This window comes from Ptychodera flava, chromosome 20 (genome assembly GCF_041260155.1).
Source record: "Ptychodera flava strain L36383 chromosome 20, AS_Pfla_20210202, whole genome shotgun sequence".
NCBI lineage: Eukaryota > Metazoa > Hemichordata > Enteropneusta > Ptychoderidae > Ptychodera > Ptychodera flava.
Genome location: NC_091947.1, coordinates 4,498,361 through 4,717,481, shown reverse-complemented (window position 1 = coordinate 4,717,481; position 219,121 = coordinate 4,498,361). Strand labels below are relative to the sequence as shown.

Sequence of the window (219,121 nt, the reverse complement as noted above, 5' to 3'; positions counted from 1 at the left end):
AGACTCCTCGGACTTTGTACAACAAATGTGCATCACAGACTCCTCGGACTTTGTACAACAAATGTTCATCACAGACTCAAAAGACTTTGTACAACAAATGTTCATCACTGACTCAAAAGACTTTGTACAACAAATGTGCATCACAGACTCCTCGGACTTTGTACAACAAATGTGCATCACAGACTCAAAAGACTTTGTACAACAAATGTTCATCACTGACTCAAAAGACTTTGTACAACAAATGTGCATCACAGACTCCTCGGACTTTGTACAACAAATGTTCATCACTGACTCAAAAGACTTTGTACAACAAATGTGCATCACAGACTCAAAAGACTTTGTACAACAAATGTTCATCACTGACTCAAAAGACTTTGTACAACAAATGTGCATCACAGACTCCTCGGACTTTGTACAACAAACGTTCATCACAGACTCAAAAGACTTTGTACAACAAATGTGCATCACAGACTCAAAAGACTTTGTACAACAAATGTGCATCACAGACTCCTCGGACTTTGTACAACAAATGTTCATCACAGACTCAAAAGACTTTGTACAACAAATGTGCATCACAGACTCAAAAGACTTTGTACAACAAATGTGCATCACAGACTCCTCGGACTTTGTACAACAAATGTGCATCACAGACTCCTCGGACTTTGTACAACAAATGTTCATCACAGACTCAAAGGACTTTGTACAACAAATGTTCATCACAGACTCAAAAGACTTTGTACAACAAATGTGCATCACAGACTCCTCGGACTTTGTACAACAAATGTTCATCACTGACTCAAAGACTTGTACAACAAATGTTCATCACTGACTCAAAAGACTTTGTACAACAAATGTGCATCACAGACTCCTCGGACTTTGTACAACAAATGTTCATCACTGACTCAAAAGACTTTGTACAACAAATGTGCATCACAGACTCAAAAGACTTTGTACAACAAATGTTCATCACTGACTCAAAAGACTTTGTACAACAAATGTGCATCACAGACTCAAAAGACTTTGTACAACAAATGTTCATCACAGACTCAAAAGACTTTGTACAACAAATGTGCATCACTGACTCAAAAGACTTTGTACAACAAATGTGCATCACAAACTCCTCGGACTATGTACAACAAGTGTTCATCTCTGAGGGGTGGATTATTTTTTGCCAACATCAAAAAGTGGCTAACCCCCCTTCCAACTTTCGAAAACAGGGTGATTCCCCCTTCCAACTTTCGAAAACAGGATGACCCCCCCCCCAGTGCGTGAAAATGTAAAACAAAAGATGGAAAATAAATTCAATAATTCGGTATATATATATATATATATATATATATATATATATATATGTGTGTGTGTGTGTGTGTGTGTGTGTGTGTGTGTGTGTTTAGGGTATATTTTAAACATAGCCATTCTGTGTTTTAAAGGAATTGTCTTGCAGTTGTAAGATAGGAACTTAACAGTGTAAATTCTAAAGTTAGAATACAGTATTTTGAATGAGCTGTGAATGTATTCCACACTTTCTATGCATAACCAGATGTCCAGAACTGTTGTGAGAAAAATGTGATTGTGAAATATTAGTGCATGTTGCTTTCTAATACTGAATTCTAAATAGAGTAAACAGAAAAGTATCAGGAACTTGTCATGCTTTTCATATGAACTGAAGATTTCATAATGATTAGTACACTTGGCAAAACAGACTCAAAATTTACAGACATCAAGATATTTCTGACATATACTTCTAATATATTGAAGTACCGAGCCCGAAGGGCACGCTGAAAATATTAGACGTCCAGATATCTCTGATATATATATATCTGATTTATGAAAGTCATGCGGCTGAAGGGCATGCTGGAAAATATGCTTGATATTTTAAAGTAATGCGCCCGAAGGGCAAGCCGAAAAATGAAACTTAATGATGAAATGTATGGCTGGTACAATGCATTTTAGGCAAGTATGAGCCCATGTCGAAATTCAAAAGCACGCTGACCCCCCCCCCCCCCCCAAATTGGGCATTTCAAAAACATGGTGACCCCTATCACCCATCCCCAGGCCGAAGAAACTGACCAGTCCCTATTTGAAGGAGAGCTTCCTTAGAATACTTTCAAGTTCCTTTGCCCTCCACTATCACCCTCCAAAAAAAACTTAGTAAGCGATACTGTTGATTTAAAGTAACTCGGGCAACAGTGACTTTACTTGAATGTTCTCAAAACTTTGCATAACAGCCAGAACCGCCGATCATAATTCTTGTTACCATCATAACTAATTACTTAATCTTGTCTTAAATCTATCGTCCAGTTTGTGTTACATCCTTAACGATGCATTCTCCTCCAAACTGACAAAAGTTCATCCAACAGTCCCGGGTAATTCCCAAGGGTTCCCTCAAGAGGAGTACACAAAATATGAACCAGAAAAAAATTATCCATCGCCAACTGAGGCCCACCCAATACGCCACAATATGTATTTCCCATTGTCCTTTAACAGTTTTTTTGATGTGCATACGTTAGTGCATTGAAGAGTCGCAAACATTTTGCTTGTCAAAATCGGACAGTAGCCATGGTAACAAGTGACGCAAACGCCACTCTGTCAGATTTAACGCCACGCTTTTTGTTCATCTACATTTAAAGTTCCGATTGCTTTGGAAACCTTTATAAACAGTTATCATTTACAGGATCACTTTGTCATGAAAAAAGCAAATCATGGGTCAACGCATCCATGGATAACAACTTAACACAGAAATGCCCCAATGCTTACAAATAATGATACACCCGTGTCAGCTGTGAAAAGTACCTTTCCATGCAAAAGAGAACGGTGAATGACCAGATCCGTTTCAGTCGATATGCAAGCTCAGAGCATGCAGCAGATATCTGTGCTTATCCCACAGGCATTTCTTCGCTGGAGACCGGCCGCCGCTAGCCAAACTGTGTCCTGCGAGCGCACATTGTCCAGCTAGCAAACGCCTGTGGCTATTCCTTGAAATTGCAAAAAAAAAGGTCCACTCTCATCCAGCGTGGATTTCAACGATGTAGGGCGCTTTCTTCACCAGGCCCGTGTGTCAGTGTGACTCCAACAAAATTCCATCGGCCTTGCTCACACCATCATTTCACCATTGCTCAGGTCGACAGGAATCTTACATCCGTATCTTTTAGATGACCGCTTAGAGTAGAAAAGAAAGAAGCTAGCCAGTGGAGAAATTATATACGGGACTAAAGTCACACATAAACACACAATATGCAAAAATCCTCTGTTGCTGGCCGTCGCTATTCTGAAAGTTGACTGAACTGTATCAAAATTCACGTTAATACGAAATTAAAATTAATAGTTTGCAGCCTAATAATTTGTATGACGTCGGGATCAACTCCTCTTCCCTGAGCTAATAGAGGTTTAACTAACCACCTGAGTAATTTCCAGGGTTTCTACATTTTGGGCCTTTCCGAACTAAACGACTTCTCAGGAAATAGCTCAGCTCGTAACCCCATTAATATATATATGCCTATATTTTTTTCCTGAAAATATAGAGATTGGTATTATGCTATGACCTTTATTTTGTTACCACGTGACGGAAAGTTTGTAATTGTCGCCTCAAAGAAAATGCTCTAGACCTCCAACACAAGTCGAATACACGCTTTACAAGATGTATCTATGAAAGACCTTTGATCACGAGTTTCCACTCGGAACCTAGGGTAGAAACCGATTTTTTATTAAAGTTATAAGTTATTTATAAGTTATTAAAATTTGCTATCACGTGATCCTTATGTAAAATGATTACACGATACAAACCACAGCATTTATCAATATCTAGGCTTTAATAAATACTTTTATGGGCTCACTAATTCCATTTATTTAAGAATTCATCATTTGACATGGCCAAGTACTTGTTTCGGAGCCTTCAGATATGATTTGTTTTCACAATACCTGATCTTCCCTGATAAAAACACGATTGGAACTAATTTGGGATAATTGGATGGTGAAGACTATGTTGATTTACTCTACAAATGTAAACTTATCTGCTTTTCTTTTTACATTACACACTTGTTTTTATGAGTAATTTGTATTATTGCAACATTCAACTATATGGCACCTAACAATTTCGAGAAATTTAAAAATATGAAAATCCAATTATCCCAAATTGTTTCCAATCGTGTTTAAAGTGAACCGAGCAAGGAAGTGCGCCACCAACGACGACAACAGTGAAGCCTTTTTCGATAAAGAACGATCATGTATAAAGTCAGCGACTTATGTTTAGGGAGCGCTCAGTTATTATGGCCGGGGATGGGCCGGCAAATTCTTCCTGCTTATCGGTCAAAATAAGTGAACCCCCTACCCATTGCACCAAAAAATTGATGAACAGTGAACAGTGAATGAATCTATATGAAAGACAGTGTCTCAAATTTCTCAAGTGTCTCAAAAAGGCCTTGTAGTGAAGATATCTTGACAAACGTGAACAAAGGCCGATAATTTATGCAAAAATCGTCAAATTGAAACTTTTGAAGGCTCACTGTGCGAAAACAAAAGCGAATTTCAAAAATCTAAGGCACGATTTTTTGCCCAGTATACCAAGCTCTCGATTGCCCTAAAACAGATCATCAAGATCGGTTGTAGATTTGTACTTACACTTTTTTTAGTAAAAAACTTAAAAACACGCGTTTTTGAGTAAAACAACCGTATGCACTTTTTTTTTTTAAATAATAAAATTTCTGAACTCTTCGGCGACAGTGCAATTTGTGTAAATAAACATGACTACAACTTGTGTTTTCTCACTGATACACATGATACACACAAAGACAAGCAGATAATTCAATTAGAAATTGTAGGAGCACATAATTGGCAAGGTGATAACTATCTTTGAGGTTTAATGGTACACAATTTGTAGGCTCTAGATATGTATGGAAAGTGAGATGTTATATGCAGAAGTTCAGCATATATTTTCATCTGATGATGCTCAATAACTTGCAAACTCACGGTCAAAATTGGGGAAACTCAACTAGTATTTTCTTTTCTCTTTTTTCAAATTTGGTTGCCATAAAGCGGCTGCCACTGAAAGCAACAATCCTGAGGTATATTTCAGAACCTTTGTTGAAGAGAATACCTTATCCATAACACGAATTCACATAATGTATATATTATATTTCTGCTGGTTCCATTCACGATTCAATATTCATATATGCAGGTAACCCTGGATACGTCAAAGTTCACGTTTTGTCAGCAGTACATTTTTTTCAAAGTTGACAGAGCTTGCATATTTCACATTTTTTTCAAACTTTAAAATAGTCATGATGCGCATGTTTTCAGATGATAGGAAACAAAACACCTAACATTCTAATTTGTTTTTTGGCCTTTTCTGCCAGCCGTCACTTGATCATACAAATCAGAGCGAATGGGATACTAAAGTATTAGTATCATTACACCATGTGTAAGCCTACCCACAATTCCCCTTGATTCATACACACTGAGATCTTGGCTGGTCCCCGCCTCTCAGTGACAAGCACAAATAGGCAGGTAACGGGAAACCGCCATGTATCAAATTACGAAATCTGATTGGTTGAATCATGGGGCGCTGTCATTGGCTGTTTAATTTTACTTGAAGTAAAGCTAAAATTATCACAGCAAACGTGGCTAGAATTTAACCAAGGATTTAATTTACATTCTTACAAGTTTTGAAATATTGGCAGGTACCAGAGTAGACTAAAAAGCACGCGATAAAAAATGATGCACTATGTGCGGGCATGCGCAATTAACAACTTCCGGGAGACCAAAAACTGTCTCATTTTAAAATGGCGGTTTGCCGGTATCTGCGTCTTACTACGTGCTGCGTCTAGACACGTGAGACGCAGTGATCAGCGAAACTGAGATCACTTCTTGAACTACAGTAATTTCTTGTACACACAGAATTCTATGGTCAATATTCCAACAATCTGACACCATAGTATTGATGCACATGATCTTCTGGATGCACGTACAGAGTTACTGTAAGACCAACCCTTTTTCCACGGAGGAGCTAGCAAATTTGTAAATTTTTCACCGGATATTTTTGACGCCCATACATAATTTAATAGATCAGAACTTCTGGGCAAATATTTAATTGATGAGTTTTTTCCTTAGCCTCCCAAAAAGATAGTGGTATTTTTGTCTGCCCCCTCGAGAAATGGGTGCCCCTGAAAATCCTCCAGCACCCCCCCCCCGAAGTAAATTCTGAACACTCCCTAACCAGATTACAACAGTTGAGACAACAGTATACAGTTGATATGCTTGCTTAGCGTTCGACATATGGATTAAACCGTGAATTGTTTCACTGTGCAATTTACTGGTGTTATAAAAGTTGCAGAAAATCGTGCTTGAGCTGGACTTCTTCGCTACGATGTGTGACGCATGGGTCGTTTACACAAATCGTTGATTTCCTCAGTTCCATTTATGGCAGAGTGCACTTTATTCAAATAAGTATAGGTCAGCAGATGAAAAAAGGGGCTATGCAAAATTAGTCATTGCATAGGATTGCGTATACGTAAAAATGTCAGAAAACATACTGCGAACATTGTCAATTTTACGAAACTTTCACAAATGATCTACTGAAAGATGCTTTATTGAAAAATATAAAACAAATACCATGTTACTGTGCTTGATTTTTAAAGAGAATCATAACTGTGTATGCTTTCCTTTGAAAAATCACTGATGCAAAAGTGCTGACTCGGCATTTTCCACAATTTTCGTTACATTAAATAAGGTGGCATCTTTGTTTTTTGATGAGTAACTTCATACATGATGTTTATATCGGAAATTATAATTGTAGAGGATATTTAAGAATCAAGAGTTTAATGAAATAACAATATTTACATCTACCATGGCTCTTGTTTTCATTGAACGGGTCAAATTTGCAATAAAGTCATGTTTGGAGCTCCAAATCATGGGGTAGTGGATATTGAATGTAAATTATCTCAAAAAATAGATTGGGAACAGCCATATGTGATATTCTAGAAAATGACAATATTCTTGGTATTGGGTAGTCTTCCACCTTAAAAGTTTGTACCTGCCACAGTCAAACATTTGCCAAGTTTTTCAATTCAATTCCACCTATGGGGGAATACCTATAAAAAAAGTGAGACAATTATGTCAAAAACAACTTGGCAAAATTTACAACAAAAGTGTTTGATATAGAGCACTGAATAACAATGTCTTGGACAAAGTTATCGTCAAAATAACCAAGGGTGATAAAACGGATCATTTATAGTGGACAAAAGAAGTATTCATGTTTAATAATCTACCTTTCTTCAGAAATTTACAACCTGATTTGCTCATTACTAGCCTTTCCAAAAGTGTCACTTGCAGTCCCTGCAAAACATGTTTTTTATGGCCACTTAATTGTAACTCTGAAATGTTTTGTAATATCATTCATTAAATGACCACTGCATTGTTCCTGCAAAGTGTGATGAACTTGTCAGATTTTATATGTCTTAGTGTGTAAGCATGCATGTATATATTGGAGGTGATGTGATTTTTTTCTATGCCCCCCCCCCCCTGTAAATTAAGGAAAAAATCTATGGCTGCCCCCTCATATTTCCTGTTTTTTTTCAATGCCGCCCCCCCCCCCCCCCCCCCCCCCCATTGTGGGATAGAGTAACCATGTTAGAAGTGATTGTCAAGTTCATGTTCGATTTGCAAGTTTTTGATGTTGATGGACATACTATATGTACATACATACAGACACCACAGACTTCAGCTTTTAACCTCACATTGGTATACCAAATATGAGTTAAAAAGTACTTTATCCTTGCACACAGTTTGAATAAAATCAGCTCAGGGGTGACAGAGAAACGGCTGCTGACGGACGGGGACCCAATCCATAAGTCCGCCCCCTGACTGCATCTGTGGGGACTAAAAACGGAAAAATTTCTGCTGACAGACGGGGACCCAATCCATAAGTCCGCCCCCTGACTGCATCTGTGGGGACTAAAAACGGAAAAATTTGGCCGATTTTAGCAGCTTTGACCACTCCGGCAGACCTTGTTTCTTAATCGGTTAGCCCAAAAGTGCCATCACGTGGCCAAACGTAGCCCCTCCCGGCCCACAGTAGACTAGAGCAAGGTTTGCACTCCGTAATGTACTCTGCTGTGCCTTGTACATTATGTCGTGCAGTTTACTTTTGTTCATTGTGGGCAAGGAGGGGGTACATTATTGCTTAAATATTGGCATTCCAGACAAAGCAAACATAAGTGTATCAAATACAACCAAATGCATTAAAGTGTATTGAAAAACTGATAAGAACAACAGTAAAATCGATCTGGTCAACAACTTTTTTATTTATATTTTATGAGGAAAAACTATCACATTAGGTGCAATTATCTCCTTTAAGAAGAATCAACTCTGTCTGCAAAAGTTAAAACATTGTCTTGCAGCACAGATTGCCAGCATTTGTGGACCGTGTGGTGTTGTCTACTTCTGACCTGCTAGACAATGTTTCAACTTTTGCAGACGGAGTCGATTACTCTATTATTACGTAACTGATAATTGAACTTGACAGTGTAATGTCATAGTCTTTCCTTTTGTTGACCACATCGAATCTAGTGTTGTTCTTATCAGTTTTTCAATACACTAAAATCCATTTGGTTGTATTTTGTCATGTTCCAATAAATTACACAGACAAGGCTATATGGTGGTAATAATATAAAGGCAGTGTATTAGCTCTTGTAGTTATTTTTCAATTACAACACAGTCTAAGGTTTCAGTGTCATCTCTACGATGCCAAGATGAAATAAGACATCAAATTAGCTCTTAATCAACACAAGTTGATCTAAAAATATATATATATACCACAGTGCTTATCAGGCAGTGCAGGCCAAAGGTGATAGAGCATTACACACACTCAGATTTAAAAAAATCATGTCACTATGATTTTAAAAAAATCATGTCACATTGAATCAATATGACCTAATCTAAAACTATCATCCTTCCACATAGATCCAGTACATTGGTATAATGGAAAAATACACTCAGTTACTACAAAATATAATAGATTTTATGTATTCTTTCTGTGATTGTTGGATTGATCAAATTTAAAATACAGCAATGTCAAAATTAAGCGGCAATATGACAGTTTGGTTGCAAATCAAATCATCCACAAGTCCAGGACTTTCACATACAAACTACACAATTGAGGCAGTGTTTCATAACAGACAATATAAACTGGCAGTATATCAATTGTTGTAAAATGATTGTGTTGTCACAAAATTGTCTGATCAATGAGATGTGAGTGCAGAGGAGACAGATAAGAGTGTAATATTCAAACAAATGATATTGCATAATATTTGCACATCAATAAAAGTAATTGACAGAGACAAAATAGAAATTCAACATTACAAAAAGAAACATCAATCTGGCAAAACTGTACATTATTTTTATATGGTTACCACTAACACTACATTCTAAAAAAAAATACATTTAAAATGAATATGCCACGTCACAACAATCTGAATAACTCAGTAAAATAGGATCAATCTAAAAATGATTTTTCAATAAAAATCCATGTATCAATGAAGATACAGTTTAAAAAGAGTTTTCTATTGCAAGAGTTTGTACAAATCAAGGTCTTATGTAGCTTTCTCGTAATTTTCTAAAATGAAGAAATAAAAGGCTTGGTGATATTGAAGAGTGCACATGTTTTTTCAAGTCCGTGTTTATGTTTTGCTTACTTTATTTTCTTCTGGATCTGAGAGTTCTCCTAGTCTGTGCTGGAGATGCTGTGATTTTCTCAGCAGGCTTGGCTGTTTTCTTAGCAGAGGCAGCAGTCTTGCCTTTAGTTGTCTTACCCTTTGCTGGTTTTGGACTTTCTACAGCTGCTTTGGATCTTGTAGTACGAGCCTTTTTTGGTGATGGGGAGGGTAGGCTTTCAGGAGCAGCTCTCTTGTTTGTCTTTCCTTTAGGGGTGGTTGTCTTGACTGGAGAGGCAGCTTTCTTTGCATTTCTTGTATTTCTAGTTTTCTTTGGTGATGGTTCTGCCATGGTTTGAGAAGGCTTCTTTGCAGGGCTTTCTTTTGGTTCAGTGGGTGCACTCCGTTTGGTACCACGCCTGGTTGTCTTTACTGGGGTGTTTGCTTTAACAGGAGATGCTGGCTTGGCTCTTGTACCTCTTCTTGCCTTCACTGGTGATGCTTCTGGCTTTGTCACCATTGGCTGTACGTCTTTATCAGGTTTTGCTGTACTAGGCTTTGATGGTGTTGGAAGGGTAGCTTTCTTCCCTCTACGAGACTTAGCCGGGGTTGGCTGGGGTTCAGGTGTTGGAGGGGCAACCTTCTTCCCTCTACGAGACTTAGCCGGGGTTGGCTGGGGTTCAGGTGTTGGAGGGGCAACCTTCTTCCCTCTACGAGACTTAGCCGGGGTTGGCTGGGGTTCAGGTGTTGGAGGGGCAGCCTTCTTCCCTCTGCGAGACTTAGCCGGGGTGGGCTGGGGTTCAGGTGTCGGAGGGGCAACTTTCTTCCCTCTACGAGTCTTAGCTGGGGTTGGATTGGATTCAGGTGTTGGAGGGGCAACCTTCTTTCCCCTACGAGTCTTAGCTGGGGTTGGTTGGGGTTCAGGTGTTGGAGGGGCAACCTTCTTCCCTCTGCGAGACTTGGCTGGGGTAGGCTGGGGTTCAGGTGTTGGAGGAGAAACCTTCTTCCCTCTGCGAGACTTAGCCGGGGTGGGCTGGGGTTCAGGTGTTGGAGGAGAAACCTTCTTCCCTCTGCGAGACTTGGCTGGGGTAGGCTGGGGTTGTGGTGTCGGAGGGGCAGCTTTCTTTCCCCTGCTAGACTTAGCTGGGGTTGGCTGTGGTTGTTTCTCTTCTGGTGTCTTGGATTTTACAGGTGTAGGCACCACCTTCTTGCCACGTGTAGCTTTCTTAGTTGGTTTAGGTGATTTCACAGGTGTTGCGGCCTTGGTAGCTCCACGACGAGTACGTCTTTTCTCCGGTGTCTTTTCTTTCACTGGTGAAGTCTTGTCTGCAGCCTTTGTGACAGCTTCAACCTTTTTTCCACGAGTGGATTTCTTCTTTGCTGCTGGTGAAGGACTTGATTTCTTTTCAGGAGTTTTCTTTGCCACTGATTGGCTCTTTGACTTTGGTGTCTTGGCTGGTGAAGACACAACCTCTGATGTTGCCTGCCCTCTCTTTGTTCTTTTTATAGGTGTTTTAGTGGCCTTAGCACCCTTTCTTTTTCCTCTGACACTTGTAGCTTTGACAGGACTAGGATTCTTGGTAGTAGGAGTTTTGACATCTTTTGCTGGGATTGCAGCTTTAGCTGGAGTTGCCTGAATCTTGGCTTTCTTGGTGACTGGAGGAGAAACCAGTGGTTCTTCCCGTTTTCTCTTTGTCGCCTTTGCCGGTGTTTTCTGTTTAGGGGTTTTGGACTTTGGACTTTTCAACAATTCAGCAACACCTTCAAAATCCTCAACAGGCTGAGCTTTTTGTCGAGGAGACTTCATAATTCTTGCCAAACCAATGAAATCTTCAACTGGCTGTGACTTTGCTTTTGGTGATTTCACTAGTCTTGCAAATCCAGTTGTACCAACAATTGACTCTCTCTTCTCTTTGGGTGATTTTGTCAGCCTGGTGATTCCATAATCACCAGCAACGGACTTTCTTTTACTCTTAGGAGACTTGACAAGCCTGTCAAAGCCAGTCATCCCAGTGACTGGCTCGTTCTTTTCCTTTGGTGTTTTCAGAATGCGTGACACACCAGTCAGACCCATGCTCTTACGACTTGCCTTGGCTGCACTCGTTGGTGTGTTAGCAGGCTTTACAGACTTGCCAGTCTTTGATGGTGTCTTTGTAGGTTTCAGTGGTGACATCATCTTTTCTGGTGACTGAAGTCTCTTCGGTGTTGGTTTAGCCTTAACTGGTTTTGCCATCTTGGTAGGTGTTTTGCTGGGTACTAGTGGTGATAACATTCCCTCTGGGGTAAGCTTACGCGGAGTTGGTTTGGCCTTAACTGGTTTTGCCATCTTAGTTGGTGTTTTGCTGGGAACAAGTGGAGACATCATTCTTTCCACACTTTCTCTCCTTGGTGTTGACTTTACTTTTGGTGTTTTCTTGGGTGTTGGCTGACTACGCACTGTCATACCCACTTTGCTTGGCGTCTTCGTTGGTCTAAGTGGTGACATCATCCTAACAGGCGTGGCAGTTCTTCTTGCAGATCCGGGCGTTGAAAGTGGTGAGACGGCCATTTCACCTGGACCTTCTGGTGTCTGCAGATCAGAAGGACTTATGGGGGTCATGGGTGTTCTTGTTGCCGACCTGGGGGTTCTTGGTGTCCTCTTGTTTTCTAACCTAGGGGTTCTTTGTAGCTTCTTTGCAGACTTAGGTGAGGGAGTGTTGAACATATCAGCCATTCCCGTGAAGCTTTCATCAGCTGGAGCAGGAGATCCAATCTGTTTGACTGGAGTCTTCCTCCCCTTACGAGGGCGCTTGGCCAGTTTTGGAGTTATGGCTCTCTTCTTTGTCTTACCGATGACAATTGTAGCTGGGGAAGCTGCATGACCTGTAGTTTTGACTCCTGACAGCAACCTTGCCTGAAAAGATGAGAGAGAAAAAACATTGAGTTGTTGATGCTCCTTTTGATTGCTATTGCAATGAAATCCAAGCACATGGAATTGTTAGGAAGTGACTGTGTCTGTTGACAATTTTAATTTGCTATAGATAACCCTGATGAGTAAAGAGATGCAAAAAAAATAATTAACTCAAACAGCATCATACAAGGTAATGACAATTTTTAACATAACAAGATTGTTGGTTGTGCATCATTCTTATGGCTATACAGAGTGAACTAGAACAATTGAGAAGAACACACACACATAACACCTAACATTACATGAAATGGACTGTAACCTGTTTTCTTCTGCATATACAGAAGGGTTACATAAGAGAAATATCGCATATACAAGCTTCTTGCTTCGTTGCTGAAGCTGAAGATTCTAAAAATTACTATTCGTCAGCTTCAGACACATACTGCCCTAGTACATCAAAATCCCATGTCAGTGTTGTGCAAGTAAGGGGCGGTCTGTTCATTGTCTGACCTGAGAAATTTATCAGAACTGCCACTGCAAAGTATTTCATGGGTATCTTGACAAGCAGTGACTCTTTGTATTGGACTTGAGAAATCACTCTATGTTGAACTGAAGCATGAAATTTTTAGAAGTTTTGAGAATGAAATCTGCTGCAGTGTGCCTGAGGAAATATGAGACCAGATTGTTCACATTTTGAAAAAAAAAGACATGGTCAGAAAACAGAAAAGTTTGTATCGCTACTGACAAACTGATACTTCTAACTGTATTTTTCACTATTTTTCTATGATATGGTCTCTCATTCTTCTTCCAAATAATCCATAGTTTTAATTCATCAAAACAGATTACATATGTGTAATGTTTGGTGTCATTTTTGACAAATATATTCTCATTAGGACCAGAATTTACTCACCAACAATGGCAATGTGTATTATACCCCTGCACTGTTTGTTAGCACGGAAATTGCTTTCCATTTCAACATACTTTGGCAATAGAAGAAAATCAACTTGATTCATAGAACAAAACTAATGAAAATATTATCAAAGTTACTGGTACTGTCCCTTTAACCCTTTGAGCGCCAAAGTCAATGTTTGTTGCCTATATCAAAATATACACCAGTCAACTTTTTTCTAAATTTTGCAAAAATTACGATAAAAATCCAAAGCCAATAAAATGTGATGTTCATTTGGTCCAAAATTGCCCAAAAAATTACAGAAAAATTCACAAAATTGGTACAATGTTGCACACTATAATTTTGGTGGGAAAAATTGCAGTGCTCAAAGGGTTAATCTAACCATGCCAAATCAGTGGAAATTCTAATGATTTACAGTGTGCCCATAAGATGGCACTCTGGGGCTATTATACTACCAAGAAAGTAAAATTTGGAGATGTCTTTTCAAACAAGCAACCAAGTCCACAATATTCAGACATTTATAGATGGTTTGTAGGCGGCACAAACTGCCAAGCTGAATACATATTTCCACTAAATACTGTTTTGTTTTACAAACTTGAGAGGAGGCTGCTTGACCAAGCAGGAGACAGTTAAGAGCTGAAAGCAAGAATGCACTTTAGGAAGAGATTTTCAGACTTTCAATCACAATTCTCAGTGCCTGAACATCTATAGTCTTTTATCAAAAGTTTATCTGACATACCTTAGCTGGTGTGGCTCCTCTTCTGACATATTCCAAATATTTATTTACAGCTACTTGTCGTCTTTTGGCAGCTTGTACCATGGCAACCTTTGCTAATCCACCTTGTTGCTGCTGTGGTTTGCCTCTCTTGACAATGTCGGCCCAGTTCTTAGGAGTCTTTCCCTTTGGTGTTTTGCCCTTAGTGGACTTGGGGGTCTAGAGGAGAAGATTAGTAACATCAAAAATCTATTCATTCTTATACAAAATGGGTGCAAATTTATAACACTGTCGAATCACTTTGGAATTTCAATTGCTTCGTTCATTTTATATGATGGTATACATTAATTTGCCTTATGTTTGTTATACTCTTCGCCATCAAGGGATGTTGAGACACAATACCTTATGTGAAACGTCTGAGATAATGGTTCTACTCCGCAGTTCTACAAACTCAATACACACAAAAGATCATGTGATGGCAGTACAAAGCAACCCACATGTACAACATTGTATGGAAACACACATATTTCTTAGCACAAATGGTGCATGTGGTTTTGTTTGTACCATGTTCCATTTAAATTGCTGGTTATACCATTCACATGGACTTTTCTGGTTCTTTCAATTGTATTTGTAACTTTGCATACCATTCAGCCCCATCATCTTCGAATATAGCAAAATTATAACTGAACTACAGTGAATTTTGTCTAAACTTCAAATGGCTGTTCAAATTACACAGATGTGTTGATCACAAAGAGGCTGAAATGACAAGATTCACTTAAAACTGTGCATATAAGTATTCTTGATCGGTGGCATATGACTGCAAGAAACCTGTTGAAAAAAGTGACAATTGGTGTGAAAAATGCAACAGCTCTAGGTTAATACTTGGATAGGTATCACAAGGATCAGAGATAGTGGCACTTACTTTACCCGCAGGTGTTGATCTTTTCTGGATTGGTGAAGTCAGTGTCTTTTGAGCAGGGGACTTGACTTTGGGTGATTTCTTGGCAGATTTGGGAGTGTTTTTCTTGGCAGATTTGGGAGTGTTTTTCTTGGCAGATTTTGGAGTATTCTTCTTGGCAGATTTGGAAATATTCTTCTTGGCAGATTTTGGAGTGACTTTTGGTGATTTTTTGGGTGTCTTCTTTGGTGAAGGCTTGACTACTTTACCACCACTGACTCTGCTACCTTTAGCTGGCGATGGAGTCTTCAACATTTCTGACAAACCAGTGAAGCTGACATCAGCTAATGCTTCTTTCTTAGGAGTTTTCACCTTTTTGGGTGATTTAGTTGGCGTTTTGACCTTTCCAGTTGGTGATGATGACCTTGGACTTTTGACCTTTGTTTCAGTCACCTTAGCAACACTGCTGCGTCTTCCTCTAGCTGTTGATGGTGTAGCGAACAGCTCAGTTAAACCAGTAAAACTCTCATCAGCAGATTTGGCAGGTGTTGTCACTTTTGGTTTTGGGGTGGAGTCTTTCTTTGGCGTCACTTTAGCTGGAACAGTCTTCTTTGCAGACTTTGGTGATTTTACAGGTGTCTGGGTCTTGTCAGGAGATTTTCCTCCCTTTGGACTTTGAGACTTGGCTGCTGGGGACACCTTTGGACTTGCTTTCTTGATAGACACAGGTGTCTTGGATTTAGGGGAGGGTGTTGCTTTCTGTTTGGGAGACTGCTTGGGACTGGCTTTCGGTGATTTCTTAGGAGTTGGTGTTTTAACCTTAGGTGATTCCTCAATGATTGGTGCAGTGCCTGGTGTTGCAACAATGGACATCCTTCCTCGCTTGGTGACAGGTGTTACCGCTCTTGGGGATTTGCCAGGCGATGATCTACGTCTTGGAGGTGCAGAACCACGACGGATTGGGGTGTTCGGAGGAAGTCGCTTGTCAAAGTGCTCTGGACTAAGATTTGGTCCAAATGATACCCTCTTGCGTTTTGCACTCGGGGCAACACTGCTTGTCGATTTTCGCTTTTGACCGGATGAAGGTGTCTTTTCATTAGCAGTCCCTGTCAGTCAATAAGTAAAACATGGTTAAAGATTTTGATATTTTTAAAACACACCCTCTGCCTCTGTTTTAACATCACAAAACTGACGTAACAAATTATTTTGTTGATTATACAGTAGAGACAAATAGTAATAAATAACATAATTTTACATATTGTTACAGTTTTTAAACCCACTACGTGTGGAACAATGACTTCGAATTGGTGGTGCAGGTTGCTTCAAAATTTCAAAGCGCCGAGAAACAGCAAGTGCTGGAAAGATAAGATTTCTTTCTCACTGAAAGCAAAGAAAATGTTGCGTTTTTTATTCATTACTCTCTGCATACCAATCCTCATGAAATTTACTTTTGATTTTAATATGTATTGAAACTTGAACGAATGGGGGAAAACTGTAAACTTGTCATGGGACAGCAGGGCCAAACATGAAAATTGCAGTCCTTGAAAAAAAAGACTTTACTTAGGTCTTTCTGCCACATCTACATATGTGGTCAAACAACTGACATGAGAGTGACGGTTTAAGGTATATGATTTCTGTTGCAGAACTATTTTAAAACTACAGCAACTACATTCTACTTTTGTACATACAGTTTACTCAGAAGAGCTTTGAAAAGCTAGACTTGAAATGCAACATATACTATCAATATTATTTGTTTACAACTTTCTATGGTTACTGACCCTTGGTTTTTGGTGTGGCTCGTTTCTCAGTTTTAGGTGATGCTTTTGGTGAAGCCTTGGCAACTTTGGGAGATGGGACATTCTCATCGACCTCTTTGACAGGAGCAGATCGTCTGCGTAGAAGACTAATGCTATTCTTCAAAGGAGTAGTAGATGTTGACGAGGACTTCCAAATGGTGTACCCTGATGAAATTAGAAAATGAATATTTCAATCAGACGTGTTCATTTAACAGACAATGTCACTGTTGTATTTGGTGCTAACTTTTAAGACTTCACTAAGCATTTCAAAGACACAACATACTGATACACCATTGTATAAACACCAGAACATAAAAACATTTCTGACCTTAGTTCGCTTGGGGAGGGGGGTGTCATATATTCTTTATGAGAAACAATTCTATGGGTGGAATTTAACATCAACTGTAGCATTTTCAAATTTGTTGCCCTTGATGTACATGCACAGGTAACTCAAGCATAATTACTTAAATCTGTACTCATGCACATCACACCAGACTAATAATTGTCTTATTCACTGCACTCAACAAAAACAAGTGAACATGTTCGAGTTTACGTTCTATTTGCAGTTTGAATTTCCTGTTCTTGCAAAATCATTCACAGTACTGTAATCTTATCGAAGCAGTTTTTATTTTGGAAAATTCCTGATACTTAAAGTGCTGGTAGCTGTAACTTTTGATAGTTTTTAATGACAAGTAAAGTTTCTTTTTCTACTCCAAAAAGCATATTGAGATACAGTATTAAGTTTGTCAACTTATGTTTGTATTGGTATTGTTATTAACAAGTTATTCTGGTCTGGACTTGAATTCAAACGTAAACAATAACAGTGGACGCTTCATTGACAAGCTGAATACTTTGGGGAATGGAACAAGACACTGTAGTTGTGAAAATATCATCAGCTACTGGCCATTACTAAATAGTTGTTATAAGTCAGTCACCTTAGCACTCCCTTTCTTTGTTGAACTTCCAAGCCTTTTATTTGAACTTTGCTCCGGCGTCTTTTCCTCAGATTTAGTTTTTGCTTCTTCAAGACTCTCTTTTGCTTGTGTAGCCTTCTTGGCTGACTCTGGTGTCTTGACTTTGGCTGGGGTGGCTTTCTTAGTTGGTTCTGGTGTCTTGGATTTGGCTGGGGTGGCTTTCTTGGTTGGTTCTGGCGTCTTGGATTTGGCGGGCGTGGCTTTCTTGGTTGGTTCTGGAGTTTTTGCCTTGGCCGGGGTGGCTTTCTTGGTTGGTTCTGGTGTCTTGGATTTGGCGGGCGTGGCTTTCTTGGTTGGTTCTGGCGTCTTTGATTTGGCCGGGGTAGCCTTCTTTGGTTGTTCAGGGGTTTTAGTTTTGGCTGGCGTAGCTTTCTTGGCTGGCTCTGGTGTCTCAGCTTTGGCTGGTGTTGCCTTTGCCATTGGTTCTGGGGTCTTGACTTTGGCTGGGGTGGCTTTCTTGGTTGGTTCGGGGGTCTTGACTTTTGCCGGTGTGGCTTTCTTGGTAGGTTCCGGAGTCTTTGCTTTGGCTGGGGTAGCCTTCTTGGTTGATTTTGGAGTTTTGACTTTAGCCTGGGATGATACATCTGGCTGTTTTGGGCTTGCTTCTTTTGATGGCTCCTGAACACTGGATGGTTCAGAATTCTTCTCTGATGTATCAGTGGTTTGCTGGGGCAATGCAACACTGGGATTCACATTGCTTGATTTTGTTGTCTCATCAGAAGAAACTACAGAAAAAAAAGAAAATGAATTGAAGGTGCTTAAGTCAATGAGCAAGTCTTTGGCATATTATTTATCAAAGAACATATTCATATTGAGGCTTTGGCATGTACAAGACAGAAGATATATTGTTCACTTATGCCTAAAAAAGTAATGAGTAGAGCAATGAGCATGAAATGTTATCAAAGACTTTCAGCCTGAACCAAAATGTAATACTGAAAGTATTAAAGTCAAGAGGCTTTGATTTTCCAGCTAGTGTCACAGAATAACCTTTTACCTGGCTTTCCATTAGCACTTTTAGGAGTCTTGTTGGCAGTTTTAGGAGTTTTAGGTTTGCCTGGTGTCTTGGATTTGCTGTTGTCTGGAGCAACTTCAGTTGGGACTGGTGGGGTTACAATTGGGTCCATCATTGGCATCTTGGTTGGAGTCTTACCGGGTGGAGCAATTGGAGAAGCCGGTGTATTGGAGCTTAGCATGGGTTTCTTGGCTGGCGTCATCTTCTTTGGTGTCATACGGTGTTTTGATCCAGCTGGGAATTCAAACCTAGTAAATGAAACAGTAGAAGTTGGGTCACAATCAGTCTAACACTTGTTGACCAATTTATCGATGAAAGTATCATTGGGACGACACAAACACCAGTGATCCATTTGTTCACAACAATATGCATGTACTCACATTCCCACATAGAGAGATGATGAGTGTTTATCTGTCTTTTACCGATTTCCTCATGCATGAATTATACATGTAACTACCATATTTTCTGACTATACAGTCTATGTTATCCATTGGTTTTAAACTTGTGAGCTTACCTGAATGACCTGTCAATGATAGTGAAGATATCCATGTGTTTGACTTGTTCCTGGCCCCGGATGGCCTTTCTATTGATTAGTGTTGGATTCACTTGGCTCAAATTTGTCAGGAAAACCTGGTTCATAACAAAAAATCAATTTAGAATAAATTAGACAGCAGATGAAAAAGTTCTATTCTCAAACACTGCTCTACCTTACTTGTCAGTTATGAAACCCATTGAAACAGAATAATTTTGAAGAGAATACGTATGTATGCAACACTGGGACAGATATTACAAGGACACTTTTAGCTTTAGCGACAGAGTTGCTTTATTCTTGGTAGTGAACTAAAGACTTATTTCAAATTTTAATCAAATTTTATATCATGAATGTGCTTAAATTTTATTGTTCAGGTTAAGCTTATCAGGTTATAGGGAAAAGTTGCTATCTTTTCAAATTAGTTCAGGTTTATTTTTGTTGTATGTAAATTGTAATTAGTTATTTTATGTTGTTCTGGTTACTGCAACATGTTGAACTATCAATTATCAAGAGCACTACTCACACTTTGTGTATACACATAATACATGTAATAATGCTGATACAATTTCTGGTATGCCCCATAAATTATGTCAGTGAAGAATTTATCAAGGAGGGAGCAGAGACCTGACTCAATTAAGCATGTTTAAGTGAGCAGAACGCACCTCGGGGACAGACATTCGGACTCTCAAACTTTTACAATTCTCTTCTGATATACCACATGTGGGGGTTCATTTTAAAGCTCTTGGTGAAAGAAAACTTTTCACCGGCTTAGTTTTTCGAAATTCGAAATTTTTATTTTTCTCCATAGAGTTAACACAGGGATGGCGGCCATTTTGAATTTCTAATATCGGTTAATCTTGAGTAATTTGTTTCTCTACTACAAAATTTGCACGGTGACCCCCGATTTTTATTCTTGATTTTGAAAGAGAATGATTAAAAGATCCCTTGAGGAAAGTTAATGCAAAAGTTTAAGTCTTTCACTTTCGAGGTGCATACTACCTTAAGTGAGCAGAACAACATGAATTGTTGCTTACGCAAAAAATTAACGTAGATAATTTGTAAAGATTGTGACATTGTCCCTTTCAACTATTTAAAAATCTGCATAAAAGTTGGCGTAATAGCTAGATTTGACAAATAATTACCGTACTATGAGGTAAAAACAGCGAAAATGAGGCAAGCCTGCAATTCACAACTTATTTCGTATAATGGTCAAATCTGGTTAAGTATGTTATGTGGAGTACCTTACGCTTTCCTTTAAATTGACCCGTTAAAGACAATTATATCATACCAGTGTATTGATGGTGCAATTACAGTGATCTGATTGGTTGAGACGTGAAAAGAACCATGCTATAATTTGCGATACAGCAAAGCTGGCCATGCATGAGCTCTTGACAAGAGGGAAATCCTTTTTTAGATGTCCAAAGCTTGAAGTTCAGTATACTGTCATGATATATAATAATAGCATAAACCCTACCCAGCGACAACACATGGTTTTGACCAGTTCACTTCATCTATGCACTGGCTATCACTCTTGCATATATCTCATGAACTGGTCAAAATTCTGTGGTATACCATCGCTGTGTGTGGTTAACTGATTAAATAAATCTTCAAAAAAGGGCCAATGATGGTAAAATGCCCTTGTAAATTAGAAACTGTTATCATTACAGAATACAATTGCTTGGTCACGTATATGTATGTAAGTGAAGATTGTCCAAGACTTACCTCATCATTTTGATTGATTTCAATTCTGCAATGTTCCTTGGATACATTGGGTAACTGGATACGTATATCACAGTCATTGTTCCTGTGTGAAAATCAGACAGATCGAATATTTATATATCGGCACTCATTGCAATATTTTAAGATGCACATACAGGATATAAGAGTACATATCAAACACCATGACTGTCAATATTGTACAACCTTGCTGAAGCAGGTAGAAAGTGTTGACAATAATCAAGTCACTATCAAAAATGTTGAACTCAGGTACAATCACATGTCTATACACATGTCTCATGCATATTCACAATGCAAATAAGCTATTCCACTGAACAATCTGGTCAGCTTCCTCACTTCAAAATAACTTTTCGTCATGGACAGAAAACCATGACCTGCACGATAGCCTGCCTGGTCCATTTTCAGGCACAAGTTGAAAGATTTGGGTTGTCCAACATTTTCAGCAATAGCAAGTTGTACAACTTTCCAAGTCACTGGGGTAGAAACATACTGTCAAAAGCCACTGATGGATTGTGGGTAAATAATTGTCAAAAGAGATATGGGCACAAGTGGACATCATAATCAATGTACCCTTTCAACTGATTAAATCAACATCAACACTATTTTGAAAACTGATATATTCTGTCAATTGAATACATGAATTTTAATAGAATGAAGTATTATCATGTAGTTTGAGCAGAACCTTGCTGTAAATTGAGGTATTGATTGTTCAAGGGTCTGCCAGGTAGTGGTTAGGCATGCAGGATCATCTTAGTTTAATAATGCCACAAAAAAATTGTAAATTTACAGTTACACACTCGACAAAATAAATTATCTGACATAACAGCAGTTCTGTACATTTATATGTATGTGTGTATGTAATGTACAGCAACACATGACATGGAGAAAGCTGTAAACTCAGTACAGTAGAATTTTAGTGCACTTCTCACCTTCCAAGAAGACAGGTAGTGTTAGTCAGGGGAAAACGAGCTCCATCAGAACCATTACGTTTTATTACAACAATGTTTCCATACAATGGCATGATTGCTTCTTTATTATCCTATCTTATTTCATACAACCTGTGAAGAGGAACAAAATTAAGTGTTTTCTTGTATTGGTAAAGAGATTCATTAGGAAAGTCACTGATTTTATATTGTAAAATGATGGTTTCATTTATATCCTAATAATGCATATCTTTATGGTCTTTGGTGATTTTCAAAGAAGTACAGTGAGTCTTGCTGTGGAACTGGGAAAACATTATTGGTAGCCATACTGTTAGTCTGAAATGAACTAACTTTAACTCTTTTAGTCTGATATCATACCTGAACATTCCATTTTGATTTGTTACTTTATAAAACTCACTCTATTTTAGTCTGTTAAACAGAATGAATAAATGGATATCACGACTCATGTCTAATAATATATGAAAGAAATAACGTTGAACGTGGTGGCTGAGATTACATTAACCAAATTCCACAGCAAGACCTTCTCTGTTGTGTACTTCTTTATATTCACTGACGACCACAAAGATGTGCATCTTCGTACTATATGTTGAGATATACATGTATATATATCAAGACAAATTTACGAAAGTTTCATTACCAAATACATACAATCACACATTTGATCTAGAGAACTGTGACACATCACATATTGATAGTAGTCGGGAGAAAGTTGCGAAATCATGCCTATTATGTGTTTAATAACCAGCAAAGAGAGACTTGGCCGTTGTTTTTTTTCCTTCGCTGTTTAAACTTAACCGCTGAGGTAGAAGAGAGATCTCCATATCTGAACAAAGGAACAAAGATTGTGAACACAGCGACAGAAACATCATAAATAACGGATCATCAGTAGTAATAGTTGCATAGAAACTGCAAATATTAAGGTTTCATAATTATAAAATACAGTTCTGTAGCACTAATCTTTTTTTTCAAATTACAGACGCAACAAATACTAAATGAGAACATAATTGCCAGTCTCCACGATTATAAGGTGCAGTTGTCTCCGAAATCACAACCCTCGTTCTTCTACTGCTAAATTCAAATTGAATGAACCCAACAGTTCTCCCTACGACATTTAAATATCGACGCACAAAAACCACGGCTTTTGGCGATATAATGCAGGCATCGTGACAATTTAACCAAAGATCTTCGCATAAGCGAGTTCAAAATATTCTGATCGTTCTCTAACGAGATAAAAAAAAGCTGTAAAATAATTCCTTCATCAAAGGCTCGAGGTCCAATTTCCAAATTAACAACACAGTCGGCAGTCGATTGTCATACATGACACACACGATGGTCGTTGATCAGCGAACATAGTGACAAAAATGGAATAAAACACTCACCTGATTGGTAAAATCCAGCCTCTAGCTTGTCCCTAACTTAAATTTGATTATGGTAATCCCTAATTTTATCCCATACGAAATCGGGGATCTCCGACGGGGATAAAAACGTTAGGGCTTAATCCTTACGCGAACTATGTACTGTACCGCGCTTACCGTTCACAACTGACAGTACCTTACCTCATCACACACATATTAATGCACCATAACATTATAGTTCGTCACTGAATAGACAGTTTTGTCATAATCCGAAGAAACTTTCAGAGATTTTTATACATTTTGTGATTTTAAATTATTTATTGAACCTAAAATGACATGAAACTCAACATTTATCTGATAAATTTACGAACGGAAAAATACTGCGGAGGAATATGGCACATTCGTTCGTCAAGGAACCATGTTAATGGTACGAGGATTTGAATTCCGCCGCCGGAGTCGTTGATTGGCCAGAATAGATCGTTATTCAAATCACCTTCGCACAACTCCGATGTCATTGCATCACCGCACCGTCGCCAGTTTAGTTTTACACGTTTTAGGTTGAACAAACAACAGAAGAGATCGTGTTCGTTACATGTGGGCATGGAGGTAGTAGTAGGAGTGGGTAATACGAATGTAATCAAGCAAGAGTCGATGTTCATTACAAAGTGTTGGCTGATGCATGTATCACAGAGAACACCACATTAACCCGTCAAGCCATTTATAGTACAAAATGCCTAGTGAGACAGGAAGTCATTTGGCCAGAAACAAATAAATTGGCGATCAACTTCACTGGTTGGTACAGCAGTTGCAAACACTAAAATAAGCGGGTAATCTCAATCGGTGTCAACTGTGAATTATTCTTTATTCAATTCAGTTTATTTTCTAAGATACACCATGAGAGAAATGGTTTGTACCACTGTGCGATTTTTATGCAGCCTGTAGTATCAGTATCAATTTTATGGCCAGAGTTAACGTTGACGCAGTTGACAGTTGACCCTGGCCCGTGCCGCATCCGCGCCGTGATGGTTTTTCACACAGGCGCTCCTTAGGGACTGGTCAGTTTCTTCGGCCTGGGGGGGGGGGGGTGGATTATTTTTTGCCGACGTCAAAAAGTGGCTGACCCCCCTATGCCAAATTTTGAAAACAGGGTGACCCCCCTATTCCAAATTTCGAAAACAAGGTGACCCCCCCCCCCCCCGGCGCGCGACATAGGTAAAGCAAAAGGTGGACAAAAAATTATATATATATATATATATATATATATATATATATATATATATATATATATATATATATATATATATATATTTATTATATTTTACATTTTACATATATTTATATTTTAAATAGTCATTCTATGTTTTAATGAAATTGTTGACATGTCAGTTGTAAGATAGGAATTTCAAAGTGTCAAGCTTAAAGTTTGAATACAGTACATTTTGAATGAGCTGTATTTTGAATGAGCTTTGATTGTATTTCACACTTTCTATGCTTAACCAGATGTCCTGAACTGTTGTACAGAAATGGATGTCAATCATTAATATCAAAGAGGAAAAAGCAGTGAATCAAAACTTTGATGGGTGTAAAGACTTGCCAACCATCCAATTAAATCTCCTGAGGAGCCATAGAGAGCTTTTTAGCCAAATCTGATGTGTACAGTGTCTGAGAGGACCTTTTCTTGTGTAACATTGAAACCATAAAAGCACAGCTAATAATGACAAAAACTGCCTTTTTCAACTGTTATTTTGTTCATAAAAAAACATCTTTCTACAGAAAACCTGTGACACAAAGGAAAATAATTGCATCAATGAGAAGGAAAGATATCTTGTCATTTTTCTATCTCTAAAATAAGTCACTGTATCAAATATATATTGTGAAATATTTGTGCATGTTGCTTTCTCATACTGAATTCTCATAGAGAGAACAGAAAAGTATCAGTAATTTGTCATCCTTTTCATATGAAATGCAGATTCCATAATGGTACACTTTCACTTAGCAAACATCAAGATATCTCTGATTTATTAAAGTATGGCGCCCGACGGGCGCGCCGAAAAATATGAAACATCCTGATATCTCTGATATATATGCCTTGTATATTAAAGTCATGCACCTGAACGGCATGCTGAAAAATGTCTGATATATATAAAGTAATGAGCTTGAAGAGCATGCTGAAAAATATTGAACATACAGATATCTCTGATGTATGTATGCTTGATATGTTAAAGTTGGGTGTGCTGAAAAATATGACTGATTATTAAAGTTACGCGCCCGAAGGGCGCGCCGAAAAATACAACTGAATAATGAAATTTGTGGCTGACACTAGCATTTTAGGCAATGATGAGCCTGTGTCAAAATTCAAAAACACACTGACCCCCCCCTATTGGGCATTTCAAAAACAAGTGACCCCCCATCACCAAAGTCAAAAACAGGGTGACCCCCCCCCCCTGAATCCACCGCCCCCCCCCAGGCTGAAGAAACTGTCCACCCCTTAGCTCCTCCTGCAAAGTAGATCGATTTTCGGATCGATCTATTGATCCCGTAGTCGATATACCCGCCACTGCAACCTATTTTGCAGACTACCCAGCTAAGGAGCGCCTGTGGTTTTTCACCTAGTTCATGACACGGTGAGTGGAGGAACAAGTGTGTTTATGACATGTATCCACGTCCACAGCACAGGTGCTCGCTACCTGGGTAATCTGCTAAATCGATCGATTTTCGGCTCGATCTATCGATCCTGTACTTGATCTGCCCGCCACTGCAACCTAAGGGGTGGACCATTTGATATCCTGGGGGGGGGGTCTGGAAGATTTTCGAAAAAAAAATCCCAGCAGATACAAGGGAAAAAAAATCTGCCTTTATAGATGACTTATGAAAAAAACAAAAACTGGCAAAAAATGTGGAAGAAAAAAATCTATCACAGTATCAGCAAGAACCTTTTGGGATGTAACTTTTTCCTTTCCGTGCACCCTTCTTGTCTTTCCAAAAGCCTCTTGAAATTTATTTTCAGTTACATTTGCCTTTTTGAATTGTTCACTGACTTTAGATAAGTGAACTCTGTAGATACATGCATATCATCTCTTGTGTGTTGACCAATAATAAATAAGTTTGTTCTCTGGTTTGATTGCGACATGGACAGATTGCACTGACAAGTCAAATGACAGAAATTCAGAAGATGTTAAAACAAAACTGTCATCGTCAATTATATAATACGTGGCACATTTTGGCCAACCAATAAACCAATTTACATTTTCAAAAAAGAAAATCGAAATAGAACTAATTTTCAATTTCCAAATGGTTTTATCATCTTGATTATTAACTTTTAGGCCTATTTCTAAATTTGAAATCTTTGGGCTGAGATTGAAACGTAGGAAACAGGTATGTATACTGTATATGTATAGGTGTGAATACTGAGGATGGCACTTTGCAGCCATTCAAATTCCCCTCTGACAAACTCTATTTCAAACAATGCATATTTCCGTTTTATCAATTTCCAATATACCAAATGTCCAATTTTCCCATTTCACTCATTTGGGGTGTGTGGCCCAGTATCTTTTCATTACTACGGCAGAAATAACTGTATCGAATTGGAACATTGATCTCAGTGTGACCAAATATACTGGGGGAGGGCTTGGTTATGATAATTCGCACAAGATACTTTTAAAAATTAGCTGGAATGAGGGACTGGTCAATTTCTTCGGCCTAGGAGGCCGGTGGATTCATGGGGTGACACTGTTTTTTACTTTGGTGATGGGGTTACCTATTTTGAAATTGGGGGTCAGTGTGTTTTTAAATTTCAATGCGGGCTCATACTTGCCTAAAATGCATCAAATGCATCGTGCTAGCCATAAATTTCATCATTCAATTTCATTTTTTGGCGCGCCCTTTGGGCGCGTAACTTTATTGATAATAAGACATATTTTTTAGAGCCCCATCCTAATGCAAAACTTTAATATATAACATACATATATCTGAGATATATGTATGCTTAAAATTTTTCGGCCCTTCGGGCGCATTTCTTTAAAATATCAAACAATATTTTTCAGCATGCCCTTCAGCTGCATGACTTTCATACATCAGATGTATATATATATATATATATATATTATATATATATATATATATATATATATATATATATATATATATATATATATATATATATATTTATCAGAGATATCTGGATGTTTAATATTTGACAGTCTGTTTTTGCAAAGTGTACTAATCATTATGAAATCTACAGTTCATATGAAAAGCATGACAAGTTCCTGACTCTTTTCTGTTTCCTCTACAATGAGAATTCAGTATTAGAAAGCAACATGCACTAATATTTCACAATCACATTTTTCTCACAACAGTTCTGGACATGTGATTGTGCATATTAAAAAAGAGTGGCATACATTCACAGCTCTTTCAAAATACTGTATTCAAACTTTAGAGTTGACACTTTTAAGTTCCTATCTTACAACTGACATGACAACAATTTCATTAAAACACTGAATGACTGAATGTTTAAAATATACCCAAAAAAAATATATATATATATATATATATATATATATATATATAATATATATATATATATATATATATATATATACACTGAATTATTCTATTCAATTTATATTCCACTTTTTGTTTTACCTTTGTCGTGCGCAGGGGGGTCACCCTGTTTTCGAAAGTTGGAATAGGGGGTCAGCCACTTTTTGACGTCGGCAAAATATAATCCACCCCCACCCTCAGGCCAAAGAAACTCACCAGTCCAGTATGTACAAGTCCGTTGATATATGATAAACAGATTGATTTTGCAACATCGCTGCTTTAAAAACAAAATCTTTGAAGGAAGAATGCAAAAAAAATTGCCAGGATTCACAAGGAGAAAAAAAACATCCAGTGGAACATGTGGGAAAAAAAATAGTGCCCCGAAAAAATCTTCCAGACCCCCCTGGATATCAAATGGTCCAACCCTAAATACCTTTCTTAGGAACAGGACATTTACATTACATTCGACACAACAACACAATCGTTATATTCGGCGAATTTTATTGGTCAACAGCAACAACCAGATAAATGGGCCCCTGCGGGTACAACATGGTTTTATTTTTGTGCATAGAAAAAGTTTTTCACTTGCTCAAATCATGGACCATCAAGGGTCTATGCTCAAATGCATACCCTACACACCTCCCTCAAATCATTGGTTGAAAATTTCACAGTAACTTTACTTCAGGGGACCTAGTACCTGTGTGTCTATTGTGACTTTCATGGATAGCGCTAACATCCTACGAGATACCTTACAGCTGAGACACAACCTAAATGACTGCATTGTTTGTACTGCTGCCTTCCCTCCTGAAAACTGCCAAAAACTGAGGAAAAGGTATATAATAGTCAGTGAAAAATTAAATGTTGCAGTCTGAGCCATGAAATTGTAAACGAAGTGGATACAGGGGAATCAATAACGATGCTTTTTGTAAAAATTTAAAGAAAGAGAAATAACTTTTCTTTCCTGCATAGAATACGGGTGTATCAGACCACATTTAACTCAACAGGAGAAGAAATACACATGTACCCAGTAACATTGACATAGACTTACACACCTGTCGCTTGAGGGCGCTTTCTACTATCCCTACTACAAGGTGATTTTTTTGTAATATTTACGCATTCACAGTTATGTTGATTTGTTTTATTTGCGACTTGTTGAAATAAATAAATTTATCTTTTTAAAAAAAAAAAGATCAGCTTTCAGATACGGATAGACTTGAAGCTAAAGGATGCATCTTGAACGCATTCCAGTAAAATTACTTAATTGCGTTTTTTCCGCATTTCTTCTTTCAAGTGAAATGGCTACTTAAGTTCAGAGCAATGCCCTGTACTTTTATTTGTTTAGTTACGTAGATGTGACTTTAATTGGTTGGAATAATTTTTTCTATCAAAAACAAAAAAAAAGTGTTTTTTTGTAAAGTTGCTTGTGGTATTTCATCGAGGAATGTACAACTTCTGAATTATAAAAAAATGCAAAAGCCCCTTTCCCTGGCCTCTGCTAAAAGTAAAAAACCCATCTAACCACATTACCATGGAAACAAGCCTTTTCAGAGTTTTATTGGTTGTCCAAGGTATATCATCACATTCTACAAAACTGTCATCTTGCAATTGAACTTGAAAACTTTCTTGTACCGTATGTTTAATGTTTGCATTTTGAATCATCATGCAATCAGTGATTAAACTAACCCTTTATCCATGTGTGCTTGAGCTAACGTTGCAAGGGGCCAAATTCAACTAAACTATGTTTTGTTGTCAAGATTTATATTTCACTAGACATAATGCTTCAGAAGTTTGAATTCAATTAATGAAGTGAGAGTTGTACATAATTGCTCTTTAAAGGGACAAAGTCGCCCATTTTTCATGAATTTTCTTGCATATGAGATACTACTTATATTGTTTGACATGTTGAAAGATACAGAATGAATGGATGACCATGCATATATTCGACCCCGGTTTTAGACAAATTAAATGAAACTAGCGCGAAAATGAATTAATGGTCATGACCATTAATTCATTTTCGCGATGGTTTCATGTAACGTGTCTACAACCGGCATCGAATATATGTATGGCCACCCATTCATTATCTTTCAACATGTCAAACGATATAAGTAGTATCTCGTATCAAACAAAATTCATGAAAAATGGGCGACTTTGTCTATTTAAATAAGATTTACAAAGAGTCCGCTGCCCTCATTGTCCCCTTTCCAATCTAAAAGACGTCCTCCTTTGTTTTCTGGCTATCACATGGTTTCCCCACTACCATCCCTTCTATTTCATGTAAATTGACCTTTTCACACATTTGTATCTGTAACTGCACACATTCAATGCATTACATTTGCTGAGAGTCTAGAAACTTCAGTTCCGACAAATCTCAGTGGCCAGGATAGTTACAAAATCATCACAAAAAATATACTTGATTCCTGGTACTAAAAAAGTTCCAAAATTGCTAGAATGCATATCCTACCCACAACTCACTGAATTACTCATTGAAAATTGTACAGCAACACCAAACTTTTGATATGAGATACGTAAAAATACCTTGTATTTCACAACTGAACAGGGTGATATTTTGTTTCTACATGTATTTGTTTTAAGATTAGTTCCGATATTACAAGTTGGTGGCAATCTGGGGAAATCTGATTCTCAAAAAACAAAGAGCAAACACAACAATTGCATTGAAATTTGAATTGAAATTTTGAAGTTGCCAAGCATTGATTTATCTTTATGGTGATCTTATCAGCAGCATGTCTTGTTCTGGACTGGCTATTACCTTTGTCGTGATCCGGCTGTGAGGTTAAAGGTCACAAAGCATCCGATGGACAGCCTACATCCACTGATGCCAGAATATTTTGTACACAATGAACCTCCATTGGTCACAAATGTACCGGTAGGGTACAATAATTATTGATATTGGGTGCACTATACATGGTCCAGGCAAGGTCATTACCAACTGATCCCAGTTCTTATACTTTTATTGACCAATAATGTATAAACAGCAGTAAAACAATTATTTCAACGTAAATCAAGGCTTGAGTAATCTCTGAATGGTTCTCAACTCAAACAATAAAATAACTCAACAGGTTGTTACTGTCGGTCTCTTTGTAACAAGAGTATTTACAGTACATGTGATTTCATCCCTTCAGAATTCACTGTGATGATGTTGGCCAACTTGCTAGCAGTGTAGGATTCCTTGAAAATAACAACCTGACATTTTGGTGGGTAACTTTGAAAAGTTGCCACCTAAGGGATGTAGTACCTGTCCTGATAGTTATGTCTCTGTATACCTCATCTCAGATCTCTGCAAACCAAAAATTTGAAACTATTACCATCTCCATAAGGCAGGTAACTGTAAATTTATCTATTTCTGTTGAGAACCACCTTATAAACTATGGAACAAGAAAAAATGAAGGTATAAGACGGAAAATTTTAACCTGCCATCTCTTGATCCACAATTTTCTGAATCAACTATTGAGTATTAAAATAAGAGTCTACATGAGGAGGTCCACAAAAAGCTCAATTCCCTGTCACATTAACGTAAGGGCCGTAGAATGCTTGATTGGTGTGCTCAACTTGTGGTACCTCCATGCATTCATCAAGACTGACATGACATTGAATGAAAATCACTTTATTACCATCATATTGTATAAGTTGCACTTCTTTTCCATACACACACTGAGTTTGTGTAAAGAAAAAAATTACAAAACAGCTCAAAGTATTAAACTTGCGGTATATACATCATTGATGAAATCCTTTTTTTTTCAATTTTGGGTACACAGTATGAAAAACAAGGTAGATATTGTTGCCTGTCTCGTGTACTACAGCCATAACAACCTTAAATTTTCATTTTTTAGCAATTGATCACTTTTTTGCTTCTACCAAACAAAGTGAGACGATAAAATAATTGTAAATGATACACTACAGAAGCCATCTCTGTTGCTATGCCAACTGAAATCTGAAAATGTCAAAGTCCACAGCTGAAATTTAAATCATGGAGGGATTATTTTTGACAATTGCTTTCTCTGAAATATGACATGCTCAGTTCTGTAAGTAAGCAATCATACAAGACAAAGCTTAATCTGAGTCTCAATACAGAGCCATTTGTTAACATATTTTTTGGCTTCAAAAGTTTGAACAGAGGATTCAAATTCAGCACCATTATGCAAAATAAAAGTGTTATATGTAACATCTTATTATTCATTTGTAGCTATTGTATCATCCTATGAAATGGTTAAACATGAAATGGTTAAACATGAGTTTTGGGCAGCAATAACAAAATGCTTCCCTTCAAACTGTCAGTAGTGGGATTTATGTGGGAAAGTTGTGTAAGGACTCTAGTTTTGAGGTCAAAAATACCATTTTATTGGTATCACTACATCATTTTCATACATCATCTTGCATACCGGTATTATTGTCAAGATATGAGGATTGTTGCATGATATCAAAAATCATGGGTGACATGAATTTTCCATGATTTTCAAGGACTTAATTTCACTTTCAAGAACCTCCCAGGACTTTCCAGATTGCAATTCTGGTTTATTGTAGTTAGGCTCAATGTAGATGTCACATGCAAGTGGCCCCATCTACTGCTAATCTGATTTTCAGAAGAGCTTCCCGGTCATCTTATTATAGATCACATGCAGCACAGGGTTGCTTTTCTGGCTAGTGATTGTATCCATGCTATTGTACAAAGGTAGTCTCTGACAATTTTGGCATTATCATCATATCATGATTTGTTGGAAGTGCTCTCCTACAAGTCTAGCATGGTGACCTAAACTTGAACAGCAAAACTTCAGCAGATACAATTTCAATGTATAATGAACTGGGTGAATTGACTTTGTCAAAGGGCATAATTCATCAGTTGGACATGTTACATAAAGTTCTGTGCAAATGGACAGGCGTTGGTTGACTTGCCATATTTCATTTTTCAAAAATTTCACAGGTTGATCTTGCCAAATGCTGCAAACAGCTTCAGTTTGAGTGAGGGTAACAGACTTAGTTGGTGAAGGAGAACAGTAAATAAAGTCATGGGTCTTTCTCTATTTTCAAACAAAAATTCCCTTTGAGTTGCAGGAACTGGTATATCCAACAAATTCACTGAAAGCAATAAAGCTGACTAGCTTTAATATTATTCATGTCAAAACTTGCTGCTACACTGGGTAGGAACTACTACTCAACTAATTTTTTACAGACAGAATACTGTATTTGAGACAGCCTGAGCTGATGACTTTAATACGCCATTTGCGTTCATAGTTAAAAATTTACAAAGTGATTTACAGCAACCCTGTACCAACTTTGACAGTACTGTTTATATCAGCTCATCATCTTTGTCATCAGCCAATCAGGATGCTACATCACACACCATGTTATTTCATTCCACTGCCGTACATCTTGTTCCATTCCAGATAGATTTCAAGATCTTTTTGAGAGACACTAGGCCGTACATTGGTCAATGCTTCCTCAAAGTCTTCATACACTATTGGTCTTACCTGTTGAAATATATTGCAAATGATGGTAAAAATATTGAATATAAAAGACGTCTTGTTACTAAAAAGACTTCTTGTTACTAAAAAGACTTCTCGTTACTGACATCATGAATATTTGAAAGGAATGAGTTTTTTGGATCTGTTGTAAACACTGAAACATTAACTTGTTTGCCCTGCAAAGTAAGGCTATCAAAACATGACCTTTGACCTACCTGATCAGCTGATATGTGTTGAATATCAGTCACCTGGATGGATCTTATTGGTCCAAGGGCTGCTTCCCGACACAGATTAGCCATGTCAGCACCAGAATAACCTGAAAATATATTAATGACATTATCACTAATGGAGTCAAGCTTTACAGTTCTAAATTATGGATACAGTGTACTGTATTGCTTTATGTGTCTAAGAGAAAAGTCCCTCCATGAAAAGGGACTGTGCTACTGAAAAATAAATGGCGAGAGTGAAGGTTGGTGGACCAAGACAGTGTTCAACACTAATTATCAGTAAGCTAAGGGGTTGTTAAAAATAGGGTTGGGGACTTGACAGACCACATGAAATTCATGAAACACTCTTTTTAGATTCTATCCATAAATCCTCATTTGTGCCATATTTGTTTATTAATTCAGCTTTGACATGGTGTAGGATGAGTCACACAGGTGACTGACACCTATAGAAAGTGACCCTCCACAAGAGAACAAAAACAATTAACATACAAATGCAGTAGACGGGAAAAAATGTGCAAAGGCCAAGATAAAAAAGACATGAAAACCGTATGAATATTCCTGAACTGTATGAACTAGAAATATAGAAAGATAGGTAAGTTGATAAATTTAGAAATACATGAAACACAGTAGTTCTTTGGAAACTCACAATCTGAATGAAACCAAGTCACAGAAATGATTTTACATACACTGATTAAAGTTGAACAAACAGTGTATATGGGTATTTAATGTTCTCTGTTGTCCTGGAAATACAATATATTTTGGGATTCTGACTTACCATCAGTATTTTCACAGATTTTCATAATTTCTTCCTCAGATAGACTGTAAGATTGTTGTGTTAGTAGATTCACAATAATCTGTTGTCTTGCAGCAAATTCAGGAAGTGGAATGTAAAGTCTTTTGACGAGTCGTCTCCTTGCAGCTTCATCAATCTCCTGAGGTCTATTGGTTGCCCCGACAACCAAGATCCTGTCACCAGAATCAGTGCCAGCACCATCCTGCAAGATTAAAATAACTTAACTATCCAAATAAAACATAAACAAATATTTTACAAAAAGAGTTATGCTGAGTGCATTTTGTGTTTTTGGATCACAAAGTATCTGCAATTTTAGTGTGCACATAAATTGAAATGCGAAAGTAGAAGTTTCTGTTTGTAAAAATCTGCTTTTTGATTACCACAGATGATGATGAAGTTCTAGGAATACAGTCCCTCTATCCACGTGGATAGAGGGACTGTGTTGGAATATACCGTACAATTATGATTACTGCATCGCAAAAAAATATATGGTGTGAAATATTGAAAACTTACAACTTTTCACTGTGAGACCAATATTTTGTCATCATTTCTAAAGGAGCATGTCTAACAGCTCTCTCAGTTAAAGTATGTTGCAAAGAATGGAAGGAAAGATTCTTCTGGAAGTAATCAGTGATAATTTCACCACAGCCTTATCCTTAGATCCTGTCACTATTCCAGCACAAGGATTCACATTCCATTGTCTCCATCATGGGAGTCAAATTACAATCAGCGATTAGGATGGTTTATACTTATCAAGACAAAGTCAGGTAACTGGGAGGGTCAGGATAGTGAACACTCACCAGTTGAACCAAGAACTCTGTTTTAATTCTTCTTGATGATTCATGTTCACCATCAACTCTCTGAGTCAGCAAGGAATCTATCTCATCTATGAAGATGACAGCAGGCTGATGACATCGTGCTACAGCAAACATCGCCCTCACCATCTTCTCACCTTCACCAACCTGTCAGACAATTGGTATTATGATTTCACTTCAAAATCAAATAGCCATTGTTTACAATGTCATGCCACTTTCCATTCAAGCTGCCCTCAAAATTTCATGAAGATGCTGATACAAATGAATTCTACTGGTACTACCAACACATATTAGCCAAACAAGTAAGAAATATGTTACTCAAAGAGATATATGTATATAAAAAGTTGCTTAAATCACAACTTTCACTGGTCATTTGATGTTTGAAGATCTATCATCTTGAATAAACTCAATTCTGTGCTGGTAATAACAGTCCACAAAGGCATGCCATTTGCAATAAAACATCCATTGTTCACTCACCCATTTGGATGTCAGTGATGAAGCACTGATACTGAAGAATGTGGCCCCAGCCTGACTGGCAATGCATTTACCTGAAACAGTCACATGATTAGAAATTTCAGAAATCTACAGAGTTTGCTGAAAATTACTGCAAATATATCTCCCATGGAGAAAACAATGCTATACTCCCTCATGGTGTAAACATTTTTTATGAATGTTCTTGCTTCTAATCATTTGCTTACATATAATACACTTACATCAACAGATGGCAAGATCACTAATTGTAACACTAGAGGGCGTTAGCAAGCAGCACAAGTCACTTGGTGAGAATAAGTACCCTGCACAGAATCAAGTGACTGGTAAGCAAGTTTGAGGAAACACTGAAATGTTGAAAGCCCTGAATATTTTAGAGTCAAATGCTACAATGCAAATCACAGCAGGAAAGATTGAAATGTATTTATGAAACAAAATGTGTATTTTTGAGAATCACATTGATAAAACTTCAAATGCAAGCCGCAGAGTGACTTACTAGGTGTTCGCAAAATGTCTTTTTGGAAACACCTACTGAATTAAAGTTGTGTTACATCACACATATTACATTAAGGTTTTGATGTTGAGTCAAATTAGGTATATGATCCCCAAGACTTTATTTTAATTTTAATTAAAGGTATACTGTCACCTGTTCCAATTTTGCCACAGTTACCATGGAAAGAGAAAAATCTAACCAATCACAGATTTTAAGCAGGTGGCCGCTTTTTAAAAACAGCACCCTCACAGGGGCATTTTGAATACCAAGGAACGCCCCTTTGACCATATATGGGCATATTTAGATTATAGGTGACTGTATACCTTTAAGACTGCAGAGCAGAGTGCCCTCAGAAGTGCTCACTCAAGGTTTTCTTTCATACATGGAAATTTCATACCGACACACAGAAATATCCAGAAAGTCTCTAACTAATGAAGAAAGTTCTTACCTTGGAAAACACTTTGCTAAAGAAACATAAATTAAGTTTTCTTTCTATTCCTGACAATAAAATTGTGATGCACCTAGAAGTGCATATAATTTAGGGAATATACCGGTATATTACTACATGAGAAAAACCAAACTCACCAATGAGGGTTTTTCCTGTTCCAGGGGGTCCAAAAAGCAACAATCCTTTGGGTGGACCCCTTAGTCCTGTAAAAATATCCCTGTAACATGAAACAGATTTAATTATTTCAATGTGTTGCTAGAAGACACATTCCTCATTAAAGGGGTGACCAAATGCTGTTGAAAAGTACATTATGGTTTGATTAAAATAAGATGGATGTTAATCTATACCAGCCAAGTAAATGATAGATGTACATATCACAACATTAATTAGGAATAGTTTTAAACACAGGTTTAGTCCACTTAAAATACAGAGATGACTTACGGTCTTAGCATTGGCCATATCACAATCTCTTTGATGGTTGTCTTGGCAAACTCTAAACCAGCAATGTCATCCCATGTGATTGGGGCGCCATGGTCCATTATCTTGTGAATGAGATTGAGAATATATCTGTGTGTCCACTGTATACTAGAATCATGTCTCATGACAAATGTTCTTGATTTTTCTTCTCTGATTTCACAACATTAATATTTCACATCATTGATATTTCACAGGTGAATACAACTGATCTGCTTACAGTAATATTTGTACTTCAACTTAGTGATATTGAAATGTTCCAATCATTTCTTTTTTATCATATTTTTGAACTTTTGAACTTACAGCAAGATGGAAAGTTGAATGTTGGCAAGGGATAGGCAAACAACAAGATGGTGTATTCTAAGCCATGCTAGATGCTCCTCTGAATTTACAAAGGCTTCTCTTGCACAAGAAAATTCAAAAATATTGGAAGTACTAGTTTGGGTTTCATGCAAGGAACTTTCAAGAAAGTATAGAATTGACACAGGAAGTTCCAAAGTTTGGGTGCACACTATTTATATCAAACACATTTTTATGATTGCAGACAGTCTTGCAACTTCAAAGGACGTAGAACCACTGTGTTTTGAACAAAACAAATTTATTTGTTATATTAGCGATAAAGGATTCTTTCAGATTTGGTAATTCAAGATATTTGATGTACCTCATTGGTGATCAGTTCAATCATTTTAGGGTCTATATTTTTCAACCTTTCATCTACAATTTCATCCTGTTCATCTCTATTGCCTTGGTGTCGTAGCCCTGATGAAGATCTGAAAAACACAATCATCATCATTAATAAACTGCACAACAGATTTCAGCATTGTATCATGTCAAGTTTCCAGTCACAACAGCAGTCACACACATACAACCTGTAATCTAGAATTCTCAACAATTAACTCTCACGCTTATTATGGATGTCTTTAAGAGTTGTCACATCATCATCATTATCTTTTTAATTGCTAAAAGCATATAATATCCGATATCCCAAATACGTGTATTCATTTGTATAAGGTGTATAAATTAGTATTGTTTTGGTATACAAATCAACTAATGATGAATCATTTTAAAAGGAAAATATTGTTTATCTTCAAATCCAGCATTATCTTACTAAAAACTATGTACTGGTTTCCATTATTGTTCCACTAGCCTTGTATTGCGATTGCTGTATTCGAACAAAATAATTTCTGACCTTTGACCCCTTTGACCAGAGGCCATACTGGTACCAGTAGAAATGGTTGAAAATTGCTGGTGTGACAAAACCTACCTATCTTCATCTCCGTCTCTGTTCAACACTGGCGGCACAAACTTGCTGTTTATTCCTCTCCTTATAGATGAAGAAAAAAGGGACTTTTACTTCTATATATATAAAAACATTGTTGTACCTAGGAGAAGAATCTGAAGACATTTGGGTCCCTCTCCATTAAAATCGTCGGACGATGGCAGGTTTGTTTGTTTTGGCTGGGGGGGGGGGGGGGGGGGGCAGTCCGAAATGCACCAGGAAAAAAGAGGTACCCGATCATTGTTTATCAGTCTACACATGTATGCACTCTCTGATTTTTCATAGTGCTTGCCATCTTTATTTCAGATTAATCAATGTCTCAATCAGCAACATATGCGTAATTTTCCCAATATTTCATCAAGCTTATTTAGATTTATTTATCCCTAGAAGAAATGAAATGAAGATTAGAGTATGATGCAAAGTTCTAGACTGAATGTGGGAATACAATTATTTTATCTCAACCAGCATATGATATTCATAACAGTGACCATTTTAAATGGGACAGAACTACAGTTTATTGTTCTAATGACTAGCCACACAATGTAACATTAAAAAGGAAAGCTAGCTTTCAATGTTCAAACTTTGTGACTTTATCACAAAATCTGTCCCTTGGTAAACAACCTCAACAACTGACAGACCTGCTTTATAATTGAACTTGATACATGTAACATGCTAATTGTTATCTTTGTCATTGATGAAATGTTTGCAGTATACCTGGTTGTTCCTAAAGATTTCTTACCACCACCATAGTTGGATGTAGATGGTGTATTTCTTCTGCTACCAAATTTCTTTTGGTTGTTTATAACCTTCGAGAAAAAGAAAATTGTTTACTTTTGTGAAACTGACCACAAAAACCTAAGACATTTGGAGCCTGTTTATATAGTTATTCAATGTGAAAAACAATTGAGTAAAATGAGACTTCCAACTGATCAACACAACCTATCCTAGTCTGATCTATTAACAAAATGTAGCTTAGTTTGCATCAGCGGATGAAATACATGTAATAGTTATAAGCATTTGAATTTACACACTGTCTCTGATGTGAGTTTTATTATTACAACAAGTAAAAGTAACTTCCAGATAAATGATATTTTGTTATTGGTAGGTCAGACTCCTATTGAAATTTTGAAACTTTGGAAATAGCATCATAATTATACAGATTATGAATTTATGAAATGTTAATGCCAAATGATGAAATCTACCTATAATATCATTATGCCTGATAACACTGATTGAAACACAACAGGTACTGTCATTGCACAAACAGTTACTGTCATTGCAAACACAATCATATAGCTTGATATTGAATAATGAATAAATCTTACAAGTTGTTCCCTGGCAGTCTTGAATAATGACGGTGCATTTGATGGTTGTTGGAAGTCATCATTGTTGTCATCATAATCGGATCTGCCAGTCTGTTTGCCTTGGTAGACATTTCTACTGCCTGTCTCCTGTTTGGTATAACTATCACCATCATTGCCTGCAATGAAATTAAGAACAGTTTATCTTATGCAAGTCAGCTTGATAAATATTGAATGTAGCTTTTTAAAACGTTTTACTGTTGAATAAGTATAGTAACTTTGCCATCATATTTGCAGATTAAACAATCCTTTACAATGGGTTTGGGCAAGTTTTGAACAGACTCTGTGTAGCCTTTTAAGCTCTAACTTTAAATGTTTACAAGTTTCAACTTCCTTTGGTAGGTTTCTTAGTCTGCCTTTGATTTGAACACATGGCTTCAAGAACAACACACTATTTCATTTATATTTCAAGACAGATTTGAGTTACAAAGTGATCATAGCACGAGTCATGAGCTTAGTTCAAAACTTGGCTCACTGATTACACATCAAATGAAAAACAGTCAAAAGAAATAACAAGCACTCATACCATTGAAGTTAGCTTTCCTTTTGAAAGTATTTTGAACATTTCCATGCCCTGTGTATGTACCGGACCAACTATCATTGTGAGTTGTCTCTCTATAATATGATCCACTTGACTCTGGTCCTTGTGTTCTATTCCTGCTTGGTCCAGAATCAAACTGATTGCTGGCAAATCCATGTCTGTTACTGTCTGGAATGCTCCTTCCAGGACCCGTCTGTTGGTAGAACACACTACTTGTCGCCGGTCTTGCCAGATTGGGATTATTTTTAGAACTGTATTTGAATCTGGAATCATCGTTGTTTGCAGATCTCATTGGTTTAAATAATGGTTTTGTGGCATCGTGGGTAGCTGGTTGCTGTGGATTTTTGTTCTGGAGTTTCACTGGCTGGTTTTCAGGAGCTGTTTGTCTCTTAGTTGGTTTAATATCAAGGATTATTTCATCTCCATCATTACCTCTCTCCTCAATAGCAGAAGCCTGAAGAAAACATTTAATAAAACGGCAAGATACAGTATATGTCGTGATAGTCTGAATTTCATAATTTGCAAATCATAAGAACAGTTACGAAAACTTTCATGTTATTTCACAATTCAATAAGTAACACACCTTGCTAAAATGACCATTAAACTGGTCAGATCTCTCAGACCCTATTTCCAAGATAGTTGAGACTTTTTCTGTCAGACATTTCACTAATCTTTTTTACCAAGATGAAGTCTGTCAAAAGTTTGTCTTGTACCAGCGGATCTCAAAAAATACTGCAAATTCATGTCAAACAACTAGCAGTAATAATTGAAAGGGTGGTTTCAGTATTTTGTAGAATCCATATTTAAAATATACAAAACCAAATATGAGCTAAAAATTGTTGGATGTTGCAAGGATGGTCTATCAAATTTAATGAAATACTCAGAAGACATGTTTGGACTGAGAGTTACTGAAAATTGGGTTGAATTTAGGCTGAATTCAATCTCGCCATTAGTGATTACTCTGAGTTCATTGAAAATTATGCATTATATAACACAGTTATAAATGGTACCTTGGAGACTTGGATGAGGTTTTTAACACAAGGCAGCTTCATAACATTGTCTTTTGTCAATGAAGATTTCCATGAAGAACTCTCTGAAATATGAAATGTTATGTACAATGTTCAGCAGAATGAGGTGTGTTGGGTCACATTGTATCATATATGTAAAACTGAAATCTGATTCCAAATACAGTGGTTTAAGATAATGATTTAAATTACAGGGACAAAGTTGGCCATTTTTCATGAATTTTGTTTGATACGAGATGGTACTTATATTGTTTGACATGTTGAAAGATACTGAATGAATGGGTGACCATGCATATATTTGACCCTGGTTTTAGACAAAATAAAATGAAACCATCACGAAAATGAATTAATGGTCATGACCATTAATTCATTCTCGCGATGGTTTCATGTATCGTGTCTAAAACCGGGGTCAAATATATGCATGCATGCGTCACCCATTCATTCAGTACCTTTAAAGCAATTTTATCAAACATAACGTTTCAGTTTCATCATTTACTACAGACATGATACGCCCTTCCAGTAATCTTTCCGCTGGAAAAATCGACATACAATTATTGAATAAATTATCATAAATTACTGTATTTGAACCAACCAAGTAGGTCTACATATATCTGGGTCTGAATCATATACTTTGATCATGACATTCTATAATGCTGTCATTGTCTTTTCATACAGTTTTCTCTAAAAACTCTTTTAACAAAATGTGCTGTTTCAGAGGTCAAAGCTTCCACTATCACGGTACCACCATGGGTGTGACATTGGTAAAGTCTGACTGATGTGAAATGTGTATCATTGTTTCTTACCATTTGGTTTGTTGGCAGATAGTGCAGCTTCCGCATAATTGTCCACTCCTTGGAAAAGAAGAAATATGAAAGTTATGTAATTGTAAAAAAATTTTGATGTGTTCACTTACTACAAAATCTCATCTACAACCCACTATGGATCTTCATACCAAATGTTGGGGTGACACATGTGGTGGTTTTTAAAGTTTTACAGTGAACAGACATACATAGAGACAACACACCAATTGACCCCTGTAGCTCCCCTCACTTGATGTACATAAAAGATATGGAAGTTAAACAACTTATGAAAAAATTTATTTATGAAACAATGATTTTGTATTCTTTTCAGCCAAAAAAAAAGGAAACAGGTTTATTTCTCATCCTCAGGAATTGATTTGAACTGACCAAATGAATTTTTTCTCTGCGTTTGCCCACAAAAAATTCTACGTAAACCATTGATTATATAGGGTGATTATCAGCCAGCTTTCATAATTGTATGTCATGTTATACTTGTATAACAAGTCATCGTCGATGACACAATACCCACTTGTCTGCTTGGTTATAATCCTTGGTGCGAACTGAATTCATTCTTATTCTGTTTTGCTCTCTATGTATAAAAAATGGTATTTCTGTTCTGGTCTGTCTCTGTGACAAGTTTTTTCCAAATTTGAACAAAATCAGTTCACAGATGTTTATGATTCAAAAACATAAACAAGCGACCTAGCGGCCGATATAGCTCCGAAACTATTTTTGACACATGTTGATGAAGAAGGTGGAAATCTTTGATAGCTCAATGCAATGGCCAGAAAAAAAGTGGCTAAAATAAGCTGCAAAAATACACAATTTCATCATACTTTGAATATATCACATTGGATCATCCCTAAGAACATGTCAACCAAAGCTATCCGATGAGTAGTTTTTTGAGAATGAAATTTTCTGACCAAAATGGCAACATTGCCCCAAAAATACAAAATTATAGATTTCATCAGAAATTCAATATATATTACTAAGCTCATTTGTAGAAACCTGTATACCAAATTTCAAAGCTATCAGAACAGTACTTTTTGAGAAACACACTTTTTGACCAAAAATGGCACAAATTGCCCCAAAATTACAAAATTGCAGATTTCATCATAATTTTAATAAATATCATTAAGGTGATCTGTAGGAACCTGTATACCAAATTGCAAAGCTATCAAATGAGTAGTTTTGGAAATACACAGTTTTTGACCAAAAGTGGATAAAATTAACCCAAAATTACAAAATTGCAGATTTCATCATAATTTCAATAAATATCATTAAGTTCATCTGTAGGAACCTGTATACCAAATTTCAAAGCTATCAGATGAGCAGTTTTGGAAATACACATTTTTTGACCAAAAATGGCAAAAATTGCCCCAAAAATACAAAATTACAGATTTCATCAGAAATTCAATATATATTACTAAGTTCATCTATAGAAACCTGTATACCAAATTTCAAAACTATCAGACCAGTACTTTTTGAAAAAAACATTTTTTGATTAAAAATGGCAAAAATTGCCTTAAAAATGCAAATTTGCATATTTCTGCACAATTTGAACAAATCTACAATAGATCATCCCTAGGGACACATGTACCAAATATCAAAGCTATCTGACTTGTAGTTTTGAAGAAGAAGATTTTTAAAGATTTTTTTACCAAAAACGACAAAAATTGCCTTAAAAATACAAATATGCAAATTTCACCACGATTTGAACAAATCTGACTGATGTCACCCTAAGTAAACTCCATATCAAATTTCAAAGCAATCGGACAAGCAGTTTCAGAGAAGATTTTTTTACCAAAAACACCAAAAAATGTCCCAAAAATACAAATATGCAAATATCACCACAATTTGAACAAACTTAAGTGAAGTCACCCCAAGTGAACTGCATATAAAATTTCAAAGCATTTGGACTTGCGGTTTCAGAGGAGAAGGCAATATTTGACGGACGACAGACGACGACGACGGACGACGACGACGGAAATCAACCTATTTGATAAGCTCCGCGTCGCTGACAGCGGAGCTAAAAATTGGAAAAAAATGACCGCCTTGCGGCCATATTCAAACTTTTCGCAAAATAACTTTACATGCATATGTAGGTCATAGTGCTTTGCCTTTGTGCCAAGTTTGAACATAATCAGTTCATGGATGTTTGAGTATTGGGTCAATGACATGAAAAAATCGCAAAAAATGTGGCTGCCTCGTGGCCATATTTGATCGTTTCGTGAAATAACTTGACATGCATATCAAGGTCATAGTGCATATATATGTGATAGGGATTAATATATGTACCAACTTTCAATGCAATCGCGCCCAGTATCGCTGAGAAATTTACGTGAACGAACGCACAGTCGTCAAATATAGGAAACAAAATGGCTGCCACGCAGCCATTTTAGACCGGATCAAAACAAAAATCAATGTGCATATGTATAACATACAGAATAATCTATGTACCAAGTTTGAATGGAATCGCTCCTAGCATCACTGAGAAATTTGCGTGAACATACGCACCAACATCAAATACAGGAAACAAAATGGCTGCGAGACAGCCATATTGGATCGGATCGTAAAACAAATCGATGTGCATATGTATGGCATAGGTAATAATCCTTGTACCAAGTCTGAACGAAATCGCTCCAGGCGTCTCTGAGATATCTGCGTGAACGGACGGACGGATGGACGCACACATGGACGCACGGACATGACCAAACCTATAAGTCCCCCGGACCGTGTCCGTGGGGACTAAAAAGGCAGTAAGTAAAGATTTAGTAGTCGTTATTTTAATTGTTATGTATACTTATATTGGTTACTTCTTTTGTTGTTGGAAGATAACCACCATTAAATAACTGCTGGATCCACCATACCTGATTGCTTGTCAGAATTATCAACTATGCTGGAATAATGCTCAAAATATTGTTTCTGCAATATAGTCTGAGACTTTTTATCAGGCAGTCTGAAATTGAAACAAAAAAAGACAAAATCATGACAATTAAAAACAAGAATTCAAAAAAGATTAACCCTTTTCCTGCCAGACAGTATCACTTTCCCATCAGCCAAGTCAGTAAAAAGCGATATTGAGCCAAAACATGACGTATTTTCACTCACTTGGTTTGGGTTTTTATAGCATCTTTAGTCCAAAAAAATCAAGTTTACAGTATTTGTGTTTTCAACAGCCTTCAAATGTATAGTATTATGTTAAAATACACCATATGGAATATGTTGTGTTTCATTAATTTTAACCATCTTGACCTCGTGGTGAAATATGAACTTGGCAGGAAAAGGGTTAAGTACAAGTAATTGTTGAAGGATGTTTCGCAATTTTGACTTAAACGTTGTGATAAACTGAAACCGAGTGATGTTATGGCTTTAATGCTGAGGTTGCGATTGAGAACAGTGTATTCTTTAAAAAATTCTTGAATTCTTTAGGTCACTTTTGGAATTTCATGGAAGGTATTTCCTTGAGTAAGAACTATATTAGCAGTACATAATAATAATCTTATCAATTTCTTGCATTCAAAGAGCAGTTTCTACAGTCAATGTTATGACAAATTGCCCTATTCTAATGTCAGGCCTACTTGCCTCAGTGAGTACCCGGCAGAACATAAAGATGAATTTTTTGCAGTAATGGGAATTTGAATAAGCACATCTAACATCCTCATCCAAAATATATTTATTAAAAAAGTAGACCATAGTTTGTACTGAGTGGAGAGACCATGGTAGTTTGTGTATGGTGGAGGGACTATGGTAATTTGTGTAGAGTGGAGGGACCATGGTAATTTTTGTACGGTTGAGGGACTATGGCAGTTTGTGTATGGTGGAGGGACTATTGTGGTTTGTGTAGAGTAGAGGGACCAAGGTAATTTTTGTACTGTTGAGGGACTATGGCAGTTTGTGTATGGTGGAGGGACTTTTGTGGTTTGTGTAGAGGGACCACGGTAGTTTTTGTACGGTTGAGGGACTATGGCAGTTTGTGTATGGTGGAGGGACTATGGCAGTTTGTGTAGAGTAGAGGGACCAAGGTGATTTTTGTACGGTTGAGGGACTATGGCAGTTTGTGTATGGTGGAGGGACTATTGTGGTTTGTGTAGAGTAGAGGGACCACGGTAATTTTTGTACGGTTGAGGGACTATGGCAGTTTGTGTATGGTGGAGGGACTATTGTGGTTTGTGTAGAGGGACCACGGTAGTTTTTGTACGGTTGAGGGACTATGGCAGTTTGTGTATGGTGGAGGGACTATGGCAGTTTGTGTATGGTGGAGGGACTTTGGTGGTTTGTGTAGAGTGGAGGGACCACGGTAGTTTTTGTACAGTTGAGGGACAATGGCAGTTTGTGTATGGTGGAGGGATCATGGTAGTTTGTGTATGGTCGAGGGATCATGGTGGTTTGTGTAGAGTGGAAGGACTATGGTAGTTTGTGTATGGTGGAGGATGGAAGGACCATGGCTAATTTGTGTACGGTGGAGGGACAATTGAAGTCTGTGTATTGTGGAGGGACCATGGTTCGTGCATGGAGGACATACCATGATAGTTTATATATGATAAAGAGATCATGATTTGTGCATGCTGGAGGGACCATGGTACATTGTGTACCGTAGAGGGATATTGCCTGTGCTAAAATGTGATTTAGAATCAATGATGAATTGCACACTGGCTGTATTCATTGGTTATCTTACCTGTCAGTGGCACTGGCATACTGGACTTGTGACAAGATACCTCTGATAGCATCTGCTTTCTGAGCTGCTGTACTCCCTTCTGTTTTCAAAACAAAGTAATGCCTTTGCCACTGATTTAGTAAACTATCAATGCTGTCACTTTCTTCTACACTAGCCATTTCTAAATAGGGTAACCAATAAAAAAAAATAAAAAAAACATAGCTTCATGGACTTTTGGACACTTACACCAGTTCAACTCATATCTGCAGATCTAACAAAGTCATCGATGCAAATTTGCAGTATGTAGCGAGTAAATTTAATAGGGCATGGAGGTTTAGACAAGTCTCACTGGTACCATGGTCTTTGGGGAGTAATTTATAGTAAAATCTCGCTGACACCTCCTTTCACTATTGGAAATCCAATTAATTTTAGTGAACTACGGAAAAGTACTGAGTTACATTTTTCGTCCTCTACCTTAGTCTTGTAGTTTTATCATACACCGGACCTCAATTTGCTCTGATAGGGCCACTTGAAGTCCTCATGATCCATTGGACTACCACCGCATGACAATTCACTGGCCTGGGTGAAAAATTCAGTTGTCCTAGGCCTTGGATAAGAGGACTTGTTAACCAGATCATAGGTATGCAATGAAGGCATAGAAAGTAATTCAGCACTATCTTGAAAGGTGATGCAAAATACTTCCATAATTTTTTTTTTTTTTTTTTTTTTTTTTTTTTTTTGGTTGCCCTCGTTAAGTCAAACTTGAAGCTGAATTGCATCTGCAAATACCAAAAGGCCTTCGGGTGGCCAAAAGTTTAAATAAATTGCTCAGCAAAAATTGCAAAGAATATGTTTTAATCCATGCAGCTTTTTCTACTCATACAAAAAGTACTGAATTTGAGTACAAAAGAGTCATGTTATGTAAAAACAAAATTTCAGACCTTGGATAGAAAACTTATATTTTGGCTTTGCCACTCTGGTTGCCCCTCCTTGCATCTATTGTAAATCGCTAGGGTCTTATATCATATCAATATTCTGACACTGGCTGGTTCACAAGGAGAAATATTGTTTCTCCTGTGTGGCACAGCTTGTTTCAGAAAAGATGAAGCACGCTGTATTGTCTTTGGTTGAGTATGACTAGGACAGCATACCGATAGCTGTAAATCTTGAAAAATAATGTCTTGGACTGTGGTTTTAAATAAAAATCTACCATGGACATGACTTTTCCCAAATCAAGTGGTTTTTATCCTGAAACACTGTCCAGAGTCTACAAGATGACTAAAATTTTAACATTTTAACATCTCTTTGTGTGGGTCTGTAAGTTGTTCCAGGCTATGCCTCCAACACTAGCTTAGCTGGCGTTTGAGGCAAAGCCTGGAACAACTTAAAGCCGCAATTTTCAATCCCAAGTTCTCGCATTAGTGAAGTTCTCCTCCCCGTCAAACACTTGGCCAGTACAATTTTTGATTTCTATAACATTAATTACACAAACTGATCTCAACCTTTTGTCACCTTTTGCTAATCCTACAAACAGAGTTTAATACAATCGTTTGATTGACGGTCGGTTCAAATCGCCAATGGTCATTGATTCCCCGTCACCAACGCTCGAATTTTCAAGAAAAAAATCGTTTCCAGTCACTTTAGAATTTGAATATAACCACAGAGGTCGATCGGCAGCAGCTTTTGCACTAACCGCTTGGCAGTCTGTCTGCATTTTTGCAGCCGGAAAAAACTAACTGTGGCATTTTCTGGAGTGTGTGCCCACGTGTTGCCTGTTTGGTGTCCACTTACACAATGAACACCGCTATAGCTCTGCGCCCTTTTCAAGGGAAGCTCCACCTTTAAAGCTAGCCAAGAAAAATCTACTTTTGGTATCTATTCTCCAAGTTGTAAATACAGCATAGCAGTCTTGATGTTGAATTTTGGTTTCTTCAAACTTACATGAAACATTCTTCATATACTTAACTGTTCACATCCCCTACAAATCTCTTGTTGTTGTGGAGGGACTGTGTGCTAACCATGTAATTTACGATCTATGAATTTATGAACATGATATTTCAATATCATACAAAAATTAATTAAATCAATTTTAATAAGTCTAGGGGAGGACAATGAGCAGTAGGACACACATAACAAAGGGCATAGGTGTGAAGGACTCCCTTGCTAACTATGTTTACTGTGACCGGCAGCAGCTGCAGGTCAAGACATTGATGACATTGACAATGTTATATGCAATGTTTAGTTTTGTTCTTGCTATACTGCACTTTCCGAAGTGTGTTGGTGTGCAATAAAGCTGTCGTAATTGCTACTGAAGTTCAATTTGCAAATTCTGTATACATAGGCTGAGGGCAATCACTTTCTGCGAGTTATGGTATTACAAAAATGCAAATTAAATGACTTGTTGGGAAATTTAACAATTTGCCTGTCTCCCCAGCCTTTCTGATGAAGCAAAAACACAGACTAGCTATCGTAGCTCGAGGTTTTACCTCGGGTTACTGTTCGGTCAGAAAGTCTGGATTTGCCGTCAGATCCCCCTCCTATGTCAAACTCCGTGCGACACGAAGAGAGCGAAGTAGCTAGTACAGCAAGCTATGACTATGGAGCTAGAAAGGGGACCTTGGTCTTTGCTGCAGTGTCGTTATCAGTTTCTCCGGCGATCCTCCACGCCATCCCAACACCCCAAGTTCGGTCCTACTAATTACTGCCCGTCACTGCCCGTCAGGAAATTAGCCTTCCAATTACTGTAATCTGTCGATATATCAATACCAAAGACCACTTATATAATAGAAAGCTACAAAATAAGAGTCTGTTTTACTCCAAATGCCCGAGTCCTGTCTCAGAACTAACGTGAATATTGGAGTGCTAAGTTCTCTACTCGACGGGCAGTGATGATAGGCAGTGTTCGGAGATCGATTACGATCAGCGTTGCCACTTGTTCGCAAATCAACGTTGTTGGGGTCTGGGACGACAATTTTGTTTGGTTGTATAGTAAGTAATGTTTTTGATATGAGATATCAACTGATTACAGTCGTTGAAAGGTAAATTTCCCGACGGCAGTGACGGGCAGTGGTCGGACGTCGACGGGCAGTATTGTATGGCCAGTGGTGATGCATGTACGATCACACGATTAGCGTTGCTACTCGTTCGAAAATCAACATTTTTCGGATCTTGGAATATTATTTCGTTCGTTTTTACAAAGAGTAGTGGTCTTTGGTATTGAAATATCGACTGATTACAGTAATTGGAAGGCTAATTTCCTGACGGGCAGTGACGGGCAGTAATTAGTAGGACCCCCAAGTTGGCTGCGGAATAGCCCTACGAGTATGGCGAGAGTGTCCGGCTTTGGCTACGCCGCTTACGCGGCGGAGCCAAAGCCGCTGAGCGGCGGGGTCCAGACACTTCGCACCAAAACCACTTCGCACCATACCATCTCGTCCCATACCATTTCGCACCAAAACCACTTCGCACCAAAACAACCTCGTACCAAAACCACTTCGCCCCAAAAGTCATGTCCCCCAAACCACTTTGCCCGAAACTTATCGCTAACTGGTAAAGCTGAAAATAACCACCTTCGTGTCATCCTGGGACTGAAATCTTGAAAGTGTACGCATTTCGCGAAATTGACATCGTGCAATTCCGCGCACGGCACCTGAGTTGTAGCATTTGCGTGTTTCTTTATGGTTTCATGCAACAATAAATGGTTCGTGGTAGCCAAAATGTCCTAATACATTAATGCTTCTAAGTTGTAGGTAAAAACAATCTTATGATACGTCGTATATCGTTGTTTCAGGACGAGTTGACGGTACTATACTTTGGGCGAAGTGGTTTTAGTACGATGTGGTACTTGGGGCGAAGTAGTACTTGGGACGAGGTGGTTTTGGTACGAAATTGTTTTGGGACGAAGTTGTGTGGGAACCTGAGCGGCGTAGCCAAAGCCGGACACATGTGTGCATATACCGGTAGTATACACACGTCTATCGGGAAAAGTAAGTGGCAGTAGTCCGCAGAGCAGAATTGGATCCCAAACGAGCGACTGTTACGTGACATACCCTTCAAGTTCAAGAGTTATTCATCAGTTCATTCCTGATTTTGCAAGTTGATGTAGGCGTTCACTGGCGTCTCTTCCATTCCTATACCTACTTGATCAAAATACTGTACACATGATCAACACAGGGACACGTTTCAGTCAAAAAAGTTCGATGCTTCTGGCTAGTTGATTCTTTAACACGTATTTCCCGTCCGTTCCTCCTGGTTCCTCCTATTCACACGTTGAAATCCCCCGCCATGGCTGCGCGAGATTCTCGCGAACAACGAGATCTATGAGCGCCACAGTAAATTCTTTGTGAAAGCCAGGAAAGCGTAATCTTGCATGTTTGTAAATAGATTTCTCTTTTGCGTGTGGACTCCTTCCCAGTGTTTCGAAGCCACTCATCAGCTGGTACTTTGAAACTGTGAGTATACAACATTACTTAGAATGCTTTCTCAAATTATTTATCAGACCATAGACGGATCTGTCGAGCTCGAGTTGTAGTTCACTGCACCAGATACCAACTCTGCATAGTGCATATGATTGATGGTACAACAAGTGATGGTGATTGTAAACTAAACCTGATGTGTCGAGCCAGTTTGGAAATTTAAAGAAATGAGGCTGTTGTTAAATTTCAGGGGGGGGGGGGGGGGGGGGAATGGAACATGGCTACATTTTACATTTCAAGCTTTACCCTCATGGTGTCCCCTGATTTTATTATACCATGTATAACTGCAGCACCGTTGCCAAAGGATGTGTCAGGCGTTTTCATGTTTTCGTGCGACCCCAAAACCCAAGGCACAACCCTCAGGTATATTACATTTAGGTCTTTTTCTACTTTCATGTATGCAAATCCCTCCAAACACAGCGAAAACATTTAGAACACCATACAATATGGCTTCCTTGAAACCGGAAGTAACGCATAGCCAACTGTCAATCTTATGTTTCAGCAACTAGTAATATGCCGGAAAACAAAGGGACATTTCGAGAGATTCTACCCAAGCAAGGAATGCTGTACCAAGAGGACATCCCGACTACAGTTTTATGTAAACCAAAGTTAATGCCCCTTAAATCAGTGACACTTGAAAAAATGGAGAAAATGCAAAAAGAAGCCCAAGAAACTGTAAAACAACAAGAGCTTGCAATGCAGCAGGAACAGGCAGCATTGATGAATCAATCACAACAAGGACTTCCTGAATTCTAACGTCAGTGAAGCTGTGTAAAGACACTGCATTTAAGCGGAGTGACTTTGTTGACCCTCTTCATAAAAAGATGAGCCTGACAATACTTCAAATGCCCTTATATGGACTGAGAGGTGTATAATAAAAGCATGTGATATGCACACTCTCAATACATTTATTTCTAATTTATTTCTATCACCAGTAGGATGGCAGTGATGTGATTCTGAATTGAAATAGTATAGAATGTTCCTTTTGTGATGTCAGTAATCAAACTTTCCACTTGACATTACTGTAACATAGTAAACAGGTCTGCCATGATGTATCGCTGTCACTGGTTGCCAAAGAAACTTTTGTCCCTGTATATAAGGTATTAATATGAGAAAGATTGCACAGCTTAATTTGCTTATACAATCTACAGACATGGACAATTAATAGTCAAACCATACACATACTGATCCAATCTATTACACTCATTACATGGCAATGTCATTGATACTGTACTGTTTTCAGATAAATTATCATTTGTTCCATGAGATGCTAAGCATTTGCCAGCTTGTGATGCCGGCCTAGGCAGTTTTGTATTGTTCATCATATCCCATAATTTTCAAAGATTTGTTCTGGAGTTCACAGTTTGAAAATACCTGCAGTTGACACCTACTTTTGCAACAAAACCACACAATCTACATTAATATTGTGTGATAAATCACTTGTAGATGTTGTCATCAGAGTATTTGTAGAATGGTTTGGAATTCCTCCCATGACAATTTGCAATACGGTGACATGTAGCAACTTATGCAGAAATTCGGTAATTTCATGAGGTGCATGCATGTCATGTACATAGTATGTTTCAATATTTGATTTGAATTATGAAGTTTGTGACACTGTTCTCTTCAGCAGTTCTTTATTTCACAATTTTACAGAGGGGTTGGTTGCTGAGACTTTCCATGGAACAAAAGTACACACCTCAGGATAAGGTGGTTTAATTACACTGTGGATCCTCAGTCAAGTTTATACTGTAAATAATTTCATTTGGTGTACTGTCTTTTGTTATTTGATGTAAAATAAATGAAAAGTTTTGCTGTAATGTTTTGTTTACTGTACTTTGTGCATCAAAACTAACAATTCTCCCTTTGTTTTGTAATCAAACATTATTCCATGCATAAATGAATAAAATTCAAATTCTGGGACCAGCATTTTTTGTTAATACATGAAAACAGACATTTGTTATGACTGCTTTTAATCTCTGTCATTTTTTATGACTGCTTTAATCTCTGTTATTGGTCTCAAGTTAGTCTTTACCAAGAACCAATTCTGTCCAAAAAATTGATTGTAAGTAGCACAAAGCATAGTACAATTAATTTAAATTTTACTCACATACAAAAAAAAAACTGAAAAAGATTACTACACATAAAATATTTTCTCTACTACACCACTATAGAAAATACAGAATATATCATTGCTATATTTTACTCATTTTAGGCTTTGGAACTGGAGAACAAACAAAAATAAATTATATTTTAGTTAACTTTTAAATCAATAGACTTGCTATCTACTTCTTCAAACTGTGTATTCCCCTCAATGCAATGTGTAATCACTTAATGCTTCATGCCATGTCATTGTTATGGTACAGTCAAGACAAGAATTTCTCTGAAAATGTCACTGGGTAAATTCTTGTTGTGAAACGTTGGAAACTTTGTCTAGAGCGAATTACCAGTATTGGGCCATCAATATTATCAATACTAATACTGATAAATTCATGCACTCAAAAAGAGAAAAGAAACAATTGTACATACCTTCTTGAATTTGTCATACTTATTTGTCAGTCTTTCATAAAATTATTCGGAGTCATGACTGACCTTACACTTCTAAACAGTTTTCTTAATGATCACTGAACATTGTGTATTGACAATTTGGTGGCTACTTACTCTGCTGACCCTTGCTGTAAATTTGCAGTTACAGTGTTCATAAAATCTTCCGATGGTTTGAAAAAAGGACTGCTGACTGATCTATTTGTCAAACTTTCCAAATAAATCAGCTATATGACTATGACAAATTACTGAAATAACCAATAGATACAGCACTCTTCTCTCAATCTGTCGACTATGTGATCATAGATAATATACTGCTGGGTAGTGGAAAGGCAGTTTACAATAAATGTTGAACTCCCCAAAAAGCTAAGCTTAAAATAATACATGTAATTTGCAAAAAGTTTGTATTACACTTCTTGCACTATCATTGGAATAGCAGAGAGTACCTCTGAAATTGATGTTTATGGATCAAAATGAGAACAACTGAGAGACTCTTCAAGGGTATCACACAATGAGCCTTAAAGTAATAAAAAAACTGAAAAACTGAAAACAATATCTACAGATCTTTCTTAACTTTTCGATGCTTTTTTGTAATTATTCCAAGTTTGGAACACCATAAATGCATGCTAAAATTTTTAAATCTTGAGTTTCACAAACTAATTAGTAAAATGAGCTAAAAGGCCATGCATAACTATTTTTTTTATCAGATATTACTTTACAACTTACCAGTAAACATAATTTAGTAAATATATATATCTTTAGTAAATATATATATCAAATACTGTGAATCAAATAATAATTAAAGACAGAAAATTCAGGTTTTTGTGACTTTTTTGGATCTAGATTCATAAAGTACGCTTGTGACTTCTTCAAATCTCGATTCACAGAGTAAGCTAGTTATTACAGAGAGCTATAACTAAATAACCTGCTGGCAAGCAAAATTGCATTGCTTACATTAAATAATACAAAATTTTGATTCTAAATGAAAATAGCAAACTCCTTTCAAATTGTCAGATTTCTACAAAAAAAAACTTTGTAAAAGCAAGTTTGCATGACAGCATCCTGTTGTTAGAACTCATCACACTTTTGTTACATACTTGTCCAAACACTAAGTATTTGCCAAAAAATCTTGAAAGATTCAGCCAAACTTTAATGAAATAAATCTGAATGTTAATTTTTTTACTTTGGTTCATATTTTCCTTTCATATCCTCTGGGCCAAAGCAGCCTGAGACAGGGCGGATGAAGCTCTTAGTTTCTGGAAACCAAACTTTCTGTGAAACAAAGTTATGTGTTCCTGATGTCAACTAAGTTTTATAAAATGGGGAAAACACATTTATCACATCAACTCTATGATGAAGTCTCTCACTAAAATCACTGCATGTTTTCAGATTACAGCAGAATTATTTGCTCAGAATCACTGTTCATGTTTGGTGATTGGTGATTCTAACGAGAAGTGTCCAGCAGTGTTTTCCATGGTTTTCATGTTTTTCTTGTCATGGCATAGCCTCTGTTAAAGCCATTGTGACTTGGTACAACAGATGATTTACGATTACAAGCCTTCTCATCAGCATCATGGGCTCTGTGGAATTAGGAAAATGGTATTAAAATGTGGTTTACAATTCAACAAATTGGAGCTGATATCAAAGTGGATGTCACGTGTATCACACTGACTGACTCCTCCATACCAACCCAACCCCTCAGTAGGTTTGAAATACAGGGTGCACCACTACCAAGACAATGGACGGTCTTAGAGTTCATACGGTACTTGCCAAGATAACAGTTTAACCCTATACCTATCAAGTTCATATTTCACCATCAGGTCAAGTTGGTTAAAACTAGTAAAGCAAAACATGTCCCATATGGTGAATTTTAATAAAACTTGAAGATTTGAAGGTCCCTGAAGACAGAGATACTGTAAACATAACTTTTACAAACTAAAACTGCTGTAACAAACCAGGCCAAATGGGTGAAATGCATATGGTTTTGGCTCAATAGCACTTTTTACTGACTTGGCAGATGGGGAAGTGATACTATCGGGCAGGTAAAGGGTTAAAGAACTCTCAAGCTTATTTTGATATAAGATAAGGTTGGGATATACAGTGTGGCCATTTGAAAGCCGCCATACAGCTTGTTAACGTTAAGAACTTTGATGTGTCCGCAAAAGGTAAAAAAAAAACTGTTTCTGGTCCTTGACATTAAGCAAAAGTGATGCGGCAACACTTTTTTTTCCCCTTTTTTTCGTTTCTTTTTTTAAGTCCCAACAATGCTGGTTTGGCACTATTGATGCAACAGTTATTGTCTATTATCACTGGCTGCATAATACTTCCATTTTCTTTTAAGTATTTTTGGACATGCAAACAGGGATATCAAGGATAGCTGTACTGATGTGTACCAGTATGTAACCCTCCAAAAAAGACATGATGTACAGCTTCCAAAATGACGTGCGTGGTGACCAGAAACGATCTCTTTTTTTATTTTAGCCTAATTACCTGATGGATTGATTAGCAATACAAAATAAAATCAGAATTTAATTTTATTTAAATATAAATCCAAGTCAAACTGAGGAACAGTAGAAATGTTACCAGGGCTCTTTTGTATTCCTTCATCCTAGCCAAACACACTGATGGTATTCTACGGACACATCACAGAATTGGAAATGGTAGTGAAATATGAGTATAAAGACTGGAGATCCAAGTATTGACTACCAGCTATAGGAACGAACATACTTTAATACGTGAATCATGGATATTAAAAAATACTTACTGAAGCATGACTTCTATACAAGGCGCTATGTGATTCCAAGTGTATTTTGTGAATTTAGTCAGAGTCTTTGTCCAAGTTGGAGACAGCTGAAGACAAATTCTAGCAGATGCAATACATGATGCAGCCACCAGAGAAGGATTAAAGAAAACAAACACATGATCTGTATGTAAGAGAAATTAAGAAAATAATATTATGCTGAAATTTCAGAGAAAAAAGAGCTGTTTTGAAGCTTCAGTGAAATATTCTCATATCATGGGAAAATATGACTTGTAGAAAATCAGGTAACAAAGGGATGCTGAATACCTTACATCTTACAGTATTGCTTACAACACAGTGACAAAAGAACATTCTTCTATGATTTCCTTCATGTTTTCTATCAATATTAAAACATTTTCTCCCTTCTCTTTTTGGAAATCATGGACAACCTCTGGGTTATTGTAATGAACTTACAAGTTCTTAAAGGCAGGGGAAGCCTATAAATACCCCCTATCTCCCTGGGGATTCATAATCCAACATGAGTGGCACATGGTAACAACGTCAACGAATGCTCCCGAAAATCTGGATCTTTCAACAACCATGATGTAAATTAAAGCACTGTTCAAACATATTACGTTTTGTGAATACTTGTGGCATCACCCTGTTGGCGAAATTCTCTCATTTTTTCCAATTTAAGTTGATTTTTTATGCCAAAACTGCTTCGATGCTGTGTTCGAAGCGTCCAACGAACAATAGATGAAAGCATTCAAACAGCTGCCAATCACGAGGGGACGCGCAAAGGTGCAAACGATCAAACATTTGTTGTGTACATCGGATCGATTACGATGTCAACAATGAATAAACGATTCTTACTACTGAACAAAAAAACTTGACCAACGGTTACTGAACACGCGCCTCAATGAATTCAGACACAAACGGACTACTTCATGGTTTCAAGCAGATTGCCTCTCCCTTTTTGTTCGTTGATATGTGTACCTGTAGGCCTATGAATGGGTGATGTTTTTGTTGACCTGCAGTACGATATTTTACGATAGATCGCCTTTGGAAGTATGTTGTGGCATAGCCCTGAGTACGATGACGTGTATTCCCGGCGTTATACGGCCTCCCACCACAGCTCTGCTGATTACCATGGACAAAACCGGCAACATGCGGATCCAATTTGGACGGAGCACGAAAAACTACTTTCTAACTGTTTTCCGCTGAAATCAACTCGATTCCGATCTCTACATGTATGCAGCCTACCCAAACCACTCAACCGCTCACAGACTGCGAAAAAAATGCTCTCGTGACATCCAAAACCGTTGTTTGCTCGCGATGCACGGTCAATGGCTCATGCAGTGGACGGGCATTGGATACGTTCATGCCACGATTACATGTATACAGGTGCCCATGAGCTTCATTATTTCCTGTCGGGTCGGGGCGATGAAACTAAATCGTGATTGATTCATCTCTGTCGGATTTGACCAAAAAGAGACACTTGACATAGATTATAGCATCAAATGTTGACCGTTCAGACTGAAACATGATAAAAGATCTGACGATCGCCGTGATCGGTGATGTCGTTCTTCTCTATACGTTTTTCTGAGCTAGTTTTTTACTAAATTGTTCGAGTATTAGCTGACTTTTTTTTGAAAACTTAATCAACTTTTCTTTCCCAACCAGGGCACAACATTACCTTTTTTACTTCCATGGTAACCTAGGATGAATTAAATCGCAGATTAATAGACTCTTATGTTCTTCCTCGATTGTCTGTGACTGATTTTGCTATCTCCATATCGATATTGCATTCGCACTCGGGTGTCTTGAAACTTACGTCATTCACTGAAATAGTTTTCGGACAAACTCAAGAAATTCGACAACTACTAACGAATAGTCGACAAAATTTACAGAGACAAGCAATAATAATTATGGTCATTTTACCGTCTTTTTTACCATTTTTGCCGTCTTTAGATAAGCGAACTCGTTTGACGGAAGCAGTATATAACGATCTGAGTTCCCATATTTTTACCCTACCGTGTGAGTGTAGTATTTGAATGAGTGAGATCATAATCTTACACTGTTCCGAGTGGTCTGGAGATTTTTTATAATATACAATAAATTGACCTTATCAAAATTATTGTTTTACATTGCTTGGATATTGATACTTTTTCCGTACGTTTTGACTGTTGATTTGAAGTCTTTTGATTCTCCATTGGCAGCAGCACATGTACGGTTACAACCGCCATGTGATGACCAGAGTGTGATTGTAAAGTTGTCAGGAAGTTGTTCAGAAGAAAAATCATTTTGTATTTAGAGGCTTCAGTTCGGGATTTTTCAAGATAAACAAGTCATTATACATTTCCTACGTCTTTGAAACGGGGATTATGGTAATGTGATGTATGTGATGAAAATTTTGTGAACGTCTTTGCAATGTGTTCCCACTGTGAGTGTGAACTGATTCTTTGTAAGTAAAAATCGTCAGAAATGGTCCAGTGACCGTGATAAAATAAACACAGATGCAAAACCATTGCGAGGAAGATAGTAAGAAATTCACATTGCAATATTTGCTGTCGTATTTCTCAGCAGGAATAATCAATTTTTACACGTTGTGTATAAGATCAGCAAGCAGGTGTTCAGCGGTCAATTGCTTCTATCATAATGATCTTGATCGCAGCTATTTGGCGAGAAGACAGCGGGTACTTATAATCTCGCAAAATTATTGATATCATGTTTTTATGTTGAAAATTTTCGATCGGAGGCAGCTCAAATCAACAGCCGTGATATATTCGGAATCGTGTTCTCACTGGACACCGAACTACCTGCTATCAACAGTACGTTATGTACCATCGGCGGTAACACATTGGTCGTAATCTTGTCTAATTCTGCCCCGCCGTTTGTACAGTCCAGAAATTTCAAAGCTAGATTTTTTCACCCTGACATATAATACAGCGACCTTGCACACTAATGATCATTCCACTGTTTCTGTTGGGGTTTGTTGGTTTTTTAATTTGCTCCGTGGCCCCGGTAAGATTTTTTCAATACGATACAAAGTTTGAAATTTTTTCAAGGTAAATTTAGTATATTCCCAGTTTGTTGGGTAAAGTTTTCTGGAGTGAAAGTTTGAGTTGACGCTGATAGAGTAGACGTCGAGCCCGGCACAGTTGACTGGGACCCGGTCGGTTTGGGGTCGTTTAGTCCAGAAACCTGCAGCAGAGTTCTGTATGATCACCGTTCGGCATTTGGGTGATTTTTTGGTCAAAGTAATGCAGTAACAATGTACGCCAGATTTTTTTTGTTGTTTTTATCACAACTGTCATGTGCGTATACGGACGGTTTTCGATTAAAAACGGTAGTAATATCCAGTGCTCGTAAATGCGTGCAAAATTTATTCAGTGACTGTTTACGCAGCAGTCGTACATACGACTAGGATTTACCATCACGTAACAACTGTAACACTGACACTGCATCACAGTCCATACGAAAATTTTGTGCTGAATCGAGGGAGATAACAATTGCGGTAGAAAAGGTCAGTCCATCATCCGTCAAAGTTGTTGATCGAAAAATCTTCACTGAGCGCCAACTACATGAGTGGCTGTTATAGTTGTACACGTAGTTCTGTGGGCTTTCCGCTGTCACTTGTTACGAGCTATGTTCAAAGTGCGTCAAGCTACGAATATTTTCATGTACTGAGTTACAGACATCGGTGAAGTACCGGGTACATTGATTTTGTTCAAAACCACTGCCTGTTTGTTCCTCGTGTTGTTTTGTGTGTCCCTAACGTCGACTGGCTCTATGTGCGTACAAACATAGCAGTCGGGATTAAGATTTCCTGGATAAATAGATTTATTCTGCCTCTGACGCAAAGATACACACTGTTTTACATGTGCCACTCCTAGGCCCTGGGATCGATTTCCATACCTTTAAATAAAAGATTTTGGTTATGCAACAAAGGTTTAACTTCCTAAAATTCTTTACAATTTAAAAATAATAACAGATTCTTAGAGTCTAACTAACATCAATGGCCACATACAATATTCAATTTTCAAGAAATGTACTTGCCTTGCAAGGAGATGTCCAGGAAATAATTGGAATACTTTTCCATGTAAAGTTTAGCTTTCCATGGATTTTCCAGCTTTCTTCCAGCATGCAAATCATTCTCACCTATTGATTCTTGGATGTAATATTCCAAGAAATGTGCAGATGTCGGAATACAAACATTCCAGGAAAAAAAGTCAAGAAGCAGTAATTCCATCTGCAGAAAGTCCTGCCATTTGTATGAATAATCAACGTACTTGTTCAGTCTACTGATCTCTGGTATATTGATATCCCTTTCTTCAAATTTGGCTGTAAAAAAGACAGCAATAAGACAGAATTCAACAATTGTTTTCTTATATCATAGGAATTGTCAAATATGAGCACATTCCATTAATAATTTGTTGGATAAAGTGAAGCAAATTTCGTAAATATCAAGACTAATCCAAAATGGGAAATTTTTGGACCAAACGTAGAAACCTACAAATTAAATTTCAATGCTATCAAGGAAACACTTTCTGAGAAAATTTGACTAAGACCAAACAAATTAAAATCTAACAACAGCAGAATGTTTCCCAGAAATTGTTTTACTTGAAGGTGATATATTAGGTTCAATTCACAAAATATGATGAAACTTTTCCTTATTTTAATACACTTGAACAATGTCGGGAATATGCAGTTCAAGAGCTAAATATAACAGTAATTTTTAACTATCGAACTATTTCACAAACCTGCTACTAACAGACAAGACAGTGCCACAAGATGTAACTGGCTTTCTTCAACATCAAACTTATCCATAAATCTGTCCAGCAGAGCAACTGCTAGATGTAAAGCTGTAGTGCAAAGATGTAAATTGGTTGGGTCTGATATGATGGCAAGCCAGTCCACAAGATAACGACGCAGGTTGATTTGCGGAGACTGGGCATGGTACTCAGTCTGCTGTTCTTCTTTGGCTCGTAAACTGTTATGGATATCTTTTGCAAGTGAAGTTTTCCACCACTCTTCCAACACTTCCATCTCACCTAAAGGACTTGACGAAGATACCTTACTCCATTCAACCTATGAGTACTTCATTGCAATTTCAGAGGGCTATGATGGTATATATAATTCTGTAAGTTAAACACAAATTTAAAATTTTGATTGAAAGCATCATACTGCACTTTAAAAATCAAATTACTCTGAGTGAATCATGCATGACATTGAAATATGGTGCAAACATTATCACAACAAAATTGTACTATAAGTGACAGATAGCCAATGAATTATAGGGGTTCCCTACATGTAGGTTTTTTATGCAATCGTATTTAAGGAATAAAGCACACCCAGTGACGGTATACCACAAGATTTTGACCAGTTTACAACATATATGCACAAGCGATTCATTGCTATTTTATCATAACAATATATTGAAATTCTGGCGTGGAATGTCATAAATGGATTTTTGCTCAAGCTGAGAGCTCGCACGTATGCCAGCTGTAGTATGTCGCCAATATACCACAGTTCTTTTCGTGTTTTGATCAATCAGATGGCAGTATTTGCACCATCAATATAATGGTATGATATAATACCAGATATTAGAAATGGTACTGGGGTTCCCAAACCATATGTTTACAGTAGAAATGGTACTGGGGTTCCCAAACCATATGTTTACAGTAGAAATGGTACTGGGGTTCCCAAACCATATGTCTACACTTCCTTTTATGAAATTGAAAACCACAAATGTTACTATTTTTCATCTTTCCTAAAGTAACAATAACAAAAGGCAATGCAATAGCCATGCACACATAAGGGGAACACCATTTGATTTCTGGGGGGGGGATATGGAGGATTTTGAGAAAAAAAAAATTGTCGCCAGGTGAGATAGAAGAAAAAAAAAATTGATCCTGCCATGACCTGAGAAAAAAAAAATTGTCATAACAGACAGAAGTGAAAAAAAAAATTGTCACAATGCACCAGAAATTAGCAAAATTTGGAAACCCTATTCTCATGTATTCTTTGCCGGCACGCCGCCATAGGCGGCGCAAATGTTTTTACCACAAGCAATTCTTATGTTTTTCCCAGCACTTATGATATAAGCATGCACTACATAGGTCTACTTACACCTCAGTGCACTCAATGTTTTCCTTCCCTTTTCTGACCCAAGAAATCATATTTCAGGATTTCTGTTGCAATATCTCAATGGCATAGGCACTATCTAAAGGGGACTTTTTGACTTCTGTAAATTGTGAAAATTTTAAAACACAAGACAGGAGTCAATAAACTAGTGTTAAAATCAATATATTATTCTCTCAATATAAATATATTAGGAAGATGTACAAGTTGACAATGAAAAATTGAGGAACGACAAATGTAATGAAATACAAGGGAGAGGGTCACTAAAAAAATTGAAAACTTCAGGGGGCGTTACTCAAAATGTGGAGAGGAAAAAGGGGGACGGGGTTACTCAATTTTTTTTGGCGAAATAAGTTGAAACACATCTCAGATTGCACCATTGCACACATCCATTTCTCAAAATTTTCAATGCGAGAGGGGGCACCCCTCTGGTGCTCTCCCCCTTGGGTCTTCTAACAGTGTTACTGGTAAAAGACGAATTTAAAATACCTATCGGATTGCACTACACTGCACCGTAGCGCACATCAATTTCTCAAAATTTTCACAGGATCTAGGACAAAACTGAACTGTTGTGAATTCATCCTTTATTATCACAGAAACATGTTTTCATTTACCTCAGTTCAATGACCATTTTGACAGTTAAACATATCATATTCATGCTTTTCATTAGAAGCTGGCAGCTGGAGAAATGACACAAGAAGGTCACAGATTTTCCGTTCCTGTATATTTATTTATCTTCAGTCTCTGGCAAACAGAACTGTTTTTCACAAATTGTATTGTCATTGTTTGGTTGTTGAATATTGTGACACAAACACTGATCATGCATAAAATGTAAAAAAATATTGCAGTGTTCAATGTCATTTTTAAACAGTTTTACCAAATGCAAAATAACCTGAAATTCCTCTCAGATTACACCATTAAACACATCAATTTCCCAAAATTTCCAATACGAGAGGGGAAACCCCCTCTCGTGCTCTCCCCTTGGGGTGTTCTAACAGTTTCACTTAGTAAAAAAAAAAATTAAAAAACACCTCTCAGATCGCACCAGACTGCACCATTGCACACATCGATATCTTAAACTTTCCATGCAAGATAGGGGAAAGCCCCTGTGACACTTTCCCCCTAAACCTCTCACGTGTTCTCCCCCTGTACTTTCAAATTCTGCCCGGTCAGATATCCTAGTGAAAACCCTGTCATAATACCCATCCAAATTAAACAATATACTGTATGGTTAGATACTGCGTGAGCTTTTATATCTTTATTTTATTGTGACTTGCAATTTCATTTTGATGGATTCACCTTTTTTGAACCATCATGAGATAACTGATGATAGTCTACCAGAGTACATCCGGATTTCAAAGGTCTTTACTGTTGCTGTATTTTGTAAATTTTACAAATACATGTATTTGTATTTAACTTTTCTAAGTGGGGGATCAGTCAAAATTTCAGAGTTAGAGAGGGGAGTTACTCAAATTCATCATGGTTGACGGGGGGGGGGGGGGTGTCACTTGAAATTTCTGAGTTTCAGGCCGTAAATAATGACGGCTCCCTTATATACAACGCATCACAAACTCGATGACAAAGAAAAAAAAATTTGCATTGCTACTCCATTTGGAAAAAAAAAATTGATGCAGCTCTGACAGTAGAAAAAAAAAATTGCTGTCACTGTGACAGGAAAAAAAAATTTGCTCCCATACCCATTTCCTCCATACCCCCCCCCAAAAATCAAATGGTTCTCCCCTAATGTATTTGTACGGTAATACTGTATGTGGTGTAACATTGTTAACAGATGAATTCTAAGTCAGACAAATTTCAGCTATCTGCACTGTACGTGACCCCAAGTTGTGTTGACTGTTGAACAATATAATTTACACATGAATTTTGGAAAGAACAAGAAAATATATTTTATCATGGAGCGAAACTAATGAAAATATGTCAAAGTTACATCTCATGAAGCTTGAATATCTATAAACCTTCTGGCTAGCAAACCGTAAGCTCTTGAAACACAAATGCTTTACGTTTATACACTGATTTGAAGGGACTTTTTCCTTTCATATATATGCACGATGCACAGAACTTGCAGAACCATGTGTGACATGGAAGATTGACATGGCCACTGATCCTGAGCTGTCTGGTCAATGGCAGTGCTTCAAGTCTGTATTCAGTTCAGCTCCTGTACTAAACTGAACTGCTGTCAGAATATACAATGTCTGTCTTTGTTCTTGTGTTTTGGTTAGTGATTATCTTATATAATGAGGTCTGCAAACATTGCGTAACATCCCTTTGCACATTTGTTTTGTCACTTTAAAATGAGACAGGCCAAAGGTACAATTGTTTTACACAGCTTCATAAGTCAAAAAGTATGCAATAATTCATGTCATCCTGTCTTATTTCATGTGTCCAGTATTCTCTGATAAATATCAATACATGTCGAGTCATCAACAGTCAATTTCGATGCCTGACAACTAAGTTTGCAATTCTCAGTCATCCAAAATTTTCTAGTCTGTTTACTAGATATCCAACAGTGAGCATTTACACTGACAGTATAGTCTCAATCTTTAGCAAGGTAATGTGTGTTTTTCTATGATTTTTGACTTTCTTAATTTTCAATCTTTACAATTGAAATAATTCATCATTTGAAAGGCTTAATTTTGACTGCAGTATTAAAAATAGCGCCAATGGCACTTGATCACAACTGGCACATTGTGAAAATACTCTATCTCTGGGTACACCTGTACATGAAATACTGAATGGGTAGGTGCTGCGGGTTTGGAGTTTGTCAGTAAATGCACACAGAAAACAAAGTCCCGAAGTAGCAAATTCCAGCCATTTTCAAACCACACTGTTTATCAGTGGGGTAAGCAATATTCGCAAAAATCACATTTCCAGGCTAATAGACTATGTTTTACAAAATCAATGCACCAGTAAACAGGTCCAGCAGCTAGTTATGTCATCAAGTCTGTAATGTTAAGGGTCATAACAAATGTGAGAAATCTAAAACATTAAATATGTTGTTTTTTATCAATTTTATTACCAAAAGCGCATGAAAATCTCTGATACTTTGAATCAGCCATCCTGCATATTTGTAACATTCATCAAAACCTCATTTCTGTTCCATAACTCATTAAATAGTCCACAATGCAGGATTGGTGTACATTCCAAAACTACATATATGAAAGACCCCTAAAATCAATTAGTTAAAGGGGGGTTAAAAATATTCCCAAAACTATCTAACCGGTGCTCCGTTTGGCTCCATTTTTCGGAATCCAAACCTTGGAATTAGTCTGAATATCTCTACCAAATATCAATGCAGTCTGTTCAGCGGTTTTTGACTTTTTGTCGTTTACAGAAAATGGACACTGTCCACCACCAGTTGAAGCTAACCCTATATCACAACTTCCAGATGTGATAATGACCTATGGTCATTATGTTAAAAAATACTGCCAATGGCGCTTGGACATAATGACCGCCTAGTATTATCGGCATTTATCAACAACCACACTCACTGTGAATTAGACAGACCACGAAGTCAATGAGCAACATATAGCTGAAAGACTATTTTTCACATTGCGATTTTAAGCTCATTTTTATGAGAAAAGAGACATGTATATGTATATGGAGAAAAAGCAGAAGACATATTTGTAAATTGTTTGTTAAGTGACAATCATATATGCATCTCTTGAAATTTTTTGGTTATAAGGTATAACAGTAATGTAAGAATAATGAGGCATGAATAAGTTAGTAAAGCTAAGTTGACAGTAATTAAGATTACAAAATTATACACTAAGCTGGGGAAATCTGATTGAAATAAATGTTGAAAAAGTAGCAAAGTCATGGTAATCTTTTGTCTAATACCTTGTGTAAGTTCATGAACTTTACATAAATCTTGCTATAAATTTGTTGCTAATGGGCAATTACTGTGTTTCAGATCATTTGAGAGCAATCTATCCATGCCAGGTTTAAATTGTAATATACTTCTATTTGAAGGAGAGAAACTTCTCAAATAATTTTTTTCCCTGTAATTTGCTGTGAGAACACATGGACAGATGCTCAGGACTCTATGCTGGTGCTACCTTGATAACTAACCTACAACTTGTAACGTCATTGTCTAACCTGTTCACCCCAATTTCCCGTAGACAGGTCCACACTCTCCATTGATAACAATGGGTTTGGGCCATACCATTGTAGTGAAAGACTGTAACATGTGAGGTTGTGGATATTTAATCTCTGGAATGTCAAAGTCTGTATATTGACTCAAGGATGTTTACTTAACAAATGCCTAGGGTCATCTCAAAAGTGAGAATCTAAACTATGAAATATGTTTTTTTTAATGCTTTTGATGCCCAAAAGACCATAGAAATCTCTTATACTTCGAATCAGCCATCCTGCATATTTCTAACATTCATCAAAACCTCATTTCTGTTCAACAACTCATAAAACAGTCCACAATGCAGGATTGGTGTACATGCCAAAACTACATATATGAAAGACCCCTAAAATCAATTAGATAAAAAGGGGGGTTAGAAATTTCCCAAAACTATCTAACCGGCGCTCCGTTTGGCTCCATTTTTCGGAATTGGAACCTTGGAACCAGTCTATGTATCGGTATCAAATATCAACGCAGTCTGTTCAGCAGTTTTTGACTTTTTGTCGTTTACGGAAATGGACGACATCAAACACCGATTGAAACCACCTCTATATCACAACTTCCAGTTGTGATAATAAAATTACCCTTAGAAAACATGGCATATTATAACTTTGTTTATCGAAAAATTCATTAATTTGATTTACTGCATGGTGTAATATTCTCTTTGGGCACTAGATTGCGAACGAATAATAATAATAATACCATCACTATAAGTTCGAGTTGGTATAATGAAAAATAAATTAATGCTAAAACTCTGAAAGGTAAAGTTCAACGTGCGGACAAGTCTTGTCGTGTACATCGACAATGACCCCTCCGTGACAGTACAGTCCATGAATCATGATTGTAGCACTAGCACTGTAGTAGTACGGTAGTCAGTAATTTGTGTATTAAAACGGTAAAGTCAAGAACATAGATCTGAATTTTTCTTCTGTCAGCGTTTTACAATATTTTTACAACTAACGTAAGGGCAGCTGTGGAGATAGAGTGTTGGCCAATAAATGACATTCTTAACTAAAAAGCAGGTGTGCTGAACAAAGGATTGAGCTGAACTGTGATTTCCCTGTCCACGTGACAAAACTGCTGCAACAGGACTCAGAGAGGTCTATGGTGGAATACACTTTACTGCAAGTGCAAGTTCACAGTTCTAGGCTGTATACAATAAAACATCAATTCCAAGTATGTTAGTGTTGCCCTAATACATACCTCAAATGATCGATGTCTCAAATGATCGATGTCAATGGTTAACAGATTATAGAATACTGCCTTAACATAAATCATTTACTCATCATCGGCAGCAATGTCACAAGTAAGCGTCTCACTTACCAGCAGCAGCACTCGGCAGCAGCCGCTCGTGACGCAACAGGAACACTACACGTAGGGATCAGCCTGAAAAGAGCAGGCAGTGGATGGGCTCGAGAAGTTTTAGTCTTGTGCCAAGAGTTGAGTCTGAGACCTTCACAATGTCGAGTACATTTCTGCCTCGGTAACGTTTCTTGCGGTACTGAGAAACTTCTGACTGACATTCACGTAATTTGCAGTACTACATTGCTGAAAACCTCCGGAAATGAAAACTTGACGAACGACGAGCGATATGGAAACGTCACATGCTCAAAATACCCATGCCAGGGGGCCGGAAGGCTGGCTAGCTCGTGGAGAAAACTAACTCGCACTTTCAACCAATCACACATGGATATTAGACCATGTGATAATAATGTGCATGTTGCGCTTGTTCAGAAGCAACGGTAAAACGTTTGTCGTTTGCAACAGCCCTTTCTCCACTTCCATGATTCGCGTTTGAAAGGTATGGATTCGCTTGTGCTAAATACTCGAGTCTGTATCGTTGATAAAGCGAGCTTTCACGCTGCACTGGATGTAGATCGCGGAGCATTTTACCTCAATATTCAGTAGGTCTATATACAACCCAGTTGTAAAACTTGTATCGCATTCTATCTCATCATATCAACAACCAATCGAAAGTGGATATATAAGCATGAAAGGGTTAATAAATGATCAAAATCGCCGCCCTTTATCTTCGTCCGTGTGATCTAAGGGGAGAGCAGAGGGAGACGAATTAAAAGCGAGTAATTATCTTGATAAATTTACAACAAGAATAAATGATAATAGTGACACCCTGTTATTTGTAACCCCAGTGGTGGCTTGCACTCTGAGGGAAAAACGGGTACCCTTGCGTGTTCCAATTATCACGGCAAATGGAAATTATTTTGTTCATCATATAGGTCCGTGAACGACGGAAAGAGGTACTTTTTTTCAAAGGCTGATCCTTGAAAGGATTAGAATACCCCTTTGGAAATCTGTCAGCGCTAAATTAAAAATGAGAATTAGCCTATTAATAAGGACGTCATAGTGTACGCTCTTTTGCCAAAAGTTGCTCCAGGCTCAAGTGGGGATAGACTGGTCCAGACAACATAAATAGACTACATTGATATGTCAAGACAATGTTATTCATTGCTCTATACAACATCGACATGGTTATAACTGTATTAGCAATTATCTCACCCACAACTAGATTTTAACAAAAGTGTCTTTTTGTTGAAAATTCCAGATAAGGGATGTTTTGAAATTTTGAGGAGCAAGCATGAGTATACCTAGCCTTTTTTGTCAGCCTGCCACAACCAGGCTTGTAAGCTACGTTTTCCAACAGGGAACTCAGTCTCCGACTTGTTCTCTTGTTTGTTTGTCTTTCTTTTGCTGGTTTACGAAACGCATACTCTGCCCGGACAAATGTATAGGGCTGAGTTCCCTATGTTCGGATCAGTCTGGCAATGTTGCAAACTGCGGCTGAACAATTAAAGAGATTTACTTTTGAACGTGATGAAAAGAAATGAAGGTATAGGTTTATAAAAAGTGACCCTTCTCTTGGTTAAAGATAGGTTTATAAAAAAGTGACCCTCCCCTTGGACAGTTTTCTAAAACAGTGACCCTCCCAAAATTCCCTCGGCCCACACCCCCTTTATTACTGAAAGCTCCGTAAGTAGACTAGCGTGGTTACAAATGAACACTGTGCAAGAAATTGGATTTTGGAATTTCACCGAAATGTTGATTTACTCTTCATGGTAGTCTATGAGAGAACTATGATCAATTTTTTGCCAATATAAAACACAAAACTAACAATATCCGTGAATTAATAGAATAAAGCACACCCAGCGATGGTATACCACGAGATTTTGACCAGTTCACGACATGTATGCACGAGCGAAAGCGAGTACATATATGAAGTGAAGTGGTCAAAATCGAGTGGTATACCGAAGCTGGGTGTGATTTATTGCTATTATATCATAACAGTATATTGAAATTCTGGTGTGGAAAGTCAAAAACGGATTTTTGCTCAAGCTGAGAGCTCGCGCGTATGCCAGCTGTGGTATATCGCCAATGTACCACGGTTCTTTTCGCGTCTCGACCAATCAGATTGCTGTATTTGCACCATCTATATACTGGTATGATATAATAATTGATATACACTTTGCCATCTGTCCATATGTTTTTTCTCTTGTCTTTCATCAGTTTTAACTGTTCAAGGAGTAGGATACCAGTGCATCTTCTTTGCTTGTGAAGCTTGTCGACAATGTGTATGTATTTAGAAGAATCGATGTATTTTGTCGGTGATTTCCTATTCAGGAAAATATCAAATGGACATTCAAAGGTTTGGCCGTTTAAAATCATCTTCCGTCAAAAGTGACCCCCGGCAAAGAAAAATAAAAAGTTTGTTTCTCATCCCCGCGCGCGCCAATTGAGACCCCGCCGTGTTAACCTTTTTTCTGCTCATGAATAATAAAATTTTAAAAAAGCAAAAATACGCGACGATAGTGCATAACACAGTACTGTATAAAACATAACTATAAACAAAATACATGTAACTGACACTAACATTCCATTCAGAACTGTACACATATGTCACTGTTATATTAAGCTGTCAAAACTGTGCATTGCTGCACTAAAAGTCGAACGACAGAATTGTTGCTGTATACTAAAGCAACATAGCTGCGCATTTATCTCTGCGTGCATTCCTATGCTGTTATCACGTTTTTTTGCGCGTTCTTGTTGGTTGAAGAATTAAAAAAAATTGAGAAGAAAAAAAAACCGCTTCACCGCATCATTTTTGCAATATGTCTAGGATGAGAAACAGACTTTTCACTTTTATTGGCCTAAAGCAAATGCATTCTCGTGGTACCAAACTGCAAAACTGCAAAGGATCGACAATGTCGTGTAAAGGTTAAATATCATACAGTCTTGTAAGCCGAACATTTCTACCGCACGTTTCCTGACTGCGTCATTTCCGTTAATGTTTCTTATAGTTTCCTACACACCTGTCTGTTACCGTACAAGATGTCAGAGCGATATTCGTCCGCGATGCTGATCAGTAGCAACAACTTAGGGACTGTACTTACTGACACATGTGGGCAGTTTTCTTTGAAATTATACGGAGATATGGTGAGAAGGTAGATAAACGCACATTTTGACACAATTCAGGCTTGTATATTTATATATATATATATATATATATATATATATATATATATATATATATATATATATATATATATATATATATATTGTAAAAAATAAATTAATGTAGTGTTTACTGGACCCTGTGGTTAAAAACCCGTTGTGTTTTTTAACGAACAGGTTTGTCGTTTGAATAAAACTGCCAATTTCTGCGTTTCGTCTGTCATTCACTTCATACAAATATCAATGGTTTTAATATTTATTGTGGAATATCTTTTCATATATGGCGGGAAAGAAAGCTTCGACCTGTTTGATTAAAAGTTTTGACTTGTTTACCAAAAATACGTTTTAACACTATCTTGTGTCCATGCATGAATTACTTTTGGTGAAGATATATGTGACAATAATTTGTGTTTCTTAATTCGGTCAAATAAACAAAAAATGTGTGGTTCAAGCAACATGTTGCCGAAAATTATTGTTGAAGGATTTTATTTTTCTTTCTGTCTGTTGGCTAAGACCCATAATTTTTTATTTAAGCATATTTCTAAACATTATGTACAATGGTAAAACTGAATCAAATTTTCAATCTTTCTGTATTTTAGCGCAACTTTCTCACTAAGATTCGGCCATATTTGTTTGTTTATTTATTTATTATTTATTATTTATTTATCAATAAACCAACAAGTTGCCCTAATTAGAGGTTCATTTCATAAAGAAAAGAGAAAAGATAAAAATGACAAGCAAAAACAAAAAAATCTAACATGAAAAAACGGACAATGAAAACAAAATATAAACTAAGACAAGAAACAAACAACTAAAAACAGATTACACCATGTATAAATCAACCTATAGCTTATGCACATTGCGTTTAAAAGTAATGGAATTACCAAAAATGTTTCAAGTTTGTTCATTAAAATATTATAAAAAAAGTATTGGTTCTGTGATAAAAAAGAAAATTTTAAAACGTATGATGAGAAGCAGGTCTAAAAAGAAGTTAGCTGTGATATCGCAACGGTACTTGTGGCGTGTATCGAACGCGCTCGGGTCATTGAGGTCAATGACCGGAGCGCGTTTGATACACGCCACAAGTACCTCTTCGATTAGCTGTAGGTCCATAGCTGTGATGTTTTCAGACGGGATGCCTGCCTTTCACGGGCTGGTTTTGACTTTTACGATTTTAACGCGTGGTGGCGGCGTTAAAATCGTAAAAGTGAAAACCAGCCCGTGAAAGGCAGGAATCCCGTCTGAAAACACCACCGTCTATGGGCGGTGGACCCACAGCTACTCTTCGATATAACAGCTAAAAAGAAGTGTACGAGGCAGAGCTATAGGGGAGTATAAAAATTAATCTGTGCAAGTACATCATATATGTTGTAATAAGAATTTACATTTTTTTACATGAATGTAGTATCTAAAAATGCCCGCCTGCTCTCCAATGTGGGCAGCTGAAGATTTTAGAAAGGCTGTTTATAAATTTTTTCTGGACTCTCTCCAGTTACACAATCAAGTACCTTTGGTTAGGAGAACAAACTTGAGAACAATATTCTAGATGGCTTCTGATGAGAGAGACGTACAAAGTTATCAACACAGATATAACAGCTAAAAAGAAGTGTACGAGGCAGAGCTATAGGGGAGTATAAAAATTAATCTGTGCAAGTACATCATATATGTTGTAATAAGAATTTACATTTTTTTACATGAATGTAGTATCTAAAAATGCCCGCCTGCTCTCCAATGTGGGCAGCTGAAGATTTTAGAAAGGCTGTTTATAAATTTTTTCTGGACTCTCTCCAGTTACACAATCAAGTACCTTTGGTTAGGAGAACAAACTTGAGAACAATATTCTAGATGGCTTCTGATGAGAGAGACGTACAAAGTTATCAACACATCGGTACTATTGTTTATATTTACCTGTTCGTTTAACAAATCCAAGCATTTTGAACGCCTTAGTTACAATATGATTAATATGTACCTATGCCCCTGTGAAGTTGTCAAGGCAGAGTGATAGTTGGGGCAAATTGTGCGTGCTAAGTGTTCTGGCTTTCACATGTTTTGTTTATTGCTTTATTTCAAACAAACATACATCGTGATGTTTCAGCTATATTTTTCTTTACTCTACCTATGTATTCGTAAAGAAACAAACGTCGGAGATTGACGCCCCCTCCCCGTGACGCGTGATTCGACACGAATGCGCGTCATTTACTAGTACAAACCTTGATAGGCATTATCGGAATATGCACCATCCATGATTACCCCAGCAAATCCTAAATACGACTTCATTCTGCGGTACTGTTTTCACTCTTACGTTTACTCTCGCAACCTAATCTTGAATGGGCATAGCCGTAGGCTGGGGGAAGGGGGGGGGGCAGCTGGCCCCTTGAATTTTTGGGAAAAGTGCAAATTTTGGAATACACAGAGATGCTGATAAAACCGCTAATATTTCCGGGACAATTCCTCGCCTTTGAATTGATGGCTTACTATAAACGTCAAACGTCTCTGTACTTACACTGACCCCGTCGCTATCGTATATTGTTGCTATGGTTCATGGTTAACTGAATTAAGGTAATATATGCACCTCGAAAGTGAAAGACTTAAACTTTTGCTCAAACTTTCCTCAGTGAAACTTTCAGCAATTCTCTTACCAAAGCAAGAATAAAAATCAGGGGTCACCGTGCAAACTTTGGTACTAGAGAGACAAATAACTTGCGATTTCTCGATATTTGGAATTCAAAATGGCCACCATCCCTGTGTTAACTTTATGGGGAAAAATAAAATTTTCGATTTTCGAAAAACTAAGACGGTGAAAACTTTTCTTTCGCCAAGGGCTTCAAAATGAGCCCCCACAAGTGGTATGTCAGAAGAAAATTGATAAAATTGAAGGCCCGAATTTCTGTCCCCAAGGCGCGTTCTACCTTAAGTGTTACTTTTTGCAGTTCGCTGGATAAAATGTAGCCTTTTTGCGGTTTAAACGAACAATTATATTATATCATGCTACCATATGCGCCATATTGGACGAGAGCTCATTCCACCGATCTAAAATACTGTTTTAGCACTGATAGCAGTGGTAAAACGGGCCCCTAAACCAGCATTTTTGAAAATTGCCCAGTCGGTGCATTTGAACGATGTAGCTGTGAACTCAATCCGAAACAGTCCACTTTGTTTCAAAGACCGGGTTCGAATTTCGACACAGTGATAAAGTATGGGTCTGTAACTAACCTCTTGGTGAAAATAAGCGGAGGTCGATGATGAAAGAAAAATCCGAAGCAACACATTTAAATATACTTGTCACTAAATCCTAATCAATATTAAAAAGAAAGAAACAAAAATCATACTCCAACAATAGTTATGTTCGTTGAATTTTATTGGTCAACAACAACATGACTAATATCAACATAAACAACAATGCAAACGACAAGAACAAGAACACTAGAGGCCCTACGCTGCAAGAATGCATTTCTCACCCTTCTTGTAACACTTCCATGAATGGATGGAGTGTATTGTTCATCACAGTACACGCAAATGTGTAAATATAGCCTCTTAGTCATATATGATTTCTGCGAGAGGTGATATGATGGAAGCTTATTCGGATTTTCTGTAGTCTTGATCTGACGAAACCATACAAGGTAATTATTTGCAATAGAAAGCAGTATGGGAGGTAAGATAACGATTGTTTGGTTAATTATACATTATTTGTGGTCCTGAACACACTTTATCTGAGGTAGGATTTTGTTGATATCAAGGGATGAATCAGACTGCTATAGCAGATGGTTTTACGTGTAAATCTGCCTGACCACTGCACTTCCAACCTTTTTTTTTGGTGTTCACGTTATTACCATATATGGTATTCAGCTTACTGCGCATGTGTATATCAGTCTCTCAGTCGGACACGACAACTTCATTTCACACTGAACGAGTACACGTCCAGTGTCTCTACCCAAGCTGCTCTCTTCCTGCTTTGTGCTTCAAGACAATGTCCCACAGCCTTAGTAAGTATGAGAAATATTCTGCCTTTTTTACAAACAGCGATTTGTTCCAAATTGGCGGAGGGATTTTAAAATTAATTTAACTTCCTCTCACACCACCATGTTGCATACATTCTGTAACAAATGGGGTGTGGACTTCTATGCACATCCAACACAGCACCGTGCACTTCACCGTTACTGATCGCGGTCAACTTGAAGGGATGTGATAATGCAACTGGAGAGGCAAATGTTGTCCAATCTACTGATGCATCGTGATCCCCAAGGAATGGTGCAGTGTGAGATCTAGCCTCGTCTAAGCATACCTACATCAAGTTGACAGGAACCACGAGTCTCTCTGTGCTTGTCGGATCACTTCCGCGTTTTCTGTTCAAAGAGGGCGTGTTTCTGAAGCTGATTTTTTTTTTGCACTCCACCCACCGCTCATGGCCACTGTGACACTCTCATTAGGCTGTCCAAGGCAAAGCTTGATTTTGGTTTTACCTAAAAATACAAAATGTCCCCGTCTTTACCCAGCCTGTGGGCTGTAGCTTAAATCTACTTTGAGGATTCGTAAATCTCACCAGACGGTTACAACTGCAGCAAGATCAACAAACAGCAGTGTGTTATTAATAGTAATTATTAATGCAGAGGGGAGATTTAAAGTGCTTTGATGGGAGTGATACATAACAGTACAAAAGATGAACTCTTGTCGCAAGTGAAACTGTCGTTTTGAAATTCTGTGGTAATATTCCTAAAATATGCAGTTTTTTACATGTGTCTGTACAGCTATACTTACAAACAATTCTTTATGTTTAGGTGTGTGTTTATCCTTGTCCAAATATGGGCAACCTAAGTCTTAGTGTAAATGCTAAACTATACATAAATAGTTACACTGTAGTCAGAGGAATGAAATATAAACTAAACAGGAGCAATTGATGAACGTGTGAATTTCTTGATTTGAAAGTAAAATACCTATGTGATTGCAAAATCGCATACTTTTGTTTGTTCTTGACACACTGGCATATTTATGGGCAAAATTGTTTACAGCTTCCATAACAGTGAATTGACATGAGGTCAGCAGTTCTCCCTTGTAAGCCTTGTAGTTGTACTGGCAGGTTAAATATCATTACCCCAAAGTGTTTGCCAAATTTTTGCACAAAAGATTGAAGTTATCCAATTGAAGTATTATGCTGATGATTGAAAAATGCATAATGTTGCATAATAGAATAATGCAGCTAACAGGGGTCTTGCATTCCAGATAAAATGTCCCCCTTTCATCAGTGAGAATTCCATGCCTTAGCTCACTCTTACCTTTGATCTTACCATTTAATGTTACACCAGTTTTAATTAAAAAAAACAGACAAGAGAAACTTGGCAAAAATTTCCATGATTTGGTATTTCTATATACAGTCCAATATGCCTGTATACCACTACAGATAGCCTTGACTTTCTGCAGTGCTAAAGCATTGTTGAGCAGTGAAACATGTAACTTGTCCATCCCATTCATTTATAAACATTGTAAAATCAAGTCAAACATTTGTTCGAAGGAAATCCATACACTTTGGGAATGATGATGTAGATTGACGTCTTCCATGATTATTTCTACAAGTTTTGTATTCTTTAATTCAAGTAGCACAACTGTTCAGTGCTCAATCATAATATCTGTCCAGTATATTTTACAGATTTCTTTGGCTGCAAATTTTGCATCATATTTACATGTCAACTTTCATTTCTTAAAATTTGCAGAAGGTGTATATGCTACCTTACCACGCACTGTTCGTGGTAGAGCTATTGTTATTGGAGGTGATCCCAAGGGCAAGAATTTCCTGTACACCAATGGCAACAGTGTTGTCATTAGAGATATTGAGGTAAAACTTTTCAGTTTACATATCATGTAAAAATGAAAATTTCTACATTGGTTTCAGTATTTCTAGAATGTCCACTGTCTGATAGGCTAGTGTTGTGTGTATCATTTTAGTACATACTTTGTACCACAAATGAGAGGGAATGGCTTTGGCCAGCACTTTGTCTCATTTTAACCACCACTTTGGCCAAATTAAGGTAAAATGCGCCTCGGGGACATATATTTGAACTGTCAAATTTTTACAATATTCTTTTAGCCTACCGCTTATGAAAGCTCATTTTGAAGCTTACGGAGTAAATAAAATTTTTACTGACTTTGTTGTGTGAAAATCTGGAATTTTCTTTCTCCCATTGAGATAACGGGAATTGCAACCATTGTGAATTTCATATAATTTCTTTCTCCAGTACTAAAATTTGTACGGTGACCTCTAATTTTTATTCTTCATTTTGAAGAATGGTTGAAAGTTTTCTTTAACCCTTTGCACCCTGACCCCATGGTACTCTATGACATCATCAGACATTTATGTCGGAGCCGGGTTCAAAGGGTTAAGTAAGTTTGAGCAAAAAAACGTTTAAGTGTTCCATTTTCGAGGCACATACTGCTTTAAAGGCCAAATTACACAGGCAGCTGTTGCAGGTTAACAACATTTCTCCACAGTGTTCAGACCAGTGACTGCGCTGTCATTGGGATATGCATGTCTAAACCAATGACAATGCTGGTGTTCGATATGTAGACAGTAGCATTACAATGCCTGCAAGTTATTTACTGTTGAAAGATCAACACAATCAAGAGATACCAGATTTGAAACTGCTGTAGTCTGTTCCTCTTTGCCTTACCACTTCATGAAGTGCATCATCTTTGACATAGTACACTTCAATGCAACATAGGTGTCTGTTCTATTACATTTGTAAGTTTAATCCATTCATCACCAGACACTTGTACATTTCCACTGCTGTGAAAAGAGTGCCTGGACAAACAAATAGATTGAAAGAATTGAAACTTTGAACATACTGGTTACATACACTACATTTGAAATCAAATGAAAAGAAGAAAAAAAGAAAGATATTTCAATTATCAATATCGCCAGCAGAACTAGCTGTAATGTTTCCAAAACTTTGTTGTATTCTATTACCAATGTGAAAATGTAGCAAGTATTGGTAGTTCGAGATAGAGACATGGTGTAACCATAGTAACACACGATTAGTACTGGTAACTGGTGACACACATGGTGTTTTAGGTTTTATTATACAAAGCTACTTACAATTGGACATAAAGTTTTCTTATAGTTGCAGTAAGTCGTCGTTGACAGTAACTGTTTGTGTGATTGTAATCCTTTGAACTCCAACTGTTTGTGTGAGTGTAATCCTTTGAACTCGTTTAAAGTTGTGTTCAGTTAATCAGTCTGTTGAGAAATAAAGCTGATAAAAAGTCTGCCTCATTTAAGAAATAAACTGAAGCGATCACTGTCTATATGGCAATGGTCAGTTTGCATCTTTCCTCATAAACTGCATTTACCATGTAAAACATTTGAAATGTAACAAATTCCATTGATGTTGCATGAATTGAAATTCCATACACATTACAGCATAGAACAGGAAGTCTGGTGCCATGGCCAATTCTGTCACAGCTTCCATCTTTGTCTGATTTTTTCATAAAAAACATTCCAGCATATTTTTCATTTTCTTGACCTCAGGTTATTCTTTCAACAGAGCAGACTTTGAGAAAACAAAACGAAAGAAAATTTACCTACCATAAAAGCATTTTCAGAAACACTTCATAGAATTAGAATGACAATTTTCAATTTCATGGTAATCTCTTCTCTGTTTTTAAGAGGAAACAGTGCAGTGTGATATGTATTGACATAAAACTGTTACTGAAATGCAATGATTTCACTGATACATATACACACTGGAAAATTTAGACTTATTAGAGTTTACAAATTTATTTCTGCATCAAAGCTCCTGTTATGATGGCACAAGTAAAAATCTAGCTTCTTTGTAACTATCGTGTATGTCTGATGTTTTACAGCTCTTCAGAGGAACAGACATGTGTTTGTTTACTTTGACAACAATCACTCATGCATATTTTTCTGTCAAAATAACGTTACAGAATCCATCACTAGCTGACGTGTATACAGAACATTCAGTCCAAGCTACAGTGGCACAGTATGCACCCAGTGGATTTTACATCGCTTCTGGAGGTGAGAGGTCATTAGTTCACATGATATTTGATACTCTACTCTACTTCCTAACATGTCAGTGACCTCACAAGAGTCACAAGGTGTTTGTCCTTTCAGTTTCTCTGAAGTAACCTTGCAGACTGGTTTCTCATTGGTTCAGACAGTTATATATTCTGATGTCGTGTTTGCAAGTGATCAAGTCAGACCCACAATTGGCAGCCATTTTGTCATAATACTGTGAAACTGAAGTGTTATATTGCAATAGCATGCATTTCAAATTTGTGTCAGAGAGCTGTGCTAGACTTTCTCAATGGATATACAGCTTTCATTGCAAAGTTACTGACATTCATTCATTTGTAAATAACAGAGTTCAAACCCTGTGAGAGTTTCCAAAAGTAGATTGCACATGGCTGCCAAAGTAATCTGAGAATCAGTGTTTAGCCAAGACTGTATCAAAGTCGGTCATAAATCATTGAAAACTGTACATGTATGTGATCTGCAGTTATAGTGGCTCAGGCTTTGACCCTCAAGGTCAAAAGTCAAAGTGTCTACCATTGTGAGCAATACTGGAACAAGAGCATAGAGGAGCATTAATCTAGTTCTTTTACAACAGTCTTTGTGGTTTCAACTTTCACCCTAAGCTCTTATTCCGTAGAGTACTCACCATGCAAGTGAAAGACTGATCATATATTGCTATACAGCAATCATTTCTGTATATTAGTTACGTTCAATATGACATCTTTCTGTGGAAACTTATTGATATTTTTTTTGTTGATATTTCAGTAATTCTTCAAATGAAATGTTCTTATTGATGCAAAATAAAACAATTTGCCATGTGATGAGGAATGACTTTTTTATTCTTGCACTTTTTGTCGTAAGTTTCAACGATTGAAATGTTTACGTCTTGCCCTCTTTCTTCAGATACATCTGGTAAAATTCGTATCTGGGACACAACACAGAAAGAACACATCTTGAAATATGAATATCAACCACTCGGTGGTGAAGTGAAAGATATTGCATGGTCACCAGACAGTAAAAGAATTGCTGTAGTTGGTGAAGGCAGAGAAAAGTGAGTATTAAACCAACCATTCTGAGCAGTGTCTTTAGTTGTCTGTCATGTTTCCATGTCTCCACAACACTGGTATTTCTTAACATCCATTTACAACCAGACTGATGTTTAATTCTTCATTCACAGTCGGATGACCTGACTTTGGCCCATGGAAAGGGATGATATTGTGAAAACAGTCAACATTATTAAATGACTGTGTGTAGGATTGTGAGTCACACGATGAACTTTGACCTTAACTTTACACCGTTGTTTTTTTTAAGCAGTGGTTAGAATGATTTCACTTCAAATTGACCTTGAACAGTCTGTATTTTCAGCTCTTTTTGCAGACTTGTACCTTCTTTTGAATGATCTTTCAGAACAATGATGTGAAATGATCAAGGTGGTTTTAATCACGGGTTATGATATTGTAAACTTACATAAGGATAATAAGAGTTTTCTTCAATGAATTCAGTTCATAGAACTCTGCCCATCTTCGTAAACCACTTGCCTCTTTTACGGCAACAGCTTAGCGCTACCCGTTAAGAGGCCGTGGTTGATTACGCAGAGATTCACGGATCTATCGCCGGTTTCCAGCGCTGGCTGAACGGAGCCACTCAGAAAGTGCGTCTCATAAAACCGTATAAATAATTATAATTAGCAATACACAACGATGTGGCTGATCTTGATGCTCACCACCTCACCAGCCAAGCTCACTGTCAACGAAGAGCGCGTACTGTGTAAATGTGTAATGTTTTTGGACTTAACCGCTCTATCCATACCAAAAAGACATCATTGATAATTTTTTTACAAGGAAAGGATGGGTTTCTTTGCACAAGGACCAGCGGTGGCAAGTCTGTATGCTACCAGGCAGGCCATCCCCATCATATTTCAGGAGGGTTAAGGGTGTATCAAAGGGTATCGCATAACTCGAGCAGCTGGCCCCCACGCCTTCTCGCTGTGCACAGTTGCCGACCCAGGTGTAGAACAACACCGCTGTGTAAAACCCATGGGTCAAAACTATTGATCATAAATTTCCTTTACCACAAGTTATGCATAAATGTTTATGTATCAATAACTTCATTTAGGTTCACACTGACAGCTTTCTTATCATGCTGTAGGTATAATCATGGAAGTAGAAACGTTTGAATGGTATAAATTGGGGCCCTTTCTCTCGAGCTTGTGCATCTGCTCCGTTATACGCTATGCTCCCGATCGTCTCTACAGCCAAAATCACAGTCCTCGGCAAATTGCACAGTTGTTCAAGTCTGATTATGTTTCATTAATTCATCATAAAAGTTATGCTAACATGGGTTTGCAGTTCAGCTGGCCGGGTTTACATGTATACGCGTACTGGGACGACATTGAAGTGGGACCGGGCCGGGTTCGTTGCACGTTGTGGTTTCTTATGTTCATATCGCAGCCTTAGTATTCACGCGGTGTCGCCGCTGCTCTCGATCATGACAGAAAAACTGTCAAAATTTTGAAAGCTGTTGGTTTTAATGCAACATACGGTATATCGGAAGAGATGCAACAGAACCAGAAGATCTGTCTGTGATGTACGACTTTGATTGTCTGTGATGTACGACCTTGACATGACTTTGTAAAACAGATTCTTGATTGGCTAACTCTGATGACATATTTTCATGAATAATTAATTACCCCCATTTATACTTCCGCAGTTTCCTCACGTAATCTGCCAGAGCTTGATTTTTGCGTAGGTCAGCAGAGCGGAAATTATGCTCTGGCTTGCAAAAATGAACTCTGCCACCACTGTATTTACAGTGTATCTTGCATTAGGTTTCAGTGAATGAGGAAATTGCAGGCACATTTGCCACCAGCACATAACATTGTGCGGGATATATGTATTTAATGATCTTAAATTTCGTGTGAAGTGGTTGTGAATAGCTTTTGATCATTTTTCACCGGCCATTTTGCTTCCATTTCAAGGAATCTTGTAAATATTGTGCAAAATTTTTTACCATTTTCCAAAATCTGACAGCACAGTGATTTCACAAATGAATGACAAGTTCCGGTAACCTAAGTCAAGGTAGATTTACAAACACAAGACACCTGTTTTATCTATTAGATAGGGTTTATACAAAGTTTACTGAGATGAAAAAACTTACAAATATCTGGTTTGTTGCAGGTTTGGTGCTGTACTGATGTGGGATACAGGTACTTCAGTTGGTTCTATTATTGGACACAGTAAAGCTATCAACTCAGTTGATTACAAAGCAACAAGACCATACCGTATTGTTACTGCAGCTGAAGATAATGAAGTTAATTTCTATGAGGGACCACCTTTCAAATTTAAAACATCAAACAGGGTAAGCAAACAGTACATATCTTGTTTTTGATTACAAGTTTTCCAAGAATTTCCTTCATATGTGGATTTCTGCAATACTGTCATTTTCACTGTCAAATATATCATTCTTTGATCTCACAGCTTTACGTTCTGTTCTATGTTATCACCAAGTTAATATAGAAATGACATCCTCGGTATCAGATTTGTAACAAGCAGCCCACCAGAACATTTGGGAATAAACAGAAAGACAGAAATTTAAGTAAAGAGGCTTTTAAAAAAGAGAAGAGCAGTCAAATGTTTTGACAGTTAAACTTCATGGAATGCAGTGTCATTAGTTTAATGCATTGAAAGTATTAACCCTCTACGAGTGCCAAAGTTAACTTTTGTTGCCTTGATTGAATATATCGCCAACATCTTTTTTCAGTTGTAGACAATTTTTTCAGAATGTCCCCAAATTTTGGTCAAAAATTGTAGCAAATAAAAAAATGTGGCCATTTTGGCCCAAACTATCAAATACAGCAAATTCATAAAAATTGATAAAATGTTACTCTGAAATTTCGGTTGGAAAAATTACAGCACTCAAATGGTTAAATCATTACTAAGTCATGTAACATGCATCTGAAATTTAAATGGTAGTTGACCATTTACCCAGGAGATATGGCATTATCTGGTAACATCTGACATCAATTTATGTATACACCTTGAGGTAGTCGGAAGAGTAATGTTACTTTAGAGGCCAGAAGTATGCCCATTTTTGTGTATACTTAAATGAAGCGCTTGGATAACAAGCATTTCAACTAATAATTGTTTTGTTGTGAAAACGATACAATCAGCAAGCGTTAGCACAGGATAGACAACTAAAGTACATTTCAAAACAAAGCGATGAAAGACTTTGATTTTCTGAATGGTGAACCTCCGTTGATTCAAATATTATTTCTTAGTAGTTTCACATTTCAACAAAGACACTACATATCTGTCATGACAAGATTTACATTCTCTTTCTACAATCTCACCTGGGGTTTAAAAATGATAGAAACTAATTAAAAGTTTTATTTTGTTTATACTGAATAGGAACATGGTCGTTTTGTGAACTGTGTGAGATATTCTCCCAACGGTGAAAGATTTGCAACTGGAGGTGCAGATGGCAAGGTGAGAGTCTAATGGATAGACATTGAAATCAACATTCTTGTCTGTCTTCTGACATGAGACAACCATCTTGTTTTTACTCACATTTACCTATAAATTTAACTATTATAGGAGTTTTGTTTGCCACACAACAGTCATTTTATGACAGCTCATTGGCAGTGTTCGCGCTAGCGCTCGCCACACTCGCAAAATGCGAATAAAACTCATTTTGCGAAAAAATTATGACTGTCATTAGCCACGCTTGCGAATTGAATTTTTCGCCCCAAAATTGTTTTGACACATCGTCGGATCAATCACTCAACTACGATCGCCTCTGCACTATTACTTCCGGGTGCTGGAAGCGACCGGAATACTCCGTTCACCAGAATAGGAATGTATATATTTTAAAGGGGTGAGCAAATTCACTACCCCGAATTCACGGACTAGCAGTTTTTACCGCCAGGCAAGTAATTTTTTGTACCTCTACTAGCCCGATTGGCTAGCGTATGAAGTGTAGGAGACAGCTGAGGAGAGTAGCAAAGTCGATCGGGAGCAAACGACATGTAGAAACGCATTGCCTGCGCAGCAAAATGAACACAGAGACGGACGTTTCCGAGCCTATGTAACTGACATGAAATTCCTCATCCAAGTTCAATTTTAAAGAACGTATGCAATTCCGGGATGAAGAAGACGAATTTCTAGGAAATTGCAGCTTGAATTTAATCTCGGAAAAAAGACATACAAACCATAGGATTTGACGTCAAGCTCCGTAAAAATTCAACTGAGGTGGGTCTACAGTACATGTATGCACTGTGATTAGGCCGTAGCAGCACGCAAAAACACAGACCTTTCAAAGATAAAAATAAACAATATAGCAATGAAATTTGTTGTAGTCATGAGTGAAATGCCTCAAATAAAAGGGTCATTCATTTGGATCGTGCTGTGACACATGAAATCTCTCTTGTCAAGAAAGAAAATAATCGTCCATCGCATCGCGACGTTGAGACAACCGGACTTGCATACAGCTATGGCGGATATGACATCAAAAAAGGACTCTTCTATTAGGGAAGAGGGACCGAGGATTAAAAATACCACAAATAAGTTTGGTTTTACTTGCAGTTCCGTCACTTGAACTTCCATTCTCCATTGCTTGGTTATCCTCTATTGCTTTCTTTCATCAGTAAGGTAATCTTATCAAACGTAATGGGTTTGTAAACGTTCGTGATATTTCGTAACCCCTTTCAACAAATAGTGCGTTCATCATGATTGTCCATCACTGCATGCTTTTGAATACAACATGCATGTGGGAGTTAACCACCATCGTCGCATCGGACACTTCGATCGCACGACATGCTACTTTGTGTGTGCTTTGTTGTTGTTGCTGTTGTTGTAATTTCATTTATTTCCGCAATTATTACATGGGTATCAAGGAGCAGAATGCTTCCAATGCATAGGGTTATTGTATTCACAGAGAAATTCACATGGAGCTCCCGTGGTTGTAGGAAAGCACAAAAGCATAGTATTGTTATCAGATCAGGTACTGCAATGTTATATCATGTGTAAACGGTCATGCTCTACGCTAAAAAAAATGACTGATTCGTATCTTCAAAGACAAGGAGAAAAAAGTCCGTGGTATTTTGCTATAGTTTTTGGTACACAAGTTTCGTAAATTTAGGTAAAAAATCTTCATGTCAGACGCAATTTTTCCCTCACATTTTGCAGCTGGAGAGCAGACAGTGAAACCATAAGTCACAGGCAGGCCAGTTGAAACTGGCTGGGCTAGCAATTTTTTTGTCTTCTTGCCCGGGGACAAGTGAGTTTATGACTAAAAAATGATTTGCTCATGAAGTGTGTTTAAAAATGTTCCAGTGACGTCCAACATTGTTTACTTTGAATAACAGAGTCACATAAGTTGCACATCTTTGTGTTTTTAGTAAAATAACTGCGTGGCTAATCAATTTTTGCTGTGGCTAATGTTTTTTTGCATGAATTAGCCACGCCAGCAGACCGTGGCTAATTTGAAAAAAATCCTAGCGCGAACACTGCATTGGTAAATGAGGCCAATTGAGATGTCACTAGTAAAGATCAAGCCAAACAAAAATCCAAAATAAGCACCTGCCCCCAAAATAATCGCCCATGGGCCTATATATCAGAAAACTCCGGTATATCCTTTTTCACAAACCATGTTATGATAATCATTACTGGTACTGGTCACATGACATGGTAATCTTCAACCAATACATGTTATCACAGTTATGCATTGCTTCCTGTAATGTAAAAAATTTAACAAATCAACATTTACCCGGTATGCTACAACAAATCACTTTTTTCCGGCACATGGCTGAGTGTTCTGTGTGAATATGTAGAAACTAAGAGTAAAAGTAACATGGGTACAGCAGATTACAAACTAAGCCTTTCAATTGAATTCTCAGCAATGTTTGTGACTGACAAATTTGAACAGCTGTTCCCTTAAATTTCCTTGCATAAATTTTCTTACCTTCTTTTATTAACACATTTACAAGTTAAAACAAGCATCACAATAAGTATGAAATGGTAAAATTTTTGCAATATCTTTGTCATAGAGTTTCATCTATGATGGCAAGACATCTGAGAAGATAGCAGAGCTTGGTGGTGGCGGCGCCAAAGGTGCCCACGCTTTTGGTATCTATGGTGTAAGTTACAATTGTATTCAAGTTTTCATTCATTGAGTTGATGTCCATCCACTGTTACCTTTACAGGGTCAGTACAGATATGGAAGGGACAACAGTCCAAGCTTTCATTGAATAGCTTGAACTGAAAGGGGTCTATCCTACTTCTGCTATTGTACCAGAGGCATTTTACATTCTCATGTTACTATGACTACAAGTCAGCTAGGCTAGGATGAAAATACTACCAATACATTGTGATTTGAAATATGACATGCCTTTTTTGTATCAACTCATGGTTGTTTATCATTGAAATTTGTTCTTAGTTTTAGAAACTTTAAAGCATTTTTCATATCTAGCTTTGCAAATGAAAACACAAGAGGGCTTTGTTTTTAAATCTTTTTGCTAATGTCAGACAGTGAGTAACAAGTATGGTTTTGGGTATACTCAGTCCATGGGATAAGAGATTTGCCTATTGCAAAGCAAGATGACACAGATCAAACAATATTTTGATTCAAAGTTATAGGTTTATGATTTACTTACTTTAATTCTTGGTGGTACTTTTTGCAGTAAGCAATTCATCTTCAAGGGAGATCAAGGCGTAAATTCCTCATCTGATCAAGTTTACTCTTGAACTTCTACTTTGACCCAAGATGCTGCTAAATATATTAAAAGTATTAGTATAATTTGTAGGTTCAGAACTCTCTACATTGTAAAATGTAATTTTGATATTTTGAATAGTAAACCATAACATGGAATGTTGTTGTGTGCACTGAATGAATCACATGTCAAATGAAATGATACTTGTGTAAGACAGCTTTTGACTGTAACTTTTTAGTCCCCGCGGACGAAGTCCGGCAGGGACTTATAGATTGGGTCCCGTCTGTGCGTCCGTCCGTCCGTCCGTCCGTCCGTCCGTCCGTCCGTCCGTCATCAACAGTTTCTCAGACACTGCCGAACCAATTTCGTTCAAACTTGGCACAAAGGCATAGCACTATGACCTACAGATGCACGTCGATTTATTTTGTGATACGATCGAATTTGGCCGCGAGGCGGCCATTTTGTTGCGATTTTTCATGTCTTTGGACCATAACTCAGACATCCTTGAGCAGATTATGTTCAAACTTGGCACAAAGGCATAACACTATGGCTTACATATCCATAACAAATAATTTTGTGATATAATCCAATATGGGCGCGAGGCGGCCATTTTGTTGCGATTTTTCATGTCTTTGGACCATAACTCAGACATCCGTGAACAGATTCTGTTCAAACTTGGCACAAAGGCATAACACTATGGCCTACATGTGCATGTCAAATTAGTTTGCGATATGATCCAATATGGCCGCGAGGCGGCCATTTTGTTTGCGATTTTTCGTGTCTTTGAACCATAACTCAAACATCCTCAAACTGATTCTATTCAAACTTGGCACAAAGGCATAACACTATGGCCTACACATGCATGTCAAATTATATTGCGATACGATCCAATATGGGCGTGAGGCGGCCATTTTGTTGCGATTTTCATGTCTATGGACCATAACTCAGACATTCTTGAACCGATTCTGTTCAAATTTGGCACAAAAGCAAAACAGTATGCCCTTCATATGAACACCAATTTATTTGTGAAATGATCCAATATGGCTGACAGGTGGCCATTTTTTTGCGATTTTTTCATGTCTTTGAACCGTAACTCAAACATCCTTGAACCGATTTTGTTCAAACTTGGCACAAAGGCAAAGCACGTACTATGGCATGCATATGCATGTATCAATTAACCTTGCGATAGGATCCAATATGGCTGCAGAACTGCCATTTTGTTGTAATTTTGCATGTTTTGAAGCATAATTCAAAGGTCATTACACCCATTTGTCCAAACTTGGCACAAAGATCAGGCACTATGGCATACATGTCAATTACTTCGTGACATGTTCCAATATGGCTGCCAGATTGTAAATTTTTTTCCAATATCTCTGCCCGATGGTCTTTTTTGGATTTTTTCATGTCTTTGGGGTTAATAATCATATGCAAATATTCCTTAACCAATGTTGTTGAGACTTGGTACAAAGATAAAGTACTATGGCATACATATGCATGTCTACTAATTTTGTGCTATGATCCATATGGTCAAAAGACAGCCATTTGATTTCAATTTTGGTGTGATTTTTTTATGTCTTTGAAACATAAACATAGGTCACTGTCCCTCGATGGACTGATTTTGTTCAAACGTGATACGAAGATAAAATACTATAGCTGCATTCTTGTGCACATTAAATTGTTTCATTATATGATCCGAAATGGCTGATGGCTGATTTCAACAACATACCCAATCCCATAGCATTTCGAAAATTCCACCAAACCATGTGTATAGTATGTGCCGTCATGACACTAGAGGCAGTGAGGGCATCGTTATGTGTGATGTAATCAAAAGTTCCTTCAGTGGTCATTACCGGCAGAGATGAGTCATTTATTGAACGTTCCTCAGATTACTTTATTATGCAAGTCACAGGCCTGATGCACCCGTTGCATCAATGTCATTCCACAGCGACCTAGACCACAGCTACTTAGACACCAAAGATTATAACAAAATGGACAAGCGGGGACTGTGTCATCAACGATGACTTGTTTATTGAATATTCCTTTCACTTCCAACAAAAGTTAACAAAGCAATTATGAACTGCCCTAAGAAAACCTGACAACTACAATAAATCTTTGATTTTGTCTATAGATATGCTGGAGTGCAGACAGTACCCAGTTGTTGACAGTGTCTGCTGACAAAACTGCCAAGATATGGGATGTTGAACAGAACCAGATTGTCACGTAAGTGAAACAGTAAATCTTTAGAAATAGCACACGTTTGACCACTTGTGTAAACCACACTGACATCTGCAATTCACATTTGCAGTATTAACTTTTCTGTTGTATCCATGGTTACCTCTGTAAGTCACTTGTACACTGCTGAAAAGTTCTATGCCAATGGCCCGTTCCCTTATCAGTGTCTGTGCAGATGAGTTAATAATTGTTGTGTTGTTGTAGGTTACAAAGTCACATCCCTTCTTTAATGCCATCAAATCTCCCTAATTATCTATCTAATACATTTGATGTTTTTTGTAGTGAATTTGTGTTGGGTAGTGAAGTGTGTGATCAGCAAGTTGGATGTCTGTGGCAAGGCGACTATTTGCTGAGTGTGTCTCTGTCTGGAAATATCAACTACCTTGATAAGAACAATCCAACAACACCACTCAGGATTGTCAAGGTAAGTGTAATGCTCTCCATTCAATTTTGCCTAAAAATGCATATCTCTATGATATGTGGTTTCTATGAATCAGTGTGTCCGTGCTACTGTATCCACTGTCCATTCTACAAACCAATGTGTAATTACAAGCATATTTGTATGTGCGACCATTTTAGTTTTGCAATACCAACAAGGTTTCAGTGCATGCAAGGGAAATTCAATTCTTGGAATAGAATTATGACAAAATAACAACTGCATAAAAGAGTTTTATGAGATTTGCAAGTTTATGAAGTGTTGGGGTCAATGACTTGTTATTGACATATTTTTGTTTTCTCTGCAGGGCCACAATAAACCAATCACGGCAATGACCCTGACAGAAGACAGATCTACCTTTTACACTGGTGCAAGTGATGGCCTTATAAATATCCTTTCATTGTGGTCCTACTCCAGGAAATGTCTCCCTTCCTAACTTTAAATCCTGAATCTGTACAATCAACATGTAGCTGGTAGTCTGCTGATAATGGAATGGAAACGTGTAACCCTGTCAATGGCGTTTTAAGGCAGAATACACTTCAGGGACAGATATTTTGACTCTCATACTTTTACAATTCTTTTCTGATCTGCTGTTTCTCTTATAGAGGCTCACTTTAAAGCTTGGAGTAAGAGGAATTTCACTGTCATAGTTTTGTGAAAATCAAAAATTGTATTTTTCTGCAAAGAGTTAACATAGGGACGGCAGACATTTGAATTTTAAATACTGGTAAACATTACGTAATTTGTTCCTACAGTACCAAAATTTGCATATTGTCACATGATTTTATCAAGCTGATTTTGAAAGAGAATGGTTTAAAGTTGTCTTGGGGCAAGGTTGAGCAAAAGTTTGTCTTTCAGTTTGGAGGGGCGTTCTACCTTAAACTACAAGACGTCTTTGGGACATATATTCATATATTTCATATCTACCACTTGTGGGGGCTCATTTTAAAGCTTTTGGAGAAAGAAAAACTTTCACCTTCTTAGTTTTTCAAAAATCTTAAAATTGAATTTTTCCCCATAGAGTTAACACAGGGAGGGTGGCCATTTTGAATTTCAAATATCACTAAATGTTGGGCAATTTGTTTTGCTAGTTCCAAACTTTGCCTGATGACCACTGATTTTATTGATGATTTGGTAAGAGAATGGTTGAAAGTTTCACTTAGGAAAATTTGAGCAAAAGTTTAAGTCTTTCACTTTCGAGGCGCGTTCTACCTTAAGTCAATAGACATGTCACAATATTGGATAATCTTTGACAGTCATTTCTGTCATAATCGTTTCTCAGACAGCAATCAGTCACATGCTACTTCTTTGCTTGATGAATTACAAACCTGAGATGGAGAAACGCCAAATATAAACCCTAATAACAGTGAGTATGTTTTGCGGAGTTTCTCCTTAACTTTGTTCACATTATTGGAATCCAGAATCTGGAGTTGCAGAACCAGTTCAAGGTAAACAACATACTAACCAGGTCAATGGTATTTCAAGTGGCAGTGACATTGAAGTCACAGTTGGCATGGATGATACAATGAGGGTCATTGATGAAGCAAACAAACAATACAAGTAAGTCCTAGTGATTCCCTACTCAGTTCGCTGCCACTCTTAATTTGGAGGTTCGTTTTCGAACGACTGCGCATGCCCAGATCTCAACTCGATTACGTCACTGACTTCGAAGTCTTCGTGTTTGGTTTGGGACATCGGCTAAATTCGGCCTTTGTTTTAACGCTATGGAAGGTCAAGTTCGGAAAAATTCGGTCATGGTTAACCTCGTGACTAACCTCACCACAACATCATGGCAGCATGAGAGCATTGTAGGTCGTAATTTGCCAACTTTTCGAGCTTTCTGTTTGACGTAGTGCGATCGTCACCTCAATGTTTTCAGTATCGGCAGTGACAGGTCAAGCACCTGCAGTTCAAAAAAGTCCCATTTTCGCGTACTTATGTGTTTGTGAGCAATGTCATTCGAGTTATTCAATTGATAAATATAGATGAACAAAGGATGGCAGTTTCATTGAACTACGTTGACGGGGGACGTTGGGGGACATTTTTGAAAATCGGTTACCCTTCAAAATGTATTCGTTTAGCATGGTAAAGCCAGCGAAATTGATGATCGCCGAACTGTGGATGGTTCAAAGACTTTGGATGTGCAGATTTTTGATAAAGAGCTATGTGCAATAGAGGAAAAATTTTAGAATTTGACAGGGTTTGCCTAAAACTAAACCAGTCAATGCAACAGTTACTTCACATTGACCCAGAATTGAGTCAGAATTTATAAATGCCCCAGCCATCTGTGTGTGTGCCCTGGGGGGTGTATGGCGATTTGCTTCTTGATTTTAGGGTTTCCAAGTTGTCTTTCCCGGGGTTGAGGCATTTGACAAACTTCATAAGATTATTTCCAAATACCCCACACTAGAGTAGTACGTGGGTAGGGGTTGACATTGACTTCGTACTTTCCACTGTCCCTTAAACCACATCGTAAATATGTTGAGGGCCGACTCGCAGCGATTTCGAAGCTGTTATCCAATTGGATGGCCGAATCTTACCAATATAATGAAAACAATACAAATAGACTCCCTAAGTGGCTGTGAATAGTGACAATCGACCAATCAGATATAACCTTGCAAACATGCTGCGAGTCAGCCGTATGTTGAAGCTTCAGCATGCTCGAGATACATGTTTTAATACAGATACACTGCTGTTAGTCAAATCACGTGTCACACATTCAGAACCGACCTAGACACATTGGGCATGGAGTAAAATCAGTTACTTTGCACGTCGCCTTCAAGTTCAACTTAATTCGCATTCCGAAACTTCATCATTATAGTACATACAGTGATAATACCATTGCCAATGAATTGTTCCCGGGAATTTACCAATGAATGGGCGTTCAGTTATGAACAGGGAGGAAAATGTACAGCAAAGCGAAACTTGAGGTCTAAATCAGCTTGAAATTGTGTGTAAACAACCTATATATCTTCACTAAGTGATCGGTCCCGGCATTATTACCACTTGCCCGGCTGCACTGTGGCCGGTCACCGTCCATTTCCGAGTGCGTACAGTTCAACCACTGATTCCCGCTGTAATCTGTGTGACGTATACGCGTAATCGGGATTGAATAGGCATGCACGTATCAAAGTTCACGAGGTCTTACAATCTGCGATTGCGCGAACGAACCTCCAAATTAAGAGTGGCAACGAACTGCTACTGCCTCTCTGTAATTTGACTAAATTTATTCAAATTTCTCTCTGGATAAGAGAAGTAGTGCAGATGTCATGATTTTTCGAATCATCCAGTGATATTGCCATAGTTCTAAAGCATTGATTTAACTGGTCACTTAATATGACACAACATTCTCTGTCTTTGATGATGACAGTGGTGACCAAATAACAAAACAATTGCCAAGGTCAAGTTCAATTTCTTCTAGCTGTCTTTCTTCACCAATAATAATTTCAGGATTTCAAAGGTATATATCTCTGTCAATGATTGTATCATATGTCATACTGTTCTATTTTACAGCAATAGTGTGGGATTGGATTCCCAGCCACAAGGCGTGGCAAGTGGCAAAGATGGTTTAGCAGTTGTTGCTTGTCTCAGTGCGGTAAGTACCGATAATGCAAAGTGTTAGCTTGCTGACTTTCATTGTTGAGAGTTTTACTTCAACATCACAAGATAAAGTAGTATGTGTTTTTCTGTTCACTTGCTGTAGAAAAGTTTTGTTTTTGTCAGTTGTAATTACACTGTCAGATAGCACAGCAAATAGTGGATCTACCCTATGTACCATGCCTGTATTTATACATTTTGTCCCACAGGTGGTGGTTTTCAGAAATGGTCAAAAAGTATTTACTCAACCAGAGAAGTATGAACCATCAGCAGTGGCTATCCATCCAGGTCAGACACAGGTTGCTGTTGGTGCTAAAGAGGTAGATATTTAATGCCTTTTTTTTTTTCAAGAACTATATTTTTTGTGCATGGAATTAACAACAACCAAGTCACATCTTTCTCTTCTCATCCAATGAACTGCCATAAACAAGTAAATTCAGTAATGCCACTACAGTAAGAAATCAGGAACGCATTGTTTGTAATTCACAACAGATTACAAAGTCAAAGTAAGGAAAGTTCATCAAAGGTAAATCTGTGCATGGTAGCAATATCGTAATGGTGTAAGATCATTTCATGATTTTTGTTATTAAGTATCAGTGTTTCCGCTAGCATTTTTTTCACTGCGTATTTGTGTACGCAAGCCTTGTTAAAATTGCGTACGTTGTCGCAAAATCTGCGTACATTGTTTTCAATGGTTTACAAACGCAATATTGTGTGAATAAAGTAATAAAATACTAATTGAGTGTTTTTTCAACAAAGAAGGTTAATTTTTACTGATCGTTTTATCTCAACACAAACTGCCGGCAAGGCAGGCTTAAAAGTCACACAAGAGGACACAAAATGTGTCAATAAACCATGCAAATAAACGAATTTGTATATCTCCGCGAGTCAAAATGTTCATGGTGACACGTTCACTCGGGTGATGCAAAAGGTAGACTTCGCAATGTCATGAAAGTGTTTATTTCCGTCTTTGTTTCTGACGTCGAAATTCATCCATTGCGCGTGGAAAATCGAAATCACCAGCAGCTGGCCCCTCGATGGTTATCATCATCAGATCGTCGATAACGTCTTCATCTAGCCGACTACGTTTTGACGTCTTGATTCGGTTTGGCAGCTAAATCCGCGTTCGCACGGTACCGACGACACCGGAATGATTGCAGCTATGGCAGCAAGTTCAGATATTGCTGGAAATATTTCGCGATACTCGTTAAACAACATAATGCAGACATCGATGAATGGCATGTGTCGGAGCCCGTTTAGCATGAGTTTGAACTGCGGATATTCCGCACGCAGTTGCTGTTCCTGTATCACTGCGCCAGCGCTTTCACCACTGTCCACTTCTCTGACCTGTCCGTAGTGATCAATTATCACGTCAAGTGATGCCTCGCCGAAGTCAGCAAGTTCATTTCCATCTCGCGGTAACTTATTTGGATTCAATACATTGTCTAATGCTCTCAAGATGCTGACTTCGTTTTCTGGGAAACGTTGCTGCAAATTTCCGATCAGTGTCTGAATGAATTCACGTCTTGTGCGATTGTGTGCTTGGATGTTCACTTCCTCTGCATAACGCAAAGTTACCCCGTCGTATACTTTAGTTTCGCGATTATAGCTGGCAATAAACTCTCTTTCGAAGACGCCAGTAAACGGTCTTTCGCACATTTCTTGTAGCGTCGCGATGGTTGACATAACCATTGGCTGAACAGCCGAAAGATCGACATTTTCGCGTTGAAAGAGAAGGTTTAGGCGATCCATGATTGCAAGGACATCTTTCAACATTTTGGTCGTTGCTACGAAACTGTATAATGATATAGATTTCAATATGCCTGAGGCAGTCGCATTGCCTCGTTCGGCCTCCTCACTCAATTCAAAATTCAGGATTGACCAGATATTGTTCACGGCAGTTACGGCTCTTGAGAGTGAAAGCCATCTTACTGAACAGGGTTCTTTCAGTGACCGAAAGTCGCTCGTATCCATTGCCTCGCTGAGTTGCCGAAGTCTATTGTAGCGAACAGCGGAATACTTATAAAAGTTATACAAATTGTTTATTGTGGTTCGATAATCACTGATTTTGTCAACACCTTTACCCCGTTTTGAGGCATCAGTTGCAGCCAAAGCAACTCGGTGAGCCGCACAATGCACAGACACGAGAAATGGGTTTTTACGTTTGAAGCGGGCGGCGACGCCATTGTGTTTTCCAGTCATCACGCTGGCGCCATCCGATCCCAGTCCCATAACTTTTCATGTCGCGATATCGTTGGCTCTGAGAGTCTCCAAGATAGCATCCATCACTGTCTCAGCTGTGCCGTTATGCACGGTGACATTTCTCAAGAAGACAGTTTTCGGGCCTGCATGAGAAATTATGCGAATATAAACAATCAACTTTTTATGGACTGTTATATTGACGCTTTCATCGACAAGGATGCCTATGTAGGGACTGCGCCTGATCAGATTACCAAGTTCACCACGTACGGTATCGGCGATCGCTCTTTGCATGTCATGAATAGAGTCGGCATGGATGTATGGATCACATTTTTCGAAAGCCTCGCAACCATTGAGCTTTTGGAGCTCTATCATTTTCGTCAATTTCGAATCGGGGAGATCTTCCTTTGCCAGAAAGTAAACAGTACGCATAACACCGAGTTGCCCATCACTCTGCTGGTCCGAAAATTTTTCCACTGCCCTTGTCATGGTTGTCCGAAGTCCTCGCAAACCACAAGCATCACGATGAGATTGGCTATCTAAATGTCGCGTTAAGGCGGAGCGTTGGATGTCGCGGCTGCCTTTCGTGAATGAATTCACAGTTTTGGCCAGATCACAAATCTGACAGAACATTTTCCTTTTTTCCGAATCATATCGTACCCATGGAAATTCTTCAGTCCATTTTTTGTTAAACCTGTCATGGACACGTCTCAGTGGTTCCGTCGGAGGCAGGTTTCCAGTCACTGTCTGGTTTTGTATTGGTGTTTCACCACCTCGAACTTGGCTTGGATCGAAAGAGTCACCATCAGATCGCTGTTCTACAGTCGTAGTACCGTGACCGGCTGAACTTGAAGCCTCTCCGTTTGCTTCATTGTGTTTTTCAGACTCCAAATCATGATTATCACCACTGGCTGATGTGGTTGATTTCCACATAAAATCGAGTGTTTTTTGACGTTTGGCCATCTTACAGCACTGACGAAAATGTGGTTCTAGTACGGAACGAATCGGTACACTTGAGTGAGCGAGTCAAGAACATGTGCTCCAGACGACGCAATGAGAAATTGATTGACAGAAATGATCAAACTTTGTTGCAATTATTAGGTGCAAAGTATAGTGGAAACTTTTTGTGTATCAATTTGTTTCAATAGACAGCATGACACATGTGAAAGTGGAGCCGCCGTTCCGCAGTTCAGTTCAGTCAAAACAATCAGAAGGGGGGAGACACGTTAATCGACTGCGTACAGCATGTACGCAAGCACTTATTATTTTGCGTACGGTCGCCCAAGAAATGCGTAAAATACGCAGAATTCTACGCTAACGGAAACACTGAGTATGATAAATATAAGTTAGGGTCACATGTGATTGTAGTCTGATGTGATATGATAAATTTTGGTCAGGTATAGTTGGTTGAACTCACTCTCAAAGAAGTGTATTATTCAGATTAAATGAAAGAAACGGCAAGTTGCTTCAACAGATTCAAATCTAATGCTAGACACAACTTACCAACTGTGAATAGGATGACTTCTCACATATTTACCTAGTGAACAAATCAACTGTAAAAAAAACACTCAGCCAAATCGCCATCTCTGAAGTAGATGTTCAATAACAAAACTAAGTTGTTGCAAAGTGTTGTCATGTCTGTACTATATTATGCTGATTGGCTAAAATAGTAAACTGCATTTGTCCATGTTTTAAGGGAAACCAAATTTCAATTTGTATTTGTCTCTACTTTCAGGGAAACCAAATTGCAAACTGTATTTGTCCATTTTTTACGGGAAGCCAAATTTCAATTTGTATTTGTCTGTACTTTCAGGGAAACCAAATCAAGATTTACAAACTAGAAGGTGATACTTTACAAGAATCACAAAAGTTAGATTGCCGTGGTGCCGTAACTCAGTTAGCTTATTCATCTGATGGAGCACATTTGGCAGCATCAGACACTGGCAGACACGTCCATGTCTTCAACACTTCAGACTATAAAGTAAGTTTATATCTCTCTCTACCTTAGCACATATATTTCTGTTGATATGCATCAAATTTAGTAGATTGCAGCAGACTATTGACATGAAGTTTTTCTCATTTCAAATATATCTTTTCAATTATGGGTAGGTTTTGGTCACTAGCTGAATCTTAAAGGTATACAGTCACCTGTAATCTAAATATGCCCATATATGGTCCAAGGGGCATTCCTTGGTATTCAAAATGCCCATGTGAGGGCGTTGTTTTAAAAAGCGGCCACCTACTTAAAATCTGTAATTGGTTAGATTTTCTCTTTACATGGTAACTGTGGCAAAATTGGAACAGGTGACAGTATACCTTGAACACACTTGTACATAGATCTGAAGTTGAAAAAAATTGATCTCAGACTCAGTCCACCTTATACCCATTAAAATCCTGGATATAACCCATCCATAACTCAATACAACCCCGGTCTCACCCCACCCTTGACATCATGCATGAACTACCATTGTTGTATATCAGTCCAAGCTGAAACATATGGTGATACATATATATTGCAGCCTTTGGAAGTTGGCGGGTCATATCATGCAGCTCGTGTCAACTGTATTGCCTGGGCTCCGGACAATATCCACCTTGTGTCAGGTTCACTAGATACAAATATTATTGTATGGAACATTGAAGATGCAGACACAAGACTGAAAATCAAAGGTATGTTATTGTCATGTGATGGAAATTTTCAGTTTGCTTTTGAAGTGAAGATATCATTGCAATCAATATCTTGGAATACCTGGCAGATACATGTTTCTGTTATATTATGTGAAGGAACAACTTCATAAGAGAATTTTGTCAGTTTATATTACATGAAATCTGCAATCATAACTAATGATTGACATGGCCAGCTTTCAGGATATGCACCCCAAGGGTCAATTTCCATCCACCAGTTAGGTCTAAGATTAGGGTTGCAATGGAGTGCTAAGCTGCAGGCAAAAGTCTGGTGAACTAATGCCAGAGATATTTCTTAAAATCACCCCAAATTTAGATATATACCGTCCAAATTGTACACCAAGAATTGCAATACTAGCAACGGTGTAAGTCAGTGATGTGTTTAAACAAAGGTAGACATCTTGCCTTGTAGTTTGTTCTAATACTTGTAATAGCACCATATTAGGAAGTAAATTAATCAATCTTCATAATTCTACACAATCCTTTCTACATGTCACACCATACTGTCACCTCATTAATGCCAATCAACATTGCTACTCAATTGAAATCATTTCATTTGAATGACAGCGTCCAATCTTTAATGCGTTACAATCTGTGTCTTCCCTGTCCAGGGGCTCATCCAATGAGTCAGATTACATCAGTTGGTTGGCTTGACGACAACACAGTCATCTCCACAGGTCAAGACAGCTGTGTGAAACTCTGGACCATCACATATTAAACAGTGTGTTACCATGACGCAAAAAGTAGCAGTGGAAATCCCTTTTTCATTCTCAAATCCTATGTACATACTCTGTAATAATCCAAGGAAAACGTTTGTTTCTCTGCTGTCTTGTATTACCCTTAGCATTCGCAATTTGTATGGAAAAATATTTCAGAACAGGAGATTATATATTTAGATGTGGCTTTTTTTACATTGATTTTCTATCAAAGGTAAATTCTGACATGTAAATTCACAGAGACTTTTCTTTAATGACATGCCAACTACCAGTACAACATAGAGGACATCCTCCCAGTAGATGCTTTTTTGGAAAAAAATTAAGAGCAAGACTTGATTTGTAAATTTAGGCATATAGATTTAATTTTCCAGAAATTCTCATCATTTGAGAGATTTAAGTAGCAGACAAGACTAATATACCCGTATGTGCATCTTAGGCATTATGTTAGACGTCAGCCATTATATAGCCATATGAAGTATGATTCACTTTGGTTGTCCAATCAGGATCAGCCATTCAGGCAGATATGATAAATGTCCATATTGATTGGGTGCTGACTTTTTACAGTCATAGTTTGATTTGCAGATCAACAGGTTTCAGTGAATTGTATGCACATTTTAAGAACAGACCATGGCAGAACAAACGGTGGAAGTTTATATAAACTTTCAAATAGTTTTGACAGCAGTAAGGTTTCTGTTGAGTTTGTAAATAACATTCAGCATTTGAAATTTTCATGATTTATCACATATATAGGCACCATTTTATTGAAAACAATTTGCGTTCTATACTTACACAAGAAAAGATTATGACAGCTTGTTTTGAAAAGAATCTGGATTGACACGCTTCGATAGTATTAACTGGGTTGAACACAGATGTTTTAACAGCTACTTAAAATTTAGTTCCACATCACTCCATCCTTTCATAATAAGCATCCATATACCTCTTGATTTGAGTATGGTATTTGTAGTAAGCTGAGTGATTTTAAATTTGTTTTGTGAGAAACACACAACAGTTTTAAGTAGCAGTAGACCATGTTTATTTGGATTGTGATGTCATCAAGCACAGCTAGGATAACAATCAGAATGAAAACTTGAAAGGACCACCATGTGCAATGACTATTGTAACAAGAAAAACAAGAAATTCATGGAATATTGGACAGAAAGGAATTCCATTGTTGATGGGTATCTGGGAATCTCCTTAGTTTCATAAATTTACATTTTGATGAAATTATGCTCTGTCATTGTTCAACATGTGAGTTTGATAAACACAGGATCAGGAATATTCTGTTGCCTTGTCAAAGACATAACATTTTTGCAATTCAGTTTATCATGAAGAAAGACAATTTGTTTTCCTTATATTGATTTTACATATCTTCCATTGAATACATTGATCTTCAACAGCTTACTATTATCCAACAGAAAAGTATAATACATGCTTACCTCTGAAATCACAAATACAACTTACAAGCGCTTATGTTGCAGTGAGGGCAGGGTACTGCCTAGGTTTTAATGACCTGGAAGCATTTTCTATGCAGTGCGTCTTTCCCAGAATTTAATCAACTCCAGGAAGTATTACTCGTGTCAATACCATTTAGACCAAGTGTTGAATGCTTTTGTAAATGCCAGTATGATTTGTGCAAAGAGACAGGCCTTAACTTGAAATCAGAGAAATACGGAATACATAGGGCAATGTCAAAGGTGAGGGGTCAATTATACAACTCTCCCCTCTGGAATATCAGGGATTGACCACAAAAGCCCAGGAAGGAGTCTGTCAAAAACAGAATAATCTGCCGAGCACTATGGGAAAAATTTACAGCTTTGATGCTTTTGCACAAACGAATTCAAATGAGTGAACATCAAAATGTGGAATTCTGGGAAATATCAAATTACCATATATGGAAAAATATTTGCATGTCCCCATTCTTTCCATCCCCTTATTATTAACATTAGTATCTTTATTTCAGACCATTGGTACACACTTATAACAAACACTGTAAGTGCAACACTGAAGTATCATAGTTGAAGTTTTCCAGTAGTGTTTTAAGAGTGGTGTATTGTTCCTCAAAGCTGTCATTCTTGATGTAAGAGGAAATATTTCCACTAGCTTTGATTCCACGGCAGATAGGTGTAGTATTTGTTTGAGAGCAGAGCAAGCAAGCCAGATAAATTACGTTTGAAATTCACTTACCAGTAAACATTTTTCCAAGTAACACTGTTCCCATAGATACAGAAAACTTTTTTGTACTCCATTTCTACAAAAGACAATTTACATGAAAACTGCAATAAGAGAGGTTAATAAGAAATTTACATTTGTGATGTGTAAAGTTTGAATTATTTGCGTTGTGAAATATTCATAATGGTCTGATCAGCAATGACTGGTATGCATTGCAAACTGTGTAGGGATGGTGACCAGATCATGCTGTTATGTGATCATGAGTCAACTGACAGCATAGGTGTGTCAATGCTGTGTGTGTTATCATGTATTCCACTTGGGCCAGTTGTAGGAGCATCTCTAATGGTGATTTTCACAATTCCCTAAGACAAATGCTCATAGCTTTAATTGGTTACAAAATATTTCAGCTTTTACCAGTCAATTTCACAATTACTGTTACTTCCTGTTTGAAAGCATTAAAATTAGAATTGTCACTGTTGCCAGTCAGGTTCTACTGAAATACCTCAGAAATATGGTGAAAACATATTTTTATAATCACTTTCTCCCTGATTTGATGTGCTACCTAATTTCAAATAAAATCTTTGCAAATCTCAGCTTAAAAAGAAAATAAAAAGTGCTCTTGAACGACTAGTAACTTCAGATGCTAAATAGGAAGACACCATGAAATGGTCAGCTCTGTGCAACTTGTTACTACGACTGTTTTTGTATCTTTAGAGATTCCAATGATGAGGAAAGTTCAATTCCATATCATTTGATGTGTCTTTGTGTAAGCGGTAATATCATTCATTTAATTTACTCAGAATGGCTGGCATTTCCAACAACACACTCTGCTCCAAGTAATTATCCAATGTTGTATTCCATAAGAATCCTGTATATTTACCCGGTTTATGGAAAAATTTATTTGCATGTCTACCAGTATTTCCATATTTTGTCTGTAACTTCCAAGCTTTAGAATGTTAATTTGAATTAATTATTAAACATGAGTACAAGTCAAGCTCCCAACAGTGTGTGTTGAGTGTTTCTATGAAGAGATAGTGGGCAGACCTTGGTCTACCAGTACCTCACTTTTGCAAGGTCAAAGGTCACAACCATAGTGACGAATTGAGTCCCATGACACATGCTGCTCAAAACTATCATTTCCAAGGTTCTTATATTGGTGATGTAACAGTACACATCTAGACAGTACTACTTGGTTTCTGAAATATCAAGAATGCAACTCTGAGAGTTTGAATCAATCAATATTTCTTGAGGACAAGGCCCTCAACGAAGTAAGTTTGATGGAGACTAAATGGAATATATTTTGAGAGGAATTCCCCATTGAAAGTTGTGCTTTGTACTGGTGTTTAGTTGGTCAGTGCATGCAGCTGCAACTTTTGCAGATGTTTTTCACCACTGATCACCAGTTTTGCTATTTAGTGTCAACTAAAAATTTTTGTTCTACTCCCCAAAATGTTGAGATACATACACTATTTGGCGTGTCAGTCTGTACGTGAGTAGACTGTATTTATTTGTTGTTGTTGTTGACAAGATGGTCTGGAGTAGAATTCAAATGTAAACAATAACACTAACACATATTACATTTTTTTACACATCTGTGTTGACAATCTGAGTAGTCGCAGTTTCAACATCCTTTGGGAAGTGGCACAAGAACTTGGAAGTGCCTTTAAATACACTCTTACACTCGTGGCCACTTTACTGTTGATTACGCCTACTTGATGCAGACAGAAATTGTGTTTGTACAAAGGCAAAACTAGCTCTATTCTTACTGGGGTTGTAAATAAGAGTTTACGATTGGGACCCTGCCTTCAAGATTGAGATACTGCCATGACCTGGTCTGTCCACAAGTCTTGTTTCAATTTCCCCAGACATAATGTCTGCATGGGACATAGTTTTGCCTGATGCTATAGCAGTGATCTCATAAAAAATGTGTTGCCTCAATAAACTAATTACTGAGTAGAGGCTTTCATGAATAGAGGTGGTATCTTGTGTCTCAATTTTAGACACAGAGTGTCAATCGTTAGCTTTCATTTACAACCTTTGGCATGGTCTGTTTTGTCTTTATACAAGCAGAATTTCTGACTGCATCAAGTAGGTTTGATCAACAGTAAAGTGGCCATGGGTGTACAAAACTGGTGAAAAAAATCAAAAGTTACAATTACCAGACCTAATAATAATTGAATGTTGGTTGTGTTACAAATAATACACATCAACACCTGCATCTGAAATGTTTGTGCAACCATCTCACTGTTACAAGTTTTTCTCTATGGGAAGTGGCTTGCTGGTATTGGGAGAAACGCCTTTGCTAAAATTCAAACCGATGTCAATGTGTTGAAAATTGTATCATGCCAAGCACAACAGAACCACAACCTGATTGTAAAAGATCACAAAGAAGATGCATTTTCCAAAACTAAAACTTCTTACGCACAATGCTCGTTGAAAATTAAATTGTCAAAATGAAAAATTTTAGTAACTACCGATAGATTCACTGCAACACCACAGTTTTAATGTAGGAATAACAACTTTATTTGCCTTAACACCCTGTTTCGATATGCTGCAGCTCAAAAATGTAATACGAGAAACATATCCATGAAACCATTTACCGTAAAAAAACAAGCAAGGTGTAATGAATGCAACCTGCAAGTGGGGGAACGGATTTGTGCTGGAGTCTTGAACTTTGATGGACAGAATTGTTATCTATTTGATATATTTGGGTTACATTTTTGTTGTGCTGATTGCTGGCAACTTGTAATACTTGTAAATTATCAGATAATAATGGGAAACCACCAATAACAAATGCATAAAGGGTGAATTACCAACATCTTTCTCTTTGGAACACATACTTGGTAGACATGTACAATCACAATAGTCAGCACTGAGTTGCGACTGTCCATAGTAACCAAAGTAAACACTGTAATGGGCATATTGATACGTTTACTGTAAAGTCATGAGATCTTGGACTCTTAACTTGCTAGTGAAAGTTTGTAAATTATCAAACAGTAAGACCTAGTTGTCTTTCTGTCATGAATGGCCTGTTTCACTGTGATCAATAATAACTGGTACGCTATGTGAATACAAAATTTCTATGACAATTCCGGTATACCAGATGTACTACTGATGGATTTGTGCTGCACTAAAAGTAGACTCAGTGAAGAGTTCCAGTGGTTAATGACCAGAGTATATTCCAATTACTGACAAGTGACTAAAATACCCTTGTTTTTTAAATCAGACAAAAACGACCCAAATGACATCACAAGATGACAACTTTATCCCTTGAAAATACATAGAACATACAGGATATTCATTTGGTCTTTACACTCATGAGATACATTCACTAATCTGTATTTATGGTATTCAATTATTGATTAAGGATTTATTGGGGAGAGGGAATGATCAAAAATATGAAACCAAACAATAATGCCACTGCTGTTCTTAGAGTAGGCATGCCCAACACACCTTGGACATTTATAGAAATGCCATTGTGTATACATGTATGTACGTAAATTCGCATACAACTCATGAATGTACATGACAGGTAAACACCTTGTGTCACTTTCATTCAATAGATATTAGACATGCGTGTAATCTCTGAAAGCATACAGTGCTCTGGGAGTTATGAATACTGCACATTAATTTTTAGTAAAAACTTCCATGATGCAAAAACTCCAGCACAAGGTTTCACACAACTCGCAAGTCTGCTGCCGATTCTTTACAGATATCAGTCACTGTCCGGTAATTTAGCAGAGTTCACAGAACCAGTTAAGAACTGCTATGAACAAGCCTATAAAATTGTAAATTTACATGTACTGTGAAGGCTTGGTTCATTAAACTCAGCCATCTTGTTATGTGCGTATCTCACAGTAAAATGATTAAATGTTTTGTTTGCTAGATAATAATGATAAGCTATCATCATAGAAAACTGCAAAAATTCAACGACACAGAAGACAATGAAACTATCAAAACAATTTCATGACACATTATCTAACATGGATCAAATTACAATATAATAAAACAACTTGGAGGGATAGATTATAACTTTCATCTGCCCAATTATATATGACACATACTGTACAGCAAAGCTTATCACCACTGTGCCCATCTGTGTGCTGGGCTTTCTTTACCAATGAGGACATCTAATGGTTAGAATTACAGAATCACAGGCTGCACATAACAAAAGACGTTTCTATACACATTCATCTGTTTTCCTCCAATGGACTGACTCCATCACATCCACCAACACATTGTACATCACAACCTGTTTGTCAAGACCTATACTTCAACGTATACCACTTGAATGTACCTTGTAACAACATGATCACAATCTTTTTCACTTGTTTCTAAATTTACAGTCATATAAAACACTAATGGGTGCACCTATAAGATAGTCACTACCGATACCTTATGATATTGCATCTTGGGTTGTACAGTGTCAATGCAATTACAAAGTCTGATGAGATAAGATAAAATATACTGACTGGCAAATGAATTAAAATGTAGCATGAACCTCCGGTGTCTCATTGCATGCTTGATCTTAAAGTGATTCCACACTGTAAATTCCACTGACCATTACTGTCGTTTTTAAGACTTATCCGGACACCAAACTTGCTAATTACCCAGCAACTTCGCTGATGATATTGAGACTTTGATCGGTAATTACCAAAGCACTTCGGTAATTCACCTCAAACTTGATACTTGATCTGGCTGCATGAGTGCTCCATGGGGTACACAATGTGTATACAAAGTCACTGATAAGTATCATACTAGTGCCATAAACTAATTTGTTACCAGGGGTTGGCATTCCACTGAACAGCATTCCTCAGTAAAACAACATATGTACATGTGTGCTGTTCATCCGTGTGTAACATGTAAACTCAACTACGGAGAGGTTAGGAGAGTATAATGGGTCGTTAGAGTTTGTTAAATTAGTTTTCAGAGCAGAAAAACTATCAGTAACGTTAAAACAAGCTGACATTGGAATTCCTGTTACAGCATGGTGAGGAAAATCCTACATTATCCAGTTTATTTATAATCCTATGACCCTCCGTCTCCATCACCTAAATAGAATAGTCCCACACCACGCATCCACCATTGGTTTTCCTCCTCTAAAACCTACAGTTTCATTCGTTTGAAGCAATTATCCTTTCATCTGTGAAGACTTTTTACCGGTGACTATGACAACTTTCACTGCCAGTTGTTGTTTTCATAAGATGCAGACCATTTGATACTGAGTACACTGAGTTGCAGGCAATGCAGATGCCACTTCACTTTTCACACTGTGCTGTTGATCGGCAAAGTACAAGACATCTTTGTTTCACTTTTTTTTATTTCAAGATATGATTCATGTGAAAAATTTACCAAATGTCACTGATGGGATGGTGTTTTCAATTTCATTTGATGCAGGGATATGAAATACTGTGTTAGTTTAGCTCGGAATCGTTGCTGAGTCTGCCTTTTGGTAATGGTTGTCTATCAGCATAAATGTGATCGAGGAATGCCAGTTCATGGAGATAGAGAGATTGAAAATCTTTTCTGTATTCTAACTTCCTTTACAATTTCTTCAGGTGTAAGTCGATTTCGGAAAGTGATTGAAAGTTTGAGTGGTGTTCAATAATTGTGCCTAATCAGTACAAATTGAGCAGAAAAAGTATTTAAGTAGGACTGTTCAATCAGATATGATGTCCATTGAAGTTACAGAAATCTCTTTTAGTGCAGTTGCAAGTTGTATTTGTCCTGTGCCATTTTCATCACTTTGTTCAGCAATTTTCTGTATGGGTACACTGTTGAAAACTTTGAGTGCAAACTCATGTCTCAAATTGGTTTATGCTATCACTGTATGCACTGAGATGTCGGCGTCTGTGTTTACACTTTGCCACCCATGGAGTTACTGCAGCCAGATCAAGTATCAAGTTTGAGGTGAATTACCAAAGTGCTTTGGTAATTACTGATCAAAGTCTCAATATCATCAGCGAAGTTGCTGGGTAATTAGCAAGTTTGGTGTCCGGATAAGTCGTAAAACCACTGACCATTAAAACATGATATTTTGAAAGTACACAGGAATATTTAATTCAACACAGTAACAGTATCTATGTGGTAATAGCTTCATAAGGCGGTTCATTCACTGTGGAAATCAATGCTAAAAATTACAACGTAAGTACATGTAACATCCATGGTCCATACACTCAAAGTCTCATAAAATTACAGGAATTTCTCAGACTTTTACAGAAATTTTCAAGGACTTTTTGAGGTCTGAATTCCATTATCAAGATATCATTCTTACAGTACATCAGTTTCATATATCATTTGACGTGTCATTTTTACAATATAACAACTGATAATCTTGTCATTTCATTGAAAATTTTGCATGCATTCATCAATTTACAAAGACTTTCTATGGCTCAATTTTGTTTTTTAAGGACTTTTCCAGAAGGCTTTAAAATTCAAGGACTTTGCAGGACCATACATTTCATTTGTCTATGATACATGTATCAGATACATAACACTTGCATTGAGTGACTGAAGAGATGGAACATCACGTTTTTCCTCAACACAACAAAGTTTCACATTTATCACTCAGTCACTTAAGGTGGTATGCACCTCCAATGAAAGTGAGACTTAAACTTTTCCAAAAATTTCCTCGAGGAATCTTTCAACCATTCTCTTTCAAAATCAATAAAAATCAGGGTCACCATGCAAATTTTGGTAGTAGTTAAAGCAATTACCCAATATTTACCGATATTTGAAACTCAAAACTTTAAAATGAACACCCACAAGTTATAGGTGAGAAAAGAAATGAAAAAGTTTGAGAGTCACAGTATCTGTCCCCGAGGCACATTTTACCTTAAGTCACTGAGAGCTACAAATTGCCAGGATATCATGTGACTTTTATCGTATAAACACCATGAACATGATTTCACCTTGAAACTTAATCTTGCAGCACCTTTTTTCAGTTCAGACAAAGTGAAAAACAAGAAACTATAACATTGTACGAAGTTCTACAGACCACATCTAAAAATAGATAAGCCAGATAGCCTGTGAGTCTGAGTACAGTGTGTATCTGATTTAAGAAAAGGTAATCACAAAAAGGTGTCTCTTAAATGTTACTTTTCATCAGCAAGTTAACTGTTAATAACTTTTTTGAAAAAAAACCCACAAGATCAACATTCTGTATCAAGTGTTACATCAATGACAAGAAACACTGCTCCTGTGATAAACTGTAATGAACACATCAATATTTATATTTAAAAGATGTTTTTCTAGAAGTAGATCTATTTTCTCAGGATACATGTAATCAGAAGTGATTGAATGCAATAATCATAAAATGTAAGTCAGCAAAAATATCAATGCCATACATAAAATGAAAAAAAGCAAAGAGACTGAACATTGTAAATATTATGAATGAAAAAATAATGCATGGTATAAAACAAGATAAACACAAAGCTGTGGGATGGCAGTGCAGGAAAAGACTGAACTCTGGTGAAATCTCCTTGTAATATCAAGTAACATAAGGTTTGTAAAATAACTGAATTTCTAACATCTGGTGAGTGAAATAAAAAGACAAGGAGAACAGATTTTGTGCAGTTTGCAAACTGTTAAAATATACAATTGCATTTCTCAAAAATTAAAGCTATTAGTAAACTACTTAATAATTCTAAATAGTTTTGTCACTACCTTACCCTTTAGGTGACTCTAATAGGTCAATTACAAAGGTATTGGATATGGATTGGACCTATTTTGCTGTTTTTTTCAATTTCACTGTATGTGTATAGGTATCATATACAAGGGGTGAAATCTGTAAAAATCATTTAGTTTTGATAGATACAGCTCGTGTTCAAATAGCTATGCAAACCATAGCATATATTGATTATAATCACCATAGAATAACCAGTAATACGTGTAACATTAGAATCTGTCAATAAAATTTAATAAATGTTGATGATAGGCAATTCATTTTCTGAATCATAACTTATTTCCACTCTTCTGTACAGAATGAATTAAAGCTTAATACTTCACACATGCTAATGAAGGACATCTTTAGTGAAAAAGCTAGGATGGATATCACTACATGTGTAAATCACGCATAAATTCCAAAAACTTTTATTTCTCAGTATTGACAATTGTGCCTCCTTCTTCCAACTGTTGTGACATGATCAGCCTTGGAAAATTATCCCTGCATTATCAACCAATGAGGGCCATATCGGCAGTTTAGAAATCTGGACAGAATGGCTATATGTAGAATTATTAGAATATAGTAAAGAAAAATGAATATTGAAAAACTAAATATAACTCTTTTGTGATGTTACTACAAGAACAATTAGGGTGAAAAGTCCAGACTTGTAATTAATTACCCTAACGTACGGGTGACATTTTGAAACCTCTACACACAACAACAGCAATTCTGATGTAGTTTTCAACAAGTCTGCAATGTCAAATTACAGCATCCCTTGTAAATTACCATGTTCAAAAACATGTTAACGAAAATGATGACAGATTGTTAGTGACAAGTAGAAAAGAAACAGAATATACATTAGACTTAGAAAGTCTCTGTTGGTTTCATTTGCTTTCACAAGGAAGGATACATATGACTTTCTCTGAAACTAAAGCAAAATGTAATTAAGTTTTTTCTTCAAAATATTTCATGAGAAGTTATCCGTATTGTAAATTGCAAAGTGAAAAAAACAAAATAAAATAATTAGGCCTGCATCAAAACAAAACAATGGACTATTTTTCATTCCATGGTTGGAGGTGTCTAAAATGATGTCTCTGGTAGTCTTCTGCCACATCAAAACCTCTGGCACAAAAGCGACAAATGTACGGTTTCTTGTGATCTGATTTCCATCCTTTGCCGCATGATCGCTTTCTCACAGAGCTAGGTTGCTCCTTTAACCATTGCGGTTGAAGCATTTTGGAGACCACAGCGGCTCCCGACTGAGATTTCTGTGAATTCCGCTTCCTGCGTCTCTTTCCCGATGACAACCATGGACAGTTTGGTTTATACTTCTTCTTTGTTGTTGCAAAGTTTTGGCCTTGGTTCTGTGAACTTCGTTCATCAGATAAAATGACAGGTTTCTTAGTTTTCACAGAGCTAACTACATCAGACGTTTTGGACACTGCAGCACTGCTAGCATGAGTTCTTGGTAAGGAAGATGTTGCATCATTGTTCGTGGTTTGTAATATGACCATTGCATTGTAAGATTCTGATGGTCTCACAAAAAGTTCATCTGACTGTACATCACTGACTGTCTCACTGAAAGTTTTGCTGTCATTTGATCTTTGTGATCTTGTCTTTGGTCTTACTTCTTCACCATCATTAGTAATAGAAGCCTGACTATTGGTTCTCACACCATCACCTTCTCTCAGCTCAGTCTGTAAGTTTGACTTCTCCACGTTGTTTCCGGTCTTTGGTTTTCGTCTTCGCCTTCGTTTTGTCGACCATAGATTGCTGCTTTTGGTTCTCTTTCTCTTGACCGCCTTTGAAGCTTTACTGACAACCATGCCTCCTGTTTGTTCAGATTCTGCCGCTGATAAGGCTGTGCCAGGACGACCAATAGTGGTACCTGTAGCACTTGCACTTGAAATGGAACAACCAATGGCAGGTGCTGTTACATTTGCATTTGGATCAGGACCAATAGAGGCAGAGGTTACACTAGCACTAGGAGCAGGAATGACAGCTGCTGTTACAGTTACATTTGGAACTGCAGATTTGGTCAGCTCTATTTTCCTCCTTTTCTTCCTCCGTTTACCGGTTGACAACCATGGACACTGTATTTTTCTCTTCTTGATTGCTTTGACGACAGATTCAGACACTTTTTGAGCACTTGAAAGTTCAGTTGGAAGTTTGACAAATGTTACTTGCTGCACTTCTGCAGCAATGTCTTTCCTTCTTAAATTGGACTTCTTTGGATGATTTGTTTCCTTCTTAGCGCTTTGAACAGATGAAACTTGAACTATTTGTTGATTTCTTTGCACATCATCTCTTAACGAAACACCCTGACCGGGTTCGACTCTCCTCTTCTTTGAATTATGACCTGTCATAGCTTCATCTAGGACATCAGCACTAGTGCCATGCGCTGCTTCTTGGTGGCAAATCACATCTGTGACAGTCAACATCTTGTCAGGGCAAAACTCACACTTGATGAGGTGATCATGGTGTTTGGCTACGTGCTTCTCATACTGATCTAGACCAACACTTTGGTGATGACACAAATGACACTGGAAGAGGGAGTTCTTGCCTTTGGTGATGTGATAATGCTTATGCATAATGAGGCCAGTCACCGTATCACTCTGAAACTCACACTGGTAGCATTTATACTTCTTCACATCTTCATTTTCTATCACCACTAACAGCTGATTGCAATGCGCCTTTTCATGTTCTTTTAGTTCATCAGCACTGCCAGCTTCAAATTTACACTTCTTGCAACAGACTTTGACAGCTGACCTGCGCTTTCTCTTCTTTCCGAGATTAAGCCTCAATATGGAGTGGGCTTTTTTTGATCCAACATGCTTCAATTTGACGTGCCTTCGTAAAATCGTTTTGTTTTGAAAGGACATGTTGCACTTGCTGCAGTTGAGGACTTTTTCATCAATGTCATGATATTCCTCAATATGTCGCTTGATCTTTTCAGAATCAAAGCTGCAAATGCCACAGTAGTCGCATAGATGTACAGGCAAATCATGTGTATAGCAATGGTAGCCCAAAGCCTGTCTGGTAGTGAAGCCCAACAAACACATCTCACATTTATAAGGCTTCCCTTCATGCTCCAGCTGTAAATGTGCTTGCAATTTATTTCATTTTCAACATCAAGGCAGCAGATTCTGCATTGACGATGAGTTTTTGTCCTGTGTAGCTTCATATCCTTTGGCGAGTCGGTCCTAAACTGGCAAAACTTACAGTTGTATTTGGATTCTTTTGCATTCATTGCCATCTCCTCTACTTCCTCTTTCTCTTCTGATGTGAGGTTAACTTCAGTTGATGTACCATTCTCATCATCCAATGTCACATCATCAGAACACTGTTGTTTATTTACATCACTTTGGATATCTCCTTTTCTTCCAGGCTTGACATTTGTATTCTTTTTCCTTCCTCTTCTCCTTGTATCATCCTTTCTGCTAACATCTTCCCTCTTTGCAATCTCTGCATCATCTTTGTCTTCATCTTTGCCACGTTCTTCATATTTCAGCAATTTTTTTGTATTTGACCTGAGATTCATATCATTCAACTTCCTGTCATTTTTATCCACTTCCTGTTTTTCTTTCATACTATTTGAGCTACCATCACATTTCAATTTTTCCTCAGTGGCCAACATACCATCAGAATCACTTCCATTTGATACACTATTTGGGCTGCAGTCATTCTTTCCTTTTTCCTGAATTGCAAGAACACCATCAGGATCACTTCCAGACGATCTTTCTGTTTTCCCGTCTGCAACACTATTGCCATCACTGTGGCATTGCCCTGATGTGTGCTGAAGGACACTCTGACTCACTGGTTCTGTCTGCAGGGAGTCCTGGCCAATAACACCCGTTAGAGTCATTTCACTTGATTCAAATATTCCTCTTTCAATGCAATCTGAGACATTATTAGAGTCTTGATTATTTCTTTTATTGTCCACGCCTTCAATCAAATCACCCGATTCTTTGTGATGATTTTGTTCAACATGCGATTCTAACTTGGATTCCTGGCAGAAGATTCCACAAAACTGACACTTGACTAACCCATGTTTTCTGGCATGTTCCAGCAACAGATACGATGCAGCGAAATTCTTTGGACACTCTGGGCACTTGTATCGCAGTCTCCTACTATCACATTTAGACGTATGATGTACGTATGCATTGTAGTATCTGTATTCCTTATTGCACACATTACAAATTAATTTTTCAGGTCCTGAGGTTTTGGATTCAGGCTTGCAAATGTTACTTTCTGCATTTGTCAGATAATCATTATTATCTATTTTTTTCAAAGATTCGTTGACATTGTCATCATCTTTTGCTTCAGGATTCAGAGTTTCTCCAGCAGCTGCATCATCACCTTCTCTTTCTATAACTAGATTATCTTCTCCAGCATCTCCTTTGTCTTCAGCTGAAACTTCTGGCTCAACATCTCCATCAGTTAATTTATCCCCCTCAGTGTTGCATACATTTTCACAACTAGTCTGAGGCTGACTCTCGTTGGAAGTAACGCCTTTATGTGATTTCATGTTATGATAGGCCAGGTTGAACAACGTCGAAGTTGAATACGGGCAGATCTCACATGTTAACTGTTTTCCCTCGCCAGTCTTCCATTTAAAATTCTCCACTTTTCCACTTTTGCCTGATTTTTCACTACTATTCAACGGCTGCATCTTTGTAGTATAAACACACTTTTCCCGATCCCTCACGAAACTAAAATTTGAAATATCTGGATCTGACTCTTGAACAGTCTGAGATTTACTTCTCCCTCTTCTGTTATCCACACCCACATTTGAAACACTTGGAGTCCACTCTGTAACACTATGGGATTTCATTTTCTTAGTTCTCGGCATTTTTTCAAGGTTGTGTGATTTCACATGACTGGCAAGACTTGACAAGATGCAAGTTGAGTACTGACAGATGTTACACTGGAACTTCTTTCTGTGGAACTTGCCGAGATGCATCTCATATTTTTCAATCACGTCAAATCCTCTGTCACATAAGTTACAGTAGAATGGGTAATAATCCATTTTCTCTTCAGGACTACCGAACAATCTAGGTTTCACAGACTTTAGGGCTTCTCTTTTTGAATTGGCGTTTGTCTTTATATGCTTATGGTGTACACTTGACATATGTTGTTGTACTGATCTAGGAAGACGGAATCTTTTGGGGCAAAACTCACATGGGAATCCTTTTTCTCCAATTCCCATTTCAGGTGACTTTCTGTCTTTTTTGTTACTGATTTTCTTTGCTTCATTTGCTCCTTCTTTTTCACCAAATCTGATAGCAGATAGCTTTTCAGATGTTTTGTTTGTATTCAGGGATGGAGTGGAAGCATCCTTGTTCTGATCAGGTTTCTCTACATGCAGTGGATTTGGAATCGGTAACACCATAGTACCCTCTGCAAAAGACCAGCTTCCTTCTGATACTTGACCTATGACCCCTGGCTTCACTGTCTGACTACTGGACTTGCTATCGGTCTCTTCACTAGGAGTATGTGACTTCTTATCAGCATCATTATTTGCCAAAGCTGCTTGGGTGGGTTGGTCTCTTAAACTTACTGTAAACACTGCATTTTCACCTTTCTTCTGGGGGATATTTTCGTTCACCATTTTCTCAGCTGTTTTCAGCAATGGTAATATGAGAGGGGTTATAACACTGATTACATCAAGATTCTTGAGTGCAACTTCAGGTATTTGCAATCTGATCTCTTTGTAACGTTTAGCAGGACTGTTTCCGTCCCTGATGGGTACCTTGACAAACACCATCACACAATTTTCATTCAATATTTTATGCATAGAGATGATAGTGCCACCAGGCAGTTTACTCTTTGGTGATGTGGTCGGTTTACTTGCTGATTCCTTTCCAGTTCTACTGCCTGTTAGGATGATAGAGGGCGGACTTTGGCTCAGTTGGCTCTTCTTGTGATCGTTACTTCTAGACATCGTTATGTCTAAGTTGTTATTCGAATGTGCATTCCCAATTTTGTCATAAATTTGCACTGATACATCTTCTTCGTTTGCATTCTTTGATGTGTCAATTGTTTGGCCAGCTGTTGGTTGACTTGGTTGGCCTACCGGCGGTTGACTGGTTTGGCCTACCAGCGGTTGACTTGTTTGGCCTACTGGCGGTTGACTTGTTTGGGCCACTGGCGGTTGACTTGTTTGGCCTGCTTGTGGTTGACTTGTTTGAACGGCTGTTGATTGACTTGTTGGGCCAGCTGTTGGTTGAGTTTGACCTAATGGTGGTTGACTTGTTTGACCAGGTGTTGGTTGACTTGTTTGGCAAGCTGCTGGTTGACTTTGTTGACCTAATGGTGGTTGACTTGTTTGACCAGCTGCTGGTTGACTTGTTTGGCCAGCTGTTGGTTGACTTGGTTTACCTATTGGTGGTTGACTTGTTTGGTCTACTGCTGATTGACTTGTTTGGCCTCTTGATAGTTGAACTGTCTCACCAGCTGTGGGTTGGTTTGTTTGGCCTGATGATGATTGAATTGCTTGGTCAGCGGTTGGTTGGCTTGTTTGGCCTAATGGTGGTTGACTTGTTTGGCCAGCTGTTGGTTGACTTGGTTGACCTAATGGTGGTTGACTTTTTTGGCCTACTGCTGGTTGACTTGGTTGGCCTATTGAAGGTTGACTTGTTTGGCCTCTTGGTAGTTGAATTGTTTCACCAGCTGTGGGTTGGCTTGTTTGGCCTGATGGTGATTGAATTGCTTGGCCAGTGGTCAGTTGGCTTGTTTGGCCTGATGGTGGTTGACTTATTTGACAAGCTGTTGGGTTGCTTGTTTGGCCTGATGGTGGTTGGCTTGTTTGGCCTAATGGTGGTTGACTTGTTTGGCCTGACAGTGGTTGATTTGTTTGGCCTAATGGTTTTTGCCTTGTTTGACCAGCTGTTAGCAGGTTTGCTTTGCCTGACAGTGGTTGATTCATTTGGCCAGCTGTTGGTTGACTTGTTTGATCACCTTGTTGACTCTTTTGGGCAGATGGTGGTTGACTTGTTTTGCCTAATGGTGGTTGACTTGTTTGACAAGTTGTTAGTTGACTTGTTGGGCCCAGTGGCAGTTGACTAGTTTGGCCAGCTGTTGGTTGGCTTTTTTGGTTAGCTATTGGTTGACTTGCTTGGCCTAATGAGGGTTGACTTGTTTGAAAAGCAATTAGTTGACATATTTGGCCTAATGGCGGTCGACTTGTTTGACCAGTTGTTGGTTGACTTGTTGGGCCTAATGGTGGTTGACTTGTTTGACCAGCTGTTGGCTGGTTTGTTTGGCTAGCTGTTGGTTGACTTGTTTGCCCTAATGAGGGTTGACTTGTTTCAACAGCTGTTGGTTGACTTGTTTGACCCAATAGTTGAAAACCTGTTTGGTTTGAAGGTGGATTACTTTTTTGGCCTTCTGATGGTTGAATTAAGTCTGTGTTTGGTTGACTTGTTTTGACAGCTGGTGATTGACTTGTTCCGTCTTCTGAGAGTTGACTTGTTCGGGTTGATTGCTGTTGACTTATTTTTCCTACTGTATCTTGAATTGTCTTTACTGCTGGTTGTTGAGTAGTTTTGACTTCTGGTGGTCGACTTTTGTGCTCTTGTTCTGGTTGATTTGTTACGTCTACATCATGTTGCTTTGTTTGAACAATTGTTTGTTGACTTGTTTGGACTTCTTGACTTGTTTTTTCTGTTGTTGGTTGACTGGTTTTTATTGCTGCTGGTCGACTCTTCTGAAATTCTTGTGGCTGGCCAGTTTCTGGTTGACTTGTTTTGCTTGCTGGTAGTTGGTGTGTTAAGTCTGCATCTGGTTGATTCATTTGAACAGTAAGCAATTGACTTGTTTGGCCTGCTGTTGGGTGGCTTGTTTGTACTTTGAGAGGTGAACATAATAATAGGTCTATGTCTGATTTACTTGCATGGCCTGCTGGTTGTTTACTCATCAGATTTGTGACTGGCTGACTATTTTTGCCTTCTGGTGATTGACTTGTCTGAATTTCAGGTGGTTCACTTGTTTGTTTCACATCTAGATCAAAACTTTTATGTAGTTCCCTTGTTTGACCTACTGTTGGTTCACTTCTTTTGGCTGCTTGTAGTTGACTTGTTTGTTGCATATCTGGGCATGTGTTGCGGTTTCTTGTGTCATTCTGTTTGTAACTACCAACGAATACGATTTCTCCTTCTGCACTTGCCTTTTGTTTATGTTCTGATTGCAAATAAACTGCTATGTTGCTCTGTTGTGGTGGTGGTTTGTCTGCCTTGTCTGGAATCTTTGTTTCTGAATTACCAGTTTGCATTTTGGAGTCCGTATATGCCAAAACTATCACTTGGGAAGAGTGTGATTCATCAGGTGTACATTTTGGAAGAATTGGACGATACCCTGATTTTATGATCTGTTGTCGGGTTGTAAAGGTTTGACACTTTGATTTTGAAGTTCTCCCTTGATGAGTCTTCTGTGTTTTGGATGTATCACCCTGCAATATCATTGATGGAGCTTCTTGAAAAATTACGCCCGGTTTGCCTGTCTCATCATTTCGCAGATCACATACCAGTATTTCATTAGTGCCAACACTCGTCACTGGTTGTTGACATTCATTATCTACATCACCACTTGGCAAGTTTCTTTCTGTAATATGGTCAGTCATTCTGCTACCGGGCAAAGAAGCTTCCTGTGCATGTTTCTTGGCGTCTTCACTACATGTCAATTCGGATGATGCTGTTGAGTTTGTTTGAATCCCCGTATTATGACTGGTTGAACCCAACACAATTGGTTGCTGGAGATTTTTATCTGTATAGACAATTCTAACCTCTGATTCACCAGTTGACTTAGAAGTAGAACAAACTACTTGACAAATTGTTGGTTCTTTCCTTATCATCTTTGAGGATGATTTGTCTTCAGTTAAGCATTCTGACGTCGCTCTGGTATCTAACTGACCCTGTGACTTGGCAGCTCCAATGAGTTGTACATCATCATTTCCTGTTTTTGATATCGTAACTTTTACTGTTGTAGGAGATACTGGACTTGTAACAGTTAAGTTTTCAGGTCCTCTCACTGGAGTTGAATTTGGCATAGTTGTCTGTGCTGAGACTGAGAGACTTGGTACTGTAACTGTTTTATGTTGTAGCTGTGGTACTTTACTCCGTGCATTATCTTCTGATTCAGCTGACACTGCAGAGGACATCTTTTGGCTACCAGATTCGGCCAAGGGTACATCTTTCACATTCATACTTACTGAGGGCATCATTGAAGTTGGCACATATGGTACAACTGCCATATTTGATAGTGACGACTTCATCTCTATGATTTCAACTTCCTGTGAGGATTTCTCAGCATGCTTTTTCAAAATTCCAAGCATAGCTTGTGAAGCAGGCAGTGATTGTGACATTCGCTGCTGTTGTGTCACCTCATCTTGATCTGTCTCTGATATTCCAATTCTGATTTCTCTGCCTGTACTGCTTCTTTGCAAATTTAAGCTGTCAGTAACTTTTCTCTCCTTACAAACTGCATCTGTTCGGCCAGATTGCACAGAATTTACGGCTCCAGCAGTTACTGCAGGTTTTGTCGCACAACAAACATGATTTGACTTCTGTTTAACTGCTATCTTTTCATGCAGCACAATTACATCATCATTTGACTGAGTTGCAAAAGACTTTCTCACCTCGATGATACAGTCTTCTTCAACTTCAGCTCTTTGGCGAACTTGTTCTAAATCTGCCTTGTCTTGTTGGGGCACATTTTGGATCTGACTTGATGTTGCAGGCACATTATGAGAAAACTCAGACATCTTCAACCCTGTCTGTGCAGTGACAGATTCCTTAGTCAGCGTTTGGTGTTGTGATACGTCGATAGAAGATTCCGCTGGTGACATTTTATTAAACAATTCCATTTTGTGAGATTTCTTTGGCGAAAATCCATTGGCGACTAATTCTGGAGATACTCTTCCATAAACAGCAAGTTCTTGAACTTCAGCACATTGGTCAGTTGATGTAACAGGTGGCTGTCCCCTTTGCAATGTTTGGTCAATATGAATAGTCTGACAGACATCAAGAGCTGTAGCTGTAGCACCTTCGACACTAACCTTACCCTGTTGATTACTCTTTGATGTCATGATTTGAGTAGAGTGTTGTTGACTTTCTTTCATCAAAGCATCTTCTTTTGTCAATGTTGCTGCATTTGGTATTATTTCAATATCCTCATCTGTTTTATCAGTTTCATCACTACATCTGTCATTTTGTTGCACTACAACTTCATTCTCTGACAAGCTAGTTTTGTAATCCTTTGATGCACACTGCATGTCTGCACTATGGCTCATCTCCTCGGAAGTATTTCCTCTTACCGTATCTACAACGTCTAAAGTCTCACTAGATGGACTCTCAACATGCAAGTCTTCGTAGAGAAGCAATATTTCCCTCCTCCTGGGTTTTCCAAACTTTGGCACTTCACAAGTGGATGTGACTGGAACCCAGGTGAACTGTTCATCATGTGTTGATTCGAATAATGCACTAGGGCATCTTGACTTGACTTTGTCATCCGGAATAGCTTTCACCTCAGCACTGTTCTGTACCCCTCGCCCTGTGTCTGCTTGCCAAAGAACAGCTTCACCTTTTGGCTGAACAGTTGCACGTTTCAGAATTATAGGTTTGTGATTCTTGTTGACTGTTGATTCTGCACGGTGCATTCTTGAAGTAGCTTGGTTTACTCCAAACTGAGGCTGTTCCTGCACTGCTGAGTTTCCTAATATTAATCTGGATGGCTGATGCGGAGAGTCAGAAACTGCTTTTTGAGTTGAAAGTGCTTTGCCAACTGGCATGGTGCAGGTAGGTTGTGATGGAAGATACACTGATGAAGACGCACATGCAGAGTTGGTGATAGTTGAGTAAACAGCTCTTGGGTCGTGTGATGGTCTACTGCTTACAGCATTCTGCATAGCCGAGGTGCTTGTATCTTGAGGAGCACTAGTCAGCAGAACGCCCAATGGCACTTGTGTGTAAACGGCAGCCTCTGTGGTATGTTTAACTGGAATTGATTGTGAAATGGTGGCAACAGATGTAGATGTCAGAGGTGTAAATTTTGCAAAAGTCGGTGAAGGAGAATCAGTTGAATCTATCGACAAAGAATTTCTGTTGACAGCTGTTTGTGATGGCTTTGTTTCAACAGGAGTTGAATCTTGCGGAACAGTAACAGCTGATGGAACAGTCAAAATTCTGTGTCCAGTTAAAGTGGCTTCCACAAGGTTTTGTTCTTTGGATGAGATACTTGGCTCACTGACAGTGCTTGGCACTGATGATGGCATACTAGTAGCTGTTGGTACTGATCCAGGTAGTGTAGCTGATGTACCTGTACCTGGTGAAATAATGACAACACATGGAACAGAGGTTGACGCACTTTTTGATTGAATGGCAGAACCTTGTGCTGGTTTATTGGACAACGAAAGCACTTCTGTTGGTGAGCTAACCACATTTGAGACAAAGCTTGGTGCTGATCTTGGTTGAGATGAAGCATTTTGATCAATTTTCGGACGTTGCTTGGCTGCAACAACAGCTTCTAAATTCTTCCCATCAACTGCACTGTTCTGCATATCATGTTCTTGAACATGGAGGCGTATCTGGCCTTGTGACTCAAACTCTTTATCACAAATAGCACACACATATGCACAGTCAGGATTTTCAACAGTGGAGTCCAGATATCTCCTTCTCTGGGCACTGGTCTGTAAAATGACAAATAAAGCTGTGTGTTAGATGTTTTTAGCTCCCATAGCCATATGTATATATGGCAATGGAAGCTATTCTTATAGGCTAGGGAAATGTCTGTATGTATGTATGTCTGTATGTCTGTATGTCTGTATGTCTGTATGTCTGTCCGTCAACATCAAAAACTCCAAAACCGCTGTACATTTCATCTTGATATTTGGTGTGTACATGGATGATGGGCTGTAGATGAGATTTTGTTCAAATGAAGTTGTCATTGCCAAAAATATGCAAATTAAGTGAAAAAATGTAAAAACAGTCAAAATTGATAAAAACTCAATAACCACTGAGCAGATTACATGCAAAATTAGCATGTAAGGGATGGACCATTAGATCTTGGGAGGGGGGGTGGTCACAATGAAATTGTGAAAATTTTTTTTTTACTATTGTAAATTTCTGAATTTTTTTTTTTCCAATTGAGATTAGCTGTGCAAATTTTTTTTTTCAGAGTAAATTTTCAGATTTATAATTTTTTTTTAGTTCGTCGCTGTCTGAAGATAAGAGGGCAAAGATGTGGTGCCAAGCATCACAAGCGGCCACGAAGCGGTCACGGCGGGGGGGGGGGGGAGGTCAGGAGAGGGGTGTCCCCTTGCTGCTGTTGGAGCTTTTGAAATATAGAGATTAAAATGGTGTTATTTGGTGGCACTTGGGGAGTACTTTTGCGGGGGGAGGTCAGGAGGGGGTGTCCCCCTCCTGCCGTTGGAGCTTTTGAAAAATAGAGATTATAATGGTGTTATTGGTGGCACTTGGGGAGTATTTTTGCGGGGGGAGGTCAGGAGGGGGTGTCCCCCTCCTGCCGTTGGAGCTTTTGAAAAATAGAGATTATAATGGTGTTATTTGGTGGCACTTGGGGAGTATTTTTGCGGGGGGAGGTCAGGAGGGGGGTGTCCCCCCTCCTGCCGTTGGAGCTTTTGAAAAATAGAGATTATAATGGTGTTATTTGGTGGCACTTGGGAGTATTTTTTGCGGGGGGAGGTCAGGAGGGGGGTGTTCCCCCCTCCTGCTGTTGGAGCTTTTGAAAAATAGAGATAAAAATGGTGTTATTTGTTACTATTTTGGTTTCCTGGCTTCCCTTTCTACTGCGTGGTGAAATGCCTACATTCACCCCACCAAACATCATGCATATCTCATGATTTACAATGATTTTGACAAGCTGAGAAGCTAAAATAAGCTAAATAATATAGTTAAAATTGCATATTTTGTGTTTTTAGAGCAATTGATGCACTTTTTTGATCAAAACATCTATTTCTCTGTAGCAGCATGTCCAAATTGATTGGATGTGTATAGATGTGTTGAAATTTCAATATTTGTCTTTTTAGGGCAATTTATGCCATTCATGGTCAAAAAATCTGTATTCTCTGAAAGGGCTTGTCCAATTTCTTTGAAATTTGCTACACAAAAACGATTATTCATGCAGATTTATTCAGTATTTGCTATCGAGAAACTTCCAAAGTTCAACCCTTTTGTGTGTTTTTGTGTTGGGATTTGTTGGATAGATGGCATTCTACGTACGGTAGTGTATTGTTGAATGTTAAAACATGTGTTGCTGTTGTTTTTTGAGGCTGTTTTTTGAGAAAAAAGAATTGAAAATGCCTTTTTAAAAGCAAAATAACACATAATGACTTGATATGTTGTTTTATCATTATTGACGTGTTTCTACTTGTTCACCCATTCTTGCATTCATCATTGCAATAAAATGCTGTGAAAAAAATGAAACTGATGTGGCCTGCATCTGTTTACCTTGATCTTAAAAGGCAAATACAACTTTCTGTCTTGACAACCATACCATAGTTTCAATGTTTTACCTAGTGTACCTGCTTGGTTTGTACGCAGGAAACAAGTAGAAAACAGGCTCTATAATTTCATAATTTTCAAGTGATCAAATACAAAAGTCCTGAAAAGCTAAGATAATCACAACTTCCAGTATAAGGGATACAGTCACTCTAAATGTTAAATTACAATGAAAAATGTGCCTGGAGGATGTACTAAAAAATACAGAAAGTTGCTTTCAGTCGGTAAAATCTAAAAAAAATTCAAAATTTTAAAGACTTTGCAGATTTTTTTTTTACGCCTTTGTCTTCCGATTTATTTTTTTTTTATTTTGCAAACTAGTTTGAAGATTTTTTTTTTCCTAACTTTTTGCTCTGAAAATTTTTTTTTTCTGTTTTTGACCACCCCCCCCTCCCAAGATCTAATGGTCCGTCCCTAAGTACTTTAGGCTGACATGAAATGATTGTGCACATCTTGGGTCAGTATCTTGGACTTGCTATTTTTCATGAATTTTTTTGTAATTTTCTCCCATTTTTGGTCAAAAAATTCTTCTTCTCTGAAACCACAAGTCTGATTGTTGATTTGAAACTAGGTATGGAAGTGCATAGGAGTGACCTTTCCCAAATTAGGACAAATCGTGGTGAAATTTGCATATTTTTAGTTTACACGTCCATAGACTCCCATGTATAAGGCAGATCTCCATAGACTCCCATGTATAAGGCCACGAAAAATAAAAATTTAGTTTCTCATCGTATTCATATTGCAAAAAGGATGCAGTGACACAATTTTTAGTCCCCACGGATGAAGTCCAGTGGGCTTATAGATTGGGTCATGTCCGTCTGTTCGTCCATCCGTGAGTCCATCCGTTCACGCAGATATCTCAGATATTTTGACAAAATGTCATGTGACCCCAATGACCTTTGACCTCAAATATACATATATGGCCATAACTAAGTAACCCCAAGTGCTACACCCTTCATATTTGGTATGATGGGACACCTTATGACACCACATATTGTACTTCATTTATTATGCGCATACCTAATTTTGAGCTAGCCAATAGAGCTAGAGGTCTGATTTTTGGTATATACGGATAACTTAGCAATACAATTTTTTGACAAAGAATATTCATGTACCTCAGTTCTTGCATTGTATATAACTCAGTAACCACAAGTACTACACCCTTCATATATATGGTAGGATGGGACACCTTATGACACCACATATTGTACTTCATTTATTATGCGCATACCTAATTTTGAGCGAGCCAATAGAGCTAGAGGTCTGATTTTTGGTATATAGGGATAACTTAGCAATACAATTTTTTTGACAAAATGTCACGTGACCTCGGTGACCTTTGACCTCAAATATACATATTTGTCCATAACTCAGTAACCACAAGTGCTACACCCTTCATGTATGGTATGATGGGACACCTTATGACACCACATATTGTACTTCATTTATTATGCGCATACCTAATTTTGAGCGAGCCAATAGAGCTAGAGGTCTGATTTTTGGTATATAGGGATAACTTAGCAATACAATTTTTTTGACAAAAGGTCACGTGACCTCTGTGACCTTTGACCTCAAATATACATATTTGTCCATAACTCAGTAACCACAAGTGCTACACCTTCATGTATGGTATGATGGACACCTTATGAAGCAACATATTGTACTTCATTTATTATGCGCATATCTAATTTTGAGCAAGCCAATAGAGCTAGAGGTCTGATTTTTGGTATATAGGGATAACTTAGCAATACAATTTTTTTGACAAAATGTCACGTGACCTCGGTGACCTTTGACCTCAAATATACATATTTGTCCATAACTCAGTAACCACAAGTGCTACACCCTTCATGTATGGTATGATGGGACACCTTATGACACCACATATTGTACTTCATTTATTATGCGCATACCTAATTTTGAGCGAGCCAATAGAGCTAGAGGTCTGATTTTTGGTATATAGGGATAACTTGACAAAATGTCACATGACCTCGGTGACCTTTGACCTCAAATATACATATTTGTCCATAACTCAGTAACCACAAGTGCTACACCCTTCATGTATGGTATGATGGGACACCTTATGACGCCACATATTGTACCTCATTAATTATGCACATATCTAATTTTGAGCGAGCCAATAGAGCTAGAGGTCTGATTTTTGGTATATAGGGATAACTTAGCAAAACAATTTTTTTGACAAAATGTCACGTGACCTCGATGACCTTTGACCTCAAATATACATATTTGTCCATAACTCAGTAACCACAAGTTGTATACCCTCCATTTTGATAGGATATTAGACCTTAAGATGTCACATCTTGTACTCATTTATAATGCGCATATGTATTTCTTGGCTGGCCAATACTGCTAGAGGTCTGATCTTTTTTCCCGATTTAGAACCATAACTTAGACATGCCTCATGTGTTTCAAATTGGGAACAACGACATAGACCTATGTGCCCATAGATCTCAACATATACACTCCAGTGATACTTCTTAATGACAACATTTTCCTGCCCCATCAAGACTAATACTCCTATTACAAGTGGGGACTATGTCATTGTAAATGACTTGTTGAGTAAATGGTTGTATCACAGTATTCAATATATCTAATTCTGTACTTTTTCCATTTTATATTCTGAATAAATACATTAAACATATTTCACTGTCTCCAGTACATTACATTTAAGTATTTTCACTTCATGCACTTTATCCCTTTCACACATGTTCAAATATCTGACCAGAGAACAAACACTAGATAGTCCAGGATGGGAGCTACAGAGTCATTGACGCTATTTTTCATGATTCAATCAGAGATACTACTATTACTACTTACAGTAAGAGGACCTAAACTGCAGATCCACATTACACTGAACAGAGATGCAGCCTCAAAACTAGTGGTTGTTCACAAATATTCATGACAATTAATATTCATGACTAAATTGTCTACATCTATACTTTTCATGCATAAACAGAAGTTCAGTTTCTACTTCACGTAAATTGGAATTGGGTGATTCCAACCACATTATATCTAAAACAGTGTATGTCTTGTCACAGAAAAGTGCAAACCTACACATACAAAATTAGAAAAATAGCGTCTCCAATCCTACTAAATACAAAGGACATAGCGCTTGCGTTTACTTATTTATTGATATAAACATATATTTTAGGTAAAAGGTCATCGAGGTCACATAATATTTGGTCAAAAAATTTCTCTCCTATAGTTATCCCTATATACCAAAAATCAGACATCCAGCTCTATTGGCTTGCTCAGAATGAGATATGTGCATAATTAATGAGGTACAGTATGTGGTGTCATAAGGTGTCCCATCATACCAAATATGAAGGGTGTAGCACTTGTGGTTACTGAGTAATGGTCAAATATGTATATTTGAGGTCAAAGGTCACCGAGGTCACGTGACATTTTGTCAAAAAATTGTATTGCTAAGTTATCCCTATATACCAAAAAACAGACCTCTAGCTCTATTGGCTCGCTCAAAATTAGATATGCACATAATTAATGAGGTACAATATGTGGCGTCACAAGGTGTCCCATCATACCATACATGAAGGGTGTAGCACTTGTGGTTACTGAGTTATGGACAAATATGTATATTTGAGGTCAAAGGTCACCGAGGTCACGTGACATTTTGTCAAAAAACTGTATTGCTAAGTTATCCCTATATACCAAAAATCAGACCTCTAGCTCTATTGGCTCGCTCAAAATTAGATATGTGCATAATTAATGAGGTACAATATGTCGTGTCATAAGTTGTCCCATCATACCAAATATGAAGGGTGTAGCACTTGTGGTTAGGGACGGACCATTAGATCTTGGGAGGGGGGGGTGGTCAAAAACAGAAAAAAAAAATTTTCAGAGCAGAAAGTTAGGAAAAAAAAAATCTTCAAACTAGTTTGCAAAATAAAAAAAAAATAAATCAGAAGACAAAGGCGTAAAAAAAAAATCTGCAAAAGTCTTTAAAATTTTGAATTTTTTTAGATTTTACCGACAGAAGAAGCAACTTTCTGTATTTTTTAGTACATCCTCCAGGCACATTTTTAATTGTGATTTATACATTTAGAGTGACTGTATCCCGTATACTGGAAGTTGTGATTACCTTAGCTTTTCAGGACTTTTGTATTCTGATCACTTGAAAATTATGAAATTATAGAGCCTGTTTTCTACTTGTTTCCTGCGTACAAACCAAGCAGGTACACTAGGTAAAACATTGAAACTATGGTATGGTTGTCAAGACAGAAAGTTGTATTTGCCTTTTAGATCAAGGTAAACAGATGCAGGCCACATCAGTTTCATTTTTTTCACAGCATTTTATTGCAATGATGAATGCAAGAATGGGTGAACAAGTAGAAACACGTCAATAATGATAAAACAACATATCAAGTCATTATGTATTATTTGCTTTTAAAAAGGCATTTTCAATTCTTTTTTCTCAAAAAAACAGCCTCAAAAAACAACAGCAACACATTTTAACATTCAACAATACACTACGTAGAATGCCATCTATCCAACAAATCCCAACACAAAAACACACAAAAGGGTTGAACTTTGAAAGTTTCTCATAGCAAATACTGAATAAATCTGCATGAATAATCGTTTTTGTGTAGCAAATTTCAAAGAAATTGGACAAGCCCTTCAGAGAATACAGATTTTTTTACCATGAATGGCATAAATTGCCCTAAAAAGACAAATATTGAAATTTCAACACATCTATACACATCCAATCAATTGGACATGCTGTTACAGCGAAATAGATGTTTTGATCAAAAAAGTGCATCAATTGCTCTAAAAACACAAATATGCAAATTCAACTATATTATTTAGCTTATTTTAGCTTCTCAGCTTGTCAAAATCAATTGTAAATCATGAGATATGCATGATGTTTGGTGGGGTGAATGTTGGCATTTCACCACGCAGTAGAAAGGGAAGCCAGGAAACCAAAAATAGTCAATTTTCAAAACTTATAGGAAGCTACTAAGGAGCAAGAAGACCATGTTTCAGAGGAAGATGTGTTATCCGAAAAAAATGCTCCCAAAGTGCCACCAAATAACACCATTTTTATCTCTATTTTTCAAAAGCTCGTACGGCAGGAGGGGGAACCCCCTCCTGACCTCCCCCCCCCGCAAATCTCTCTCCCCAAGTGCCACCATATAACACCATTTTAATCTCTATTTTTCAAAAGCTCCAACAGCAGCAAGGGGACACCCCTCTCCTGACCTCCCCCCCCCTGTGACCGCTTCGTGGCCGCTTGTGGTGCTTGGCACCACATCTTTGCCCTCTTTATCTTCAGACAGCGACGAACTAAAAAAAAATTATAAATCTGAAAATTTACTCTGAAAAAAAAATTTGCACAGCTAATCTCAATTGGAAAAAAAAAATTTCAGAAATTTACAATAGTAAAAAAAAAATTTTCACAATTTCATTGTGACCACCCCCCTCCCAAGGTCTAATGGTCCATCCCTTACTGAGTTATGGACAAATATGTATATTTGAGGTCAAAGGTCACTGAGGTCACATGACATTTTGTCAAAAAAACTGTATTGCTAAGTTATCCCAAAAAAATTCATGAAAAATAGCAAGTCCAAGATACTGACCCAAGATGTCCGCAGACATTTCAGGTCAGCCAAAAGTACTTACATGCTAATTTTTCATGTAATCTGCTCAGTGGTTATTGAGTTTTTTCAATTTTGTCTGTTTTTACATTTTTTCACTTAATTTGCATATTTTTGGCAATGACAACTTCATTTGAATAAAATCTCATCTACAGCCCATCATCCATGTACACACCAAATATCAAGATGAAATGTGCAGCGGTTTTGGAGTTTTTGATGTTGACGGACAGACATACAGACATACAGACATACATACATACAGACAGTTCCCTAGCCTATAAGAATAGCTTCCATTGCCATATATACATATGGCTATGGGAGCTAAAAATTTAATTGCAGGCATTTTACATGATATATGCTTGTGAACCTATTGTCAATACAAACAGCTACATTCCTTTATTTACATATTCTGGCTAACTATTTTACGAATGACATACTGTACACGTATAGTACAAAGTTGAACATTAACATCCATAATGAATTATTATCTTTGGGGTATTACACAAACAACCTTCTGATAAAATTTGCACAAATTGGAGTCAATTATGCATCAAATTAGCTGTGGAAACGCAGCTATCTGTTGGCGGGGTAGCGGGCATTGCTATGCGGGTCAAAGGTCAACCCCGCCACGGATAGCTGCGGGCCAACTGCCATCGAAAGTGGGTCTATTACGACGACACAACATGTATCGGAACTTTGAACGGCAAAATAAACCAAAGTGAGCGTAATTCAATAAAATGACCTATACCTGCCTGAATTCTGATTATTGCTCATTCCCTAACTCCTTTTGTGAACAAAATTTCTGGTTCGTTTACGTAATTCGGGAACTTTGACTTCTATTGATATGCTAATAGGATCTGACCGACCGTCACGCTATTCACGTTCAAACGAGCGACATTCTTATTAGCATATCGATAGAAGTCAAAGTTCCCTGCTGGAGTGAAAATCTTGAGTACTCCTTGGAAAATCGGCCGAATTGCGTAAACGAACCAGAAATTTTGTTGTCTCGAATTGTCACTGGCATCAGACTTTCGCCGATTTGTTTCATTGAGTCTTTTCAATCAGTGAAACACAACGCGACGGTTGAACGCTGATATGGTAGGCCTATCCGACTTGGCGCTGATATGGTGCCGGGCGATAAATTCCAGACAAATTATCCTCTTTAACAGAATGCTGTGCACCTGCATAGAGGTGTATCCAGATATCTCGAATTTCGATACTTAAACTTGAGTTAAGTTGCTTCAACTTTAAAGGTTGAGGGAAAGTATTGCCAAACGATGTTTTACATCGATCAAACTTTTTCTAAATGAACAATCAAGAAATAAAACATGAACCTGGACAACTTTACACATCACATCGTAATCTTTACAAAAGATCGTTTCTGAATCAGTTACTTGGTTTCACACCGTCGCGCGTGAAATAAAACTTGAATTTGTACAACTTTAAACATCACATGGTATTATTTAAGCTGTAGAAAAATGGCCTATTTGTGGTTTTACATTTGAAACTCTCGACAGCTCAGTCGTAAAGTTAAGTGTTGGAATTAAACAATCTCGGAAATCTAGCTGCAAATTTTTTTTATATATTTGCACTGTCGATCTTGCCGTTTGATCCATGGGGAGACAGCTGGTATCAGTCACCGTGTGGTATCAGTTATACCACCGTTGACATATTCATATAGACCCCGGGCAACGAACTCGCTCCCTCCAGATCATATTACACCCATAGATCCCAATCAGAACACCTGCACTTAAAGTTTAGGTTTTACTTACGAAAACATTTCTTGAAAATCTATGGAAAAAACTTTATATTAAACAGTTATTTCAACATTTGGTGATACATTTAACATGATATGTAATAAAATTTCATAAAACATAAATTTAGAAGGTCGTATTTTGTTTGATAAGAAGGCATGTTGCAGGTTTCGATCTGTTCAACCCCATATCAGTGTAAACAGTTCCACTAATAGGATCTGACCGATGGTTACGCCATTCACGTTCGAACGAGCGACATCCTTATTAGCATATCAATAGAAGTCAAAGTTCCCTGCTGGAGTGAAAATCTTGAGTACTCCTTGGAAAATCGGCCGAATTACGTAAACGAACCAGAAATTTTGTTCACAAAAGGAGTTAGGGAATGAGCAATAATCAGAGTTCAGGCAGGTATAGGCAGGGCTTGACAATTCCTACCGCCCTACACCCGGGACAAGTGAAATTTACGTTCGGGCAAGTCAAAATAAAATCTGGTCGCCCGCCGGACAAGTTGTTCATACAACTTCTGGCGCAATCAACGCGAACCTAAGTTGTGGTTTGTGCACGTGCCGCCCGATTTGCGTTCACACAAAATAAATGTCAATCACCAGGGAAAGACACTAAGGGTGTCCGATTGCCCGGGGCAAGTGAAAGTCGCGTTCGGGCAAGTGAACCTCCGATGCCACTTGCCCGACGGGACAAGTGAAAAAAATAATACCTAGAAATCGAATTCACGAGAGCGATTTTCTGGTGAGGGAACACGGACTTAAACAACAAAAAATTTTCGTTATGTCATTGTGAACATTTCCATAAGATTTTTCATAAAATTGCATGAAGAGTTGATGAAAAGAATCATGTAATCGTTTTCAATAAAATGCAGTTCAAACAATACCACCGGTTAAATACCGTACGCGGATTTTGCATATGAAAAGCTGTTCAGCTGGTGGAGCGTACGTTCACCAAAGTTCATTGCATTGACTGTGAGGTTACGGTGTCTCAAAATATGTTGATACGGTAAAAAAAGAAACACACAGCGGTTTTTGTGCTTTGTATGAACGTTTATAATGATATAAAAATAAAGTCCAGTGGTGAAAAATCACCACAAAAAAAGGAGTTTTACTAAACATACTCTTCAATGTTAACTTGAAAGTGACAGTGAGTGGCATCGTGGCAAGACCACATGCAATGAAAGTCATGAGCAAGCTTTGGTGTCAACGGGTCCAGTCTTTGAATTTTCAATGAACACTGACTTAATTTTCAGGTCAATAAGCTAAAAGTTACTTGTCCGTGGCGACCAACCTCTCTGTTTGTGAATTTTCCCATTCTAAAATGACTGTCAAGAAGCAATTGGAGCGAGTTTGACATCGAGAAATTCATCTTTCAAGACACATAGAAAACCACCGGCGCCGTAGGTTGTTGGTTTAAATTCTATTTAGTCTGCGCATGAGCATTAAAAAGACCACCTAGGTTATTAGAAAAACATAGGATACTGGTATAGTGCAATGGTAATCCAAACTTCATAGGGCTTGTGTATGATGTCACAGTGTTGGCGCTAGGAATTTTTTCATTGTAGCCACAGTCTGTTAGTGTGGCTAAAATGATCAAATTTTTTTTAGCCACAAGCAATTTTATTAGCCACACCCAACAAATCAATTTCACATACAAATTGCACAAACCCTATTTACAATAACGTTTGTTCTTTGTTATCGAAATGTTGGGCCAGGGCTGTTGCCAATTTTATAGTTGCAGATAATAGTGACCAGAGCACAGTAAAACTCCAGGTCCTTTGTGAAAGTTGTCTGTCCTTCAATTAAAAGAAATATTTATTAAACAAAAATTGGTCGTAACTTCCTTTCAGATCTATATTTCATGAATGCTGGTGAATAAATTGACCCCTCTCTTTATAGACAGGGACAAACAAACTTTTGTTAACTTTTATGATGACACAAACAACAAATAGGTCTACTAGAGTTCTTGGAACAAAACTTGCACAACATATCATGAAAAAATCATCGAAGTCATAATTGTCATTGGCCATAATTGTTCCTCTTTTTTATTTCTTACATGATTTTAAAACTGCTGTATATACCGTTATCTGGTGATCTTCACAAAATTACAGTGATTGCCTGACTATGCAAAGCATTTCCAAAAAGTATCAAAGAAAACTATTGGTAGTAAAAAATTGCTTAGGTTTTAAGACTTAAGGTTTTGAAAATAGATGAAATTCGCAAAGTCAGTGAAAAATCAAAAGAGCAGTTCGACAGTACGACAAATCTATGATCAACCGACTCATCTCAGATCTGTAGTCCCTCATTTATACTTCCATGCACAGACAAAAACCTTGTGCTTGCTGTAATTTGTTCGACCATGGTCTAGGACCGTGGTTCGTCTGTCTTTGTTCTTTTCATGGTGGTTTTCTTATTTCCTTATTTTTTGTAAATTAGAAGCTTTTTTAAACAAAGTTACTTTCCCAGCTGAGAACAATCAATAAACTCTTTGTAGTTTGCAACCGTAGCTGCCCGCAAGCCGCATCGCATCGTACCGTGCATTCGTAAAACATTTGCATTGTTTGGGTGTCTCGAAACTACCCACACCGTACATGGACCCAGGGTATACAAACTGGGGATCTTGAAACTTTTTCGCGCATGCTCATTTTCGCCCTGGGCAAAGTCCAACGCCATCACTTCAGTCTCATGCTCAAGAACTCTGCCGTTGATCATCTATGGCGCGTAATCCATGCCAAAATTAATACCTTACATTTTGAGCCAAACTTCATTCAACTCTCGCTCAGTGCGACCCAACTGTGGCCACCTTCATTCTGCTCTCGCTCAATGCGATTCAACTCTCGCTCAGTGCGACCCAACTGTGGCCACCTTCATTCGGCTCTCGCTCAATGCGATTCAACTCTCGCTCAGTGCGACCGTACTGTGGCCACCTTCGGCTCTCGCTCAGCGCGACCAAAATGTGGCCACCTTCATTCGGCCCTCGCTCAGTGCTATTCAACTCTCGCTCAGTGCGACCCAACTGTGGCCACCTTCATTCGGCTCTCGCTCAGCGCGACCCAACTGTGGCCACCTTCATTCGGCTCTCGCTCAGTGCGATTCAACTCTCGCTCAGTGCGACCCAACTGTGGCCACCTTCATTCGGCTCTCGCTCAGTGCGACCCAACTGTGGCCACCTTCATTCGGCTCTCGCTCAGTGCGACCCAACTGTGGCCGACTTCATTTGGCTCTCGCTCAGCGCGACCCAACTGTGGCACCTTCATTCGGCTCTCGCTCAGTGCGATTCAACTCTCGCTCAGTGCGACCCAACTGTGGCCACCTTCATTCGGCTCTCGCTCAGTGCGACCCAACTGTGGCCACCTTCATTCGGCTCTCGCTCAGTGCGACCCAACTGTGGCCGACTTCATTTGGCTCTCGCTCAGTGCGACCCAACTGTGGCCAACTTCATTTAACTATCGCCCAATTCCATCCAATATTGTCGCCAACCTATCCAACTTTCACGAAACTCAATGCGACTCGTGTAATGCATTCGCTTTCCGCCGCGACTCGTTTGAATCATGCTCCCTAGATTACCTTTGAAGCTCAACTCATTTGATGACTCTGCATTCGTCTTGCTTTTTGAGCTGAACGCATTCGTGTCGGGGGATATTCCGTGTTTGGGGGGGCTTGGTTGGGGCGAACCATTTTTGAAATGGGCGCCACAGCATGCGATTCAAATGAAGACACTTTTGAGTTGAAACAAATCACACGTGATTTAGAGTCCATTGCATTTACTTTACTTATGTGAAGGTGATTCTATGTTATGTTATCGACTCTGATTTTACTTCAAATTGACCGTGCCAGAATGTGGTTCATGGCAGCCAACCCATCATTAAAGTGACCAACTTTGCCATACTACACGAGACGTCACAGGGCATCATAGTGACGTCACATGACGTCATTAATATATTCATATGTTTTCTGTCATTGTCCTGGGGGATCCAAATATTCAACCCAAAAGTCTGTTGCGGAAGTCCAGATTTACAGTTCCAATTATCACGTCGTCTAGCTATATAAATAATTCTGTTGTCTTCAATGGACTAGGAGTTCGTTCGCGCAAATATTGTTTCCAATAAACCAAGCGACGGTATACCGCTCAATTTCGACTACATCCCTTTAGAAAAATTTAATTATTTTGTATTACATTTTTATTACCACAAATGTGATGTAAATTCTCCATTTACAAGCAAACAAAATTATTATTATTATTATTATTATTATTATTATTATTATTATTTTATGCTCTCGCTATCACTCGTGCATATGTCGTGAATTGGTCAAAATCTCGATGTATACCGTTGCTGGGTGTGCTTTATTGCTTAAATATTTAATACCGATTATTAGTCTAAGAATAAAATGATGTCATTCTTCCCATACCCGTTGTATTTAACAGAGTTTCTAATTCTGTTTTGATTTTTTGATTTTTCTCCCCTTTACAGTAATTTTATTCTCAATGTACTATTTCCCTAACCAACTGTAGGCCTACTGTGTAAGTCTTCTCATTCAAATGTCCTTAAACTTCATAATATTAGATGACCCATTTTTTAATGATATGAATATTGTCTGTTAATTACAATAGAATCATAGTACCAAAGATATTGCTTTGAAAGCTGTTTCCGAAGTTACGAGTCACATTGAGTTTCGTGAAAGTTGGATAGGTTGGCGACAATATTGATGGAATTGGGCGATAGTTAAATGAAGTTGGCCACAGTAGGGTCGCACTGAGCGAGAGCCGAATGAAGTCGGCCACAGTTGGGTCGCACTGAGCGAGAGCCGAATGAAGGTGGCCACAGTTGGGTCGCACTGAGCGAGAGTTGAATCGCATTGAGCGAGAGCCGAATGAAGGTGGCCACAGTTGGGTCGCACTGAGCGAGAGCCGAATGAAGGTGGCCACAGTTGGGTCGCACTGAGCGAGAGCCGAATGAAGGTGGCCACAGTTGGGTCGCACTGAGCGAGAGTTGAATCGCATTGAGCGAGAGCCGAATGAAGGTGGCCACAGTTGGGTCGCACTGAGCGAGAGTTGAATGAAGGTGGCCACAGTTGGGTCGCACTGAGCGAGAGTTGAATCGCATTGAGCGAGAGCCGAATGAAGGTGGCCACAGTTGGGTCGCACTGAGCGAGAGTTGAATGAAGTTTGGCTCAAAATGTAAGGTATTAATTTTGGCATGGATTACGCGCCATAGATCATCGGTCGTCGACGTACAACAGAGCAACGAATTATTTTGTTCAAAGGCTAGATATTTGAATGACTGAATATTTCGATAATTTGACTGATCTAAGGGTTATTTTGATTCGTTAAAAGTGACAGAACCGGCGTGATTAACGATGATGCACGCTGTTTTGAATACGCGTTGTGCTGCTATGCTGGTGTGAACTCAAATTACCCTTCACGCTTGCACCCTGACGCGACGTACACGTACGTGATGTACGTGGTTAAATGTTTCGTACGATGCTTGCAGCGTTTATGCTAAAAAATTTGGATAGCGGAAAATAACGTACACGTATATGTAAAAACGACTAGTTGTTAGTATAGTAGGCTACATAAATAATCCAGTACATATTTTGGATCGATCACCATAAACACCCGCACGTCGAAATTCTTGGTCCTTCGGGAAAACAGTCGGTCTGGGATCGCGGACTGACGCGACTTTCGAAGACAACGTCTTGGGTCAATTATCCCACACCGCACCCGTTCACGAGCTTTCGCCACGCGTGGCGAAGGCGTAGCAATTTTTTCGCCACAACGGACATTTATTCGCAATTTGCGACTGTGGCGAACGTTAGCGCGAACCCTGTGTCAGCGCAGTAAAAACATGACAAAGAAGTACATTATTTTTCAGAAGCTTCAAAACATTCCTTTATAGCTACAGATTTTTTTTCTTTCTGTATATATAAGTTAAAACTTTTAACTGCAAAAATACTTTGAAGGTACAATTAAAATGGCTGTTATTATTTGTACATTAAGACCTAAGAAAGAAAACATACAAACATATGAACTGTTAGAATTTTTTCTATGAATATGAAAGCCCACTAGCTGTAAATCTTGAAATTTGTTGACCTAAAAAGGCTTCCTATTTTTTCTGGTTTTCTTTAAATTCTACCCATTAATAGGATATAGTCTTTTGCAGCTTTAGAAAACATTCTTTAGTGAAAAATTGGACAAGTAAATTTACATTTTAACCATTATTTTGATTTCCCACCATACTACAAAGAAAACAAAACATTTTTGTCCCAGTTGAAAACATTCAACACTATGCATTACATTGGACTACTCTGTTGTTTCCGTGAATATTCAAATGCATATATGCACAGTGTACACTGTTTTTTGCTATGTTTGCATTGGGTGCCATTTTACGTTTGGGCACACATTATTTTTCTTGTTCAAAATTGCACATGCAGTCTCACTGGGAAGTTAACAATACTTGTATTCCAACCCCTCAAAGAGCACATTCCCAAAATCTTGTTTTAGTTCAGAAGTAAGGGAGGAGGTCATTTTCAAACAGGCGGTACCTCGCGCGGATTCCGGGGTATCCCGCTCATACGTTTACCTCGGTGATTACCGCACCTCAGGTGCCGTGAATATTCATGACGAACTCATTACCGCAGGCTGGAGTTGGGCCATTCACACCTTTTTTTTAGTCCATTTTGCTCTAATGATCGAGGTATCTCCGCGGCATTAAAACGTCCGCGGTAAGTCCGCGGGAATTAAAAAGCTGGGAGGGGTGACGGCTGTGCTGCAGTTTACGAAAATCAACCTGATTTTTTTTCTTACTTTGCGCGATAGTTGGAGGGACGTGCTGGTTATTTTTAGCCGCAGACGTTCAACACTCGTCGAAGGGTCTCAAATTTCGAAACAAAAGATCAAAGGTCAAAGGGTTGAAAACTTGTAGCAATTTTACTGCCATCTATACATTTTCGCCTACAAATTACTATCGTAACTGATCATATATTACCCACCACATTTCACTGAAATGCTCAATAAAATGTTAAATAAAATTTTCAATAAAATATTAACTGAAGCAAAACAATGGATTGAAGCTCTGTATTCAAGATTTTACAGAACAAGGTAGAACAAGGTAGGTATGCTCCGGGTTTTAAACGTTGAGCAAACAGAAAAATGTGTTTTACAAAAATAACCTCGAAATATTTTTCATTTTCTAATTGGAAATTAGTGTTTTTTACGTTGTTTGCATTGTCGTTTTCCAAGTATGATTGAGAAATTTAACATACCAGCTAGCGTGACTGCCTTGAAATTTATTTACGAATCTGGTCGAGAGCAAGTCAAATAATATACTGATTCTATGCATAAAATTTGACAAGCTCTGCAAAATGCCGCAGTGGCAAACTGATCAAAGTCATGATCGCTCATGCTGTAATGCTGCCAGCTGACTGATGTCAACAGTAGACAAACATGTTTAATACGTATCCTTTGCCTATGACAAGTATTTAACGTCAGTTTTCAGGGTAATGTCATTATTAGGGCAAAATTCGAACGCTGACATGCTCCCGATTTCTACATTTCTACAAGCTTTTCTGTGTCCGATCTCCCTGAACTTGCATTTGATTTCATCATGTTGAATAACGCTTCACCGTCTATGTAGTGATTTATTTTCGATGTCTTTCTCCGTCTGCTCCTGGTCGTTTCTGAATCCTATGTACGTTTTTTTTAGATTCCCTCGCAAATACGCTCCGATACATATTTATTCTGTCTGAAATAGTGGGCCCGAACACGGCCTTCTAGACTATCTTACGACCAAAGGAAGTGTATTGTTTGCACGCTTCCTCTCGATCAGACATAAGGCAAGCTAAATATTTTGATAACAACGGAACGGGACTTGTTTTAGTTGATATATTACGACAAATGGTGACGAAATTTGAAGTATCAACGAAGGGTCCCGCACAACCATCGCAACATGCTGCCGACGCGTCTCACTGAACAACAATAACTGCCCTGGCACGAACAGTTCAGACAATGCAATCGCGATATCGGTGAACCTGTTGCTATCAGCGTAGTACTAGTACCGCGATCAGCGAAAGTGTATGCTGGGAATCGCTCTCGAGGTCAACCGGTAACCTTGCTTTCCCGACTACAGTCCGAATTATTCCGACGTTCACGTCGGGTATAGCTTACCATAGGACTAACGATACGCCCACGAATAGCCGACCATTTCCGAATGAAGCCGACGTTTGTTTCGCTCAAACACGGAAGAGAAAGTCGACGTGTCTTTGGAAAGTCGGAAAGAAAGAACCGAAAACTCTCATTCATCAGATCGTACGCTGTTTGACGGACCCACGCGTCCGCTAAAAAGGGAGAGTGGCGCACTGAGTGTGGAAGTCAATAAAGTTGCTTCAACACATTTGATATTTGACAAACTGTTAACGATGTTATAGGTGTGACCGGCGTTTATCCCGTTTTGAACAAAAAACAAATGAAAGTGTTACATTGCCAAACAATAAATACGCTGAAGAAGACAGGCCACCTGACAACGCCGGGGGGGGGGGGGGGGGGGGGGGGGGGGGGGGGGAGGTAGTCGGCTGAACGCAAAGATGATAATCATTGTAGGGTTTCATTCATTTTTTTCTGAGGAATGATGCTGAAGCATTCACAGTATTTTGACTGTCATGAAGGCAGTATCCAAAGACTCGGGGCGTTTAAACAGAATGTACGCTACAATTGATTAATTGAGTCTATTCAACGTATGTCGCTACTAAACACTGGCAATGCACTGATGCAGACTTCGTGCGAAGTATTGTAGACATCAGTGATACAAATTAGTGTTGCAGGGTTGACGAGTTCAACGCCCTCTCCGCAGTCAGTCTCAGGTTCAACAAAGAAAAGTCGATTTCACATGTCCCCTGATGACGCAGTGCCTCGCGAGGGCCGTGTTTTGAACTAGAAAAAAAAGACAGAGTTGAAACCGACCGCCACAACGAGCCAGCATCACCAGATGTTGAAACGGTTATAACGCGGCCCAAATTCCAGTTAAACTTACCGAATAAACGAGACAAGAACTTGTCTAATTTAAAAGCAAACTGCAAAAAGTGGGCAGGTTTTCGCGAAGCTCGACGGCAAAATCTATGAGGAAACATATCCACGGTTTAATAGTTCAGCCATGTATCTGATAAGTTAAAAAAATGACGTCGCTACCATAACAGTACAGCACTACAACATTTAATAATTACACTACCGTCAAATAACATCAGCAGATAGTCAAAATAACCAATATTTGTCGCGATATTTTCGGATCTTACGACCAACCAGAGGAGATCTGGGGTTGTCCAGTCTTGACCTCGGAATTGCAGCGGAAATATTTCCCAAACCCGATGTCGCCGTCACACGTAGTCAAAAACGGTCTGTTCACATCTAGTCTGTTCGCATCTAATCTCGTGCCGAATAAAATATGTCGCTAAGTTTCGATGAAATTGCCATTTTAACATTTGTTGTAGATCGCTGGCTGATCCGGATATCGGGGTTTTCTCCCTCTCTCTTTGTTGCAAGTGCAACACATCGGCATCGTGAAGCAACACACAGAGCACCTACGGTTTATTTGACGGGATCACAGAAAACTGATTACATTATTACTTCGAGTGGCATCTAAATACAACCCCGTGAATCTTTGAATAACATCGGGATGTGTAGAAACATAACAGATCGAACGGGATCGGGATCGGGAACCTGAGTTGTCGGATCGAAGTAACGTACATTCAAAGTTCAAAGTTCGTGCATGTCCTTTTTTTTTAATACCACGTCGCACGCTCCCGATTCTGAGAAATTTTCTTGGGACCATACTTCTATCACAACATGTTCCTCGCCACCCAAACAAGCTTCTGTGTTCAAATTTTTGAAAGGGAAAAAGATAGCTCCGATCTCGGGTGTTCAAATAAATAACCGCTATCTTGTTTATTAACATAGTAAAGTTGGTAAGCTTATGCATTACTAAAACCATGACGTAAAGTTTCGCACTGGGGAAAATTTTAACGTAAGCTGTAGAGTTTATTATTGCTTCAGAACTTTAATATTGTTCAACAAATAGACCTTTAGCTGTAAGAAAGAAAACATACTTACATTACCAGCATTTTTACGTCAAGTTATACCATGGTCTCTTTCTTTTCAACATCACGTTTCTTTGTGATCAGTGATGTCATTTTTATTTTAGAAATATGATCAACTGCCCGATGTTACAGTCGGGAAATAGTACAGTTTTAAAACTGCGAGCATCTTTCCAATCGGCGTACACATTATTGGTGGAACCGAAAATATTTACATTAAAGACTTCCGCATGCCCTTGGATCACCATATCTGTACATGCAATGCTACATTGTTGCAGAAGTTTTTTGCACATTTTTGTGTGCGTGTTTGTTGCAATTTTTCTAGGTCACTTCGACAGACAGTACGCATTGAAAAGTCCCGAGCGCGATTTCTAATTTAAGAACGCGTTTTAGGAAGTGCCAGATGACCGTTTTAGGATCCCAGGAGGACATGCAATCTGATTCGTTCAACAATAGACACTAATGTCACTCAACCTAAATTGCGGTCGACCTCTTCAGACCCCGGTAAAAGCCATTACTGATATGACAAGTTGAACACTGTCAGATGACCGTGTGCGAGTCCTTGCTCCTTCGCTGGACTTGTCACAAATCAGCGTTACTGTCGGCAAGATCAGAAGACTACGTCACAGGCTTAAATGACGTGCCAAACGGTGCGGTTTTCCGCGGGACAATTTATGCATGCGAACTCATTAAAAGGCGCTAACTGCTTTACCTCACGTCCCGGCAGGGTAAGAGGGACACCGCGGACTCCGCGCGAGGTACCGCCTGTTTGAAAATGACCTCCTCCCTTAACTCACATAAAGAATGCTATATGATACTGCTAGTGGGGCTTTGATAATTGATTTAATATAAATGAGCCATCCAGCACTCTTAGAAGTGTGAGGAGAACCCTATGAGAATGTCTGACATTTTCTATGATAACATGATAATTTTCAAAACAAAGTGTGTGAAATGAAAACCAATGTTTTAGCTTTTTTCAAACACGTAAATTATACTGGGCAAGTGGTTTTCCAATTCGGGCAAGTGAACCGAACCCCCCACTTGCCGAAGGGCAAGTGGATAAAAAAATAAGTGTCTTTCCCTGATCACTGACTTTTTAGATACAATTGTGACGTTCTTCTGCGACTCACTTGCCGACTCACACAATGTTGCAATTTTTCGATGATCGACATGAAATTGTTTCATCGTCCAATTAAAAAGTCGCTTAAAATTTGGCGTAAACAGCATTTCTTTGTTGTATGCTGACTGCTCCGCCCCAACAAATTAGGTACAAAATTGCAAAACCCAATGCCATAGTGCTTATCGGCGATCGACCGTGCAGAACTTCAAAATCATTTATGCGGCCTCACAAGGTAGACGAACATTGTTGGCAGATAGTTTGTGGAGTGAATGCTGTAAATATGAGTATTTTACCGTAATATTTCCACTAATGCAAACAAGGCATTGTGCATTTTCGCGAGCCAGAGCGTAATTTCCGCTCCGCAGACCTACGCAAAAATCGAGCAAAGTTGTTGCCGTAAAGAGGCATGTAGTTTACGACGATGGGCATTGTGTAACTCTGAGAAACGACATTGTTATGATTTACGAATGCGCCGCAAGGGCCAGCGTGAGTGAGATCGTCTGAAGATCGACAACTAGATGTGACGATAAGTAAGATGTTTCTGACAAAAGATCTAAACATAAGCGTTATGATGAGGAAAAACGCCGTAAATGTTATCTCCCAAAATGGAATTTGGAAAGTACAGTGGCCTTGGTTGAAATATGACGGTTCCAAAATGTTCTGTACGTCATGTCTCAAATACCCCACCATTGCCAAACCATGGAGGTAGGAAGAGACTACCTCCATGGCCAAACCAAGCGAAATGCTTTTCTTGACAGATACGATATGTTCCATGTTGAATCGATAAGGTCTAACGAGTTTAGTCAAGCGCATTTGGACTGTTTGGCGCATCGCAGATGATATCGTAACGGGAACATTGATTGTGGAAATTTTGTGGGTCCCGCTGAGCCCGATAGGGTTTCATTGCCAACAATCCGATCGCATGCACTCGCAATGCGTGAACCGAATGACGACGACCAGCGACAGAAACTGACCAGTCTTTTTAAGACGGCATTTATGCTTGCCAAACACGGGAAGCCGATGTATGATATGTTCCTTAAAATTCAATGTTAGCCCTGCGTACAGGTCTGTGTGTTCCCGGCGTTATACGGCCTCTTGTGGTGGAGGCCGTATAACGCCGTGAACACACAGACCGTACGCAGGCCTGCTTCAATGTAAACTTTTGAGAAAAATCGGCGTCAACATCAGCGAAAATTACCAAAATAGCCCTTAAAGCCGCTACGGAATTCGTCGCAAGTATTTTGGTCTTGATTATTACAAATGGAGGACGAGTAAAATTTTTGAGAGGACAAGTGAAATTGAAAATCCACTTGTCCGTCAGACAAGTGAACTGGAAAAAAAATTGTCAAGCCCTGGTATAGGTCATTTTATTGAATTACGCTCACTTTGGTTTATTTTGCCGTTCAAAGTTCCGATACATGTTGTGTCGTCGCCCGCAGCTATCCGTGGCGGGGTTGACCTTTGACCCACATAGCAATGCCCGCTACCCCGCCAACATATAGCTGCGTTTCCACAGCTAGCATCAAATTAATGCATAAGATCTTTACAAAAGCTATTTTTAGCTCCTAACAACCAATATCTAAGATGCTTTGTAGTACTTGAATAAATTTTATGCTTTCAAAGTGCATAATTTCATTTCAAAACTTCAATAATGCAGAATTTTGTAAAATGCACACAAACAAAGGTACAGGTCAGCACCAGACATACCCTAGTCCTACAGCACTAATTCCCCTGACATCCAAATAACAATGTTCTTGATTGTAAAACAGCATGAAAACAACTCACCTCAGACATTTGGATGATTCTTTGGGTAACTGCACACAGTAAGTGGTTGAGAATTGACACTACAAAGTATTATTGCAATGAGCCACTCAGCTGTTCCTCCAAACTCTCTCGCTCACATAGCAACAGCTCACAACACTAGTAATTGAAACTGAGGCTGTCTCAATCCCTGTTGAATAAAGAATCAAACTATTGTAAGACAAGAGTTGAAGCCTGGTGAATAAAGAATCAAACTATTGTAAGACAGGAGTTGAAGCTACATGTTGGTTAATTTTATTAATATTACATACATGTACTTAACAAACACACTGTTTAAAGGTATACAGTCTCCTGTAATCTAAATATGCCCATATATGGTCAAAGGGGCGTTCCTTGATATTCAAAATGACCATGTGAGGGCGCTGTTTTTAAAAAGCGGCCACCTGCTTAAAATCTGTGATTGGTTAGATTTTCTCTTTCCATCATAACCTTGGCAAAATTGGAACAGGTGACAGTATACCTTTAAAGAATAGACTAAAACAAGTCATCGTTGATGACACAGTCCCTACTTTTTAATGGGTACTTTAATTACAAGTCCTTGGAAAGAGTCCTGTTCATTAATTAGGTCTGGGATTAAAAATACTGCGATACAGTTGGGGCTTAATGGGCGAGAATGATCAAGTTCTATGGTGGTGAAAACATAAAACCAATGTAAGCCACCATCCTAATTTCAAAAGGTCATTAACCCTTTTCCTGCCAAGTCGGTGAAAATCCGCTTGAAATTCGGTGTAGCAAGAATCTAAGCACTGACAACCGTTTTTTCTACCAACCCGGTGGAAATCGGGCCCTTTTTGGGTACCCCCTTTCCTGCCAAGTTGACGGCACTACGTTTTGCGATCCCCTGTGCGTTTAGGGGTCATCCGAGGACAGGTTTTCTGACAAGGAATGCCTTTTCCCCTCGAAACGGGTTTGCAGGGAGTCAATAGACAGGGAAAGGTGCAGAAACCTGTCCGCCAGTCCCCCACACCCAAGGGGGGCTGGGGTTTTTTTTACCGCTTTTTAGTGGACGTGGCAGGATAGCATGGTGACGTTTTATGGCGGAGTTGGACTTACTTGGCTGCCTGGCACTAGAGAGATTGCTACCGAACTTGACCAACTCGGCAGTGCTAATCTAGAATGCTACCTCTTGAAAACGACTTGGCAGATGGTGCCGATGGCGCGAGACGAAAGTCGCTTATTCAGTTGTGCATGACTGAAAATGAGAACGTATTTTTGACGAGACGGCTCGACTTGTTACTCCGATAGAACGGATAAGAACAACTCAGAAATACTATTACAAACTGGTGTCCGACGTATTAAGCTGGGCTTCAGCTCTGCAAGTTCAAGCCAGGCAACGTCCTTCACCGTCTTGGCCGTGCCATTCGATGGACGTGGCTTTGGATTTTTTATTTATTCCATCCTCTGAAGTATTAACTCTGGTTTGTAGGCAAACGTATCCTCTTGCCAACGCATTGGTAACTACGTACGCTGTTTGCGTATGGAGAATTCAAAAGAGGACATGAGGTCAATGCTATGGGGATAACGCCTGCACTTAGCAGGGACTCCCTTTGTTATAAAACCAGCTAGCTGTACAATGGCCGACAGGCATGTGGAGACGTCGATGGCTAGAACATTAACAATGGAAGCATATTGCATTGTACCGTGCATCGCAAAAGTGAGACTGACGACTTGGGTGTAGTGACTGTTTATCACTGATTAGTTGCAGCCCAAGCCATGATGGTACAAACCCGTACCTGACTGAGGACCGCTCGATTAAGTCGGTAATGAACGGTAACACTCGTTAAGCTGACTCCCAAACGAGCTGGCTAAACTACACAGAAGCTGTGCTTTAATACAACTAAAAACGTAGTTTTTGTGCTACACTGCCAAGTCGTTGAAGGTACGTATTCAATTGACCCTACCCTAAAGAAACAGGACAGGTTTGCGGGTGCTGTTGCACCCCTAGCACGACCCCAAGGGTCTCTGACTAACAGATGAGCAAGGTGATGTTTGTGCCTAGCGGACATGCACAATACTGAAGGAGTTTATTTCCGAAAAAATAAGCATGAAATGGTAATGAAATGACGCACCCCCTGGGGCAAACAAAGCCGGTGACCTCGATTTTTTTCTGCAGTAACCCTTGAGCATCTTCCCCTCTCTATGAGCAAGTAGAAATTATCGAAGTCTAACACGTATAAGTAGGGCTAAAACTACCCTGAAAATGGGCGGTTTCTGCCAAAATGGCTGGCAAGATCGTGCAGGCCTCGACATTTTTATCGTTGGGTTGGACTTTATATACCAGAAGAGGCCCTTGTACTCGGGCTTTATCCTATACAAAAATACCGCAATTATATGGTGTCGCTCAAATTGATCAGAATAGGCCAAACCCGGAATTCGAATCGACCACGGTACAAACAAAGCCATGTGCGCAAACGCGCATAGACGTACGTGTATTTCCATACGCGTTAGTACACATGTGGGTTTGTTTGTACCGGCATCACGTGATTCTTGGGCGTACTGAGTCTGTAGAACGCACCGCGTCTTTTATTCGGAGTAGAACCATTGGTACACACCAAAGATCATCAATAAGTGTTATTTCTATCTGTTCAGTGCAGGAAAATTATACGTTGATGTTATGACAATATCTGCACAGTACAACCAGAAAAACAACAAGAAATATTAAGGTCTGTAACTTAAGGTACTGAAGGTCAACTTTAGCAACATGCATAGCAGAGAATCTTTCAACCATGGATGTACAAAAATAGACATCCATGGTTTCAGCAGATCTGTTAATTTGTCACACTTCATAAACAATGACAGGAAATGACCAATTAGCTGTTTCAGTTACTGCTACCACTCCCAAACATAATAGGTACCCTACAAATAGGTTAAAGGTCAAAATCCTCTTATTCAGATATGTGGGCTTATTCAGTTCACTGCCACCACTCCTGCACATTTGCAGGATTTCCCTTTTTCTTATCTCATTTACACATTTTTGTCACTGACGTGTTCATTTGAACAAATTCGCACCTCAACCCCTACATCTACCTGTACACCAAATACTGAGATGGTAGCTTTGGCGGTATGGGAGCCTTTGTGTGTGACGGACATACATCCGCACATACGTACCCACAAATATACAGACATACAGATGCCACCGACTCATCATATAAGCTCTATTTGGTATTTATATATAAAACCAAATATGAGCTAACAAAAATCAGTTTCGCCACTGTGGCGAATTAGGATCGATTTTTTTTTGCCACTTTGGATTTGAATTCGCATTTGCGAACTTGGCGAATGGGAAGCGCAAACACAGACAGACATACATACATGAATACATACAGACTGACGCTGGACGGATACCCATCCCAATAGCTTCCATAGACTATAGTCTATAGTAGCTAAAAAATGATAGAGAAAACAGTGAGAAAAACTCAGTAATAGTTTTTGGGCCGCCTGTGGTCAAACAGTAGATTTTAATTTACAAATTTGCATATTTCATCACATTTTGTACAAATCTGACCATGGCCATCTCATTAGGGGACGACTGCATTAACTTGCATGGTACCTGAAACCCGAGTCCTTGCCTGAGCAACTCGGGTGACAAACAGAAGACTTTTAATCCCCAAGGTGTGAATGTTCCATTGTTATGTTTATCTTATCCAGCCGGTGCTATTGTAGTGCCATTGTAGGAAAGGCAGGTCTGTGAAATTGATCCTCTGGGGAAGTAGGGTATTCATAAGTTAATGGAGCCTTCCCGTAATGTTAAATTAACGAATTGACTAAGTAGCTAAATTAGCAATTTTGTTTCATGTCTGTTCCCTGGATGACAGCTGTGTTTTTATCTATTAATGAAGGAAAGTTTTAACTCGATATATGTCTCACTATATAGGTTCATGTAGAGCCTGCTACATGTACTGGTACTTCACAGAAATAACAAGCAAGATCGCCTGCACATCTTGATTTGATTATTGACTAGGTTCCATGCACTCGAAATTTTAAATTCATCCCTTTTGCCAGAAATTGACTTGTTACATGCTATTAATTTAGAGTGAACAAGTCACTGTCTATGACACAGTCGCCACCAAATGTAAATTTGGCAATATGGAACAGATAAAATGTTGGAATGTGATTGTAAATGCAGTTCTTTACCTTAAGCACTTTTGTTGCCTGGTTAAGGAAAATAAATATCCCGAAACTACAAAATGCATGGGCTACCAGCCATTGCCACTGGGCTACCAACTTCAGACCAGATATGAAAGCCTATGCAGACTACCAGGAAAAAAAGTTAATTTCGAGCCCTGGTGTGGACAGACACATGGGCGCACAGGGCCAAATTTATAAGTCCTTGCAGACAACTTAAAAGGATGAACTGAACACAGCAACATTAGATATGAATTTTTACTGACCAAACTGGCTACAACATACCATGTCAAGTAGATGAAAATACATATGGAATAGATTTGGCTCAATAAAATTTTCACTGACTCAGCACAAATGGGAAAGTGATACTTTCTGGTATGATTAATATCATTTGGTGGTCAGCCTCTGAAAACATTCATTATGTTAACAATAGTCCAAAATGCAAATGGAATGAAGTTGATAGAGGCCAAAGACAGTAGAAATACAGCAATAGCATTACTTGGCTGAAACTCTAGCCAGTATACAGTGCTCAGCAATCTATTTCTCTATTCTAAGTGATGGATCACAAGCGAGAATAACTGGTCATGAAAAAGAGCTAGTCTTGGTGACAGATGAGGTATCTGTTTTCTTCATTACTACTGTGCAAGATATTGATGAATATGATGATGCTTCAGAAGCAAAGTCATAATAGATTCTGAGAGCTACACAAGGAAAATGGTTTGTTCTGAAGCTATTTCTGCCAACAAAGAGGTATAATTCCTGGCTTTTGATGAGAATGAAGAATCATGAATTGCCATTGCTTTTAACTGTCCATTACGTCTCCTATCATGTTGAGCTTGCTTTTTAAAGACTTTGTTTCAGGGAAAAGAATCTTGGCATGTAAAGGATGTCATAGTTAATATTTAAACTACCTCATGAAAATTTTCAACTACCCAAAGGTCTATAAATCTGGATTTGTATTAAGTCATCACTGAGAAGGTGTGAAAGTTCTACTTCATAACTGGATCATCCTCACATACATGCCATTGCCATCGCACCATTCCCTTCACTAAAATGGATTGTCTTGCAAGGAATATGCACACAAAATGATTGTGTCACATTGTTGGCAGGTAATAAGGCTCCTTATACACTATGCCAATTGACCCAGTATCTAATAATTTCACACAACAGTAATCATAAAAACAACCCTCCTAAATGCAAATTATCAAAGTGTTCTCCCAAGGCCATTTAAGCGTAGCGGTCCCACTACGCTTTCACCTCTCCCCGCTACGCTTTAAAGTATTCCTGCCATCCTTTAGTTCACACGCTCTGCATAGCTATATCAGCTTTTGCATGCAAAGTACAGTTTGTCTAAACATTAGGCCAAAAAAAAATATATGTACTGTTCCGATTACCCGACCTACCCCAATTTTATCCCACCAACCCTAGACTTTTTAGAGCTTCGTAAACCCGTAAGTAAAAATAATGATATGAAAACGTGAAACGCATGAAACTAATTTTAGTTCGATTTTGATACTTTTTGAACTGCTTCAATAAAATGCTGTTGAAACAATACCACGCGTAAATTTTCGTACGCTGATTTTGCATATGAAAGCCTATCAGTCAGTTGAGTTACGTTCACAAAAGTTCATTGCCCTAGCATCCGTGGTCACATCATCTCTGTACGATTGAGAAAAGGAGACAAACTGAAGTTTTTGTGCATCATATTAATGTCAATAACACTCTGAAAATAATTCTGATAGCAAAATTGACACAAAATAATGCTGCACATCAGCTGAAAAATTGGACTTTAAAATACTGTCACAGAAACGTGTTCAGTGCAGACTGCACAAGCATTGAAGCAAGCTGTGGTGTCAATGGGCCTGGTTTTTGAATTCAGTGAACAGACATTGACTCATTTTTCGGGCACTAATCCCAAAAATAGCGCCAATGGCACTGATCACAACTGGCACATTGTGAAACTACTCATAATTAATGAGGTACAATATGTGGCGTCATGCGGTGTCCCATCATACCATATATGAAGGGTTGTAGCACTTGTGGTTACTGAGTTATGGACAAATATGTATATTTCAGGTCACATGTCACTGAGGTCATGTGACATTTGTCAAAAAAAAAATTGAATTGCTAAGTCATCCCTATATACCAAAAATCAGACCTAGCTCTATTGGCTCGCTCAAAATTAGATATACACATAATTAATGAGGTACAATATGTGGCGTCATAAGGTGTCCCATCATACCATATATGAAGGGTGTAGCACTTGTGGTTACTGAGTTATGGACAAATATGTATATTTGAGGTCAAAGGTCACCGAGGTCACGGGAGATTTTGTCAAAATATTTTATATATCTGCGTGAACGGAGGGACATGACCCAATCTATAAGGCCCTGGACTTCATCCATGGGGACTAAAAACTGTGTCACTGAATCCTTTTTGCAATATGAATATGATGACAAACTAAATTTTTATTTTACTTGGCCTTATACATGGGATTCTATAGACAGCTGACTTATACATGGTAGTCTATGGTGGTGTAAACTAAAAAGTCCTCTAACATGGCCAAATCGACGTGCATCTGTATGGGGTAGGGTACTATCCTTGTGCAAAGTTTGAAAGAAATTGACCAGGGCATGTCTGAGATATCTGCGTGAACAGACGGACGGATGCACACACGGACGCAGGCACGCACACACGGACATGACCAAACCTATAAGTCCCCCCGGACGGTCTCCGTGGAGACTAATTAGACAGACCACGAAGTCAATGAACAACATACAGCTGAAAGACTATTTTCACATTGCGATTTTAAGCCCATTTTTATGAGAAAAGGGACATGTATATGTATATGGAGAAAACAGCAGAAGACATATTTGTAAATTGTTTGTTAAGTGACAATCATATATGCATCTCTTGAAATTTTGTGGTTATAAGGTATAACAGTAGTGTAAGAATAATGAGGTTAGAATAAGTTAGTAAAGCTAAGTTGACAGTAATTAAGATTACAAAATTATACACTAAGCTGAGGAAATCTGAATGAAAATAAATGTTGAAAAGTAGCAAAGTCATGGTCATCTTTTGTCTAATACCTTGTGTAAGTTCATGAACTTTACATAAATCTTGCTATAGATTTGTTGCTAATGGGCAATAACTGTGTTTCAGATCATTTGAGAGCAATCCATCCATGACAGGTTTAAATTGTAATATACTTCTATTTAAAGGAGAGAAACTTCTCAAATAATTTTTTTCCCTGTAATTTCCTGTGAGAACACATGGACATGCGTAGGACTCTATGCTGGTGCTACCTTGCAACTTGTCATGGCATTGTCTAACCTGTTCACCCCAATTTCCTGTAGACAGGTCCACACTCACCATTGATAACAATGGGTTTGGGCTATACCATGGTAGTGAAAGACTGTAACATGTGAGGTCATGGATACTTAATCTCAGGAATGTCAAAGTCTGTATATTGACTCAAGGATGTTTACATAACAAATGCTTAGGGTCATCTCAAAAGTGAGAATCTAAACTATGAAATATGGTTTTTTTATTGCTTTTGATACCCAAAAGAGCATAGAAATCTCTTATACTTTGAATCAGCCATCCTGCATATTTCTAACATTCATCAAACCTCATTTCTGTTCCACAACTCATAAAACAGTCCACAATGCAGGATTGGTGTACATTCCAAAACTACATATATGAAAGACCCCTAAAATCAATTAGTTAAAAAGGGGGTTAGAAATTTCCCAAAACTATATAACCTCCGCTCCGTTTGGCTCAATTTTTCGGAATTGGAACCTTGGAACCAGTCTATGTATCGGTACCAAATATCAACGCAGTCTGTTCAGCAGTTTTTGATTTTGTCGTTTACGGAAATGGACGACATCAAACACCGGTTGAAACCACCTCTATATCACAACTTCCAGTTGTGATAAAAATTAACTGTCGGTGACAACCAACCTTTTTGTTTGTTATTTTCCCCATTCTAAAATGACTGAAAAAAAGCAACTGGAGCGAATCTGACATCGAGAAAAACTCTACTCCGCATTCAATTCAAACAAGGGATCTGACCCTCTAAGTTGTTCGTTTTAGCTCTACTGAGTCTGCGCTCAAAACTACAAGACCAGCTAGGTCACTACAAAAATACAGCTCACTGGTTTGCAAAGGGCAATGTTGATCCAAACTTACAGTTGTGAGGGATGATATACGCACAGTAAAAACGTGACAAACAAGCACATTATTTTTTTCAGAAGCTGCAAAACATTCTTTTATAACTACAATAGATTTTTTCTTGGTTTCTGTAGTGCAGACAGTCCTGTGAAAAATGAAAAAAATCCCTTGAAGGTACAGTGGGAATGGCTGGCTGTTGTTAATTTTGATGTTTGAATGTACATTAAACCCTATGAAAGCAGACTTACAGAATATGTGCAAACAAACATACAGAATATTTAAGCATGAGGGAATATGCTACAATTTTGAGGGATATTAAAGCTTATGAATATTAATGAGCCTTCCGCCACTCTTGGAAGCCCTATACATTCACAACAGTGATACAAAAATTTGTGGACTTTTGAAAAAATCTTATAGAGGATGGTGTTTGGAGCCAGCAGCTTGGATTGCGTAAGCAAGTGATTTATGGCTTGTAGTATGTGTATCACAAGTAACATCACTGCAACATTAAAACTTACATATAAGATGTCATTAAATGTTTCAGTTAAATCCCCCCAAATTTTAAAATCCCCCTCAAAAATTCCAGTAGAGGGGGATCAATCCCCCCCTGGTATAGTATCCTAGATGAAACACTGCATTGATGACAGTAAATATTTTGTTGTGTCAGTTCTCCCAAGTCAGACTTACCTGTGGATAAACAGTTCACTTTCCTGTCAAAGAATTGTAATTCAGCCATATCAATTTCCGTGGCAGTCTAATAAACCACACACTTCAATTCTACTGATGAATATTTTATTTTAATAAATTGGTATTCAACTTGAGTGCGTTTCATGAGGAAATTGTTCACTGGTAGTTTGTTTGAATGCGTACAAAATGCACATTGAGAAATAAAAAAAAATGAAAATAAAAAAATTTCCCTACCTACCTACCCTATTTTTGAAAACAATGTAATCGGAACAGCACAATTTTTTTTTTTTTGGCCTTAGCGCGCACTGCAACTTTCAACCTGGTGAAAGAGTGGATGGTGTCAGTAAGTATTGAGATGAACTTTAAAACAATAGAAGAATCAGCTGGGTTGTTCACAATTTTGCATTCTACAACGACTACTATGACCAACAAAGGCAGGGCCTTTTAATAGTCAGTATACATCGCCGATAAGTTTACACAAGATGGTGTAGGACAAGCAGGCTTTGATCACATTCCCATGCTTTGATCAACGGAATGGACTGCAAAAGAAATAAGAGAAGCGGTTGACTGGTGAGGTTGATTGTGATTTTACAATGATGATCTTTTTTTTGACCGAATATGATCGCGATCGAGTTCGCATTGCATTCCAATATGGCAGCGGCCATATCGGCCGCCATGTTTAATAACTTGTTGACATTAATCGCGGTGTCGTGTCTGGTTCCACTCTGACACGTTTGTTGAAAGATTTTACACATGATTATTGAGTGATTCTAGTATTACTTAGTTTATGTCCTGCCGTCATCTTAGGCTTTTAAAATCAAGAATCGAACGACGATGTTCGGTGGCAGTGGTAGTTATGCAGGGGGGAAGGGGGGGGGGGGGCTGGTTGAAATTGATCTCCGTGATGAAAAATTATTCGAGGTGTTCGTCATTCAAAAACGATATAAAACTTTCGACATTTGAATTGTGCAAAGCTTAAACTTGTGAATTTTCCTCTTCGTTGACAATTTTTGACAATTTTATTTGCAATATATGTATTCATGATACTCCAAACAGACGAACCATTGCTTTCAATCTGAACTTGCTGCAGAGTTTACTGGAGCAGTTCTCTTTTAATTGTCATTGTAATTACAATACTGTGGTGATTTATTTAAGTGAAATTAAGAGTTTCCATGATGTTCAAACTGCATACTTGTGTGTTACCATTGCATTTTGTTGTGAGTGTACATGTACTGGTATGTGTGGGTGCATGTGCATGGTTATATTCATATGCAAATATAAATTAATCAATATGCAAATGATTATGCAAATTAGCTCCTATGCTTTGGCTTGATCCTGGGGAGAACACTGTCAAATATTATTACAAAGTTAAAGGTGGTACATTTAACCAGTTTTTAAATTGTTAGGGCGGCCATTTTGAATTTGTCAAAATGATTCAACTGTGACAACATTATGGCTGACACACAGTAAATCCTTTTGTGAGCACATACCTTGAAGTGGAAGCAGAATTCTCCACAAGTGGACTTTGAGGTGTGAGTCACCCCTGTTATGGGAGCTATCTATTCATATGTTCATAAATGTACAAGAGTATATACATTTCCACAAAAAAAGAATATGCAGATTTAATGCATTTTCATGTAAATAGATCAGTTCATCTGTTTTTCAAAACACTTGGTAAGTTCTGACGACAAAATCTAAACAAATGCTTTATTTAATTGTTGCAAGCAACCATCACAATCCTGAATATGCAAAATTGTAAATAAATTATTTGTGAAGCAGCTGGTAATATAAACCTTGCTCTGTCTTATGCACAACATTTTACCAGGGCTGGTTGTCTCCTCAAGGTATACAGTGATAACATACATGATTAAGGTGGAGCTGCATGTTGCCAACACAGGTTTTTTCTAAGCGATATTTTTCATCTTAGATGACAAGGAACGCCCCTCATACTATATATTTTCAAAAAGCAGAGACTCAAAAGTTAAGTATGGTAGCAGAAGTTTACTCAAAGGATAAAGTGGGTGTACATTTGGGGTAAAAAACCTCAATTTTGGTATTGATATAAAAATTAATTTAAGTCAAAACTTAATGCTATTTTCCGAAATGTAATATTTCATTTGAAACAAGAGTATATGTAGGAAAAAAAGATTATTTTATTTTGCATTATTTATCCTCATTCTAAAATCGAATGGGTTGAAAGACTGACACTTAAAAAAATTAATTAAAATTATGATTAGCAAAATTAAAATACCTCTTATTCAAAATGTAAGAACTTTAGTCCCAAACAAAATACCTGTTTTGTTATGTAGCATTTAAAGAACATAATGAGTAAATTTCAGAAAATTTGACCCAGCCAGAGTGGAGTTAAATTCTTTGGAAATCTTGAAATTGGGAGACATTGACATTGCAGACATTTGCGTAAATTAACACTTCTTTATCAGGCAACTTACGACTGCTTGACAAGCTCAAAGGTGAACTCAACCAGTATTTCAATCTTGGTTAATAATTAATAATTAATCAAAATTGAATATTTGCAAAAAGTGATTTTTTAGCAAAATATGTTCTGTTCGGTGCAGCGCCCCCTCATTTCACATTTTACTTCTTCCTTTGTTTACTTATTATTTTGTAAGCACGGACATACAGGAAATAGTAGAGATATACACTCTTAATGACAACAGAGAAGTCTAAATTTTTCCAATGAAAATATCAAATAATACTGAAAGCACAAGTGCACTAACATTCAAGGTGAAGTCCTTCATCATACTTTCAGTACCAAAGAACGATTTTACACAATTGAATTATGTAAGGCAAGCCTGTGATGGCCAGAATATGCATTGGTTAGCAGTTCCATCTTATTAATGGGGTTCATAATCTTTAACTGTACAGTCACTGTGACTTGCAACACTAACTTTTCAACACAGAACCAACACAGTATAAAGAGATAATACTGCCGCTTCACTGGAAACAGGAGACTATGTTGTCTACAGTCTACAGAAATTAAGCTGATATTGACTGCAGGTACACAAAGAATATGCATGACTAGACTGTATGATTTGACATGTATGACTGTATGACATGTATGAAATATGCATGACTGTATGATTTGACATGTGTGACTGTATGACATGTATGACTGTATGATTTGTGTTGTCATGTTGCATTAACTCTTTTTACCTGCCAAAGTTCATATTTCACTATCAGGTCAAGCTGGTTAAAACTAGTGAAGCAAAACATGTCCTGTATGGTGCATTTAAACAAGACTTTATAAGATTTGAAGGTCCTTGAAGACATAATGTAAACATGATTTTTACATACTAAAGCTGCTATGGCATACCAAGCCAAATGGGTGAAAATACATATGGTTTTGGCTCAATACTGCTTTTTACTGATTTGGCAGATGGGGATACTGTCTGGCAGGAAAAGGGTTAACGATGTATTCAGTGTGTAGCTTTAAATAGAGAATTCATTATATCATATCATTATCTGGGTCTGAGCGCCCCACACTCACAGACTATCAACAAGTATCCTGCCTGCTACAACATACTTCAGTGGTTCCGCAGGCATATCCATACCACTTCAGTGCACAAATATTCACTAGTATTTGTAGGTCAGATGCTTGGTACTATGAAGTCACCAATCATCCATAATATGTATTTGCTTTAACGTTAAACAAATGGGTTTGCTTGCCCCTGACACATGAAAACATTGAACTTTTCTCTTGTCCCTGAAGATATCCCCTATTCCTACACAAAATATTGTGGGTTGTGAGCTAAAACTATTACAAACCTCCTAAACCATCTAAACCATACTGCTCAACTTCAATCTAACTAGGTGATACATTATGGATTGTAATGCAGTTTGATGTTTAAAATGTCCAGTTCTCTTCAGCAATGCAAGCATGTTTATACTATACCAGTGTTCTCCCCAGGCCATTTTAGCGTAGCGGTCTGCTACGCTTTCGCCTGTCCCCGCTACGCTTTGATTCTCCCCGCTACGCTTTAAATATTCCGCCATCCTTTAGTTCACACGCTGGCGCTCTGCGTAGCTACCAGCTGTTGCATGCATTGTCTTCAAATTAGCGCTCACTGCAACTTTCAACCTGGTGAAAGAGTGGAAGGTGTGAAGTATGGTATGCGTCCGATAAGTTGTCCGTAAGTGTTGAAAGGAACGTTAAAACAATAGAAGAATCGGCTGGGTTGCTCACAAGTTTTCATTCTACAACGACTATTACGACCAACGAAGACCTTTAGTTGATATACATCGAGGACAGTATTCACAGAGTTAGGCGGTGTACAGCCTTTTATCACATTCCCATGCTTTGATCAACGAAATGGACCGCAAAAGAAACAAAAGAAGCAGTTGACTAGTGAGGTTGATCATGATTTTACAACGATGATCTTTTTTTTTTGTCCGAGTACGATCACGATCGCGATCGCGTTCACATTGCCAAAATTCCAATATGGCGGCGGCCATGTTGGCCGACGTGTTTATAACGTGTTGACATTGATCCTGGCGTCGCGTGTGGTTCCACTCTGACACGTTCTCTGAAAGATTTTACACCTGATTTTCGAGTGATTCTAGTCGTACTTAGTTCATGTCTTGTGATCATCTTGGTGGTATTTTTAAATCAAGAATCGAACGATCATGTTCAGTGGTAGTTAGGGGGGGGGGGGCGGCTGGTAGAAATTGATCCCCGTTATGAAACATTATTCGCGGTGTTGTTGTTCAAAAATGATATATAAACTCAATTACATTTGAATTGTGTAAAGCTTAAACTTGTGAATTTTCCTCTTTGTTGGCAATTTTTGACAATTTTATTAGCAATATATGTATTAATGAAACTCCAATCAGACGAACCATTTCTTGCTTTCAATCTGAACTTGCTGTTACTGTTTGAATCTTCTATTTAATTGCAATTGTACTATACTGTGATGATTTTTAAGTGTAATAAAGAGTTTCCATGATGTTCAAATTGCATACTTGTGTGTTACCATTGCATTTGTTGTGAGTGTACATGAATGCTTGGGTACATGTGCAAGCTTATATCCATATGCAAATATAAATTAATGATATGCAAATGATTATGCAAATTAGCCGCTACGCTTTTGCTTGATCCTGGGGAGAACACTGTGTACTCCACCGGAGAGACACTAAAATGTCTTTCAATAGCGTCTTGATATAAAGTAAGGCCAAAGTAATTAAATTCTTTGTTTTGCGTCCCCATCCGCTTAGGTTTTTTAAGGTTTTCATGAAAAACACACACAGTGTATTTGAATAGGAAAGTTTAGGACATAACCGCTTAGCTTTTCTGAACTAAAAATTTTGTTACAATTTTTTATTTGCTGCAATCAAATTACATTGTGTTAATTTTCTTGTGTGTGTTTTTCAGCCGCTTAGACGCGTACCTTTTCTAATTTTGAGTGGACACAAAACAAAGAATTTAATTACGTTGGCCTAACGAAAATTTTAGAATTTTGTCAATCCTTAATCAGTTTTGTATTTACCTATTCATATCCACACCGTTGCAAAATAAAATAACTTACTAATTTATTCATGTTCACCAATGGAAAAATCCCTCATTACAACAACAGTTCTAGTGTCTCGCAATAACTTGTATTGTTTTAATAATAAGCATGGGCCACAATAAACCCAATTTTCACAACACCAGATGCAGTGCTACCTAGTTGTTTTCATGATGTATATGTCTATAATTTGAGTATATTGATATTTTCAATTTGGTACATTGCCCATTAGGTGAAAGGAAAGCTGAATTTCTCACAGTTCAGGATTGACAAAATTACCATTGACGTGCACAAAAAACAACCAAGACGAGTAGTAGTACCTCCACCTAAAAGCAGCATGTACAGTACGCCACAAAGCATTGAGACACAAATACAGCAATAAGAACACATCTCAAAATTTGACATTGTATGCGACATATCAAATGAAGAGTTACATGAAACTCTCCCTTTTAAAACTCAATCGCTTGCCTACATGTACCTACTGGACACGAGTCTGACAACTCTGCATGAAACTTTCAAAGTTTTCAAGCGTCAATTTTGTTTTCCATGATTGCAAAGCCATATCGGAAACTTGACTCTGTTGATCTTCAATACTTTTGGTATATTTGGGAGTGCTCCACTATCCATATAGTCATAAAGCATTAATCTGCTCAGATATATATCTTTTACATTTTGGCAGAAATCAGGCAGTACTTCACTGATTTCAGTTACCATTGCACTTGAAATGCTGTCTCCAGTGCACTCTAATGACGCATTGCTTCAGTTGATGCTTGCTGAATCATCCTATAAAAGATATCTTTGTCGGGAAAATCAAATTATTGAAAACAAACAGTGGTATTACCGCTACATATTTCACAGAAGGTGAAATAGCCATGAAAAGTAGCTTATAGAATTTTATGAGTGGCTGGTAAATACACTCAGTGACCAGCTAAATATGAATCAGTTTATTGTGTACTGTGTTTGTTAAAGATATTATTATAATGAATTAAAAACTAAACAAAATGCTCTCTACACACAAGTCATAGTCATTGTCATAATTTAAACTATGAAAGTCCTTCCAAGTTAAGTTTAACTCTTTACATAATTACAACAAGTAAAACAAACTTAAACATTAAAATCTTCAGAAATTCTAGCAAGTCACATGTAGCAAGTAAAAAGTTTGCATACATTATGCAAATTATCTCCTGATTGCAACATTAGTAGCTCCACAAATTATCGATAATCACATACATCAAGTGCTTTCATTATTCATTATCATATCTGACAAGAAGCTGCAGAGAAAAAAAATTCCTAGAGTTTCCATGGCAAGATTACGAATGTATCAATAGAAATATTGATTACATCATAAATATAATACTCTATAATAATTACCTTACCAGTTTTTGCAATTGTAGTCCATCAAATGTACTCAAGAGTGGAATAGAACTACCCATACTCAAACACAGCCACAGATTAAGTAATAGGCAAAATATCCAAAATATCTACACATCAAAAGTAGTGATTCAAGAGAAATTGTTGAACCCTCCTAGGCCTTCACTTTTTGTATTATTGAAGACCCTCTTTCTTATTTTATACTATTCCCAAAATTTACGATAGTATGACATATTATTGTTATTTTTTTAAGAATTATTGACAATGTTGTCAAATAAACTTCCTATGCAAAAACGCATGCTACTTGACGTTGTGTATCTGTTGTATTAAACCAACTTTAGTTTTAGTTGGAAAGTTTGTTTACACTGCCATGCCACATTTGGCTTATTTGCATATTCGCCTCTCGCGCCATTATACAACAAAATGCCCAAACTGTCGCCAGCACCCATCGACGCGGGTCGCGAAAATATATGTCAAGCTAATGCTCGAAAAGGCGATGCCGGTTTGCGTAAAACGTACCGATAGACAATAGATACCCCAGCAACCCCTCGGCTTATTCCAACAAAGTTTCACCAAAGTGACGCACAAATAACGGTCGACCTTTAGGTTTCTGAGATTTAAATATCCCGGCGGTACACAGTTGCGTCAAGGATCGTGCCTGGCAAGTTGTGCCTCGCCGCAAAATGAGACGTCTACCGAATATGAGCCGTGAACGGTGGCAACAATTTCCAAACGTGACTAAAAAACGTCATCAACATTACGTTATGAACACATATACATACCAATTAACGTATAGAGGTTTAGGGTGGCTTGTTTCTTCGGTTGACCTACGAGCTGTCGCGGCCATAGCATTAGCGAAGAGTCGCCATGTTCTCGATGCATAAGATGTAAATCCCCGGATGTAGCCCTCTTCCCTAATCTGATTGCATCCTGCTGCATGGCATGCTCCTGCTTCCAGAATTTCTAGAATAGTACCGGTATTTTGTAACACTGGAAAGAGTTTCTAATTAATCTAGAAATGCATAAAAATGAAGGAGCTCTCGCAGAGAAAATAAGTTCATTACATGGACTATTTGTGATCTATTGACACGTGATTGAGGGCGCTCACAAAACTTAAAGTTGGAGGGGCATAACAATCCTCAACTATAATATTTTATAAATTTCATTTCAGAGGTATTATCAGGGATCAAACTAATGGAAACCAGTCAATAAATAAGGCCTATACTTTACTGTTCTTCAAATTGCATGCTCTTCGGAATCAAATTCCGTTCCTGTAGGCCATGCTGTCGGCTACCCTCGACAGCATGTAGCAATCAACCGAATTTAAAATTGCACGGGGAAAAGAATGACTGTAAGTCATAACTTCGCCCTTTTTCGTTCATGTACCGAACAATGGAGTTTATAAAGAGAAAAAAAATTAAATTCCCATACCAACACAAATTAACGTAGTCTTCACCGTTGCTATTTACCACATAGTTTTAGGCCTAATGATGTTACAAGCAGCTTAAGCTGGGCCTATTAATATGACGGGGAGGGGACTTGTTTCGATCATGATGCCCTCTATAGTTTTGAAGTCAATTCACATGAGTCAAACACATGGTTATTTACCATTCTGAAGAGCATACTATGTACACTTTTCATTAAAAGAAACTTCTTAGATAGCTTTGGTATTCGCTGAAACGAATAAAATCAAAGACAGTCTTATAATCTCCTCTCTTGATCTTAGGTTTAAGCCTGAGGAACTGATAAACTCCAGGAAAGGAAGGTAGTAATCCCTGGGTATTAAGGAGTCAAATTTTTGTCAAATTCCTAAAGTATATTCATTCCACTGTAAGCTTCAGGCTAATATGCTCAAACGTTTTCTTTATAGCTTAAAATATCTATGAAAAATGGTGTACTCGTCGATAGAAAAACATTTCAGCGTAAAACCTTTTGTAGCAATAAGTTTTACAAAAATGAGCGTACAGAAAAAGTTGATTTACGCCTTCAATCGAGAAAAATATGATCTTGTGTTGTTTGTTTTAAACTACAACATGCAATATTTGTCGGAATCGTGATCAGGCTGTATTCTCTATTGGAAGCCAGGACTGGAGCAGCACCACGTAGACCTATTGTCCGTTTATTTGTGCAAAATGAAACAATGATCAAAGAAATATAAAAAAAATCAAAGATCATTTGTATCACTTTTATTTATCCACAGAGTTCTTTCAGGTTCACGAGTGAAATGCAATAAGTCAAAGATGATAAAAGACCTACAACATATATATGCATGTTCATGGCAACATAATTTCGAGCGTTACCGTTACAATATGCCTATGGACATCAACGTACGCCGAAGGCTTGTCATGTTCGTGTCTATTATTAATAAACCCATAGTGAGTCATATAATTCTAAGGTAAAGACAAGAACGAATTTAAAGATATCTTCTGTCCCATCATGTTAAACAAATCCCTGCATTGTACATAAAAGATTGTGACAACCCAGCCCCCCTTGATAACTTATACAGGCCAACCCTTAATAGCGCATTAGTACATGCGCATCTTTCTAAAGCGTTTAACTCGCGCGCATGAATACAAAGGACAAATTAGTGAAAAGCTGAATACAAAATGACTACGTTTTTTCCCCGTTCCGGGTTCTTATACCAACAGTATACGGCCAACGGTCGGTCAGTCGGAAGATTCTGGGGTCAAAGGTGCCATGACGAAATTGCATAGTGTAACGGTATGGCAAGATAAAGTGAGCAATCCGCCGCTGAAATGCTTTGAATTGTATCCTTCCGCATCATCTGAGGTCACATCAACATTTCTTTCAAGTGTTATGTAGGTCATTTCCCCCACACTCATCATGACCTGAGTTCAATTAGTCTAGAACATTCTCAAGGTCACTGCCCTTGATGACCTAACAACCTTGAATTCAATTAGTCATGTTTGGAATGTTCTGGAAAGTTGATTAGTTGTGTAAGGGAGATAATTTTAGAACAGTAATTAGCATGTCAATAAAAGTTCTAGATTGTTCTTATATGCCTTATAAAAGGGACGTGCACAGCTTCCAGTCAGACTTTTGGGATCGTGTCTCTTGTGTGTTACTAAACTCCAGCAGTAGTCATTCTCAAGACTTTTCAAGACCTTCACTGTCAACGCTGGATTTATACTGTGGACTTTGTGCAGCTTCAAGCCTGCAAGGACTGTTCATTCATCCAACTGACTGTTACAACTCTGAGACTGGAGCTTTGCCGTCCCAGCTGAGATAAGTAGTCTGTACACTTTTAAAGCTTGTACTCTATCCCTGACTTAGCAATTAGTTTTATTTTCGTAATAAATTTTGTTTAAACGTTAACTGCTGAGTTCACCCTTTTGTTCGTTTTCTCTGCACGTAACAAATTGGGGGCTTGTCCGGGATACGAATATTTTGAGCCGTTTGACAACATTTTGACAACCTTTTCAAACTACTGTATACTGTGAACTCAGCGAAATTCAATCATGGCGGAATTCAAGCCAGACGAATTTATGGATGACCTTGATCAGGACACATTTAATTCCCTCAGAAAAGACAACCTCATAGCACTGGCAAATTTCCTTAAAGTAGATGTCAAAAGATCTATGCGCAAGCGAGAAATTCAGTTCAAGATTGCAAAACATTTAGTTAATTCTGGCCATTTTGAAGAGTCTGCCTTAAAAGATTATGAGCCTGAGTCTTCCTTCGAACTCAAAAAATTAGAATTAGAAATACAGGCAGATTTGGAGCTTAAGAAATTGGAATTAGAAAAGGAAAAATTGCAAATGGAAGAAAGGGAAAGGCAGGAAAAATTACAAATGAAAGACAAAGAATTACAAATGGAAGAAAGACAGAGAGAAAAGGAGAGAGAATTGGAAGAACATCGACTACAGTTAGAAATGAGACGTTTAGAGCTTGGACAGTCAGGAAAATTCTTCCCTTCAGACAAGTTTGACATCACTAAGCATTTCAGGTTAGTTCCCCCTTTCCAAGAAAGGATGTTGATAAATATTTCCTTCATTTTGAGAAAATTGCTCAGAGTCTGGATTGGCCTAAGGAGTCCTGGTCTATGCTTTTGCAGAGTGCTTTGGTGGGTAAAGCCAGAGAAATTTACATTCAGTTGTCAGTAGAGCAGGCTTCAAATTATGATTCTGTGAAGGAATTAATTCTCAGGGCTATGAGTTGGTGCCTGAAGCGTACCGTCAGAAATTTAGGGATTGTGAGAAGGTGAAGGATCAAACTTATGTTGAATTTGCTCGAGCAAAAGAACAACTGTTTGACCGTTGGTGCTCTTCTGAAAAGGTCAGTCAGAATTATGACAAATTACGACAGCTTGTTTTGATTGAAGAATTTAAGAGGTGCATTCGGAGTGACATCAAGACGTTTATCAATGAACAAAAGGCAGATACATTGGAGGTTGCTGCACGTTTGGCCGATGATTATTCATTGACCCACAAATCTTCATTTCTCAGCAAACCATCCCAGTCCTTTTCATACAGAAACAATGCAGGTAAATTTAACTCGTCCTTTTCATCCAAGAATTTTTCAAAGGACAGTAGGAAATCAAATGACAACAGTTCACAGAGTTCAAGTAACACTCCCACATCATCAGATCCCAAGTCTCAATCTCCTTCTGACAAACAGTTTGGTACACTTTCTTGTAATTATTGTAAGAAAGACGGCCATTTAATGTCAGAGTGTTTCAAATTGAAAAGAAAACGTGAAGGTCAAAGTGGTCAAAGTGGATCTAAGCCCACCGGCTTTATTTCTTCATCAACTCAATTAGAGTCTAATAATGTGTGCAACACATTTTCTGAGGTTAAAACCTTCTCATCCCCAATTAATGAGGTCAAGGTCAATTCTTCTCAAGATAGCATTATGGGTATTTTCGAACCATTTATTCATGATGGTTTTATATCACTTTCTAGTGATTTTTCTTCCGCTACCCCTGTCAAAATTTTAAGAGATACCGGGGCTTCCCAGTCTCTTTTGTTGGCAGATACCCTGCCGTTTTCTGAAAAGTCATTTTCAGGTTCTAAAGTTCTTATTAAGGGGTAGATTGTAATGACTACATTCCTGTTCCTCTCCATAATGTCTATTTGTCTTCGGACTTTGTTTCTGGACCTGTGGCTTTAGGTATTAGGCCTTTTTTGCCTTTTGAAGGGATTCACCTTCTTCTTGGAAACGACCTTGCTGGGGACAAGGTCATTACTAATCCACTTGTGACTGATAATCCTAGTTTAGATCAGGATCCAGAGCCAATTGAACAAGAGATACCCGATTTATTTCCTTCATGTGCCATACTCGAGCCATGTCAAAGAAAACTTCCGAGAATCAAAATACTCTCAAAAATAATGTCACAGATGTTGACTTAAATGACACCTTTCTCAGTCAGGTGTTTGACACGGATCATTCCGTTATCCTCGTGGATTTGAAACTTCCAGTAAAACTTCTGCTGACCAAAGTCAGACATTTTCTAGATCAAATCTCATTGCAGAACAACACAAAGACCCAGATATTTTGTCTTTGTTTGACAGGGTAGATGATGAAGGTAAAACTTCAGATAGCTCTGTTTCCTATTATACAAAATCTGGTATTCTCATGCGTAAATGGAGACCTCCAGATGTTTTGGTTGATGACGATTGGGCTATAAAACATCAATTGTGGTTCCAAAGCCCTATCGTGCTGAAATATTGCGCCTGGCCCATGAAACCCCCTGGGCTGGTCACTTAGGAGTCAGGAAAACTTATCATAAAATTCTCAGTCACTTTTATTGGCCTAATCTCAGGCAGGATGTAGCACATTTCTGTAAAACTTGTCACACATGTCAAATGGTAGGAAAGCCAAATCAGACCATTCCAAAGGCCCCTTTACAGCCAATTCCTGCATTTCAAGAACCATTTAGTAGGATACTAATAGACTGTGTTGGGCCCTACCAAAAACAAGATCAGGAAATGAGTACATGTTGACAATTATGTGTACATCAACTCGGTTCCCAGAAGCCATACCACTGAGAAATATAAAGACAAAGACTATAGTGAGAGCTTTAGTCAAATTTTTCACTTTATTTGGCCTCCCTAAATGTGTCCAGTCCGATCAAGGCTCCAACTTTATGTCTGGAATTTTTCAACAAGTAATGGATCAGCTAGGCATTAAACAGTATAGGTCATCCGCCTATCATCCAGAAAGTCAGGTGCTCTTGAGCGATTTCATCAAACTTTGAAAAACATGATTAGGACCTACTGTTTTGACACAGAGAAGCAGTGGGATGAAGGAATTCATTTTCTGCTCTTTGCTGTTAGAGAGTCAATTCAGGAGTCTCTTGGTTTTAGCCCATTTGAGCTTGTATTTGGACATACAGTCCGTGGCCCACTTAAGCTCGTTAAAGAGAAATTCCTATCAGACGATGATGATTGTCTGAATATTTTGCAATATGTGTCAGATTTTCGTACAAAACTCTCTAAAGCATGTGAATTAGCCAGAGAAAATCTTGAGTCATCTCAGCAGTCATGAAAACCAAATATGATAAAAGCACCTCAAAACGGAAGTTTGAACCAGGTCAAAAAGTTCTTGTTCTACTTCCAATTCCTGGCAAACCACTCCATGCTCGTTACTTTGGGCCATATCTAATTGATAAGAAATTGAGTGATTTAAATTACATCATAATAACACCTGACAGGCGAAAACAAAAACAGCTATGTCACATAAATATGCTTAAGCCATATTTGGATAGGGATAATCCTACTATAACTCAGCCTGTCAGTGCAGTCAGTTCAAACCATTATGAAGATAGTGATACTGAAACTGACTTGAGTGAAAATACTCTAAACTCAAAGCTGGGCTCGGTCAAGCTTCAGAACTCAGAAATCCTGGAGAAGCTGGAGTCTACAAAGTTGGCACACCTCCAGCCAGAACACCAACAACAGCTGAAAGAACCAATCCATGAACATTTGTTCCAAGATGTTCCAACGAGGACAAACATCATCTACCACAACGAAGATGTCTGCGACAGTAATCCAGTGGAACAACATCCAGACGGACTGAATCCTGCGAAAGCGGAATATCTCCAGGAGGAAGCCAAGTATTTGCCGAACAATGACTTTATCGAACTCAGTAAAAATAACCGGACTTTGCCGTGCATACTTTATGCCAAATTCAGTGCCATTTCAAGTTTTCCAACAACAAATTGCAAGAAGATAGTCATGGGACATCCTGTTTGCTACTTTTCACACAATTTAACAAATCCAGAGAAACTACTCTACAATTGAAAAAGAGTGTTTATCTTTGATATTAGCTTTACAGCATTTTGAAGTTTATGTTACTTCTTCAAATCAGCCAATAGTGGTTTATATTGATCACAACCCTCTTGTTTTTCTGCAGAAATTTAAAGGCAAAAATCAGAGATTGCTAAGATGGAGTTTAATGTTACAGGAGTTTAATCTTGATATTAGACATATCAAAGGCAGAGACAATTTAATTGCAGACTGTCTCTCTCGTATTTAGAGTTTATTGTTGTTCACTTTCAAGAAATTTTACTTTAGAGTAAAAAATTTTGAGTACTTAAATCTTTTTCAAGATACATTTGTAAAAGAAAGATTTTTCTTTGAAAATTTTCTTTTTTTGAAGAGGGGGTGTGTTATGTAGGTCATTTCCCCCACACTCATCATGACCTGAGTTCAATTAGTCTAGAACATTCTCAAGGTCACTGCCCTTGATGACCTCACAACCTTGAATTCAATTAGTCATGTTTGGAATGTTCTGGAAAGTTGATTAGTTGTGTAAGGGAGATAATTTTAGAACAGTAATTAGCATGTCAATAAAAGTTCTAGATTGTTCTTATATGCCTTTATAAAAGGGACGTGCACAGCTTCCAGTCAGACTTTTGGGATCGTGTCTCTTGTGTGTTACTAAACTCCAGCAGTAGTCATTCTCAAGACTTTTCAAGACCTTCACTGTCAACGCTGGATTTATACTGTGGACTTTGTGCAGCTTCAAGCCTGCAAGGACTGTTCATTCATCCAACTGACTGTTACAACTCTGAGACTGGAGCTTTGCCGTCCCAGCTGAGATAAGTAGTCTGTACACTTTTAAAGCTTGTACTCTATCCCTGACTTAGCAATTAGTTTTATTTTCGTAATAAATTTTGTTTAAACGTTAACTGCTGAGTTCACCCTTTTGTTCGTTTTCTCTGCACGTAACACAGTTACTTTTATTCACAGGTGCTCTGAAAGTGTTCATCTCTTTGAATCTCTCCACAACGGACCAACAACATGGTAATGACATATTCAAGGGAGTATACATGATGTATAAAATTGTTGTGTCTGTTGACAGTGTTGTTTGCGTACTTTGAAAGAATTCCAACACACAAAATGACACCTTACTTTTACAATAATGTAATGTAATTTTGTATATGTGATCAAGTAATGAGAAAATGACTAATAGTGAAGCCATTACCTAGATTAAGGTGGATACGGGGATAAAATTACACATAATGTGTCATCATAAAGTAAAAATGCAATTATAAACTCTGGAGCATGATTCAAAATGATACTTCCAGACTTAGGGTATTGTAAATTGTGTGTATTTTTATTTCACGGACAAAAAGTGTTTATTCTGGTCTCTTATTTAGCCATCACCTGCCAAATTGTTGCACTCAACACCAACATGCAACCCAGTTTTACATAGATCATGACTTTTTCTCAGTTTAGATTCTGTCAAGACCTTGCTGGGATGACTGAATTATAGATTAAGCCATTATATGTAGCACATTATTGGGAAATTCTTTGTTTATTAGGTGATTTTCTGCACTAAACATAAGCTTAATAATATGATTTCAGTTGAGAATCTCAAAGTTCACTGTGACCTAACCATGTATTAAAGGTATACCATATGAACCATAAGGGTAAAAACCATTACAGATCATCATATACTCGTCTTAAGGTAGTTCACACCTCAAAAGTGAAAAACAAAAACTTCAAGTTCTTCACCAAATTTTGAACCAATCTCTTTAAAAATTAAGATAAAAAGTCAGGGATCACCATGCAAATTTTGGGTATTAGAAAAACAAATAACCAAATATTTAGCAATATTTGAAATTCAAAATGGCCACCATCTCTACATTATTATAACCTATTGCAAAAAATAAATTCCAGATTTTCACAAAAGTACCGGTAAGCAGATGAAAACTTTATTTATTCCGATGTCTTCAAAACAAGCCCCAAGCATGGTAGGTCAAAAGAATATTGTAAAAGTTTCTGAACCGAATATGCTGTCCCAAGGGTGCATATTAATCTGTATTTTCACTAATCTCTTGCACCAATTAATGTACAAATGTACTACATATATAGATACATTTATAGATAGACATTCATACATATAAATATAAATACATGCAATGCTTGAATGTATACACTCATACATACATTCATATATACATATATACATAAGGTTGTATACAACTTGAATGCAGACATAATATGCATCATACAATGTTACATTCAGTAATTATTACATACATACATAGGCACATACCGGTACATATATTTGCATGAATGAATATGACATACATAGATATTTATACACACATCTCCAGCCAAAAACAAAAGTGTGACCTGCAGATTTGAATATCACAACATCTTAATTTTTTGTTTTATAAAACATCTTTATGAATTATTCATTTCCCTAAATTGTTGAAATACAAAAATAAATCAATGTAGTAAAATAGTAGCATTGCCAAAAGAAAATGGTGTACAAAATGTACCATGGTGTTTTTGACAAATAAATTCAAGTTCAAACTGAAAAATTAAATATGTTGGGAGAATATACACATAGACTTAAGCTTAACATAAGACATTTTGATATGAATAAGAAATTAATTTGAAAGACTGAACAAGATCTATTAAATATATACAAAATTAATGTACAAAACAGTTGCAGTTGAATGAGCAATAAAAATTTTTTCTTGCTGGTGATAAGCTATTGTTAGTCAATGTATTCCCCTACCAACCAATGCAAGGAAAAGATGCAATCTTGATTGCAAGGAGACCGTTTGCTGCAAATACCATACATGAACACATGCACATGTATTAACATATACTTTTGTACACTGTAGCTCACTAACAAATCCATTCATCCATTTGTCACTAAATTTGTGGATGAATACATACTTGCATACTTTAAGGGTTTAACCCCATATATCTTTTCAAGTCATAGAAACTGTGTAAATCACTGGTTAATTAAATGTTTATTTGACTAATCAGAGGACATAGATGCCAATATTAATTCACCAATGAAATTTCTGATGTTTAATTGTGAGATATGGGATGTTACATCATAATAATTTTCTGCAAAATATTCTTTTTTAATATCTCATTTTCCTGTATATGTAAATACCAGCATACAAATGGATGGTAGTGCTTTCCTAATAGATTGATTTTAATATAGACACCAAGAACTAATAATGGCTTTATGTCATAACTAAGTAATGCATTAGCTGGCCCGCTATATTGTTGAGTATAAGTCCTCACCAAATATCAAGGCCCTTGGCTTGATGTTTTTAACCGATGGGCTATTGCATACTTTGTGAAATTGTTTTAGATGGTATGCATCATAAAGAACCATTAAACAGTCATCATCAATGACATAGTCCCCTCTCACCAACTGTTTTAGGAACTGTAATGATCCTGTTTGGATTGTATTACAGTGCCTGTCTCCAATTGGCGAATTGCTGACAATGTGTATTTGATTACAGTTGTGGTATCCAAGAATCATTTAAAATTGCTATTTGCTAAAAAGCTAGGACCATGCTTACAATACTGAAATGCTGATAACTGCATACCAGTTTATGCACATGCATACATACATACTGACAGACAATAATAAATACTGGACACAAATACAATTATTGCCAGATGGATAGATATGCTGACAGAGAGACACACAGACAAATTGCTACGCAGGCAGGCAGACAGATGTGTCCACTTATTCCAGTGTTCATTTAGCTCCCATGGACGAAGTCTGTACTGAGGACTAATTGATTGGTTTCTGTCTGTCTGCAGATATCTCAGACATGCCTGAGCCAATTTCTTTCAAACTTGGTAGAAGTATAAAACACTACATTTACACATGTACAAGTCCATCGTTTTGGGTGTAATTACTTCCATTATTGGTGCTAATTGCATAATTTTTGAAAAAAAAAGCTCTGTTTCTAGAGAAACTGCAGATCCAAATTTGATGAAACCATGTACAGATGTTGAGCACACAGAGCTCTAAAGGCTCACAAAGATATATGTCAGTATTGCGTTAATTCATTGCTAATTTGCAAATTTAATACATTTTCATAATTCAGGTGATATGTCAAGGAAGACTTACTCAAATTTGATGAAACTTGGTACAGACCTTGGTATACCAGAGGTATACCAAGGTATACCAGAGATTTAGCAGTATCATGTCAATTAATTCCTAATTTGCATGTTTGATGAAGTTTGTAATTAGGTGAAATGTTTAGAATTCCACAGCAAGTTTCATGAAACCTGGTACAGATGTTGATCTCCAACTGCTGTACAGTAATAGTGTGAATAGATATTTACCGTAGAAGTATCATGTCAATCAATTGCTAATTTACATATTTGATGAATTTTCATTATTGGGGGAATCTGTCTAGAAAAACTACAGCAAATTTGATGAAACTTTGTAGAGATGTTGAGCACAGAATTATGTAAATGTTTAAAGATGTATAGCAGTATCAGGTCAATCAATTGCAAATATGCATATTTAATGAACTTTCCTAATTAGTGCGCTATGTCAAGACATGCAGCATCAAATTTGATGAAATGTATTGAAGATGTTGAATTCTCAGTAGTGTAAAAGTGTGGAAGGACATAAAGCAGCATCTTGCCAATCATCATTAATTTGCATATTTGAAGAACTTTCATAGGTAGGGTGATATGTTCAGAAATACTGCAGCAAATTTGATGAAACTTTGTACAGATGTTGAGCACATAGTGCTCTAACAGTGTACAGAGACATTTAGCCGTATCATGTCAATTGACTCTTGATTTGCATATTTAATTAACTTCCCGTCTTAGTGTGCTATGTACAGAAGTACTACACCAAATTTGATGAAACGGTACAGATGTTGATCTCACAGTGTTATGATAGCCAGCAAAAACATTTAGCACCATTTTGTCACTTAATTGCTAATCTGCTTATCAATGAATTTTATTAATTAGGGTGATATGTCAAGAAATACTTCATCAAATTTGATGAAACAGATGTTCAGCTCACATTGTTTTAACATTGTTAAAAGAAGTTTATCAGTATTAAACAACAAGTGTTCAAGCAAACCTGTAAAAAGGCTTTCACTATGAGCAAATTTTCATCAAAATTGTCACTTGCTAGTAGCAATATTACGTTGCTCTGCAAAACCAATTGAGAATACACGTGTGTACACTTGTGGAATTAAGTAATTGTACTTAAGTGGAATTAAGCTACTGTACCATTTTAGAATTAAATTGCTCAATGTAAAGTATGATTGGCAATTCCAGACTGACAGTCATGTTCACATAGATGTTGGGAGCATTGCCAAAATTGGATGCATTAGACCTTATGTTTGTGAAAATATTGAATCATATTACAAAATCAGCATATTGCATCTTGAGCTTGGCTATAAACACAAAGTGACAGTGGTAGCTAGGCACTGGCGATCAGGTGCTGCAAACGAAGATGTTCATGTAAAAAGGTGTTTGTGTGCAGTTTTTGAGCGGACATGCAGGCAAATTTAAAAGCTATGTAGCGGGCAGGGAGGAAAAGGTCAATATTTGTAATGGGTGGAAAGAAATTTCAGTTTTTACAGCTGGCTGGGAGAAACTTTCTGGCAGTGGGTACTGGAAAATAGGTAGAGGAGGGGAATGCCGTGGTTAATAGAACTTCAAGGGGAAGATTAAAAGCCTAAGTTAGAGGGGAGCAATCTCCATATGTCCAAAGCTTGAAATGATATGTTTTTTGCTTGCACAGTTTTGCAATAGGGAATTCCAGTGGTGGGCAGAGGGCAGCGGGGAGCTGGAATAGTTGTGGGCAGCGGGCAGACCATACAAGATACTCGAGGGCAGTGCGGCAAACTCATTCAGTGGGAGAGCAGATTTTCCACATATGTCAGAGGGGAAGGCAGTTACGAAAAGCTCTACTTTCCCCTCCAAGTTTAGGTCAAGGTCAAAAATATGGAAAAATCAGTATACATGTATCAGCCTTCAAAACATGTTTTGTGATGATTTCGTAGAATGGACAAAATTTACCGGTTGGTGGCACGTAGCTGACTTTCACAATAAAACAGATGTATGCCATGTTACAGAATATATGTAAACTGATCAATGGAAGAACATTGATTCTATGTCAAGTGCATGTGTATACTAGTTATGAAGTTCCAAGCCCTGAACTGCTATGATTCACAATAGTTGACAATCTCATTTGGCTTGTCTTTGTCAGTCTGATGTTGGTTTGCTCCTGTTTAGCAAAAGTGCAAATTGTCCTATGGAGTTTAAGTACAAGTGCATCGTCATGATCAGATATAATGATTACAATTTTGTTTTGAAATAGAAGATGAGCCAGTAAATGTTTAATGCTCAATTCTTTATTGTAACTGTTCCTTTGGTGCATGTCGATACTTCATGGATGACAGCAGAATTGTTTTATTCACCTTTGGTTGACATCCGCAACAACAACTGCATGTTTTGTTCAGATTTTACTTCCGGAGGTAGGCTTGAGGATTTTCTATTTTCCTGGTGATTTTTTTTCTATAGTTCCCCCTAGTAAATTATTGAGAAAATCCATGCCCCCTCATATTTCCTGGGGTTTTTTTCATACCCCTACCACTATATACATGCATACTTTACACACTAAGACATATACAGTCTAACAAGTTTATCACACTTTGCAGGAACAATACAGTGATTATTTAATGAATGATATAACAACACATCTCAGAATTACAATTAAGAGACCATAAGAAAACATTGTTGCAGGGGCTGCAAGTGGCACACTTTTTGGAAGGCTGGTAATAAACAAATCAGGTTGTAAATTTTTGAACAAAAGTTAATTAATAAACATGAATACTTCTTTTGTTGTGTCTACTATGCATGATCCATTTTATGGCCCTTGATTATTTTGACGATTGCTTTGTTCAAGATGTTGTTATATCAGTGGTCTATATCAAACACTTTGGTTGTAAGTGTTGCCATAGTTGTTTTTAATATCACATACCAGTTGCAAGTACTCATAATCAGAGGAAGAAATAGTATACTAATAATATACAAAGCAGAGTGAGTTCACTGACTAGACAAGTTGTCTCACTTTTTTCAGATGTACTCTTCCACAGGTGGAAAAAATTGAAAAAGGTTGGCAAACTTTTGAATGTGGCACATACAGAATTTTAAGGCAGGAGTCTACCCAATACAAAGAATATTGTCATTTTCTAGAAAACACATATGTTGGAGCCTGTAAAATTGTGTTCCCAATCCTGAATCTACTTTTTTAGGTAATTTACATTCAATTATCCATTACCCCATGATTTTGAGCTCCACACATGACTTTATAGCAAATTTGATCTTTGCAAAGAAAACAATAACCATGGTGGATAAAAATATTATTTCATTACACTCTTGATTCTTAAGTATCCTCTACATGTAATATTTCCAATATAAACATCATGTATGAAGTTACTCATCCAAAAACAAAGATGCCATCTTATAAAAAATTGTGAAAAAATGCTGAGTCAGCACTTTTGAGTGCATCATCTTTCAGTTATTGTATGTCTGTTGTTTAGAATTGCAAGGTTCTGATTACTTATGTGTAGCTTGGTGAGTAGTTTTCGTTTTTCTCTTCTCAAGTATGGCTCTAATCTAAAGTTACAACAAATGTGATCTTTAGAAAAATGTCTATTTGCTTGGTATTGGGTAGCTCCCACTGAAAGGGACATTTGCTGTAACTTTGGGCATTTATCAATGTTTTATTAGTCCCCATGGACACCGTCCAGGGCAACTTATAGGTTTGGTCAAGTCCATGCGTCCGTCCGTTCACACACATATCTCAGAGATGCATGGAGTGATTTCATTCAAACTTGGTACAAGGATTACTTCATTTGTCATACATATGCACGTCAATTTGTTTTGTGATACGATCCAATATGACCGCCATGCGGCCATTTTATTGCGATTTTTTCATGTACAGAGCAATAACTCAGACATGTTTCTACCAATTTTATTCAAAGTTTGTACAAGGACATTGACCTATGTCGTACATATGCACGTCAATTTGTTTTGTGATACGATCCAATATGGCTGCCATGTGGCCATTTTGTTACGATTTTTCATGCACGGAGCCATAACTCAGGCATATCCTAACTGATTTTATTCAAAGTTGGTACAAGGAAATTAACCTATGTCATACACATGCACTTCAATTTGTTTCATGACATGATCCAATATGGCCGCGTGGCAGCCATTTTGTTACGATTTTTTCATGTAAAGAGGCATAACTCAGACATGTTTCTACCGATTTTATTCAAAGTTGGTACAAGGACATTGACCTATGTCGTACATATGCACGTCAATTTGTTTTGTGATACAATCTAATATCGTCGCATGGCACCCATTTTCTTACAATTTTTTCATGCATAGAGCCATAATTCAGACATGGTTCAACCGATTTTATTCAAAGTTGGTACAAGGACATTGACCTATGTCATACACATGCTGCTACTAATTTGTTTCATGATATGATCCAATATGGCAGCGTGGCAGCCATTTTGTTATGATTTTTTCATGTACAGAGGCATAACTCAGACATGTTTCAACCGATTTTATTCAAAGTTGGTACAAGGACATTGACCTATGTAATACACATGCTGCTACTAATTTGTTTCATGATATGATCCAATATGGCTGCATGGCAGCCATTTTGTTACAATTTTTCATGTCCTTAGCCAAAACTCAGGCACGTCTTGACCAACTTTATTCAAACTTGGTACATGGACATTGACCTATGTCATGCATATGCACATTGATTTGTTTTGTGATATCATCCAATATGGCCGCCATGCGGCAATTTTCTTACAATTTTTTCATGTATGGAGCCAATATATAATTCAGACGTGGTTCAACTGATTTTATTCAAAGTTGATACAAGGACATTGACCTATGTCATACATATGCACGTCAATTTGTTTTATGATATGATCCAATATTGTAGCATGGCTGCCATTTTGTTACAATTTTTTCATGTCCTAGCCATAACTCAGGCACGTCTCATCCAATTTATTCAAAGTTGGTTGGCAACATCCTGGTGATTAATTCCTAGTTGACTCATTTTCATTTAATGACCTTTTGTAATTAGGATAGCGGCGTACCGTGGTTTTGTTTTCACCACCATGGAACTTATTCTTGGCCATTGAGCGCCATCTGTATCAAAGTAGTTTTATCACAGACCTAATTAATGAAGAGGACTCTATCCTCTCTGAGGACTTTTAATCAAAGTATCCATTTACAAGTGGGGACTGTGTCATCAACGATGACTTGTTTTCTGTGAATCAACAATTGTTTCTTATTATATCCCTACATCGAACACCAGTTTAGCATTTAGTACTTAGCAACATACTAGCACATACATACATAAATGGCCACTGTTATTGTTGACAATTGATTTCTAGTCTGGACTTGATTCAAGATTTCTTTTCAAATAACAACACTGACTGTTCACTGTATGGTCTGTGTTGACATGCTAAATACCGGACATTTCATGACGCTTGAGGGAGGAGAACAAGATACTGCAGCAGATCCATAAAAAGCTACTGTGAATATTACCAAATTTTGCGTCTAAAAGAGCTTAAATACACTTGTGAAGTTTATCTGTACACTTATGGAGTTTAGCAATCACCCAGGTAGTTACTATGGTTCTCTTTTTTTCTAGATCAGACTTCTGGGCAAATATTGAATTGATGTGTTTTTGTTCCTAGGACCATCTAAAGGATTGAAGTATTTTTGTGTCGGGTCCCCCTAATTTTTTAGGGGGAAATGGGTGCCCACTTGAAAATCCTCCATGCCCCCCCCCCCCCCCCCCCCCCCCCCCCCCCCGGTAAATTCTGAACACTCCCCAAAGATTAATATGAAAATCAATAAGATATTTCGAAAAATCATATTTTTCAATGCATTTCTTTATAATTTAATTCAATGAAATGCAAGTGAAGAAAAGGCCCTATATTACATATGACAGGGGAGTATCAGTAATTCAATTTAAATGTAGATATTATCAGGATGAAGCATTTATGTTCATACAAAATTAAGATATATTACACTGTACCTAGGACGATAACTTGATGCTCTTTGTTACAAACTTATTTTCTAATACCAATATGACTAAAAATTGGTAAATATCTTCACACAACATATTATATCTATTGATGACATATTGTCAACCAACTAGAGCAAATCTACTTTCACTGTCCTCATTGCTTAACTAGTTTGAAATCTTGATAAGACTCAAAAATATCAATCACAGGCACACATAAGTAAATATTAAATCATGCATGCAAACGGTTAATGATGACATTTTTTCAAAGCTTGAATTGGTAATTTGCAAGACTGCACAAAAAATAATTTGTGGAAAAGAAGTATGCTCACAATATGAACAAATCTGAATATCTGGATACCATTACTTCAGGTCCACAGTTTTCGCATGGTTCAAGCAAGCTCAAAAGAAGAAACTTGTCTTCAAATTATTGAAGCCATCTATGAGTTTAAGAAAAATTAACATATGAAGTAACATTATCTGTGAATAACAAAAATTTCATCTTAGTTTATATAATTTTTCATGTATGACCAAGCTTTTTCCAACCAACTAGTAACTTCATTAAAATATATCACTGTACCTTAGTAATATGTCTCTGCTGTAAGTGATCACACAGAACTCTGTATTAAGCTTCAATATACTGTTTGTTTTAGTGGCTATAGATGTTCTTGAAACTGCGTTTTATTACTTTAAGGTTATAAATTAGGTTAGCTGAGCATGCCATTTCACATTTGCTATTTACACTTTCAATAAACAGAAACAGTAAAAGTGGACACTGTTCAACAAACAAATTGCTGCTGCATTTCATCTTCATGTTGAATTAAGTCTTTGAAACTCTTCAATCTCTAGGCTCCACATTCACACACATTTGAAATTAGATTAATGTGCAGTGCATCTTCATGGGTGCTGGGGGATTGTGCTTGCTGAACAGCCTATATTTCTTCCTCTGAACTCACTGGTATTCTTATTTTACAAGGAGTTGCTCTTTGGTTGCAAGCCACTTGCAAACTAAGAGCAACCATTGTGTTGTAACTGACTGCTTTCATCCTATGACTGCTTTAGGGATGTTCCTTATGCTTGCTAATGGACACAGCACAATTGCATTAATAGTTTTGCTACAGTGTATCAATTTTTAGCTCCCATAGCCATATGTATATATGGCAATGGAAGCTATTCTTATAGGCTAGGGAAATGTCTGTATGTATGTATGTCTGTATGTCTGTGTGTCTGTATGTCTGTATGTCTGTATGTCTGTATGTCTGTCCGTCAACATCAAAAACTCCAAAACCGCTGTACATTTCATCTTGATATTTGGTGTGTACATGGATGATGGGCTGTAGATGAGATTTTGTTCAAATGAAGTTGTCATTGCCAAAAATATGCAAATTAAGTGAAAAAATGTAAAAACAGTCAAAATTGAAAAAACTCAATAACCACTGAGCAGATTACATGAAAAATTAGCATGTAAGTACTTTGGGCTGACATGAAATGATTGTGCACATCTTGGGTCAGTATCTTGGACTTGCTATTTTTCATGAATTTTTTGTAATTTTCTCCCATTTTTGGTCAAAAATAGCGCCAATGGCACTTGATCACAACTGGCACATTGTGAAACTACTCATAATTAATGAGGTACAATATGTGGCGTCATGCGGTGTCCCATCATACCATATATGAAGGGTGTAGCACTTGTGGTTACTGAATTTGGACAAATATGTATATTTCAGGTCAAATGTCACTGAGGTCATGTGACATTTTGTCAAAAAAATTGAATTGCTAAGTCATCCCTATATACCAAAAATCAGACCTAGCTCTATTGGCTCGCTCAAAATTAGATATGTGCATAATTAATGAGGTACAATATGTGGCGTCATAAGGTGTCCCATCATACCATATATGAAGGGTGTAGCACTTGTGGTTACTGAGTTATGGACAAATATGTATATTTGAGGTCAAAGGTCACCAAGGTCACGTGATATTTTGTCAAAATATCTGATATATCTGCGTGAACGGATGGACATGACCCAATCTACAAGGCCCCTGGACTTCACCCGTGGGGACTAAAAACTGTGTCACTGAATCCTTTTTGCAATATGAATACGATGAGAAACAAATTTTTATTTTACTTGGCCTTATACATGGGATTCTATGGACAGCTGACTTATACATGGTAGTCTATGGTGGTGTAAACTAAAAAGTCCTCTAACATGGCCAAATCACGTGCCATCTGTATGGGGTAGGGTACTATCCTTGTGCAAAGTTTGAAAGAAATTGACCAGGGCATGTCTGAGATATCTGCGTGAACAGACGGACGGATGCACACACGGATGCAGGCACGCACACACGGACATGACCAAACCTATAAGTCCCCCGGACGGTGTCCGTGGGACTAATTAGACAGACCACGAAGTCAATGAGCAACATACAGCTGAAAGACTATTTTTCACATTGCGATTTTAAGTCCATTTTTATGAGAAAAGGGACATGTATATGTATATGGAGAAAAAAGCAGAAGACATATTTGTAAATTGTTTGTTAAGTGACAATCATATATGCATCTCTTGAAATTTTGTGGTTATAAGGTATAATAGTAGTGTAAGAATAATGAGGTTAGAATAAGTTAGTAAAGCTAAGTTGACAGTAATTAAGATTACAAAATTATACACTAAGCTGAGGAAATCTGAATGAAATAAATGTTGAAAAGTAGCAAAGTCATGGTCATCTTTTGTCTAATACCTTGTGTAAGTTCATGAACTTTACATAAATCTTGCTATAGATTTGTTGCTAATGGAATAACTGTGTTTCAGATCATTTGAGAGCAATCCATCCATGACAGGTTTAAATTGTAATATACTTCTATTTAAAGGAGAGAACTTCTCAAATAATTTTTTTCCCTGTAATTTCCTGTGAGAACACAAGGACATGCTTAGGACTCTATGCTGGTGCTACCTTGATAACTAACCTACAACTTGTAACGTCATTGTCTAACCTGTTCACCCCAATTTCCTGTAGACAGGTCCACACTCACCATTGATAACAATGGGTTTGGGCCATACCATGGTAGTGAAAGACTGTAACATGTGAGGTCGTTGATACTTAATCTCTGGAATGTCAAAGTCTGTATATTGACTCAAGGATGTTTACATAACAAATGCTTAGGGTCATCTCAAAAGTGAGAATCTAAACTATGAAATATGTTTTTTTTATTGCTTTTGATACCCAAAAGAGCATAGAAATCTCTTATACTTTGAATCAGCCATCCTGCATATTTCTAACATTCATCAAAACCTCATTTCTGTTCCACAACTCATAAAACAGTCCACAATGCAGGATTGGTGTACATTCCAAAACTACATATATGAAAGACCCCTAAAATCAATTAGTTAAAAAGGGGGGTTAGAAATTTCCCAAAACTATATAACCTCTGCTCTGTTTGGCTCCATTTTTCGGAATTGGAACCTTGGAACCAGTCTATGTATTGGTACCAAATATCAACGCAGTCTGTTCAGCAGTTTTTGACTTTTTGTCGTTTACGGAAATGGACGACATCAAACACCGGTTGAAACCACCTCTATATCACAACTTCCAGTTGTGATAAAAATCTCCTGCTCTGAAACCACAAGTCCGATTGATTTGAAACTTGGTATGGAAGTGCATAGGAGTGACCTTTCCCAAATTTGGGCAAATCGTGGTGAAATTTGCATATTTTTAGTTTACACGTCCATAGACTCCCATGTATAAGGCAGATCTCCATAGACTCCCATGTATAAGGCCACGAAAAATAAAAATTTAGTTTCTCATCGTATTCATATTGCAAAAGGATGCAGTGACACAATTTTTAGTCCCCACGGATGAAGTCCAGTGAGCTTATAGATTGGGTCATGTTCGTCTGTTCGTCCATCCGTGAGTCCATCCGTTCACGCAGATATCTCGGATATTTTGACAAAATGTCATGTGACCTTGATGACCTTTGATCTCAAATATACATATTTGTCCATAACTCAGTAACCACAAGTGCTACCACCCTTCATATATGGTATGATGGGACAGCTTATGACCCCACATATTGTACCTCATTAATTATGCACATATCTAATTTTGAGCGAGCCAATAGAGCTAGAGGTCTGATTTTTGGTATATAGGGATGACTTAGCAAAATAATTTTTTTGACAAAATGTCACGTGACCTCGGTGACCTTTGACCTCAAATATACATATTTGTCCATAACTCAGTAACAACAAGTGCTACAGCCTTCATGTATGGTATGATGGGACACCTTATGACGCCACATATTGTACCTCATTAATTATGCGCATATCTAATTTTGAGCGAGCCAATAGAGCAAGAGGTCTGATTTTTGGTATATAGGGATAACTTAGCAAAACAATTTTTTTGACAAAATGTCACGGGACTTCAGTGACCTTTGACCTCAAATATACATATTTGTCCATAACTCAGTAACCACAAGTGCTACAGCCTTCATGTATGGTATGATGGGACACCTTATGACGCCACATATTGTACCTCATTAATTATGCGCATATCTAATTTCGAGCGAGCCAATAGAGCTAGAGGTCTGATTTTTGGTATATAGGGATAACTTAGCAATACAATTTTTTTGACAAAATGTCACGTGACCTCGGTGACGTTTGACCTCAAATATACATATTTTTCCATAACTCAGTAACCACAAGTGCTACACCCTTCATGTATGGTATGATGGGACAGCTTATGACGCCACATATTATACCTCATTAATTATGCACATATCTAATTTTGAGCGAGCAATAGAGCTAGAGGTCTGATTTTTGGTATATAGGGATAACTTAGCAAAAACAATTTTTTTGACAAAATGTCACGTGACCTCGGTGACCTTTGACCTCAAATATACATATTTTTCCATAACTCGGTAACCACAAGTGCTACACCCTTCATGTTTGGTATGATTGGACACCTTATGACGCCACATACTGTACCTCAATAATTATGCGCATATCTCATTCTGAGCGAGCCAATAGAGCTGGATGTCTGATTTTTGGTATATAGGGATAACTATAGGAGAGAAATTTTTTGACCAAATGTCATGTGACCTCGATGACCTTTTACCTAAAATATATGTTTATGTCAATAAATAAGTAACCACAAGTGCTATGTACTTTGTATTTAGTAGGATGGGAGACCTTATGACAACACACGCTTTACCTCATTAATTATGTACACATCTAATTCTGGGCAAGCGAATAGAGCTAGAGATCGGATTTTTTGGCATATAGGGATTAATTAGCAATATAATTTTTTTTTTTCAAAATGTCATGTGACCTTGATGACCTTTGACCTTGATTATACATATATATGCATATTTCAGTAACCACAAATTCTATACCCTCCAATTTTGATAGGATATTAGACCTTAAGATGTCACATCTTGTACCTCATTTATAATGCGCATATGTATTTCTTGGCTGGCCAATACTGCTAGAGGTCTGATCTTTTTTCCCGATTTAGAACCATAACTTAGACATGCCTCATGTGTTTCAAATTGGGAACAACGACATAGACCTATGTGCCCATAGATCTCAACATATACACTCCAGTGATATTTCTTAATGACCACATTTTCCTGCCCCATCAAGACTAATACTCCTATTACAAGTGGGGACTATGTCATTGTAAATGACTTGAGTTAATGGTTGTATCACAGTATTCGATATATCTATTCTGTATTTTTTCCATTTTATATTCTGAATAATTACATTAAACATATTTCACTGTCTCCAGTACATTTCATTTAAGTATTTTCACTTCATGCACTTTATCCCTTTCACACATGTTCAAATATCTGATCAGAGAACAAACACTAAATAGTCCAGGATGGAGCTACAGTGTCATTGACGCTATTTTTTAAATTTGCATATGTTTTATGAGTCTTACATATCTCAAATACATACTTTCAAGAGACACTAAGTAACAACTGAACATGCAACCTCATGAACATACAGAGTGTTTTACTTATATTATGTTTGATTAAACATGGTTTGAATAATATTGACGTGTCTTAAATACTGGACATTCTGGATACTATTACTTCAGGTCCATAGTTTTAACATGGTTCAAACAATGACATATCAGTAAGTGCAAGCCTTTCCTCGTACTACAGTTGTTGTTTCAGCTGTCTCAAAAACCTTAGTGCATGCAGCCTTAGCTGAATGAAACTCTGTTTGTTGGTAGGTGAGGCAAAACTTGGGTGGAATACTGCTAACTCCCTTGGAAACACATACCTTACATGACATCTTTGTTTACTGATTAAAGATTCATTCTGTGTTATTGTTGAGGCAAATGAACATGACAGGCAATTTAAGACAGTAACAAAAATTGTGATGTCCCCATTATGACTACATTTAAATATCCCTAGGAGATCCTCAGAGTGAGGATATCTGTTAACACTTGTACATGTATAATGCCCACTGCACAATATACCGGGATACCCTGCTTTTATAGATTTGACTATTTTTCCTGCTTAGTGATTTTCCTCACGGAGTGCTTGACGGGACTTCGTTCATGAACAAATAAATGCTGGTCCAGTATGAAAATCAAGGACAAAGGATCATATCTTTATTGTGATTTTATCTGGAAAAGGTTGTCATTCCCAAAGAAACTGAAGTTTTTACAATCGATGATAGAATAGTATTATAGCCCAATTTAAGGTCGAACGTGCCCCGGGGACAGACATTTGGACTCTCAAATTTTTACAATGCTCTTCTGATATACCACTTGTGGGGGTTCATTTTAAAGCTCCTGGCGTAAGAATACTTTTCACTGACTTAATTTGTCGAAATTCGAAAATTAATATTTTTCTCTGTAGAGTTAACACAGGGACGGTGGCTATTTTGAATTTCAAATATCGGTAAATCTTTGCTTATTTGTTTCTCTAGTACCAAAATTTGCACGGTGACCCCTGAATTTTATTCTTGATTTTGAAAGAGAATAGTTGAAAGATTCCTTAAGGAAAGTTTGCGCAAAAGTTTAAGTCGTTCACTTTTGAGGCGCATACTACCTAAATAATCATTTATTTCAATAAAACAACATTTCTGTGATTTCAGGAATCCTGGTACTCTCTGATACATAGACAGGTGAATACATAAGGGGATAGATCCCCAGTATGTACCTGTAGATACAGGTTGTTATTGGAATTCTGAAATCATAAAATTCATACAAAGTTAAACAAGGCAAGGTTGATTTGTCTGATTTCCAATGTTTCATACATCAAATAAATGTCTATCTTGTAATATAAAGAGTGTCTGAACATATGTATAAAGATTCAACTCCCTACTTTGAGCTTTCAAATTTGGTGTAGATAAGTGTCAATTTGCCCCCCCCCCCCCCCCCCCCCAATCATGATGACTTTAAAAAGTGCTCAAAGATTAGTCTAACATCCAAGGCCACATGTCTGTTTATCTGAAAAAATATACAAAGTCTTGTGAACTAGCTATGTTGAAAAGGATTTTGCTAAGGATGTGGTTCCAGATGTTGACAGATATTAGGTTTCCAGTCATGCATCAAGTACAGTTAATTCTCTTCCTGAATTTATGAGTGATCGAGTAAGGATGAGAAGACATCTCATACAAGATCTTTGTACAATCACCTAAGATGAGCTGATGTTTCAGATTAGAGTGATTTACAAGGAAAGGTACGTAAAATAGAATATTACTGATAAGATTGCCTGGATTGCTCAAAGTAGACAATAGTACAACCGTCGACTCAAAATGTTACTGCTTCAATGTGACTATTCCTTACACTATGAGAAAAACATTGTGTTAAACTTAATTTCATTTTCTTGTTTGGTCTTCAATGTTTCAGAATTTATTTAAATGAAGATTTGAACCAAACCATAAGAGTCAGGCATGTATCTGATAAGTATTTCATCATAGCAAAGCTAAATTGCAATTTTAATAATATACTGATATCTGTTAGTAGTCAATTAAGTTTGTGAAAATTGCCAGAACTAGGGAATGTTTTCAGGTGTTTTGTATAAAATTTATAGCACTGTCAAAGCAAGATAAATCACTTGTCAAATAATCTAATTCTTATCAGTACAGTCGTTCATACTCCCTGCACACAAGTTATTGCATCTTGAAATGCATGTGTCAAAGGTCAAGGACCATAATTTTTCCCACATGTACCAGTAAATTTCTCTTTACTGTTCAGCAAAGCTGCGCCACTTCTTGCTGATTTATTTTTATACTCTTATGAGGCAGAGTTTGTTCCCCCATTCTCTAAAAGTCAAGGTCAAATCACTTGTTAGACATTTTAACAACACCTACAGATACAGTATATCAATAAGATTTAATAATCTAGGCAGATCAAATTACCTAAATCATATCTATCCTGATGAGTTCCAGATTAAGGAAATAACAGAGAGTATGAACTTAGCTTCATATCTCAACCTGTTGCTTCAGTTTGATACAAATGGACAACACACTAAGCTGTGTATGACTAGTTGAAGTATTTTGATTTTGAAATCATCCTTTACACATGTAGGGTACCAGTCATTAAGCAACAGTATTTGGTGTTTTATGTTTTTCAGTTTGAAGATTCTGTTGGGCTTGTGATCCATACCATGATTTCTGAAAATAGGAACAGAGCATTAGCATCCAAAGTAGTGAGATAAGGATCTTGAAAAAAGTTCTGTGGTAGATGTGGAGATACTGAGAAGAAATTTACATTATATTTCTGTTGCTCAAATGGTCAGTGACCGCATACCAAGCTATGACTTGATAAAGTGTGTTATCAAACTGCACCTCTCACAATTTGACAATTTTGTACCAATCCTGACAGTTATGGTATGCTAGCTAGCAGGGCATGTTTCACAGTACTGAAAATAGCAAAGTGTATGCTCTTTGATTTCCACCCTTGAAGGTAGCGTGTCAAATAACTTCAATTGTTCTTCATGTCAGCAATCATGATGATGTCACTAATTCTGTAAGGATATTTCATAAAAGTACATGTAGATATTATAGCAACTTTCAAATAACCACACACCAAACTTTCAAATTATCATAAAGGTTATGGTCATCATGTACTACAAATGCCATACTTTTGGGAAGAAATTTAGGACCAACTGATAAGAAGCTGCAATGTGATTTTTTGTGTTATGTATTGGATAAAGTCCATACTTTTCGGGATTTACCCAGCAACTTTGCTGAGCAGTTTGCTATATGCCCTGGCATTACCTAAACAAGAGTCTTATTGTCTGAAGACTGGTAAGGAATCCGCGAAACTCAGCAGGTAGCTCAAGTCCTTCAGACAATAAAACGGACTATTGTTCAGGTAAATGCCAGGGCATATAGCAAACTGCTCATCTAACTTGCTGGGTTGGTGTGCCAATACACCGGCGTTGGCTGTAATAGTAAGAGAGGGTGTCAGGTGTCCAAAATGTGTAAGAGCACAGTGAGAGGAGATCTCGTAATCCAATTTGTACCTAGGGAAATTCCTCAGTGAAGTCTGGTATGTCTCCTGCATGTAACGAATTTATCGACTAGTTTTAAAAATTCGGAAAATGTATTTTCAAGCACACTATTCTATTACATTGCCATTTTGAAAGACTTGAAAAAATATGTTTGATTCAGAAAGGAGATGTTATTTTTGAAAAGTTTTCCAACTATTGTGTCCTCAGCCATACAGAATAATTTGAGGAACAATAGGGAGACTAGTGGCACCTGCTTGTCAAACAATTTTGTGTGCTAAATACACTGTCTCATCTGTAATGGTTCAGGATGGTCTAATTTGACATTGTGAACAACAACAAATGTCTCATTGACCCGGTACGGTTTTACCTTGAATGGAAATGATTATTGAACCAGTTTTGATGTGATATCAGGTTATACTCTCAAAAAGTCAGTACTCACTTGTTATTCCAAGAATGATTTGAACACCATGATAGAAGATTGAAAGATCACAGTAATTGTTGGTGCATTGATCTACTTGATGCTAACAACCTCAAACATTTTTCCTTTCAGTTTAATTAAATGTGCAGTAATTTCATTTAACTTGATTTTCTTGCAAACATTCATCATGAGTTTTGCTTCAAATATGACACATGTAAATACCTGATTGTATTTGTTTTATTTGAGAATATTTTCTTCTTTTCGTCATTGATTAAAAATATTTCATAATGTAGATTTCTAGATGTGGAAATCAAATACATTGACACATAAATTCCAAAGGTTTTAGCCTTAACCCTATGACATATGCACACTTTCAGTCTTTTGCAACATTGAATGACATTGAAACGATATCTGTAAGGCCACATGTTATGACATCACCAGCTGTTACAGGTCCCACACCAGATGGAGTACCAGTCAGTATGACATCACCAACATCCAGGGTCATGAATTGACTGACGAACTTGATCAAAAATGGAATACGAAATATCATATCTTTTGTATTTCCATTCTGTTTCATGATGTCATTGACCTTCAGCCATATTCCAACATTTTGAGGATCCGGGATTTTTTCCAGTGGTACAAATGGCCCAATGGGACACGCTGTATCAAATCCTTTGGCCAATGTCCATGGTAGACCTTTCTTCTTCAGTTGGTCCTGAACATCTCTGGCTGTCATGTCCAGAGCCAAGGTGTAACCACCAACATGTTGCATAGCTGATGATTCTGGAATGTTGGAACCTGTTTTCCCGATGACAACTCCCAGTTCCACTTCATGATGAAGATTAGTACTGCCATGTGGAATCTGCAGGAAATATCATACAAAGACATGGTGTAAACGTGCAGTACGTATGAAATCAGAAATGACTATCATGTTCTCATAAGCTGTATGAAATCAGAAATGACTTGCAGGAGAGGCTCCTTGAAATTGGATACAGAGTTAACAATTTAGCAAGCTACATAGCAAATTAGCCAGCTACATTGCAAGTCATACAGTAAATTCATTTGATAATAAGCATGCCACCATGTTAACTTGATAGCGATAACATTTTGTCATTTCAGTCAGCTGCAGACACTTCATGCATGTGTGGGCTTGTTGCCATAAAGCTTATCTGGGTACAAATAATGCAGCATACGGGTTGCTGCTTGTTACTTCATGGAATTAAGAACAAATAAATAAAGAAATAATATCCAGAATAATTTCTAAATAATGCAGTTTTCAAGTCACACTTGTCATTAAAATAAAATTTTTTGGGAAGTAACGAGTACAAGGAATCAGATTATATGCTATATAAATATGCTCATTTCACACATGTTTGACCATCCATACCGGTATATGTTTAGATGTGGGAGAGGGTCAATTCTTGGCCATTTGTTGAAATTGTTTGAAGGTGATATTACAAGGCGATCAGTTAAAACTATGGTATTGGTACAGAATACAATGACTGAAATCAGGAGTTTATGATTATGATCATCAAGAACAGTGCACACATGCTGAGACATTTTGATAACCTATTAAGTTTGCATGTTTTATACCTAACCCTGAAAACTGGATTTGGTACAAGCAATCCATGTAACTATTAAGGACTAATATAATTAAACTTTCTGTATTAATATACAACAAAGCTTGGACTGGAATAGATAAACAGTGGTTGTACAGAGAGTCAAAATTAGGTCTATGGCGACAAAGCCCAAGGCACAGTAACATGGACAAGACCTGTAGGCCACCTCAATATCTCTAAAAAGGATAGTTCAGTGATGCCCTATGATGGTGATATCTTTGCCTATGCCCACAGTGCAGATTAAAGACACACACACACAAATACACACAGAAAACATGCAAACCACATAGAAATTGGAAATAATATCAACATGACATAAAAGCTTGCCAGGGACTTGTATGTAAATTATGGTTCTACTGAGAATCAAACCAAGGTGTACAGTACCAGCACCTAGCACAGTTATTGCTTTTAATTTCATGATCACAGAAGAAGACACTTATTACCTGCGATCATACATGTGTCTAGGACATGCACATCATTAAACTTTGCATAATGAATATAGCAAAACTTAAGGATCCTGGCTGATAGCTGATGCTAAGCCACAATACAATGCAACACATCTTTAGGAGTATGTTTGTATGTATTCATCACAGACTGCACGTTCAGACAAGCACTGATTACTACTATGAAGATGATGGATCCATTGCACTTCCGGTGTGGTATGAATATTAATTTAGGAAATGTAGGATGAAATGGTCTGAGAGCCACAGAAAGACACTTGTTAATGGAAGACTTACATTACATTGTACTCTTAGCAAAGCATATCACACAACCTAGCTGTCATACAGCCAATTAATTTAACTGTGATATTTTTATTGATTATGAAGTTTCAGAGATGCCTTGAATGCAACCTAAGCTGTGAAAAACGAATCAAAAAATATAATTATTTCAAAAACATTAGTGTATGATAATTGTACCATCAGTGTAAGTTTGTTTTACATGACTGTCTGGACATCCATCCAATTAGTTGTAACTTTTGGTGAAATTCTGGTATATTTGTTGTGATTTTAAAACATTTGCTTGTTCTACTCTCAAAATCAACTCAAAATGCAATTGTGACAAAACTTGTCAAAACAGTGTGTACGTATTTCATGTCAAATTAGAGATGGAAACTGACTTTCCATCAGAATTCAGATTTCGATAACATCATTACACCCACATATTGTGTTGGCAAAGATAAGTTTTGTTCTTCAATATATTCTGTGGAGAAAAACAAGGCAATGTATTCGTTTCACAGCATAAAAATGAAAAAAAAATATATCAAAAGTTACAGCTACTCTCCTTCTTGGCTCTGGAGTCATTTATAATTATTGTATGTTCAATGGTTTAAGGTCTAAAATGTACGAATTATCCATTTGATGGTCTGGGTTGATTTGGGTAAGTCTGTTTTACTGACGACTTTGCATTTTCTATTACATTTGCTATTATATTTTGATTATTAAAGTCTACCAAATATTATTTAAAGTGACGTAAGAGCCCACTGGGTGATAAAGATGCATTTCTCACTTCAATATAATGACATTATCAACTGTTATACTTTTTTCAGTGTCTTTAAGCCATGTATTACAAACTATAAGATGTATATCAATGCATGGTATTGGTCAATACTTTGTTACTTTCTATGGCAGTAGGCATCTATCAGTGAACAGTATGACAACCTTAAATCTTAGCTTGTGTTATTTAAGATTTGTTAGTGTGTGACACCTAGGGTAATTAAACAGTGTTGGTATTGATAAACCATAACATCAGTATAAAAGAATCCTAATTGACGGTTTTGACAAACTCCCATTTCACATGAAACAGGCTTGTTATATCAACTAAAATAAAAAGGCAGTGAAATCTATATGTATACCTACATGAACTTTTTATCATCGTGCGTTTTGTATTCATCAAATGACTACTTTCATTTTACATTACATTTTTCTATCATGTCTGTAAAAACAGAGACATCTTTTTCAACTGACCCAATGAATGGCAAAGAAACCATATACAAAAGTCAGAGATTTTTGATCACAAACAATGGACAATACAAACTGCTGTCCATCAGGGTTCTAAATTTGCTTTTTTCATGATAGATTAAGTGGACAACCATACCATGTTCTTCATAGCCATATTTGCATGTGTTTGTTTTCTGTAAAAAATATTATGATCATGTTCTACTTAACATGCTTTTCTACTCATGGCTTCATTTTTCTACTGAAAATGTAATCTAATAATGATCGAGTCACAGTCCTTCGGTCATGGTGGAGGGAGTGTAAATAAACCTATTCACTCTATAAGAATTACACATATAGCGACCTCAGCTTCAAATGGTTTTGATAAAGTAGCCTTATTTGTACACTTTTCAATATGAATGACCTACTTTTCCATTGTCAAATTTCTCAATGTCTTGTGCTAATGTATTTTATTGGGATTGAATCATAAACAATAGTTTTTCAAAACAATAAAGTAATGTGTTGTCCCATTTGCCTTGTTGGCTGTCATTAGCTCAATTCAAAATGGTCGATGAACAATGAAGACAGAAGCGATCGCAAGGTCAAGCTTCTCTGTACGATCTTCGGTTTTGAAGTGGACCAAGAAACAAGAGAAGGATAATTACGTGGATTTAAACTGTTTTCGAAGACAATGACCTGATTTTTTTCTCGCGAAAAACTTCCCGATTACAGTTCGAATTTTAGTAAGCCGACGTGCGTTGCACCGTGGTAGGCGTAAATGTCAAGGTATATAACCAGCTAGACGTATTATATACTGCTTTTCGGTCTATCGACGCAAATAAAAACGTCACCCAGAGAGTGGTTAAAATACGATCAGACCACTAAAATTCACTTTTTACAGCTCACAAAGCGATCATCAAGTTAAATCCAAATGTGAGCTTCTGACAACGTACTAATTTTCATATCCTATATCAAGGTTCTTACTTTGCATACCCATATAGTCAAATAACCTTGAGGGTCTTTGTTTCTATTTGCGAAATATGGTAATGATTGTCAGTTTTTATCGTTATTGTTAAATAAATTATCCTTTTTACCTCCCCAGTGGTATAAAAGTTCTTCATCTACAGATTGCCATACCAAACATCAGGGTTCTTACATTAATTTTTAAAGCATAACATTATACATTAATGAAAATTTTCTCATTTACTGTGCTTAAAATATCAGTGTTTCATCCCGGATGGCATCAACAAGGGGGATTTCCCCCTTTAATAGAAAATTTCGGGGGATTTCACCAGTTCATGTGTTCTACTTGTACCTCTACATTTCATTGGGGGAGTGGTCTGCTTGACAAATTAATTGGGGTGCAAACATTTCAACAGAGGGGGAATCCCCTAACCCCTGTCTAGATGTAACACTTATAACATCGTCTACAATATCAAATTTATATCATTAATAATAGTGAATTATTATAGTTTACCTCCCAAAAGCATAGAGGTTCTTAAGTTCTAAGACTTCAATTTTCGTTGTTCAAAATATCGTCAACATTACCACATTTTATTATTTGTAATTATGAATTATCATATTTAGGCCTAATCTCCCAGGTAAAATGACTTTTATGAAATGAACACAAATTGCCCAGGAACACTGCTGACAATGCTCCTGAAAATACTAGAAATTCATGTGACTGTAAGCTGTAAAAAGTGAATTTTAACTCATTTTTCAGGGTGTCCGGCCTTCGGCTGGGAGGGGGAACACCGCATCCCGTACCCTCCCCCACGATGACCGCTTTGTGGTCATGGCAGCTGCTAGCCGCCTACTTTTTCATTCTGGCCCCCTTCTTCAAAACTTAATGAAATCCCTGCAAGTACGTAGCATGACACTTGATTTGTCACAGTTGACGCACAATAGTTAGGCTTACCCCTTCCAAGTGTTACATAGGTTGCACATTGTCTAGATGAAACACTGACGCTGTGACGGTAATAAAGAAGTGTTTTTCCCTTATGCAAATGGTGATGGAAAAATACATCAAATTTTATCTGTTTGATTATTTGAAAAAAGACAGTAGCCTAATACTAGGCTACTGCAAGTGTAATTTGGAAGCCTAAAGACCAGCTTTGGTTGTGTGAACATGGGGCTACCACAAATTTCAAACCTTGTCCATGTACAATATGTCTACCATAACTCAGAAAGACTTAATTATTGTGCAGCCCATCAGTGTAAACAGTTGAGATTATACCTTTTCCAACCAATTTCAATGACAGCTCGTGTAATCCAATTATGCTGAAATGGCAACAGTGGTTTTGTGAGAGTGGTAACCAGGATTATGTTACCGGACTTACACTTGGTGTAATCAATGCAATCAGATTGGAGGACAGCAGAAATGTTACTGGTATTGCCAAATTATCTACCTGAATGTTTCTCAACCTCTAGCCAAATATACTGACAAAGCATAGTCACTTACTTTGATTGGATTGCCTTCAGTTACATATGATGATGTGGGTTTGATAAAGATAACAGGTTCTGATGGAACTTTGTTGCCAAGCTCAGCAGCATGCTCACTGTAAGATAAGTTGAAAAGCTTTGCAATCAAGCAGGCTGTGATCTTTTAAAAAGCATGAAGAGGATGCAAACTTTAGTGGCTGAAGTGTAGAAAACTGGCACTGGCACGTCACTAAGACCAGGGGTTTCTTGATTTTTCAGTCACGTGTGAAGCTCATCATGCAGTGCTAATGACTCTGTACACTTATGTTAAATAACCAATATGCAAATTACACCAGTTATTGCAAACTAACAATTTGACATAGCGCATTATAGGCCAAGTGAACTGCCCTCATCATTTTTGTTGTCATAAACTTTGTCACTGGCTTTAAATCTTATGCTACGTGACAGTTATGGAAGAGGGCTGTGTCATAATTACTTTTAAAATATCCATCTAAAAAGTAGCTGGATAATATTTCGAGTGTTATTCAGCCCAGTGTGATGATATGTATCGACAGGATAATAAAAATTAACATTGACTCTCTACTTGTGGCATTACCAGTATTTGTTTAATGACAGTGCTTGCTTCTGACAAATCTTACTGGGTATATTCACTGTGTACCAAAACATTTATTTCTATTTTTGTACCCAGCATGACATATACATAATAGTTACCAAAGTGCCTAAAATAATGGAGCTGAGTAGACCTTGTAGTGCATTTATCCAATTTTCCAGCTAATTAGCAAGTCATGAACAATCCAACAATTCTGGGCAGAAAATGCTTGGATATAGAGACCAATGCAATAGAGATCAATGAAATTACAGCCTATTGACTCCAAAAGTTTGCATACGTCACATTAAACGGAAATCATCTTGTTTCAAGCAGCAATCAGTTTGAACAAAAATGTTTAAAGAGTCAATCCACCCATAGCCCCTGATCATGCATGCACCAGTAGAAGATGGAATGTAACATATTTCCAGAGTAGAGTAACTATTCAAACATGGTGCAGCTCTATCCGTGCGAGAAACAAGTTTTTTTCAACCAAAACAGTCAATTCCAAAGTATAACGCCATCATGCCCACAAGATCAAAATATATATAAGGTAATTTAGTATTATACTTCTCATTCTATCAATTTATTTTTTTTTAGAATGAAAATATACTTCCCTATCAAGTTTCACACAAAAGGTTTCTTTAATTATTTTCTTTTATTCTGACCAACTGGAAGCTGATAGTCTGACTAGTGCGACCATGCCACCCCCCCCCCCCTCACCATTGCAATGGCTCTTCCCTACCTCTGCAGCGGAAAAAGTTTATCAAAACCTCATAAGGTAGAAGTGACAATCTGGGTTCCGCGCGCATCATTAGCTTTGTATTAAAATAAAGGTCTATAGATGTAGTTTTCCGCAGGACAAATTGTCATGTGTATTTTCAAAACACCCAGGCCTACTAGAGTACTACACTGTACTGGTCTTCAACAACCGGCCAAACACACTGCATAGTCCGCCTGCGAACCACGGCGGAGCTGAAGGCTGGTTGAGCTGCAGTGTCGGCCATGAGTTCGAGCTACAACGCCGATGAAATCGCTAGGAAACGTTTGTTGTTTTCGAATGACAGAACTTACCTGTAGTTTCTTCCGACACATACGATTTTCCTGCCAACTTCAACAAACCTCGCCAACCCGGAAGCCATTTTTACACCAACGTAAAGTTGGCGTCATCCTCATCCTCATCCTCAGCCTCAGGGGTCACGCGAAAATGAGGATGAGGATGACGCTACAGCGTCAGCTTCACCGGCGTCAGATCCGATTATTCCCGAATACGTCTGATGGAATAATAAGTGTAAAAACGACTTTAAAAATGTGCTCCAAGTTTCATATCACTGTAAATGTTAATCAAAACACAGTGGGGTATGTATTTCATAATATTTAGTAACCTCTCCTCTTAATATCCGTTTCTCACGATGTAGTTATAACGCAACATTCTTAGCCCTTAATTTCCTTAAAGTTCAAAGGTTGTATGTTTAATACGTTGACTTTTCAGGCCTCAAGTCATAGTTATACCAGTTAATTGTTTTATATGTCCTCTGAATAATTAGGGCTTTTATATTGCCTCTCATGGTGGCGATTTTTACACATTTCGGACCACGTATACTTTTTTGCACCAATTTTTGGAAAATCTTAACGCAAGAGTTGAGAGGATACTAACAAACATATCCGCGGATCCATGGACTGAAAATTACGAACATTTCCAAAAAAACTAGTCTGTATGAGATATTCTAACGATAAAATATTACCTACGAACCAGTTTTACGATTCAAAAGAAAGTTGAGAAAGAATGGAGTTGTTATTTTCTTAGGTTTTGGGCGAATTTTATCATTTAACCGTCATCGGGTAGCGCAACTTCGGCAATCTTCGGATACGACGCTGAAGCTGACGCTGAGTAGCGTCATATTGAGCGTCAGCTAGAAAGGTCACCTGAGGCTGAGGATGAGGATGACGCCAACTTTACGTTGGTCATTTTTACTCATTCAAGAAACCCTCCCGCGAGATCAAAGGTCATGAAGTCCAGCCTGCAGATAAGGTCAAATAGTTGGGTCAATGTGTAGAAACACTTCCCATAAACTGGGACAGCGCCCCCATCAGCACCTGTAACGGTTGTAGCGTCGTGGAAACAATGAAGCGCTAAATGTAAAAAAAATGAATTTACACAATCACACTTATTTAAGAGAGAGAACAGATAGAACAGATAGAAAATGTATATAGAGAGGAATATATAGTGCTTTCTGTAACTGGCTTCACAAAGGTCTGCGCATCACTTCTGTATAAAAGTCATATCAGCAGGTAAAAGCAAACAGGGTACAAAAAGATGTTGCAAAATAAAAACTCGTTGAACATTTCTGTCAGCTTTACCAACTCAACTTTCTTGGTCTATCAATATGTTTAATACATACCCTGTTTTCAGCTTGTCAACATCACCTGTATACTTAGGTATCTGAACAGTCAATGTGTGACAAAATTGTTTGGCCTGCAATTCTTGTGCTCAAACACTTAAAAAACTCTCTGTCCTGAACTCAATAGTACAATTACATGGTTAACTAGAAAGCATTTGTAAGCAAAAGCGAAGTTCCAGAGACCAGAGCAGCGGAAGAAACGAGAGAATGTGTGACAAAGATAGGTGCAGAATGAAAGAGTGCTTTGGATTTTAATATTCAGGGCTGATAGCAGTGAACACGATAATACAACTAAAAGCAAGGCAGTCCGGGGAATACCCGAATCACTACTTCCAAACGAAGGCCGTGTTTGCAATGAATTGTGGGAAATAAAGCTTAGGTCACGGGGTCATTCGTGCCAAAACGCTCAAATCGTCACATGTGGACGCACTACACACACCGGCGATCCACATCGCTAAGACAGTGACTGAACCTTGCCTATCGCTTGTTATTTTGCTATAGCTTGTATTTCCGCACAAAGTGACCTCACACTATTCACAGGCGCTCGTTAGCTTGGTAGTCTGCTAAATCGATCGATTTTCGGCTCGATCTATCGATCCCGTACTCGATCTGCGCGCCACTGCAACCTAAAAGGAGCAGTTTCTAGGTTGCAGTGGCGCGCAGATCGAGTACGGGATCGATAGATCGAGCCGAAAATCGATCGATTTAGCAGACTACCAAACTAACGAGCATCTGTGTGACCATTCCTTCACTGACGACAGTGCAATGATTGTCGACACGGGCGTTGCGGCCGGTTCGTAACTGTGTATGTATGTGTGAGCGATATGATATACAATACATGTAGTTTGAACATTGACAATGGATCGAGAGGCACTGCTAGACCATCGACCATTGCATACTTCAACTATTACTTCTGTCGCTTGTAAACTGGCATTCAGATGTCAAACCGTGAACCCATATCGGGCAAAATATTGAAAGTAATGTCAGTGTCACATAGGCCAAGTTGGCCAAAATGAAATACGTTTTTGACGCCGTGATTTCCCAGCCTATCTCTGTTATTACCACCCCAAACCCATTGGAGGCTTCCCGCAACCATGGAGGTAGTAGAGAAGGAGTCACAACTAGGCGGAGATCAAAGGGACCATGTGTTTTGCCGCTGTTTGCCTTAGAAACTACTCCATTAGCACCAACGGGACTTGCGAACGCGTTTTCTCGGATTTAGTAAACAAGATTAAGTTCGTTCGGGGTCGTTCGGGTGTTTCGGCCGTCCCTCGGCAGTTGACAGATCTTCAAACATGGCGTCACGTGTCCCAGCGTCGCGTCGGGAAGTTCGAGTCGTTCCACTGATTTTGATGTACACGATGTTAAAGAGGTCGAGGAACAGATAATTGAGGAAGGGAGCTTTTGTATCTGCAAAGGCGCGGAGACTGAGTTGATGATAGCTTGCGATCACAAAAAATGCCAAACATCGTAGAGCAGCATTGTTAACACGCCAACTTTTTCCAAATCCAGTTCTTGGTTCTTGCCGTGTTTTATCATGTTGTACTGGCATTAATGATAGGTTAAATAAGAAAGCATAGCTTTTAACTGCTTCATCCATGACTTTTATGAATGGTCGCGATATAAAAACAACACGTACGATGCATTGAAACAAAGCGTCGCAGCGTCGCCTATGGCGTCGCTGGCGTCGCGTCATAAACACCCGGGAAACGCTACAAGTTTAACCCACGCTCACGGCAGTGCTGCAGTCCGCTGCACCATACTCAGTACATGATTGAAAAGTTCGTGATCAGAACTTTCATTCTAACAAGGAAAGGTTCCTGCGATCGAATGTAAAGTATATAAAAAACGACGTTAAAATTACCCAGATTTTGAGAATGAAAAACTTAAATTCCTTGTAACTTCACTTTTCGTGGACGGAACGTGTCGGTTCTTACACTATCATGACGCACTTGACCCAAGCTACGCAAATACAGTCTTTGCGCATGTGTTATGACACTGTGGAGAAACTGAGTCGCATTAGCAAACCCAGGTTAATTTCACTCGGTTCGGTTGCGAAGGTACCGTCGGCAACGCAGATGGCGGGAAAGGGGTTTTAAACAATGGACATAAAGGGATTAAACCAATGGTGAACAATAGTAATAAACGTAATTATCTCAGTTGTGACTCCTTCTCTACTACCTCCATGCCGCAACGAAGCATGATTTCGCCACCCAATCGTGGTCCCTTGGACCTTTGACAGTTACATTATGACGTAGTCTCAGAAACGATGATGCTCTTTTTTCCACAACAAATACTTGAAACGTTGTACAAGGTACCCACTTTCAGCGTCCGACCAGCAGCTCGCGCTCTTCAGGCACTATATATGCTTACGTCTTGACCCTTGAAAATCGTTAAGTTTATCTGCCCCGCTTCATGCAGGAGTAGATGGCCCCACGCATAAAATGACATCGCTAAAGCGCCTAAAAATCATCAAACCTCCTTTATGTGGCATTTGTTGATTTTAAAAAAGCCTTTGATTCTGTTTCAGAAAGGGTTTATTTTTAAAAATGCAAAAGTTGTGATTCCATGTATGATAATACTCAGTATAACGCCATTAACGGTGAAAACGACAATCAAAATTCCAGATTGGTTTCTTTCTTCATGGGGAGGGGGGGGGGGGGTTAAAACAAGGTTGTTAACCATCTCCGAATATATTTGGGGACATTTCTTTCTTTCCCGTTGATATGGAAGATCTAAAGTTAAATTGTATTTTATATGCTGACGATTTAGTATCAAAACTTATCTACAGATTTGTTTGAATAAGTTACAATCTTTAAGTAATACCGAAAACGATGGTTTTCAGTAAAGGTAAAGGTAAAGAAACAGTCATTTTAATATGAGAAAAATGCAATTGAAACTGTAAATCAGTATACATATTTAGGTATAGTTTTACACCAAATGTAAAATTCAAGCAGAATCAGTTTACTCTTAAAAAGAATGAAAAGCAATGAAAGCTTTATTCAGCACCAGAAAGTCAATTTTAAGTGAAATGTTGTTGAGTCCAAAACTTTGTCTAAAAGTATTGATACTTTAATCATACCAATTCTTTCAAATTACAAGTACTGATAATTGCCTTGGAGGTCTTAAGTATGTCAAATTATTACAGATTTATCTTGGGAGTGAGTAAATGTACCCTACTTGAAGGGATGAGAGCAAAGTTGGACAGATTTCCATTGAAGATCAATCTTTATTTGTCTATGATTAAAATATTGGTGTCAGTTAAATAGTTTGACAGGAGATCATATTCTGAAACAGGCGCTTCAAGAAAACAAAGATATAAATTCTCCTTGGGCAAATTTTATTCTTTGTATTTTGGGAAGTTACAATCATATGAATGTTTTCGACTCAAAAGAGTGATATCATATAAGTAGTAAGGAATATTTGACCTCCAGGACAAAATAAGAATTTACACCCATTTTATTCATTTATCTACATGGAGCGAAGGAAAATTTAACCATCCATGTAACTAAAGTATAACCCTGACCTATATACGAACTCACGCACGCGCAGCAGTGCATTGTCCTGAACTAAGCGGGGAAATTCCCTGCTGAGCATGTTTATACACGTTCCGAAGGTGTACGGGAAATTCCGTGTGAGTCATCACCATCAAACTAGCCTATAAAAGGAGCCCCGTTGTCAGTCCGGCCGGTCGCGGAGTCTAGCTGATGTTGAACACGAAGTTAACTAAATTTCATATCCATTCAATCCATAATGTCTTAAATATCTTTCCAGAGGTGGACTAAATCCTTCTTGTTTTTGAATTTCTAGCGCCTGATGAAATATGTCCTGAATAAGTTCTGACCCCGGAGCCTCCTCGTCCGAAGGGTTGCGCCTTTTTCTTGTATTTGTGTAAGCAGCTGTTTATATTGAACATAATAATGTTTATATTTCTCTCGTCTCTTTGCTACACCAGTTTTCCCTTGTATCACATCAATAACAACACCTGGTATAGGAGTTAAGGCTAACAGTACCGGAACTGTTGGAATTGCTGCTATTACAGCAGAGCTTACAAGAATTCCCTTAGTAATATTAAGAACCATATCAATTCGACCCATTAATTTATAACTTCGTCGATATGCAGCACTTGTTCTTTCTATGTAATCAGCCAATTGTTCAACGCTTTCAACAACTGAGATGTGCATTTTTTACTGTATATGTAAGGGATTATAAAAATAATTGTAGTAATATAGAAAGACAATATGGCAGAAGGAGGAGAAGAAAATATAGCACTCCAGGATTTCGATGATGCAAATGTAAATGACGATGATGATGCTACTGCTGAAACAACTTTTCCTATGATGATGATACCTTTGCAGAAGCCGGTCCTTCCAGGCTGGCTCACGCGATAGCCCGCAGGTGGGTCGTTTGGATGAACTTAGAGTAGGAAGCAAAATATATAAGGTTAGACAATTCTTAGACTATAATAAAATTACTGATCCGGATGCACTAAATGTATTGGCTACGGAATCTGAGGTTAGGGATGGAAAGCTGTATTATAAAAACCTCAAGCTGTCTAAAGATAGAGGAGGTGGATTTTATAAGCTGTCCACATTAATGAGAGAAAAAGGAGGACATGAATTTATGAGAGAAGTATTAGGGGGCCGCTCTAGCGCAGAGCCCGAAAATGTGAGTCGTGAATTGCATTCTAAAGATGTGATAGCTGATAAAATACCGGCTGAGAAGATGACACCAGAAGACATGGGTATATACAAAGATGAACTGACAGAGTTCGACAAGATGCGTCTGGTAATGCAGATAAAATACAAGCTTTTGAAAATAAAATCGAACAATGGAACAATCTAAACCCAGAATATAGAGCTATTAATGATGAATTAAGGATTGCGAATATGCGTCTTGGCGAGCTTAACAACGAAAAAGTTAAAATAAGGCTAGAGAAAAGAGAAGTTGAAAAACAGTTAAAGGAAATTCCTGAAGAACACACCCAAGCAAAAGAAAAAGCCGAGAAACTACTAGCTGAACTCATAACAAGAGAAGCTAAAGTTGACAATCGAATTGAATATGAACATGGTAAGATCAGTGGGGCACGTGAAAGTCTGGCTACGACTAGGTCTCTTCGTGATGTAATTTCCGATCCAGAATTGTCACTCAGGCTGAAGCTGACTGAGTTATTTAAACGAAATGGTATAACAATCGCTGCAATACTGACTGCCCTTGGAATGGCAATATCAACAATTGCCCTGGCTGTGACTAAAGGAGGAGGAGCAGGAACTGGCGGGTCTGGTTCAGGTCCGCCCAAAGTATATACAAAAGCGAAAGAAATTGTAAAGCAATTTGGTGAATGGTTAAAAACATTGGCCGCAAAAAGTGCTGCTGCAATACCAGGTTTAATCGGCTCCCTTGTCAGTTTTCTTTAAAAACAGCAGGATCAGTTGTTGGATTTGTTGGAGAACAGCTATGGATATTTTTAACTGGATTAACATTAGTCATTATAAATAAAATTATGTACTAATATATGACACCCCTACGGAATCAGCATTTTTGGTGAAAAGAATATTGCAAAGTTTCTTTCTAAAAATAAAGACCTGTTTGGTTTCTCTGTCGAATTGGAATGGTGCAAACTTCGGCGGGTAAATCGACATATCCTTCGAGCAAATCCAGGTGTCCGACTCAAAGATGATAATCTTTATCATAACATATTAGCTTTCGTGAAGGAATGTCAAAAGACTAACTTCTTTAAGCGACTAGAATTCATAGCTGTATTCCAGGATACTGAGGATGACCAAGAGGCTCATCATCTCCAAGAATATTGGGTTCTTCGATTGATTCGCGACACAGGTAATCGATTTATCTTTCAAGCAGACGGAAATATTTATGTAAAGATGTGATTTGAATTTTTTTCTTCTAAGTAATTTATATACACGAAGTGAAACTTAAGATGTGATTAATTTTCTTTTTTTCTTCTACTATATACATTACACGAAAAATGGGGTACGATAGAACATTATCACCGACTTTCACCAACCGAATACCGAATGGAACGAAGTCAGAAAGAACTCATCATGTGATTGCTCATAATCCAAGTGAGGCAGATCCAGGCCAGACACTTATCATACGATGTCCAAAGTTAGAAAGCGGAGTACTCTTAGTTCCAGATACTTTCGACCTGGTTTTTGATCTCGAAGTAATGGGAGGTGGAACTACCCGTGTAGTACAAAATGTTGCAAAAAATTTGGTGGAGCGTATGAAACTCACATTTGAGGGCCAGACACTTTTCGATTTGAGTAAATATAACCTCATTGAATGCTATCGTGATCTCTTCAAACATAAAAAGGAGAGATCGAACATGACACTGTACGGAATTCAGAACGAAAATCTAAGAAAATTGAGAAGTGGCGCGGCCGATGCAGATGCCGCCGTCGTGGGCGATAATTTACTTTTCGACACATATAAAACAAAATATGCTATTCGTCTCACTCATCCCCTCATAACAGGCCATGGAGTTGCATATCCAAAAGCGTTAGGGAGTCATATTGAATGGGAAATTACGTTGGCACCCGCCCCCCAATTAATTGTCAGTAATAAACTGATTACAACCAATTATAAATTAAAAAACATTCAAATGGAATACGAGACAATTTTTGACCTCGATCTCGCGAGGTCAACTGCTGGTTATTACAACAATGGGAAAAGTTACCTTTACGAGCATATACATTATTTTAGAACAATCCCATTCAAAGAATCGGACACGGTTATCAATGAAAATATAAATGTACCACGACGTAGCATTAGAGGTATCGCTATACTCTTCACTAAAAATCAGAATCAGTCAGAACTGAACAGTGAACTTTTCTTTAACCCCTCCATTGAATCTGTGTCTGTAATGATTGAAGGCATTGCAAATAAAGTGTACGCTCAGAAGATGATACCAAGACAATTTGGCGAGAGGTGCGACGGTATTTTGCTGAAGATAAAGATTGGTGTGAAATTGATATAGATGAGGCCGATTATTTGAAGAATAAATTCTGTCTGTTTATCGATCTGCGTAGCTTTAAAGATATTGAGTTTCATGGAAATGGTTTAAAAGTAATGAACACAAAGGACGGAATTCAACTTGAGATCCTGAAGAAAGATACCGCGTGGGTTGGCGATGACGCTCACAATGATAATATATTTGCCCACATTTATGTTATCAGTGATGCCCTGGTCTCTATTGAAAATAGTAGATTAAAGTCTTTACAATTTTAAACCCGTCGTCCGTCCTATCGGCCATGTTTCTGCCAGCCATTCGCCCGTGTCTGGATTGTATAACTGCACACGTTTGATATCATTTGGCGCCATCATGATTTTACTACGCTTTTCACTACGGATTTCTCCAGCCTTTTTCCGTACAAACTGTACAAATTGTGCCCGCTCGGGCTCCTTCCCAGTTTCAAACAGATCTTTATAATCTTCAAAGTTCAAATGTTTTCTAACACAAACATCTTTATCCCTTTATTTTTTTTCGTCTCCGAAGTTGGAGTTCGAAAAGCATACACTTTCGAGCGTATGCCGACAAAATCAAGAATAGGTTCACCATTCAACTCATCTTTAAATTTACCTATCACTTTTTTATTAATCTTCGGAAAGTTGGGGGCCCCACTCATCCCACTAGTATCATATATAGACTTCTCACCATTCTTTTCAACATCTTCTCGGACTATATCATTGAAAGTTACGTCCGGGTCCGGGATCGGCACACTGTAAACAAAACTGTCAGTATCCATGTAGGCTAATCGTATTCCAGGGAACTGGGCCCGAAAGTAATTGTAATGCGTCTCATACATAAGCAGCTTAGAAAGTTCCAGTACTGCGGCGCCGATGAAAACTGGTTTTACATATCTATGCTCATCCGTTTCAGTTCCAGTAGGGCACTGTCGCAGGAATCGACCATCCTCTTCGGAAGTTATGAAGTTATATGTTTCATCTTTGGATTATACTTCTGAATCTTTTTACGTCCACTATCCGTGTCGTTCCAGTCCGAAACAATTTAAAGTCTCTGTACTTTCGAACATCTTCTATTGTCTTACCGAACATTGCATTATTCATCAGCTTATAGAAATTCTTTTCAAAATCTGTCCTCCCCTTTGCCCTCATTTTAGTGTTAAAGTCTATATATTTCGCGAGACATGGAGCTTCATCGAAAGCAAGCACCCGATAAATCTTTTTCAATCTCATTCCCATCCGAAGATAGAATTCCAGCAACTTGTAGTGTAAGACATAGGACTCTCTATCCATCACACTTGTAATCAGTCGACCGCCCTGCCTCGGAAATTCATAGTGATGCGGTGCTAATGGCAAATCGCTGTGTTCTTCATGTAATTCGGCTGGGTATTCTAAGTCTACTTCTAGAAAACTTGGTGGAAAGGTGGAACCAGGTCCCCACGCTCCGCCCTCGGCTCCGGCTCCGCCCCCTTCTTCCCATTCTATCTTCATCCAATGAAGTCCGCCCGTAGGCATTGCCTGACTCATTGCCCAGCCGTAGAGATTGTTTGCATCGAGATATTTTATTTCGGTCACCGGTTTCTCTGGATCGTAATTCCCGCCGGCGGCGTAAGCCGGATGATTTGTCTGTAAATAATGAATATTACACTGGCTGATACCGCCTCGAATTCCCCGTTGTACGAAAGTCATCTGCTCAGCATCTTGAATGAGCCCAAACTTATTACCCGTGTAAAGTAACATAGCATCCCATGTCAAGCCAGGCGCTGACATATAGTGGGCTGGATCTAACTTATATGCTTCTAAACATGTGTCACGGAAATTTTCAAATATATTTGCAAGAAGTAGAACGTCCGTCTCACAATAGAATTCCATATAATCACGAATCGTCTTACATCCAACTTCGTCCCATACTCGCAAAGCATGTTCGTAATCGGACTCTGAAATCCCCTCTTCCGTCAATTCGCTATAAAATTCCTCCCTCTCCGGGAGCTGGTTCTCTCCCAGTCTGTCAACCGAGTCTAAATATTCGTAGGGGAAGAAACCTTTCGCTCTTTGAATGTCCGGGTACGTAAGTGGTACTGCCGTCCATCCGTGGTCCGGCACAGTCGTTGCCAACTTCGCCAATGACCCCATCATCAGCTGAGCACTGTCCATAAACTTTATAGAAAAGTGGCGTCTCTTTATCTCCATCTCCCCATCGACAACAATTGAGGCGTGAAAAATAAATGTTTTCGAGAGACCCATAATTCCACCATTGCCCGTCTTAGCTATGATTTTAGGCTCTGGTCCCCCTCCGACGTCGATTTCATGTAACTTTTTCAAAATAAAAGAACCATCGTATCCCTTGAGGTTGTGAAAGTAGATAGGAATGGTTCTCAACGGACGGCACTTTTCACAATAAAAAGTCGTTCCGTCTAGGTATCCTGCCGGCTCTCCACATGCAATACAGACTGGATTGCCGTAATTAGAAGGATCTTTCATTGGTTTTATTTTCAAATAATACGATTTCGAATAATTCTCAGCCCGTTCTTTCATATCCTTTAGAAAGTCTGTAACACAGGAGAGCCCTGTGAATGTTCTTTTACCATAAACGGTGGGCCGCCGTTCCGAAGGAATTAACCCCCACCCCCGTTCCACCATAACATACGAAAGACAAATTGGAATATGTCGACCGGTCCCCTTCTCAATAATTGCCTCAGTATCTGCATAGACGACGTAGGGGGCGGGGACCTTCTTCCGATGTCCTTCGAATTGACATACTTCCTTAGGAAAACCTGGCTGGGCAGTGTCTGTTCCACAATAATTCTCATGTTCTTCCAACTCTCCTGTTGACGCAAATCCTTTTCCACAAATCGTACAAATACACTTCCGTCTGTGCACATTCTTACGATTTTTATTAGAATTAAGAAGGCGATTTTCCGCAGTAATTGGTACATAGTGACTCGAAGGGTTGCCATCGGCGCCGACTATTAGTAAAATCTTCGCTGTCTGGACGGTTCCGGGACGGGTTCCACCTTCCCTATCGGAACCGTTCCGTGAGGGGTTCTGTTAGGGGCTCCGTAAAACACAGTTATACCGGACGGATCGGGATCGGACTCGCAGATCTGAAATACTTTGAGTCTGATGCTCGGATTTTGTCGCTCAAAACGCTCGAAAATAGTATCATCGGCGGGTGTTGGAAATGGAATGCCGTCCCAACAGTAATCGGCTATAAATGGAGAGTACGTATTCCAATTTTTTCTGGTATTCCCAACCTTCTTTTTTTAAAACTCGGGGTCGGCTAACTTTAAACTTCTACGACGGCATACTGGAAGCAGTTCTCGGCGCCTCTGAGTAGCACAAGATCGCTCACACATTTCTTATTTTTCAACCATTCCGGCAGTTGGGGGCCGGGGCCAGCCCCAAGTAGTAATTCTACCAGTCTTACTTTAAAATTAAGTATCTCCTCGAGAACTAGACCAGAACCCTCAACAGCTTCAGTTTTATCAAGCCATTCTTTGTAGTCTTTTACTAATTGTTCTTTCACTGCCGCCCCTCCCTTATCTTTTGTGTATATACCCCCTTATAGTTAACATAGTGTGTACGATTTTGCACACTTTGATCTTTTGGATTTTTGAATTTGACTTCCATTTCTGTATAAACACGGTACATCTTTCTTTCTTTGGCCATACCTTCGATATCAATCTGCGCGATATCCTCGACTCGCTTGACTTCGTAGGAAAAATCTTTTTCTATAACTACATCTTTGAATGCTCTCCGTAAGCGACGTTTTTTTTATGCTGTAATGCACAGTAAGTCTCCTTGGAATAAACTGCGGCGGCACCTTCTCCCATTTCTTCACCAATTCTTCTCTAAGATCATTGAAATCTATCCATGGTTTTTTACCGAAGGGATTTTCTAGAGTAAAACCTTTACCTGAAGAATCTGTTAAATCTGTGTGAGTCATGGTATACAGATAATTCTGAGTGTCTAGCCCTCTATTTAAATCGAGGTCAAGTATATCGACCAATTGGTTTATCTTATATTCATTCACGATTGGATCCATTGTACTGTCCTATATATATCATAAATAAATTTATTAAAAGAAAATATCTATTCTAATTCATCAAATCCACTATAATATTTTTGTCAGCATTTATTTGTTTATATATCTCACCTAATCTTTCTAAGTCGACTAGTTCTTCCGCATCTTGAATTTCTGGTTTATTAGGCGCAGCACAAAATATTAATCTCTCAACAGTGAAAGAAAGAGCACGCTTACTTAAGCGCGGTTTAAATGCTAAGAATTCTATCTTACTACCTTTTCGGATATTACGAGGTACAATAGCAGGATTTTCTCGGACTGGTAGTAACGGGCTCACTGTTTTAAAACCGCAGTCAATTTCTTGAACCATATCAATACATGTAGCGAAATCGTGAGCCCCTCTCCCTCTCCCTCCCCCTCTTTTAAACCGAAATTTAAAATACCTCATGCCCGGCTGAGGCCCCTCGCTCCCTCGCTTCTGATACACTTTAGATGGATTGTAAAATCTGCAGGTCGTTCCGATAGGATTCCCTTCGGTGACGGTTCCGATAGTATTCTTGGAGTGAGCGGCCAGGCTTGCAGCATAACTTTTAGCAGTAGATGCATCGAAACTTTCACCTAGGGTACGGAATATTATTAAATCAGTAAACTTTTGAAGACTCGGTTGCCAACGGACACACACCCCATCGCATGTAGCAGGATCTCTAGAACCGTACTTAGGTCCGATGTTGAAAACTACTTCTAGCTCACTGTCTACGTATATGAAAGGATCTACATATTCACCAAATACTAATTTGCCTCCATCATCAATTTTGATGTTTTCTCCGGTTTCAAGTATTTTTATTGCATCTGAAATAGAAAGGATTGTCATTGTCTTATCGTATATATCTTAATAAAAAAAATTTTTAAAAAAATTTCTATGATATAGTATCCCCAAAATGTCATACATATTCATAAATGGACCAACTGGAAGTGGTAAGAGTTACGATGCAATAAATTTGGCGGAGGGACCGGAGGTGTATCACGTACCAGAATTTGACACTAGTTTTTCCAGCAACATTGCCGACTTTTATAATGGGCGTGTCACCCCCGTTTCGATTGCCGATTTTCAGAATCAGTTTATAGAACATACTCTTAGTTTACAATGTCAGGCTGGGAGGGCCTCTCCTTCGGAACGCTACATTATTTGTGACTCTTCCATAATTCAACATCTAACTTTTTCTAGAATCCGGGCGTTTCCACGGAGTCGGAAGAAAAAAAGATTGTTTCTAGATCATTTGACCATTTACATAGTTTCATTATCATATTCAAAGATATGCCTTGGGATTATTGCAGGCGGAATGTGTTGACTCGAGCCAGGTCGTACGAAATCACCGCCTTAGAAGAACTAGAAGAGATTCACAACAAGTTCAAACAGACTTTCTTAGAAATTTGCCACGACTACAGGCTTCCATGTTTGGTAATTAGTCAGCCCCTTACGCCTGAAGTTCTCAAGAATATACTTAATCCAACGATTGATACAGAGACAGTCGGACCAGTAGATTTTCCACAAGCTTTTGACTTTGGAATTGCATGGGGCAGCCCTTCGGCACGCGATAGCGGCAGCCAGGGATTTTTAATAGACGGTTTCGAGGAGGAGGAACTTGAAAAAGCGTACTTCCCACCTGGTCAAGAACAACTAGAACAACCTCGAGTCTCACTCGAGAACCTACACAAACTTCTTAATGCTTGTGAAACAGTGTGTGCTTATAATGCTCCGTTTGACTTACGAGCACTTGATATGATGAAAAGGGTGGACTTTGGAGTTACTTGTCTATGGTTCATGTCAGTTGTGTACATTATACTTCAACCAGAACTTATAGATAAAGCTGAAAAAGGGGGACTCGAAAGAACGGACTGTGGTAACATGAGAAGTCGTTTTGAAGATCTTGCAAACTTAATATGTTCAGGAACTGAGGGGGTACCACCTCATCCACATACGGCCGAAAAAGATGCAGTAAGTGAACATTACTTACGACAGTACATGATAAATACTTGGCCAGGTGGTTGGAAGCGGGGTGGTAAACTGACACTTTCTTCTTTCAAGAAATTAAGACTTTTTCCATGGTACTTATTGAATAACTTTCGTAAATACTTACGTTAGTACTTGACAAGTACCAGCACAGGAACTTACGTAGTACTTGACAAGAACCAGCACAGGAACTTACGAAGTACTTACGTAGTACTAATAACATTTTCCTCCGGCTCCCAACTATTGAAACTTTCTGGATAACCTTTCCATTTTATCAGATAATATTTCTTTCCTCTAATTTTTTTCGTCTTCAAAATTCGTTCTACTCTGTACAGCTCGCGTTCTGAAGGTGCGCTCTGAAGTTCATCGGAGTAGAAAGTGCCGAGTATTTCCTCTCCATTCAGATCTTTTATTTTGTAAACTGGTGGTGTCCCAAGCCAGCTGCGTACACAACTTTTGAAACTACGAAAATCTCCTCTGTCCAATTTGGCAAATATCCTTTCTTAAAAGTGGTCTTGTATTTTGTAATTCGGACACGTTCTCCCGGCTTGAATTCAGGGTTGGCTCCCCCGGCTGCCAACTCAGGACCGAATAGTGTATAAAATGCCTGCCAATCGTTCTCCTCTGTTACGTCCCTGGGTTTCATTTTGATACTTCCGTGAACGGTGTTATTGTAATTCTCGAGAAGGTGGGGTAGAATAGAAAGCCAGGAACGTGTCTGTTTATATGTAAAGTATTTCCACATCATCGTCTTGAGGGTCCGATTAAAACGTTCAACAACGCTAGCTTTTTTGTCACTGTAGGTGTGAAACCAGTGAATTCCCACCTCCTCCAACCACCCCTGCATTTTTCGATTAGTAAATTCCCGCCCTCATCTGTCTGAAGTTTGTCGGGCCTTCTCCCAGATTTCTTAATCACGTCTTGTAGTGCCTTCAGAGTATCATCTGCCGTTTTTGACTGTATCGGCCTGGCCCATGCATATTTGCTGAGCACATCGATTACTGTTAGCATGTATCGAATGTTTTTATTCTCTTTTGCGAATGGTGAAGGGAATTCCACAAGATCCGCTTCCCACTGGGCGTCTATCGATGTTACGAAAACGCGCCGGCCCCTTCGGAACGCGCCACGAGTACGAGGGACCGGTTTATGAAGATTATAAGTTAGCTGAGTTTTTAACCAGTCCTGTACCTCTTTCTTAGTGACGTGGAGTCCGCTGGCCCGTGCTGCGTCATATAATTTTTGTACACCTCCAAAACCAGTTTTCGGGTTGTAATATAATTCTCTAAGAGTTCCTTCGGTGTTGTCACCTTCGGCTTCAGCTTCCATAATTGCTATATTATACGAAAAAATTTATGTCGTACGGATGCTGTAAATGAAATACTAGTTTACTGAATGGCCTACTTTTCAATTGTCTGACCAGGTCCGTGGCCTCCCGTTCTGACACCTCCATTCCATATTCTTTAATAATAGTTTTGTTGTCTGTCTTGCTCGGTGTGTAAAATAGTACTAACATCTGTATGTTTTCCCTAAATGGTTTACTAATACTAGTATATTGTTGAGTCAGAACCCAGACAGATAATCCGTCGTGTCTTGCGCTGAAACCAAGTTTGACTAAAACGTCACTGCGCTTCTTCATATCTTTGGACGCGGCGCAGTCGTCGAGTACTATTAAAGTGTTTGTACCGGCCCATTCGTTACGTACGAAGGCTAGTGTATCATCCACAGCATCGAGTCCGACTGGAAACACAAACACATTGTCATCAGTGAAAATGAATCTTTTATTATACGTTTTATTGTTCATGAATGTCGGACAAATGAAAACTATATATTCGAATTTCCTAGGTACGGACCGGTGAGGAGATCCATTACATATTCCGTTTTGCCAGAATTTGTCGGTCCAGTTATAATCATGTTGAATGGTACAGTTGCATACATCGGATCTATATACTGTACATAAATGTAATGAATATTGCTAAAGATAACAAACCAATTTTACCATATTCATGAATAGGGTCTGCGCCGGTCACTGCTGCTGCCCGTTCCGAAGCGTTCCGAAGGGCCTTCGGGGACCGAGTCGTGTCATTGTGAGGTGACTCTCCGGGCTCGTCCTGCCACTTCACAGGATCCCTCCCCTCCATCTCGTGTACAGCACTTTCTCGAACTTCCGTGTTTATATCACCGTTCACCCCGAAGGACATAGATTCTGTAGCGTATTGCAATTCATTATTATAACCTGAGATTGCCGGACCCGAAAGAATGACCATTTCAGACGGCAAGAGAAGTAAATTGGGTGAGACTGCCATATCAAGTTTGACACCAGTATTCATTATTGTGTCTTGATATCGCCTATAACTAATTACTTTGTCGGTATTGCGAATTTCATCTTCGAGGAGAACACCGAATTCTTTTCGGACTTGCTCTGCACTGCCAGTATCGCCCACTATGGTACTACGAATATTTGCTTGTGCGCCAAGTATGCAATATACGTAGGCTTCAAGGCTTTCATTGAGGCGAGCGAGACCGGCCTTTGTTAGTCCCGAGTCTCCCTTCAGAGGAATGAAACTATTATATTGTCCCTCCGATCCATCATTTCGGAAGAAATAATAGTGTGGTCTGTCTTTGTCGGGCAGTACATGTTTTTTCTTTCCAAAAATGGTATGTGTATAGAAAACGCCTCCGTCGGCGGAGAGGAAAAAGTCATGACCGTTGTATATCGCTTTTGGCTGTCTAACGGGCCCACGATTAGTATAATATTCATAACCATAACCAAGACCCTTATTTTGACCTTTCGATAACGAAAGTCGGACTTCGTTGGACTTATATTTCCAAATTCTGTACAGAGAAGTTCATATTGGACGAGATTGTACGGATTGTCGCCCGCTTTGAAGGTGGGGTATCGTCTGGAAGTGCAACGCCCATTTCGTGAAGGATACGACGTATTGTAAAATATACATGGAAACGGCAGAATGATCGTATTTGGGGCGGAAATTTCTTATCAAAGAGATGGGCGAATGATATACCACAACCAGTAGTGCTGCACCATACAGCGAAATTCAGTTGCTGGTCCCAGTATTTCATGTTTGGTCCGCCAAGCCAGACATTACTTTCTTTAGCTGATCGATGAGTGATTACGTTATCTTAAATATATCCCGCGGGTGGAAAGTAAATTTATCTGTCGGCGTTACATATATTTCTAAGTCCATGAGAATAGGTTTTATTCCCCCGTCCGGTTTGGAAGGGGGGGTATCAGCATGCTGTACTGTTGGTATGCTCGTCTTATTCAATTGAAAAGCAACTGGGAATAAGTCTGTACTCATTATTCGTGTTTCTATATACATATAGATTTAAATGGAGGAGAATTTTCCCGGAATCCCTGTCGGAATCCCTATCGGTACGGTTCTGTTAGGGGTACTAACATTCCAGACTATGTTAATACTTTATTTCGGATTCAGGTTTAAACGAATTTTTTATTTTTTACTAAGAATAGATAACATACTGCAAACAATGGAGAATTTAATAAAGTCATCAGCAGCGGCAAATATGGCAGCGCATTCCGAAGGGGCTTCGGCGCCTTCGGTGCCTTCGGACAATAATCGATCCATAATAGAGACAAAACGTGAAAAAATACTCTGTGTCATCGCAAGTGGTCAAAGTAAGTTATTTTTGGTAAGGAGTTTACAGTTAGAGAAGTGGAAACTTGGAAAGATGAATTCATAACACGAGCCTTTAAAGTCTATGAAGCGAAATACAGTTCTCTTATAAGTGATACCATCACTCAAAGTTTCATAGATCTAGGAGCCCGTGCAATCAGTCAAGTAGTTCCAATCGATGACCGAGATAACTATGCCACTGATCTTAAAAAGGATTTTATTCTAAACAGTGAAATAAAACGATTATCAGGACGGATAGCGTACACGTGGGGGCCCGTGATTGCTCTAATTTCCACCGGTTTAATTACGGGTAAACATTTAAATTTTAAAAAAATCGGGTTTAATATAGTACCTGAAATAAATGGATTCAACTTCGACGACTCAGCAAACGGCTCCGCTAGGGACTCCGTCAGAAGCCCCGCCGACGGAGCCCACACCGCAAACGACTCCGTCAGGGACGACCTTCCCTACGCCACAGCGCAACATAGAGAAAGTGACGTTACCGCCGAAGCATCCAGGGAGAGTTGCTGCGGGCAAGAAATTAGCGGAATGGAACAGGAAAAACAAGGAGAAGAAACTAAAAGCAATGAAGGGGGAGGGAGGGGAGGGGAGTGATGCGGTAGCGACAAACTGTATAAGCCTACCGCCTACAATGAAAGAACAGTGTGATAATAATTCACGCTGGTATAATAAATGTTATCTTGTTTTAGGAATTGTGGGAGTTTCATTGACTGCATTAGGGCTATATTGGGGGCGTGCTCGGCATACCCCCTGTCCCGTTAATCGATCGAGTTCAGATCGGAAAGGGCTCTCCCCAAAATAAGAAAGCGGAAAAAACAGAGCCAGTAGCGCTCCGGGGGCCAGCTCCTCTACATTGTATGAGATGGATTAACTCCCCATATTTTTTATTTTTATTTTTTATTTTATATACTAGTCAGCAATCATGGATACTAAAACAGTTGTAAACACAATGTACGATGGAATTGTAATCGCAGGACTTGCGATGGGATATCTTATGATCTCCAGCAAATTTTTGAAGATGGATATGGCGATCCAAGTCGACCAAATTTAATTCGATTGGCAAAATTAGGCGGTGCTACTGCTGCTGCGGTTGCGACCAAAGATCTCCTTGAACAGAAAAATATTATTCCTGCAGAACCTTATACTGTGTAATGGGCACCTTCGGAATAATAATAATATTCATCGAACACTTATACTTAGTAATATATACATACAACGTACAACGATGATCATTTGGATTGAAAGCAAAACAGGTGAACCTGTTACTGTTAATTTTTACCCTTGTATTGACACGACACAGTTTACGAAGATAAGACTGCTAGAGTGCGGACTATATAATTCATGGCATAACATAACATCGACGAATAATGTAATAAAATATCAAGAAGGTGACCAACCGAAGAAGACTAAATCAATACGTCCAGGTAACTACAATATCGATACGTTAAACAAAGCAATCGGGTTGAAGCAAAAAATTAATTTTGAAAAACATCTGCCGACAAACCATGTTCTTCTAACTTTGGCTAAAGATATTAAAGTCTATTTCAATGCTACAGGTAGCTTGCCAACGTAGTTGGCTTTTCAGATAAGCCAGAGGACAACCCAGTTATAAAAGTACTATGAGTCCGAAGAAAGTGGATTTCTTAACAGTCACTAAATATATAGTTCATTCAGATGTAGTCGATGTTACTGGAAATTATGTTTCATTTGGTTCGGGTGCCTCCGGAGGATACATACAGGGGAAAGTATCGAACTGTTTACAAATACTTCCCATCCGGGATACGAGAGAAATAAGTGAAAAGGTTACTTACGATTTTAAAAACGGAGCAATTTCTATGCCATTGAGAAAAGGGGGAGATTACATGAATTCAATGCGTATCTGGATAACAGATCAGGATGGGAACATGATCGATTTCAATAACTGGCCAATTAGCTTTTGTATTGAATTATTGTAGTCCCGAAGCGGGGCCGGTGTAACCCTATCGGAAGATAAACCATCCCACGACCAATCCTCCAGCAATATAGATCATCTCATATTTCTTTTGCTCAGGACTGGGTTGATAATAATCTGAGAATTGAACTGCCCCTTCGGAACGGCTTTGCACCGCTTCTGCTTCTTCCAGGATTTCTGCATCTGTATCTCTTAATTCTGCCGCAGCATGTGCGTCCTTTGCTTGATTTTCTCTTTCCCAGTCAGCCTGTAGTAATCTTTTTTCTGACCAGACGTTGCGATCATGTTCAAATTTTTCTAATGCTTTATCATGTCGGACCTTTTCTTCAATAAGAGCGTCACCATTCCCAGAAAGCTTTTGTCCGATAATATTTCCTCCTGTGAATGCCGTTGCATTTAATACAGCACCGAGAACTGTCATTCCTATAGCTGAAGCCATGACTGTGTATTGTATATTACAAGGTATTATTTAATTTTCACTGTATATAGGTCCCTACGGAGTATGTCTGATCCAAGTGGCTTCGGTCTAGGTACAATTCGTATGCAAAATCTTGAGCTTGAAGATCTGAGTGATGTTAAAGTTAACAATAATACTAAGATGGCTGCTAATCATAATAAGGATTACGTCCTTCGTTATAAAGACCGCGAAAAATATTTCGTTTTAGCCAATGCCGCGGCGCCATCCCACGAGCATGCTGTAGAATTTTCCGAACTTAAAGACATTGATGAAACTGTAATTGACGCCACAAAGGCTTCGAATGATTCTACTCCTTTTGCTCTGACATGGGATGGGGATAGTCAGAAATTCATGCCTTATAATGTGCCGCGTAACATCTTAGATATATTGGGTAGTGAAATTGCAGGAGGTGTTGCTGAACCACCAGGAACTCCGAATGTGATTTATTTTGATAGCAATGTAAACAATATAAGTTGCTAGATTTTCGTAGTTGGCTTACTCCTACGAATCCATACATTGCACTTCTTGGTATACCAATTCACCTTAAAATTAGTCCTCTTAATACAATAATGAAGGCAGATAATACACTAAGAAGGTGGATAAACGAGGGGGAGAATTATTGCTCGTATACAGCTAGCGGAGTTCCAGTTAGATTATTTTGGGACACAACTTTAAAGAAACTGGGTCTTAAAAGTGTCGGTGATGAGGCAGCTGTTCTCACTTTACAGACTGTAAATCAACAGATGACTGATAATATGAAAATACTTCAACATGGTACAGTTCTCATTAGATGTGTAAAGTTAGCTACTGGAGATGAATTTGACGATTTGGTTGGATATTATGCTATGAAAACAGATAACAGAACAACTTGTGATATTATCATAAGTATTGATAAAGATCGGGGAGGGGAAATGAGTATTGAATGTTTGTTGGTGGGAATAGAATAGAGAACGACTTAGGAACTACATTTGTACGTAGAGATAAAAGAGTGAACACTTTAGATATCAGTACCATTCATCTGAAACGTCTCATTTTGTTTGAAGTAATGGTCTTCCGACATATTTTAAGTTCGGAGGAAATTACTAAAATTTTATCTATCGGGTGAACAAGTTCGTACCGATAGGAACTTCGTGTTCAACATCAGCTAGACTCCGCGACCGGCCGGACTGACAACGGGGGTCCTTTATATAGGCTAGTTTGATGGTGATGACTCACACGGAATTTCCCGTACATGTATAAACATGTTGTGTGTGACTCAGAAGGGAATTTCCCGCTTAGTTCAGGCTGCGCCAAACCCCTGTTGCGCATGCGTGAGTTCGTATATAGGTCAGGGTCACACTTTAGTTACATGGATGGTTAAATTTTCCTTCGCTTCATGTAGATAAATGAATAAAATGGGTGTAAAATTCTTATTTTGTCCTGGAGGTCAAATATTCCTTACTACTCATATACCCAGTTAAACAAGAAAATAAAAAGGAAGCTACCCGGGGATCACTTGTAAGGGGAATATGTCAAGTGATACAAAAAAAATTGAGGTTGTGACAAATTATGTATGTACAGAACTTTCAAGTCTGAATTTTATTTTGAAAAAATAGCTGAACAATTTGTCAAGTTTTACTCTTCTAAGAGCTTTATCGAAATTCAGATTGAGTGATCATAGTTTAAGTATTGAATTGGAATAGATGATGAGTTTCATGGTACAGATTTTATCACAGAACCAGTTTTATTGTTCTTGGAAAGTGGGGTAGATTTCTCCACTTGTTCCAGTGTTACACAAACGGAAAAGGCTCTAAAATCTTAAAAAGGGTTTACCTATGGAGTGTAATTTTCTAGGTCTTGATAGGGGACCCTATAGGGCCTATTCTTGAAGAACACTGATTTGTGCTCGACCCTCCAGTAGCATTCTCACTATAAGACACTTTGTTAACTGTACAACTTGGATACTATGTAGTCCTTTTGAAAGTTCAGTTTTGTACTTTGACCACACTCTCTGCTAGTGTGAGTTGTGATATGATAAAGATGTTCGATGCAAATGGGAGGCGGCACTTGCTAAACTATACGATCACAGTCCAAACATGGACATAATACGTCCATGGTCCGATCTTCTCTACAGCTAAAATCACAGTCGACAGCAAATAGTTTTTAATTCCGATATATGTATAATACATTCATTACAAAAGTTACATAAACAACGGAATCAAACCAAGACGTGAGTTTGCTGTGGGCCGGATGCGTTAATACGGATGGCGACTTTGCCTTGGGGCCGGGTTGGTTGCGGGGCTGGGATCTCTTGTATCCTGAAAACCGTTATGAACCAAGAAAAAATCACTAAAAGAAACAATTTTGATAGTCTGTATCTTTTTCTCTGTTATGGATCTCGTGTTTGTGTTAGTGTCAGTTCTGTATCATGTGTGTTTCGTAAGCCTTATTTTCAAACCAGGCCTAGGGCTAGGCTGGGGTTGCCCCGCACGTTTACCTTCATAAAAAATAAATAACATATATGAAAAATATCGCCCTAGATGTGGAATTTTGTCGTGATACAAGTCGACAGACGTTTGTCTTGTACGCGCATGAAAGTACGGTACCTCGACGCTGTTTGTTTTGATATTCAAACACCCTGCATGCATGCGTACGTACGTTGAGGCCGCGCCGCGGCACATTTTGGCACGAATGACCCCTATGACCTCAGCGATATTTCCCATAATGCAATGTAAACATGTCTGCTCCTCGAAAGTAGTGATTCGGGTATTACAGTACACAGATTACAAATGCCTACATGTACGGTAAAAACGCAACAGATACATACGGGGCGACAACGCACGGAAATGTTTATCAGACGACATTCTCGCGAGCCAGAGCAATAATTTTCGCTCCGCTGACCTACGCAAAAATCAATCGCTTGACGGGTAGCGCTGAGTTGTTGCCGTAAAGAGGCGTATGATTTACGACGATGATCAGACGAGAGGAAACATCGGACCTCGGCCGTTGAAATTGAGCCACATGCATTTTCATTTGATTAAAAGCACAGACTAAAACAATTTTCATTGCTATGTCGCTGTTTGGACAAGATACTGACCGTTTGATCTTGGAAAGTTGAGTTGCTTTTACGTGCAGCCAACGCATGCCGGTGCGAGACAGACAGTACGTTCACTATGAATGGCTAGCTCTGCATGGCAGGGCTGTGTGTTACCGGCCCTCCCACCACAGCCCCGCAGACTGATATAGGGAAAACCACTGGTGGCTCCTCAGAAATACGGCGGGCAGTTTCTCCGCCAAAACAGCCGATTTTGAGTCCAAATTGTGCATTGATCATCGTTTTCGAGCACACCCACCTCGCCTAGGTACACGATATGCCCAGCCGTGCTTGTAAACTTTCAAAAACCCTACTTTTCTCTGTCTGTGCGAGCGAGGCGATCGATACGCCGCCATGTTGTCTCATGAGCATTCGGGCGAAACAGTATAGCGCCACGTACGGCGAGTATTTAGAGAAAAATAAAATCAAAAAGCAACAAAAAACAAGCGAAAGAAAGCTAGAATTATTAATAACTGAAAGTAATATGATAGTTGAGCAATGCCAAATAAAAAATAAATAAATAAACAAACAAGAAATGCCCGTAAAACCGTCCGAGCTGAGCGATGACGTCATAAGCGTGTCGCAATGCATTCTGGGTAATTTGGGTAAAATTTGTGTATAGCATGTTCTGTGGTAGTAATACCGGAAATAGAGAAAGAAAGAAAGAAAGAAAGAAGAAAGAAAGAAAGAAGGAAAGTGAGCAAAAACTAACAGTTCCAGAGCTGGTCTCTGGAACTAATAATAGTGTCACTGGTACCACGGGTAACAAGTCATAACAAACAGAGTTGTTTTATGAGAACTAACAAAATTTTTCAGTAAAAATAAAATGTAGAACCTATGTAAACAGAAAAATATTGTTTTGACTTTGTCCCACTGGTAATTCACAATTTTATACATTTCTTGTTTTGACTTTGTCCCACTGGTAATTCACAATTTTATACATTTCTTGTTTTGACTTTGTCCCACTGGTAATTCACAATTTTATACATTTCTTGTTTTGACTTTGTCCCACTGGTAATTCACAATTTTATACATTTCTTGTTTTGACTTTGTCCCACTGGTAATTCACAATTTTATACATTTCTTGTTTTGACTTTGTCCCACTGGTAATTCACAATTTTATACATTTCTTTTAGCTGTGAATATTTCTAACTTTACCTGCATCAATTTTTTAATAGCAGTGTAACTTTTTAGGCAGCATCTTTAATCACTTTATTCATAGTGGACATAGAAGCTTTATACATAAATAATTAATATGATAGACAAGAGAAACTTCTAAAAAATTTACACAATCGAAAGCGTTACAAGAAATGTGTCTGATATATTTTTCTTGTAAAAGCATAGCCAACATACTAGTGTATGACAAGCCACTGACAGACTGATCAAAATACAGTGTTTCCTTACTTCCACTTGAGAGAAAGTTTTATTTTCAGTTAAAATTTACCTTGTTTTCTGTAATGCTTTTGTAGTTTTGCTTTGGTTTGTTTTGATTATATATCTTTGAGTAAATAAAAAAGCATAAAAGAATAATGATATATCTATTTATTTATGGAAGGGCCAGTTGCTGTAATTTTCGATAATGTTTTTCACAGTGTTTGTTATACATGTCAACTACAGTTTCTTGTTCTACTCCCAATGGTCGTTGAGTTACACATTATTCAGCTTGTCAACTCAGTGTGCACATGTATAGATTGCATTGTTATTCTTTACCGTTGAGCGGTCTCAGTCAGAAAAATGTAACAACTTAGCCGGCTATTGAACCACTCTTTTTTGGGAGTGGAGATTTAGCCGAGCGGGTCTGTCTGTGGCCTCTCAGCTAGGCGACTGATGCCGTATGTTGTGGGTTCGAATCCGATTGAAAACTATCCGTATTTTCTAACCTGGGTTGGTAACACTGCTGGTGGACAGAATTGTCCCCGAGGTTATCGTTCGCCCAGTTAAAGCGATGAAATTCGTTTCTTCGCTTCGATAAAGTGTGTATGTGCGATGTATGATAGTGAGCATGCGTGTGTGAGTGCTTCACGAACTCTACAACGTGTTGAGCGGTCTCAGTCAGAAAAATGTAACAACTTAGCCGGCTATTGAACCACTCTTTTTTGGGAGTGGAGATTTAGCCGAGCGGGTCTGTCTGTGGCCTCTCAGCTAGGCGACTGATGCCATATGCTGTGGGTTCGAATCCGATTGAAAACTATCCG

General features: G+C 38.1%; 7 protein-coding genes and 1 long non-coding RNA gene across 14 annotated transcripts in view; 2 read left to right on the top strand and 6 right to left on the bottom strand.

Moving 5' to 3' along the window:
- Positions 1–8,653: 8,653 nt before the first annotated feature.
- LOC139120590 (mucin-2-like) lies at positions 8,654–23,602 on the bottom strand. The gene is made up of 11 exons (XM_070685098.1): positions 23,429–23,602; positions 22,035–22,163; positions 21,091–21,172; positions 19,351–19,466; positions 18,819–19,084; positions 17,786–18,549; positions 17,404–17,431; positions 16,833–17,015; positions 15,079–16,160; positions 14,181–14,375; positions 8,654–12,537 (listed from the first exon to the last, which is right to left on the bottom strand). The coding sequence occupies exons 2-11, from the start codon at positions 22,124–22,126 to the stop codon at positions 9,688–9,690; spliced, it is 5,658 nt and encodes a 1,885-aa protein (XP_070541199.1). The 5' UTR covers positions 22,127–22,163; positions 23,429–23,602; the 3' UTR covers positions 8,654–9,687.
- Positions 23,603–31,549: 7,947 nt separating this feature from the next.
- On the bottom strand, positions 31,550–51,114 carry LOC139119810 (fidgetin-like protein 1). 3 transcript variants are annotated; one of them, XM_070683714.1, is made up of 17 exons: positions 50,872–51,114; positions 46,844–47,003; positions 45,036–45,124; positions 42,169–42,216; positions 41,351–41,433; positions 40,326–40,794; positions 39,764–39,918; positions 39,153–39,244; positions 38,424–38,483; positions 37,821–37,929; positions 37,127–37,227; positions 36,823–36,902; positions 35,733–35,803; positions 35,241–35,402; positions 34,423–34,642; positions 33,636–33,736; positions 31,550–33,426 (listed from the first exon to the last, which is right to left on the bottom strand). In XM_070683714.1, exons 2-17 carry the CDS (start codon positions 46,999–47,001, stop codon positions 33,304–33,306), a joined length of 2,121 nt encoding a protein of 706 aa, XP_070539815.1. In that variant the 5' UTR covers positions 47,002–47,003; positions 50,872–51,114; the 3' UTR covers positions 31,550–33,303. The 3 variants fall into 3 exon arrangements, with proteins under 3 accessions (XP_070539815.1, XP_070539816.1, XP_070539817.1); XM_070683715.1 differs by having other exon boundaries at positions 50,963–51,103; XM_070683716.1 differs by lacking the exon at positions 50,872–51,114 and adding an exon at positions 47,297–47,384.
- Positions 51,098–53,114, top strand: LOC139119813 (uncharacterized). Its single transcript, XR_011548997.1, has 2 exons — positions 51,098–51,273; positions 51,800–53,114. It is a non-coding gene; the product is annotated as an uncharacterized lncRNA (long non-coding RNA).
- Positions 53,115–53,379: 265 nt separating this feature from the next.
- On the bottom strand, positions 53,380–68,475 carry LOC139119812 (cyclin-J-like). Of its 4 annotated transcripts, XM_070683718.1 has the most exons (6): positions 68,193–68,328; positions 62,711–62,825; positions 61,342–61,719; positions 60,638–60,922; positions 56,603–56,762; positions 55,174–55,418 (listed from the first exon to the last, which is right to left on the bottom strand). In XM_070683718.1, the coding sequence occupies exons 3-6, from the start codon at positions 61,625–61,627 to the stop codon at positions 55,319–55,321; spliced, it is 831 nt and encodes a 276-aa protein (XP_070539819.1). In that variant the 5' UTR covers positions 61,628–61,719; positions 62,711–62,825; positions 68,193–68,328; the 3' UTR covers positions 55,174–55,318. The 4 variants fall into 4 exon arrangements, with proteins under 4 accessions (XP_070539822.1, XP_070539819.1, XP_070539818.1 ...); XM_070683721.1 differs by lacking the exon at positions 62,711–62,825 and having other exon boundaries at positions 53,380–55,418; positions 60,740–60,922; positions 68,193–68,475; XM_070683717.1 differs by lacking the exon at positions 62,711–62,825 and having other exon boundaries at positions 68,193–68,376.
- Positions 68,476–75,180: 6,705 nt separating this feature from the next.
- LOC139119809 (WD repeat-containing protein 1-like) lies at positions 75,181–102,094 on the top strand. The gene is made up of 16 exons (XM_070683713.1): positions 75,181–75,319; positions 77,042–77,163; positions 79,269–79,359; positions 80,260–80,407; positions 82,533–82,713; positions 83,763–83,840; positions 86,399–86,488; positions 89,190–89,281; positions 89,576–89,717; positions 90,037–90,120; positions 91,138–91,289; positions 93,243–93,324; positions 93,536–93,646; positions 97,339–97,506; positions 98,045–98,192; positions 98,819–102,094. Exons 1-16 carry the CDS (start codon positions 75,193–75,195, stop codon positions 98,923–98,925), a joined length of 1,923 nt encoding a protein of 640 aa, XP_070539814.1. The 5' UTR covers positions 75,181–75,192; the 3' UTR covers positions 98,926–102,094.
- A 5,033-nt stretch (positions 102,095–107,127) lies between these two features.
- Positions 107,128–159,495, bottom strand: LOC139119808 (mucin-5AC-like). Its single transcript, XM_070683712.1, has 3 exons — positions 159,340–159,495; positions 142,644–142,809; positions 107,128–120,438 (listed from the first exon to the last, which is right to left on the bottom strand). Exons 2-3 carry the CDS (start codon positions 142,650–142,652, stop codon positions 111,592–111,594), a joined length of 8,856 nt encoding a protein of 2,951 aa, XP_070539813.1. The 5' UTR covers positions 142,653–142,809; positions 159,340–159,495; the 3' UTR covers positions 107,128–111,591.
- A 26,496-nt stretch (positions 159,496–185,991) lies between these two features.
- Positions 185,992–194,855, bottom strand: LOC139119807 (oxaloacetate tautomerase FAHD1, mitochondrial-like). Of its 2 annotated transcripts, XM_070683711.1 has the most exons (5): positions 194,756–194,855; positions 194,329–194,374; positions 193,428–193,501; positions 191,787–191,883; positions 185,992–186,634 (listed from the first exon to the last, which is right to left on the bottom strand). In XM_070683711.1, the coding sequence occupies exons 3-5, from the start codon at positions 193,493–193,495 to the stop codon at positions 186,146–186,148; spliced, it is 654 nt and encodes a 217-aa protein (XP_070539812.1). In that variant the 5' UTR covers positions 193,496–193,501; positions 194,329–194,374; positions 194,756–194,855; the 3' UTR covers positions 185,992–186,145. The 2 variants fall into 2 exon arrangements, with proteins under 2 accessions (XP_070539812.1, XP_070539811.1); XM_070683710.1 differs by lacking the exon at positions 194,756–194,855 and having other exon boundaries at positions 194,329–194,469.
- Positions 194,856–217,668: 22,813 nt separating this feature from the next.
- The window catches only part of LOC139119806 (failed axon connections homolog), a 17,800-nt gene continuing 16,347 nt past the window's right edge, over positions 217,669–219,121 (bottom strand). The window contains exon 11 of the mRNA XM_070683709.1: positions 217,669–219,121. This exon is cut by the window's right edge and continues 937 nt beyond it. The gene's annotated coding sequence lies outside the window, so the exon portion shown is untranslated.

Coding starts and splice junctions, on each gene's coding strand:
- LOC139120590 (XM_070685098.1), bottom strand. CDS start 22,126: ATGCCATTGTATGGAAACATTGTTGTAATAAAACGTAATGGTTCTGAT. Junction 19,467..21,090: donor AAATCAATCAAAATGATGAG/GTAAGTCTTGGA, acceptor GTTATGAACCAG/GTTTTCCTGACAAATTTGAG. Junction 12,538..14,180: donor GAGGAGCCACACCAGCTAAG/GTATGTCAGATA, acceptor TCATCTTTTCAG/GCAAGGTTGCTGTCAGGAGT.
- LOC139119810 (XM_070683714.1), bottom strand. CDS start 47,001: ATGGCTAGTGTAGAAGAAAGTGACAGCATTGATAGTTTACTAAATCAG. Junction 37,228..37,820: donor TTGAACTGATCACCAATGAG/GTACATCAAATA, acceptor CTCATTCACAAG/ATAATGGACCATGGCGCCCC. Junction 35,403..35,732: donor CATCACTGACATCCAAATGG/GTGAGTGAACAA, acceptor ATTGTCTGACAG/GTTGGTGAAGGTGAGAAGAT.
- LOC139119812 (XM_070683717.1), bottom strand. CDS start 61,627: ATGGAAGTGTTGGAAGAGTGGTGGAAAACTTCACTTGCAAAAGATATC. Junction 60,923..61,341: donor GTCTTGTCTGTTAGTAGCAG/GTTTGTGAAATA, acceptor TCTTTTTTACAG/CCAAATTTGAAGAAAGGGAT. Junction 56,763..60,637: donor CCTGGACATCTCCTTGCAAG/GCAAGTACATTT, acceptor TCTTACATACAG/ATCATGTGTTTGTTTTCTTT.
- LOC139119809 (XM_070683713.1), top strand. CDS start 75,193: ATGTGTATATCAGTCTCTCAGTCGGACACGACAACTTCATTTCACACT. Junction 75,320..77,041: donor GACAATGTCCCACAGCCTTA/GTAAGTATGAGA, acceptor TAAAATTTGCAG/AAGGTGTATATGCTACCTTA. Junction 83,841..86,398: donor CTGGAGGTGCAGATGGCAAG/GTGAGAGTCTAA, acceptor TCTTTGTCATAG/AGTTTCATCTATGATGGCAA.
- LOC139119807 (XM_070683711.1), bottom strand. CDS start 193,495: ATGGCTTCCGGGTTGGCGAGGTTTGTTGAAGTTGGCAGGAAAATCGTA. Junction 191,884..193,427: donor TGTGTCGGAAGAAACTACAG/GTAAGTTCTGTC, acceptor CTTATCTTACAG/TGAGCATGCTGCTGAGCTTG. Junction 186,635..191,786: donor CTGAAGGCAATCCAATCAAA/GTAAGTGACTAT, acceptor TATTTCCTGCAG/ATTCCACATGGCAGTACTAA.